The 288,358-nt window shown below is 39.6% G+C and overlaps 4 protein-coding genes, 1 long non-coding RNA gene and 1 pseudogene across 13 annotated transcripts; 3 read left to right on the top strand and 3 right to left on the bottom strand.

The window, feature by feature from the left end:
* The window catches only part of LOC117418003 (peroxiredoxin-like 2A), a 7,994-nt pseudogene extending 430 nt beyond the window's left edge, over window positions 1-7,564 (bottom strand).
* Window positions 7,565-9,336: 1,772 nt separating this feature from the next.
* Window positions 9,337-16,126, bottom strand: LOC117418022 (DPY30 domain-containing protein 1-like). 3 transcript variants are annotated; one of them, XM_034030533.3, is made up of 8 exons: window positions 16,009-16,126; window positions 15,056-15,212; window positions 14,654-14,814; window positions 13,503-13,631; window positions 13,206-13,319; window positions 12,192-12,314; window positions 11,362-11,469; window positions 9,337-9,402 (listed from the first exon to the last, which is right to left on the bottom strand). In XM_034030533.3, the coding sequence occupies exons 3-8, from the start codon at window positions 14,798-14,800 to the stop codon at window positions 9,355-9,357; spliced, it is 669 nt and encodes a 222-aa protein (XP_033886424.3). In that variant the 5' UTR covers window positions 14,801-14,814; window positions 15,056-15,212; window positions 16,009-16,126; the 3' UTR covers window positions 9,337-9,354. The 3 variants fall into 3 exon arrangements, with proteins under 3 accessions (XP_033886424.3, XP_058841381.1, XP_058841380.1); XM_058985398.1 differs by lacking the exon at window positions 13,206-13,319; XM_058985397.1 differs by lacking the exon at window positions 16,009-16,126 and having other exon boundaries at window positions 15,056-15,603.
* Window positions 16,127-21,766: 5,640 nt separating this feature from the next.
* Window positions 21,767-30,080, top strand: LOC117418252 (S-adenosylmethionine synthase). The gene is made up of 9 exons (XM_034031084.3): window positions 21,767-21,991; window positions 24,183-24,260; window positions 25,071-25,193; window positions 25,306-25,418; window positions 25,880-26,023; window positions 27,191-27,409; window positions 27,903-28,085; window positions 28,396-28,529; window positions 28,652-30,080. Exons 1-9 carry the CDS (start codon window positions 21,901-21,903, stop codon window positions 28,752-28,754), a joined length of 1,188 nt encoding a protein of 395 aa, XP_033886975.3. The 5' UTR covers window positions 21,767-21,900; the 3' UTR covers window positions 28,755-30,080.
* An 897-nt stretch (window positions 30,081-30,977) lies between these two features.
* LOC131696922 (uncharacterized) lies at window positions 30,978-42,160 on the top strand. Its single transcript, XR_009306805.1, has 3 exons — window positions 30,978-31,563; window positions 34,062-34,141; window positions 42,102-42,160. It is a non-coding gene; the product is annotated as an uncharacterized LOC131696922 (long non-coding RNA).
* Window positions 42,161-47,408: 5,248 nt separating this feature from the next.
* On the top strand, window positions 47,409-96,440 carry LOC117418251 (GDNF family receptor alpha-1-like). The gene is made up of 9 exons (XM_034031083.3): window positions 47,409-48,493; window positions 49,156-49,461; window positions 50,554-50,637; window positions 81,041-81,392; window positions 83,639-83,748; window positions 84,466-84,600; window positions 88,964-89,166; window positions 91,835-91,885; window positions 94,291-96,440. The coding sequence occupies exons 1-9, from the start codon at window positions 48,454-48,456 to the stop codon at window positions 94,444-94,446; spliced, it is 1,437 nt and encodes a 478-aa protein (XP_033886974.3). The 5' UTR covers window positions 47,409-48,453; the 3' UTR covers window positions 94,447-96,440.
* A 6,289-nt stretch (window positions 96,441-102,729) lies between these two features.
* LOC117418260 (attractin-like protein 1) lies at window positions 102,730-275,571 on the bottom strand. Of its 7 annotated transcripts, none has more exons than XM_058985392.1 (29): window positions 274,310-275,571; window positions 254,036-254,119; window positions 253,610-253,723; window positions 252,971-253,099; window positions 250,841-251,049; window positions 248,342-248,516; window positions 247,407-247,494; window positions 245,820-246,075; window positions 244,511-244,694; window positions 242,781-242,935; window positions 237,164-237,248; window positions 236,367-236,584; window positions 234,259-234,377; window positions 233,592-233,724; window positions 231,602-231,783; window positions 229,513-229,726; window positions 228,155-228,343; window positions 219,312-219,530; window positions 218,714-218,851; window positions 209,374-209,467; window positions 200,539-200,591; window positions 196,680-196,774; window positions 194,333-194,411; window positions 192,373-192,530; window positions 179,554-179,615; window positions 173,580-173,658; window positions 139,918-140,025; window positions 115,975-116,089; window positions 102,730-106,953 (listed from the first exon to the last, which is right to left on the bottom strand). In XM_058985392.1, the coding sequence occupies exons 1-29, from the start codon at window positions 274,558-274,560 to the stop codon at window positions 106,829-106,831; spliced, it is 4,110 nt and encodes a 1,369-aa protein (XP_058841375.1). In that variant the 5' UTR covers window positions 274,561-275,571; the 3' UTR covers window positions 102,730-106,828. The 7 variants fall into 7 exon arrangements, with proteins under 7 accessions (XP_058841375.1, XP_058841374.1, XP_058841373.1 ...); XM_058985391.1 differs by having other exon boundaries at window positions 139,918-140,028; window positions 229,513-229,723; XM_058985390.1 differs by having other exon boundaries at window positions 139,918-140,028; window positions 274,310-275,570.
* Window positions 275,572-288,358: the final 12,787 nt, after the last annotated feature.

The raw sequence follows: 288,358 nt of genomic DNA, 5'->3' as shown, positions 1-288,358 counted from the left end.
TCTTCTGAGCGATCTATGGGCTTGAAAATATGTATTTCTGTATCTTCATTATTTTTTTACTTATTTATCCATGTAACCAAGGGGAAGTGAAGTTTTGTACTATTTTAAACAAGTACTTCTAGGACGGTCACGGGTGAATCTCAAGCCAGCGTCTCTTGTATATTTAACACACAGCCTGGTACAGCAGGATACAGAATACATAACAGCTGCATGAGTGCCCTCTAGTGTTGTCCAAAATGAATTGCTAAAATCCTGATAAAATCACTGTTTGAAGTGGGAATCAGTGTAAATGCTGTTTCCACCAATTTGGAAAGTACAGCTCAGAAATAGTTGTAGTTAAATCTTTTATTCATCTTTCTGGACTTGAATCTTTCTGGCAGCTTCAATGACAGAAGTGATGTTAGCCTTATCCCCAAATTCCTTCTCCCGGTGTTCTAGAAGGATGCCCTGAAAACATATATATATATAAAACATGTGTCAGTATGTGAGCGCTATTGCAATGCTACCAGTGAACTGAAGCACGCTAATGGATCTTTCAGTCACTGATAAAGGCAATACTATTTTACACAAAGGCAATAAAAATATACAATTTCAATTCTCAAAGCATTATGCACATAAGCACAAAGAATGTACTGCACCTCTGGCAGAGTATCCTCTTCAAAATAAATACAAATCGATTTACAGGACTATACTTAAATGGCCACTGTGTGGCGCTGTTGTCTAAAAGTGACTAAATCAGTAATTCAATGTTCTCTGCCATGCAGAACTCAATCCAGATACAGTGCATGATTAGAGTGCTGTTTGCTGCAGCTCCACAATCCTTACCTGTTTATCTTTGCCAATGACAAAGACTCCCCCGAGGATAAACCCTTCCCCCTCCACATTGCCCTGGTACCCCTTCTTCCAGGCCCGGAAGAAGTTCTGCAACACTCCGAGGCGAAACAGCCCCCTTACACCCATCCTACGCTTGTGAGGGCCATAGAAACGTCTCTGCAGAATTACAAGAGAGGGAATTTTAAACAGGGCTGTAGAAGACTATAGCAAGCAGCGGTTTCCAACTAAAGACAGGATTTGTGACGGGTTTTCTTGTGCAAGTTCAAAAGGTGGCATTAATACAGTTCTCTAATTTGATTTGTTATCTGTGCAAAGGCTTTCTTTAACCCAGATAAGAGGGATTCAGTATCTCCCTCGGGCACTATCAGCACTTCTCAGTGTTGAAGCACATTTTGTATGCAGGCCACAAGGTCAGAGATTCAAGCCTTGCCTGACTATAATAACAACTCTGAACACCCCAGCGTGCAATCTTATTACTGTCGGTAATACTGCACCACAGAATGGAAAGGGATGCTAACCAACATTTAATAATCCATTTCAAAATCTTTCCCACCCCTTTCTTCTGCTGAAGATCTTTTGGTATGTTCTACTTCAATGTGGAATCTGCATGGATTCAGTACTGTATATGGACATGTGCCTCTGCTTCTTGGTCCCACGTCATGCTCTGTAGTTCAAACTCACTCACAATGATCAAGCTGCAGTCATGTGACTGCCAGCAAACCAGATAAGAACTGGCACTGAGGTGCGTAGGGTTAAAAGCAATATCCAAATCGAGCCAAGGAAACCCTGCAACTCGCTTAGAAAAAAAATACTTTACTGGTTAAAAACCCATGTGTTTCAGCTTAGCATTACCTTCATCAAAGCTGGCCGTAGCTACACAGCGCTGATCGGATTCTGTTTTTTTGGCACAGGTCACAGTTTGTATGGAACAGCCATCACTGAGAAGTACTCAGCATTTTCAGCTCTCACAATCTCCACTGCACTCTATCGCATGGATTTGTGTCTCCCATTGTGAAGACCTCACCTTTTCATCGAGAAAGACCTCTCCCTTGAAATGAGGCTTGAACTGGTTCACCTCCGTGCCCTTGTTTTCCTTCACCACAGCGTAGAGCGGAACCCCAAGACGCTCAAGCTCGGGCTTCAGAGAGGACAGCTCTGAGGCCTCCTGCACCACACAAACACAGTAGAGAGCTTTAGAGAGATCTTACACCAGCCTGACCACTTCATACATGCTCAATGCACAAACACAGCAGGAGAGCTTTAGAGAGATCTCACACCAGCCTGACCACTTCATACATGCTCTCAATGCACAAACACAGCAGGAGAGCTTTAGAGAGATCTTACACCAGCCTGACTGCTTCATACATGCTCTCAATGCACAAACACAGCAGGAGAGCTTTAGAGAGATCTCACACGAGCCTGACTGCTTCATACATGCTCTCAATGCACAAACACAGCAGGAGAGCTTTAGAGAGATCTCACACCAGCCTGACCTCTTCATACATGCTCAATGCAAAGAGGTTAGTAAACTCGATGCATGAACAATCAAAGCTTGGCCCCTTCTTTTGATAAGCAAAAAACAAATGTCTGACCTAGTGAGATAGGATCATTTATTGAAATCTTGTTAACATCTTTTTATTAGAGAACAGTAGCATGGAGTTCAATGTTTTGTGGATGTGACCGTAAATGTTTAAAATACAGGAAAGCAAGGCTCTATAACTTTGATATTTATATACTAAAGTAAAGTAATTCTGAACTGTAGGCAAATTTCTTGTGAACCCATTAACCCCACGCTCGAACAACAGTAGCAATTCTAATTGATTTAAACTTTCAAATTAAATGCTGTTGTATGGAGTATAGAGACATTTACATATTCTATCCCAGAAATATTCTCTTATGTTCATTTTCCCTTTGAGAGAAAACAACTGCTTTCCCATTATTATGATGCATTCCTGCTCAGTTCAGTCACACTACCAGTCACACAAATGCTTTTTGAAGGAGTCCTTCGCATGTGAGAAAGCGGTATTAACCTTGCAGTGAGAGGATTAATATAGGACCTTGCAAACAGCTTGAGTTTATTTCAGCAGAAACTAGAGCCGCCCCCAGATCATGAGCATCAGAGTCAGATGATAGCAAATCTCTGCCCTACATCTCGTAATCAAGATACTGCGGCTAACTTCAGCTACTTCACTGAGAAAATGTACTATGCCTGCCTTCATTCTGATAAGACAAGGGAGCAGAAGAACCGTCAAACCTCCCTTTACTACCGAGGTTAGAGTGTGGTTGAAACTCTCTTCACATCCTGCTACAAACAATGACACATGATCAGCAATTAAGCATTAAGAGAAGGAGACTCCAGACAGGAAACAAAATACCTCTCTGCACAGAAATCATCCAGGCCTCCTGACAGCCATGATCACCGCCCCATTCTTCTCCCAGAGTTCCCTGGCCTTAAAGGTCCTCTCGTCTAGAAGAGGATGAAGAAAGATATTCTTAAATAAACTCAAAGCTTTGTCAGTATAATAAACCCTACCCACCTTCATCCAGAGTCTGTAGGTCTGTCTCTTCGAGATATTCCAAGGATGCCTCAGCTGGCTTGGTCAGTATAATAAACCCTACCCACCTTCATCCAGAGTCTGTAGGTCTGTCTCTTCGAGATATTTCAAGGATGCCTCAGCTGGCTTTGTCAGTAGCAGGTTTGTGTTTGCCAGGAAGATCCCAGCAACCGCTGCTCCAATGGCCCCAAGACAAAGTGACCACAATCCCATGGTGAAGAACTCCCCCTCCAGCAGAAACAACATCTCTGCAAAACAAGCCATCAGGCACAGTGATGAGGACACAGGATACAGCAATGCATGCACAAAGGTAAACTCATATTGTACTTCTATTTAACCAGGAGGTCCCATTAAGACTGAAAGATCTGGTCAAGACAGAACAGGATCCTAATTATTACAAAGTCAATGCTGAGTAACCTGAGTTGGGTTGAAATCTCCAAGCACAATGATACAGAGCACCCAGTCTCCTCAAGGCTGTCACCACAGCCAGCCAGGTTGAAGTATTGTGTCAATAGTTTATATCAAAAGCAACAGATTGATGTTGCTATACCATGATTAGATCGAAAACCAGAATGCATTTCAAGTACATCTGCAAAACAGATATTAGATTTTCATGAATAAATGCAAATCCTAAATGCCATTCACAAACCTTGACAATTCAACTTTTTTTAGGAAAAAGTTATGCACAACACATACAGCAATTATAAGAAGATATGCACAACACATACAGCAATTATAAGAAGATATGCACAACACATACAGCAATTATAAGAAGATATGCACAACACATACAGCAATTATAAGAAGATATGCACAACACATACAGCAATTATAAGAAGATATGCACAACACATACAGCAATTATAAGAAGATATGCACAACACATACAGCAATTATAAGAAGTTATGCACAACACATACAGCAATTATAAGAAGATATGCACAACACATACAGCAATTATAAGAAGATATGCACAACACATACAGCAATTATAAGAAGTTATGCACAACACATACAGCAATTATAAGAAGATATGCACAACACATACAGCAATTATAAGAAGATATGCACAACACATACAGCAATTATAAGAAGATATGCACAACACATACAGCAATTATAAGAAGATATGCACAACACATACAGCAATTATAAGAAGATATGCACAACACATACAGCAATTATAAGAAGATATGCACAACACATACAGCAATTATAAGAAGATATGCACAACACATACAGCAATTATAAGAAGATATGCACAACACATACAGCAATTATAAGAAGATATGCACAACACATACAGCAATTATAAGAAGATATGCACAACACATACAGCAATTATAAGAAGATATGCACAACACATACAGCAATTATAAGAAGATATGCACAACACATACAGCAATTATAAGAAGATATGCACAACACATACAGCAATTATAAGAAGATATGCACAACACATACACCAGTTATAAAAAAGTTTATAAAAATGCATTTCATAGTGTACCTGTAAGTTAAAAAAAAGCTTTTCCTAAAATAGCCCTGAATTCATTCATGATACATTACAGCCAATTACATAATGTAACAGAAACATGAAGAGAATAAAACACATCTACAGAAGGCATGTTCTTGTTGCTAACAAAGCTGCCTGTTTCTGTTTCTGTCAAAAGGCCATAAATGATCAAAACACAAATAAACACAAATACATAAATAAACTAAACACAAATAAACACAACTACACACAAAAACTAAACATATAAAAACATACAAATAAACACAACTACACACAAAAACTAAACACAAATACAACTACATACACATAAACTAAACACAAATAAACTAAATACAAATACATACAAATAAACTAAACACAAATAAAGAAAGGTATACATACTGACTTCAAGTGGTGCAGTGCTCCTAAGAGTTTCAGAGAAAAGTGAGCAGGATTTCCTAATCTGTGAGCTTTGTATCTGCAGTGACAGACTTTCCTAGACTCTCCTGGGGACTGCAGTATGAACTTTGAGCCACAGTAGAACACAAATGCGCTCTGCATGTAAATACGGAGGCTTACATTTAGCCAATGACATCTCACCTGCTATTGTGTGATAAGCTGCAAAACAGTTTGGAACAAAAAAGCAATGCCTAGATAAGGGGGTTCAAACTGCAGTCCTCTGGCGCCTCAAGTAGCCCAGGTTTCTGTTAAAACCGCTTCCTTTTTTCATTCACTTTGTATTCTAGTGTAGGGCACACATAGCAACGACTGAGGTTTCACGCTATTTAAATGATCAGATTAGGCTGCCCGTGAGAGCAGTATTTTATTATGTGCACTGGAAAGCAATGCAAATGTAAAATAAATATTCTGTTTGTGGTTGAAACTAAAACCTGTACTTCACAGGATTCCTCTAGTCTGTGAGAGCGGTGCCTTTTTCACAACCTGTACCTTGAAAAATTTCCACTTGAATCAGGGGTAAAACGTACATGACATCAGCGAATGCTGTCCCCATTGCTTCAGCATCAGAACGGCTGTGATTACACTTTGTACGGATGTGGAGATTGTCATGACACTGAATATACTATATACACAACACACTTTCAATATCAGAATACACATTTTCTAACTGTATATATTTATTGACCAACAACAGTACGGTATAATGTCAGACATTTGCACGAACAAACACTCATTTGTCTTCTAACGTCCCATTTCAACAGCTTATTCATATCAACAGGTAAACGGAGCAAACTTCAGGTCAGTGTCATCATGATTTAGCAAGACTATTCCGAGCTCCACAGCGGCTCTCTGGTGTCACCGCATCTCTCTGTCGCACGCTCTGTCCGTCTAGGCTGCCTTTCATTGTTTCATGCATCGCTTACATTGCGATTAATTCATTTAAATACTCACAATGACACCTCCGCGATTCCATGCCAGGCTGACCTATTCTCGAGAACCAAACTGAGTTGTGACGTCATTTTACTCCACGTGCAATAATTCGTTTTATATTAAACACAGACAGCTAACGAACCTTAAAGTGTACTATAGAGCTCGGTACATTTTAAAATAAAAAAGCAAACGATACAAAGGCAACTACACGCTGACTGCACATGTTTTACATTGAAGTGCAGCGTTTTGTTTACACCACAAGAAGTAACCTGGGTTTCTTCCTTTTCTTCAAACAATTGGTTTATTTCCTATATAAGTCAATGAAAAAACAAGGTCTTCCATGTAAGTGAGATGGCACAGTAGGCTAATTCACCAGCCTGGTATGCTGTTCTCCTTGTTGGGATGGGTTTGAATCCAGAGGAGTGCCTTCCTTCATTTTCAAAGATGGTTAATTTACTTTATAATTCATTTACTTTATAGTAAATGAAAAAAACAGGCTTTTCCATGCAAATGGGCTAATTCACTAGCATGCTCTGCTGTTTTCAAATCCAGGTGATTCCTTTTTTATTGTAAAATAATTGGTTAATTTACCTTATAATGAGTGTGAAACAAAGCTTTCCTGTGGGAGCTAGTGGTTCATAAGAACATAAGAAAGTTTACAAACGAGAGGAGGCCCATCTTGCTCATTTGGTTGTTAGTAGCTTATTGATCCCAGAATCTCATCAAGTAGCTTCTTGAAGGATCCCAGGGTGTGAGCTTCAACAACATTACTGGGGAGTTTGTTCCAGACTCCCACAATTCTCTGTGTAAAAAAAGTGCCTCCTATTTTCTGTTCTGAATGTCCCTTTATCTAATCTCCATTTGTGACCCCTGGTCCTTGTTTCTTTTTTCAGGTCAAAAAAGTCCCCTGGGTCGACACTCTCAATACCTTTTAGAATTTAGAATAATAATCAGTGGGCTAATCCCATGGCCGTCTCTCCCTGAATACGGCAGTTTAAATCCAGTGCCGGAGGTGAGTTCCTGAAGTAATGATGTTAATTGTGTTTCCACAGATGGAGGAGAAGACCTGCCCTGTGCAAGGAGGAGGAATTAGACAAAGAGCTAGGCAAGGACAGAAAGGGGGGGTCAGGCCCCACCCCACCAGGCAGGAGAGTGGAAGGTGGGTGGGTGGCTGCGTGAAGAGAGAAAAGGCAAACTATACTTAATAGACAATATGTTTTTTATTCAATATGACAATCTTCAAAATAGAATTCAATCTTCATTCTATTATTGCACACAGTAAGAACCTTAAAAAGGGACTTGTGCATGCATGGAGCAAAAGTGCAGCATAATCTCTGAAACCAAATGAACACCTGTATATATATATATATATATATATATATATATATATATATATATATATATATATATATATATATATATATATATATTCTGTTTACAAAACTAGACCCAGACACATAAGAAGAATAATCTGAGGTCTCTTTTTGAACTCTAAAGTATGTGTTTCTTGTTTTGCAACAGATGCCAAATTATAGGAAGTAAACACTAAACCATAGGCCTGGGGTGGTGGGAAGGCTTTACAGATTCTGCATGTTTTTAGTTTGGTGAGAGCTACTGGACCAGTGGTTTATGGACATATTGGTCACAACAATATGGTCACAGTCGAATGTACTCCAGATACAATATATCCTTCATCATATGAATCAGTTATTGGGTGTCATTCACCAATCCCTATTTCTAAGTGGCATATGTCCTGCATACCTGTAATATTTATTTGCTTAAAGTTGACACCTAGCAATAGGTTTGATTTCTAAGTGCTAATATTCTCCCTGCTTTTTCATTTGGGATTTTGTTGACTTACAGATTCAGGCGTAGCTCTGTGATTCACATTGTGATTATGTGATTACTAATATATTTTCCCTGCTTTTTTATTTGGGATTTTGTTGACTTACAGATTCAGGCGTAGCTCTGTGATTCACATTGGGATTATGTGATTACTAATATATTCTCCCTGCTTTTTCATTTGGGATTTTGTTGACTTACAGATTCAGGCGTAGCTCTGTGATTCACATTGTGATTATGTGATTACTAATATATTTTCTTTTCAGGAGGATAAAGGAAGGCAGCAAACTTCCATTCATTTAATTATTATTTCTTGGTTCAGCCAGTGCTGAACACGCATTTATCTTTTTTATCCTTCACATGAATGAACACCTGTTACCAACAAGAAAAACAAGAACTTAAAAACCAGAAAGGAGTCCAACAAGAACCAGTGACGACTGGTTTTATAATAATACCAGTTTTTATCCTTTAGTTCCTATTATTCTAGAGTTTTTCATACACAGTTGTCAAAAGCTGATGCAGTGCTTCAAAAGGTCAGTCCCAATCCTTGAAAGAAAACATTTAGACCCACAAACAATACTCCAAGGTTCAGATGAGAATGTGAACTGATTAAACAAAGCAATTGAATACGATATCCCTTCTACTTGTTTCCACACATTTCTCTCTTATAGGTGCCATATGTGTCACGCCCCTTCTACAGAAATACAGACAATGCTGTTGTAACTGCTCTGTACACAGTTAGATTACTCACTGGTTTCAAGAGCTTTATCTGATGACCTGATCATTGCTCAATATGCTATACCTGCAGCTCATCATGCATAACAAACAACCAAATGATAATTCACCTGGCACACCTGGATCTCTTTACAGGCAGGCTTGTAGACTAAACTGCCTTCTCGCCCTGGCAGTGCCTCAAAGGGAGAGTGAAGCCACATTAGCAGGGCTGTAAGGACTGCACCCTCCAACTCCAACCAGTTACCGTCTTTAAAAGCATTACACTCACACCAATATGAAGGGAAGCTTCTTTTTATATTGCAATATGATTTAATAAATAAGAAGCTTCACATCAAAACATAGCACACACACACACACACACACACATATATATATATATATATATATATATATATATATATATATATATATATATGCACAGTACTATAGTTAATGAAAAAGTTAATGCAATGTAACAAATACACAAGGTAAAATATAACTCAGTCACTCTAAAGTATTGTAGTTTCTTTATTCATTCTCTTCTGCTATCTTCACAGTATTTTCATTCTCTTCCTCCTGAAACAGAAAAGATAGGCTGTTTCATTTCCCCATACCTTGGTACTGTAAACCAAAACTCACAGCAAGCAGAGCAGCCAAGCCTCATGAAACAAGGGAAGATAACATGCATAGGAACTAATAATATTAACCCTTTATGTAAATCAGTATTATTCCTAGAACCTGATACAGGTGCAGATAAATACGTATTTTGCATTGACCTTTGCATTAGGTAAATAAACTATGATTAAGCCCACTGACCTTTTTTTCTAGGCTGAAGGAGCGATCACAGACATTGAATAACTTGAACCTCAAAATATGTTTAAGCTGCTCCAGAAAGAAAGCACACATGCTCAGCTCGATGGAATGGTAAGGATTTTTGCCTTTATATTGCCCTGACTTTGTAGCTCTGTTTCTTGGCCCAAAATACACCCATGTAGGGAGTAACTGGTAAGTGTCACAGAATGCATAATAACACACTATTGGAACACGTTGGCTTTTTCTGATAACCACGCACCTTGTGTGGGGCAGGGTACACATTGTTCCAGTTAAATGGCACAAGCTCTTATTGTTTCATCAGCCTTTGTTCCTTTCCTTTATGCTTCCCATGTAAATGGTAAAGAAATCACTGAAACTGTCTGTAAACATTGTGCGATTTTCCTGTGTTTAATGTAAGCTCTGAATCAATGCAGAAATAGTGAACTGTTAAAATTAAGCTGTACATAGCTGGTTTGCAATCTCCAGCCTTGTTGTTTGACCTTGTGATGCGTGGGTATAGCGTTGTGCTGCCTGTGAGATTAAGCAAAACTCATATCATTGTTCTTAAATGTAAATTCTTGTTATCTGTGTTTCTGTTGACATTGGTAAAGTGAAGAAATGCAAATGTTACCTTTTAATGTGATGTGTCTCACACTCTGCATCATGCTAAGTAAATAAGACCAAATTTGGTCAAGGAAATTACGTAAGCTAGTTGTATATCTGTGCTGTACGAAGTAATTTCTTGGCTCGGCTCAGAAACTAACATCTACACTGATGGCGGCTCAGAAACTAACTCAGAAAAAGCCAACATCTCTGATGCCATAAATGCTCAGCTCAGTGCGAGATCACTGATGTGTGCAAGATCACTGATGTGTGCAAGATCACTGATGTGTGCAAGATCACTGATGTGAGCGAGATCACTGATGTGTGCGAGATCACTGATGTGTGCAAGATCACTGATGTGAGCGAGATCGCTGATGTGAGTGAGATCGCTGATGTGAGCGAGATCACTGATGTGAGCGAGATCGCTGATGTGTGAGAGATCGCTGATGTGTGCAAGATCACTGATGTGAGCGAGATCACTGATGTGAGCGAGATCACTGATGTGTGCAAGATCACTGATGTGTGTAAGATCACTGATGTGTGTAAGATCACTGATGTGAGCGAGATCACTGATGTGAGCGAGATCACTGATGTGAGCGAGATCACTGATGTGAGCGAGATCGCTGATGTGAGCGAGATCACTGATGTGAGCGAGATCGCTGATGTGTGCGAGATCACTGATGTGAGCGAGATCGCTGATGTGTGAGAGATCGCTGATGTGTGCGAGATCACTGATGTGTGGAAGGTCACTGTGAGCGAGATCACTGATGTGTGGAAGGTCACTGATGTGAGCGAGATCACTGATGTTTGTGAAATCACTGATGCATCGCCTTCGATCTGCTTTGTTCATGTTTGCATTTTGATTCCTGAATAAACTATTTTTATTGACTTTATCTGAAGAATATTGATTATTTTTTAGAAGAATTCGAACCTCTTACAGAATGGATTACAGTAAGCACGCTGTGCGGATTCCTGCGTTACTTCAGATCCTTTAGCAGGATGATGTATTTGTCAAGGGTTCTATCCTGGTTAAATAAATACATTTGAAAGGAAATCAATACATTTGAAAATGTTCTCTAAATCAGACGTAGATTCCTCTGACTTTGAAGTCTCACTCACTTGCACAGTGCCAGGTTCTTCTGCCGTCTGACTAGCTGGAGGGTGTTCAGAGTCAGCAGCATCCGCTATCTCTTCTGATGGTTTCTCAGTATCCCTCTCAGTGCCCTCCTAATGAATTGTAAATTTAAAGGAATAAACACAGAAACAAAGGGCTTTTCTTTTTGCAAGAATTTTCAGGCAATGCCTGTAGCTTAATCCCATCAGTAATTACAGCTAAGGCCAAAAGGCTTGCATTACCTAGAATTGTAGGATTGAGAGAATACAAAAAACAAACAAAAAACAAAAAACAAAAAAAAAAACTATATGACCATAATTTAACATCGTGTAATCAAAGAAACTACAAAATGATATTGCAACAGTCTACCGGAAGCCATAATAGTAGTACAGTATTTCAGGTTAGAGTTCAAAATGACACATTTTTCAATTGTCAATTTTTTGCTAAGTATGTGGAAAACTACAAAGTGGTATGCACCAGTAATTCAATATGTTAACGTGACATTATTCAGTAGGGTTCATTTGACTTTATGAAGCAAAATTTGTTAATTCTATAGGATGATGCAAAACTTTTGGCAATAGCTGTACATTTTAGGAAATGTATTTCTGTGGCCTTTTGCCTATTGCACATATTTTATTGGTACCATACTTTGAATGCCTATTGTCTGAGATGTCTGTCCAAGGTTACTGGAATTTACTTAGAAATGTATTTGATAAATAAGTTATAATTATGTGAAATCATACAGTGTCATAGCAATGTAACCACTCTGATTAATTTGTGAACCTCAAAAAGTGTTTCAGCAAATGGGATTGGATTATGAGCAGCACGCAGCAACCTTTTTGTCTTCCTCCGATTTCAAAGTCTCACTCTCCTTCCCCATTTCAGGGGGAAGGGTAGCTGGGTCGGCAGTTGCTGTAATCTCTTCTGAAGGTTTCTCTCGATCCCTCTGAGTGTCTTCCTTATAGAGTGATAAGGAAAGGAATTAAGGGTTTCTCAATATCTCTTGCAGACAACTGTCTACTGGAGCAGTATCCATATACAGTATCTGTGCTGAGCTCAAACCGCAAACTGACAAACCTGAATACAATACAGTGTCTGTACACATACAGACAGAAAGACACATGTTTTCTTCAAAGAGCTGTGTCCATAATATGCATTACTTTACTGACAATATATCAAATGTAACATTTTGTCTGTGCTCCCAACTGTGAAGCTGGTCCTTTTTTGACCACTCATTACAACTAGTTTCCTTAGAATTCACATATAGTACTTTTCAGCCAGTCAATGTGGCTGCATGTCCTTATGTCATACAAACATAGCGAATGTTACTAGAAGTAATACCTGTATGTACTGACTTATATAATAACGATAGCCTGCACCATTGCTACTGTGTGTGTGTGTGTGTGTGCGTGTATCTCTCCCCCTCTCTTTTTCTCTCTCTCTCTCTCTATATATAGTTTGTTTTACCAGTTTAAAAATATAATTGAAAATGCTTTAATCAACCCTTCAATCAGTATTGAGCTATTACATGCACTTTGCTGCTTACTTCCAAAAATGCAATGATTTAATTTTCAAGATAACAGCATGTTAGCTTCGACCACAAGCTTGTGCATTGTGATATCTCACAGTACATTTTTGTTATCTTATTGCCTTCAAGACAGATCGTTTTGTGCAGATAACAGCTGGAACAGTTACCAACATTCACAAATGCTCGCTTGTTTATTTAGCTGCCAGAATAAATGCATTGGGACCATAGAGTCTGGTGGAGTTGTCATACTGTATGTAAGTAAATAAGTATGTAAAAGGTAGGTGCTGGCAGTGGTACTACACAGCTCTGTTTAGTACATACCCCAGGACCAATGCTGTTCTCATCTCCTTCTTGCACCGAAGGAAGATTTGGAGCCCCAAATGTACCTGATAATTCTGCCAACGTCTTCTTTGACATTACCAGTGTGTCTGCAAGCTTAAAATAATGATACTAATAGTAATAATAATAATTTATGTATGTATGTATATATATATATATATATATATATATATATATATATATATATATATATATATTTCTGTGGCTTTGTGCAGTCTTATCTTTCTAGGTCATGATGAATACCTTGTTTGAATTCAGAGTACTTACTCCCCTGCTTACCTTCTGCTGCTGCTGCTTTTTGTACGCTATAGCGATCTGTTCCTCTTCCTCTTTCATTCGCTCCAACAGGGCAGCCTCAGCCTTGGCCTTCTCTAACTCGTGCTCCAGCTGAGCTTGATGTATTTCCCTCTAATGGAGATACATATCAACATCATAAGAGGCACATATATATGTGTGTGTGTATATATATTACTTGCACCAGTAAAAGAATAGTATACTGCATTGGTTGTGTGAAGTGTAACAAACTGTACATTGGAGAAACAAACAGCGTTCGTTTAGCTGATCGCTTTGTTGAACATCTACGAAGTAGAATAATTAACACCTCTACATCTACTGTTGCCAGTCATGTTAACACACATGACCACACTGCAGAATACATCACGGTGTGTGGGATAAATCACTGATATGGGACAAATGCAGCCAGAAGCAAAAAAACTATTAATTCATTTTCAAATTAGGCACTTTAGAACCTCTCGGAATGAACATTCTATTCTGAAGTCATCATGACATCATTATTATTATTATTATTATTATTATTATTATTATTATTATTATTATTTATTTCTTAGCAGACACCCTTATCCAGGGCGACTTACAATTGTAAGCAAATACATTTCAAGTATCACAGTACAAGTAATAATACAAGTGTGACAAAATATGATTCAATAATACAGCAGATAAGAGTGTCAGTGATAGTTACATCAGGATATGATTAAATACAAAATACTACAGAAAGAGAAGTAAACAAAAAATAGCAAGTTTACTGCCCTGTGTTTACTTTTCTTACACACACACACACACACACACACACACACACACACACACACACACACACACACATACACACATACATAGATACTACCATTTGGTATTACATTATCATTATTATCGTCTTAACTGAGAGTCATTGCGGCAATAGTATTTTAAGATATCAGACAATAAGGATACAAAAGAACAATTCAAGAAGAAGTGCAACAGTTACATGTTTTTAAAGAATAGCACACTTTCAGTACGTAACGCTGCACTGCGCCCTAGCGGAAAACGCGTTAATAGCATCGGGGCTCACATAAACTGGAGCTGAACATATTTCAATGCAATGTGTGTTATATGCAATATTGTGGTTCATTTTCCTAGAGCACAGCAGTTCATACCTTTTCCTCGTAGTCCAGGTTACTCTTGTATTTATAAATCCAGTGTGCAAGGTACTCAATAGGGTCCATTGGTCTCTGTTCTGCCACCTCGGCCAGTCCCTCCACTAAGCATTTTCCCATGCATTTCTTCAGATACTCTGAGTCCATATTACTTATGTCGGCTAAATATTGAGAACAAACAATACAATACATCAAAGGAAAGACACATGATAACAAATGATACAACGTTTTTCAAAACTCACTGTAGTAATATATGATATATACACACGTGTGTGTGTGTGTGTGTATATATACATATATATATATATATATATATATATATATATATATATATATATATATATATATATATATATATATATATATATGTTACAATAACATGAATATAAGTTGCTACGTTACCTCAGTCGTTTCCTCGAATTGCTGCCCTAAGCGTCCGGAAGCGTATGTTAGTATCCATAGAGACAGTACGGCGCTACAATCATCCCTCTCCTCCGGGTAAAGAATAGAAACACCAACGTGTTAGGTTCCGTTCTGTTTCATTGTAAATGTTCTCTGACTGGAAAAAAAAAAAGTGTTTCTCAAAAGAGGAAATCAGTCACGCGGTTAGACAGACGTAAACGCGTGGTATGTGTAGTAATGTATGCCCTGATTTACTTGATTATTAACATACAATTCCCCGAAGTAAGGTCCGGTTTAAAATGAAGCAATTTGTGTAAACATTCTGTAATTCTGCAGGCTATGCAAGCACAGAGAGTAGTGGTAATTAATTCACCCGTTCACGCTTTGATAAATGCCAATCCAATTAAAAAGTTCAGAACAGTATTTGTTATTGTTGAATAGTGGAGGTACTTTAGACTATATATGTTTTTAGACTATGTATGTATGTGGTTTTTTAAGGTTAAATTCAGTGTTTTTCTTAAATTATAATTTTTTTTTCGTGGGCACTGCAAACACTTTTTTTTTTTTTTTTTTTTTTTTTTTTTTTTTTAAATGCACGTATTCCTAAATGTAAGTAGTAAACAGTGATTCAGACAGCCTATATCAGGAAAGAGTGACGGTCATGTCCAAGTGAAAATGCCGTGACCAATGGGTATGGGTAGGTGAGCTGCTACTCCCCTCTGCACTCTGCTCTTTTGTAAATGTTTTCTTACACTCTGCAAACATGTTGTTAAACCTGGCATTAAAACAAATACTGCTGCTTTGCAGAGCTGTTTCAAAACTGTAATGAAACCAAACATACGCTTTTTAAATATACACCTGAAAAATGGTACAGTGCTGGCTTGCATGTGTGTATTGGTTCATTTTTTTTATATATATATCATTGGTATGTCAAAATATGAATATTTAAATACCGTGTTATCTGCCCTTGTCAGAGGGCCTTGATAGCACTGCAAAGGGTTCAGACTTCATATCCACCCAGTCCCTGGCTTTTCTGTTTTTATAGCATGGAGCGGCTGTTCACATTTCACTGACTTCTGATCACTACAGACCTTGACTTGATTGTAACCGCTGTGCCAGCGCTTCAGCAAAACCCAACACGAGCAGAACGTGCAACCTGCCGCTGTAGCCCTGACCCTGTTTAATGACCGAGAACATAACATGTTCTTGGCAGCGGAGTTGTCTTTCCTTTGCTGCAGCTTCCACTGCTGGCACTGCATTCACAGTGCAGTTCTTTTTCTCCATGCCTTGAGCCTGGTTCCAAAAAGATCTGTAAGAGTTGTTCTGAACCCTCTGCAGGTGCTCAGTACATCCAGGGAGCTGGCTGGAACACAGTCTGGTTTGGAATGGGTTAGAGCCACACATGTTCTTGCACTGTATACCCCCAGCGGTGGTGCTGGTAATTAGCAAAAAGCAAACGTTTATCCTTAAAACATGAATGCATTCATTAAACGTTCAAAGGGACACTGCACAAGGTAGAGGTGGATAGCATATGGTATTTAAAGATATTTTTGTTATTTTTGTCTGGTTTTCTAGCTGGCTTGCACTGGCTCTGTACCGCAACTCTTTGGAAAGTCGACAAACTACCCTGCAAATGTCAATCCCAATTTCCAATTCTACCACTGGAAGTGTCGTTTTATTTTAGATACATGATTGAAGACCCTGTTTAGCTCAAATCTGATGCCACATATAAATATACAAACAATCCAAAACAATCTCTGTCGATTCACGCCAACCAGCTGGGAATGGTCAAACAAACCTTATTTCCTTTTGGTTTAGGACTGTAGAGCCAAAACATGGTTGCACACTTTGTGATTATTCTTAATGATCCACACTACTCAGAAGTTCAATATTCATTTCATTTTTATTAAACAAACATTAAAAAAAAATATATAAAAACTGCTGCATCCACATCCACGACACGTTTCGACTACAAGAGTCTTCGTCTATTTTATATATATATATATATATATATATATATATATATACACACACATACATACATACAGGGCTGGAACCTCAAAGCTATACTCCAAGTGCTCATTTGCAGGATAGTGAAAACACACCTAATACAGTTACCAAGTTGTTTTTTTTTGTATTCATTTTGAAATTGTAATCAGAGCTGCCCACAGGGATGGTGGACCACCTTTTCTTTACAGCAGTGACTTAAAAACTGTGGTTTCTGTGACTGGCACTGATTGTAATTCATGTTTTTCCCTTTCAGACAAAAATTGTGCGAATGGAAGTACAATAACACTGATAATCTAGTCTGCAGTATTTCAAGAAACCAATCCAATAAATACACATTAACAGTGAACTAAACCATCAATGGCGTATTCTTCTGTTTATGTATTTGCATGAGTATCTGAAGGAAAAGGACACGTTTGTTTCCTTGCTGCCTAAGGATGGTTCAGTTCCTATTCCCCTGGTTATCTGTTAGGATCTGCTAGGTCACCACAGTCCTTGGAGATCTGATGTTTTCCTTTTAGGACGGGACAAGTTTTCATTAGCAGGTGAGTAACCGGAAACACTTCTTTCTATTTTATTTTAGACTCCTTCACATTTTATGCGAAAGACAATTAATAAACTTCAAATTCTTTGTTATAAATCCTTAAGAACTGGAATACCACAATAAACAAATTACAAAGGTACATACACTTTTATTCACTATGTATGATTTAAATAAAATAAAAACAAACGCATGTTATAGCAAACATGTATTTTCATTGCATTTGAAACCATCTGGTTCTAAACTAAGTTCAAGAAAGTTCTCTTTGCCTTGCCTTTAGGAAGTGTGCTCCCGCTTTCATTCCTCTGTGTCTTTGGGGTCAGGCATTAGGGGAAGCAGCTGGTTGCTGGTACTGACAGGAAAGAAGGTCTGCAGGGGTGGGGACAATTTCACTCCCCAGGTAAAATGACCAACGAAGTGCAAGACAATCTGAAAGCACGTCTTGCAAACACACATTTCTTTGACCTAATGTAAAAGAAAAGTGAAACATGTGAATGGATGTGCATGACGGAGAATAGAAATTGAATTGTTTTGTTAACTCCAGTCAGTGGAGAAAATAAATTAGTCTTTTAAAAAATGAGTATAGGGCCCACAGCTTAATGAAACCAAGCACCGACGATGACAAGTACTGTTCAAGGCACCATAACAACATCGACAAAGAGGCGTTTTTTAGGGATAGACCAAGTGGCACAAGACTTTAGGCTGAATACACCCACACACAAACAGCAATGCTGTCTGACGAATATGTAGCCAGTAGAAAAGTTCTGAGACCGTTGAGAAAAAGAACTTTAGAATGTAGTGTTTCAGTGCACATCAATCTAACACCCCCAATGATAACACACGCTTTCCCCACTGGTGAACACATTGTTCCCAGGATTCGAATGAACAGTTCGCTATTTGTGTTGACAGTGGATGCAGATCATGAATTCCTCCTGCGGCTCCAGTGTTGTTATAAATTCTGCATGAATTCTCGAGGTATGCATGCGAGAAAATGCCAGCCCATGAAACGAATCTGCAGTAACTTACCACAGTGAATACCGCGGTGAAGGGTTGGGAAGATGGTCGAACCAGCTGCTGATGAGGACGGCAGGGTCTGCTACTTTATTATTAGGATAGTGACTGTTCCAAGATTCATCAGTGGGAGATCGAAGGGTTTTGTGTAATTACATATACTGTACATGCTGTACACACGTATACTGCTGTCTGTGGGCTTGATCCTTTTCAACATTTATTTTCAGGGGCTCACAAAATTCCTCAATAAATCACCTTTTGAGAATAATGTATTTATTTCTGAGCAGACTCCTGTGCCCATCCCAGTCTCCAAAGGAGGAGGGCAGCGCAGTAAGAGCAGCAGTGTGTGAAGCACTATTCCATTGCTGCCTTCTCTATACAGATCAATGTGCCCCACTCTCTGGCAGCGTGTCTGCGCAGTACTGCTCATTAACTTGGCTCCTGGGGAAGGCAGTCTTACTTTTCAAACACACACTTTGGGACAGATTCCAAGTTGTGGATTTCACATGTTCAAGTCAGCAGTGACACGGGCAGGGGAGTGTCTGGGAAACTGGCCAATCAGCCTTTGGGATTTCCACCCCACCTACCTTGCTTTAAGAATGTACTGGCTTGCTGAACACACCCCTGAACATTATGAATTGTAGTGAAGCATGTTTAAAGCATGGTAAGAAAAACCTGCAAAAGGACAGTGCATAGTTACCATGTAACATTTTAAAAAGGGAATCCATAATAAACCATGCAACTGTAAGCACCTGAGTGATACCTGAAAAAAACGAGAATATGGCTTTTTTACATTGCTTTCACTCCTATATTTATCAGGTTATACCCTATATATATATATTTACATTGAAAGATATTTAGGATGTTTTTTTTTCTGCGTGTATAAAGTGCTTAATTTAGCTCTAGAACAATTCGCTCCAGTAAAAACGACCCTTGAACTGAGATTGCCAGTGCGAACAGCATTCAGTATATTGTGTTTACATGTTTTTTTTTTTATTACAGAATCATTGACCTCATTGTTTCATGGTTGAGGTGGGTTCAGAATTCTGCACTCTTCTGAAGCTACACTTAGACAACTCGTTAGCTAAATTGTATTTATATTTGACTTTACCTGACTTTTTAAATATAAAAATGTATACTGATATATGTAGATACACTGCCAGCATATACAGTGTACTTGTTTTGTCTTTTAACAATTCTACATTTTTCTGTGTGAATTACTGTAAATCCATAACTAAAGAGCCTAATTTATCCACATCTAAATGGCAAAATAAATTAAACAAACTAAACAAGCATGATGATTATTTCTAACTCCAGGAAAGTCTGTTAAAGGGGCTGTAGCCAGTGAAATAATCTCTTCGATTCACTATGACGATCTCAAATGAGCAGTTTTGAAAGAACCCCATTTGGGCCATACTAGGTCAATGAAAGCCCGGGAGAAGTCAGTAGAATGTCTGTATTCATACATTCTTAATGTTATCGACTTGAACAGGATGTTGTATCCTTCTTAAAAAGCGTTGTGATAGCTATGGAAGAAAAATCCCATTAGTGACACATGCAGACCCTGATAAAGACAGAATTGTCTTTGTGGTTCTACAACATTTCTCTTTGAGAGTCCACAGTTCTCAAATAACCTCCTTCAGTAAACAATGGCGCTTTCAAATTCCAGTTTACAGAGTGGCTATGTTTTAAAACGGATCGTTTTGGAACTTGTGCTGTATTTATGTGTTATTCTGACTCACACACACACACTCACAGTTAACTGCCTCAGATGACCTTGAATTATCTTGTCAGAAACAGGAATGAATTGGTTTGTTGTAGTTTCCCCGCTTTGTAACTTATTTACCACTTGTTGTTCGAAATCCCATCCCCAGACTTTCCAATACAGATATTTCATGCTAAGACGTGAAGATGCCAAACTAAACAAAGGCGTTCCTGTTTGGAAACAAACTTATTTGTCCAGAGCTGATTGGGTAATTCTGTGACATTGAAACAATTTCAAGCACAAACTTGACTCAAAGCGGTATGTTTTTTGAAAGAACAAGCAGTATTTATATTCCATATCCACATTCCATATGCAGTATCCCGTTATTACATTCCATATGCAGTATCCCATTATTCCCAGGTTTTTTCTTTATCCATGTCTTAAAACTCTTCTCAACATGCACACGTTCTTCATCACGACTCTTCTATGTTGGGGTCATTGGAAATGAGAGGGATATAGAGATAGAGAATACAATGGTTAAGGAGATAAGGAGAGGAGTGCTACTGCTTTAAAAGGACTTTGTTCTGATTGACAATGAAAATTACCAAGTAGAGGCAAATGCTGTGTAACAAGACTAATACCGGACTTTACTGAAGGAATGCCCACTGCTGCTCTGATGAATGGATGCTGTGCCACCCTGCCTGGAGCACTGTGTGTTTGTACGACAGACTCACAAGTCCTGAGCTGCCATGTGGATCTATTACAGGACTGGCAACAGCAGCTAAATATTAAGATTACTGTACAAGAAAAGTCAGTTTAGACCATGTGTGTGTAAAAAATAAATTAATAAATAAATGATCTTCAGTTTTATAATTCAAATTAGATTAATCTCCTAAAATGTGAATGTTTATTTCTAAAAGTCCCCACAAAGTTAAATGTGTGGCAGATAATAAATGTTCCAATGTTCATGCGCAACATGTTTGCAGATGTTCAAATTGACAAACACTGAAGTCAGCTCTATATGGCAAACCAGCTCCTACAGACACACATGCATTGATTGCATCATTTCACGGTACATTCCGTCCTAACATTTCACTAGAAAGCAGTCCCTGATCCCTCCTCCCTTACTATACAATCACAGAGCTTGGAAACAGGGAAAAGGGATCACAGCTGACGGGGGGGGGGGGGGGGGGGGGTGGAAGCTATCGCCTGTCCTTAAATACAGTAGGGATTTAATCAACTGGAAATAAAATCAACTGCTGAAACTCAATCATAGTATTAGTTAAATGAACTTAAAAACACTATAGCAATTCTGAACACCAAAGGGCAGGGGTGGGGGGTTGAGTTTCAAAAGTGTGAGCCCCACCCCTTTTCAGAAATGTGCTCTCCCACCAGCTCACATGATGGATGGGTATTTTCACTTGTCCATATATAGGAGCGACTTTGCAATGAGCCCTGAAGTTCTGTAAGAAGCAGCCAGGGTACACTCTGCAGCACAGCTAGCAGCCTAGACTTCTGTTTGCATTGCAGTAGACAGCCTTTTGTTATTACTCTTCATACAGAATAGATATTCCTTTCAAAATGAATGGTCCAGTGGATGGGTTATTTGACTCCCAGCATGACGATGGGGCATTCATGTTCACCTCAGAATCTGTTGGGGAGGGACATCCAGGTGAGTGAATAACTATTGGCTTCATTGTATTTGATGGGATTCTGTATCATGTATAACAGACATGCTCTCCAGTTCCATGCTGAAGCCTGGTGTTTGCATGGTCCACGGAACCACTGCAAGCTTTCACTCTTGTGTCATCTATATTGTGTTGTGTGTTTTGACTATAGAGTCATGAATACAGGACTACACTAATGTACGGGTTTATAATGTTATCTACAATGGTAACAATAGTGCTAACTAACACATGTAAAGAAAATTACATGAGAATTCCAGCACCTGTCCTCCAAATCTAAAGTGGATGTGGTCAGCATGGCCCATGCAGCCCTGAACTTGGCACACACTGTTCAGTCATTCCTAGCCAAAGCATCTCCCACTTGCACAGCAGGGTTTTTAATGGGTTAAGAGCACGTTTCAGTACTGCTGTGACTTTTGCAGTACATGCTGTCACACAGCAGTTGTTTATTTTGACATTGTGCATATCTACCTAAGGGTTTGATCTGTTCTGTACACATTGCAGAACAGTTGCTATCGGAGTCAGGATATTAAGTTAAAGTAAGGGTACCCGTCACTCACTGATTTCTGCAATGTGACACTGCTTGCACACAGCTGCCACAAAAAATGTCTGTCCTTCTGACACGTGCCTCGCTGCTGTTAAGCACTTGTCCCCCAAGAGCAGTATTCTATACATATCTGTGTTTTCCCAGAAGAGTCGAGGGGCAGAGATGGAAATAGTTGTTAGTGGAAGATTATTTTACTAATCTGTTCACCCCCCTGTTTGGCTTGGCTACAAGCATGGAAAGTTGATCAAATTGTAACTAGAAGTGTAGACCCTGATCCATTGCTAGTTTGACGATTAAATATTGTTTTCCTCCAGCAGTCCAGGCTGCACACACACACACACACACACACACACACACACACACACACACAGTGTTAACACAACTTCTCTGCCAATGCTCCTACTGTCTAACTTTCTTAAGTGATGTTTTTTTTTCATTAATATCAGTTGAGTTATAAAACCAATACAAAAACATGAATGCATGTTCAAATACATGTCATTAAAAGTGTGCAATATTAATTATAGAAGGCAATAAGATTTGTCTTTACTTTCATGGTTTGTCGTTTCTCTTCCGTTGTTTATTGACTGGGATTGGAGACACATTAATGCACCCACAGTGTAGAGGCGTGTCACTATAATAACACTTGGGAGTTTAAACACTAAATGATATGATGGGAACTGAACGCTAATCATTGAATGTGTTCTGATCATTTCTCAATAGAAAGAAAAGCTGTGCCGTTATTGAGACTTTTCATCATATAACCTATATAGTGTTTGCATTCTCTCATTATTGTGCAATCAGCGCTCGAGGCAGCGTTTCCACGCTGTATAAACAGGAGGAGAAGCTGCATACTTTCTGTGGGAACTGCACATACCACACTGCCACTATCTGAGGGAAAGAGACGGATTAATGCAGTGCTGAAGGCCAGGTCGAAGTGAAACTAATTTTAAACTGACATACCTTTTTTTTCCTTCTATAAAACAACTTGGATATAAATGTGGCCCAATGGGGAGATGACAAAAGAATATTCTTACTGTACCGATTGTAACAATTGAATGTATTAATTTAACAATTGAGTGGATCAGTGCATAACATCAATACTGTATTGCATGGCTGCCCGTATAGTAAGGTTATCGTATAGGATTTCTGCTTACATTTCCTGCACATCCCAGGTAAGAAGTCAGTCTGCAGTAGAGCCTACAGGTTGTCAGGGCTGTTTTATTTTCTGATGCAATTCTATTTGAAAGTTGCTCCACCTCGCAGTGCCCTGGTGATATGAATAGAGTCGATGACGGCCGGCAGACAGGGTGTGTTTACTGTACGGTACACGGTGTGTAATCAGCAGTTTCAGCTCAGCAGGTCACAGAAGGTCTGGGAGTGCTGCACTGTTGTTGTGCTCTGCTTTTATCTTTCAGCAGCGTTGAGACTCTCCATATTAAAAGAAGGTTGCATGGCCAAAAGCCACACTTATTTGTCTGAATGCTTTTTTAAACAGCGCTTGTGCTCCTGTGAAGCATATAGCTTCCAGGGCTCCCATGTACAGTAAGGAAGGAAGGACGTCTTTCTTACTGGTTTTGTTTCTCTGCCAGTACTGTCCCAGTACTGCTAATCAGACTCTCTTTTTTTCCTAGACAAGATATGTGACCAGATCAGTGATGCTGTGCTGGATGCTCACCTGAAGCAGGACCCAGATGCAAAGGTGGCTTGTGGTGGGTGTGAGATTGTACAGAGTCCAAGTTTGTTGTTTGTTGTTTAAATGAACTAATTATGATGACATTGCATAAAACCACCCAAACCACCAGTTATGCATCTCACAATGGTTGCTTATTTTGTAATGTGTTACTTATTAAAAGTTGTGGCATAATCAAAATGTAATCCTAAAGTAATCTGAGTTGCAACTGCCTGCTTTAAATACCTTCAGCAAAGAAAACCTGTAATTAGCCAAGGAAAGAAAACCTGTAATTAGCCAAGACCTCAAGCTAAGGGTTATTAAGCAAGTAGAATCTGTGGCAACCTTCAATGCTAATCAAGAGGTTGATATTTGAAATTCCTATATTAAAAAAACCCATACAGATAGGTAACTCTGCACAAAGAATCAGCAATACACGTCTAAAAGAAATAACTTCCATCAGATAAAATGATGCCATTCTTACGTTACGGACAGTAGAAAACGACAGGCTTGCATCCTCAATGCACTCCAATCCCAGTTAGTGCTGGAGAACTCATGGAGAAAACGGATGGCAGGTATGCATTGAAACATCACACATAATCAGAAACCTTCATAAACAATAAGATCCAGTTACTCTGAATCAGTTCTAATATATCTGCAGTGCATACCAGCTTCTGTGAAACAATTGAAAATATCCAACAATTTATTCTTAAAAAACAAAAGTTCATGCTGTAAGTTAATATATCATGTGTAGAATGTCTCTCATAGTATAAGAGATTTGATGCAGTTTGGATAAAACCCTGACCATAACCGTGCCTAACCCTAATGTCTTCTCACCTGTGCATGACAGAGACGGTGTGTAAGACAGGAATGGTCCTGCTCTGTGGAGAGATTACCTCTCGTGCTAATGTGGACTACCAGAAAGTGGTGAGAGACACCATCAAACACATTGGCTACGACGATTCAGGAAAAGGTGAGAACAGAGAGCCTCAGGCTGGGATTGCTTTTTCATATATGAATTGATCCTCGCCTATAGGTAGAACGCTTTCTTCTTTATTAAAATGTGTGTGTTGTGATCCCATCAGGCTTTGACTACAAGACCTGCAATGTGCTGGTGGCTCTGGAGCAGCAGTCCCCTGATATCGCACAGGGGGTCCACCTGGACAGACACGAGGAAGATATCGGAGCAGGAGATCAGGTAATGATGAGCCAGCTGCACCCAGAGCACAGCCGTCACCAGTCTGCTATGAGCTTCTTAGCCACTTCACACGGGCATGAGCACAAACACCAAGAACACTTCTCTAATGGGAGAGGATGGAACCATGCACACTACATATTGAGATGAATCCACTGTCCTGCACTCGTATTTTTTAAGCAATTCATTATTCTAAATGAAGTTTCAACACAAAGCCCTGGTAGAGCTCTTGTATCTTGACAGCAATCTGAAGAGTTTTCTTAGTTTCAGGAAAGCTTTGTTTTGCACGTTTCCCTTTTGCGTGTTCGTCAGGTGTTTGTAAACATTTTAATGTCCATAATTTTACACCTGTTTTATATTTACAAAACAATTAGTACAGTTAGTGCAAGGAGTTATTTATTCATTTTAAAAGTATGACATTGTAAATCTAAGTTCTATTATTTCCCCCCCCCCCCCCATGGCAGGGTTTAATGTTTGGCTACGCCACAGATGAGACAGAGGAATGCATGCCCCTGACAATCGTCCTGGCACACAAACTGAATTCTAAAATGTCAGAACTGAGACGCAATGGCACCCTTCCTTGGCTCCGCCCTGACTCCAAAACTCAGGTAACTCTCCCAGCTGACATCACAGTAAACCAGGAGCCACAGCAGAGAGGCCTCATGAACAAGGGGAGGCTGTTTGCACTCTGCAGAGTACAGCTTCACAATTAGAGTACCGGCACATATCTCTAATTAAGGTATTATACAGGGGTCTTCTTAAATATCAAATTCTACTGGTGCATAACAGCACTGTCCTGTTTCATTCAAGATGACTAATGTTGCTTTACTTGCTACATATTGGAGAAATCACATTTCAAATTTGGTTTGGAATTATGAAAGTATTACATTAAGCTGCCCCTTTCCGAACATTCAAGCAATTAAAACAACAATCTGAGCATGCAGTATTCATTAAGAAGTATAGCAGATGAAACGCGTGTGCTTTATTCTGCATATCTCTGGGACTCCCTACTGTTATTTTAGGGAAGGCAGTCCCAGACGGGGTCTGTGAAAGCAGCCAGCAGTGTGCAGTGAGTAAAAGAAAAACTGCTGGTCTGGGTACTGCTTGCAAAGTGATACTGGAGTGATACTTAAGAGTGAAGCGGAATTCACCCCTCCCCTCAGCAGGCAGCACCAGCTGTAAACTGACTCCCCCACCTGTTCATTTTCACTGGGAACAGAAACCTTCATAGCAGCTTGTTCCCAATGCTCTGCAAAACAGTACTGAGTTCTTCGAAATTCGCACCCTGGCCACTCACTCTTCCTCAGTGTCTCAAATTCCAGTTCAGTGAATTGTGAAAGCCATGATACTGTACAAAATAAAATTAAATAAAAAAAAAAAAAACTACAGTACTGAGGCAATAAGTATTTCAGATCTAAAATAGTAGGACTTATCTTTGTTTATTTCATTTTGCCTTATTTAAATACAGTAACTAGCTATAGGTGGAAACAATATATAGACAATTGTAAGTGAATGTGGAGCGATATTTGGATTTTAACAACAGCATTACAGAGCATAGTGTTTTGTACCAAACGTACTACTTAAGTCTTTTTTATCATTGCAGTTTATAGGTTATATAGCAATAGCCAGAACAAACAGACCTGGTGCAGTCCTAAGTGAAATCAGTATCTCTTCTGACCAGTGCTAGAGACCCTTAACATCCCTATGTAGCACTGCTCGAAATGCAGCATGTCTCTCGAATGCACCGGTGCTGATGTGTCCCTGCTGCTGTCCAGGTGACTGTGCAGTACAGACAGGAGAAGGGAGCGGTGATCCCCGAGCGAGTCCACACCGTGGTCGTCTCCGTGCAGCACGACGACTGCATCAATCTGGAGGACATGCAGAAGATCCTCAAGGAGAAAGTGATCAAGGCGGTCATCCCAGCAAAGTACCTGGATGAGGAGACCATCTACCACCTGCAGCCCAGTGGCCGCTTCGTCATCGGAGGACCCCAGGTGAGCTGCAGCCAGGAGATCTCCTGGAAGTCATTGAAATGCTGTCATGGGGCTATGGTGACTTGTGTCCTGACTGGTAGAACTCATTGTCAAGACTGGATTGTGGATAACTGTGACTGCAATACAGAGGTCATAGACTTCTTTAGACAACTTTTTCTGTTATAGAGAGAAGGATTTAATAAGCAAGAGCCGTATTTTCAAAGCGTTTCCTCCAGTCTTTAATGAACTCCTATTTTTTGAAAGAGGTAAAACACTCTGTTCATTTTACAAAACCAGAACAAAACAACTAAGATATATACAGTATATATATACTGTATATATATATATATCTCAAGTCCTCATTCTCAGTTAGCATTCTCAGTGTGTTTTGTTTTTCATTTTGTAACATTAACATGATTTATTTTTTCTGTTAAAAAACAGGAGTTCATTAAAGAATGGAGGGAACTCTCTGAATATATGTATTTAATAGCCTGTATTATTTGTGATTTGTCAGGGCGATGCTGGTGTTACCGGGAGGAAGATCATCGTGGACACGTATGGGGGTTGGGGTGCCCATGGCGGCGGTGCTTTCTCTGGTAAAGATTACACCAAGGTGGATCGCTCTGCCGCATACGCAGCCCGCTGGGTGGCCAAATCACTGGTTAAAGCCAAGCTGTGCAGGAGAGTCCTGGTTCAAGTAAGTCCTGACCTCCCTACATCACAACTACACCATCTCCTCACGCCACCCTGTAAATACAAATGTTGCGGTAGAAACACATCATTACCAAGCTGACATTTCAACATTCTTTTTCCTGCCATTTGTTTTTTAAGCTGTCTGCAATCGCTCTGAGCAAGCCTCGCGTGTCTTTTCTCAGATAATCAGTGGCATCAAAGTGTTAAACACAGTGCATTCAACACTGCTGGAGTCACTTCAGTAAAAGAACTGCTACAATCTCATCTGAAGCGACTCACAGTCACTGTTAATATTGGGTTTGTTTAACTTGCAGGTCTCCTATGCTATCGGTGTCGCCACCCCGCTGTCGATATCTCTCTTCACGTATGGATCCTCTGACAAGTCTGAAAAAGAGCTGCTGAAAATCCTACACAAGAACTTTGACCTCCGACCTGGTGTCATTGTCAGGTAAATCCAAAGATTTTAAAGACAAATTCAATAGATACTGTGTATACTCCAAATGGTGCCTCCACATCCAGGAGTCTCAGTACTGTATATATTATAATTGCATTTTACTTTTCAAATTGCAGGGACCTGGATCTGAAGAAACCAATCTATCAAAATACAGCATGCTATGGACACTTTGGAAGGAAGGAATTCCCATGGGAAGTCCCCAGGAAAATGAAGTTTTGATATGACTCATAGTTTTGGAAGACGTCACTGGGAGAAAATCAGCTGTCACTCAAAAGTGGTGAATGTAGGGCACCAGCACCATTCTTTAATTGTTCCAATGAGACTCACAGGGGGCGTGTTTCCAAACTATTACTACAGTCTTAAATGAGCTCCTGCTGTTACTTTTAAACACAGTACATGCAGGACGTCTAATTACAGCTCACAGTGATTGCCAGAGACATACATGCTTTTTATGTTGTACAAAACAACCAAACAAACACAAAAATGATTGTCTTCTTGCTTCTGTAGCAATAACCCTCGCCCCGTCCTTTCATGGGGCTGAAAAACACATTGGGGCCAATTTAGGGAACATGGTGCAGTTGGGTGTGAACAACAAATAAGTGCTACAAGAAGGAAGTCTGGTTTCAGGATTAGGCCACTGGCTTCAGGGCACAGAATGAATATACATGTTACAAACCATTGTATGTAAATTAGACTGGTTTTCATTTCAGGTTTTAATTGGTTGTTTTGTTTTTTTTGTGTGAAGCGCTTTGTGATCCTTTGGATGTATTGTATTGTATTGTATTGTATTGTATTGTATTGTATTGTAAATCATACATCAGCATTAGAGGCATAAGAATCAGATTCAAGAACTCTTAAGGAATGTATTTACAGCAGATCCAAAGAGCAAATATAAAAAAGACGTGGCTGCTACAAACCACTGCAAACCCAAAGAGTGTCTGCAGTCTGCAATGCACCCAGCAGGGCCCCGTGCTAATACATTCAACTGGGAATGTATTGTGTGAACACCTTTTCATGGTCAGTATGCATACAAAGTCAAACATTTGGACTGTTTCCTTTTCCCTGTTTAATTGAATAGGTAAGTGGTGCTGTCACAATACACATGCATTGCAACGTCACAACCTTCTCTAGTTCTTCTGAAAACACATGTTCTATTATCTAAATGTTTGTAAATAGACCTGTATCAGGGTTGCTGCTTAAGAATGACTTTTCAAAACAGCAGACCTGCAGATGTGACGATATTGAATATAGATGGTATCTGCTGTGTAAGCACATTTCTTTTATATTTCTCATCTTGGCTTCCTTATCTTTCCACTTTGATATTTTCAACAATACATTTATGTCAGTATGTGAAACACAGGCTGTATCACATGGGTCCCTTTTTCAGCTAGATTAGTTTACCTGCAAACTATAAAGTTTAAACTTTTAAGTCTTAAGTGCATTTTTATAATTGTTTTAAACTCACTTGCTGTACTGACTAGGCCCTTGATATGATGTAAATGTTCCAGTTCGCATGGAGTTTCTTTATTAAAGTAACTACAGATATGTTCTGCTGTGTTGCAATATATGATTGATGTCCAATCATTGAATTACTAAAACTTTGCTGCCAATGGCAGGAGAATTCTAATTTCACCGTGCACTGGAAATGCCACCACCCTGTCCAGCCCAAAGCTTGTTCGTACTAATGCGCTATTAAATACTGGGCTGTGCAGAGTAACCTTGGTGTGATCCAAAGGCATGTCAATGGCAGGTACAATCAGGTACAACATAAGCTCTTATCTTGATGTGCAATGAAAAAAACAATCTTCATCATGCAATGTGATTTTCTTTAAATGAGTAATAACTTATTTTGTTGCTTATCCATTACGTTCGGAGGTGCAAAAACAAATGTCTATGACTAAATAATGAGTTTCTTTGTAGCTTTAAGGTAAGCTTTCTGAACTGGCAATACCAAGATAAACATTTGTATAAATTGCAGTGAAAGTTCAATAGAACTGTGCATGTCTCTGGATGTATGTTTTACAATATTGCACGTGAAGTATTTGATTCCATGTTCCTTGTTTACAAAGGATCTAGGAAACACAAAGAGTTCCATGCTCTATATTTCAACGCTTGCAATGCGCAGTTAAGGGTGTTATCTGGGGTACAGAAACAGCTCATTTAAAATGCTGACTCGATGTGTAGATAGCGCTGCCTGGAATTCAGTCTTAAGTGGATGGTAATAGAGCCATTTCAATGCCAAATTCAAGGTAGCAGGTAAGCATCTGGTCTACAAATGATTATCTTTTAATGGAAACAAATGAAAAAGCTTTGCAGAAAATATTAAAATGTTAAAAGATTATATATATATATATATATATATATATATATATATATATATATATATATATATATATATATATATATACATACAGCTTTATTCAATTAGCGGATTTGCAGCTACGGTATTAATTAATGCTACATAAGCAATTCTCAAAACATTTTAAGGTAACACTTTACATCAATTGTCTCTAATTACTGTGTATTTACATAGTAGTTACTTAGTAAATACAGGTGCAGTTACACATAATGCATAGTTACATTGTAATTAATGTGCATGATATAACCTTCATCCTAACCCTTTTCTCACACAATCGTGTACTTACATATATTGTGCAAAAAGATGAACATGCTGTGCATTTGTTCTGTTAGTTTCAACTATCAGCACACATAGAGTACGATTGCAACATTATTTAAACAGAAATTTTACTGTGGGGGTTTGTGAAGAGGAAATTCCAGAATTAAAGCCTTCTTCTTTCCTGGCAGCACAGTGTGTAACCTGGCTGTTTTACTGGCAGTTAGTGAAAAACAACTCCAACTGATTAGAGAGTAAATAAAATAGACCTCCCCTTTCTGTTGTGCTAGCAGCTTGGTTCTTCCCATAAGGTTTGGACTGTGTTACAACTCAAAAGGCTAAAGATGGCAAGAAAGGTTATCAGTGGAGTTTTACTTTTTTGCTTATTGATTATTGACACTAACACACGGGCCGGTAAGTACATTGCATTTACTATAGTCACTGCTAAATAATCCAGTGCTGTAGATACCTGTAGTGCTCTATAGTATACAGCAAGAACATAAGAACATAAGAAAGTTTACAAACGAGAGGAGGCCATTTGGCCCATCTTGCTCGTTTGGTTGTTAGTAGCTTATTGAGCCCAGAATCTCATCAAGCAGCTTCTTGAAGGATCCCAGGGTGTCATTTTCAACAACATTATCGGGGAGTTGGTTCCAGACTCCCACAATTCTTTGTGTAAAAAAAGTGCCTCCTATTTTCTGTTATGAATGTCCTAATCTCCATTTGTGACCCCTGGTCCTTGTTTCTTTTTTCTGGTCGAAAAAGTCAGTTGGGTCGACATTGTCGATACCTTTTAGAATTTTGAAACCTTGAATCAGATCGCCACGTACTCTTCTTTATTCAAGACTGAACAGATTCAATTATTTTAGCCTGTCTGCATACGACATGCCTTTTAAACCCGGAATAATTCTGGTCGCTCTTCTTTGCACTCTTTCTAGAGCAGCAATATCCTTTTTGTAGCGAGGTGACCAGAACTGAACACAGTATTCTAGATGAGGTCTTACTAATGAATTGTAAAGTTTTAACATTATTTTCCTTGATTTAAATTCAACACTTCTCACAATATATCCGAGCATCTTGTTGGCCTTTTTTATAGCTTCCCCACACTGTCTAGGTGAAGACATTTCTGAGTCAACATAAACTCCTAGGTCTTTTTCATAGATTCCTTCTTCAATTTCAGTATCTCCCATATGGTATTTATAATGCACATTTTTATTGCCTGCGTGTAGTACCTTACACTTTTCTCTATTAAATGTAATTTGCCATGTGTCTGCCCAGTTCTGAATGGTGTCTAGATCATTTTGACCTTTGCTGCTGCAACAGTGTTTGCCACTCCTCCTATTTTTGTGTCATCTGCAAATTTAACAAGTTTGCTTAATATACCAGAATCTAAATCATTAATGTAGATTAGGAAGAGCAGAGGACCTAATACTGATCCCTGTGGTACTCCACTGGTTACCTCGCTCCATTTTTAGGTTTCTTCTCCAATCAGTACTTTCTGTTTTCTACATGTTAACCACTCCCTAATCCATGTGCATGCATTTTCTTGAATCCCTACTGCGTTCAGTTTGAGAATTAATTGTTTATGCGGGACTTTGTCAAAAGCTTTCTGGAAATCTAATGTCATATGATTTGCAATTATCCATTGTCGATGTTGCATCCTCAAAAGAATCAAGCAGGTTAGTTAGACACAATCCCAGGATACTGTTACCATATAGGTAACTTTCCATTTTGGATCTTATTATAGTTTCCATAAGTTTACATAGACTTATTGGTCTGTAGCTACCTGGTTTGGTTTTGTCTCTCTTTTTGTGGATCGGTATTACGTTTGCAATTCTCCAGTCTGTCGGTACAACGCCTGTCTCAAGAGACTGTTGCATGATCTTAGTTAGCAGTTTGTAAATAACTTCTTTCATTTCTTTTGAGTACTATTGGGAGGACCTCATCTGGCCCAGGGGATTTGTTTATTTTAAGAGCTCCTAGTCCCTTTATCATTTCTGTTATTTAAAACTGGATATGAACAGGTCGACATGTGAGGCATGTTGCCCGTATCCTCCTTTGTAAAAACTTGTGAAAAGTAATCATTTTATATATTTGCTATTTTTTCTCTTCATCTATGATTTTGCCATTTGTATCTCTGAGACATTTTACTTCCTCCTTGAATGTTCTTTTGCTGTTATTGGAAAAACGTTTTTGGAATTGGTTTTAGCTCCCTTGGCAGTGTTAATTTCTATCTCTCTCTTGGCCTTTCTAACTTCCTTTTTGACTTGCGTTTGCAGTTCCAGGTACTCTTTCTGTGTACTTTGTTCTTGGTCCCTTTTAAACGTTCTGAAAAGTGCCTTTTTTCTCTGGATATTGTTTTAATTGATCTATTAAACCATTTTGTTTTAGATTTTGATTTGTCTACTTTTGGGATGTAATTGTTTTGTGCCTCTAATACTACATTTTTTTTAAACAGCCATGTGTTTTCTGTGGATGTGTTCTCTATTTTGATCCAGTCTGCTTCTGTTATTAAGTCTTAGCTTCAAAAGTACTTCAAATGAGACCATGTTGAGGTATGGTTCTCTGACCTCTGTTTTAGTTATTCTGTCTTTGTTATTTGAAAAGACTAAATCAAGGCATGCCCCCTCTAGTCGGTTCATTGACAAATTGCATTAGGAAGCAGTCATTTATCATTTCTATCATTTCAGTTTTGGCTGTCGTGCTCCCCACTGTGTTTTTCCAATTTATACGGGGGAAGTTGAAATTCCCAGTAGTATGGCTTCTCCTTTGCTACACACATTTCTAATGTCATTGTATAACAGATTATTTTGCTGAATTTGGTGGTCTATAGCATGCCCCTATTATAATGCCCATTGAATTTTTGTCCATTATTTTGACCCATATTGATTCTGCATTGTTTTCTCTTCCAGATTTAACACCTGGGCTTCAAGACTATTTTTGATGTGTCACCAGAAACGACTTCCGGTACTGCAAACCCATGTGCAATCAGGTACGTGCATGAGAACACAGCAACATAGAAATCTCCTGTGTGTAACGGCAGGTGCAAGCCAAGCTGCAGCAGTAACTGCTTCAGGTAGTGAATTACAAATGAAGCCTTCAGTGCAAGTATATCATACCTTGAGTTATCTTGTCTGGCTGCACGTTTCATGTTTAAAGAGATTAAATCCCCACCACTCTCGTGTATGCACCTGGCCTTGGGGTGACAACAGCAGTGGGAAGGGTATTGTTGTGCATGCTACAGGGAATACATGTGTCTCATGGGTGCTGAAGGAGTTAAGCATGGGGGCTAGGTCAGGCTAGGTCTCCTGTGTGGATAATGACCACACCGTCAGTCCTGTCTCATTTAATCTGCTCTAAACTAACACATCTGACCCTGTATGCAGCCGCTGCCTCCTCAACACTTCAGCAGAGGAATTATTCAGTCTTCTTTCATTCCTTTCTATAAATGGTTGATGTTAATTGTGTGCATAATAACAACAAATACATTGCATTTTAAACCTAGTGATCTGTATTGTTGATAAATGATCATTATAAACTGGAAAAGATAAGTGTCAGAAGTCACTTGACCTTTAAAGTGTCTTTGTTTTTACTGTAGCTAAACACTCTGATTACACTGTCATTCTTTAAGAGTCAATACGCAGATATCATTTTACATATCAGATAGTTCTCCTTTTTTTGTAAAGCTATAAACGTAATTAAAATTAAACATATTGGTCCACCTTTGCAAGCACTTTCCCTCACACATGTGATTAATGCAAAAACACAAACCTGTCAATTGCAGCAGGGAATCTGTAATCTGAGGTCTGCCAATGAGTTACAATCTCGGGGAGTTTCATTACATCTCAGAGTCAAGGCACAGGTTTCTTTCCAGCCAGAAGTGTTTGGGCTTTATAAAGGACTTGTAAACACAAAACAAGGGCAATGTGTGCAGAGGACACACAGAAACACACAGGCACTGCAGTATATACTCCCTACATATTGTCATGAACCAGGGGTGCAATTTCACTGCAATGTTATTTGAGTGCAGCTGTGTTGCGCTAGACTCCAGAATGATTGACAATGCCCAATAGAGGAATATTTTCTTGCCACACCAAGGCATTGTATTATGTATATTGATATTACTATAAATAATACAATGGGAGAGCTGGTGAATGTCTTGCAAAAGTTAAATACTCTAACATCATTAGCAAGCCCAAACACTGTTACTGTATGCAAGGTGGGTGATAAATCATAAATAAAAGACCATCAAGATTCATACAGAGTTAAAGGAAAGTGGGTATTTAGATCCACTACTGACCAGATAATTGAAATAGGCTCCAGTGCACAGGACATCAATATTAATACACACCGTATTCAACTAGAACAAACATAAATGTGGCTGTGTAGCGTGCTTTCAACTCCACGTACCATGGCATCGGTCCAAAACAGCAAACACGGTCAATATTTGTCAAAAGCCAACAAAATCATTAAATCTAAACCCAGCAAGGTCTTTTTCAGTGATGCAGCTACTTAGGTGTTTTGCAGAACAATTTACCTTGGACACTGGACTCTTATGCAATCCACTAACAATATCACTATCCAGTCATAAGAGTGAGTTATACAGAATTTCAGAATCTACAGTTACATGGTTCATCTCCATTGGTCTCTAAATATATATGATGTCAGACTTTTATTTTACATAATATCTAGAGAATATAATACCTAGAGGTTATCCAATTGTTATGAAACTTGAGAAGGCATCTTTAGCACAAGATATTGAGAGTTTCAGAACATGGGTATGCATGGAGAGCTATGTATGCTTTTATTTTTAACTGCAATTCCAATAACTTCCTGGGAACAGAATCTAATTTGGAACGAGTTCTGGTCTATATTTGGTTGGTAATGTTTTCTGTAGGTTCATTCAGTTTAATCGCATCTATTCTTGTTTCAGATAGGAGTGATTTTAAATAAATAGATTGTTGAAACAAGGAACTCTGGGTCATGCAATTAAATAATAAGGACATTTAGCCAGCATTCCCAATACTTTAGTAGTGTAAAAACTGGAGACTTTGGCTCTCAAATAATAAAACAAGTTTTTCAAATGATCGTTTTCATTCTTGATTTTATAATTGAGTATTTATCTTCAAATAACCTTTTTTATACAATTCAAATGGATATTTGTGTTTCTTTGGGATTCTCCCATCTGCAGTCATCACCTCTGTATACAGTGTACGCTTTGGTCATCACCGCTGTATACAGTGTACGCTTTGGTCATCACCTCTGTATACAGTGTACGCTTTGGTCATCACCTCTGTATACAGTGTATGCTTTGGTCATCACCGCTGTATACAGTGTACGCTTTGGTCATCACCTCTGTATACAGTGTACGCTTTGGTCATCACCTCTGTATTCAGTGTACGCTTTGGTCATCACCTCTGTATACAGTGTACGCTTTGGTCATCACCTCTGTATACAGTGTACGCTTTGGTCATCACCTCTGTATACAGTGTACGCTTTGGTCATCACCTCTGTATACAGTGTACGCCTTGGTCATCACCTCTGTATTCAGTGTACGCTTTGGTCATCACCTCTGTATACAGTGTACGCTTTGGTCATCACCTCTGTATACAGTGTATGCTTTGGTCATCACCTCTGTATACAGTGTATGCTTTGGTCATCACCTCTGTATTCAGTGTACGCTTTGGTCATCACCTCTGTATTCAGTGTACGCTTTGGTCATCACCTCTGTATACAGTGTACGCTTTGGTCATCACCTCTGTATACAGTGTACGCTTTGGTCATCACCTCTGTATACAGTGTACGCTTTGGTCATCACCTCTGTATACAGTGTACGCTTTGGTCATCACCTCTGTATACAGTGTACGCTTTGGTCATCACCTCTGTATACAGTGTACGCTTTGGTCATCACCTCTGTATACAGTGTACGCTTTGGTCATCACCGCTGTATACAGTGTACGCTTTGGTCATCACCTCTGTATACAGTGTACGCTTTGGTCATCACCTCTGTATACAGTGTACGCTTTGGTCATCACCTCTGTATACAGTGTACGCTTTGGTCATCACCTCTGTATACAGTGTACGCTTTGGTCATCACCTCTGTATACAGTGTACGCTTTGGTCATCACCTCTGTATTCAGTGTACGCTTTGGTCATCACCTCTGTATACAGTGTACGCTTTGACTGGCACACAGTACAAGCTTCTTATTGCAGCTTTGAAGGTGCCAGCTATCACAATTCACTTTGTCTAGAGGGAAGGCGTAAGCAGTAATTAACATTTTTATTTAATCTTACCCTGCATAGAAACATTTGTGCTCCTATATGCATCTCTGCACTGTAGCATTTCTGTCTGAAATAGAATAAAGTAAATGAATATTAAAGCATGCCCTCAAGGCTGTAAAACCCATCAAAACAGGTTTTTTTTTTCATTGCTCCATTGACTGCAATGCTTGAATAATCTTTCTAATTGTCGAGGGGAGCAGATTTGTTCGGTAATTGTTATAATCCTTATATAAAAGGTTGGATTCATCCTGTTTCTGTGGTTACTGTACTCGGTGAATATGTAAATTGAAAATAGCATGCCGTTTTTACAACCACAGAACTGATAGCATTTTATAATAAATATTTTCTATGTCAGATATGCACAGTATTTTGGTAGTAAAATGTTTTTTCTTTTTTTGTTACTAGTTTATCAAATCAACAGTTTGCAAACTGTTAACATTACCTTTTAATAAGCTAGTGATTTCTCATGACATTTGTCCACCTGTTTACATGAAAGGAATCCCATCTTTATGCTTTATTGTTATGATTTACAACCATTGTTTATGGTTTAGTAATCTGTTCATTATGTAGCAAGAATTATTTTTACAAAAAAATATAATCATTATAATCATTATAATCATTATAATCATTATAATCATTGTAATCATTTTCTAGTTCCATATTTTAAGCTGTACCTTTTCATACAGTGTATAAACTGAGTTACATTAGTAAATGATCTCTCACCAAAGAAGACCTTGACACGTATGCTCTATTAAACATGAACACGGATGTATTATGTAATTCTCTGTGGGACTCACTCTCAATTAATTATTTGTTCTACAAGTGACTTTCCAACACCTTGGGACTAAAACACAGTCCAGCGCACTATCCAGATCAAAGCTCATATTTTAAAAGTGTAATATTAGTTGTTGTCATTGTTTTGCTTTTTGAAGAATAGCAACTGCAGGTGACAGTCCTTACCTCCCACTGCTGCTGTAGCAGGAATGAGATACCAGCAAAAAGGGGTTACGATGTCTGCCACCCTTTGGCTAAAACTATTTTTAAGGAATGTAAACCAAACTGAATTACAGATAATTATATTTTAGTTTCAGAATTAACATCTGCAGCTTTAGGAATGTCCATGTATTACAACGTGTAGGGTACACAGCATTCAATTATTGTATAAAGCTAGATATAATTGGATATCTCCCATGTACAGTATTGCATGTATCTATAGCTGCATCTAACTGCAATGACACACAGTGTCCACTAGATGACAATCTAACTTCAGGCAACCTAATTGAAATTTGCCCACATCTGTATTAATCATTTCACCAGTAACATCCCTATGAGAGGCATTTACATAAATTTTACCTTCCAAACAGGGCTGAACTGGTATAGTTTAAGAGATTTTTTACAGCATTTACATTTCTATACATTTAAAGAGTAGGAAGGTCACATGGTCACTTTGTCACATTGCACAATTACAAAGAAATGTATTGCAGCATCTCAACCCAGTGCCACTGGAAGCATTGCACAGATTATTTACAAAGAAATGTACTGCAGCATCTCAACCCAGTGCCACTGGAAGCATTGCACAGATTATTTACAAAGAAATATATTGCAGCATCCCAACCCAGTACCACTGGAAGCATTGCACAGATTATTTACAAAGAAATGTATTGCAGCATCTCAACCCAGTGCCACTGGAAGCATTGCACAGATTATTTACAAAGAAATGTACTGCAGCATCTCAACCCAGTGCCACTGGAAGCATTGCACAGATTATTTACAAAGAAATATATTGCAGCATCTCAACCCAGTGCCACTGGAAGCATTGCACAGATTATTTACAAAGAAATGTATTGCAGCATCTCAACCCAGTGCCACTGGAAGCATTGCACAGATTATTTACAAAGAAATATATTGCAGCATCTCAACCCAGTGCCACTGGAAGCATTGCACAGATTATTTACAAAGAAATGTATTGCAGCATCTCAACCCAGTGCCACTGGAAGCATTGCACAGATTATTTACAAAGAAATATATTGCAGCATCTCAACCCAGTGCCACTGGAACCATTGCAAAGATTATTTACAAAGAAATGTATTGCAGCATCTCAACCCAGTGCCACTGGAAGCATTGCACAGATTATTTACAAATAAATGAAAAGAAAGAAATACATGACAATGAAAATGGGTTTTGAAGTTACTGTGTCTAATAATATCCTACTGTATTATATGTGTTAATTATCTATTGTTGTTTCAGTTTAGATCTTACATTTATCAAGCTTACTAACTATTCCAGCAAAAATAAATAAATAAATAAAATTTAAAAAAATTACAACCAAGGAGCAGAAATTAAAAACGACAACAGTAAAATACTGCTAATTTCTAACCTTCATAAATTCAGCAGCATTGAGTCAGAGTTGAAGGTGCGTTTTGTAATTCACAGCATAAAAAACAAATGCAGTGAAAGACCTAGGGGATTCTTTTTAAAGAAGACTTGATTTTAAACTAATCATTTACACATTGTTCTGGATATGAAATGACAATTATAAACCGTACCATTTGCAGAAACTGGATTTCTGTGCGGAGAGCTTCACGGACACTTTCAAGTTCACCATCTTTGAATGCTTCCAACTCTTTTTTGAGCCTAAATATTTCAGAAAAAAACCGGTATGAATTACATTTAAATTACATTTGTCCCCAGAAACACTAACCATTGTAATCCTGAGAACCAAAATGGCAGCAATTAAGTTCAAACAGCCAATGAGAAGACGAAGCAAGACACACATCAACAAGACTGATCTTGCAATCAAAATCATTTCCAGTGTGCATGTTTACAAAACTGAATAAGGAAACAATTATATTTGCTTATTTTGTTTTTAAATTGCATGCAGAAATGATCTGCATTTCTTTTTCATGCTGATTTAGGTTCAAATAAAAAAAAAACAACTTAGTATATATTTAGAGTAATTTAAATGATCAGCATCACAGCAGAAGAGTATTCTATCCAGAATGCATTATACTGTACCTGTGATTAATTAGAACACTTAAGGAAAACATTTTAAATATCCATAAGATTAACTGCAAGTGTTTTACAATATCACTAACGTCAGCATCTTCAGGAAATTCTCTCCTGTGCAGAAGATGTGCCTAGCTGTTAAGAAAATACCTCTTCATATGACTTAAAAGCAAGAAAAGATTCAGTTACTTCCTGCTACAAATTCAGTATTGATTCCCCTTCCTTTTGGCTTTTAACATGCTTTATGGTGATTGTTCTTTTATCTAAAATGCAGGAAACATATCAAAGTCTTAATTAAATAGATGGGAAATACATGCTGTGTTTCATTTACACTTTCAGAGCTCTTAATTGTACTGTAGAGCTGACTGTTCAACAAAGCAATTTTCAGGAAGGGTTATTGAATTTGAAAAACATGACATACACAAGTTTAATGTAAATAATGGGCAATTATAGAAAGATCTACCCATGACAGAATAAATCACTTTAATTATGGTTAGGTTACTGGCTTTGGGGCATATCATAAAAACATGTTTAATTGTAATTTAATGTGAGAAACCAACTGTTACCCTAATCCAAGTATGAAACTGTTTGCCTTCAAAACTCCGAATCGGTCTGTGGCTTCTGGCCGGTTTCAATCTTTTCAGCTTGCAGGCATTCAGTGATAGCTACAGCCGTGTAAATATGATATGTTAGATTATACACAAGGAAGCCAAAGCTAAAAAAAACAAGGCAGTATGTTTATGGATTGTATTTAATGTTACCCAAATTGCTTACAGCAATGTTAGGAACCGATGAAATTATTATATATTGTTTATTTAAATACAAAAGTTTAGTTAACATGTTTTTTTTTTTTCTGAATAAGATACTATTAGAGCATTTTGAGTACCTGAGGTTCTAAATTTGCAAATACAGAATGGATATTTAAGGTTTCTGGTTTACTGTTTTCCTCACATCGCTGTGCATTCTGGTATGTTTTACCTGTCACAGCAGGACTACACTTACCAGAATGCATTGTGATGCAGTTTGAAAAGCCTGAACTGTCCTAGTGTACATGGAGTCATATGGTAACCCATTCTGTGCAGCTGTGGCTTCAAAAGTCACATGACCTCAATATGGCAGCCATAATAGGTCAGAGGTTGATGTCATGATCAACAACACTTCGCTTGGAATGTTCACATAACCTTACAAATATAACCCTGTCCTACTCAATGGTTTATTATGAGATATTAGCAGTAGTATTCCATTGAATCCATTTCTGAAAAAAATCCACTTGGTTTACATTACAGCATTTAAATAAGTACCAAAGTATTTTCTGTGCAAAGTTCTAATACTGTAGCAGAGGGGGTTTTAATGAATGGCCTTTTAATAGTATCCCATAAAATGGCAATGACACTTCCCACACCCTTAAACATGGTTTATTTTGTTTTGATGGTCCTCAATCGTGTAATAATCGTGTACACTGCCTGAAAGATTATCGTCAAACCCAGACCGAAACGTCTGTAGGAGGCCAGAGGTGCAGGATAAAAGTTCAGTGAAGATACAAGGTGCAACATCTAAGCAGTTAACATTATTGCAGTCCTGCTTGTTGAGATTCACTATATATATATATATTATTTTTTGTATTTCATTATTTTGCTTCCTTTTGACCTGGGCATCCTGAGCAGTCCAGTGGCATCGAGTCTGTGTCTGACCAGGTCTGGACTGATGGCAATGACTCTTAAGGCTGAACTTTAGGTAATTAGATAAGTATAAATAATTGTCATGCTGTACACACTCCATTTCAACTTACAGCTCTAAATACCTTGTTACAAAATGCAGAACCAACGCACATTCAAATACCTGATCAGATCATTGGATTTCATGACTTAATTAAAACTGTCTATATTTGTCCATTAATATTTTGCTTTCCCTTGAACTACCCCTGAGGTGATTTCTTACATCAAGTAGGATATTGGACATTTTAATTAAATAATTCAAATAAGCTGGTTTTACATTTTACATGTGTATCCAGGCATGCTAAAATTCAATATCTGATCATATTATGGAAATAACATTTCAGTATCAACCTTTAACAATTTACTTTTTTTACCCAATGAATCACACTACTGTAATCTTCCCCTAGCCCTGTAACTTACACCTTGCTAACCTCTGACACTGATACCCACCTCCCTGACTGGCATATCTTTTAAAATAATACATGTTACTTTATATGCTTAAAATAATCTGTGGGAAATGAATGCACTTCTTTAGTGTGCTTGTATTTGATGAGACCTTTAAACGTGACCTCTTTTAGAGCAGATTCTGTCAAAATCCACACATCGTCTATGGCTTCCTTAGGGGAACAGTATCACATGCTTTTGAATGGAAAAATGAACTTGCTTCTTTGAGCAAAGTCAAAAGCTAATGTTCAGGCTTAATATCATATGCAGTAATAACAATTGTACAGAGACATATTGTAATGGAAATGAAATAATGCTTTATGCAAGTTGAAACTTTAGTCATCCGTGTACTGCAGATTGCTGCATTTTCCACACCTCATCCTATTCCCCTAAATAATGAAGCATGAATGAAGACTTATATGTCTATTGCTTTAATACTATGTGTCAAAACTGTATACATTAGTGAGACAGTGCATGAAATAGGAAGACAACTAGCTTTGCAAATGTAAAACCTTCAAAGACATTTTGCTGTCAATACAGATTCCACTTACTTAACAAAATGTACATATATGTGGTTTATTACTCTCTTACGCTGGTTGTGCACCATAAATACCACGTATTATTATTATTATTATTATTATTTATTTCTTAGCAGACGCCCTTATCCAGGGCGACTTACAATCGTAAGCAAAAACATTTCAAGCGTTACAATACAAGTAATACAATAAGAGCAAGAAATACAATAACTTTTGTTCAAGTAAAGTACAAGTTTGACAAACCACAATTCAATAATACAGCAGGTAATAGTGATAGTTACATCAGGATATGATTAAATAGTGATAGTTACATCAGGATGTGATTAAATACAAGGTACTACAGGTTAAAAACTTGGCAGATTACAGTATTCTGAAGTACAGGATTAAATGCAGTAAAATAGGGGCAGATAAGAGCAAAATAAAGCACATTTACATGAAGGGTGATAGTGTCCCAGGATACAAACAGAGGAGTTCTACAGGTGCTCTTTGAAGAGGTGAGTCTTAAGGAGGCGCCGGAATGTGGTCAGGGACTGGGCAGTCCTGACATCTGTAGGAAGGTCATTCCACCACTGCGGAGCAAGGGTGGAGAAGGAGCGGGCTCTGGAGGCAGGGGAGCGTAGCGGTGGTAGAGCTAGTCTTCTAGATAGATAGATAGACAGATAGATAGGAAGGAGGAGAATATTAAACTAGAAATAGTAATTGAATGTTTAAGGAGTTATTTCAAAACAGAAAATATACTTAGAAAGTGTTTTTACAGCCATTTGCACAATACCTTAAATAATAATGCGTGGTTAGGTCTTTCAAATGTTAAAAACGCGAATTATTTAGGACGGGTGGTGTGCAGAGGGCATTATAGCGAACTCGCTCAAAGCGTTCCCAATTACAGTCAAAGCAGATTTTTAGAAACATAAGTAAATAATAAAAACACTACATGCAAGACAGCCTGTGTTTCCTGAATACTACAGCCGGGTGTCGCTGTGAAACAGTCGTTTGTTGAAACTAATCCAGATATATAATAACACAAATAATACAGATAGTAGCCGGTGGGTGTATGTGTGTGTGTGTGTGCAGTATGTAATGAAAATACAGCTATTTCACCAGCGTACACCCAGAGGACCGGTAAACGCTCTTATGCTAAATTAACAAACGGCATGATTTAAGGTCCCCACTGAGCAGTAAAATGCGCACCACATTTTAGTTATGCCCCAATTCATCACAGCTGCATTTAAGTTAGCGATTAGAGCTGCCAGGAAAAGTATTGCTTGACGTTTGTAAGCAGTCAGCAATCGATAGCTTTAATTATGTGCCATTTGCTCCTTTAAGATTTTTTCACATATTTTTATTTTTATTTCATTATATTCATTTGCCTTACTGCAAAGAAAAAAATGCTTTTGAACTAGTGCCATGAAGCACATTAAAGTGTGAACGAGAACTCGTTTATATAGACAGTGAGGACTATATAATTGTGACATTCATTTACAAAATTAATAGCGACTATTGATTGAAAGGTTTGCATGAAATCCAGATTTATACGGCACACCTTCATAGTGAGGTAGGCATAATTGTGTCCCGCTGCAAATAATCTGCAGACATCATCATCTTCAATAATATAAAAATAATGTAAATCATTTGAATAAAAAAAATTTAATGGCTACCTTGAGCCTGAAGGAAATGTATTTTCTACTTTTCATTAAAAAAGTGTAGTGAATGTGGATTTTTTTTTAGTAATGTAAATTCTGATGGTATTTAATTAATTCTGACAGCTGAGAAATACACTTCAAGTCTGTTAAATGTGTGTTTTGACACAAACCTCTGAGTCTTTGAGACGTGTTGGTGTTGATACAATGCCGACAATAGGCTTATTTTTTGCATTTTCCAGTCATACATGTACAATCACACACAATAAGACAGGAGTAATTATTTAATGTATGTTTTTTTATGAATACAATAGTTTGCTTTTCATGAAATTGTTCTAAACGTGTTAGTTTCTTTTTTTAAAAGCTCATGAATATCAAACGTTTACTCTCACCTGTCTGCAATTCCAGGTTTTTAGAAGGAGCTACAGACTAGTCGTGTGCGAATGTATCAGAACACCTCCAGATTGATTGATATCCTTATATACCTGCCTGCATGAGAATGTCAATGTTCGGTCAGTACTCAGTGATATAGAAACAACAGGCACCGATGTGTGAAAAGGTTAGACAACTTTGTGCTTTAATTAGGCATAAGTAACAAAATAACTATATACATATGCGTTTTGTAAAGGGTAAGAACAGTTTGTTTCAACAGTTCTACACAGAGGCACATCACAGCTTTCACACTTCCAAGGCGTTCTGATGTTCTTCGCTTCTGTTCTTCTGCAATAAGCACGGTTCTGTCTCCCTGGTTTTGTCTTGGATTATGAAGCAGTCTCACCTAACTCTGCAGCTGGCTCTGGCAAGTGACGCATATCATAGGCAGACACCCGTGATGCTGTCTGCATGGGATGCGGTTCACCTGCCGGTTCAAAAAACAAAGCTCTCCTGAACATCTTTTGGGTATCTGGCTGTTTCCCAAATTGCTCACATATCTCTGTGAGTAGAATGAAGCTATTTACAGCAGCAACACCAATACAATGAAACAATAATGTTTTGTAACATGTTTTTGTAACATTATATATTTTACATAAGCGTGCAACATACTATTTTATAATAATAATAATAATAATAATAATAATAATAATAATAATAATAATAATAATAATAATAATGAATGTTAAAAACGTGTGGTCAAACTGTAAAGCATGCCTTTATTAAACGGACAGCTAAACTGGCTTAAGAGAACTGACCTCCTGGGACATTGACATGGAACTCAGGAATCGACGTCTGTTTTTAGCAACCTGTGGTTTCTAGTTTCAGCTCGGTCTTCATATCGAATTCTCAAATGAATAGGGCTGGAGTCTGACATATGGCAACATGAAATCTCTCTCTCTCTCTCTCTCTCTCTCTCGCTCTCTCGCTCTGTCTCTTGGAGGGAGGAGGTTAGGGGATCTTTATGTTATGGTTATTTTATTTGTGAACTAGCACTATTTGAAGGGCAAGTTTTTGCTTGGAATACGTTTAAAGTACAGGTCTGTTAGTTTACAAGTTGCACTTGGTTAATATGCTTGCTTTATTTAAAGTATACTCTGAACATACAAACCATATGCGTCTAAACTATTCATTGGTTCCGAAATAATAATAATAATAATAATAATAATAATAATAATAATAATAATAATAATAATAATAATAATAATAATAATAAAGTTGTACAATCCTGCTTTGTTTTGTTGTCGGTAACGTAAAGTCACCTTCAATATTAAGGCCACCATCTGCAGTCTCAAACGTATTAAATTAACTCCTAAAAAACTGTGAATGTTACATTGCATTGTATAGAGTACATTGCATTCTATAGAGTACATTACATTTTATAGAGTACATTGCATTCTATAGAGTACATTACATTTTATAGAGTACATTGCATTTTTGTACCATCTGTTGCAACCTTTGTGACACATGCCACTTTTGATCTGATAACAGACAATAAAGCCCATATAGCCTGCAGACATTGTCCCAGTATAGTATTCGAGGTAGTCCTAACATAAGCACTAACTTCAAAATGAGCAACTACATAGCAACACCAGCCTGTTTCGTAAATGTACGCATTTGATATTAGCACTGTTAAGAATGGACTACCGCAGGAATGAGCAGGCTTACTAAGATACTCTCATTCGAGGGTGCACTGTTATACAGCTTACTGTGGTGGACCCATTAGCTTCTATTCTACCTTCTTTAAAAGTTCTGTCATGCACTGTTACCTAATACACAGCTCCAACTCTGCAAATGTATTGTCACAAATACCTTGTGTTAATCAATGCTGGTACGAGAATACCTTGTATTAATCAATGCTGGTACGAGAATACCTTGTATTAATCAATGCTGGTGCGATACCACGCTGCCATGTGGACTGCTATCAGTGTAGCACACAGTTTGCTTTCCCCTGGAATGTGTTTACAGCGCATATCTTTGCATTTACATATTGCACTTGGTTATTATGTAGTGATGTATTTAATCTGCGCTCTGAAAAATGGAAACCCATATTGCTCAGAGTGTATGAATCATTTCCGAGCATGACCGCATTGCTATAGTCTGCTGGTTATCCCATCCCCTTTATCTCGCCACTTGCTGGTGCGCCTTAGTAAAAGGTCGTTTTTTTATCCCTCAACACTAAAAGAATGACATCAGAACCTCTAGTGCAATGGATCTTATTTGATTGGTAAAACAGAAGGGGTCAGTCATTTTCTCCAAGTTGCAAAGTCTAATACCTCTTGCTTTCTTAAACTTTGGGAGATGACGAATACCCTGGCTTTGTTCTTTTAAAGTAATATAAAAAATATGCCATTAAAAACAAAACGAAAACACCTCAACTTTGTTTAAATATGAATTTAAACCTTGCTTGGAATAAAAACAAATAACAAACTCTCACTGTAAGGAAAAGGGTGTCGCATTGTACCCGTACGCAGTGATATATCACTGGGGAAACCTGCTTCAATAATTTCCTTAACTTTGAAATCCATTTATAGCACAACAGATATTCATCAAACGTTATCGCTCCATCCTCGTGGGAGACAGCAGCGCCGCAGCGGAGGTACTTTCAAGCGCGGAGCCGGTTCCGATTGCCCAGCAAATACAGCGGAAATTGGGGGAACAAGACAAAACAAAAGCTGTACACGATCACTGGTCCTATCATACACATCGCCCGTGTCGAGTGAGATAAACCGGAAAAATAAACGGGGAGCGAGACATTGAGCCTGCTGTATGAGCGGCTGATCAGCGCTCTTAAAAACCTGGAAAGGTTTTGAATTGGAAGCCTCTTCTGATTGGGGTTAGTGCAACTGCGTGGATGCATCATTGCGAGTTCAGACTGAAGCCAGCGCTGGTTGGCACGGCACTGCAGTTTGGAGATCGCCTGGATTGTATACCGTATATTTCTTGTTTACCTTGCAGTGTTACTTGGTAGAGTCACTGACGCGCTAGATCATTTAAGGACTGCTGCTGATTGTAATGTTTGTTTGTTGATCGCTCTCTTGTTTTGCGTTACATTGGAAGGTTTTGAATGGAAAACGCACTTGCCTGGTTATTTTTGGATAGTCAGTGGCTTCTTAAAACTCAATGGATCTGAATTTGGATTGTTTGGATGGTTCAGGATTGTCACACTTCTGATTCCCTCTGGGAGCTACACGACTTTAAATAAAGATACCTTTATTAAACACGACAAAACAACAAGGGAAACGCTACGCAATGATGCTTGCAAGTTTCTACTTCGTGTTGCCTCTGTTGGGTAAGTGCAGCTTTGTCAAAATAATGGAATTGAAATACAAATTAATTACGATCACACTATTAAACTGTGTTCCAATAGCATTACACACGATTGATAGTTCACATTCAATTAATAACGATGGCAGATGTTTATTGCATTTATTCATAACAGGAACCATCGCACAGAGAATACGATTTGAAAGACAATGCCAGTATTATAGAGATAGCCTTTTTATATGTTTCCGTACTTGGAAGAATTGGGAAGAATGTACTACTTTTAAATATATGGCACTGTATACTGAACTAGTATAACGCAATGCTACAATTTTTTTTTTTAATCTGTCGATTTGTTTTTAATAGAGGACTGTGGTATTTTGGTATCGGATTGCAATAGTTAGATTGTGTTTGATGCGCTTTATATGGGATTTAGAAAACGATGGTCATAAAGTTCAGTACCGATATATATATATATATATATATATATATATATATATATATATATATATATATATATATATATATATATAGTTTAATTTTAAACGGTTATGGATAACTGATAGTATATTAACATTTAAACTTGTTATTGTTCATTAAAATACAAAATGTGATGAGCAGTTAATTTAACGGTGTTAACGGCAAATGTAGGACCAGCAAAATGAATAAGGGTTATCGTTTCTGTTACAGATGTAGTTTTGTCGGCAGACGTGAATGTGGTGTCAGGTTCTAACCGACTGGACTGCGTTAAAGCGAGCGAGCAGTGCCTGAAGGAACACAGCTGCAGCACCAAGTACCGCACGCTGAGGCAGTGCGTGGCGGGCAAAGAGAGCAATTTCAGCATGGCGTATTCGGGACAGGAGGCGAAGGACGAGTGCAGGATTGCCATGGATGCCCTCAAGCAGAGCCCCTTGTTCAACTGCAGATGTAAAAGGGCTATGAAGAAAGAAAAGAACTGCCTGCGCATATACTGGAGCATTTACCAAAGTTTACAGGGTACGGTACTATAAACTCTCCAAAAAAGAATCCCACATTAACAGGAAAGAAGTGATTTTAACATCAGTGTTCTCTAAGTAATGCAGGTCGCTTGTAGTAATGCGCAAGGTGCAATGTGAAAACGAGTGCAAAGTTGCTGCATGGATATAAAGTCGATGCATGCATGTAAAGATCTGATAGCTTGCCTGTGATTAGGTCAGAATTCAGGGCTCAGTTGGAAATGTAAGGTCTATGCATTAAGCAGATTCCTTCAATTATGTGAAAACTACTTTGGTGACTTGACAGGTTTATTGAGCACCTCAGAGCTAGTTGGATGCTGGTGGTAATATAAACACTGTGAGCTAGCATACATCCATTCTAGCGTAGCCTGTCCAAAATGAGCAATCACCCATTGTGGGAAGAACAGCATTCAGGGACCTGCCCCCAGTTACTTAAACTTTCTCATTTCCTCACACATCCTGTCATATCTCCATTCTTTTAATTAGTTTTTTTTTTCAAACGTCAATAGTGAACTTTTGGGAAAGCGCGTTATCTTCTACAATTAAAGTTTAATACAATGAATGCTGGATTAACCGCAACAAAAAAGAAGGTATTTTCAGGTACAACATTAAATATTTATAATGTGATGTGGCTAGTTCGATGCAGTCTTTAAAACGCCCGTTTACTGATTTCCCATAACACAATCGGTTGCTGTTGAATATTTTCTTAGAGCCACACTTTAAGGTATTTGTCAGTTCACTTGAAGAAGTCGAGAATTGATCATGAATTGATGATTAATTCCTTGAAATCTACAGCTATTCGGTATTAAAATGTCAACCTGTTATTGTTATCAGATATCAAGTTTGTTTTAAACGATCACCTTGCATTTAAAGACATCACAATAGCTTTTCGTTTCTTATGTACTGTTCTATGACTCAGCTGAGACTGAAGTCTGATATAATGCATTATTGTGTGTTTCTTTTGATCTGGCCAGTAACTAAACGTTTTTAATGCGTTCTAACACAGCTGCTGTATTTGTATATTTCTCAATGAATGAGGACATCCCGTTATAAAACAGTTACTCACAAAACATGTCTAACTTTTCCATTTTAGGAAATGATTTGCTGGAGGAATCTCCGTATGAAGCAGTGAACAACAGACTTTCTGACATATTCCGACTTGCTCCCATCGTTTCAGGTAAATACTATATTTATATTGGGATGTTTTGGAGCGCTTGTTTAGTTTTGAGCGCTTGTTTCATATGGGAGAAAGATATAACAAGCAGAACTGTGAATTTACAGTAGAGCTGTGATGCTTGTTAAATTGTGCTCTGAAAAACCAGTACGCAGAGGCAACGTAAATCTACCTTCCATCCGGTTTTCTTTTGAAAATGCTAACAGTTGTGCTTTACATGAAAGGAGGTTGTTCACACATTTATCACCATTTTGAGCGGATCTGTGGACTTTTTTTAGTATGTTCACACAAGTATTCACTGTATGGCGCCACCACATCAAGAAGCACAATTTGACTTTTTAAAGACGGTTTGCTGCGGCCTCGCTGGTTCTGCTCGGTTCAGATGGTTTGCTGCGGCCTCGCTGGTTCTGCTCGGTTCAGATGGTTTGCTGCGGCCTCGCTGGTTCTGCTCGGTTCAGATGGTTTGCTGCGGCCTCGCTGGTTCTGCTGGGTTCAGATGGTTTGCTGCGGCCTCGCTGGTTCTGCTCGGTTCAGATGGTTTGCTGCGGCCTCGCTGGTTCTGCTCGGTTCAGATGGTTTGCTGCGGCCTCGCTGGTTCTGCTCGGTTCAGATGGTTTGCTGCGGCCTCGCTGGTTCTGCTCGGTTCAGATGGTTTGCTGCGGCCTCGCTGGTTCTGCTCGGTTCAGATGGTTTGCTGCGGCCTCGCTGGTTCTGCTCGGTTCAGATGGTTTGCTGCGGCCTCGCTGGTTCTGCTCGGTTCAGATGGTTTGCTGCTGCCTCGCTGGTTCTACTCGGCTCATCCTTACTTTATTGTTTTTAAAAAGTTACAATTCGTGCCTCTAGGTGGCAATCTAGTTCCCTGATTTGGAATCTTAAAATACTGAGTAGAGATTGCAATCTGATTGATGTAAATTACCTGCCAACTATATTAGGCACTGACTGGGTGTGGGGAGGCTGAGCAGACGAGTTGGGATGCTTTTACATATTTAGTTTATTGCCCCTTCAGAGTAAATGTATCCCTTTGTGGCCACTGTGTTTTACTGAAATGACCAGTGTAGTTTCAGCCAGTTTAAAAAAAAAAAAAAATGAGTAGCCTGGGTGTAGCAGATGTCAATATAATACAACAGAAACATGCCTTCAAGTGTCTTATACCTACTGTATGCACTTTTTAAAATATAATTTTAGCTTATAATGGGGACGGGACATATGCCCTATGCTTCACTGTATTTAATGTATTATGCATTGTTCCTTACTATCTTGTAAAGCACTTTGTGATGGTGGTCCACAATTAAAGGTGCTATATAAAATAAAGATTGATTGATATAGACATCCTAAATATTATCACCCTCATTCTTTTTTGCAGGGATTGCACAGAGATGAAACTGTATAAGATGCAATATAGTTCATGCCTTGGTTTGTCTTGCACTTCTGCAAAGGAAGGCCTTGAAATACAAATATAGTAGCTGTACTCCTAGTTGCTGAATGAGCATTTTGTTTTGTTTTTTTATGCATGCAGGATTTGCAGTTTCATTAAAGCTGGGATGAGGCATCGCATAGCTTTTTGTGTGCAGTGTGTTTAAAATCACACAATGTGCAGAAGTCAATTTACATTTTAAAATCTCGTTTCGTAGCAGTGCTGGCTGTATACATGGTTCCAATGAAAGGGGCTCAGTAAATCTGAAGCACAATTACTGAGTCTGTTCAACATCTCACACCATATTGAATAAAAACACAGAGGGCAAGTGCAAGAAGCACCGTGTAATTGTGCATTCTCCAGGGATGTGCTGTAGCTCCTCCGGTAATTGCATGCAGCCGTGTAATACTGGAGAAGGGACCCTGATCTAATTGTATGTAACCGGAAACATAGATGATATAAAAACCATATAAAAAAAAAATCAGTTTCTGAACTTGTGGTTTGGGCTCTATGGTCACATGATGATCATTCAAAAGGGAGCTTGAAAAATATCTGTTCCGTAGAATACTCTAAGTTATTAATGGATAAGAATCTCCTGATTGACAGTACGATTTATACAGTGTAGTTTGTACATTAGTCTTTTTGCCTTCTTAATGCACAGGCTCAGTAGTGTACTGTCACTTTCTATCCAGAGGGTAATTGCACAGTGATTTGATTTAGAATAATATCAATGACCGACACAGGAAAGTGACTTACAGAATAACCAAGCAGTATATTATGTGTTTAACCTTCAGCATATCTGTATAATTGTACCATCTTCCTAATGCTATGACATTCGCAATGCAAAGGGTTCTGGAAATTTATATATTAAATAACAAAGGGTCTGGTTGGAATTGAATGGAATGGAAGTGCCAAGGTTGCCTCCCCTGCATTTGATGGTGTTAACCTGCAGAGTTAAAACTCACTTGATTATTTCAGGTTAGGGTTAGGGTCAGGGTTAGGGTCAGGGTCAGGGTCAGGGTTATGGAATGGAATGGAAGTGCCAAGGTTGCCTCCCCTGCATTTGATGGTGTTAATCTGCAGAGTTAAAACTCACTTGATTATTTCAGGTTAGAGTTAGGGTTAGGGTTAGGGTTAGAGTTAGGGTTAGGGTCAGGGTTAGGGTCAGGGTTAGGGTCAGGGTCAGGGTTAGGGTCAGGGTTAGGGTTATGGAATGGATTGAAGTGGCTGATTGATTTGGATGGCTGAACCAGTGTTTGTGTGATGCAACATGTCTTTTAAGATTTAAGAAAGTTCCACTCTACCTCCAGTGACCTTTACCATTTAATAAATCGCTGATCCAAAAAAACAAAACATTTTGCTAGAACTCAGGCTATGTCTTCATTTTGTTCAAGTTGTAGTTAAAAAAATAAAATCAATCACAAGCTATAAAGTGGTGCAGAAACGTATGGTGTGCTTGTTATTATATACCTAAGAGAATCTGTATTCCAAGACTGAATGTAACCCAAACCAGAGTATTTATCTACACATTGAAACACTAGAAGCTTGAGACCTGCAGTGGGTTTCACAGCCAATGAGGTGAATTTTGACTGCTGGTTTGTACTGTAAGGAAAGCACAGTGCAATTATTCAGCGTGTTGATGAAACTCCTTTAATGTCAAGCCACTGTCATTTACTGTTCTCTGCTCAGACAAGAAACATGAAGCATGAGGAGAAATGTGGCACATAATGTAATAGCAGACTCTGGTAGAGATATTTCAGTCTCTCCTGAAATTGTACAAATGATAGGGTAGGAGTAAAAGAGCTGAGGACATCAAACAATTTAGAAGAGAAGCCATGAATAAAAATGAGTCTGAGCTCTGGTCTTTATATCATTTCATCATTGTCTGATGTCTTCAGAGCACACTTCTCAGTAAATTGTTTGTCATTCCAGCTACTGATGTGTTACAGCTCAGTGTGCAAAAAAAAATATGGGGACACATTCTGGAGTATATGAGTTTACAAACTAGCATTTTGTACAATGTAGTTCGGTTGCTTTGTATGTTATTTCAGCTCATATGGTATGTGGGAATGTGGGCAGCACTGTTTTAGACTTTTAAATTACTGAGAGGATAATAAGCTTTATTTTTGGTAAATGTATTTGCAAGAAGAGAAGTGAGTGGGCGAAATCTTTAAGCTGTGTGATGTTTCATGCCAAGATGTTAGCGCCATTACTATGTACGGGTTTGAGTTTCTTTCTTTATTTTATGGTGTTAGTGGCTCACATTTTTTTCTTTTTTAACTCATTCTTGAAAATGATGTCATTTTAAAGGATAGTGTCCTGGATTTGGTATGGTCTCTTAGGTGTACATCTGCATATAAGGCATCATCATTTTAAGGGGAGGGAGAGAGGGAGGGGTTACCTGAGTGCTAATCAACAGAGCCCATGCTCAACATAGTACAACAACACTATGGATTTAGTGCATTGCAATCCTTTCTTCTCAGCTCAACGCATTGAGCTCTTGATGATGGTCATCTCTGTCAGGTATATACTTGACGGGAAATCCAAAGAGAGGGGGTTTCAATGTTTTCAAATTGCTACAGATGCTTTCAAGCCTTTTAGTCCATCCGCTAAATAAGCTCTTTGAAATAAAAACTATTCTTTCATCACACTGACATTCTAGTTTAAAAGGGCGACTTCGGCCAAATTGATTTGTGAAGCAACAGCCAATGAAAAAAGAATTCCAGATCAACGAAGGAACTCTTCACAGATCTGTATGTAAAAGCGTCTTCCTTCGGATGGTTTAAGGTACAGAGAGGTGCTGTAGGTGTTGACATCCTCTAGGGATTTCTAGATTATTCCTCTTAGGAGCATGCAATACATGCTTTTTTCGTATTGGGATGGGTCCACAGCCCAGACTGTTTTGAACCCAGTCCAGCATTGCTGGAGTGAGTTAAAGAGGTTGGTGAAAAGTAGGCAGTCTTTAAGTATTAGGCTGCTGAATTAAGAATGTAATGAACTACTGTAGTAGCTGTACATTCAGACAGCTACATGATTATCAAAAGAAACACAGGGTTTTAGTTTGGTTCGATTGAAGAGCTTGTAAATGAAAACGGCGACTCCTGGCAAGCTCTGTCCTGAGCGTGCATGCACTCTGCCAGTCTCTCACGCTTTACTTTAATGTAATGTCAGATTCCAGCACCTGTTTCATGCTTTTGTTTGAGTAAATCTTCTGTTATGCCACCCTGCACCTGAAAAAAATAGGTTCAGTGGCCAATTGCCCCCAGGGTATAGAAGTGAAATTGGAAAAGAAGTGAAAGCACAGGACTTTGAGATGAATGTCTACCTTCAATGCAATTTCCTCATCTGAAGCAAAGGGCTGTGCTGCAGGATCGTGCTGGCAGCTGATAATGGTTCTTCAAAGCAGAATTTGTATGTTGAAAGAGAGCAAGGAGTCAGAGACCTTGTCAGAGGAACAGAGGGTTGATATTTTATACATTCTTAATTGCCTTCGTTGCAAACTTTTAACATTTTTCGGTATCTCTTTTTATTCACCTTGCACTTGAGAGAAGCTGCGCTACATCGAAATGTCGTCTTGCCACTGATATCCTTCCAGGACATCTCCGAGTTGAATCAATGATTCAAATCCCTTTGCAGTAAAGTTTAACTTACAGGATTAGGCTGTTGTGCAGGTCTGCATTCAATACTGTGTGCGTGACTGTAGAGTATCTTTTTACAGTTTCATCATCTGCTGTGTCTGCACCAATCAGGGAGGTGGGATAGCAAGGACACAGAGCTGACAGCCTTGGACACGGACACCTGCAGAATTGCCAGTTCCAAAGTAGTGCATTAAACCAGTTGCTTGAATGGCTTACTGGCTTGTCTAAACTGGCTATTTAAAGTTGAGTTACAGTGAAGATATGACACACAAGTCAGCAATAGCAGGGCACCTCGGATTGTATGGCATTTACTGCAAATAGACAATCACAAACCATTTTTGCAAAGCATCTGCAGTTTCTTTTTCTGTTTAGTGCAGTTTTGTATTTTTTAGTTACAGAAATGAAATTCACAGCTGCATCTAAATCCTCTGTGATGCTCGTGACGTCGGCAGGGATATTCAGTTGCTTTGTGTTGCAGTTTTAGCTTTTTATTGTGAAAAACACCAGAAGAGATTTTCTTCCTCTCGCTCAGTTTCACACATGGTTCTGAACTGTGGGAGTGATTTAATCCTGTCAATAACAGCGTTTGAGTTACCAGGAAGCAGGCAATACAAGGAAATGTACCTGCAGTTACTGCTTGCACTATGCCTTACAGTTTTTTTTTTACACATCAGTGTTTATTACTGTTGTGTATGACTGGTGTCAGGTGGTCGTTTGTTCAGACAGGTGCACCTCATGTATGAAGACTCAAGACTGCAGAGTTTTCAGTGTGCAAAGTTAAGAATAATGTACAGTCATTTCCAGAAATGCCCAGGTACGTGTATAGCAAGCATGGCTGGGAAGCCTTGGTTATACCCCCTGTATAATGTGCTCCAATTGTATACTCGCCAAGACAAAACTCCTATAGTAGACCCCTACGTTTTAGGCATTGTTTTTTGAAGGCTGTTTCTAAACATTCTCATAGCCTAAACATTGGCCTGTGTGTTACTCGGAACACACGCATGCACCGTTTACTCAAGCTGTGGGCTCAAACAGTCCTGCAGCAGCAGCCCAAAGCAATGCTTTTGAACCATCTCTAATGTGTTTTGTTGTACTTTTCAGTTAAATATTAACAGCCTTAATATGGTGTCATTATAATGATGTTGTAAAAGATAGCATAACACAGACACAAAAACCAGCATGCACATGAGCAATAAATGTGTGCTTTGAACATGCTGGCTGATGCAGCAAGCACAGCACAGTGGTGATTTGTATTGTGCAGTATTCTCCACGGGACACAAGTCAATACCAAGTGTAAGTGCACCAACAGTGTTGGATCAGGTTATGCCAGACTACATCAAGCCCTGTGGAGCTGCTGTTTTATCGACCAATCTATGCTGTTAACATGGTGATAAGCACAGTAAATGCAATGTAAATTAATGTGAGGTGTATCCTGCTTAGGTTTGTGGAGCCTGCTGAGAAGGTGTGTGTGTTGCTGCGGTGATCCTTGTTATCAATGCAACTTTGATAGTCACTAAAAAAGGCTAGTGGGTATAACCAGAACATACTAAAAAAAACAAAAAACGAAAACCTGGTACAGCATACAGTACAGTACAGTACAGTACAGTAGGATAAGTCTCCTGTACAGTACAGTACAGTAGGATAAGTCTCCTGTACAGTACAGTATAGTACAGTAGGATAAGTCTCCTGTACAGTACAGTACAGTACAGTAGGATAAGTCTCCTGTACAAGCATTTTATCTTTAACATGTTTAATGAATCCCTTTAAAATGAAACCCCACTATTATGGCACTCAGGACTCTGTGTAAATCACTACATAGCAGCGGCAGTATCAAGTAGACCAGTCTGGCTATCCTAAAGCTATATGAAACATAACATAACTGGAAGTGACTCCTGTTGTAATCTCCATTTCCAACAGGGATACAGTGTCCTTGACAATTCTTTTTAGGCCCCTGAGATGAAGCTTTCATGCCTGACTTACAGTGATTATCATTATTATTATTATTATTTATTTCTTAGCAGACACCCTTATCCAGGGCGACTTACAATTGTTACAAGTTATCACATAATTTTTTACATACAATTACATGATTTTTTACACAATATTACATACAATTACCCATTTATACAGTTGGGTTTTTACTGGAGCAATCTAGGTAAAGTACCTTGCTCAAGGGTACAGCAGCAGTGTCCCCCACCTGGGATTGAACCCACGACCCGCCGGTCAAGAGTCCAGAGCCCTAACCACTACTCAACACTGGGTGCGCTGAGGAAGGGAGCTGTTCTGAGCAGCTCAGTGAAAGAACCCTCTTAACAGCATGCTGAGTTCCATCCCCCTGAGCAGCTCAGTGAAAGGACCCTCTTAACAGCATGCTGAGTTCCACCCCCCTGAGCAGCTCAGAGCTGCAGAGCAGGTTTTATCTCGCTCTGAGCCGCTCATTTATTTAATGCAACCACTGTGTCCGTGCTGTTGCTATGGCACTCGCAACCCTTTCTTAAAAGCCAGTCAGTGCTGTTCATGACTTTTTAAATACCTCACTTCCTTCCTGTCACTTATTGGGATTCTAACACCAAGCCCTTTACCCCCTTGCGTTACCTGAGACTCAAGATCTACGGTTGTAGCTCACAGTTACATGTGCTGAGCAGCATTGCTCAAGTGTTCTGTCACTTACACAAGTTACTGTATGGCCTTGCTGCCTATAGAAGGCGCAATGCAGGGCCACTTTTAAAAATAGTTTTGAAACACATTGGAATACTAAAAAAAAAAAAGTAGTTCAGGTTTCTCGTGTGCAACATTTCAACAAAACCCAATTTTCAAATTCCACAATGTGCTTTATAAGGTGTATTATGAATGTGAAAAGCCGTTCCAGTGGACCTGTTTGGCATATTATCTATTGCCTCGTTTCCATGGACACACAACTTGAGTGCGCTCAAATTGGTCTTAATTCTCCCAGAACTCGAGTTGATGGACAACTGGAGTTGGTGAAAAAGGAGGCGTTTCCATGATTTTCTGAGTAACCCGAGTTATCTCGTGACTTGGACAGGAAATACTTGCGAGTTAAAGGTCAAGACGTGCATTCGCTGCAGACGGTATTACAGTGAAATTGTCAAATTGATTTAAAAGATAAATCCATCTAGATAGCTGGTATGCAGAACAGGGAAAGAAGCGCTAGACACGGGAAATAATGTGTCAGATGCCAAGACTGTAACAAAGTGGCTGATTGTTATTGTCGATACCAGACACCCATAAACAAAAACAAGTCCATAAACAAAACAAAACGTTAAAATAAATTTGTTCTGCACTGTATAAAACAAAGCTGATTTTACCAGTGCTCGCTAATCTAACTGATTAGAAGGCCTTTTTTGTTCTCCAAGTTGCTGCAGTGACATCGTAGATGCTAGTATAACAAGTTAGTGTAAATGAGATACTGTTTTAGCAGAACAATTTAATTAGTAAACATTTGTTTGAATCGTTTTGGAATTAAAAGCATAAATGCAAAACTTCGTACCATTCTTCTTTGTGACCGTGAAAAACAGCAATTAAAAAAACGTCAAAATCTCCCAAGTTAGCAAATCCGCCGAATTTAATACCAGCCAAAATGTCCCGTTTTGCGGTTCTTTCCCGACCCCTACAACATTTTTGATTGACATTTAGTGATCTAATTTCCTCCCAGCCCGAGCTCAGGCTGTATAATTCAGGCCAGCCCGAGGAGTGAAATCAGACCAGATCATTGGGGCTCCCGCCCGAATTGGGAGCCAACTCGAGTAATTTAAAAACATAGAAACGGAGATGTGGGGGGTGGGGGGTGGGCAACTCGAGCACCTGGTTATGTGGTTCATGGAAACGTGGTATATGTGTCTGTGCAGCTGGAGACACCTTCGGAGTCTACTTCTCAAGTACTTGAGAGTACAATGGAGAGCCATAATTGGTAGTAAAACGTTATACATTGATCAACTACAGCAGCTGAAACATTTTCAGGCTACCTGAAGTTTTGTTAAATTATATTCAGTAATAAAAGAAAAAGAGAAAGAAAAAGTACAGCCTACAGAATTGTGTTAATGCTGCTTGTAAAATCTGCTGATGCTGCACATGTTCATGTACAACTGTGCCTGTTGCCAGTGCAAGCTCACGTCTTCTTTCTATATAGCTGAACAATGCAGTGCACACCTCTGTGTGATTTAGCAGGACAGGCTGGCTAACATACCCTCCCAGTACGAGAAGTGGAACAGGAGCCGCTGATCGTATCAGTGCGTCTTAAAAACCTGTCGCAATGAAACTCCTCCCCATGTGCCTGACTGCACTATAGAAGAAGCCCAATCTGAGAACATTAATGGAAAATGAACTGCAGATAAGGAGGCCTGCATCATTATTCTCCTTGCTTAAAGCTCCCACATACTTCTCTTTCTGAATAATTCACAGCTAACAGCAGGCTAAGAAACACGTCCCATTAAGCCAGTGCTTGGAAGATGAACAGAATTGAAAAGGTGCTGAGATGCTTCATGTTATTTAAGTACTGCTGTCAATTAACATTTTTATCATGAACCTCAGAGGGACCTCCAAACCACTAAAGACACATTGTTCCAGTTCTCTAATATTATAGAAAGTTTTCCTTCAACTTGACCTGGTTGTTATTACAGTATGCTTCAGGACCTACTTGCTTTACACACCCATATTTAAAAGTAAACACAATTTAAGTTGACTGTTGTTAACATTCCACAAAACCACATTTTGAATCTGTTAATAATGTGCTATACCATGTACTTTGCTATCTGATGTGTACCACAGAAACTTGAGGCTGATCTCAGCTTTCTCTAAATTGTATTTTTTGTTTAGTGTATAAAGTGAGTTTCCAAAAGCTATCCTGATTATATGTTTGGTTGGTTCCAGTCCATTCATTTCTAGCATCAGTACAATGTGCTTCTTACTGTGGCTGTGATATTTTCCATTAAGTCACAATGTGAGAAGTTTGTGAAACCATTAGCGTTTTCCTAACAGTTTTCATTTCTTATCTGCCAAGCCTTTACTAAGTAATTACACAATCAAACAAGTCACAGCAGCTTGTAATTCACTGTTACATTTAACAAGACAGGGAATTGAAACAGCTTATAATATTTATTTACTGAAATACCAAGAGAAATGACACTAATTCAATAACACAATATTTCATGTTCTATAAGTCTGTTTAATACATGGTTATTAAAAGGATTCATGGTTTGGACATTCCTGTACTGATGCACTTTAATCAGATGTGTGTCTCAAAATTACATCAAGAAAATCAGAATCATATTTCAGTTTTTACTTGACACTGAGGCCTGTCACTGCTGTGAGGATGAGAACAAAGGGTAACCCTTTACACAAAGTGTCTGTAATTACTGTGCATTTACATGGCAGTTACATGGCAAATACGTGTGTACTTACTAGGGCTGCCAATTCATCACAGTTAACTTCTGCGATACTGCGTACATTTTTTGGGAGATTAATTTTTTTAACGCATGTTAATCGCACTCTTGTCTTTCCCCTCTTAGCATGCTGTAATTAATTTCCTGCTGCGCTGTTTGAGTGCATGCCAGGACTGAATGTGTGTAGTCATCGTTTGAATATAAAATTAGTCACAGAACCACATTATGTAGCAAAGCACTCACTGAAGGACTTGTGAATGGAACTTTATTTTTTAAAAACTTTGTGATGGTTCATTGGATAGAAAGAGGGTTGCTTGTATCTACTGTCAAAGTGAGTTCCAGTAACACAGAAGTGCATCTAGTCTGCTGTACCACCTGCGTGCTAAACATGCTTTCACTTCTCAATACACACTCTAGTAGTTTTTCTGCTGCAGACATCAACAATACAACAGCAAATGAAGCCCGTCGGTTTCGACAGAGTACTCTTAGAAATTCAGCAGCGCTGCAAACCCATGAATCAAGATTAGTACGATACTGTAAGCATAACCAGCCCTGTCAGATAGATAACGACTGCAGACCCGATAACACTGTAGCTTTGTTTTATTTCAATAACCACATTGATTTTTAAACAGTATTATTTACAATTATGGAGGATATAACCGTTACTCAGTGAATGTTTTGTTTTATTTAGGCAATTTCAAGTTATTAAAAGATAATTAATAATAATAATAATAATAATAATAATAATAATAATAATAATAATAATAATAATAATAATAATAATAATAATAAAACAAACTTAAGCGATGCAGTAATGTATCACTTAAATATGCGATTAAGACCAAGATTAACTGAGATTATTATTTTTTTAATCTCAGAATGAATCACTATTCATTTTTTAATCACTTGACAGCCCTAGTACTTCCACATAATTACAATGTTATTATGCATAGTTACAATTTATTTAATGTGTACATTGTTGTTGCATTAGTAGACAGTGATATATAATATTGAAAATATTATTTTAGAAAAAACAAAACAAAACAAAAAAAAATTCAGTTTTGATATACAGTACATTCTGGACTGTGGGTGTATTTCATTTGAAACAAAGAGCTGATTGAGACCATAGAACTGGCATCATTAATAGAAACAGTGGGAACTGGTGCAGTAGTGGTTGTAATTGCTAGCACAGGAATGGGTCAGCTGTGTCTTTGCACCCCTCCTAGGTGAGGGAGGTAGTTTAAACTCACAGTGGAAAGATGTGGAGTGTACTCTGTCCAGCCGTGTCTTTGCACCCCTCCTAGGTGAGGGAGGTAGTTTAAACTCACAGTGGAAAGATGTGGAGTGTACTCTGTCCAGCCATGTCTTTGCACCCCTCCTAGGTGAGGGAGGTAGTTTAAACTCACAGTGGAAAGATGTGGAGTGTACTCTGCCCAGCCATGTCTTTGCACCCCTCCTAGGTGAGGGAGGTAGTTTAAACTCACAGTGGAAAGATGTGGAGTGTACTCTGTCCAGCCGTGTCTTTGCACCCCTCCTAGGTGAGGGAGGTAGTTTAAACTCACAGTGGAAAGATGTGGAGTGTACTCTGCCCAGCCATGTCTTTGCACCCCTCCTAGGTGAGGGAGGTAGTTTAAACTCACAGTGGAAAGATGTGGAGTGTACTCTGTCCAGCCGTGTCTTTGCACCCCTCCTAGGTGAGGGAGGTAGTTTAAACTCACAGTGGAAAGATGTGGAGTGTACTCTGCCCAGCCGTGTCTTTGCACCCCTCCTAGGTGAGGGAGGTAGTTTAAACTCACAGTGGAAAGATGTGGAGTGTACTCTGTCCAGCCGTGTCTTTGCACCCCTCCTAGGTGAGGGAGGTAGTTTAAACTCACAGTGGAAAGATGTGGAGTGTACTCTGTCCAGCCGTGTCTTTGCACCCCTCCTAGGTGAGGGAGGTAGTTTAAACTCACAGTGGAAAGATGTGGAGTGTACTCTGCCCAGCCGTGTCTTTGCACCCCTCCTAGGTGAGGGAGGTAGTTTAAACTCACAGTGGAAAGATGTGGAGTGTACTCTGTCCAGCCGTTTCTCATGGGGTGGCCTGCAGCTCTTACAATTTAAATCATTTAGCACTGCACACTCAATAGAGTGCTAACTTACTCGTTTTGTGCCTTTTTGCTGACTAAATGACGGGCAAAGCAATTTTCAACAAATGGCTCCCAGTAGGGAGTGCTTGTAATATTGCCTTTTAACCATAGCATTGGCAGCAGCCCAGAAACTATTATATTGGTACTGGACATGCTTTGTGTTATGCACTTAGCTTTTGAACATCTGGAACAGGATATGCTATTGTACTTATCCTTTGGAAATGCACAGACTTAGAATGACATACTTTCTGTACTTTTGTAGCTTTACAGGAAACTGTGCACCAAGTAGAAAATAAATAATAATAATAATAATAATAATAATAATAATAATAATAATAATAATAATAATAATAATAATAATAACAGCCCCCTGTGGAGTGGATATCAGCTCGTATCGCACAGCCCCCTGTCTGGAGTGGATATCAGCTCGTATCGCACAATCCCCTGTCTGTGGAGTGGATAAGGAGGCTGTGTGGTCCAGTAAGGAGGCTGTGTGGTCCAGTGGTTAAAGGAAGGGGCTTGTAACCAGAAGGTCCCCGGTTCAAATCCCACCTCAGCCACTGACTCATTGTGTGACCCTGAGCAAATCACTTAACCTCCTTGTGCTCCGTCTTTCGGGTGAGACATAATTGTAAGTGACTCTGCAGCTGATGCATAGTTCACACACCCTAGTCTCTGTAAGTCGCCTTGGATAAAGACGTCTGCTAAATAAACAAATAATAATAATAATATCAGCTCGTATCGCACAGTCCCTGTGGAGTGGATATCAGCTCGTATCGCACAGTCCCTGTGGAGTCGATATCAGCTCGTATCGCACAGTCCCCTGTCTGTGGAGTGGATATCAGCTCTTATTGCACAGTCCCTGTGGAGTGGATATCAGCTTGCATCGCACAGTCCCAGTGGAGTGGATATCAGCTTGCATCGCACAGTCCCTGTGGAGTGGATATCAGCTTGCATCGCACAGTCCCAGTGGAGTGGATATCAGCTCGTATCACACAGTCCCTGTGGAGTGGATATCAGCTTGCATCGCACAGTCCCAGTGGAGTGGATATCAGCTCGTATCACACAGTCCCTGTGGAGTGGATATCAGCTTGCATCGCACAGTCCCAGTGGAGTGGATATCAGCTCGTATCACACAGTCCCTGTGGAGTGGATATCAGCTCGTATCACACAGTCCCTGTGGAGTGGATATCAGCTCGTATCACACAGTCCCTGTGGAGTGGATATCAGCTCGTATCGCACAGCCCCTGTGGAGTGGATATCAGCTCGTATCACACAGTCCCTGTGGAGTGGATATCAGCTTGCATCGCACAGTCCCAGTGGAGTGGATATCAGCTCGTATCACACAGTCCCTGTGGAGTGGATATCAGCTCGTATCACACAGTCCCTGTGGAGTGGATATCAGCTCGTATCACACAGTCCCAGTGGAGTGGATATCAGCTTGCATCGCACAGTCCCAGTGGAGTGGATATCAGCTCGTATCGCACAGCCCCTGTGGAGTGGATATCAGCTTGCATCGCACAGTCCCAGTGGAGTGGATATCAGCTCGTATCGCACAGCCCCTGTACAATATTGTATATGTAATATTTACTGAACGCACACATAGTTGTTGAGAATACACTCGCCTTCCATTTCATGGAATGTGTACGCATGGTTCAGCTAGTACTTCAAAGCCGATGTAAACCTGCAGTTTGTGTATTACAGATGAGAGATTGAGAAAAGCCTGGTTTATATTCATTTGTATGGGCTATTCAGAGCTATTTCAATTTGTAATGATATGCTCATTCTAAAGACCGTCTTGTGATGGTCAGATCTTGTCAGTTTGAATTTCTCTACTTCTGTTGCAATTCATACTAGCATCCAAGGGTCCTTTTGAGCAACTGCTCATTGTTGCTCAAGTGTTATTAGAGAGATTTCAGCTCATTTAACCCCTTAGCATTCCTGTGGGTTATTATCTATTTATTATTTAAACCATTTTGAAATGCCTGGGCCAATTAAATCAACTACTCTTTAGTGGCTTCCATTAAAACTGAACCCAGCAGCAATTGTGGTTGACTTTCATACTGAGGTAATTTAGGAACCATTTACAGTACTGTAGACAGGAGGCACTGCACATTGCTAAGCAGAGATGTTCAGGGATCCTTAGCTGGCAGTTTTGATCCCAGGAATGCGAATTCTTGCATGTGTTACTAACGCCATATTTCCATCTACACCATGAAACCAGTCTAAAAAACTCAATCTCGTCTCGTTCCAGGATTGAGCTGGTGCTGGATCAGTCTGCAGTCTATAACCTATAATCTGCAACCAGATGTTACATAGAGGTCAAAGATTATTTATAAATGAATTCACCTACCTCTAATATCTGCATGATATTATAATTAATTCAAAGCTCTCTGTGGTCCAACACAGTCCATGCATCCTTTTCAGTGCCATGTCCACCATGGAATATTTGTTTCATTGCATTGCTGGAGATGTTGCGTCTGCTTCTAGATGTGCTGCACTTTCTTCAGGTGGTACAGTGCACTGCTATAATAAAAGCATGATATTGTCAGGCACTGTGGGGTCTCCACCGGGATCATTGCTGTTTTGTTACTTCTAGCATCCAAACAGTTAATTAGCATGTATGTACGGTACTGTACTTGCAGCTTTGTAGCGTGCAGAAAAATAATCAAATATAACCTAGTGTGTTGTGTGATTTGTTAACACAGAGCTGCCAGCCAGCCAAAAAATATCTGCTGTGCATATATAGCTGGAAATTCTACTCTGCAATGAGTTTGCGCAAGGTAAGAACATTTATGACCAGGCCAGTCACAAAAAACTAAAGGAATAAACCTGTTTACTCTGATCTGTTGATTTGGAAATACTTCAGTAACCCAGTTGTGCTAAATGCTGTAATTAGCTGTTAAAAAGCAAAAGTTTATTGTAAGATATTCTGTAGTAACATGCATTCTAACATCTTGAGAATGGCAGTCTGGCAGGTCACAATGAATTACATCTGCATGCATTTTATCATCACAACCTTTGATACAACAATGATTCCACATGCTGAAAACATTTACTTAAAACTAAAGTAGTAACATATTTTTAGAAAGCCAAGTAAACAAAATAAATAAAAAAAGATTACTCCCTGGGGGTTACGTGTTCTGAGATGGATCAATCTTCATTGCACTTTGAAACATTATTATTTCCTCTACGTACCATGGCAAATAAATATCAGTGCAATAGTTGCACTGCAGAATGTTTACGAATGATGAGAAGACCTGCCAGTGGAATTGCTCTAATGGAGCACAAGGTCTTAATGCAGTAGAACGGGAGATTCTCCAGTGAACTCCTAATTGAAAGGGACACAAAGAGAGTCTTTCTGGTTATCTGTCCCGCAAGGATGAAGTCTATTGCATTAGCATTTCCTAATTTGGTGGGCAAGCTTTTATTTACTGAAAGATCCTGGACAACGTGTTAAAATGTCGGGTCATATTTTAATGAGCTTTTCATACGTTGTAATAACTACGTTTTATATACAGAGGGCACTAGCAGAAATGTTTGGCTACTTGACCTAGTTTTACCTTTACATACGTATTATATAAGTGTTTATTTAACTTACGGTTTAATATCTGTCTGTCTATTGAACCAAAATGGTACCCTTTAGCCAGTTAATTCAGTACAGTGTCTGTTCTGTTCTACTTTAATACCATTAAGCACATTTTCAATACTCATACACTTGAAATTGCTTCAGGCATAAGCTTTTACACTTTACAGTTGTTCCCACTGCTGTTTCATATAGACCTATTTAATATCAGTGCCTGTGTTCTTGCACAATCTCCCACAAGGCTGACTCCTTTATTTGTAACTAAGTAATTCGAATTTAAATAAAAACCCATATTATCACTTCATGTCATAAACAAAATACTAACTGGTCCAGACTGTCATATTTTGCCAGCCTTCGGCCATTTCTCTTTCCGAATGCTGCCACAACCCTAACAACACCTCAATCCAGAGCTAGGGCACATACGTATTTCAGGCACAGACACACACAAAGCCAGCCGCTGCATTGATTTTAGCAGCCATTTCACTTGTCAGGGGCACTGAGAAATGCTTCTGCCAGCTACAAGTTATGTACATTATTAAGAAAATGCTCTGGGAAAGGCAGCTGTAGGACCAGGGGAAGAATATCTTACCTTTCACAGTTAGGAAATGTGATGGATTTATTAGCCAGCATTTCGAGAATGGCCAACAAGAGTGAGTTTCTGAAAGATGTCATTTCATACAGCCCCTTTGCCCCTGTTCTGAGTCCCATGTGTCCTCGGCTGGCTGCAGGACCTGCATTGTGGCTGGAAAGCTCCCAGCTGAGCTTGCTGAATTGTTGTCAGCAGGCTGTGTTACAGGTTATGTCAGACAGAAATAGCATCCTTGATATGTGGCACTTTCTGTTTTATGAAGCATGTATGCGCAAGGATGTGTCTGCATTTAATGTAGCCCCTGTGGAACAAGTCAAAACATACTGGAATATTTACACCAGCATTCAAATATACCTCCAGGAGAGATGCAAGCTGGCCCTCCTCCTGTGTACTGTAGTCAGCTCCTGACGTGGTGGAACGGCTAATCATTTTTTACGAGTTATTAAACAAAGGATTTTCAGAAGATTAGGAGCCGTTGTAATCTTAATCACTTTTTATACTGCTTACAGTACATTTATTTCACATGAGACCTCTAACACTGTTAACAAATTCATAGGGAGTTGTGATTCATCCTCTTTTCTTGTGCACACAAAAACAACACACAGCTTCTGTGTGGTGGAGCAACGCTTCTAATTAACCAGTGTTATTACCAGCCACGGGAAGATAAGAATGCAAACAGGAAAAATATCCTTGGGCCAATTACATTGAACACATTTGCCTAAGAAAGGAGCTTAGGATTTGAAATTAAATTCAACGTCTTTGTGGACGACCCTTAGCTGTTTAAGCAGTTATACAGCCTATGAGGAGTTGACAGAGAAGCATTTTCCTTTTCTAATGTCATCATTAATACATCAGGAGGTTTGTGGGACAATCCACAGAGCAGGGAATGAAACACGAAATGGCAAGGCAATGATTCAAGCTGTAGCCCTTTGTTTTATTGAGTTAGGACACTAGACATGTAACATCTAATCTGAGTTAGTTCTCTACAGGTACCAAAGTGTTTACCATTGAGTTTTATCCATAGGCAATGATTTGAACGGTTTCTTGTACACATATCGGCAGTGCTAGTCAGTCAAATCCTTAAAAGCATCCTTTCAAATCTTCCTCCACCCCCTACACCGTACACCACTAAGAATTCCAGACATGTACCTGCTCAGGGACTGTGAGCAGCAGCAACACTGATAACATGACATGGATAAGAGGAGAGGCTGCTAAATAGCAGTCTGTGTAACATTGCAGATGATCAGAGTTGAGGCTTGAGAGTCAGGAGGTCCCAGCACAGCTGCGGAGTCAGTACTCACCCCAGGGCTGGTCCTGTGTGTCACGTCCTCATGCTTCAATCAGTGAAACTGTAAGACTGGAATCCCAACAGAACTGAGAGGCGGAGTTGGGCCATCTTGGTTTTATAAAATATTTACTGGGGATGAATAATTAAAAAGACACCTAAAATATAAGGAAGAAAATATGAGTTTGTAGTATTGTTAAAATGAGGCTAGGGTAGAATCACTCGTGTTGAAGGGCTATTCCTGTAAAGATTTGAAATGACCGCACACCTGTTAACTTTTACTTTGCAGTCAAGTAAAATAAACCACTTGTCCGCATACAAGATTTATAACAGAGGGTTTTTTTCTGCTTATACCTTTTCACAGGATCAGCTAAAACATGTAGAAACATATTTCAGCTGATCCTGTTAAAGTACCAACAAAAACGATTTAATCTTCAATGGTTAACCACAGCATTTAATTGAACTTAATTTAATTGAACTTTTTCTTTTATAGGAAATCTTTTTTTTTGTTTTTCTATTCGGCAGCAAACCAGGCAGTGTATGAGCTGACAACAGCACTAATAAACTGCAAGCCAGTGACCTGGTGAGCAATGGCCTATCACCACGGTGACACAGGGTGGAACATTACTTTGAGAATGGCCATGCACATTTACAGCACAATAACCCATTGGAACATCTGGGTCTTGGTGTTCTCCTGTAAAGTCTGTTTTATCTCTCCTTAGCTGGATGGGGGGTTGTGAGCTTATAAGAACACAGAGCGCCTGAAATACACATACTAAGCAGCAGGAGGTAGATTGGAGTGACGGACGACTGTTATTGCATTTACTAGGAGCTAAAGCTAGGCTGGTTTATGCTCAGGGGATACCAGGGAAATGGAGACGATGAAATATAAATCCTGCCTTAGAGATATGCGAAATACAGAAGCTAATAAACAGTGTTCGTAGATAGCAATAGGATCAGCTTTGGCCTTACAAAAAGCCTAAATAGTTATTTATAAATGCCTTTGACAAGAGCTTCAAAAAATAAAAATAAAAAACAAGGCCATGCTGTATTAGTTTACTGCTCTGCTGTTTTCATCTTCCCTGCACTGTTGAGTGGAGCTGTCTTTCCTATAAATACACACCAGTCTGAAGTGCTGAAAGAGTTCTGCTGCTGGACAGGGATATTTGTTGTCTGCTTGTTGCATTTGAATTGAAGAACGGAGTTGTGTAGGTAACATATTGTAGAAAGTGTAACCCACAGGAAATCTATTGTGTACATTGTAAATATGAAGTGCCTTGTTATTTAAACTAGCTTTCTTTCTTTCTTTCTTTCCTTCTTTCTTTGTTTCTTTCCTTCTTTCTTTCTTTCTTTCTTTCTTTCTTTCAACAGGCACATGTTTTCAGGAGATATGATTTATATGCTGCGTTTTTCCCACAGGCAATAATATAAGCATAATAAAACAATGCCCATATTTTCACTAAAGGCATATTTCTGTATAAACAACAGCTGTGAGTAGAATGTGCAATTAATTAAAAAAAGAAATTTAAAACATCCTGGGCTTGGTGTCTTGTCTGAAATATGTTTAATTCAAATCGGGTGCTTTATTCTATATGAATTTGTACGGTACAGCACAGACTTCGCAGTGCTGCAACAGTTTCAGAGAGGTACGCGCTAGTTGTCTTTAGCAAGAATCAAAGGACCTGGAGCAGCACTTAACTGTCACATGCATGCATTCAGACAAAAATGAAAGATACACTTAACAATGTTTTTTAAATTGCTGCTCAGCCATGACTGCAATTTTCTGAATTATTTCTCAGTGGACTGTCATAGTTAGAAATGTTTGAACATTTACCCTGTTTACATTGCCTTTGAGCAATTCTGATAAAATGTCAGGTCAAACATTTCAGTTCACTGTGCCACAGTATTGCCAAAGGCTTCTTGCAAATGCTTTGCAGTAATGAGGTCATGCCAGCCTTTTTGCCCCAGCATCTAACAACAATACAATTTAAATATTGGTTGATTTTCTGAAACTGGACTTATCAATACACATGTTTGTATGTGTGAGAAAGCCACTCTGTTTTCCCACCAGTCCCCAAAACCCTAACACACAGAACTAAATAAACTATTGCTGATACTGTATTTAAATAGCTTCAAATCGAAAAAAAGAAAACACACAGTTAAATAAATATACTTACCAGCGGGGAAGTTTGCCTGGGTCCATCTCGGGGGAGGGCAGGTACCTGGAATGAAATGAAATTCAATTCAATCAAATTCAATTACATGAAAGTTTAACTGTGTTTAAAATGAAGGCCATAGCTATTCTATCTGATAAAGGATTCATTCAAATATAATGCTGTGCCACTTCATTTAGTACCATTCAGAACATTCAGAAGTTAGGTGCAGGGACGGGACAAAAAAAAGAGAAATCTAACAATGCCCCCCTAATCTGGCATTTGCTCGGCTGAGAAATATACTGTACACTGTCCTTCTATTATTGATATAATATGCTAAAACTGGCATTGTGATTTGGATGGGCATGGTATGTGCTGTTTGCCTGCTGTGCCATTGACCAGTCCACACACGCTGCACAGCTTTCTAGTGTAGTCCTAAAAGGAATCTTATATACTGGTAAGTGGATCTGAAGAAAGAGACATTTTACGTGCCATTCAAAATCAAAAGGAGTCATAAAAAGGGTTGTGCTGCCGTAGTAAAAGTTATTGGTTCACAGCACTGCCCTGCATGTTACTAAAGCTATCAAAACCGTGTGCTGAATAAATAAATAAATTCATCCCACAATCATAAACTGTATTAGTGTACAAAATAAATCTCTCAGGAGTATCCCAAGACTACATCGGAGGGCTGCCTAGAACTGTGAACACAATTTGAAAGGGCTTTAATAAACACGCATGACATGCACACCACGGCAGAGCACTGGCAGAGCTCTTGCATTATATTGAACACGGGTAAATATCCATTTAATTACTTTAGATTGTTGTGCTCTCAAAGAGATTACATTATTTGTGTGCGTATTTGTATCCCTGTGATTTGAAGCTCTGCAGGCTAGGGAGATCTTACACTGTGAATCACAATGCATTAGTAGTGGTTTGTAGTTTGTTACAATGTTTTATTTACCAAGCACAGTCTGCTGTGTAGTACTTTTTTCCTCAATTAGACACTTATGTAAGCTGTACTGTGCGATGCCCCGTGGAAACAGCAGACACTGCATGGCCACGACAATGCAAGATTAGGCACACACTAATACAGACAATGGCATGTGTTAGTTCAGGTGGTCATGCAGTATCGATGAAGGATACCAATGGGCCATTAGCAGCCAAAGGTTGAGTATTGTGAAGTATCATTTTTCCTCAATATATATGATTGCTTTTCATAGCAGATTCGATTCTTTTAAAAAGCTAGTACTTATTGGGCTCTAATCAGTTGAACTAAAAATGCTGGTAAGTCTAAATACCACCATCCTTTAATCTAGCATTTTACATATTTTTACAGACAGAAATGCCCAAACGAGCCCCATTATTAGATGTTTGATTTTTGATGACCTACATCTTGATTGTGGTCTGGCGTGGTTTAGATCAATTGAATAGACCCTTTTTTGTTTGGCTGTATATACAGTACATGTTATAGGCTACAGAGCCTAGGCCTTGATGGTGCTCTATATTTGAATCCCATTCCGAGCTCTGGGGAGGTTCTGAAGTTACTATTCCAAGCCCTACATTCTCAGATAGCTGGTAAGGTGATTTCAGTAGTGCTGCTTTACATTCTGTTTGCATTGCCTGTCCCTGGCATGCTCAGAGAATTATACAGGCGTCTGCTAAATAAACAAATAGAATTCTATAGCTTGCTCATGGCAAATCTCTTTACCCCTATGAGAACTTGCGTTACCTTTTATTGAAGAGAATGAACTTAAAACAATTGAGAAGAGGCCGTCTGAAAATGGATTCAGAGTTTTCTTTTCTTTAAGGAGCCCCGGAGCCATTATAAGACATCACAATCTCTGGCGGAGGGCGTGAGCCATAACTGATGGCTGTCCAGTACAAGCAAAACCTTTAGATGAACATTCTTCACTGCTTTGGACATGTTAGCTAGAAGTGGAGGCAGCCAATTACAGCCTGGGGTTTTTTATGGCTACATTATTACCATCTTACTGTTAGATTCTCACCAATGGTGCAGTGTTTCATTGATTTTTCCTGGGACGTTGATGAATTGTTTTGTTCTTTTAGATGTCAGATATCTGGGGCATCCATACTTTATGTATTAACACTCACACTAATCTACTGAAGATACCTATTTTCTTTGCAATACTTTGCACAGGCAGCTTATCATGCCCCTAGAAATGATGTGCGTTTGCTTTAATAACATTATAAATGTCACACTCTGATCTAACTGGCACTTTTCAATGCAGAGAATAATCTTCAGTACCTGGAGCTGTTTGGAACTAAACAACACCCAAGTCCATAGCATTGCTTTCAAACTGGCCAGTTGCACAAACTTTACAAGGTGCCGCTTATTCAAACCAGGCGGGGTCACAGAACCAGCAGAAGAGCTGCACAGGAGAGCGAGAAGAAGAGAGAGTATTTCGGACCAGGCAGACGCTGTGTGAGGAGGTAGTAATTAGATACAGATTGAGCACAGATCATATTAGCCTTATATGTAGGTCCCCCGTAAAATTCACGATATCACGAATTTCACAGAAATCGTGTATTTGACTGCCTACCGTGAAAAATCTGCGTTATATTTTCCTCAAAGTATTTTACATCACTCTTCACCTCCCCTGTTCATTTCATCCTTTTATCAAGTAGAAGCCATGCATTTGTTTGCTATGGCAATGCGGTCAAACAAATACCGGCATTATTCCTGAATTCCTCATACTGTACAATGATTTAACATGCGAGTCAGAGGCGGGAAGTTTAAAATGGTTGTTTAGATTGTGTTGATTTATTAGCTTGCAGTGTATGATTAACATTGAAAATGCAGACAGCTGACAAATCAAAAAAAGCTCAATTCATTTCAACAGAAGATCGCGTTCAGAGCTACGAAAAGGGGGCGTCGCATGCAGATGGTGGGATTCTGTTTTGCTTAACTTGTAATGTGTCTTTGGATCATCTAAGAAAAACAAGCATCTTGACAGCGCAGTACACAAAAACAAGGAAATCAAACTGGAAGTTCAGGCTAAACAATTGCCGAACAAGCAGTAACAATCGCAGGATTGTTTAAAAAGAACACAGAAAGTGGAGAAACAGGCAATGTCAACATGTTTGAATTAGTGGAAGCCCAGCGACAGTGGAAGCCTTTGTGCAGCAAACATACAGATACAACGGCTGGTCAAATATTACAACTTTTTAAATGAAAAAAAATCCCAAATTGTGGAGCTGGTATCTTCCTAAAGTGTATGCAGCACACAAAGAACATTTAAATGGCAAAATGAACGATTCTGAGTCTGTTTGTTTTGTATGCGACGAGGACACTGATGATCAAGGCAGCTGTACTTTGTACATTATTTTCATCCCACAGAGCTTTACATTCAGCTAATTCAGAGGAACTTACTTAGTAGATACACTGCATCTTGACTCAAACCACACAACAGCAGTAGGTCAGAATATCATTAAGACCCGTGTGGAGAATGGCATTGATTTCAATTGTGTGGCTGCCTTTGTAATAATAGGCACTGTAACAGAGGGATGAGAATATGCTTTGTCCTAGACAATGTTGTTTTTTTTTTAAATTATTTTTAGGGTGATAGGCTCCAATGGGTTGAAATTCTAGAGCCCAGGAACCTATTAAGTTTAAATTTGGCCTTGAAACTGCTTAGTTTGTATTTCTATATTGCAATTTTAGATTGTTTTTAATCTTGTCAGTGTATCCTATTAAAAATAAATATACCACATTTTAGTCAAGGGATATGAATTTGCAAAAAGTACTGGAGGAGGGAAGTTTTGCAAACTGATTTTGCAGGATTTTGTGGAGTCATATTTCAACTCTGGACTGGAACAGAGCTACATTTATACTGAGGTTTGCAAAAACATGGTCCAGAAATCTTAACTGTTTATTTATTGTGTGCAAGCTTTGCTTTGAAACAAGAGCTTAGTAATAGATGGCTGTTGACTTTTTGTGTGTACACAGTGTGTGCGGTGGCTTCTTTAGGATTCTGGAGCCAATGGTATTCGCATTCACGATAACAAACATTTAGTGGCGAGATGCATTCATTAGGTCTGCATACTTGCTGGGATCAGCACTGGCCAATGGAGTGGCAGTCAGTGTCAAGGCTGAGGGAAGCTGCTCTCTTCATCAGAGAGGCGCCCCCTGGGTGTGCAGCATTCCACCACTGCTCTTTAGCATTCTGTTTATTGTGATTACATTGCAGACCTTGCTCCTTACAGACCCCTATTGCATACATTTCAGAAGGACACACAATGGTTCTGCTGTAAGTGGGTAACACACAAATACTCAATGAGTGAGAGAGGACAGTCGTTGGTAACTATTTACTTACAATGCCAGATTTAATGAAGTCATTTAGTTTTTTTTCACAGATTAAACATTGGCTGTTGCTCTGGGGAGCTCTGCTCTACGGTTTGAAATAGACATGTGTGCATGCAACTTTGTTTTTACTCATTTATGTGTCAGACAATGTTGTTACAGAGGGGGGTCTTTATGTTGCTTCCAAAGAACTTCCATAAAGTCTCAGGAGCATAACAAGTGCAATACTAATGTAATACGTTTGTGTCATAATTATTGTATTCCGATGGTACTGCACTCCCCACTCTGAATCATAGCAGTCCCTGGTGTGTTAACTGTAACTGACATTGTGATAATCTCATTAGTCTTCTTAATATTACTGCTCCTTGGTAAATTCTTCATTTCTTGTTTGAAGACAAAATGTTGTAGCTCAAGTGTTGTTGCTTGGTCTGATTTCTTCCTTATTATATTCAGTGTGTGTTGATGGGAGGATCACAAGCACTTTTCAATTCTGCTGAATTAATATTTGGGTAATTTGTAAAGTTGCCAAGAAAATTGCTATGGATGTTTTTGCTCTTATAAAATAATTGTTTTTTAAAAAATAAAAATAGTTTTTAGACTTTTTTGATTCAGTCAGTAGTCCTCTTGATGCATCCGGTCAGGATTTATATCTCATACTTGATGTAGCCAAACTGGCTACAAAGGAAGTGCCCGGAGGTGTGTGTAGAGAAGAAACCAGCAAATCGCTCCCATGCTGGCTGAATTCTTTCATATGGGGAAAGCATGCATTTGACATTTTATTTATTGCTTTTCTTCTAAGCTATATTGTATTCAGCGAAAGCAGAGAACTTTGTTAAATTGAACAATGTTCATCCTGCTTCGGCACACAAGACAAAAGTCTGAAGATTCTTGAGAAGCACAACGACAAAACGTGGCTGTTTGTTTGGCTGTGCTCTCCTTCTTAACCAGATTCCTTTTTATTTGTAATGAGCCTGTGATTAAATGTGTTTGTTACTGCTGGTTTGACGCACGGCAAGAATTTCTGAGATTGGCCAGGTTTGGAAAAAAGCTCCGGAACGCTTGTTTGATTTCGTGGGCAGCTGAAGCCTGTAGTGTCAGGCAGTGGAAATGAGACAGGAAATGTTTACGGGTTCTGTCCCTCCCACATGTATTATTTATCTAAACTAGAGCAACAGGCAGCCCTGATAGCAGGGTAGCTGGGAGTGCCTCAGAGTAACAGAGACTCATTAAATATAATGATGACTTTTGCTGAGTAGCATAATGGATGGATTTTTCTTGTGTGTCGTTCCCTCAGTGGTACCCAACCATGTCTGGTGTACAAAAAGCAAGCTGCTTTTCCACTCGTTATACTATATTCTTTCCTTCAAAGGAATAAATAAGTATGGGGTTTCATTGACACACAAGTCATTTACATCTTGAAAAAGAGCTGTTTCTATCTTAGCAGGAAGCTCTTTATTCGTCTGGATTATCAAAGGCTCACTCTCTCGCCGTTTCTCCCCATGGTCGCCCCAGAGGAGGCTCTATTTACAGCCGAGATCTGTAGTGGTTGATTGGTAATGAAAAAACAGACAGAAGAAATTCATCACAGCGTAATGTAATATCAACCTAATAGTGGATATCTTCAACAAAGTTCATTCCCCAGAGTCAACCTGCACATTTAAATGCAGTTTTTGCCATGTCGACTGAAGAGGGGTAGGAAAGCGCTCCGAGGATTAATTACTCGGGTCGCGACCTTGTTTTAAGTGATTTGCTGTTATGCCATGTGGTTTCATTGGATTGGGACATGCATTTGAGGAGTAGTAAGATTATTAAGCAGCGGTAACAGATCTAGAGGCTTCCTCCCAATATTCTCTTACACTTTGCTGCCTCTGTGCTTTTGGAGTCAGCCCATTAGGTGAACAAGCTCAGTAATTATATTTTACCATTATTAATTAACCGAATGAACAGAAAGGAAGTCGATTCAAGACCCCGATGGGCAGTCATAATAATAAACGCTCATAGCTCGGGTACCTTTTTTTAAATAAGGAGGCACTTTTTATGACGGTTTCGACTCTCCCTATGAATTTTTAAATGTAAAACACTAAGCGAGAGGCCGAGTGCTCTCCCAGCTTATGGACTGCGCTACTGAAATTCAAACAGGCTTCAGCAAAAGCTTGGCAAAGCAGAAAAATGATTTCAGTTATTAGAAGTGCCACACCATACATCTTAAAAATCTCCAATTAAAGTTTAAGTCTGGAAATTAAAACTGTGCCAATAAGAGAACACGTTCTCTATTGTGGTGCAGCCAATGGTGTGGAAAGCAAGCCCCCCCCCCCCTCCCTCAGAACAATGTGATTGGTTTAAGGTCGGCTATGCCTTGCTCTTGTTAAAGGCTGTCATTGAAAGGAAGCTGATGAGGACCGCAGTGAAGCCCAATGGACAGTGCAGCCCAGGGTAATTCCATACACAGAATACCCAATGGACAGTGCAGCCCAGGGTAATTCCACACACAGAATACCCAATGGACAGTGCAGCCCAGGGTAATTCCACACACAGAATACCCAATGGACAGTGCAGCCCAGGGTAATTCCACACACAGAATACCCAATGGACAGTGCAGCCCAGGGTAATTCCACACACAGAATACCCAATGGACAGTGCAGCCCAGGGTAATTCCACACACAGAATACCCAATGGACAGTGCAGCCCAGGGTAATTCCACACACAGAATACCCAATGGACAGTGCAGCCCAGGGTAATTTTACACAAAGCTTTAGATTCATATTAAAAGGCACAACAAAGTAAAACTCCAAAGAGGCAAAATTATCTGTATTTCTGAGCAATGAAAAAATAATAATAAATGGCTGTTCTAGAAAGAAACCCCCAAACATTAGGTCTACAGTGTATCAGTATTGCTCCTGATGGCTACTGTATAACTTATTTAAAAACAGACAAACTGTATTCATTTGTTAATTTTTGGTGCAAAAAAACACATTTGTCCAAACCATAAGCCATATTCTGGCAATATTTGTGTTCTGGCAGTAAAAATAAATGTAGAAATGTTGCTTGGTCTTGGCCATTCCCGAAATAGGAACGTGGCTCAATAAATGGCACCCAGATGGCTTGAGCTAATTTAAGGTTCTCTTGATAAGATGCCACGGTCACTGGCGTTCAAGATGGGAGGGGAGGAAGAGGGGGTCTGGAGAGGGGGCTGCCCCCCATGCATTTCTGAAGAGCGTACAGTTATATTTAATAAAAGCACATGTGCGCATCTGACAAAGCCTGCAGGCCTGCCGTCATGTGACTTCTGAATCCTGACCCTTCTGGTAGAACGTTGGGTTCTCCATGCGGATCTTGAACAGCTTTTTGTTCTGTGCTGCTGGGAAATGGGGGGGGCTTGGGGGGGGGCAGGCTTGTGGATTATGATGGATGCTTTTTTCATGTAAACCTTGGAGGAGCTTTCCAGGCAGTAGCCTGAGGTTTGAGTCCCATAAAAAGGCGTTATGAGTTATTAAGGTGTAGAGCAGGGTTTAAAGTGACTACTATACCACGGACACATACATTTTTAATGTGGTTCGGGGCACTAGATGCAGCCCTCTGTTACATTGAACTGCGCTGTGGTTATTTATTTTTCAAATACAGTACAGATCTAATACTTTAATATGTTTTCAAGGAGCAAATCGTTTTTCAGTGGCCATTCAGTCATAGAAATTGCTTTTAAGAAAGATAAAAAAAATAAGTCAGTTTGTGAATTAAATACAAGTCTGATTCAAGCCTACCGTATGCAGTTAACTACAGTACTTTCATCAGAAATAGGAACCATAAGTGCATAGTGCACTACTGCCAGTGCTTCACATGCACTGTAGATGTATTAAGCAGCTCAACAATGATCGCTACATGACTGTAACACCCACACATTATTGGACAATCCAAACTGGGGAGAAAATCAGGGGTAAAAAATGGGGACATATAAAATAAATGAATCAATAATGACTGATCGCACATGGCAAGATCAGGAAAAGTGTTGGTTACCTTTACAGTTATCTGACTTGTGCACTGGTTAAGATAGCTGAAAAACCCCTTTCAGTTTAATTTCAGATTCTTATCAATGAAATGAGTTTACTGTCCTGAATTCAGTGTGTATTGGATGCATACACAGGCACTGGGACTGCACTGGGAGAACCAGGAGGGTGATTTGCTTTCTGTAGCCAGTCTGAACAGTCAGAGGCTGTAGCATACAATACAGAAGCCCCTTGACTTTTCTTAAAGCTCAATATGAATTTAAAAAAAACGTTTTCAAGCACATGTACGCAATATGTATAGTATTAACAAATGTGATCCGAGCATTGATGGTCTCTCTCAATTAAGCCCTTAAGGTACACGAGGAATTGAAATACATTTGAGAGTGACTCAGGTGTCAGAGGAGGAAACTGATCATTTTACTCACCAGATCTAACCTGTCAGTACATTTTAAACGCAGTTTTGTGCACCTCATTGCAAAAAATAAGGACGTTAACATCATTGTAATTGTGGGACACTGTGACAGAGACAGAGTGATTCTTGGTGATAAATCTCCCTCCCGACCTGTGAGGGCGCTGTGTAAAGGGAACAGAGTACCCTGGACAGGATGGCCAGATGATTAATTCCCGGGGTTAGGCGGAAGTTGGCCATCTAGAAAGGAGACGGAGCTACTGTACACTAAATCATCGACCTGGAAGGGAAACGATGTGCAAATGTTAACCAAGGGGGCGTGATTGACGGTATATAAGGGGACGTAGCGAGGTGATCTGTTCCTTTGTTATGGTTAATGCTAAACCGGAAGGAGACCCGTATTGTTATCGCGAGTGTTTTGTTTGTTTTGTCGTGTCTATTAGACAGCTAAGACGAGCCGGAGCTGTCGCTAAAGGCCAGCACCAAACCCGGAGAACATTTCACTTGTGTCATGATTAACTGTATTTGCACCACAAGCACTATAGCACTCACTGTGGACTTGTGATCACGCTGCTATAAGGATTGGATAGAGCTTTAATGTATTCCCCAGATTTATAGTACACAAGGTTTTACCATTCAGTGAGTTGCCATGCCTGTTGGAAAATGAAGAATCAACACAGTATAAGATGCAAGCGCTTACATTTTTGTACACACTGTTGGTTTTGCAGACAAAGTGTCAGAGACGGTACAAGAAGCTGATAAGTACAAGATTGCATCAAGTAGTACTATTCAGCAGAGATGGGCCGAACCCACAGGTCTGTGCATCGAACAACAGCGGCAGGTAGCAGCTGAAGACACTACAATCACCCAGTGCTGGAGGGACCGATACACCCAGGATAGCATAGTTTACGTATAGAGTGAGAGCACAAAAGAACAAAAGAACAAGTACAAAACACAAACACAATCAAGCCAGAACCAGTTTACTGTCTGCAATAGCAGCCTTTAGATCACTTTAACCCACGACATGTCATTGTCTCTGCACATGTGACCCAGTCGGCAGGTGTAGCCCACAGGGGGTTGCCCTGTGGTGATTGGACCTACAAAAGGAACAGGGGAGGGCTAAAACCCCAGGTGCAAATGGGTATTAAAGAGCTTGTTGCTTATGCATCTTAGAATCTGCTTGCTCTGCAATGGGAAAACGATTCCCTGCATATATTGAATAAACCAAACTAATATCTGAAGATCTTTGATATAGATCACATCAAGAAACAACTAGTCACTACTACGAGATCATCTTCTTCAATGCCTGCTAGTATTTTACCTTGTATTTACTATGGCTCACCACAGTAAACATTTAGAAGGGGTGCAATGACACAACAGAATATTTTTTGTCCAAAAATGACTATTGTTAACACAACCTTTTCAACAACACAGATCAGCAGGCAGTAACACATGCTCATCCTTTTCCTTTCCCTTCATTCACAGGAGAGCCTGCAGTCACAAGAGAGAACAACTGCTTGAATGCCGCTAAAGCCTGCAACCTGAACGACACCTGCAAAAAATACAGATCGGCGTATATAAGCCCGTGCACCTCTCGCGTCTCCATTGCCGAAGTCTGCAACAAGCGCAAGTGCCACAAGGCCCTTCGGCAGTTTTTCGACAAAGTGCCTCCCAAACACAGCTATGGGATGCTCTTCTGCTCCTGCCCTCTGGTCGATCAATTAGCCTGCACAGAGAGACGGCGGCAGACCATTGTTCCGGTGTGTTCGTATGAGGACAAGGAAAAACCAAACTGCTTGTCTTTGCAAGTGTCGTGCAAGACGAATTACATCTGCAGGTAAGATAGCAGCTGGCAGCGACGTGATTAATGAGTGAGTGGAGAGACGCTTGGAACTGCTGCAAATTACCAGGATTTGGATGTAGAATTTCCACCAATGTATTGGGCAGGTGGGAAAAAAATAAAAACAAAACTAGACGGCTTGGCTGAGTAATAAAATCCTGAGTAGCAGCTGGTGAATTATCCCTGAATCTCTGGACTTTTAAGCATAGTGTACTTTTGTTTAAATAAATAACTATAACATGAAGACCAGTCAGCAAATATGTCAATTTTATTACTTAAAAACTATTTTATTTATTCCTACTATAATCAAATGTGGCTATACTGATGTCCTGTAAGCATGCTTTTGAAAAGAAAAATGCAACTGTTAAGCAATACTTCCCACTATCACTAACTTGAATCATGCAAGTCCTTCCATGAGATGTCCATATGTGGTTATGCAAGAAACATGCAATAAAAAGCATGATGACATGACAGATTCATTTGTACAGAAATCTATTAAATTAATAGGGCAGGTTTTTGCTCTGCAATGTGTAACTAGGTTACAGTAGTTAGGTGTTTTAAGCCATCATAAAACTACAGCAACATAAAAAAGAGCATGAAACGGCTCTACTGCAGTCTCATTGGTCACTGATGTGATTGTCTTGAGATCTCGATAGAGCTGTAAAATAAGTAATGATAACTCTAGCAGCTCCTGAGACTGTGTATACAAGGGGAGCCTGTCACCTGCAGTAATCTGAATGACGGGAGTCAGTGTGACTCAAACATTTGAACCCCATTAATACCAATGTCAGTAAGGTCATTTTCCCTCTCAGGTTTCTCCCTGAAGAATGGAACAGCATTACTCAAACAAATGTAATCACAAGCACTACAGAGCAGCCAGACTGCAGTGCTTCATGTCTTCTGAAATTGAGACAGACATCCTGTCTAATACATGACCTTAGGAAGAAAAGAACAAAACATTTAGAAGCTATTCTGAATTCAACTTAAAGAGCTCTTTAGGAAGGTTAGGAACAGCAACTGTCCATTCTGTAGACTTGAGTATTAATTGAAGGCTCCTTTCTGCCAAAAAGGGGTGACACCACGACTGCATTTATTATTGTTATTCATTATGCATTGTTACTTGCAATTCTTTCTGACGCTGATACATATCTTGAGCCGCTGAATACAGTTTCCCTATTTGTGATATACACAATAGACTCAATTTAAAGCATTTAAATGTAATAATAATAAAATAAAATAAATCTCCAGTGGAAAATTCCAAAATAAAACTATTCAAAGTGGAAAATGTCAGCTTTGTAAAGATGCCATCCATAGAAAGCTGTTGCAGGGTTTTCTAATATGGCTATGCCTAAAATGGGTTAATGGGTTGTTGTATATGTTAAATCAAAAAACGCTACCCCCCATCACTAAATCCTGTTGGTTAACCCATCTTAATCCGATTCTGCAGAACGTTATCGCATGGATATTTAAGAGGCCATAAACAGGACAATTACTCCAGTCAATCATTACTGCAATGTTCTTGGTTCTTGAAGATGAACACTTAATCTTCCCTTAATTGTGTCAATATTAGTGACATCCCTGTTTTTAAATTGCTAAATTATTCTAGTATTTAAATGCAATGAAGCCTAAATTTCCAACTTAATTGCTGTTTGTAAATGAAAGACCGGCAATAATTCTATTTAAAGTCCATATCTAAATATGCAAAAACAAGATGTTAATATTGGCTGAGAAAATGAAGTACACCAGTTTGTTTGTTTGTTTGTTTGTTATTTTTTTTTTATTAATTCAAAGCTTATTAAAATTTGATTGCAGAATTGTTGAAGGAAAAGTTGATAAAGCGGGCAAGTAATTGAAGTGGAAAGCATTTATTGTTTCTATTTGTGTTAAGTGACTGAAATGCTTGTAGCACCAATAAAAACAAGATTCGTTTACAAAAACAAGGACGGATCTGATTTCATTTTTTTTCGTTCATCTTAAATTACTGTTCACCTGCCGCTCAGATGTACACAGTGAAAGCGCACTCACTGTAGCCTTTCCCTGTGTTTAAATACACTGATGTACCAATAGCTCAAGCTGAGGTACGATCTGACAGCATGGTATCCTGGCCCTCAGTCCAGGCTACATTGTATCCAAGCAAAATTCTGCAACTGCTGAATGGGTTGACAAAAAGCCATTCATGCGCAGACACCAACATCTTTGCTGCAACTGGAAGAAAATGCTTTTTTTCCCCCCATCTGTTCCAGGTCTCGGCTTGCAGATTTCTTCTCAAGCTGTCAGCCTGAGCCTCGCTCCGTGAGTGGCTGCCTAAAGGAAAACTACGCAGACTGCCTGCTCGCCTACTCAGGGCTTATTGGTAAGATCCTATCAACGCTGTCTTAGCACTAGGGTGCCCTGCTTCACATCGTTGCGAGAGGTCTTGAAATGCTGATCATGATTCCTTTCACAAGTGGTTGTGATGAATCGGCACTCGGGGGTCGCTGCGAGGGGTCCTTGACGGTTGTCCGTCAGCGGGAGGTTTGACTGCAGGTTCGATGAGAGACCACAAACACAGAGACATACAGCGTTTTAGGGAATTCCACTGAAGGCACACTGTCCCTACACCGATAACATAATAAAGAGGTAGTGCAGGAACAAAACATACATCCTCCATTTACACCCAACTCTCTCTCTCTCTCTCTCTCTCTCTCTCTCTCTCTCTCTCATTAGAATGTTGCGTGACCTTTAAGCTGATGGACCACAAAGCCACTTTTTCAGGAACAGTGGCTTGAAACCTGGTTCCAGGAGACCGGGAGACCTAGTTTGAGGAAACTTTGCTGTATCAAACCCCATGTATCCCCTGGTGTGCCGTGCAGGAGCCTGAAACTCAGTTTCTTGAAACCAAGTTCCAAGACACAAAGTGGCTTTGTGTTCCCTCAGCTTTAGTCTCTCACACGAGACACTGTCACTTCTTAAAGCTACAGCACGCAAAACGACAATAACACATTTGTCACATGGTGTCGCAAGCAGGGTGGTTAATATGTAGTTAAGGAAGATGATGTTGTGCTGATCCTTTTTTCTGCTTTCTTCACAGGCACAGTCATGACTCCAAACTACCTGAAATCCAGCAGCATCAGCGTTTCCCCGTGGTGTGATTGCAGTGCCAGCGGGAACAACAAGGAAGAGTGTGACAAGTTTGTGAACTTCTTCAAGGATAACGCATGCCTTAGTAAGTGGGGAGGCTCACCGGAGCGTCTTTCAATGCACTCAACAGAATAGTCTATGTTTTTATTCTAGTTCATACAGTTTGAAACAGTTAACACAGGTAAAACCACACATAACAAATAGCCAAGCAGCATGCTTCATGCTCCTAAAACAGGATTTCAAACACATGCATTTCAGTGATGCAAGGTTGAATGGCTCATTTCGATTTGCAGGTTTGTATCTGCCTAGTCTTCCACTAGCTCGTTCCACTAGACCGTTTAACTGCTTTGGTTACTTGACGGCAATGAAACAGCAACTGCTTTGGTGACTTGACGGCAATGAAATCACCCAGAAATGATGGGATGTCACACTGACATCCCATGTGTTACAGTCTATCACTTTGTCTACAGCACTTTGTAATGCAGTACACCTAACCAGTGAAATATATGGGGCGGTACACTTAAATACATTGGCCTAATAAACAAGCTACACATTTTGCAGCCCCAGATATTTTGGTATAGAGAGCTATTGGTGCTAAACGTCTTTTTTTCTACTTCTTTACTTGAACAAAAAAGAGAATGAGGCAAAGCATCGAAATGCTTTTTATTCTAACAGTAATGCTGACTGAAGAAGCATAATCACTGCTCATTCGTTGATGTCTGCAGGCTAGATTGTGGATTTCACAAGCAATCAGGCAGAAATGAAGGAAACTCTAAACTCAAACTTAAAGTCCCTTCTCATCTGATTAAAATCCCTGTTTGCAAAATCATTGTTGTGTGTGTGCTTCCTCCTGACACGGCAGTCCTGCTGTCTTGGGTGAAAGGCATTCTGATTAATATCAGGCACATCGCAGGCTATGTTTACACCAGGAATACAGCAGCTGATTGGGCTGATTCAGCCCAAAGAGCCCAATTCATCTGAGCACTGGCCATTTTATTTAAACCAGTTAACACTGCTGTTAACAACTGCCCTCTCAATGTTCCATAAAAGTCACTATTTCATGAGCCCGGAGTTTCTTAACCCTCGCTGTGGATGGATATCCCTGGGAACAGGAAGTGTATGTAGTGAAGGAGCCTGTGATAAAACTTTGTTTTAGCACAAGTTACAGCAATTATTAGAGTCTGGGGCACTAATCCAAACTGGACTTGCATTTGCCTACAGCTTTATTTACCACAATGTGTTGCAAACTGGTATAATCTGGTGACATACATTGAGGAACGTGTGTGTTTGTCTGTATTGCCAAGCTTACAGTTTTGCATGGATATCTTCTCTGATTTTGCAGTAACAGCTGTAGCAGGGGAATATATTTTACTAATTGAACTTGTCATATTTGTTCTTTCCATTAAGGGTTTTATAACATGTAGTATAACACAGGTCTTGTTGGAGGAGAGTATTTTGCTGAAGTGTTTAGGGTTGCAGGGTAAGAAGACACTTTGGCTGGCTTATGCCTAATTGTCTTGGTGTCCCTGAACAAAGGTTGACGTTTAGTTTGATGATGAATTAAAGTTTTATCCTAACCTAAGTGGAATACGATCCACATCCTTCCTGGTAATAGGGAGACACTTTGGGGCTTGGCTGCTTACCCTGGTCATCTGCATGTGAAAGACTCTGCAAAGAAAGAAGGGAATTCGTTTAACTGTCCTGGAGGCACTGCAGTCAAGAATGCTGAACAAAATAGTCAACCGTTGGATAGCCTTTCTGGAATAAGGACCTTTGTATTTCATTTTTAAGAGATACAAATATATTTCATTATTAAGAGACAAAGAGCTGACTGTTACAGTCCTGCAGCTCTGCAGTACATCTCTCCATTCACAATGCATGAGGCAGTACATCTCTCCATTCACAATGCATGAGAGGCAGTACATGGCAGTGCTGAGTTCTCCATGCTGTTCATGTCAGTCAAGCTCAACTCTTGACCTGTATCTGGTCCATTTGCTTATATTATCTATGTCATTTTTTATTGCAAGTGTGTTAGTACAGTCATACAGCTATTGCCAATCAAGACTAAAGCTAAAACTCCAAATCTCACTTTGTACACTACATGTTTTGCATTTTTAAGCCGGGAGCTTGCTGTCCTGCCCTTGGATACCCTCGTAACTATTGTGTTTAATAGCTTTTGCAAGTTGGAATCATCACATACTTCACAGAGCCCTGTATGCCAAAGTAACCTGAGGCACTGAATCCAGAGATGCAAAGCATCAAGGAATCTGTACAATTGAATGCGGATTTCACTCAGCCTTGCTAAGTGAACCATTCACCAATGCCAGTACATATCCACATTGACTAAGGGTAAGCAGTGACACTACCTCAGTGTTTCTTCCACTTAGTCAGTATATTAGACATTTTGGCAGATCAACAGTATGTGAGTGTATATATCTATAAAGATATACTGTAGTAATTTGTTGTAAGATGCAGCGCAATGCTTCATGCACTCTGCGGTGATGGTATACACAACAGCATTTTCTATGGTTATAAAAAGCAATGATCTACTGAAAATACTACAAGTTACAGTAGTAATTGAAAGAGCCTTCTCCAGGTCTATGTGTTGAGTGTTTTGATTCCAGGTTATTGGAAAGTGTTCCTGTTAAAAAAAGATATACTGGCTGATATGATTATAGATGCATTTTAATTAAATACATATTGCAATTATAATTGTACTCAAAATAAAACAGTACATTAGTTTTAGCTTTACATTTAGTTTAATATTCTTTATCATTGTTATTGCTTATTGATAATGTTTTAAAGTTATTCGTAGAATAACAGACTTAAGGGACGAGTTGCTGCTTGCAATAGAAACATATGTAGCTTATTCAAAATAAAATGGTTTAACACTATTTCATGTACTGATGTGTTGCCTGGAATGGTTTTAGGTACAATCATGACATTCTGACTTCAAAAAATCAATACGGCTACCTTTACAAAACAGTACCAGGGTTAAGCTCTTTGGAAATGAAAGACGCACACCAATGCACCCTATCTGCTTTGTGGTACCGTAGGTACCATGTGAATCACCACAGTCCACTCTGAGGTGTAAGAAAGGCATGCCAAGCCTTCAGCTTGCTTCAGGAAAGCTGTCCTCTCCACACAGGGTCATTACTCTGTACATACAGTTTGGTTCAGGGCTAGAAGGTCATTTGACTGCAGAGAGCTTCTCAGAGGGGATCTTGACGTGATGTACTTCTACTCTCCGAGGACAGAGCAAGTTCAAGGGGTGCTGCTGTGGGCGGCTCACTGTCATTCTTCATTAGGAAAGCTGTTCACAGAGGAATAGAAGTCCTTTTAGATACCAAAAACCTTGACTCCCAGCATCCAAACATCAATCCAGCTTCCTACTGTGGAAGTAAGAACCTCATCATGATAGCAGTAACCCCAACCTGATTGTAATGGGTAGTTTGAACTGTTCTGGGTAACACTTTACATGCAGTGTCTCTAATTACTGTATTTACAGAGCACTTACTAAATACATACTTACACATAATTACAATGGTATTATGTATAGTTACAATGTACTTAGTGTACCTTTGTTTCATGATATAAACCTCATCCTAACCCTTTTCTGATTAAATTGTATACTTACAAATATCGTGCAAAAGGATTTACACGTTAAGTACATTGTAACTATGCATAGTAACACTATATTATGTTTAAGTGCACATGTATTTACTATGCAACTACTATGTAAATACACAGTAACTAGAGGCACAATGTAAAGTGTTTCCCTTTTCTGTTTGTGCCAGACTGGAGCTCTACAGACAACAGACTAAAAAGGCTTTGCCGAATATTCCCCCAGAGAAATGAACACAGAATAGAAAGCTATATGATAAGCAGCAATCTGCGGTACGTCATCTGCAGAAGTCAGTGAAGGGTGCCAGAACAAATGAATGAGGTCTGGAAAGATTGAACTTGCATACATTATTCTAAATACAAAGGAGTGCAGGCATGCTGAAGTGAAGTAATTACCTGTTAGGAGAGGGGAACTCATCATTTGGACATACATGTTGATCAGTGCAGCAGTAAGAGTGATTTATAACATTTGTTCTGTCGTTTAAGATGATTTAGCCATCAACGGTAAACAGCTTATTATTTAATGGTAGCCACTCAGGGCTTTAATCCGGAAGCAAGCAATTGGCATCGTCAGATCGACTTGTCTGATTAACTTAACAAGTATGTATTCTAATCCTTTTGTTTTATATGTGAAACAGTTAACACATGGATCACTGAACAGCACCAGTTACAGTACTTAACCAAAAAAGGGAATGGTAATGTTGAATAGAAGCAAAAGCGTTTCAGTTGAATTGCTGGTGTTTTTCCATAAAGCTAATTTTGTTCATGTCGGCGCTTTCAGCATCTCCTGGCATCTCTTTATGCATGTTCTGTCTTCCTTGCAGGGCATTCAATTCAGGCATTTGGGAACGGCACGGATGTGAATGTATGGCAGCCCAGGCCTCCGGTGCACTCCACAGCTTCCACAAGCACTCCGTCCCACAAGGCACGAGAGAGAGCTCAATCCCCTGTGGATGAGCAGACCCACATCAATGAGATCAGCACCGCTGAGGAAGCCAACCTCTATCCGATCTGTGCAAATTTACAGGTAAGGGATTACATCATTAACAGCAACACTGATGTATTTTGAAGACAAGCGCTTTTCATGTGTTTAGGAGACATGTGTGCTCCTCTTGCTTTGGGGAGTTGCTTTTGGGTCTGCACATGTTAGCAGTTGGCACATCCCCACAATTAGAGCTGAAACTCAAGCACACTAGCGATTCACCTGGTAAAGACACGACTGGGCGAGCCATGTAGTCAGGGGGGCACAGTTTTCCAACCACTGGAAAATCTTTAATCTGGGTTGAGAATTATTATTATTTTATTTTATTTGAGACCTTTAAGGTCCACCTATAATGCCTATTTCAAGATTGAGTTTCTATGAGTCTCCAAAGTAGCTGCAGTTGCACCTTGGCACCGGGGAATCTTGTGGCAGGCTGGCTGCCTGCTTGCACCCTTCCAGCTGGTTTGATAGGAAAACCCCAATCTCATAAAATCCAGTTATTAGCTCGTAACAAGCAGTCAGCTTCTTCAGTCTCCCATCTGTTTTAATGGAGAAAGGGAGTGAGTAAAAACATTGTAGATCGTACTGCCACCTTCACTTTTAAGAAGAAAAAGATAGATACTGAGGGGGAAGGTTGCAATAGAAAATGAGTCGTATGCATGCTTCCAACTGTTTTGCCCTCAACGCTCATTCCACCCACCCAGAAGCTGAAGCCCTGGAGCCCAGATTCTGTCAACATGCACAAGAGCAGCAGACAGTTGTTTAGCAAATATAAATGACTGCAGTGCTTTAGTTCAGGGTCTGTCTGTCTGTGTGATTGAAGCCTCAGCCAGGTAAAGTATTAATTAATAACCCATTCCAGACTTATTCAAAACAGACCCCAAACCTAACATGCAATCATTGTGAAAGGACTGTGTTATGAAGCCCCACAGGGTTGGTAGAAGTGAAGAAAGAAAAAGAAGTAGCTATGCATTCCTGTTGTGTTGAATTCATATCTTCTGTCCTCCACTCTGGGCTTGAATACAGTTACATTGGACACTTTGTAAGCTCACTGACTATTCAGGGCAGCAGTGTGGAGTGGTTAGGGCTCTGGACTCTTGACCGGAGGGTCATGGGTTCAATCCCAGGTGGGGACACTGCTGCTGTACCCTTGAGCGAGGTACTTTACCTAGATTGCTCCAGTAAAAACCCAACTGTATAAATGGGTAATTGTATGTAAAAAATAATGTAATTGTATGTAAAAATAATGTGATATCTTGTAACAGTTGTACGTTGCCCTGGATAAGGGTGTCTGCTAAGAAATTAATAATAATACTAATTCAGTAAAGTTTGGCTTTTTTTTTCAATCATCAATTCCACAGGAAAGGTGTAACAACAACTGTTAACAAATGCAGTGCATGTCTGCTTTAAGCAGAGTGGATCGTTCTAATTAAAGCCAAGCATGCAGCCCCTTTATACTGTACAGCCTGTTTCGTCGCTCGCTTGTTATTTTTACGAAGTGACCTGTATAGGCAAAAGAAGAACAAAGGGAAACGTGACTGATGGATAAAAAATGTCACAGTAATGACTAAGTCCTACTTCCCCTCCCCCCCCCTCCACTCCACTCCCCTCCCGAGGCCTGAACGGGGTATTCACTAAACTGCCAGGCTGCCATGTCAGAACTAATTGGCAGTCATGGCAACATGAAGATTGACACCTTATAGCAGACTGAAGCTGACACATTTCTATAACCCCCCTGAGCACCGAGATGAGAGCTGAACTGAAAACAGTTTGCTTAAGATCAAAGTGCTCTCACACAAGGCTGGCTCCCAGTGTAGGAGCATCTGGGGTATTTTAAACTTGGACCCAGTGGTTCCCTCTAAGCTAAGAGCAATTCACAGGGTCACTGAGACTGTCACTTGCTTTTCCCTGCATGTGGTGTGAGCACATAAATCTAGAGATGGATGCAAAGGATGCAAAAGTTGTTTTTATTTTTTTAACGCAAATCATTTGACTCTGCGCTTCTGGGTTCCACTGTGACATAGTAAGCAAGACAACAGTCCTTGTCCAAAACCCAAGACATTTCTGTAACATGTTGAGAGAAGGAGCGACTAAAAGCTGTGAGCCCCTTTATCCCAAAGTAAACGTCTTTGACCTCTGCTTGCCTTGCTTTGGTTGCTCCTCTCACAAAGCTGCCCTGTAGCAGCGGCTTCATGCATTCGATAACAGAGCACTCAGGAGAGCCAGGTACACTGCTCACCATGCACTCCCATATAGAAGAACTGATTGGATTGTAATGTGTACAGTATGTCCAGCTTCATATTACAAAAAAAGGCTTCAAGCCAAACAAATATAGGACACCTGCATTAGGAATTAAAATAAAGTTATTGTCTGGTTCTTATGTAAAAAAGAAAACTGAAAAGCACCAGTCATTCGTAGGCAAACACAAACCCTAGCTGATCTTTGTGTGTTCCTGAAGCCTTTTTTTCATTTGTGATCTAAAGAACCTTTCCCCATGCAATCTAATCATGCTGCAGAGGTGATTGGAGGCAGCAGTGCATCCAGATGTCTGCCTTCATTTAAAAAGGTGTGAAATTCACCAGCGGGACACTTTCATAACATACAGTAGCACCTGAACTGAAAGTTAGACGCAAGGGGACAAGGCATGCTTCGTCAAGGCATGCTTCATCACTCTTTAAGACTAATATCAACCACCCTTTTTGTTTTCCTGCAGGCTCAGAAAATGAAGTCCAATGTAACAGTGGAGGAGACAGCCCTGTGTGAGGTAAGCACCTGTACATTAATACAAACATGATGATATGGTGGAGTATATGGTGAAAACTGTACTGGACACACACATAACTTATAGTCCGCTGGGGCAAACAGACAAACACTGAGCCCTATGTTATTGCTGATATGTGCTGCTGTTTTAACCAGTGATGAACCAGGAGCTAACGACTGATACAATGCTGTACATTCTTGACTTTCCTTCTCATTCTGTGTTTAGCTATGCCACACTAGATCTGACTTTTGCTTTGAAATAAGGAGCATTCATTTGTTACAAATTTACTGGACCACTGTCTGTCTACTGATTTCCGGAGCACAAAACCAATACCATAAACTGAACTGTATTTTTGCATGGCCTATCATAGCAGACTAATGTATTAAAAGAGAAACATGCAACATGAACATTATAATTCCACTATATGTTTGCATTGACCAGAAATACAGACCGCTACACCAGTTTCAGAAGCAGCTCATTAAATGCATGGTGTTCTGGGAGCTATGCAGCTTGGGATTGCATTGTGTTCTGGGAGCAATGCAGCTTGGAGTTGCATGGTGTTCTGGGAGCAATGCAGCTTGGGATTGCATGGTGTTCTGGGAGCAATGCAGCTTGGGTTTGCATGGTGTTCTGGGAGAAATGCAGCTTGGGGTTGCATGGTGTTCTGGGAGCAATGCAGCTTGGGATTGCATGGTGTTCTGGGAGCAATGCAGCTTGGGGTTGCATGGTGTTCTGGGAGCAATGCAGCTTGGGATTGCATGGTGTTCTGGGAGCAATGCAGCTTGGGGTTGCATGGCGTTCTGGGAGCAATGCAGCTTGGGGTTGCATGGTGTTCTGGGAGCAATGCAGCTTGGGATTGCATGGTGTTCTGGGAGCAATGCAGCTTGGGGTTGCATGGTGTTCTGGGAGCAATGCAGCTTGGGTTTGCATGGTGTTCTAGGAGCAATGCAGCTTGGGATTGCATGGTGTTCTGGGAGCAATGCAGCTTGGGGTTGCATGGTGTTCTGGGAGCAATGCAGCTTGGGTTTGCATGGTGTTCTGGGAGCAATGCAGCTTGGGATTGCATGGGGTTCTGGGAGCAATGCAGCTTGGGATTGCATGGTGTTCTGGGAGCAATGCAGCTTGGGGTTGCATGGTGTTCTGGGAGCAATGCAGCTTGGGTTTGCATGGTGTTCTAGGAGCAATGCAGCTTGGGATTGCATGGTGTTCTGGGAGCAATGCAGCTTGGGGTTGCATGGTGTTCTGGGAGCAATGCAGCTTGGGTTTGCATGGTGTTCTGGGAGCAATGCAGCTTGGGATTGCATGGTGTTCTGGGAGCAATGCAGCTTGGGGTTGCACATTGTTTCCTGTTGTTTTTTTTAAATAAATTAGTTAGGAAGTTCAAGCCAGCCAGAAATCTATTATTTGTTGATTTCTCATGATGAAATCGTTTTTTTGTTGCGCTTCGGTATGTTTATGTACTGCTAAGCCATTTGAAGTTCATTAAATGTCATAGCATGCTATAAACGTGCATCATTGTATTGAATGACATTTAGTGATCTGGCCCGATGTTAAAAGTGCTATGAGTTAAGTGAACTCATACTGTTTACCCAAGCAATGGATTTTTTCAACCCACTTGAAACCCTTTTTATCCTTTTTTAAGTAAAGAGAGACAATCAAATAAAACAACAAAATAAAAACATAAAACAAAAAACTGTATATAAGACAATATATGCATGTTGTATACAACGCTTACAGTAGAATGCTGATTCAAAGTACTGGAATATACACACTTTAAAATGGAATTACTGATAGTATTTTATTTTCTGGTAGAAGGTGTTCCATACTTTTCATATGCACTGCAATGTCATTCCATAGGAAGAGAGAATTTATTGAGTACCAGAATAGAGAGTCTTTCTCAATGTCTTTATGGAACTGATCAACCCCAATATAGTGACACTTCAATGAAGTGAAACGGTGGTTCAGGCAGGAAACTCACTTTAACCTTAGATCATATCACCTAAACATCAAGTATATTTGTCTTTTGATACATAATCCGTCCAGTGATCGGCAAGGAAAAGAGTTATCTCTTACCTCCAGCTGCTTTTTGTCTTTGTCGAACGGGAGGGCAGCTATCCTGCCCCCTGCACATGGCTTCCCTACAGTCAGCCTCTCCACTTATCTGCGAGCTAGTTTATGGACAGGGGTAAATAAGAATGTAGTGTAAAATATGTATAATGTGTTGTAGTGTTGTCTAGTCTATGTTTTAACAAATAATCCAGCGCATGAGTTTCCTGACTGAACTGTAGCCTCATTATGTAACAGCTAACACAAACATTGTGTGTATTATCAGTAAGTCAGACCTTACAGACATATCTTGTAAGGAAAAGACCCGAATTAATTTTCAATCCCCTTTTTACCCTCTGCAGGTCGTCCGGAATGGTGAAGCCAGTTCCTCGGATCACGTCATGTCAAATAATTCTTCCAGGGCGTCCACACCGTTCCATTTGAGTTGCATTATGCTGATTCTCAGTGCCATGGTGCACTCAGCTGTCCTGGCTATCGACTCAGCAGAAACATTATAACCATACATACAAAAAAAAAGAAAACAAAAGGACCTGTAAAAAACAAACAAAAAAACAAAAAAACAAAAAAACAAAAAAAACATAAAAAAGCTAAGCGTAGTGTGTTCCCAGTCTCCTGTTGTATTGTTTCCCGGAATTCCGTTTCTAGAAGCTATGTCGAGGCACCCTGAAGTGGTTTCATTTTAACTGGTATTTAGGGTCTATGTGAACACTTGATACAGGGCTGCATTGCAAACCACAGTGTCTTGTGGGCATGTGGTCTATCAAAGGATATTGTTAGTGCTGTAACCGGGTTTAAAACTCAGAATGGGAAGGAGGCAGCACTTTGTATTGTTGAAATCCTTGTTTGTGTTGCCTGTGTGTGAAACGGTTTTGTTTTTCGAAACTGGGTCGAGGAGAGAGAGAGCACAGCAGGGTCCCGTGGAGGTGTCACGCCGTGAAATAACTCGACTGAAGAGGGGAGAGGATTTCACAAGGCTTTTTATTAAAGAAAAAAAAAAGAAAAGCGTTCTCCAACTAGTAATGTTTATGTAACGGGTCCTGCATTCATGCTGCTGACAAAAGGGTTTGTGTCTCACACCACTGTGATGTGTTTTCTCAGTTTTAATCCACACATCAAGAATTCAATGTATGCTGTGTTAAAAATACTGATTACAGTGCTTTATTTTCTGATTTACTTTCGATTGACAAAAAGTACTAACTAAACTAACTAAATGTGTGTACATTTTTAGCAGTATATATTTACTGTTATCCCAACTGAAGCACTAACCATTATATTGTAAAGTGACTGTAATAACTCTGTAGTCAATGTATCACAGTTTAGCTAAACTGTTATGAACAGTAACACATGCCCTGAAATTCTGTAATAACTGCAACAGACATTTTACATTTAATAAGGTTAAAACTGCCCTGAGGTGGGGGCAATTGAAGACTTGATATAGTTGCTGGTAATGTCTACATAAAGTAATATATATGTACTGTACAACAGCTGATTTCAAAGTAACTTCATTAAAGTATTTTTAATGCAATCAGTTATATAAACATGTATAATGGCTGCTTCAAATAAGCATTAGCCTAAATGAACATGACCACGGAGTGCAGTGAGCCTGCAATCTAACTGTTCTGTACAAATGAACATGACCACGGAGTGCAGTGAGCCTGCAATCTAACTGTTCTGTATAAATGAACATGACCACGGAGTGCAGTGAGACTGCAATCTAACTGTTCTGTATAAATGAACATGACCACAGAGTGCAGTGAGACTGCAATCTAACTGTTCTGTATAAATGAACATGACCACGGAGTGCAGTGAGACTGCAATCTAACTGTTCTGTACAAATGAACATGACCACGGAGTGCAGTGAGACTGCAATCTAACTGTTCTGTATAAATGAACATGACCACGGAGTGCAGTGAGCCTGCAATCTAACTGTTCTGTACAAATGAACATGACCACGGAGTGCAGTGAGCCTGCAATCTCACTGTTCTGTACAAATGAACATGACCACGGAGTGCAGTGAGACTGCAATCTAACTGTTCTGTACAAATGAACATGACCACGGAGTGCAGTGAGACTGCAATCTAACTGTTCTGTATAAATGAACATGACCACGGAGTGCAGTGAGCCTGCAATCTAACTGTTCTGTACAAATGAACATGACCACGGAGTGCAGTGAGCCTGCAATCTAACTGTTCTGTATAAATGAACATGACCACGGAGTGCAGTGAGACTGCAATCTAACTGTTCTGTATAAATGAACATGACCACGGAGTGCAGTGAGACTGCAATCTCACTGTTCTGTACAAATGAACATGACCACGGAGTGCAGTGAGCCTGCAATCTAACTGTTCTGTATAAATGCAGACTGGATCATTGGGAATTAAAATACAATTACAGCTTGTTGATTGGGTTTGGGCCTAAAAGGTCCATTTCAAACTTTTAAAATTGGGTATTTGAATCCCAGCTGAACATGGAATAAAATTCTTGTATTTTGTTTGGCGCATTCCATTGAATTGAATGGGAGGGAGGGTTCACACAGCATGATCACTGACATGCAGCACTATGACATCACTCCAGTACTGTATGTAACGGTTATGAATGATTTTTTATTATTATTATTTATTTTTTTTATAGTCCTATGGCTTTACGGTTCATAATTCTCTTCACAGTGGCAGAACCCCCTGCAGCGCTACCTGTTAATATGCTGTATAGTTTCTCTCATTGTCATTTACACGGTTAATCAAGGAGCTTTGTTATTTTTATAGATGTCATAGCTTATGCCGAATAAGTATTCTACAGTATTTGCATTTCTGCTGTTGCATAATTGTAATTACATATTTTGTGTTATGTAACTTTTTTGTATCTTTTTCTTAATTGCATTTAAAAAAAAAAATTACATTTAGTATAATTCTAATTACTTTTATTACACTCTCTCATGCAAACCACACCCGAAGCAGCACAACAATAATGAATAATACAATAAATCTTGCATGGCTGACAATGAACATGTAATGATCTCTGGTGTGTTCGGTTGGAATCCTCGATATTTGTTTGGCAATATATAACCTGCTCCTTAGAATGCAATTATGCAAATGATGCATACTGCAGTCTGTGATAGCAGTGGAGCCAGCAGCCTGTTAGCAGCTCATTATTGAGGTAGAGTTTCCCATTCCTTTGAAAGACATCTGAAACACACCTGCAAGTGCTGCAAGGGGTTTTTACAGTACCACCCACAAAAAAAACAAGAGGTTATTCATAATCATAAAACAATGACATATGTATTGAACAAATAATAATGCACATGTAATAAGGTCCCTCAGCTTTATATCACATTACTACTTAGCTTGTGAAAATGTATCATCAATTCTACAAAAAAACCCATTAAAATATGTTTATCCATCCAGTTACTATGTCTTACTTCCTAGAGAACGTTCATCCACCAATCTGGACACTCCGTTCCAGGGCACAAGGTAGATGCCCACGCAACACTCAGACTAGAGAACGATCATCCAGCAATCTGGACACTATGTCCCAGGGCACAAGATAGATGCCCACTCAACACTCAGATAGAATGTCTGGCATTATATTAATTAACCGTAAGGAAAGCAAAACATTCACAAAGTAGATAGATTTCCAATTTAAAGATGTAACATGTTTAAAATAACAGTAAAGGCACTTTACTGGTTTCTAATAGGTTTCTAATACTGCCAAACTGTAATGCCCTCTAAAGGTTCATGCTGCATGAAAGCACATAGAAAACACTGAAAGCTGTTTAAACAAGCTTTCGTCATAAAAGGGTAAATTTAGCAGCAAATTGCTGGAAGAATTGAGAAGGGGATTGTTTTAAAATTACTTCTTTAATAGTCCATTAAGGTTGATATTTTTTAATTGTTAAAAAAATATATTGAAAATGTTGCAATAATTCTTGTTAGTATCTCACAGCTTTGAGGAAGCAATCACAACGGATGCCGCATGTGTTAGAAAAGCCCAAACCCTGCTTTTTACCCCAAAGCAAGCATTTGACATTAGTTGCAACATTATGGGAGGGTTTCACTTCACCTACCACATTTATTGTAATGAACAAGGGACAGTGACATCACCATTTCTGTGTAGCACAGATATAAAAAGGAATACATTTGAATACCACACGCACGCTGGTACAATGTGTACTTGATCTGTATACTGTCATTGAATTAGAACGCTTAACAGGGAGTTAGCACGGTAGGGCTACAGTATGTCCACCCCATTGTATCTTATATATGCCCATAACATAAATGAGTAACCATTAGTTGGTCACTGTTTAAACATGGTAATCAATCCTCAACTGGTTAGAGTTCATTCCAAGGACAGAAATATGTACTACATGTGATTTTCCAAGGCTGGTTTAGCCCAGTAGTGACTATAAAGACTCTGCAGTAAACAAACATATAAACAACACATCTAATTAGGCACTGACGACTGGCAATGGTGTGATTCTGGTCTTGAGCAAAAGAGCCCTTGAGAATTCTACAAAGGGAAGAAGTCTGTTTTTTTAATGAATTTTAACAAGCTCAGTCCATCTCCTCTAGCTGAAGATCAGCAAGCACACACACGACTTCATCCTTTCTTATGTGGCAGAATGTGAAAAAGATGCAACAGCCCTAATTAAAAGCCTTAAACAAAAAGAAATCTGGGGCATCTCAGCATGTGCAGTATAGTCTTAACAAGGCCCTTGCAGACGCGCCATCATGTATATCACTTGGGTTGGGATAGCAGTTAAAAGCTGTGTGAATAACATCAGCTTGGAACGGAGAACTTGATAACAGAGTAATTATCTACCGTGCTAAAGTAAGCAAGCAGTTGTTTTATTTGCATGTAATTAACTTGATGAAGTTCAAGGCACTATAAATGGCCAAGGCCAGTTAGTGCTACACCATGGCTTACTACAATACTACAATATTACTGGAACACATCAGTACTATTCCAGCAAGGAGTTCATCTAATTTAGCCTGAAGATTCCAATCCGCTTCCATTTGTCATGTGTTAGATGTGGATAAATAGACTCATCTGAAACCGACCTGAATCACGTCAAAAAAAAAACTCTACCCTGTGGCCAAACAGAGACTCCGGTGTGCGATACTAAACTGTGTCATTTTATATGTATTTATTTATAGAAAGCATTGCCATTCTGCACAGCCTCTATCCAAACTGCATCACGAAACTAGGTGACGCTTTGTTCATAACTGACATACAAACATATCGAAGGGAAAAATCATATAGCCCAGTTTGAAGCCAGGTGTACTGGACGGTACAACTTGCATTGAACCACGTTTCACTCTGTCCCATTAGGAAATCCTAAAAGGCATGCCCCAAGGACATACATGTTTGACTTACAGAATGAGGTAGCAGCAAGCATATTCTGATTTGGATTGACTAGTGATGATGTAATGCAGTATGATGAGGTAATAACCTGGAACAAAGTGTGAGAGAGAGAGAGAGTCAATGACACAACTGTATGTGAATACTTTACTTTCCCTCCAGATCAGTTTCCTCCAGATCATTTTGCCTTATTTAATCATTCTAGTTACAATAATGCATTGTTTAACAAATGATCTACCCTGTCTCTGTTTACTTTGTTGACTTATTTTTTTTTTAGTAAAACTCAATCAATCTAGAAAATTTGTTTTAGCCCAGTTTCAGGTTTCAAGTGGGCTGCTTGGTTGACTAGTCAGTTTGTAAGTGTGTTTGTGTAGTAGCGTCTAAAACACTGCAGTATTCTATAGGTTTTCTACATACTTTCCTCTGGAACGCTATAGAAAACTTGTCTTATAATCCTAAAAGTGGATTCACTGCATAACAGATAGAAAGCCCATTAACTGACCTTTTCAATTCGTGACCTTCCCCGAGTATTCACACCAGATAGGCCAGAAGGATCCCTTGGTGAGTTTGACCTTTGAGATCCCTTAGATTACACGCTTTCAGTAATGTTGTATTTTTTTTTTTATCTTTTCGTGTCTGACATCAGACCTAAATGTCAAGGATACATATAGCCCTGCCAGCCCAAGCAATAGCTGGTAGTGATACAGTCCCCGCCACACAACCCCTCCAATCACTGCATATTTCCAAATAAAATGATAAATGGTGAAACATCAGGTTCTTTTGAAGTAGTGCAGTCAATTTAACATTTTAAATGTGAGGCTCTCAGAAGATTCAACTGTTTCTTAGAGACTTAATGTCAGACAAGATTAATGCTACAGTTGAAAATTGTAGCCCTCTGGCAAACTGAAAAAAACGTTGTACGTTAGTTTAGTGAAACATAGGGAAGGGCAGCTTGGGTAAAACATGTTAAAGAATCCTTTTGGAAATGTTCTCCATTGTTGACTGGATGTTTAATTCGAGGTGTTACCTCACACCTGAATCGTTTCTTGTTACACTTTAAGTGTGAATGATTAAGCTTCTCGGGAAATGCTACACACATTTTGTGATCAAACCTTTTTAAACTCGTGTTCCTGACTTGGTGTATCTGTCATGTGGATGATGAATGCAGCCCCTCCTCCCCTTGGATGCCTGAGGAAGAACTCAATGCCAAAACCAAAATCTGAATAAACAGGAGGCCTGGGGGGAACCTGCCGTTCTTTGTGGAAAGGCATAACATTCGTTAATTGCATCCAATGACAAGCCCATTGCTGCTGTGTCCTTATCCATCACACAGCTCTGATGGGAAGTTTTATACATGGCAGCATAACCGATGGGATATGACACTCCACCTGGAGTTGGACTTTAAATCAATAACTGACAGCCTTTGGAAAAAAAAGTGTCAAAATTGCATGAAGGTGATGCTCTCTCTATAGAACCTCTTTAAAATTGCTTCAGGTAAAAATTCAAATCTTTTTGAATACACACCACAGACCAACACTAACGAACCGATTGAGATTCTGTATAGCTGGTTGGTAATTACCTTCAAAAGGAAGGGGAATCCCATGCTTGTTAAATTGTAGCACCATGAACAGCAGAACCTCAGAGTTACAGACCCCATGGAAATGGAGGATGTTCGTAAGTCTGAAATGTTTGTAACTCCAAAAACAGAATTTTCAATGGTTTTGTTAAATGTGGACACCTGCTCTCTACACCCTCAATCAGGCGAATAATGCAAGGATACAGTACAGTAATACAATACTCATAGTTATGGTTCTAAAGTCTTTAAAACAGTACTATAAATAAATGGAAAAAGGCTACATTTAAGTTACCATTGAAATCGTAACTGTAGCAAAAACACAGATTAAAACATCCATGAAAACCTGAGTTAACGTTGTGCATGTTTTAAACAAAATGCATTCGTGCAGCTTGACTCCTTTGGCTTGAAAAAAACCTGTGCTTTGTTTAAAACTAAAATGTTCCAGTAAAATCGCCTGTACTTGCTTTGAAATCTGCTTAACCTTTCTGAATGCATTTGTTGGTAATTTTGCCTTCTCCGTTACTAGCATGTCACGTATAGGAGCGCCTATCTGGTTGCACTGCACTCATGGGTGAGTGATTGCGTACTTCAGGTTGAAAGTGGGGTGTTCGGTAGAGCGGTCAGTTCGTAACTTTGGTGTTCAGAACTCTGGGGATCTGCTGGATTTGTATCTGATTTAACTGGCGGGATTATTGTGGAATCGTACAGTATGCACTGTTAAAGACACATGACAGCTGACTTTTCCTGGCATCCTAAAGTCATTCTTAGCACTATCATTTATCATTTTGAGAATTTTGTAATTTATTTGGTAACAATGCAATAACCTTATTCTGTCTCCTCCTTTGGCGTTTAATCAGCTGCACTGTACTGGTTGCAATCCCAAAGGAGGCAGCATCTTTGAGATTGTGTAAAGCTCTGACATGTGCTGCCATAGTATTTAAAATAAACTGGTTTGCCGGTTCTAAGAGTTTCTTGCCTGTTAAAAGCACAGCCACATGGTGTGCAGGGTGAGTCATACAGTCCAGGGGAGCGCAGGTTCAGTCGTGGGATCGGAGGACACCCACTGAACCTTCAGTTCTCCTGAGCTGTGGGGAAATGCTGTGATGAGGGGACATAATTGGACATTCCATATTCGGCAGAAAATTAAATAAATGGACACATTTATATTTATATATTTCCATTTCTTGGTTGCATTAAAAAAAAAAAAAGCAAAGAACAGTATCGAACTCTCAGTAGTACTACTGTGCATTGGACTTATTGTAGGCCCAGCTAAAAGAAATGGAGAACTGAACTGAGTATGGATATTACAGGCATTACCTGTTCTTCTACACAGATAACATTGCTGGCTGAGCTGATATGGTAGCAGTTACATGTGCCATTCAGGGTTCATATTTTGCCACTTGCGATAATCCAGTGTTGCAAAGTCATCTAACAATTAGCTAGTCTTCTTTCATTTATTCTATGTACAAGCAATTACAAAACCCCACGGAAATAAGTCTATTGTCTGACTGGAGTAGTCCTTTTGGTTCCAATTTGGTCAGTCCTGCACTTGTACACACTCACTACTTCATAGTGTGCTTGTGTTTTGGGGTTGGGCTGCATTGAAAGGAACTTGGTGATTGCGTCACAATGCAAGAAACATCTCATCAGATTCCAGTGCGGTGGCCTATTGCCATTCCTAACCTGCAACAGCAGATTACTGAGGTTCTGGGTTAGGGCGCTCGGGCATTAGCGCATGTGATTACTAGACTAGTCTCTAGACTTTACACTTTATCTCTGAATCTACATTGCATATGTCTTTATGACATTTCATTGAGACAGTAGACAAGAAAAGCCTAGGACATGTATGCAGATTGCATTTTTTTATTTTTTATTGTGTGGCCCTATACAGTACATGACCAGTGGTAGAACCAGGCAGGGTAAAAACAAAACCAGCACAAAAAGTAAATAAGGAGAGGTTTCTCTTTATTATGTAGAAGGTTTTTTTTTTTTTTGCTTTACATATGCCCATAGGAACAAAGAAATAATGTGAGCTGCTCTTCGTTGATACAAATTTCAACATTTTTTGTGTAAAATACTGTGGAATTCACCTGACAAAATGTCAGATCTTATATATATATACACACACTCACACACATACATGTGGCAATTTTACAAGTTTAAGTATCAAGTTTAAGTATCAAGACACAAAACAAATTGACGAAACTTAACACAAAAACACAAAAATCGCAAAAGTAACTGTAAATACAAACATAACTGAGTCAGTCGTTCTTCCATATACAAGACTTCAAAGTGATACAATTTTTACACACTAAATATCTAAAAATCCACTGATCAGTGCAACTGGATGCTAATGTTACATTAAAAATAAAACAGCTTATTTATACACATGGGAAAGCTTAAGATGAGGAAAAGCTGTCTGTAGAGTTAGCATATTGACCCGATCCACAACCAACATGATCTGCTACTGCAGTTCAGCCTTACTGCAGTGTGTGTGTCAGGATTTCAAATGTTAGCCTGTAATGCAATTAGGTAGTGGGCAGTAGTCGCATGGCCCTCTCTACAATATTGCACTACATATAAACAAAACGCCTTTCTTTGAAATAATTTCATTCAGGAAAACATCTTAAAAGCAATACGACTACTATACACTGTGTGAAATGTCAGCCTACATTGTGAAATTGGTTTGAATTAGGCTTTGGTAATGGCTGTATTGAGCTTGGTGGTACTGGCAGCGTCCCCATTTGTCTCTTCCCCTTCCACATGTCGCTCTAAAAGAGCTCAGGTAAGGAATTCAAAAGCAATGTGCAGAAGGAAAACAGCTCAGCCATGCACAGTCTACCTAATCTGATCAATCTCCTCCTTTTTAACTTTAACCACTTGGATTCCAAGACAGACAACATTAGGGAAAAACAATATGAGAATCTAAATGTGAACTGTCCAAAAAACAAAACACAAAAGTGTTACATTTGAGGTGCAATAACAAACACATACAATACATAGAATTCAGCAAGAAGTGGAGTTCCATTGCCATTTCTGTAACACCAATGGGATGTCTAATGCACTTAGGACCTACTTGTTAATGGGCGGGTCGTGCACATTTTCTCTAACCTCTATTATTTGTATACAGAAGATACAGTCTGATCCTGTTCATTCTACCTGTGTAGCTTCATGCCTCTCAATAATTCAAGCAGCCACGAGTTGTAGCTGAAGTTAATAAAACTGATATTGAACAGTAGTGGAAATGTACACGCCTGTTAAATGAATATTGTTGGCGTATGTTCAATTTGGGTAAAAGAAATGGATCCTTAATGATGAGGGAATAGAAAGCAAAAACAACACAAACTCAACAGTAATGTAGAATAACGCATACGGCTGCCTTTCCTTGCACTTGGCTATGGTGTCAGTCAGTGAGTTAACAAGCGTATCTATAGGTAACGGATAAACTATCATCTGTTGTTCTTTGGAAGAAATTCAATTAGTGAACACAGACATTGAGCCCAGGGGAAAACTGGAATAACTGGCTGGACCACTCACCTATTTAATGAGCCCTGTAACTCCCACTGGTGTATATGAAGGCTGTGTGGTCCAGTGGTTAAAGAAAAGGGCTTGTAACCAGAAGGTCCCCGGTTCAAATCCCACCTCAGCCACTGACTCATTGTGTGACCCTGAGCAAGTCACTTAACCTCCTTGTGCTCCGTCTTTCGGGTGAGATGTAGTTGTAAGTGACTCTGCAGCTGATGCATAGTTCACACACCCTAGTCTCTGTAAGGTGTCTGCTAAATAAACAAATAATAATGAATATAGTAACGCCAGCCTGTGACATACCATCATTTATTTTATTCTAATGCGCACCCTGAGTGTACACTGTGAGCTTCCTTGGCTTACAACAATGCATACCTCTTGTATACAGCACTTCCCTATCAAAAACACTGCGGTATACTTGAATACATGCAGAAATTCTACAACACTTTGTAAAAGGGTTACACGCTATAGTCCAAGAAGGTCGGTACTGTGCCAGCATTTTCAAATGCAATACATTCCTGTATTACTGGTGCTTTTGATAACATTTGACAAGTTTAGAAACAGTTTAGGAAATGAGAGGGAACCATCCAGGTCCTTGACACTTATTCTCTGCTGCTCACATGGAATTTCACATAAAACAAGGAGTCATTTAAAATGATCTGTGCAACCTCTTTAACGTGCACATTCTCCACCAGCATTACAGCGTGACTGCAAAGGGAACCTGTTGCTCCATACATGCCCTCTTAACATTGCTTGTCAGTTTCTTAGTGAGACACCTTGGCTTTTGCAGTTGGCTTGTCTTCAGCAGATTACTCCCAAGAACATTCACGGAGAGCTGTGCTTATTTCAGTCATGAAGAATGCTGTGAATAACACTATGCTCATTTGTGGAATAACTACAGTTCTCTGTGAACATGCATGGAATCTCTTTCTCTTCAGTAATATACACACAAGCTACACATTGCTGAGATCGTTACAGTTTATACAAGAATGGGCCCATGAGATTTTATCTACTTTTGTATGTATAAAACTACTTGCATACATAGTATTAGGGTGGGAGTTTTGGTTCAATAAAGATTCTGTTTTGTAGTACAGTGTTTGCACTGAATACCTACTTAACAAGGCATTTTATACTTAATATGCATTAAACCAGTTGTTTATTCCTATTAGGTAAAAAACATAAATTACAAAGGCAACGTGTGTTAAAGAAAGCAGGATTTATTTTGGATTATGGATACCTTCCCTAAACATACATTAAGTACTTAATATATTATGATATGTACTTCAGATTCAGAATGGCCTTTTTTTTCATTCAATAAAAAATCATGGACACATAGTTTAATATCACAGATACAGTATGACACCACTATGGCATGCATGTAACTCCACTGTAGATAGGACAATTACCTTCCTTAAAAAAAAACAAAAAACAAAAAGCAACATAAATAATAAGTAGTAGACATCAGGTATTTCTTAAATATCCTTCATATTATACCCAAAACACCGTATTCTCATACTCAAGGCATACTGTGGCACGTACACAAGCAGCTGGTTGCTAGGACGCAGTACCCATTACTGTCTCATAGCAACTAAACCAGTGTCCCTGCCATAAGCATGATTGAGCCCATGACATCCAGTAGCTAGTTCTTGTTCTTTTTAAACAGTATTCTGTTGCCACATTTTGCAAATGCAGTTAATGGTGTGAAAACATAATGAATTAAACACATGGTACAAAACCAGAGAGGAGACTTTCGGCTCCTGAAGTGGCGTTTTTGCTTCTCTGTCACTGAGGGTAGAAACTCTTTGCAGTTCTGAACACTGTGGAAGGTGTAGGGACTGTGGTTGAGGTGGACTGAGCCAGTGCTAGGACTCACTGATGGGCGCTTCCCACGTGTACCATTCTGGAAGTTACATAATAATAATAATAATAATAATAATAATAATAATAATAAATTCTGTGTTAAAAGTGAGAGTGAACTGAACTGATTGAAATGGAAGGACACGGAAGTTTTGAATCACTGTTTCAGGGTTTAACTGACCATGAAGATCCCTATAAAAAAAAAAAAAAATAATAATAATAATAATAATAATAATAATAATAATAATAATAATAATAATAAAAATACTACTCTGACCTCTCTCGCAAATGTTGCCTTTCAGCAGAACAAGCGGAAGGTCTGGGATGATGTATCCTTGTTTCCTAACAGATAGTCTTCAAGCGAGCGTCTCCAAACCAGCGCTGTTCAGAAGTGGTCACTGTTTCATGAGCACTACTGACCGTATGCATGGAGATTAACAGGGTACATTACGTAATACAGTTTCGTTATTGACCTCTCTAAAACCAGAGGCTGCAGTACGACTGCTGTCCAAAGCCATGTAAAAAGAAAGCCAGCTCCAGAATGCACAGGTGCGCTTCCCTCGTGTTCAGACACAAGTCCCTTGATGTGTTGGAGGGGGCTGCTTTCGATTCCTTACTCCCGAGCTCTTCTCTTTGCAGTCCATGGGCTTCTGCTGTGAAATGTCAATGAGGGCGCTGGCAATAGCCAGACCTGCAGACAAAATGACAAGAACATACACAAGATGAAGCGTATCTACAACTTGAACAATTATATATAATGAAAGGTCCTGAACTGACAATTGTCATAATGTGTAATTGACAATGCAATCACCCTACCCACCCTATCCCTAAATCAAAAGCGGATGGGGTCAGATTTATATTGTCCACAATGAACTCCATGTTGGGTTAAAGGGTCATGTTTCTACTTGGGTTCCTAACTCCCCAAAGCCAGTGGGGCTATACTTCAGCTTGTGATCCTTAAATATACTTATAGCTCCCAAGAGCTGCCTGGGTTTCAACCGTGATCAGAAGGGGAGAGAGACTAACAGTACAAGCACCTCACAATGGTAAGCTACAGGACCATACCTGCACTACTCCCAATCAGAAACTACAAACTGTGAGCTGTTGTCCCCTAAAGATACCAAAGTCATTGTTTGAACGTCTTGTTTATTAACAGGAATTGCTGTGAGAAAGTAGAAAGATCTGTCAAACTAACATCACATTGCTAAATCTTGGGTGTTCCTGCTGTGTTAAATCGAGGCAGACTGAACCTCCTTTCCGATAGTTAGAACCTTTTAGCAGCAGTTACAATGCAAAACATCAGCGTGCAAGAAAACGTTTGAAACCTGCCTTTGCAGTACCGATTCTGGTGAAGCTGCTTTCATCAGCTTTAAAACATTCCCCTTTCCTGGACGATGCACCAGTCAGTGCAAACGTTTCTTTAATGTCAAGGTGAAAGCTCCTTTTAACCCTTTCCAGCTTAATCATCACTCGACACAGCAAGAAAACCCCCATCATTTAACCTATGATCCCACGTTAATGACTTCTGGTCACCTGCGAAAACAGAGAACTCTCTGCTTTCCTGAGGCTCCGTGATTCAAAAGGTGACCTTTTAAAAAAAAAAAAAAAAAGAAGCCATGTCTAAATGTAGGGAATAAATCCATTTGAACATATGAACATATGCATGCATGTTATTCTACCACAGTTGTATCTACCACAAAGGGAAATATTTGTCATTTAAAAGAATACTGGAGCTGAAACTCTGTACTAAATAAAAACGCCTACTGTACAAATCTACACTGAGTGGGAGGAAGGGGAGGGTTACCCTAATTCACTTTACAAAGACACTAGATTTTGATTTGCCTCTTTCATTCACAGAGCTTGGCTGGATGTGTATCATGCTGTCCACTACACTGCCACAGGACTGCAGCCACAGTTTCTCCCACATGCAGTGCACTGTACGGAGGCGTGCTGGCATGCTGCTTGACTTCTATTAAAACCGGGTCACCTCACAAGATCATTTTTCAAAGCGTCACACAAATCATCTCATGAAATCCACTTATTGTGTTCTCTGGGCCCAGTACAGTTCCTTGTTATCAAAGCAATACAATTAACTGGGGGAATGATTCATTAATTTCAGACTGTCGGTCTGAAGGAATTGCATTTACCACGTCAAGATGATGCACAGATGCTCCAGGCAAGCTGGATTTCCATCACAGAACAACTTGAGATTGAATAAAAGTGCTGCCCTTTAAATATTTCTAACAAGGTGTACCTCGGCTCAGGGTTGGGGATCTGCACGCCTTCACGATTCCATGCTATTTCATATTTTACCCCTGATACAAAAGCAATTCCACTTCTAATCTGAATAATAAAAGATCCGTTTGAACTACATAACATTTGGGTTCTGAAATGATCGTGTCACAGAAGCACTACTTGTATAACACGGAATCAGAATTGTTTTTAACATCAGCAAACGAGACAGCAGAAATTCTATTCTATAGTCAAGCTATTCTACTCAGTTCCTAATTCCAATTCCAATTCCTTCAAAGGAATTGGAATTGATATTTTAGAGACATAATAATAATTGTGATTGTTCAGCTGCTTTCATTTAAAGCCAATTTCACTGACTAACAGCGACTGGAATTGAATAACGTGTTGCCACTGTGAGAAGTTCATTTATACACAATTCTGCTAATTGCAATTTTGTGTTAGAATTGAATAAAAGGGAATGGGAATTGGAATTGATTTTAAAAAGGAATTCGAATTGATCTCAAACCTGCTCTGCAGAGTATAGAGCTGTGGTACCCCAGACCAGCCACTTACTCAGCATTATGAGAGAGGCGACAGAACTTGGCTGCAGTTCTAATGCCATCTCCCCATAATCCTGACATGAATGACCCCCCCACCCCATGTTACCATGTTTATTCCACCCATGCTGCTCTGATCAGCCCTACAGTGGGTAGAGACTGCAGAATCCCATGTTTATTCCTCACTGCTCTGATCAGCCCTACAGTGGGTAGAGTCTGCAGAATCCCACGTTTATTTTGTGATTTAGACTAATACAGCACCATCAAACTAAAGTCACTTATGACTTAAGCTGGATTTGAACCCATGCACTATATATTATCATACAGAAAGGGAGCCTGATAAGAATCCCTGCCAGGTTGTTCATCTTATATCCTGGAGCTTTACTTTATAAACACCCAGCTTTTCAAAGAGCTTTCTAAAGCTTCAGCTGCTTCATAACAATAATGTGCCACAATTGCATTGACCTCAAATTAATATACATCTGACAACATGTTAAACCATGGCTTTAAATGACTGGTCTGCCATCATTATGAAGCTTCCTGCAGCTTGACTGTATTCACTTGTATATGAAGCTCAAAAGAACAGGAGGCAGAGGATCTGAACTGCCACAGTTAGAAGCCTTACAATGATTCTCGTAAACTGGCAGCTCAGTTGAAATGCTTTCGTTCTTGTTCAGTGCTTTTATAACACAGCCTGCTCGTTCTTCTGAACCTGCTCCCTCCTGCATTGAACTTGAACTGGAATACTGTTAACCTGCCTAACACACTGAAATAATGCCTTGCAATGCCTGCCTTATTAAGCCAGCCTCAAAACAGAGAATATGAAAAAAGTGCTACAGTGGAATGCTTACTCCATGAGAAACTGAACGAGTAAATTACAACATAAAGGAAATGGATAAACTGTTCAATAAAGAGTACAGCAATTCAATGCATGGACTAAAGCAAGATCCTAAACAAACCCTACAACCCGTGGTATTCATTTGCTACAGCAGCTTCTATGTACCCTCAATAGCAAAGCCTCTCCCTGTTAAGGACATGTTTTGTCAGTCCCTTGACTAGCCCTGATAACAAGGTTTCACTGAACCGGAGACACACACACAAAACCAAACCACAAAGTTGCAGAAAAGTCCCTTTCAGGAGCTATTAAACATCACAACCCAAAGCTCAGGAGTTAAACAATAATAAAAGGATTGGAAATGATGTATTTTCACTCTCTCTCTGTCTTGTTTTTTAATCCTGTGTGCTAAATGATGGGCAATAACAGGTCATTTCCAATACAGGCACTAATTGAATTTACCTCTGATCTCCATGGTAACAAAGGGGTACAGTTTCATTGTGATGTCCTTTTGATTACCAATTATAACAGCTGGGGCATTCCACTGGGTTCAGTTTTCAGATTTTGCTGACCAGTAAAGATTTTTCCATTAGCCACTTCTGCTGTTTCTCCAAATTGCTTTTGTTTTTGTACCACTGTCTTCTGCTTTGGACATACTTTTTATATTCAGGAGGAGTACTGTGTGTGTCATTGCCTTACAGATTCATAAATAAAGACGCCTTAAAGTCTTTACAAAACTATAAGCTGCCACAATAATAACCATACCTTTACATCCGACTATAAATCAACTGAAATGTGTGATTAACATGAAATACATTTTCAAGGCCAATGCAATACAAGAGAACCTGACACTTTTCTTCCCAGTAGAAGAACCTTTCTATTCATTAAACAGTGAAAGAAGATAACTTCCACGGATAGCTAACATCTCCAGACCCCCATGCAACATATCATACTAAAAGCATTCAATACATGCCTGCGGTCTGCAGCGGATAAAGTAAGTCTCAAGCCATATGCAAGACTAAAGAATGTGTTTGTGGGATATATAACCAGCGACCCCTGTGGCTGATAGGGCGCCTGCGGGTCTGCAGTGGAGCCACTCAGATCTGTGTTGTCCTCCGGCACTATAGGTCTGGTGGCTTCACTGTGGATCTGCAGTGCGAAAAATGACAGCAGGAATACGGTTTTGGAGGACGCGTGTTTCAGCCTCCGTTTTCTGAGTTGGAGCGGTGAACCGGGATTAAAACAATAATTGGCCATTCCAAATTGGGAAGTAAAATCGAGGTAAAAACCATTGGCAACGATTAAATTAAATACTGTGTTCAACCCATCGAGGCAACAGCAGCTCCTGAACTATTCACTCCTAAAATTGAAGTTCTGCAGTAGTTTAATGCTGTGGTAACTGTCAGCTGTGTATCACCCTTTATCTTTAATACAAATCAGAATTATTTTGAGAATAAATTATATGAGAATAAATTCAAACATAACACTGACATTCACCATGACCATTGGTTTCATAGATTCTAACCAGTCAGTCACAGATAAAAAATTCTTCTTCTTGAAATGACTAATTCAAATCACTTTACTATTGTATTGTGACTCCCTCCTACTGCCTGTGTTTTATTTTTTTCATTGTACCAAGCAGTAAAAGTACTGGCAATGCATTTACCATTCATGGGCATGCTACACAGACTCCAGGTTCAGAACTCACAATCCTATGGCGAAAGTCAACAGCAAACAGAACACACAGTTTGCAGTGCAGGGTGCGCCCCTGATCAGAGACTCATAGTTATAGATGTACACAATTAGCAGGAGAGAATATACACTCATGGATTTTACTGCTGAGGAAATCTATCGAGTGGAAGGAGATTCGCAGTTGGGAGTAATGCGATTCTTGTGCTAGAATTAGCAGAAGCTACAGGATAAATGTCTTTAAAATCCTGATTGATAACATACTGCCGCCAAGCAGACTACAATGCAAGCTTCAGCCAGCCCAAGTGCTCAAGCTGAAGCATCCATTTTAATGAATCCTTTTAATTAATTTAAATAACGAATATGCTAAGCGTGCAGTATTATTGGTGATGGGAATTAAGGTTTTAAGACTGGACTCTGGGAAACACTTCCATAGAGCTTGAAGCTTCTGTGTTTAGAAATGGAAACACCTCATTTAGAAAGCTGTGGGTTGCGCAATTATCCACGTTTGTATTTGACGATGAGTTTGGAACATGCTGGCAGTGCATTGGGACAGGGGAATAATGGTGCAGTGTATGTATTGGACAAGCATTATCAGTACATACGGAATAGCCTAATAAATAAAAAACAACTATAATACAAAATATGCAGATAGCTGGGACAAAATGGCAAAGGGAAAATAGCTGGCCAGTAGATCTCTAGCAGTTGTATAATCCCACATGGTTCTGAAGCGTTGCTGCCACTTGGGATTGAGGCCAGTACAAAACTCAGAGGAATCACATACAACACTGATCAAAACATCAAATGATCAATGACAGAGCAAACCCTTGGAGGAAAACTACAGCAATTATGCTATTTTAAACTTCTGAATCAAAGGGTTGTATTTATTTAATTATTTCTCAAATGGCATTAAAAACCCAAAATACAGACATAGCGAAATCTATTTCCAGTCTATTCCATTAGGTGCTAAAGTGGTCCATAAGTACAGACAACCAGTCTGGAATCAAAAACAAATTAATGTAAAATTCTCCTTGAAGTAAGTACACCCACTTCATGCATGTTTTAGGTACTTCAAGCAACTTTATTTAAACAAAAGATCAAAGGGATCAATAATGACAGGATGCTGATCCACTCTGCCCTCATGAACCACAAAGCCTTTTACTCTGGGAATGCTTCAATTCTTCCACATCTTTGCTCAGATCCTTCACATGTTTTTTTTTTCTTCAGTATTTATTCTCAGGGTATAGGATCCGATCTGACGGCTGTATTTATTGAAATATACAATTCAAATAAAGCCTGGAAGTGAAGCATTGATTCTCATGATTTGCTCTGTTTGACCTAGATTTACCAGATCAAAACCCTACTGGCTATTCCATCTGAGATTGCTGCTCATAAAATTGGGGTGAGACTTGGTAAGGACATTTCTCTGCACAATTGCAGTTATCAAAATCAAGCCTAGGGCTGAATTTGATAGAGAAAGCAAAACTTAACAAAAAATCTGTAACATACATTAAAATAATGGGGACACAATACTCAATACAAAGTTCAACAGAAGTGTGTATTTCCCTAAGATCAGATACTGGAATCTGGAGACGATACAAAATTTAAAAGCTCCCTGTAAGAAACTCAGGAACAAATCCCTGAATCATGAATGCTCCGTGTTGTGCTTTCTCTGAGATCATGAGGATGCTAAGTATTTAGCACACCTGCTGCTCCAGAGTAAATGTGCACTGTCCTACAGCTTGCTGATTCAATATGCAATTACCTAGGTAAACACAGTGCGCACATACCATCTCCCATCATGCTCAACACAGAGAACAAGCAGCGCTTTGTAGAATTGGCCTTGATGCCTTTGTTTGGTTTTATAATGTCCCAGCTGGCTTCAATTGAATGCAGTGTATATCTCTATTCCCTCTAGTTATCGCAACAATTAAAATAAATAAATACAAAAGATGACATGCACCGAACGAAATACCAAACTATACTCTCCGTACATCTGTGTATGAAAAAAAATAAACTGTGCAACCAGGATATTGATATCGCATATTGATCTCATCTGTACACACTTTTTTTTTTTTTTTTTAAACTTAAAAGTAGGAATTAGTGGGGTTCCAAAAAATATAGCATTATACATCCCCACGTGTTGCTACAAATCTTTAAATAATGCACCTGCGAAGGTGCTCCGTGTGGAGTGCAGGATGTGCCCTATAGCCTGGAGGTCTCTGATTCGACTCCAGGCTATTCCACTGCCGACCGTGGACGGGAGCTCCCAGGGGGTGGCGCACAATTGGCCGAGCGTCGTCCGGGGGGAGGGCTTAGGTCGGCCAAAGTGTCCTCGCCTCACCGTGCACCAGCGACCCCTGTAGTCTGGCCGGGCGCCTGCGGGCTTGCCTGTAAGCTGCCCAGAGCTGCGTTGTCCTCCGACGCTGTAGCTCTGGGTTTGCTGCATGACGGGCCTACAGAGTGAAAAGATGCGGTCGGCTGACGGCACACGCTTCGGAGGACAGCGTGTTCATCTTCGCCGCTCCCGAGTCAGCGTGGGGGATGGTAGCGGTGGGGTTTCAGTTCTGTCCTCTGCAGGAAGCGATAAAACAAAACAAAACAAAACAAAACAATGTGGGCAATAATCCTTACACTAGCAGTGCACTAGAGCAGCCATTTTGAAAATAGCTTTGAAACAGACTTTAAAGTTATAAGTGTAAAACGTTGTCAGGATGTTAACAATAAAATGAAAAATTACAGGTACATTATTTAAACAGTAACCTCCCAGCTACAAATATTTGTAAAGTACCGTTTAATACGTACAATTTTCCTGTTCCACAGGTAGATATTTTGCGCAAATAAGGTACATCCGGGACAGTAAAGGTGGCATTTGTGAAGTCAGGCAGGAAAAGCATTGCTGTTTACTTCTATTCTTCTATGTTTCTGACATGTCTACAGAGAGTAAATATTTAAGGTACTTATGTTCACAGTTACATACAGCATTTCGAATTGTGTTTACAAAGTACTTCGTTTATAAAGTACTGATTTCCAATGTCTCTTGGAATCCGTTATAAGTGGAGTGCACCTGTACATATATTTGTGTTTTGTAACATGAATATACAGACTAGATAGATAGATAGATAGATAGGATAGATAGATAGATAGATAGATAGATAGATAGATAGATAGATAGATATGCTAAGTATGACTGTACAGTATGTGGTAGGCAGCTTAATCAAATACAGAGAATGTGGTGAATTGCTAGTAAAACAAGATCCTATGCTTGTAAAACCTGTAAATGTAAACTGACATGAAGGAACAACAGCTTGGGATCTATTTGGTGAGGACATGACCTCATTCAATTTGTGAAAGAGATTTATTTAAATAACCTAATTAGCAAATTACATATAATGCCAAAATAACAGGACATATACAGGTGCTGCTGTTTCTGTCTTGCAATGAAAAACAAATACCTGGTCTTTGTCAAGAGCAGGCACAGATGGCACGTCAGATTAAACTGCCAAAAGTAAAACAAAAGAAAAACCTAATTGTGCGTCAGACAGCAGACTGCTATTTATGCACAACGTAAAATAATTGATTCTAAAATCAGATAAAAATAATTAAACTACTGAACTAGAGATTGTGTTTTAATGTCAAGATGTCACACTTACAGTATATGATCTGGCATTTTGTGATTGGGAAACAAAGTATTTGCTCTTCATGTTCACACGGTAAGAACAGTTCTTATAATTAATTATCAGGAGGCTGTGTGGTCCAGTGGTTAAAGAAAAGGGTCCCCGGTTCAAATCCCATCTCAGCCACTGACTCACTGTGTGACCCTGAGCAAGTCACTTAACCTCCTTGTGCTCCGTGAGACGTAATTGTAAGTGACTCTGCAGCTGAATCACTGTTCACACACCCTAGTCTCTGTAAGTCGCCTTGGATAAAGGCGTCTGCTAAATAAACAAATAATAAAAATAATATCAGTATGTCCTTACACCTGTCAATGTGTCCTAAAAAGCACTTTTTTATTGAAACATCTCACAGTTTTAGTCTAGATGCATCTTCTAGTCCTAGCAATGGCAAGTGTCTGTTTCTGTTTTTCAATATAAAGTCAGTTGCCAATTTAGCTCTGAATCAGAATCATTGGCAGAATGTGCTGTGTTGTGACTGGACCCTTTGTGACGTTTGTTATCCCCACCTTGTCACAGGATTTGAAATCTCAACGAAAGTGAATGGTTTGCAATAGGAGAAAAATACTACCATGCACACCAAGATAAGGCAGTGATCCAATCTTGGTTTTGAAACCACTAAATCAAAGCAGTGTTTAGCAGTAGCTTTACAGCAGGAAGGTGAACATCTCTCCAAACATTCAATAGTTCTGTAGTGCTTGTAGTGGGAGAAGCGTAGCTCTTACCGGACTGGCCAGGAGGCGGGGCCTCCGACGAGCCTCTTGGGAGACACATGAACACAGTCAGCACTGCTGCCTTGTTTCCGGAGCAGGGCTCTACAGCAATCGGCTTCGGGGCTCCCTGCACAAACAGAAATATTAAAACAAGTTAAGCACGACTTTTCAGGAATTGCCTAGGTTTAAACCAAGCACTGATTGTGCAGCCCCCTCGGCCCTTATTAAAATCACAAGTCTGGTAGTGTCACGTGGGGAGGCAGGCACTGTAGCTGTGCTGTTTCATGCATTTCAGGGCTCTAACGTTTCAGATGGTCTTCCCTATTCCTCCGGGAACGCCTGAACCACTGGATTGCACACAGGACTGGCGTCAGGGGGGATTGCAGGGGATGCAAGGGAGGCAACTGCACCCAGGTCAGCCTTGGGAGGGCAGCCCTGCGTTTATTTGATTTCTGAGCCCACTTTAATGACTAGACGTAAAAAATATATAGGCACTGTCTAATCCACTGGGATTAGAAAAATAAACCGTAGCAAGGGAGTATTGGCAGGCTGTCAATCAAAACACAAATTCTCAATTCAGAATTAGCAGATTGCCCATCTGGACGCTGAGCGAGCGCTCTGGCAAGTTGTACTGAATTAATTTGTACTAGGGGCTACGTTTTGACATGCAGACATTTTATAGAAATGTTTTCATACTAACTTTTGTAATTGATAACACTAATTTAGAAATCCAATTTATGCCTATGATTAATACGTTTTTGTGACTAATTTGAAGCTATTAATATGTTTCAATTTTAACTAAATCCAGTTATTAATCAAATTGATTAACCTTGTTACACAATCGATTTATTAATATTTGGATATAAGTTTACTGTTACTTGATTTATTACGGTCTTGATCACGTCATCAAATAACATTAGACCAGGGTACTGCCCTGTGGTTCAGGATGCTGTTCCCCTGTATTCAGCCCTGGGCACTGCCCTGTGGTTCAGGATGCTGTTCCCCTGTATTCAGACTTGGGTACTGCCCTGTGGTTCAGGATGCTGTTCCCCTGTATTCAGACCTGGGCACTGCTCTGTGGTTCAGGCTGCTGTTCCCCTGTATTCAGACCTGGGCACTGCTCTGTGGTTCAGGATGCTGTTCCCCTGTATTCAGACCTGGGCACTGCTCTGTGGTTCAGGCTGCTGTTCCCCTGTATTCAGACCTGGGCACTGCTCTGTGGTTCAGGATGCTGTTCCCCTGTATTCAGACCTGGGCACTGCTCTGTGGTTCAGGCTGCTGTTCCCCTGTATTCAGACCTGGTCACTGCTCTGTGGTTAAGGATGCTGTTCCCCTGTATTCAGACCTGGGCACTGCACTGTGGTTCAGGATGCTGTTCTACTGTATTCAGACCTGGGCACTGCTCTGTGGTTCAGGATGCTGTTCCCCTGTATTCAGACCTGGGCACTGCCCTGTGGTTCAGGATGCTGTTCCCCTGTATTCAGACCTGGGCACTGCTCTGTGGTTCAGGATGCTGTTCCCCTGTATTCAGACCTGGTCACTGCTCTGTGGTTAAGGATGCTGTTCCCCTGTATTCAGACCTGGGCACTGCCCTGTGGTTCAGGATGCTGTTCCCCTGTATTCAGACCTGGGCACTGCTCTGTGGTTCAGGATGCTGTTCTACTGTATTCAGACCTGGGCACTGCTCTGTGGTTCAGGATGCTGTTCCCCTGTATTCAGACCTGGGCACTGCCCTGTGGTTCAGGATGCTGTTCTACTGTATTCAGACCTGGGCACTGCTCTGTGGTTCAGGATGCTGTTCCCCTGTATTCAGACCTGGGCACTGCCCTGTGGTTCAGGATGCTGTTCTACTGTATTCAGACCTGGGCACTGCTCTGTGGTTCAGGATGCTGTTCCCCTGTATTCAGACCTGGTCACTGCTCTGTGGTTCAGGCTGCTGTTCCCCTGTATTCAGACCTGGTCACTGCTCTGTGGTTAAAGATGCTGTTCCCCTGTATTCAGACCTGGGCACTGCCCTGTGGTTCAGGATGCTGTTCCCCTGTATTCAGACCTGGGCACTGCTCTGTGGTTAAGGATGCTGTTCCCCTGTATTCAGACCTGGGCACTGCCCTGTGGTTCAGGATGCTGTTCCCCTGTATTCAGACCTGGGCACTGCCCTGTGGTTCAGGATGCTGTTCTACTGTATTCAGACCTGGGCACTGCTCTGTGGTTCAGGATGCTGTTCCCCTGTATTCAGACCTGGGCACTGCTCTGTGGTTCAGGATGCTGTTCCCCTGTATTCAGACCTGGGCACTGCTCTGTGGTTCAGGATGCTGTTCCCCTGTATTCAGACCTGGGCACTGCCCTGTGGTTCAGGATGCTGTTCTACTGTATTCAGACCTGGGCACTGCTCTGTGGTTCAGGATGCTGTTCCCCTGTATTCAGACCTGGGCACTGCCCTGTGGTTCAGGATGCTGTTCTACTGTATTCAGACCTGGGCACTGCTCTGTGGTTCAGGATGCTGTTCCCCTGTATTCAGACCTGGTCACTGCTCTGTGGTTCAGGCTGCTGTTCCCCTGTATTCAGACCTGGTCACTGCTCTGTGGTTAAAGATGCTGTTCCCCTGTATTCAGACCTGGGCACTGCCCTGTGGTTCAGGATGCTGTTCCCCTGTATTCAGACCTGGGCACTGCTCTGTGGTTAAGGATGCTGTTCCCCTGTATTCAGACCTGGGCACTGCCCTGTGGTTCAGGATGCTGTTCCCCTGTATTCAGACCTGGGCACTGCCCTGTGGTTCAGGATGCTGTTCCCCTGTATTCAGACCTGGGCACTGCTCTGTGGTTCAGGATGCTGTTCCCCTGTATTCAGACCTGGGCACTGCCCTGTGGTTCAGGATGCTGTTCCCCTGTATTCAGACCTGGGCACTGCCCTGTGGTTCAGGGTGCTGTTCCCCTGTATTCAGCCCTGGGCACTGCCCTGTGGTTCAGGGTGCTGTTCCCCTGTATTCAGACCTGGGCACTGCTCTGTGGTTCAGGATGCTGTTCTACTGTATTCAGACCTGGGCACTGCCCTGTGGTTCAGGATGCTGTTCCCCTGTATTCAGACCTGGGCACTGCCCTCTGGTTCAGGATGTTATTCCTCTGTTTTGCAGCACTCATATATGGTCATCACCAAACACACCACTGCATTAGAGTCAAAAAATTGTGTTCAGATTCCTGTTTTTTTTTTTTTTATTATTTTAAGTTTTTTCTGTTTGAAGGCACGATCAAAGGCATCCTGAAAAAAATTACATTGCTGACATTTAAAAGGAAACGCTAGTGCCAAAGATGTAACGCTTCCCATCCGTCTCATGATTTAAGCATAAAAGCCCACAGACCTACAGGGATTTGCTGCCGATCGACACAGATTTCTGATGACAAGGTCATACAATTTTAAGCCTGAAAAAATAATTAGGTAGCTGTACATGTCATCTCTCTATCTTTGTGTGTGTGAGGGATATGCCACTGCCACTGCATAGTTAATGCAGCTGTATTAGAACTTACAGTTACAGATGCAATGTTATGTATTCACAAACATACAAAATATAGTGACAATTGTGGAGGTTTTGCCAGGGAAGAAATGAAGACATTTTCAAGACTGTAATCAGAAATGCCTTTTTAAGGTGCCTTTTCAATCACCTAATTATCTCTTACAACAACAAATTCAGCGTCACATTTAATGGCCACTACTCTGTGCCAAAAAGCACTCAGCAAATTGAACTGAAGAATTAAGGTGTAAAGTGGCACAATTACAGCTGCCTGCAAAAGTTGTGTTCTGACATTGCTGAAATAGCTCGACAGTATGAGCAAGCTCTCGCAGGCAACAATAAAATATGTTATTGTACATTCATTTTTCAAAACAAACTCTTAAAGTACTGCTCAAAAGCATGAAGAAGATTTATTTGAAAGGGTGTGCAGTACAGCAGAGTCACACTTTAATGAGGTTTCAAAATGAATGTAGTTTTTTTGTGGCTTCAGAAATTGATAGTGCAGCATGCAGCCTGCTTGAGTTATGCCAGTGGTTTGTGTGTGTGTGTTGCCTCACAATGAAACTGTCTTTGTATTATTGCGTGGATTCGGGATAACTGATGGCTTCTTTCACTGCAATACAGTAAGTGCAGGCATCTCGTCTTCACATAGCACAGTGTAGTCACTGCATGTTAGTAGACACAACTTCAGTGTGAATCTTGAGCCATGTGACAGTTCTAATGGTCTACGGTGTTGTTTGACAGAACCTAATCGTGCCATTGTTAGGAGGCATCTTTAACAAGATATTATCCCAGTAATAAGCTCCATGCATTCATCATTCAAGAGCCATTTAGCAAGCAGACAACTAGAGCAGCAACATGTCTTTGTGGGTTTATTGCTATAAACAATAGTCTGCAAAGTTTAATGAAGTTCCACGTAAATTATTTTCTCTTTACATTTCTATCAAGGGATGGAAATAATTTCTAGAAGAGAATTGCCAAAAAGCTAGTTTTGTTCAGGCGCACGACCCCCATGCTAACCAGTCAGAAGCCTCTGCCAGAGCCTGTACTCCTGGCCTCGTTAAGCTTTCATCCATCACTGGTTAGACAGTAAACAGCTAAATGATCACATGTCCTCCCAGTGACTCTCAGGGTTCCAGGGCTCTATGTTGTAAATGAATGGCGGATGCTGGTGGGGATGCTACCCTCAGCCCAGATGTAGTTCCATTCCCTTATTAACTCCCAGCTGGGGGCTGCTAATTTTCTAATTGATTAATCCTGTGTGGTGCCTTCTGTCCCTGGGAGGGGAGCTCTCGTATCAAGAGCTGCAGTCTGTGAGGTAGACAGTGCTTGAAATAACGCAGAGTGAATGCTTTCTCTGTCTAGACTAGGGCTGCTAAACATTTGCTAGGATGAGCTATTGAGAGCACATGGTACTTGTCTGGTTCACACTGTGATATTAACTGGTCGAGAAATCAGTATCAAACGAGACTCAAATATGAAGAATTGTACAGCTCTGGCCAAAAGCTTTGCATCACCTGGAATTTTAGGATTGAGACATAAAAAAAAAAATTAAAAAACTATGAACACAATTTAGATATTTTATTTAACATCATGTAATTAAATAAACTAGAAAATGATATCGCAAAAGTCTACCAGAATCCATAATAGTTGTACAGTGTTTCATGTTAGATTTTGAAATGTCCCATTTTAAGATTTTTGTTACGTATCTGGAAAACTAGAAAGCGGTATGTAATTCAATATGTTAACGTAACATTATTCAACAGGTTTCATTCGACTTTTATGAAGCAAAATTAGTTAATTTTATAGGGTGATGCAAGACCATAGCAACATGTGGTAACATGTACAGTATAGGATTTCAAATTATATTAATAATAATAATAATAATGCTGAAGGAGAATGTACATGCTACTGATACAAAGCCAATCTATTGTGCACACATGGATCTGCTCTGTGTTTTTGCAGAACGAAAGAGAAAGGGAGAGAAACCACATACTATACTAGGAATATACTAGGATTGGCTCCATACTTGTTAAGTATATCTAGTTCTTTCTTGTACAATTTGAGTCAACTTTAAAAGAATATATTGCACAGCATTGCTTTTTTTTGTGTTTTTTTTTTTTAAGGGCATAGCTCTTAAAATGTTTTAAAGCATTTAGAAATCAAGCAGCCGGCTGACAGGATAGCCCTCACAAATGGATCAGTAATAACTGCCTTCACTCCTATAAATCAGACAATATGAATCCCGAGGAAACACAATGAAGTGATTCAGCTGATTACAGACTGTTTTGCACATTGACAAACTGAATTGCATCACCTGCAACGTTTCCATTACCAAACTGCATTTACAAAGGTGACATTTGTGGAGATCTGTTGCGTGATTTACTTTTAAAAGTCTCATCAGGTTCCATTTTATAGCACCATTTTTTTTAACCACAGTATTGGTCTGGATGTGCAGATCAGTCTCGCCCCTGGATTCCTTCCGCACGTTAACCAATCACATACCTTCAAAGAGCTAATCTAACATTCACCCCTTCGGGCCTGTCTGATTTCTCACGCATTCTCAGATTCAGTAACACCAATGCAGACGACCCACAGTGTACAAGCAGGCAGAATAGCATTCAAAACCAGGGCTGCAAACAGGACTCACTGCATAGCGGTCTGATCCAAGAAGCTTGTTACCTGATCAAGCTCGTATTAAAACCTGGAATGGATTAAACTGCTGAGCAATAGGTCTTAATTCCACCCCTGCAAAAAGGTTAAACAATGAGAGAACTAAAACCTGTCCTACACTGGCACTGTGCTGAGATGCAAAGTTACAAGAACAAGGCTTTCAGGATTTTCTGGGGGAGGTAAGCAGCTCAAAATGTCAAGTGCTTATACCTGCACCTTAGAGCTTCAGAAATGTTACCCTGATGTGTCTGCCTATCACTTTGCATCTATCTGATTCCTCAGCTTTGTTCTGCTCCTTAAATATTTTGTTAAAGAAATGTTTGTGCAGAAGCACATACAAGCACGAGTACTATGACGAAGGAACTCTTTTTTCAAGCTGTTAAATCAGAGAGGAGTAACAGTTCAACAACTCCATTGACAGCTATGACAAATTACAAAAGAGGACTTGCAGTTGACTTGCCAATCCACAATTAAGAGAAGTGCAACGACATGGAGAACAAGAAATCGTTAATTAACTCCAGAAATTAAAAACTGAACTATTCTCAAGTAGCTATTAGAACAGGACACTGAGATGAACTCAATAGCTTTAGTTAATCGTGAGCATGAAGAGAACACTCAAATTACAATGAGGCAGTGCGTCTGCCTTCAAATTGCACGCTGCAAAAAACAAGCAATCATTTACTTTCAGAGTATTAAATATGACTTATCCACAGCAAATAGTCTGGACTAGCATTCCAGGTGATGAAACTTGGGAGCTATGATTTTAACGTTCATGTTGCTGACTGTGCATGTTGGTTTCTAGTTGGGATTCTAAAAGAGGGAGAGCTATTCAATACCATTAAACACAGACCCTGGGCATTCTGCTGAGATCCCCCCCCCCCCCCCCCCCCCCCCCCCCCCCCCCCCCCCCCCCCCCATAGTGATAACAGCTACAACAAACATAGTTACTGATAACATTTCCTGGAGGAAATGGCTGGTTAATGGACAGGCGATCTGGAGCGGATCCATTTCCTATTCGTATTCATTATTGAGAATAAAATGAGTCAGGGGTTCTGAAAGACACGTGATTAAACACAGTTCACAGTCCCTGATTTACTGTTGTGTATTTTAAACATGTCTTCATTTAGGTAATACAATTCCTGCTCCCCCCCCCAAGCATTTCAATCTGTAAACTTCAAAAGACTTCCACTGAAATAAAAAATAGGACTGATGACTTTCTCACCAAGTCACTCTTCTCTACTGTGTAAAACTCACAGCACAGCAAGTGTTTACCATCCACTATGGACCCAACACCACACTGCAGTTATTTGAGGTAAGCATGGTGTTAACACACTGTTGAATCGGAAGACATTATCTGATGGAGTCGGATTTGGCTCCAGTATTTCCTCCACTTTAATGTTGAACAGTACGTCTCCATGTCACATTATTGCAGTGATGCAACTGAACACAAGTGTGATTCTAAACATTGTTTGTTTGCAATCTTGCAATTCACTCTTGGCAACACAGATAGGTGCAATGAGCCCTCATGTCTCCGACTGGCCTATTCCTCAGCATCCAACGAAGACTTATTATTGTGGGATGTTCTTCACTAAGTTTAACAAATATTTACCAACGATCCTGATTAACAAAGATTTACTGGCCCTGGGAGAGTCGCTTTCAGAAATGTATTGAACTGCGGCTAACACGGCTCGCTTGTTTGCACATTTCCTTTTAATATTCATTAAGGGCTGCTTCTTCATCCATTCCTGAACTGAGATTATGGTAAAACCTTCCTCCTCACAGAAATGATAGAGTTCTCCCAAAGATTAATATCGACGGAAATTGGCGATACGAGCATTAAGACCAAAGCACTTTGTGTCCAAATTAATTAGTGTGAGTACACCGGATACATAAATCATCACCCTTCTGCAAAGCAACAGCACTCGGAGCGATTTGCAGTCATTAGAAATGCCGTTAGCTCAGACACTTTGTATCCTAGTGCATGCTTAATGATTATACTGTGGTATATTATACCATCAGCTCTATTACTTTTCATTCCTTCACTTCATTTATTTGATCATTATGGCCACACATTTCTCCTTTGCTGGATATTATGCCCATTAAAAGGCATACACCTGCAAGAGAGTTAGTTTGACTCGATTTAAAGGAAGCGTGGTGTTATTACAGATCCTTTATCATACAGTGCATCTTATGTTTCCAGTATAGGCAATATGTCAAAGGTATAGCGTCCTTCATAACAAAAGCTCTTCACATTAAAAGCACAGGTGGATGATCTCAAAGTGCGAGATATTTGACTGACGGTTTTTGCTCATGATGAGAGGACAAAACCAGAAGGAAATAGTTTGAAACTGTACCTACAGTACTCTGTCACACGATACTGACTTGCCATGCTCGCTCAATGTTCTGGAACTGTGAAACACTGTATTTGTCATTTCTAAAACTAAAATCGACACTTGAGTTTTTGTGTTTGATTTATTCATGTGCTTATTTGTTTTGCATGTGTGAAAGCAAGTCTGTGAGACAACCTGTAAATAAGTGTGTCTCACTCTGAATGCAGGAGCCTTGACGTTCCTGTTGAAGTGTAAAGCACATGGAGAAGTTTAAACGCAATAGAAATCCTTTGACTTTTATTCAACTCCTCAATATCTTTGTTTTTTCCCTCCCTGAGATGGAGGGTTTTCTGCAGCAGTATCCCTTGACAAGCCGTATTAAAAGCTGCATGAAACCGAAATCTACATTGTTTATTTGAAAAAGAGCAGATGTATTTCAAGCTTTGTTTTTATTGCTTGTGTGTGTTTCTACACACGCAGTAACGCCTGCATACTGATCTAATGTGTCCAAGCTGTGTTTATGTTTCCTGAGATGAAGCAGTGCCCGCCATTACCAGTGTTTATTCAATATTAGATTCAAGCTTCTGTTGTTTGAGCTCTGTACTTTTTTAAATTTAAAAAGCTACTGTACAAAATAATATTGGATTGTTGTCGCGTGGGCTGGTGTTTGCACAGGCAGCTGCACCAACCTGTTTACTGAAAGGGAAAGTTCAGTCTAGGCAACACAGCAATGATCACTGGAGTGTTCTACTGCATAGGGCTATTTTTGAGTGTAACATTTTTGAATTTTGGAACATTCCAGACACTGTAAGCTGTCCTGTATTCCAGTGATCAGTTCCCACATTCTGAAATTTTGCTAGAGGAACAAAGTGCCCCCCCATGGATCAGAGGAGCACATTAAACCACAGTATCACCAAGCACTCTATCATAGCAATAAAGACCGCTGCCCGGCTCTCTAACGAGAACATTGATCAGAGCTAATTGACCTACTGCAGCATAACAAAGAACTGAGCCATATCGAGGTTAATTATCTTGTATGCACTGTAACCATTTTTTTTAAAATTAATTAATGGTAATTAATGGTAATTGTAATTAATTAATGGTAATTAATTAATATTTGTAAATATCTTTATTTTATGGATATGAGATGTGCATGCCTTTGATGCATGTGATGCAAGGTTCACATACCGGTATTGTGAATAATGTCGAAAAAGTACAATGAAATGAATATTTCATTTTTTTAAATAATAAAAATAGGCTGATCCAACAGTCTTTCAGCATTAAGTAACTTTATAAAAAGAGTACCTTCGACTAATTAAACAGTTTCTATGATTGAAAAATAAATTAGTGGATTGGTTTCCTGGTTCTGTTTTGAGTGTATTGGATTGGTTTCCTGGTTCTGTTTTGAGTGTATTGGATTGGTTTCCTGGTTCTGTTTTGAGTGTATTGGATTGGTTTCCTGGTTCTGTTTTGAGTGTATTGGATTGGTTTCCTGGTTCTGTTTTGAGTGTATTGGACTGGTTTCCTGGTTCTGTTTTGAGTGTATTGGATTGGTTTCCTGGTTCTGTTTTGAGTGTATTGGACTGGTTTCCTGGTTCTGTTTTGAGTGTATTGGATTGGTTTCCTGGTTCTGTTTTGAGTGTATTGGATTGGTTTCCTGGTTCTGTTTTGAGTGTATTGGATTGGTTTCCTGGTGCTGTTTTGAGTGTATTGGATTGGTTTCCTGGTGCTGTTTTGAGTGTATTGGACTGGTTTCCTGGTGCTGTTTTGAGTGTATTGGACTGGTTTCCTGGTTCTGTTTTGAGTGTATTGGATTGGTTTCCTGGTTCTGTTTTGAGTGTATTGGATTGGTTTCCTGGTTCTGTTTTGAGTGTATTGGATTGGTTTCCTGGTGCTGTTTTGAGTGTATTGGACTGGTTTCCTGGTTCTGTTTTGAGTGTATTGGATTGGTTTCCTGGTTCTGTTTTGAGTGTATTGGACTGGTTTTCTGGTTCTGTTTTGAGTGTATTGGATTGGTTTCCTGGTTCTGTTTTGAGTGTATTGGATTGGTTTCCTGGTGCTGTTTTGAGTGTATTGGATTGGTTTCCTGGTTCTGTTTAGAGTGTAATGGATTGGTTTCCTGGTTCTGTTTTGAGTGTATTGGATTGGTTTCCTGGTTCTGTTTAGAGTGCATTGGATTGGTTTCCTGGTGCTGTTTTGAGTGTATTGGATTGGTTTCCTGGTGCTGTTTTGAGTGTATTGGATTGGTTTCCTGGTTCTGTTTTGAGTGCATTGGACTGGTTTCCTGGTTCTGTTTTGAGTGCATTGGATTGGTTTCCTGGTTCTGTTTAGAGTGCATTGGATTGGTTTCCTGGTTCTGTTTTGAGTGTATTGGATTGGTTTCCTGGTTCTGTTTTGAGTGTATTGGATTGGTTTCCTGGTTCTGTTTAGAGTGCATTGGATTGGTTTCCTGGTTCTGTTTTGAGTGCATTGGACTGGTTTCCTGGTTTTGTTTAGAGTGTATTGGATTGGTTTCCTGGTTCTGTTTTGAGTGTATTGGATTGGTTTCCTGGTTCTGTTTAGAGTGTATTGGATTGGTTTCCTGGTTCTGTTTAGAGTGCATTGGATTGGTTTCCTGGTTCTGTTTTGAGTGTATTGGATTGGTTTCCTGGTTCTGTTTAGAGTGCATTGGATTGGTTTCCTGGTTCTGTTTTGAGTGCATTGGATTGGTTTCCTGGTTCTGTTTTGAGTGTATTGGATTGGTTTCCTGGTTCTGTTTAGAGTGCATTGGATTGGTTTCCTGGTTCTGTTTTGAGTGCATTGGATTGGTTTCCTGGTTCTGTTTTGAGTGCATTGGATTGGTTTACTGGTGCTGTTTTGAGTGTATTGGATTGGTTTCCTGGTTCTGTTTTGAATATATTGGATTGGTTTACTGGTTCTGTCATGAGTGGCATTCTCTCCTATACCATTATTCTTCCCTCCTACACTACTGCTGTGGTCTGCAGGCTTGAGTGAAGTTTACTAACCTTGGGTAGTTTGTCTTTCAAACTTAGAGCCTTCCTTTCATTAAAGTCCAACATTTTAATACATACTACAATGTAACACACTCCAGTCACAAGAGAACTGACTGTAGAAGCGGTGGTAAGTGTTCTAATAACACACAGTGACTCCCCTGAAGTGTGTTCATATTAACACTGCTGGAGTGTGGAGGGGGCAGATATGTGCAAATGGTATTGTTTTTAATTTGCAGTTTTGTCAAAAAAACAAACAGCTGTTATGAAATGTACTTGTTTTTTCTCTCCTTGATGTGAAAACGTTAAGAATAATTTGTTCACAGCATGTAAGCAACTTGTTATACACAAGTGCTGCTCACTCTGTCTGCTTTGATAATGGCAGGTTTACCTGCGACTCAAAGTGCTTAGTGAAATGTACAGTGTTAAAAAGCAGCGGAATGCCTTTCAACGGAAGAAATGATACAAACATTTCAATTCAAAATCCACCAAAAAGCCAAAAGATAGATATTAAAAAACTGAGATCCAACAGAGATAACAACAGTAAAAAAAAAAAAAAAATCTTCTAGTGTTCTGTGAGAGAACGGCAGACAAGTGAGCTTGACACTTTCTACTTTTCAACACTGTCACAAAGCTAAGCTCTCTAAGCTTTACACACTGGATCTGGATACATGCACTCACTTAAATCAAGTCACAGCAAGCAGCTGCATCTCCATCCCAAACATAATTAGATGTAAATGTATTAAACTGAAGTACAAACAAAATTGTTTCTGGATCAGTAACATATTGAGCTTTACTAGTGTGCATCAGTGGATCGTTTCTATTTGCAACTTAGATCATATTTACAGACTGTACAGAGATTAAAACAAAATCTGAAAACATTGCAACTGAAACTTATCCGATTCATCTGTTTTGCCAAGGGATGATGTTATTTACATCGGACTAAACTACAACAGAGGCAGACTGAGAGAACATGCCCTTTGCCACTGTTCTTGTGACGTGCATACTGTAATTACACAATTCTGTCACATGCGTCCTGACCAAGGCTGGGTGACTCAATAGTCAGTAAATGGTGGAACTCATTACTCACAGAGGGGGGGCTCTTGTATCCAGAGAAGAACAAGAAGAGAAGACCGGGAGAAGTTTCATTAACACTCTTCACAGATCTGTCGGCATGATCTTGCATTGTAAAAAAATAAATGGATTGGGGTTCTCTGGAAAATGCACAGAATCGAAAGTATCGAGCTGCGAAGGGACGAAGGGGCCCTGTAGTGTGAAAAGGTGCATTGCTGTTTCAAATGTGTGGGATGGAAGGCTGCATAAATGGTCTTCTAGAAAGGATATAGAATAGAAAGGATATAGAATAGCAAATAAGACCTTTTCAAAAACATATTACAATATTCACTTTACAATAAAGTTAATGGCATGATAATGGGGGTCTGTGAAGTCTGAAGCAATTAAGACCCTTACAGAAGCATACTGCAGAACTGTTACATAAAACCTTTCTAAGAGGTTTGGAGATGTAGTCACATTCAGTGCCTGAAATGTATACATTACTAGTGAAGGATACCATTGCAGCCTCAGATCCCTGTCACAGGGTAACCCACAAAGGACAAATCCAGTTGGAATTTTGCAGAATACTGTATCTCACATTATACTGCATTTAAGAGTTCACATGAACCAGAAACTAAAGCATGCCATTGAAATCAGAGCTTAAATAAAACAGAATAATGCGGGACACCATTCCTTTAAAAAGACAAGAAGGTTAATGAAGCATTAACATTTATTAACAATTATTATACTCCTGTCATGTGTGGGGCCCTACAACAAATCATATTGCTGTGATTTATCAAAATAAAATACAATTAGATAAAAATAAGCCTAGCTCTGTGTCTTTAAGGAGGATCATAATCTATTGAGCGGGCTCCAGGAAATTGAAAAGCAAATGATGCTGTAAACCCCTGAACACAAACCATATTCATAATAAAGCATTGTCACATAAATCTTATAAACCCTGAGATTATATCCAGGCTTCTCATATCATGTTAGATATTATTACTTTTCCCAGCTCTTGTGAGACAGATGGAGGAGTCATGTTCCCAATAGAGATGTGTTGCATTATGGAGCTTTTCTTCTGGGTCGGTTTTCCCCTATGGAATATTACTTGAACTGGTCATGACTTGTGACCTTTCAGAAATGCGATCAGTATAAACAAGAACAATGCTACGTTTGTAATGTGACCTTTTTATCTGAAGCGCTGTAGATAAATTGCTATTTTGTCATTCCGAAATATATCGACCAACAGGTGTAACAGTACACTACAGAAACTACACCTGTTTTCATGCCTATAACACATTTTTATAACATCATTATTTACAATTAAGTGATTAAAAAGACTTTCTCTAATAATTCATCATCATCATGCCATATTTATAATGTAAAAAATGAACATACAGTATATGGTATCTGCATACTGCTGATAGGAAATAAGCACAGTAGCTCATTCACAAATAGATGTCCTGTACTTTATTCTCGAATCAAGTGATCCTGGGCTGAGTGCTTCTGCTCTCTGTATGCCTCAAGGTAAATCCCAATATGATTCGGTGATACCATAAGCCCTAAAAATGGGATGAGGGTTCGTGGCTGTAAAAGATTTATCCTTTAAATTGCTTTTTTATTCTAAGCAGTTTCACATACATTAATAAATCAAGCCATGGGTTAAATTAGGTTTCAAGTGGTGGATTTTTGTTTTTAATATGATGGTTATCTCTTTATTCATTCAAATAAGAATGCAGTTTCTTTTACACAATCGAATAAAACGTTGTGTAAAATCTCCATGTGTTTCTTCCTCCCCCCGATCCCTACCTCAAATCGGGATTTAATTAAACACAGGGAGCGACTTTCATTAAAAGAAGAAGTGGATTTTAATTAGTGCACACTTCTCTCACCGCATTGAAACATAAATAAATCCTAATTGAAAACGTTGCAATTCTCCTGCTGGTTTCTGAAAGTCTTGTTATATGGTGAGGAGTATTTTTATTCAGGTTTACATTTCTTTTTTAATATCGTAGTCTACCAACATATCTCATGGCCACCAAGATACCAAAAACTGGGCTGAACTCCTTTCACTTTTCACTTAGTTCAGTGCTCCTTTCACTTTTCACTTAGTTCAGTGCTCCTTTCACTTTTCACTTAGTTCAGTGCTCCTTTCACTTTTCACTTAGTTCAGTGCTCCTTTCACTTTTCACTTAGTTCAGTGCTCCTTTCACTTTTCACTTAGTTCAGTGCTCCTTTCACTTTTCACTTAGTTCAGTGCTCCTTTCACTTTTCACTTAGTTCAGTGCTCCTTTCACTTTTCACTTAGTTCAGTGCTCCTTTCACTTTTCACTTAGTTCAGTGCTCCTTTCACTTTTCACTTAGTTCAGTGCTCCTTTCACTTTTCACTTAGTTCAGTGCTCCTTTCACTTTTCACTTAGTTCAGTGCTCCTTTCACTTTTCACTTAGTTCAGTGCTCCTTTCACTTTTCACTTAGTTCAGTGCTCCTTTCACTTTTCACTTAGTTCAGTGCTCCTTTCACTTTTCACTTAGTTCAGTGCTCCTTTCACTTTTCACTTAGTTCAGTGCTCCTTTCACTTTTCACTTAGTTCAGTGCTTCAACTTTTCATTGCATGGGTTTTACAAATGCACACTTGTCAGAGCCCAACCCATGTTGGGGGGGGGGGGGCAGACTTAACAATGAACAGTGCAAATCTGCACACAATGCTGTAAGATGCCATTACCCGTATGGGCAAGAAACAACAGTCCAGTCTCCTCCTTCATAATGCTTCAATGTGGAAGTCATAATTAAATCATTCCTAGAGCATATATAAGGCTCCTCAACCTCAGCTCCAAGGTGAATGGGTTAACTCAGGTTTAGTAGAGTCCACTCATATACACAATAACAACAATAATAGTAATAATAGTAATAATAATAATTTTTTTCACTGGAAATTTGAATAGTCTGTTTGATTGCGATTACTGAGATTCTACTGCATGGGATCCATTCTCCAAACATATCCAACCATGCTGTCCAATCTGCCTATAGAATAAACTGAGTACATTAGATTACTGGTGTTTTGTCCTCGTAGAAACATGCTGCCCAATCTGCCTATAGAATATACTGAGTACATTCGATGTACTTTTAGAATTTGTGTATTAGTCATGTTACTGTATACCGACAAAGTGGCTCTGCTCCAGCCGGACCCTGAGTTGATGTGTGAATTTCCTTTTGAGATTCAATGAATATTTTCACTCTGACCAAAGACATGCACAGCAAGCCAAATGATAGAATATTTATGAAATAAACAACATTTTCTTTATTCATGTGCCAATGCAAATCTCAAATCTAATTCCCTAATTTACGCAACTGATTAGAACACAAGAACAATAGGGAAGGGTGGAGAAGGGCAGGGAGAGAAAGGATTGATTCCCCACCCCTTGGGGAAAGCTGTAAATAAGACAGGATAATACATTTCACAAGGCCTTGTTAACAGATTCATTTACAGGGTTTGAAGGGTAATCTTACAATACTTCTGAATGACTGTAAACAGCATTATACATCTGTAATGCAGATCATTTTACAATTAACCAATGATGTTGTCGTTTTCTTTTATTGATTCAAAATGTAATTAATAATTTAGGTCAGATTAATCATTGTCCACACTTCGAGGAAGGAGGACCCAAATAGTCTGGAGCAGCATTCCAGCTGATGCGATTGCTTAAATAAGTATCTCACTATTCTCACTGAATCCAAGTTGATTTTAAGGCGGCAGAAAACCCTTTGAATAGCTAGAAAAAAATACATTTCTGTTGCTTCAGTAATATTCACTTGAGTTTCCGTAATGATTGTTCTCTCTGAGAATGTATTGATTAAAAAGTCGAGATAAAAACTTAATAAAGTATAATATTTATAATAAAAAAGTATCATTTATAATAAAATAATATAAGGGAGAAAGTACGTTGAATTTCAAATATGTACCGCTCGTCAAAATAAAATATTTATAGCGACAATCTCAATGTATATGGTAATTACAATGTTCGTACAGGAATCGGAACAAAATCTGCTCTTTATAAAGTATACACACAGTAAGGAAGTGAATGTTCATTTAATTTAAACAATACACAGCTTAAAACGTGTGTGCTAAGTCACAGAAATGTGTATCCACTGCTTGTTTGGCATTTTGACCCAATACGCAGTTTAATGTGCATTTCATGAATAAAAATGCTGCAATCACAAGGCTTCCTTCCACCTTATTACAACAGTGACTCGCTTAAATCGTTCTTAATCAATCACCATAATCAATTGAAGAGGGACCCGAGGCAGATTTGAACCCATGGTTCCAGAAGTGAAGGGCATGTTAATTAACCTGCTGTGCCACCTAGCCTCCAAGTACCTATGCTATCTCTGCCTAGCTTTGTTTCAGTGCTACGATGGTCAGACTTACAATCCAGAATTGTTAAATTGTTTGAACCAACTGCTGAATCCCAATGGAGTCAGATTATTACTTATCTTACTGCATTTACAATGATCAGTTTCCTTTACAGTTTCCTTTACTCATAAACTGATGTTTTCATTGCCGTTTAAATAATAAATTAAATAAATGTGGTTATTGAAATAAAACAAAGCTACAGTGTTATCGGGTCTGCAGTCGGTATCTATCTGACAGGGCTGGTTATGCTTACAGTATCGTACTAATCTTGATTCATGGGTTTGCAGCGCTGCTGAATTTCTAAGAGTACTCTGTCGAAACCGACGAGCTTCATTTGCTGTTGTAATATTGATGTCTGCAGCAGAAACACTACTAGAGTGTGTATTGAGAAGTGAAAGCATGTTTAGCACGCAGGTGGTACAGCAGACTAGATGCACTTCTGTGATACTGGAACTCACTTTGACAGTAGATACAAGTAACTCTCTTTCTAACCAATGAACCATCACAAAGTTTTTAAAAATAAACGTCCCATTCACAATCCTTCAGTAGTGGTTTGCTACATAAATCGGTTCGTTGAATAATTTTATATTCAAACGATGACTACATGCAATAAATCCTGAAATATGTGCATGCAACGATTCAAGACAGAAAAGATTTAATAAAAATGACCACCAAAGAATTTATTTAAAGAGGCCCGTCCCCGCCTTTAAAAGGGATCCTTTGCAGGGTGCTGCATACACTATGCAGGAAATATTTTAACAAGGTAATGCACCCTGAAAGAAAGTTAAGCCAAAACTGTTATTTAGTAATGAATTCTACTGGAGCTTGCACGACCTGGAAGATGCTTCTTCGTGCAGTACATCTCTACATGGGATCTTTATAGATGCCCTCCAAAGAAGGGATTTCTATTCTTCCCATGGTTACCCAGGTGTTGCGTTCAAATAATGTATTTCCTATTAAAACAAAATAAATGAATAAATAATCAATTAAATACATAAATATGGAAGGTTGTAGTGACTTTCTGAAGGTCACAGTTGCCTCTAATTTAGAATTAGAAGATATACTCTTTGAATCAGACATGCTGATCACAGGGCTCTTATAAAATAGGTCACGTCCTGCATTAACTTTCCTCTGCTGTGCCACACACAATGTAGGCTGCCCTCATAGTGTGTCAGGAAACGGAGATAAGGTATCTACTAACCTCATTTCAAAACTCCGCTTCACTTTTTAAAATATTTCTTGTACTTGCTTGTGTCTTTATATTTAGTTATCGGATATGCTGCTTCCCTTTATGCACCCTTCTATTGGCTATCCATAACAAGTCATGAAGAGCAGAGGTGATATTGGGACCATAGTGTAGCAACGACTGCAGGGAAGAAGACTAACCCTGGACACAATAATCTGACTTCATTTCATTATCCTGCATACTTTATACCACTTTCTAGCCCCAAGTTGCCTTCATAAAACAAACCAAAAACAAAAGGCATACCAGCTTTTACACAACAACCCCTGCATCAAATGAAGGAAATGGTTACAAAATGAAAACACAGTAAGGCAAAGTTCTTAACACAACAGAACATACAGTAAGCAATACTCCTGATGCACAACTGTGCTGTGCAGGTGCAAAAACAAAGCCTTCGAAATGGCAGAACTGCACTAGTCGCATGACATAACATGACAAACTTTAAACAGAGCGGTATCTGTGCTATTCAAAAACACACTTCCAATACAAAGGTCAATTAACAGTGTCTGTGACAGTGCTACCCATCAAGTAATCATTGGGTGATCAGCTCCATATGCCGCTTATTCAGTCTTCGCAGCAAATTGCTTTTAAATGTATGTTTATGACCTGTTTATAATCCAATAACGTGACCTGAAAACTCTGTGGATGCCACATCATTCAGGTTTGGTTTGGTTTCTCATGATAAGTAACTGTTTCACTATAGGAGTTTAGGAAGGGTTTTAATTTATCAAGCAGCAAATGCATTTATAATGCATATGATTCTATTGTTTCATATACTTGTTGTGGAAAATATAATATCCTATACAATAATAAAGGTATATCGGGTATCCGCTGGCTTCCTCTTGCATTCGCAGTTGAGATCCTTATCATTCACAATCACATGCTTTTAACTCAATTTCAATCTTGTTTTTCTAAAAGGCAATCCAACATGATTGAATTACACAAATCTGTGTTTTAAAGCAGTATTTCCATGCTCTATGAAGAGTTAAAAAGAAACAAACGCTTGTATTCGGCACCTTCCTCAGTTTTAGTATAGAGAGAGCTTTTCTTTTTCAATCAATAATAAAAAAGATATTTTATTTGGTGGTGCTTTATTTAATTTCCCTGTGGTATAGTAAATACATTTTTGCTCCTACTGTAAGTCGACAATAAATTGAAATAACCAAAAAAATAAATAAAAAGATGTATTTTATAAAAGGTAAACAGATTCCAGAGGCTTTCCCTGCTATGGGCTTGTAGTTTACTTTGTACTGAAGCACACAGATCTTATAGTGAGCCTGTGTGCCATGCATGGACTACCCTCGGAATATGAATTACAGCTGCAGTAACAATGCTGGGGCTACTGTGCATATCATGGTATTTGCCCAGCTCGGTATAGTACCTTGGGAGAAGTACAGCTCTGATTGGACTATGACTGATCTAGCCAGTCAACCAACTCCCACATTTTTTATCCACAAAATCCAACAAGTAATAATGTTTCCATGTTTAGGATGCCACACTACCTAAACATTCTGGCCAGCCACGGATCAAGTGTGGCCTCAATTTGCATAAGCAGATTATCCAAGTTGCTTCTCAAATCCTTTTACGACTCTAATTTTCAGAATGAACCTAAGAGGTCAAGCTTATTTCATGACATCCCATTAATAATTGATTTATTCACTTTGTTCTTCGATTTTACTGAAATCCCTCAAGAAAGTGATATTACAGACCAATCCTGAAATAACAACCAATCTATCGCGGAGAGGCTCCATCTGTCTAGCAGGGTGTCTAAAATAAGTTAAAGCAACTGTCTGAGATTCAACACAATCTGCATATGTAATGCGTAGATGTGCAGGTATCTGTAATGTGTATAGATGTGCAGGTATCTGTAATGTGTATAGATGTGCAGGTATCTGTAATGTGTATAGATGTGCAGGTATCTGTAATGTGTATAGATGTGCAGGTATCTGTAATGTGTAGATGTGCAGGGATCTGTAATGTGTATAGATGTGCAGGTATTTGTAATGTGTATATGTGCAGGGATCTGTAATGTGTATAGATGTGCAGGTATCTGTAATGTGTATAGATGTGCAGGTCTCAACCACAGGGCAGCACTTAACCCTTTAATGTACCAACTACATCCCACACATTGGGCTATTTTCAGAATGCATTACGATGTTTAGACGTGTACTGCATACCGAAAAATGCTTTATAAATATGGGCCATTATCTCATCATTACTTGACAACTAACCCTGCCATACTTCCTCCTGTGAGCAAACATTCCCCTCTCAGCAGTCAATATCTTCTCTGACCTATTTGGCTGAAAGAGATGCAGTAAAATGAAAGTTGGTGACACTATCAATAGAATCAGTGTTAGATACTGGTATGTTTTAAATTAGGCTTTTATCAACCTGTGTAGAACAGATAGGTCTCCTGACCAGGGAAAGAATGTTTATGGTTAAAGAATACGGGACGCTGGGACATTCTAAAACTTTCAAGAACTGCCCCTCCAGACACTTGTGAGGAAACCAATGCCTTTAGTTCCAGCCCAGGTAAAGACATTCTCTGCCTTTCAGCAGGGATCCAGTGCAATACGGGCTTCCCCAGCACGCTTCCTGTGTGCACCACAGTCCAGTACATGTGGCACTAAATGTCCTCAAATCACTGGGATGCATTTCACACACACAAGATTATGAAACACCGTTCATGCCGGCACTTGAGTTAAAGAATTACTGTTAGTTTCGCGGCTGGTTGTTGAAATCCACACGCAATGCCTGTGAGGTGAAAGCTTTTCTACAGAGCACTGCAGCACTGACACAGCTGTTTCAGTTGTGTCCGGCCGAGACAAGTGTATACAGTATTATATTGAACCGTGTCTGCTTCCTGCGCTTTTACTTTGAAGCAACATTAACACAGCGTGTCGCCCTGCTAATCTCAGCCACGTTACTGTTCTGCGCCTTCTCTTGTTTGCACAGTAGTGATGGTTGCACTAGCGTAACGGCACAGCAAGGTCATTCTGGGGTATTTGAAATCATTTCACAATAATTGAGTGAGTGCCGCGTCTCTCTCAGAAACAATAGCTGCGGCTTTTTGCTCCAGCTGGGTTCAATATTCAAGCCAAATTATAGAGCTTTAGTGGCAGTCACCAGAGACCGGGGAGTGACAGTAAGCTGTTTGAGACCTCATCATTCTCTCCGTGACAGCTGGATGGTGCAAGGTCTTGTAAAAAAGGACTTAGAAACCGATCATGAACATGCAGCCAGACTTAATCAAATAACATACATGAATACATTCCCTCAGAAAGGCTTATTCTTACGGTATATTTCTATACTCAAGAACTTCTCAGACAAGGGAATGCAATTTATTATTAATTTTTTTGAGATACTGTTGCCGGGCAGAGGCTTGTTCCGGTTATGGGGGTGAAAAAAAAAAAGAAAAGAAAAAACACACTTCTAGAAGAAATGGTGACAGCACTGGGGTAAAAAGACATCTTCTCCTATGACAAGTGTCTTGGGACTCTATGTCAGAAAAGAAAAGCGGATCTGTGTATATGACAGATGACATCTCCTTCAGTACAAAGTAATGCATGTTTGGTGTGTTGATGTATTTCAAGGATATCCCTCTCTTTGTATCACTGGTGGACAGCTGGTTTCGTGCTCCTGGAATATTTAGCTGGTTAGCATGTATCTTAAATGGTATGACAGCACAATAAAATAGAGGCATTTTTATTTACATCCCCATTTACAGCAGGTTTTAGGTACATTTATAAGCAGTAAGCTAGTTTAGAACACATTGTGCCAAACGTTTTGAGAGACTGAATGTAAAACGGCAGCCAGCAGTATTGCTGTATATAAAACACAACAGCAATCGTGAAACCAAGGTACCCAGGTTTTCAGCAATCTCTGATGTCAATTCACCAACAACCACCATCTCATCCACAGCACTTTAGCAACACAGCCGCAGCACCCACATTAAACCACTCATGTAAAACTCTTGCTCACTGTCCAAATCATGCATGAAATTCTGTGAGGACTCCATTCACCCGACTTCATGAACTCCAGTATAATCCTGTATAATTTATAAACAATTATGTTCAATTGGCTTTGTAAAGCAACAGCAGATGTTGCTTAATTAACCTTTATGAAAAAAAAAAATGTTTTCACCTTATAATATTTCACCTTCAGCTGTTATGTTTCCACAACAGAAACCCATTAAGACAGAACTTGTTCCTTTCTAACTACTCAGTATTGGATAAGCCCATGAAGAAAGGCAGTGATGACACAACTAATGCAATTCAGAAAATCAGTAGCTGGATACAGTTTGAAACTCAATGGCATCTCTATGGGATTTCTCTGCTGTTTCGTATTTGGCAGATTTAGCACAAGATCCTTTGACGCAGTATAAAAGCAAAGACACATGTGCATATAGTAGAAATCAAATCAACTCGTATTTGTCATTCAAGACAACAGCAACACACAGCTTACATAAGTAGTAACACCTCTGTAGCTTCTGTTTTATGCAGAGTTTTCCTACAGTTACTGTGCTTCACTCTGCTCACCTGTTCTGCCACACTATCCTTTTAGTTTTGTGATCAAGTTGAAGACTGTTAACAGTGTCTAGTTACAGCTTCTTTCAATCAATGATGAAGAGCAGTGGAGCCCACTATTCTGAGGGGGGGTCTGCAATCTTTGCAGAATAAATGAGTGTTATTTATATAAACTTAATGCTATTATTTTATCACAAAATAGGGAAATATTACAAAAACAATGCATTTATGTATTTAGTATTCATAATTATTTATTCCCCAAGAAGGTTGCAATGAAAAGCTAAGCTTGTTTTATGCAATGGAATAATAATAATAATAATAATAATAATAATAATAATAATAATAATAAATCAACAATGCAAGTAGACAATTTAATCGATGCATCACGTACACAAAGGTTAAACACCTGAGGGCCTGTTATTCTGTCACACCTGCATTTACATGCCTGCTATTTCAAGGATTGATTTTAAAAGGCCTTGAGGCAAGCTGGATACTGCTCTGGTCTGGAGTCTGATGGATTCTCAAGTGATTCTCACAAGAGCACCTGCCTGCCATGCAAATAAACAGCACTGACTCACAAGAGCACCTGCCTGCCGTGCAAATAAACAGCACTGCCTCACAAGAGCACCTGCCTGCCATGCAAATAAACAGCACTGACTCACAAGAGCACCTGCCTGCCATGCAAATAAACAGCACTGACTCACAAGAGCACCTGCCTGCCATGCAAATAAACAGCACTGACTCACAAGAGCACCTGCCTGCCGTGCAAATAAACAGCACTGACTCACAAGAGCACCTGCCTGCCATGCAAATAAACAGCACTGACTCACAAGAGCACCTGCCTGCCATGCAAATAAACAGCACTGACTCACAAGAGCACCTGCCTGCCGTGCAAATAAACAGCACTGACTCACAAGAGCACCTGCCTGCCATGCAAATAAACAGCACTGACTCACAAGAGCACCTGCCTGCCGTGCAAATAAACAGCACTGACTCACAAGAGCACCTGCCTGCCATGCAAATAAACAGCACTGACTCACAAGAGCACCTGCCTGCTATGCAAATAAACAGCACTGACTCACAAGAGCACCTGCCATGCAAATAAACAGCACGGCTGCAGCCAGCACTGTTAATCGGGCATGCCCCCTCTTGCTTGGTTTCAGTAACAATGTAAATGGGGGCGCATGTATAAATCTGTATTTGGGTTCTTTAGTGCCTACCTCTAATGGCCCTCGTAGAGGATCAGTTTGCTCTCCTCCTGCTGCTTCCAGCGCCACGTCCACAGAAGCAAAGGGGCGGCTGGCCATCTGCTGCCTCTCCCTCATGAGCTGCTGTTGAGGAAAAAAACATAAAATAATTGCAAACTTAATTAACAGGGCAGTATCAATCCTGTACTGCGTGTTGCTGTCAAGCAGATCATTAGAGGACATAGGGCTCCGGGACTGAAATTCACACTTATTCACAGGACAGCCCAACTGAGATACAGCTTTTAGTTTTCTTGCGGTCATTTTATTTATATTTATTTATATATATATATATATATATATATATTTTTTTTTTTTTTTAACTCAGCACAGCTGAGAGGACCATACTGTAAATGGACAAATCCTACTTTAACTTGGGTCGGTCAGAATATCAAGCAGAACCGAGAACCGTAAAGTGTATTATTTTAGGTATAACACGTCTGAACAATACAAATGGAGTTCACAGTGTTGTTTAACTGATCAGTGATCTTTTGTACATGCTTTCAAATTACAGAACTTCTTTTCAATGTGTCTTTGGTAAACAAAAGCGTAACACACAATACAACTTGCTTTTCATCTGGTACTGCAGTATTGGACAGCACAGGAGCTTATTTTAATTCCCAATTGTTAGTGATGTATTTCCAAGGGAAGCAGCTGACTTTGAACTCGCAAAGAACAATCAAGACTGGATGCAACATCCTGGAGAACAAAAAAATAAGACAATCCAAGTTTAAGTTTCCATTTGGAAACCTTGGGAGCTCTAATCCTACCAAGCAGATAAAAAGCACTGAACATGACCATTTTACCCATTGAAAAGGTGCCCTTATTTAATGCTGCCACTCCACTTCCTCAGAAGTCCTGAAGGATCTCAGAAGCACAATGTGGTACAGTCCTGCCGACTACACGTAGATCATTACATGGGTCATTCATTTTGAAAGTGCTATAAACAACACCAGCATAGCCAGGCTATCACAGCTGTGCATTTTAAACAGTTTACCTGCTATCCAATTACCAATTTCTGCTTATTTAGAAGACTGATGGCAATTTTACATCACAGGTGAGTGAGCAACTCCATTTCAGGACAGGGAATTCATCTGGATTATTTCCATTATCTGGCACATTGTGTCATACCTCTGAAGCTTATCATTGCTCACCCTATGATCTTGGAAGATGGGGTGGGGGGTGGGATGGATCCAAGCTTATTTCACAGAAGTGACTCTATCTAAGCTCATGTCATTGTTTTAATGAAACAGTAGTGCACAGTAAGTAGTCCTGCTTGCAACAGGATGGTAATGTAGTTTTTACAGCATGAAGGGTATTTTAGTGCTCCTATTAGCTGTATCCAATATAGTTTTCCAGGCTCCAGTCCTAATAAAACCAAATTCAGTTGTAGCTGAAAACAGGGCTGATGGTTTCATACTGGGTAACCATGTCATGTGCAGTCGTAGGGTAAACCCCAATGAATGCCTTGCTATGCTGCTGCAGGACTGGGTTATGGGCTGTGCTTTAAGAACAGTCCAAATAAGCACACAGTACAGTATGGGCATCTTAAGGATGTAACACAAATAAAACAAGTAAGACCTGATTCAAGCAACAGTGCCAGTGATCTCTGCAGTAAAAAGAGTAAGGATAATCAAGAATGATTTACTGTTTAGGAAAAAGGAAATAAAGGCTAAGTGGGTGCTTGTGTTCCACTGTACTGGAACGCACCAGTGCAGTAATTATCACTGGCACCATTTATACAATACCCAATTGAGGGGCCCGCTTTAGTCCAATTATCTCAAATTTGTGACCATAAAGTATCACTCCAAGCAATGTTGTTTTGCTTAATTCTTTCACCAAGCAGCAGCAAGTAATTTCACTTTTAATAACGCTGTCACTTTGCACCATTTCCATTCTCCTGTAGTCTTACACGTCCATATTTGAAGGGCTTTGTTTGAATTGAAATATCTGTGAACTGAAGCAGATGGTGATCAGGGATACAATATTGATCCTTATGACTGTGAACTTGTTTTTACAGATATAGAAATGACACTGTGTGTGTGCTGCATAAGAAGGGAGGGTCTGTGGGAAAGCCTCGTCTGGTCCTAGGCAGAGCACATGAACACACACACACACACACAGTGTTAGAATGGGTTGTATTCACTGACTGACGTGCTTTCAGCAGGTTCTGTTTGCTAAAGATAAACAGAAATAAGGCACAGGGTTGTGTTTAGTTAATATGTTTGCATATGGATAATCCTTTGAGTACAATAAATACTATGGGCCCTATTTAGCAAATATGTGCGCAGCCGCTATCACTAGGTCAAATATGTGCGCAGCCGCTATCACTAGGGCAAAAATGTGAGCAGCCGCTATCGCTAGGGCAAAAATGACTGCGTTTGCGAAGCGCTGCGATAGGACAAGAAAACGTGATTTAGAAGTCAGGTCTCATGCGTGGGCTAACGCACATCAAATAGCGAATCATACGCCCAGCCAATCAAAGCATAGTGGGGGCAGTAAGGTTACAATCAATAAGGAGTCAACATTCTCTTTAAGAGGACCTGTGCGTCTGCGATAGTGAACGGATGGTATTTTGAAACCCCCCCAAAAAAGAAGGAAGAAGACACAAGCGCCTCAAGCAAGGCTACTTTTTTTTTTTTTAAACAGGGGGGACCGTGAATACTTACAAAATAAAGTAATCTATGAGCAAAATTAAGTTACATAAATATTTTTTTTCTGTTTCACTTGCTGAGCGAGGAAGCAAAAAATGTAGAATCAGGAGTTTTCCTTGTTAGGCATGTATAGCTCAGCTTTGAACCATGAGCACCATCACTGCCTTTATTATAATTGCTTTCCTGTTAAATATACTGATGGTACGCATTTGCATCTTACACAACAATAACAAAGTCTGCATACCTGTGAACCCCTGTCTAAAAGGCTTTGTCTGACCTGCCTGACACCATCTGCAACCTCCAACACTGGTGCTTCAAGTTCAGCATCTGCTTCCCTCAAACCCTGTAATCTTTCCTCTGTGACTTCAACATCCATTATGGAGAGCTATGTTGTGTAAAACAAACTAGCCAGGATGATATTGCTACCTTCTGAGGAGTGTACTGTAGTGTTCCCCCAGAGACATCCAAACATCGGAATCACATTTTGAGGATTCCAAATGTTCGCTCAATTACAGTACGAGCACATTTAAAAGGTATGATTATACCTTCGGCAGGGGTCGTGGTGTTGAGCAGCGCTCTCAGTAGCCACCGCTTCAGTGGATACCCGTTGTTTAATAGGGAGCGTGAATCCTGATCTTCGATGCTAGCAACACTTTGTGATGAGTGTGTGGTGACTATTATTGAAAAGAAGGATACACCGGCTCCCGTTGCTCTGTGAAGACTGTGATTATGCAGAGCTGCTTTTAAATGAGGACACACACACACACACACACACACACACACACACACACACACACAGACACACACACACACACACAGACACACTTCCTTGCAGTTATTTGATTAGACCACATTGACAACAGGAACCCACAGGAAAGGCCCAATACAATTCCACAGAGCAACACAAGGGCAGGTTAATCCCTGCCTCCTCACACGTGTTCAATACCAAAGTGACAGGGAATGTAAATCAAGGAGACGGTGACATTTCAAGCTCCAGTCAGTCTGCTATGAGAGGGAAAGTGGGACGATTTAGATTTCATCAATTATATCACATCAAACTCGGCCCCAATCATTGGCCGGCTGGACAGCTTTCATCCATCCTCATTTATTGAGGAAAGCACAGCCAAGCTGGTACGATGGCAAGCGCACAGCAGAAGAGAGGCTCCATGTGTTTATTTTAAAATAATAATAGGCTTTTTGCAGGCTGGCTATACTGATGTCCAAAACCACCACCTGCAACTATTTACCTGCATCGGCATTTTGTATTAATGCTAGTAAATGTTAAATTGCAATGCTGAGAACACATTACTCAGCTGTGCTCATGTGGTCCGAAGCTCATTTCACATTGATTAGAAAGGCATGAACAAAGTTATTGCTAAAGCTGCCCTCCAGATTGTAAAGCAAGCTGACAAATACAGATTGCAGCCATGGCTGACAACGATAAGACAATGCATAACTCCAGCCTGAGAGAGACAGTGCATGCCTTTTAAAAGGACCATGGTCTTACTCTCTGTGAATATGTTTTTGCGACAGAAAAAAGTTTTAAAAAGTATTATTTTAGAGCATTTACTTTGTGAGACAAGTGTAAGCGATGTTTAAAAGAAATGCTTAACCTCTTAACCCTCACCAGACCTTCATACAGAGGGTGCTTCCATTGCTTTGAGTTTAAAGGTAAAACCACACCAAGAAAGCAAATGTAAAGCTACACTGGGCATCTGCAGTTACAGCACATCTGCAGTCTTAAAAACTGGACTTCCTTAACATGAGATGCTTTGGGAACATCTGGAACACAATTGGAGTGTTTCACAGAGTATTTGAAGGTCTGGAAGGAATGCACAGTTTATATTAATGGAAAGATCAGTATCAAGAGAGGGAATAGACACAACTTCACAAACTTACTGCAACCCCCTTCCTACAGCAAGCTTCCCTCACTGTGCAAGTGCTGCTGCTTTCCTGCCGCCTAACTTCACCTAATAAATCTAAATGAATTGAAGAAAATAGTGCTGTATATATAAATCAAGACATGACAGCAAATAGCACCAGTTTGGGGAAGCTTTTGCACAGCAGAATAGATTAAATTAATAATAAAAAATAAAAATGGTAGCATAAATATTAGGCATTTTATAACCTTGGCAGTTTGATGCAATCTTTGAAGTATAACCAATTAATTCTCACACCAATACAGACATTCAGAGCCACTAAACTGTTAGTAAGAGTGAATGCTGCGTCAGTGTCACGTCAAGATCTGTGCAAATACGCTGTGGCAATGTGGACGTGAGGATCGTATTAGCGCAGACAGTGCCTGAAGAAGCTCAGTGTGGGTCAACACCATTCGGAAGAACAAGAAAACAAAGCAGCCAGATCTCCCAGATTGAGTGACAGTCAGCCAAACAAATGCCTATGGCTTTCCAAGGAAGTGACAGTGTGAACCGTCCTGCTTGCCAAGCATTAGCAGCTAACTGACACCTCCAAACCAGCACATGTGGAGGCTGACAGGATGCATTTAGTGCACATACATGGACTCTAACTTGTATTACAGAATTCAACTCTGTGTCCTTCCTCAAACAACAAGGAGACAGGTTTGTTACATGTGAAAGTTATTGATAATCAGACAAAAAGCAAGCCCAAGGTTTTCATACAGAAGTTTGATTCAAACAGCCTGGGGCTTGCCAGTAGTTTGATATTGATGACTTTTTCGTGGCACAGTGCTAATGAGTTTTACGGCTAAATAACACAGATTTAAAGTCTGCAAAGTTTACTGCACTGGGTACTGCTTACTTTTCTTTCTACACAGCTCATGTGGTGCCCTTTCTTATTCAGACCTCTGCAAAAACTTCATTCAGGGTTCATGACTCGCTGTGGCTACTCTGCTGGTGTAAAGGTACAGTTTATTCCCCTGGTCCCTGTTCTGCCTCACTCTTTCCTGATTAACCCCCCACCCACCCACCCACCCACCCCACTGACCCCACACACCCCACCCCACTGACCCCACCCCACCCACCTTCAACTCCTACACCCAGGCTGCCAGCACTCTTTGTATCAGAACCCTGAAGGGAATACTCCTGGTTCCCAGTGGGATTTCAGCCTATTTGCAGCAGCATCTGCTTCAGTGGCACATGAATAGGAGCTGTATGATATTATTGCACTGGGATTAAGTTATCTAAAAATTATTATTATTATTATTATTATTATTATTTATTTCTTTGCAGACGCCCTTATCCAGAGCGACTTACAATTGTTACAAGATATCACATTATTTTTACATACAATTACCCATTTATACAATTGGGTTTTTACTGGAGCAATCTAGGTAAAGTACCTTGCTCAAGGGTATAGCAGCAGTGTCCCCTACCTGGGATTGAACCCACGACCCTCTGGTCAAGAGTCCAGAGCCCTAACCACTACTCCACACTGCTGCCCTAAAATACCCACCCTCCAAATAAAGACTAGGGTTATTATTTTCTTTTCCCAATGCAATATTGCTGGATAACATTACTCTGCAGCATATACACAACAACACACACATATATATATATTTCATGAAGTGGTATGCCTCACTGTGACACAGTAGGTGACAGTTTGTATTACACTGTGTTGTAAATGACAACGCAGACCTTGGAGAAATACACAGTATTGCCTTGTGGGCTTTTGGTTCTGCTTTGACATTTCTGGTGGTGTTGTACTTGCATCACTCTCTCACTTGATCAAAAATAAATACATAAAACAATCCTGAATTTGTGTTGGATCATCTTTTTTAAATATAGTAATACTCTTTTTATTTAAAATGGAATGAAATGTATAATTAAACAGATCCATAGCTTGATATGATCCCAAACATTCGTATTACAGTAGCTGTGCCCGAGAACAGCTCCTACGTTACTCTACAGCATTGCTGCTTCTTCAAGAGTCGCTCTGACTTGTTCTTTATGAACGGCTACACTTTCAGCGCGCAACTTTGATCTGAAAAGAACCCAGAGGACTCATTGTGTCATGAATGGCTTAGTTCTTACAGCAGTGATGGACAGTGATTGTGTGGAATATTATACATATGAAATGCTCAGAGCCTTGGGGCAAGCCTTTAAAAGACCCAGCTATTGTTATTGCCTTGGTTTCCCACTTCAAGGTTACTACCAAGAGCTAAATGATGGACTGAGAAACAGCGCTCACTGTTTCATGCAGAATAATTAAAAGCACATTCAGAAGAAGCAGAAGGAGCAACAGGATGGAGATTCCTCAGGATTTCAACCCATTGTAGTGTGACAGCACCACACAGTTATACTGCTCATGTATACAAAGCTCTGTGAATCTGTATCAGAATCCTGCTTTAATCAAAGTGGAATGTGGGTTATGAATACCAGGCAAATGAAAAATCAAGGATTTTGGTAACCTACGCACAGGAGACTGATTGTCAAAAAGTCTTGGGCTTGCCAGTAGTGTGTTATTAAGATCTATCTGTTCAATTTGTATGGGCTGGCCTTATAGTAACTTATTTCAGCACAGGACTTGCAGAAACACACTTCTGAGGCTGCTTAGTAAGACCGTGTCCGTGTTCAAGTCCTGCTGGGGCTTCTGTCTACGAGTAAAAAAAACACACAAGTGTGTTTGAGATGAACAGCCAAATAATAGATTGATCTAGTGATCACGCACTTAAAACAATGCTGAGATGACTAAACTTTTATTTAGAAAGGACATATTAGGTAGCTGTTCAGTGCATTAGTCATTTAAATGAGCAAAACAAGTTTCCAGCAGTGAAGAACGATCTCAGCAGAACAAACATCCAATGGCTGATTTGCTGGATGGAAGTTGGTCTGAATAGGACCCCCAGAGCCCCACAATACTAACTAAACAAATACACACTGCTAAACAATACTGGTCGAGGATTATTTTCTTGCAACCCGGGCAACAAACTACAATCTATTTGACAAAATTAACCAAGCAAATCAGGAGCGAGCCTGTAAGGCTGATTTGTTGCTTGTAAGACAACTGAATAGTTGAAAAAGGCAATGTTATGGCATGGAAACAACACACTGCTCCTTTAAGGAACGTGTAGTATTGTGTGCATGTCTGTGCTACAAAAACGAAATAAAAAATAAAAATAAAAAAATCACAAAAATGGATACAGTACAAAATACAGTAGTCCCAGCAGATCAGGCTTGGGTAACACAAACACAAAACAACATCACTTTCTCGAAGCAAAAGCTTGGTTATTCCACTCCTGCACCCCAGCCTTGCTGTTAGGCTTGAACACACCATTACCTTGTTTTGCAGTTGCCAGCCAAAGCTGAAGCGCTGTAGAATAGAAAGATGCTATCATCTAGTGCTGCTCGGAGGTTAACCCCACTGTCTCAGTGAAGGCAATCTGCACAGCCACACAGCACATGCATCTTCTGACCATTTACTACCGAAACACTTGGAACTATCAAGAAGAATGCTTTAATTGATTCCATTTAATCCAAACAAATATTAACGAAGATTAAAGACTGAAAACGGTTGTGAAAGACTTTGGACCCTGTAATGCACGGTCTGAGAACAAAGGAAAGGAAAAAAAAAAAAAAACATCTGCAATATCATTTACCGCTATTAATAATCCTTTACCATCATCCTCATCATCATTACAGTATCTGCTGACTTGTGTATAATGAATTACACCATCACTTCTCCATGGCTACCCTTGAACACAGACACGCTATATTTACAGGATAAATGACTATTACATTAGATTGCCATATTTTTCTTAGGCTCTTTGAATTCAATTTATCATGAACGGATGTGTTTTTATCAGACTGGAGTTGGGGGAAGAATCATTCTGATTTCTATTCTTCAGCATTAGCAGCAGATTTAGCCTTAACCCGAGATGATGGGTTTTCAGGCAAGGATATTGACTTATTTTATGCAAAGTGTGATTATATATTAAAGAGTAACTGAATGCATCTTCCTTCAAGAACACTGGTTATTGAACCTGAAAAGCCGAAGTCAAACAAGGCCAGGAAAGCCTGAAAATCCTTAAGAGGCAAGTGAATCTTAAAAGTATTTTAAGATGCCTAATTAAAGCACAAAGTGGTCTAACATTTTCACACGGGTGCCTAATGTTTCTCTATCCCCGATTAGAAACTGAAATTCTCACCCCCAGAGGTTTCCATGCAGGCAGGTATATAAAGGATATCAATGACACATGCTGAGGTGTGTGTCGGTGCTAATGCCCAGGTGTCTATGTTTGCTGTGTGTGCTTCGGCTGTGTTGAAGCAGATTGCATTGTCTTTTGTGCCAGTGCGTAAACAATGCTGTGCCCTCCTGTCGAGAGGCTGCATTTCACACCCTGTAAAGAGAAAACAAACCTGGCAAAAGCATATTTAACATGTCCTAATGAGCAGTGTAAACAGTCTCCGTGTGTTCTGCTTTACACAACAACAGGTCTCATAACAATGCAAGTGATACAAGCTGTTTCTGAACCAAGCACAGCTACTGGGGGACAACCTTTCATGGGATTCCAGACGACATGGTTTTAGACAGCATAATGTGGCTGATTCATCGTTTGGGTAATAGGAACAGTGTCAGTTTGACGTGTCACACACACACACACACACACACACACACACACACACAATACTGTGTCCTATTACTTTGAAATGAATAAAAACACACACACACACACACACACAGAGACAGACACTACATCTAATTAAAAAGCAGCTTGTGGAGATTATGAAAATCTGTACATGGCCTTCACAGTGAAATGGACACCTTTTGTTTCCTTCTCAAAAGGAGCAGCCAATTTTCAAAGGGGCCTTTTTTTTATTTCCGTTGACTTGAGAGTGGAATTCGACGAGCCCTCTGCTCCTGTTCCCCTAGTAACCCTTTCTTCCACACTGCCCTCTGGCAGATGGCTCCTCAGTCTCATCAATGCACACAATCCTCTGTTGAGGTCACGCCTCGCAGGTTTTCCAACTGGCATTTAAATAATAAAACAAATAAAAAGGGATTTTTGTGAAAGAGAAGCTGTACCCCAACAGATGCCTCTAATTGCAGCCATGGAAATTGTGATGACACACGCCTCAGCTGAGCATCTTAAATACTGCACAAGCAGCTCCAGAACTTTTGAGATCACGCTTTTAATTGCTTTGTTTTTAGAAATCATGAAATTGTTCCCAATGGCACAGGAATCTGTTAATTCCGTGTTGTAACACACAGAGTGTAGTACTATAATTGGTCAGATGCTAGTCACAGAAGCAGGACGAGAGAAGTGTCATGTTGGCAAAAAAAGTGTCCGGAAATGAAATGTGTATAAAGAAGAAAAAACACTTGTTATTAAAACAACTACAACAACAAACAAAACAAACACATTGCATTGTGTTAAACATTAAACATTGGTGCACACTCAATTGTTCAGGACAAATGAGCGAATGTTTTGCGATATTTTATTGAAATCAGGTAATGTTAATCAATTTTTTTTTTTCAGTAAACCACCCAGTCACTAACTCAATACAGTTCATGCTAATACAATAACACCCCCCCAGTATACTCCTGTCGGGAAGGAGGAAAGCATTACACATGTCCGTCCGTCCGTCCCCCCCCACCCCCACCCCCACCCCCACCCCCAATTCAATGTGCTGCTCTTTCATGTTTTAATCCTCTAATACCACAAGAATCTAATGTATTGCAAACTTTTTATTTCATATCTCTTCTCGTACAGGTAACAGAATTTAAGCAACACAAAGGTCATTCTGGCTGTGTGTGCATTTCACTATTTCAAAGTTGGTTCTTGTGTCATTCTGAAGTCAGTTACTGATGATCAACACCTGGGGGGGGGGGGCTGGTAGAGGAAGCAACTGTTTTAAAAGGGAGCAAGAAGATACTGGAGCTACAGAATGGTAATGAAAAAGGATTGAAATAAAAAATAATTAACACCTAAGGGTGCTCACTCTAGAGTGCAGTGAGCACACACCTCGAATTCTGGATGGCCCATTCTATGAGGGCAGCAGTGTGGAGTAGTGGTTAGGGCTCTGGACTCTTGACCGGAGGGTTGTGGGTTCAATCCCCAGTGGAGGACACTGCTGTTGTACCCTTGAGCAAGGTACTTTACCTCGACTGCTCCAGTGAAAACCCAACTGTATAAATGGGTAATTGTATGTAAAAATGATGTGATATCTGTATAATGTATAATGTGATATCTTGTAACAATTGTAAGTCGCCCTGGATAAGGGCGTCTGCTAAGAAATAAATAATAATAATAATAATAATAATAATAATAATAATAATAATAATAATAATAATAATATGAGGAGATATCATGTAAAGCTGAAGGAGCATAGCTAGAGAATGAGCTGTAATGGAATCTGTTACGAGACCTGGCTAGGCTGCACACGCTGCTAAAAGCCTTTAGGGAACATTGCGGCTGTTAAACAGCCTTTCAGCTCCCTGTTAAACAAAAAAATCACCCCAATCCTACAATTAAAAATGGCTACAATCCCAAAAACAACATTTGAGGAGAAAAAAAAAAAAAAAAAAAAAGTATTTTGTGTCCAAAAACAACTACACTTCAAGGTGTTATTATTAACCTTTGCTTCATACTTTATTTGCTGCCACCTGGTGGTAAATAGTGGTAATGACAAAACAGCTGTGATTACGCACACCTAACAAATCCACTGTTTCATTTTTTTGCAACAAAGTTTTCTACAGGGAGACCAGATAAAATAACAGCATTGATTTTCTATGTCATCTGGCCATCACTGGGAACTTCATAACATTTACTGGTCATTAAAAAAAAGTCTGAATAAACATCTGCTAATTACATATTGATTTTTCTTATGCGCGTAACCTAGGCAATAATTCATAATCATAGCCATCTGTTTCATATTTCAAAACATTCCCAGGTATCCAGGCAAATGAAAAGTGATTCAAAATAAAAGAAAATATTACATATAAATATAGGTTGGGTAGGTTTTAAAATAATAATACAAGATTATTTCATAAATACAGTACACCTGCAATTTTAATATGTCCACCTACCCCCAGTCATTTCAGGCATGCTTTCGTATTATTGAAATCTTTAGTGTAGATTGCATTGTGTGCTCTTTGGATGATAACTGGGTTTAATAACTGAGGAATTGCTAAAAACATGTTATTCTGAAACAAATAAACAAATCTACAACACAAACTCCACACCTGAGTATCAGAGGACCAGACCTGAACAATGTAATGGGAGCCTTAAAGCAAGGGAGATCCACTGTGATTATTAACCTGAGGTTATTAATAACACTGCGGTTCCAGGTCTCCAGCAGGGGTAAGCATGGCTTTGGATCTACCTGCTCATCAGAAGAGCTCACTCAGTCCTGTCTGCGGTACGCTAACTGAAACAGTCAGTGAGAATATTCTGCAGTCACTCATGCAGAGAAGTCAACCCCAGGTTAGCCTTTATGTATGCCGTGTGGTAGTTATTTGTGTCTGTGCATACAAAAGTGAAAACATATAGCCTACTGATATTTAGGCAAAGTGCGCTGGAGCATGCATAGAACACTCAATACAATTATATATATATATATACATATATAAAACAGTACTGATCTCATTTCAATGATCGCACACTCGCAACTTGACTAAAGAATATCAACCTTCCTCGATGAATGCATGTTTCTTCATTATCTTGCTGTTCTTAATAGGATCACCACAGTTTAGGCAGTGTACAGAATGAAACCTACAAGTCCCCGGGTCTGCCTAACTTGCAGCCAAACTTTGCATCGTCCCTTTACATCGGACACACAGTTACAAATTAAACAGAAAACTATACGATGATGATGATCGATGCTCTACATGTTCACTGTTGACTTTTTAAACCTGGTCTCTTGAAAAGCTTTTCATTTTGAATGCAATGCTGATTAGACCAGATGTTGCCACTCTGTACTGCGCACTGAGCTAATTAAATACTTTCACCAGACTGCAGCTTCTACAGTTAAATCAATTCACAGCTGGAAGGAGGCGGAGCTTCCAATCGGCAGGGCTTGCAGAAACACAAGGCCGTCTGGAAATAATTGGCTTGTCCATCTGCGAATCAGGACTGGCAGACAGGACTTCCAGATCTGTTCCAATCCACCTCATCTGTATTCTGCACCATGTAATGCCCCTGGGTTAAAGGAAATGCACACTGATAACAATGGGCAACCCTGATGAAGGTGGCCACCTGTCCCACAGCAGATTCTGCAAAGAATGTTTAGAGCCGCTTCACTGCAGAATTCAGCTGCTAAATTCTGTATAACACTTGAGAAAAGTCTAATTATGCTGATGTGTGATTTTCACAAATAGCCACATGCAAAAAATTTAATATGTTGACATACAAAAATAAGTGTCAGTGAAGTGTCAGAGCTTCACCATTACGCCTCTAAGGCTCGATTGTTTTCAGTTTCATGAAGCCTTGATGTCTTGTCAAAGCATCAGATGAGCTTCTCCTGCTTCATTTGCCCAATTCTTTGCATTGAATATTGCGATTAACTAGAAGTGATTTCCACAGCCCTGTTTGAAGAGATGAATGATTTTCTTTATAACTACACCGACTTGGTGGAAAAGGAAAGTGTTATAGACATTTTCAATATGAATCTAAACTATTCAGCAACATGAAGCCAGAGCAGAAACTAACTTGCAGATGAGCCTGCCGAATTTCCTGCTGATCAAGAGGGCCATCCATTGCAGAGCAATATAGGAATGGTTCAAGTATAATCCCCACTGCTCATACACACATATTCCAAAGTAACAGCTCAAATTTGCAGTTTTTTTTTTTTACCTTTAATAATAGTCAGTTTCAACCAAAGGACTAGAGAGAAAATAAATGGAGTATGAGAATAACATGAGCCCCAAGTGCAATGTCTGACAGTAATGTGCAGGACAGTGGAACTGCCTGGCTGCTGTGTACAAAGATTGACTTCAGATTACGGGCTGGAGTGTGTGAATTGTCTGGTAATTATGTGGAGGTCTGTACATCAAGCTAAAGGCAGAGCGTGGACTGTGATAATAAATGCAGAGTGCTGCAAAGGTCACTCTGCAGGGAGCAGATTGAATACTATTTGCTGTACAGGGGAGCAGCAGTCCATCTCTCGTTTGTGCTTCTGCTACATTTCCCATGCTGGCATCAATGAGCTCCGCACAGAGCATGCTGTGCGAACCACACAGAGCACGCTGTGCGAACCACACAGAGCACGCTGTGCGAACCACACAGAGCACGCTGTGCGAACCACACAGAGCACACTGTGAGAACCACAAAGAGTTGCTTTTTTTTGTATTATTTAATATTTATTTTGTATTAGTTAATATTATTCGTTTATTTATTTATTTATTGGCTTAGTTGTTTTTCCTATTGATTTTCTGTGAATACCTGTTGCACCAGTGAGCTGCAATCAGTAACATTTAAAAGTTTAAAACCAGATCTTATGTACATATTTGTATTCTCCTTCTGAGGATAACACAGATAAAAAACACAACAAGGCTAGCAATTCAATGAAAGTTCTCACACTGCATCACATATTTTCCTTCGACAATCAAACAGCCTCGGCTGGAAACACGATGCAATGCCATAAATAAAGGACCATCTGGCAAGATTCATTAATTAGTGCAGTGTTTCAAACGACCTTCATAGGCTGTAGTATAAAGTGATCTGTGCAGAGTTTATCAGTCATTTTAAACTGCAGATAAACTAACATGAGCATGAATAAATACAAATAATAAATTACAAAAATAACCACTATTTGGTGCTGCTATGTTATTGACTGAGACTGACATCACCACAGTTTACAATGAGCATTTCTTAAAGACAAGTTAATTAAAACTCTACACAAATGAACTGGAATGGAATAGTTTGATTTTCGGTAGGTCATAATGGCCAGCAATCTAAAAACAAGTTCATTGGGAAATCTATAAGATTACAAAAAGATGGCCGCGCAGTCCTTAAAAGCACACACATCGTGCTGGTGGGCTTTCTGATTTCAGGCACGTTCTCCATGTTCTTATAAACTACAGCAGAAGCTGTGGTATAATTATATTAAAAACAAGGGTTTTTATTACATCATCGTTAGGATTTTCTATGAACAGGGGTGCATGGAATTTGCAGGTTTAATGTTCAGACAACGTGACACAGAAAAGGTATGGCATAGAGCAGCATGTAACCTTGGACCCCAACCGCTGCACACGTCTCCTGATTCAATTCCCTGAATTCCAATGCTCCCTCAGAATGCCTAGCAAGAAAAGCTTTTACACAATCCCATTATCTCTGAGCAAGTAAATACAGTTATCTGATTAAATTAGCCCAGGTACTGGAATGACCAAAGAGGAAAATCACCAGGGTTATAAATACCAGAAGAATTCTTTTTTTTCTATTGGTGTATTTTTTTTCCTGTTCAAAGCAACCACACGCACAGCCCATTAAATGTAGTATATATCTGTATATGTGCAAGTGTGTGTGTGTGCATGTACATGCATCCCCTTTAATAATATGGACTTAAGCCTGATAGACTCAGCCTGTTCATTACTGTTAACCCTTTACACCTTGTTTTGAAATAGTCAGCACATCAAAACCATTTTTTTACCAGCTCATCCACCTACACCATATAGATCAATAACACTTGCACAGTGATATCTCATGGAGCTGCACTCTGTCAATAGCAAGTACCTTCCCACTGCAAAAACTTTAATCTAATCTATATACAGGAGGGAGGCAGACACCTCTAAACCTAATATACTGACCTTCCAACCCTGTGTATACTCAACACACAGACACACCTACCATAGTTATGACCATGTGTGCTGGCTTTTTTAAAACAAATCTATTTAAAACAGTCCATGTTTGCTATACGTGTACTGTGCATATTACCGTACATCCAGTCTTTAATTAACTCCTTTTAGAAAGGGGAAAACAATGAAGTAAATGTTACAAAACGAGAAACAAACAGTGCTTAAAGATAACCTGAATTATATTACTTCATTTACATTACTTTACTTAATTTACATTACTTAGTTGTTGGGTTCTAGTTTTGTAAAATAAGACGTTACCTCTTTCAAAAAAACAGGAGTTAAATAAAGACTGGAGTAAATGCTTTTAAAATATGACTGATAGTGCCTAAAATGATTTTGTGTGTGTATCATTTTAAATGATTAAAATCAGGAAAATGCTGGTAATTTAATTAACAAGTTTGACTTCAATTCGAAGTTGGATAATTCACTGTTCTCATAGCCTTAGCTCTGACCTCCAATTATAACTGAAGGCTCGTTTGAGGAGAGAAGTCTGCTTGTTCCCTAAAGATATACAAACTGTGCCAAAGCTCTGTTGAAATTACCTGCTCGCTGGTCCAAAAATTAATTAAACATAGTCTTTCATGCATATATTATAGAGCTGTGCAAGCATTCAGATTCCAGCATGTGGCTGAGCCCAGAGAACAGTAAATGCACATCAAACCTCATGATCCATATTTTAAGTAGGTCAGTGGCCAATAGGTTTGATCAGATAAACTGCTGCCACTGGCATTGACTGATTACTTTGCATGCAGCATTAACAAAAAATAATAATACTAATAATAATTTTGCATGCCTTGGGGGTCTATTTTGGGAGAGATTACAATGACTGAAATTATCTTGAGGTAATAAACTCAGGATACTTACAAGAAAATGAACATCACAAAGAGGAGAAATGTACTGCAAGTGTTTGAACAGCTGGCTTATTTTATTAGAACAATCAGTGCAGGTTGTTTTGTTCATGTTGAGCCACACAGAATAGCAGATCACACCTCTGAGTGATTCTGCATTAGTGGGTTCATTGGGAGTTTGCAACGCCACGGGCGAGTACCGCTGATCAATAAATTAAAAAAAAAAAAAAGTAGTAAATGACCTGATAAGGTTGATGTATTTTGTTTGTGACTGCATTGCATGAATATAATGTACTGTATATGACAGTATGATATATGTGAATCTTTCCATGAGTGAACTTTCATGGATTCATTTCTCACTTGTCTGCTCAGAAACTGACCCTTACAATGCTTCGTGTAATTAATCAATAACCCAAATCAACTTCTATTGTACAGACAATCTATACTACGAGGTGATTGGAATGATTCCTCCAGAGTGTTAAGAACAGAAGCATCAAGTATGGCTGCAGAGTTAAGAGAAGGATCAAGCATGGCTCCAGAGTTAAGAGAAGGATCAAGCATGGCTCCAGAGTTAAGAGAAGGATCAAGCATGGCTGCAGAGTGTTAAGAACAGAAGGATCAAGCATGGCTCCAGAGTGTTAAGAACAGAAGCATCAAGCATGGCTGCAGAGTGTTAAGAACAGAAGGATCAAGCATGGCTGCAGAGTGTTAAGAACAGAAGGATCAAGCATGGCTCCAGAGTGTTAAGAACAGAAGCATCAAGCATGGCTGCAGAGTGTTAAGAACAGAAGGATCAAGCATGGCTCCAGAGTGTTAAGAACAGAAGGATCAAGCATGGCTCCAGAGTGTTAAGAACAGAAGGATCAAGCATGGCTCCAGAGTGTTAAGAACAGAAGGATCAAGCATGGCTGCAGAGTGTTAAGAACAGAAGCATCAAGCATGGCTGTAGAGTGTTAAGAACAGAAGGATCAAGCATGGCTGCAGAGTGTTAAGAACAGAAGGATCAAGCATGGCTGCAGAGTGTTAAGAACAGAAGGATCAAGCATGGCTCCAGAGTTAAGAGAAGGATCAAGCATGGCTCCAGAGTTAAGAGAAGGATCAAGCATGGCTGCAGAGTGTTAAGAACAGAAGGATCAAGCATGGCTGCAGAGTGTTAAGAACTCAAAGCAGGTGATGTTCCGTTAACAGAACGACCTGGTATTTAAAAAACAAACAAACAAAAAAAAAAATATTGATTGTGTGAAAACTCTTCAAAATATTGAAACCACTTATACTTCAAATTATCACAAATTTATTTTTAAACACTGTATCCATTAACACACAACTAACAATAATGTATGGAGGAGGATGCAAGTATTCACTGGGATAAGATACTAATACTTCACGTGTAGCTCTTTTAAACCAGTCAATTTGCTAAGTGGTTCATGCTTGTATGTTTCTTTTAAACAGTGTAATAACACGGGCAATTAAACATTAGCCATAGAGGTCTGCAAGCATTAACAGTGCAATCAGTTTCATTACATCTGTTTTTCCAGTGCCTTTTATGAGGGATTCCTAACTATTCTGCATGACACTTATTGACACAGTACTAGATCTGGCATTTTAAACATTTCCAGCGTTATCCGTTTCATATGACAGGAACTCCATCAAAACCTTCTGAATAAACAAATATTCTTTTATTGGTATGCCATATTTACAACAACATCCTGTTAAATAATGCACATTGTTTATTAAAAAACACACGCGACAACAATCCAAAAAAATAGGTATAGGAATGCCATTAAAATCCTTCTCCATCCTATTTTATTACATGCTGTTTCTGTAGATCAATGAGAAAACCTCCAAAAAACTATTAAGCAAAGACTTGACTCCACATGCTGAGATTCACGGTAATGTAAAGCACATATAGATAACTCCTTGTGTTCTCCATCCTGGCTGCCCTCCTGCTCTCTGTTCATTAACAGATCTCGCTTAGTCCACTCACGGTGGGAAGTCTTTGCACTACATATAATCAGCTTCAATCACCTGCAGTCATTCTAACTGCATGCATTGCCCAGAATGGTTTATTACTTCTGGTCATAGCAGAGTCAAATCGGTCCAGTCAATATGCCATGAGCCCCTGCCATCAGTCACTAAGCCCTGTGTTGAGCTCTCATTACCCCTCCCTTTAAAATATCCCCCCCCCCCCCCCCCAATCAGCTTCACAGGCACCAACTTTCCATTATGCTTCATCTTCTTATGTAGCCTAATCCCCCCCACCCCCACTGTGTTTCACTGCTGCCTGCCCCAATCCTGCTCAACACAGCCCTGGGAACTATGAAACTTTCTTCATCTTCTTCCGTAGCCTAATTCCACCCACCCCTTGCCCCCTGCCCCCTCATTGTATTCCACTGCTGCCTGCCCCAGTCCTGTGAAACTTTATTCATCTTCTTGTCTTTGTAGGCAAGTTGAACACTAAAGAACAGTAAATGTAGTTTCATATAGCAGACATGCGTCTATAGTGCTCACAGTTCCAAAATCACTGAAGATACTGTAATGCGGATTCATCCACACACCGTCCTCCGAGGCCACTGAACAACCCTGCACTCTGTAATTCTCTGTAATTGTAATTTACAAGGCCTTTGAAACGCACATATGCATGTTTCACACATTAAAAATATCAAAAAGACCACCAGGAACGATGGGAAGTGGAAATATTTCAACATAATAAAGCTTTCAGCTCTGCAGCACTCATTACTCTCCTCTTCTGACCTGGGGGTTTCTATTATCAGAAATGTGACACAGCAGTTCACAGTTCAGAGCTTCCCCTGAGAACCCGCACATCTCAAGGCTTGACAGCTGCACGAGCATGCCTGCTTCTGAATTCCACTTCTCTGCTCTTTCACATTGGGAAGGGCAGCTCTCAAGTTAATTGCCTCAATGGCAGAAGATCACATGACATCAAATGAATGCTCTGAAAGCCATGAAAGAAAAAAGAAAAGTTTGCCAACATAACCTTAGAAAGTTATTAAAAAGTGATACTTGTCATTTCCATTGCATTTGAAGGTCTGTAGTGATACAGCTATTATGCATTAAAAATGAATAGTACATTAGGCTTTAACATAATAAATTGAGATACTGGGAATTAGTAGCTTTAAGACTGATAGCTTTGTTAGCATAATCCCAATGAATCTCCTGGCACCCACAAACAGAATGTTCCAGGTTTTCTACTAAATAATGATCTGCAACCCCTGAGGATTTTTTAAAATGTATTTTTATTTTAAATGCATTAACATAAATTAACTGAGAAAACAGACCTTCTACATAGCAGCTGTAATAAACCGAGTATGCTGGTTTACTGCTGTTTATTGTGTTTTATAAAATGCCAGTGGTTCTCAGTGATCACATGCAGGACTGTTTGCACCACCGCACAGTTTGATCTGGTTTTGTAATCAGAGTGCACACTCAATGTTGTGTTTTTTTTTTTTAATTGCCCATTTTATAGACACCCTCGCCTCATGCCTCAAACTGCACCATGGCAGAGCAGTAATGCCAGGACTATTGCACACCCTGTCGTGTGTTACTGCTTACTGAACTGCTACATGTAGTGCTGGGCAGACTCGCACATAGATTAAATCAATCTGGTTCATTTATTTATTTATTTTTAAATACTAAAATGGTGACCTTAACAACCAGAAACAAACAAAAAAATGTTTATTGATTTGTCGTCTGAATGCATTCTGTCACTCCATTGCATCCCTTTGTCTTACTGCTTGCCAGAGCCTTTACCAAATTGCCAGTATCGACATTTTCACATCGCGGGGAAGAAGAGCACAAACATACTCACTAATGGAAATATTGAAGAAAAAACACATTCATTGTCTGGGATGAAAAGAAGACTCCCATTGCATAGCGCTTTGAGTCATTTCAGGTTACAGCACTTAGGCAAAAAACAATATTGTATTCCATTTCAGATGACCAAACGCCATACTATATATAAACATACTGTCAAAACACAACAAACCCAAGGCTGCTTCTTGCATTAGATTAGGGAAAATATTCTAGAGATAATTGCAAAGCACCAAAGAAACAGACAAGTTCTCATGCTACACACTTTGATCAATTTATAAACTGAGTGGTACTCAGATGAGCCTGAATCCCCTCAGATAACCCTCTGGGGGAAGAATGAGTGTGCTAACATTGTTTCTGGAAGAAGGAAAGACACAAACTTTGCCATGACACACATGTCCAAAACAAACCTGAGTGCACTGCCATCACTCACTTCAAACATTAATATTAGAGCATCCGGTAAAGGCGCAGAGTGTGGAGTGGAGGGTGCATCCTATAGCCTGGACGTCGCCGGTTCGAGTCCAGGCTATTCCACTGCCGACTGTGGACGGGAGCTCCCAGGAGGCGGCGCACAATTAGCCGAACGGGCTTGCCTGTAAGCTGCCCAGAGCTGCGTTGTCCTCCGACGCTGTAGCTCTGAGGTGGCTGCATGGTGAGTCTGCAGTGTGTAAAGAAGCGGTCGGCTGACAGCACACGTGTGTTTGTCTTTGCCCTCCCGAGTCAGCGCAGGGGTGGTAGCGGTGAGCTGAGCCTAAAAATAATTGGATATTCTAAATTGGGAGAAAATAATAAAAAAAAAATTAAAAAATTGGTGACTGCCAAATTTAAAAACAAAACAAAAAAAAATACATTAATATTAGAGTACTCACATCATGGACTTTAAGATATAATGAGAATACATCTTTAAATACACTCCATTCAGACACTTTGGGAGCTATTAAATAAATGTATTGTACAAGCAGGGCTGAGATCCATCACATTGTCTTTGAAAAGGTAAAGCCTGCGAGAGGCCACAGTGGAGAAATCACAGCCGCTTTCCACTCTGGGAATGAGGAGAGCTCTCACCCGCTCAACAGGACTCTGAATTGTAACACTCCAGGGCAGCCCCAAGTCACAGCTCTTAACATTTCCAAGACAGTGAGTCTAACTGTGAAAACACGAGACAGAACCACAACGTTCACATTCTTCAGCCAATACAGATTGTATTCTCAAAAACCCAACAGTGGAAGCAAGTGACCTACAGTATAAAGTCAACCCAAAGTCCTTATTTTTAAGAATACATCTACACCTATGACTTTGTAAATACTGAGAAAATTAGTTTAATATACTTTTTTTATTGATTTTCAGTTTTAATAAAATCTTCAGTTAGTGTGTAAATGTGATTATTATTATTGGTCAACATTATTAAAACAAAGAAGCGTCATTTTACAGAAATACGAAACCAGTGTGTGGTGCTCCCCGTCACTTTGACTAAAATTAAGGTGAAAAAGAGAGATGGACATACCATCAATTTCCAATTGTTCTGTTATTCCTTACCATATGGCATCTTTCTATTGAACATTATATTTTTCAACTTTAATAATTAAATTCTCATTGATGTCCATTTCTCTTATTTCTCACTATGTTCTGTCATTTTAGAATGACATCAGTGTTTGATGATAGTTGCACAGTTTAATTTAATTAAAGCCATAAACAAATCAGAAAGTTGTATATTTGACCACCAGTGACTGATTAAGAAAACGGTTCCCACAATTTAGACAAGCAGTAACTAGCATTTTAGATGTTTAATATTTTATGACAAAGTAGTCATCCCAAATAAACAAACATTACAGTTTGGTTTTTAATGCAATGTTGAGCTCACAACGCAGCTGCTTATTCAAATTAATAAGAAAGGTTCTATTTAAATTAGGCTTATGAAAGGAAAAATTTATTTATGCTAGGTACTAACAGGAACCTTTACTTTGGAGGACTGATAATCAGAACTATGCAATTAAGAGGGGGTATGTATCGGTGGTAATTATCTGGCTGCAGACTTGAAAAGAAATGGATTTGCAGTGATAACTCAAGTCTTTCCTTCCTCAAGATACTTACTTGCTGGAAATGTCAACACTTTCTGAATGAATGCTGTGCAGGGGTGTGCAGTGTGGGAAGCAAGGGGATGCTGTCAATCATGTCTTCAGCATTTACTGTACCCATTGGTATTTGATGATCAATGATGTTGTCAACTGGGAATCCATAATACAAGTTCTGAACTGTTTGGTTAGAAACCAATCCCTTCATCCAACTCAACTTACAATGCTGAAACAAAGCGATGATGGCAAAATCAAACATCTTCTGTTGGCACAATCTGATATTTATTTACAGTATATGTAATGTATCCAAAGTAAAGGCTGAATGCTTTGGTAGATTTAAGACGTTGTATATTTTGGATTATAGCTTGGGAAAAGAAGTCACAACCTCAAATATTTTCTGGAGATCCTAAGTCTTTGAGAACCAGCACCAAAAGGGTTTATTTTTCTTGCATGGTCTCCACGAGCAAACTTGACAAAGAGAATCACAGAATATCACTGTGTACCAAGTATGAAGCCAATGCCTCCAAGTGTTAGGAAACCAACAAGTCTCATGACCCCATCTTAGCAAATTCATACTAGCTTCTAGCACAGTGATACAATCTCTTTTTCTACCAGCAATTAGGAATTCTGAAAATGCTGCAATATACCTAAAGGCAAAAAAAAAAAAAGATTTAGTAGCCGTGCATATCCGTTGGAAAAATTGCTGTTCATTATTAATAGAGATGTTTTGTATTCAATCTAGTATAGACTTAACACTGCCCCATTGTACTGCATGAGTGTTACCATTTTGATGCTTCTGCTGACACAATTCCTGCACTAGCTGAGAATATTAAGCAGCCCCATCTTCTCTCATGCTCCTGTAGGCATTCCATTGGGGTAATGACCCTGCCAATGCGATACAGTCTGTCCTTGTTCACAGTCACCTCGGTCAAAGTGGCAATGCTGTCTCACTTACAGTTCATGCTGCTGTATCTGTCTGCTTGGGAAGTGAGTTTAGTAAAGGAATCAGTTTTCCACTGTTAAAGGCTTGGAATCATTCACATGTTGGGGAAGGGGGCCCAAGAGAACATCTTTTTGATTTTTTTTCTGGCATATGAAAAAATACGACTGTTTTGTGTAACTCGCAGCTCAAAAAGGAGTCTGGGCGGAGGGGGGGGGCATCATTATATCCATAAGCCTCCCACAACAGCACTTCAGAGCGCTCCAAAGACTTTAAAACTGGCAAGGCATTCTCTTTGCACAGCGGTAGTGAAATATTCAAAGGAGTTGCAATATTTACAAACTTCATTGCTCTCATTTTCAGTAAACTATGTACACACAAACCAACATGAATAAACAGGAAGAATAGAAAATAAAAACAACAAAAAAAACACATGGCCACATCTGTGTAGCCTCATCGTACCTTGACCAAACAACGAAAAGGCAAGCATAGGGTTAAAATGAATTATTCTCAAAAGAGCTGATGTAATAGCTGCTTCTCACCGTAGCACGTTTAGAATGTACTTATTCATCAGAAAGCGGGCCACAGCAATTAGTGGGGGAAACTATTGATCCAAGGACACAGAGCTCCGGTCTTTGACACACACAGTAATAAAGGGATATTCAAATTCCTTTGTGCACACACAAGCACAAGAGATTCATTTCAAATTAAAGCAATGAATTTTCAACCAAATGCAAGCTCTCAAAGAAAAGTCAACAGAAAGCACCCATGTGATCAGGTGGGTGCTTTCCATGAGGGATTCCCAGCGTTGAGTCCAGGAGGAGATGTTCTTCTCACAGCCACTGAAAGAATCATCTGTGGAACACACACACACACACACACACACACACACACCTCACAGGAGGTCATGCCTGATGGGATACAAGAGCTCAGATCGTTCAAAGAAAATCCTGAGCGCTTCACTTCATTGTCTGAAAGCCCTGCTTCTTAATAACAGTGGATAAAGCTTGAAATAACAATGCTATTGGGGAGTAGAAAAATAAAGAAAAAAAAGCTTCAGGGCGTAATGGAGGAATGGTTTGAGGACACTCCTAGCCAACATGAGGGGTCTAACCCTGCACCAGATATATCTGATAGGGGAAAGACATCTCACCAACATGAGGGGTCTAACCCTGCACCAGATATATGTGATAGGGGAAAGACATCTCGACAACATGAGGGGTCTAACCCTGCACCAGATATATCTGATAGGGGAAAGACAGCTCACCAACATGAGGGGTCTAACCCTACAACAGATATATCTGATAGGGGAAAGACATCTCACCAACATGAGGGGTCTAACCCTGCACCAGATATATCTGATAGGGGAGACATCTCACCAACATGAGGGGTCTAACCCTGCACCAGATATATCTGATAGGGGAAAGACATCTCACCAACATGAGGGGTCTAACCCTGCACCAGATATATCTGATAGGGGAAAGACAGCTCACCAACATGAGGGGTCTAACCCTGCAACAGATATATCTGATAGGGGAAAGACAGCTCACCAACATGAGGGGTCTAACCCTGCACCAGATATATCTGATAGGGGAGACATCTCACCAACATGAGGGGTCTAACCCTGCACCAGATATATCTGATAGGGGAAAGACATCTTGCCAACATGAGGGGTCTAACCCTGCACCAGATATATCTGATAGGGGAAAGACATCTCACCAACATGAGGGGTCTAACCCTGCACCAGATATATGTGATAGGGGAGACATCTCACCAACATGAGGGGTCTAACCCTGCACCAGATATATCTGATAGGGGAAAGACATCTTGCCAACATGAGGGGTCTAACCCTGCACCAGATATATCTGATAGGGGAAAGACATCTCACCAACATGAGGGGTCTAACCCTGCACCAGATATATGTGATAGGGGAAAGACATCTCGACAACATGAGGGGTCTAACCCTGCACCAGATATATCTGATGGGGGAAAGACATCTCGACAACATGAGGGGTCTAACCCTGCGCTGGATGAGCCTGCTTAGAAAGAATCTGATAGGGGAAAGTTATTTTTCTCTTCTTCAGATCAGTCTTCATGATCAAGAACACAAGCCCTTCAGTATGAGGCGACCTGCTTCCTACCCAGTATGATCCAGCTGGTATGACAATGTCTCAGGCGGTGTGACTGCATCAATGACTCACGCTGGACACAATGGCTTAAGAGAGTTGTGGGTGGAAACAAGACAAGGGAAGATGTGTGCGATACTGTTAATTGTCCTGGGATGAATTGGGACTTCATTTTGAGGCTTGATACATCAAACTATTATCTAAAAGAAAATATAATAATACATTCAGCAGTTTTATTTTTATTTTTGTGTGCTGCTTTATAACGTAATCTGACAGGGGGGAAATCTAATGTGTTAGATGTAATGGAGGGTGTACACAAACGGAAAGCAGCATATCTTAGCTGAGCCCTGCTTCCTCCACATTATTATGACACACACAAAATGGTAAAACCAATGAATGGATCCCACTAATAAATGATACACAACACACAGTCTTGCTTGATGTAATTCATCATTTAAAGAACGTGGTCCGTCGATTGATACTACATTGTGTATACAGATCCCATACTTTTAAAAGCTGCATCTTATGAATGCTATCAAGGCCTACGTGCGCTCTGAGAGCACAGGCCTTCTCATATTAGAAAAATATCAATTTCCTGACATTTTGAACTCTTAGACTTTTCTTCTTTTAAATTGGATTCGGATCCCACACTCTAGAGCTCAGTTTCATAGAATATTTTTTTACAAATGGTATTGTAAGAGAGTGGACTCGGTTAAGGGACGATAAGAGATAAACATAAATAACCTGGCAGAATTGTACTTGGAGGTCATCGAATGAGTGATCGCTCTTAAAGTTCAGCCTCCGTGGATGTTAAACTGTATTTATGGTTCACCTCTGAGTGATTGCACTGCTTTCAAGCGGCACATTAACCTGTTTAAGCAGGTGCAGAGCACTCTGGAGGCTATTTACTGTGTGTCTTTGTAATAATCATTTTTAATGAATGTGTGTAGATCATCATGACTGTCACAGAGCCAGACCTTATACAATGTATAGATCAGGATGGGAGTTACACACATTATGAATTCCATACTTAAACTATAAAAGAAAATGAAATAATAAAATTGTGTCTTCAAGCAATGCTGCTATTCATCACTGATAATGACCTAAAAAAAAACAACTCTCCACATTCTTGCTAGACAATGCTCTGTCACAATGCAATAATTAATAACAGCCCTGGGACAAATACAGTTGTATTTTATATTTTATTTGTAAACACCAACTATTTCAAATACTTGACATATTTAAATATATATGCTCGAATAAATCAATGTTGTTTTTAAATATTCAAATATTAAGTCAAATATTATTTGAAAATATTTAAATATTTTTGGAGAAAACAAACACTATTTGAAAATATTTAAATATATGCAAGTTATATATAACAACTATTCTCAAATAGTTAATGAATAATCAAAAACTAAAACCTAATTATTACCCTAAATGTATAATCATGTACCAAGTCTTGCAATTACCACGTGGTGGTTGAGGAGGATTTCTAACAAGGAAAATGCTAAAAATCTTCAATTCAATAACTTCAAAACAGGACATTAAATCAGAGGTTAAAGATATTTCATTATTTTCAAATATTTACCCACTGAAATAAAATATTCAAATGTTTAAATTAATTTATCAGATTAAATCTAACTGCAATAGAGCAGTTTACAAAAGATAAGTGGTTAACAAGGACAAGACTTAACCTGCTTAGAATGCAGGAGAATAATGAGGCTGCTGTATGTGACAGTTATATATTTATGAAGAGTTTAAAGTATTTCAATGTATTTTCAAATAATAATTGCTTTCCACAAACCATATTTAAATATTTTAAAATAGTTACTTTCTGCAATCTGTTTTTAATTATTTTAAATTATTTAACCACAGAGTGCACTGCTCAGTTGTAAACGCTTTTTAAAAAAGTCTTTTCAGAGGTGCTAATCATGAAACATATGTGCGGTATGACCTTTAAATCGCAGCACCAATCTTCTCATCATTAGCAGCGTAGCCTGCTTGGGCATGAAAGCTAAACTGTGCAGTGTGAAAGCAGGAGCAGAGGAGCCAGCATTGAGTTAAAGGAGTGATTGAGGTCTTGATAATCCCACAAAGGCTGCGATGTTACAACCATGTTAGACATGAAGGAACAAAAGTGCAATTCATCTGCCCAAATGAGCCATCCTAATCTGGTTAGACTCTGCATCGCTGTCTGAAAGGAGTATTAAGAGATTTGAATGTCTTTATTGCCTATGGCTGTAGAAGCTTGAAATCATTTGACAGAGCTTTAGTATGTTTTTTTTTTTTTTTGGTTCTGGCTGGTCAATTCTTGATTTGTATAATACTGGAATTTGTTGGGGGTGATAACCACACTGCAACTACACTAATCTGTATTCACTTATTTACATATACTGTGACAAACACCATGCTTATTAGGACTATTAGGCAATCTCAATACAAACTGCCTCGGCACACCACGGTTTTACCTCTGCTGTGAATATTTACATCTCATCTGCGGGGGCATTTGACAGCTAACATGTGCAGCTTCCAAAATCTCACTGTTGTTTCAGAACTGCAAATGGCAAATCTTTTAGTTTTTTGTTTAATCAGTCACTTTTTATTGATGTGATGTAATATCAGGATGTAATAAATGCTTGTTGATGAATACATGAGGAAATGCCCAAGGCTCTTGCTGTTATCAACCAGCAAGAAAACACAGCCTTTTGTACAGAAACTATAATTTATCTACAGTTATATGCTCAGGGTCGGATTAACCCATCATGGGGTCCTAGGCAAACATACACTTCTGGGCCCCCTTACGCTATTATACATAGTTTTGATCACAAATGGTCAATTATGGTTATTAATTATGATGAAAATTTCACTCACTAGTCTGAACTGAATGACTGACCGAATCTGCCAGAAACAGTTCAATTGAAGGCAGTGTGCTAAATACATTTTAAAATAAATTTGGAAAAACCTGCAGCCTACATCAAATCCCATAGCGGAGCTTGATAAAATCGCCTTTCATGATTTACTGAATAAAAATACAACAGTTCAAATATGGACAAGAGCACCATGTTGAGTGTTACCCAATTTTAAATAAATAAATACATAAATAAAAAACACACACCACACATGATACTTCTATAGAGGAGGGGGCTCATATTTTTGTCCACTAACTGTAGGTCCTCCATAGTCCACAAAAATATACATCAAAATAAACACACACACACCCCCCCGCACATTGTCATGTACTCGAATCAGGGTTGGCAACTCTGACATACTGGGGCCTTTTTTTTTTTACTGACATCATTTAAAAAACAAATAGAAACAATAAATAATAATACATTATAAAATAGTCTAGTTTTGTGTACTTGCATTTCTTTAGGTCTTATTTACTTTTTATGGACATACATGGACACATTTTCAGACTGGATCGTTGCTCTGAAGCTGGTGCTGTTTAGAGTTGATAGTCAGAATTCCATTCAGAATGCTTTACATTTGTAATCACCCCTTCAGTTTAATTTGGACGTGACCCAGTTTCAGGGCTATCCACACACCCCAAAAAAAAAAACAGAAATTTTTAAGTGTGGTGCAGAGTGCTTTATAATACCCCAGTCTCCTGAACAAATCATTTATCAACAACTCCAATCATGAAACCCATTCATATGCTTGGGATGTAAAACAGATCACTGTCAACCGTAACCCAGTACCATAGTGTCATTCTGACTGATAATGCTGTCAAGAAACTATCACTTTCATGCAGGCAGGAGAAACATCAAGGAGTGAGGTGCGTGATGCAGAGGCACTGAGATAGCAGCGGAAACAGGCGCTGTGAAATATCACATCTCTATCTGGAATGTGAACTAATAATATTAACCAATGTCAAGGGTTGATAGAAAGTTTGTTTTGATTTAAATACTTTGCACCTACATGAAAGTTCTGCCTTTTAGATACCAATTAATATCATAATGTGATCAGTGTCAAAATGCATCTATCTATCTATCTATCTATCATGGTATGATAAAAAAAGGTAGGATACCAAGTGACACCCATGTATTTCCATATTTCACTTTTTAAAAAGTGGAGCCCTAGGTGAAGAAACTCCAATTTACATGTATTAAATCACACCTGAATATCCAATTAGCATATACACAAGGAGAAATAAATAGAAATGGTAAGATACAGTACATGACGCTAACTCTTCTGTTCATTGCGGGTTTGAATTGGGCAGCTTATCATCACATGTACTGGTCTTCCTGGTATCTACTGTACGTATTTTCCCCCATAAAGTACGCAACAAATGGACTGACCTCCATGTAAATTATTGTATGAAATCCCGTAATACTGTTACAAAGAAGCAGCTTTGCCCTTAAAACCCCTTTATAAAATTGTACCTCCTCACACATCACTTTGTATATTAGCTTTATAGTTCATAATTATGTTCATCAATATATTGAGCTTATTCCAGCCCAACCAATCATAGCACAGAACAAAAGTAAGTACACTGCAATTGTCTAAACCACGAGTGCCAAGCAGGCATTGTTAGGACGGCAGTATAATCCAGATACGTATGTGCTGTAAGAGTGTCCCAGTTCATCACTGCTGGGGATTTCATATTAAAAAACCCAACAGAAATGGTCCTATAATGTTATAAACAGAGAGACCCCCCCTGAAATTAGATGCCAGTTAATTGAAATACTCTACTTTGAAAGTGTTTGAAGCACTTTGCATAACGAACATGCACAGAACACAGGTTACACATCTACAATGATCCAGTTTTCTGGCACCTCGGGACATTCTTACCAAAGACAAAGAGGAAGTGGAACATTTCACACAGCATTAAATGGGCATGAGCGTGTCAGAGTGCCATTGGAACGGTTATTAAGACCTGCAGAATTCTAGGAAAAGAAGTTTTAAGAGAAGTATTTGCATCAGTAGCAATTCCCTGTTACTTCCAAACGCCATTTATTACAGCGCTGTCGGGCTACATTACCATTTTCTTGGCATGATTTTAACAGCTACAACACACATTCATGAATGATAGCAAACTCTGAACCATGTTAGCATAATGAGAAGAGAATGAGATTGATCGAGTGATCTGAGGAGAGCAAGTGACTGAAGAATAACTGAATCACACCGGACATGAGGAGTAAACTGCAGACTACAAACACGCTGTGGTGCACTCCCACTACGTTCACAAAAGAAAAAGAAAAAACTAACATACAAGACGCTTAAAACGGTTCACAATAATCCCTTTCGATCTGCTGCATGTATCTATACAGAAACATTGCCCAATTTGGATTTTTGTTCAGGTCTGTCTCTTCTCCATGCTTATGTTTGCATATTTTCTATCTATTATGAAGTAATTCACAAATAAAAAAATACAATTCATGTTTGGCTATGTAACAGCAGCCTTGTACTAAAAGGCAATTTCTGGCAATTAATTTCATGCTTTTGTTGTAATCATGTGTTCTGTATATTAAACCTGTGATATTTCAAAGTCTGTTCCTCTTTGATGTTGACAGAGCCTTCATTAAAACCGAGTGGGGGTGATTTTAATGATTATCACCGCTAGATGCTCTTGAATAAGTTTGTCTCCCACGTTCTCATACATGCAACATGCCCCCAAGTATTATCTTGCCAGTGCATGATAAATGCACCCAAGACGCGATGAAAACCATTCTGATCATAGCAAATAAGCAGAATATGAGCTTAGAAGCTCCAATGTTTGTAATAATAAAGTTATTTTACTTTATTACTGCAGCTCATTTCAGAAAAAATCAATATATTTTCCTAATAAATATGTAGTCTACAGTAACAGCCAGAGCAAAACAGATTCTCGGTAAAATATCCCTTTTCAGATGCATCTCTGAAGATTGCTTTAACTCCCCTCTCCCAAATAGATGCAAGTAAAAGACCATGTTCACAGAACTCAGTGATGTGCAATGTGTTAGGACTCTGTCACCTGCTGATAGCAGTTATTTGAATCATGCACGCAAATTAAATGAATTCCATGTCTGAACACCGCTCTATAGATGCTCATCATATAAGCACTCGGTACCTTTCAAGTGTGCAATCCTATTTACATTTTCAAAGACATTCGTTTTTCTCTCTGACTTAGCATCTGTGCCAGTATTTCTAGTTGCCTTCTGTATTGAACCATGTCTGCATCTCTAATATCCTTTTACACACCGCTGGTTCATCATTGCTATTCTTGCATTCTTCTTCACTTCCATAGCCCTGGCTCCTATTTCAACCCCCCACCCCCCCAATACTGTATCAGCTTTTGCTTCAAAAACAATAAAATGGTAATGACCTCCTGACTGTGATTCATTTACTTTTATGGTCTGGTTCAGTTTGGATCAGAAGAAAGCTGTGCAAATCTTTATTCATCCATTAGGATCAGCAAACAGTTCCAAATGTACTCTGCACAGGATGGCTTTGCATGAGAAATCATCTTTCTTTTACTTATGTATTTATTTATTTAATAATCTTGTATTGTGAAGTTTTACTATAAAAAATAAAAGGTCAGGAGGAGAAAAAAATAACTGAAAAGCTTCTCAACGAGACAAATATTGTTCATGTTAAAAACAAGAGCAGCTACTCTACAGCCTCCCATAAGACCCATGGTACTCATCAGCTGGTCACTCCAGCTGTATTACTTTATGATGGGTGTTTTTCCACACCTGTATAAGTGAAGTGGCCCAGAGCCAACCCTGAATACCAATGGAGCATATCGGAATGCCCTAGTCAGAGAAGCAGAGGCGATCTCATCGAAGTATAATTCAACAGTACAGCAAGTATAATACAGAAGCAAGCGATCCTGGAAGAGACTGGGTTCCGCTGTCCAAAACCAAAATGCAAACCTCAGTTCTCAAATCGAATGGACAATTTTGGTTTCCATGAACAAACTGCCTTCATATCATTGTGATGGCCCACTAACATTCTCACTAACATCCCTCTCACCTGCAGCAGACAACTAAACACAGAAATAAACAGCAAGGTGTACAACACATCCGCTCACAGCAGGATCTACCTGTTCACGGCCAGGGAGGCAAAGAAAGGCTTTCAATGGCCTTTCATCACTTTGGCTATCAATGATTGCTGGGCCTTTTATTTGGATGAAACAACGTTTCAAGAAATATCTACCTGCATTTCAATGTATATAAAATCTAACTGTTGTGATCCCCAAGAGGCAGAACAGATTGAAATGCCACATACAATAATTAAAATCAGTGCTGAGCAGAACACCACAGAGTTCCAGGCCAAGGTTTTAACAAGAAACTTGATATATTTGTAACATGTACATGCACTACAGTAAAACTAAGTTTCAAGAGATTTTAGTAATTGAATACTGATTTGATGGGGAAAGTAATTACATACACAAAATAAATAGCAAAGTTAACTTATTAGTGACTCAAATATATAAAAAGAATAACAATAATAAAAATAAAAAGTATTGTTATTATTATTCAGTTTAGAATCCTGTTCTGTTGTTCATGTTTATTGGGTTCCTCAGAAACTTGCTCTATCGCGCTTCACTGTCTTGCGACCATGCGACAAATGTTGGATGTTTTCAACATCATCCGACCCGGTGCGTTTTGCGGTCGCAGACACACAAGAAAAGGCTGTACGACTTCTCAAAAGAGACTCCGCTCGAGGCAGTGCGGATGATGTCATTCCAACCACAGACTGAGACCAAAAATGGGGTCGCAGTCGGAAGTATAAACCAGCCGGTAGAAAGTGTCTGCAGCTGACGTATGGCTTTTGTCTGCAAGAGAACCTTTAATCCAGGACTTGAAAACTGAACAGAAACGTGGCTGTGGAGGCAAGCCCAGCTTGATACACAAGCTGCCTGTGATATGCACACACACACACACACACGCACACGCACACGCTATATTATGTATATGTTCATTTTTATCTGTCTCCTGGAACATATTAGTCAAATCAAAGCAAAACTCTGTAAAAGTGTTCTTAGGCAGGTTATTGAGAGTAGAAGACATCAAAGTGTTTTGAATGTTTGATCTCACCTCCAAAATTGATGTTAGCATGCATATTAACAGCCTAAGTTCTAAAAATAATTCTCAATTAAGATCCACAGCCATAATTAACACAGCTGTGAAATGGACAGCCACGTTCTACTTTTTTATTTATTATAGATGATCTGAAAATTACTATTCAGTCATTAGCTATTTCATTATTTGCTATATGATTAAGCTATTCAGATCAGTCACAATATCAGTTTTGCTTTTTTTTTTTTGGAATAGCCTCCATCTCATTGCATCGTATAGTTCATTTGGGTTCTTAAACCATAAGCTTTGAAACAGTTAGACTTCCCTCACTGTCAGGTACACATCCACATGGACACAAGCTCAAGGAAATGTTCCTGAAAGACTGAGCCCTACCTCTCTGCGTCTCGAGGCCCAGCAGGTCTGTTTTACCTTCCAAACCACAGCAGCGACCAGAAGCAGGGACAAGAAGCAGCTGAAACAGAGAGAGCAAGCAGTTAGAGATGCTGAACTGTAACCTGCTGTTGTGACACTGTAAAGAAAGAGGAGCACCTATATCTTCTGTCCTTTTATAGTGTAAAGCATTATACAGGAGGTGTATATAGAGGAGATCTATGGTGTTTGCATGTGTGAGCTGTAAGTCTGAAAGAGAATCCACCCAACCAGATTCACCCTGCTGTGCAACAGCAGCATGTGTGAGCTGTGAGACTGAAAGAGAATCCACCCAACCAGATTCACCCTGCTGTGCAACAGCAGCATGTGTGAGCTGTGAGACTGAAAGAGAATCCACCCAACCAGATTCACCCCGCTGTGCAACAGCAGCATGTGTGAGCTGTGAGACAAAGAGAATCCACCCAACCAGATTCACCCTGCTGTGCAACAGCAGCATGTGTGAGCTGTGAGACTGAAAGAGAATCCACCCAACCAGATTCACCCTGCTGTGCAACAGCAGCATGTGTGAGCTGTGAGACTGAAAGAGAATCCACCCAACCAGATTCACCCCGCTGTGCAACAGCAGCATGTGTGAGCTGTGAGACTCTGCCTCCAGGCATGCTTTGCTATTTGTCCTCGTCTCATCTCTCACAAATCTTATTTAAACTCGCACCAATTCAAGAGACAAACAAAACAAAGCCCCCGGCTGGAAACATCATCAGTGAGCAATAATTTATTAGGATTTTATACTGCAGTAAAACTACCCATTTTATGATTTAACAATCTAAAACTCCCAGGGCAGCATAACGGACTCGCTAATGCTTAGACACCATTGCAAATCAATACGTAGCTGAAATCTGCGTTATACTGCACAGCTTATGGGCCAGTCACAGTAACACGCTTTTTATTTATTTGTTACTGCTTGCTATTAATTATCTTTTTTCTTCATCACGGATGGCTGCATTAAATAACAGTTCAATGTGAAACAGATGCTGATTTTATTACAGAAAATATGTTGAGAATGTTCTTTATTCCTACAGCAAGCTGATCCTGGTCTATGAAATGACACAAATTAACCTTTACTTACATTTGTAATGTACAAATATATGCAACGACTACTGCTAATAATAATCCCATATCCATTATGGCCAACACAATTACTATTCAGGGTTGACCACCATATGGAAAAGACTTGCATTCTAAACGCTTGCTGCCTGCACAGGTCTCAGTAAAGCTCTCTGAAGTGTTTATGCAAACTATTTTCTCCAAACAGGAGGGCTATAGAATGCACTTCACTTTCAGTGGGTACGTGTTCCATCAAAACCCATTAGATAGTGATGAGCTTCTTTCACCTATGATGTCATTGAAACCTCTCTCAATCCAAGCTTAATTTATGGACCTATATTTAATGCTATATTATTTATAATACTATTATAAATAAATAAATAAAAAATAGAAATTGGGGAAAGAACACTTATTGGAGCCCTTTGGCAGTGACTGGCCTTCTCCTTATTCTAGAACAAAAAGCCCTTGTGGGAGTTTTTGACTTTTTTTAGTTTTATTTTCTCTTGGGTCACTGCAGGGTTATGCTCCTCAACACAAGTTAATTAAAATAATCCTGTTGAAAACTAAAAAGCATCACAGCAAACCTGACGCCAGTGCCCTCCTTATGCCAAAGTGATGCGATATTTATAGCTTTCACATTCACTTAGTGCACATCACAGGCGCTGAACTAAGAAGGTGGCCACTGGGGGGGGTGGGGGGGGGATATTAACACTATTAACAGAGCAACGTCACTTAAGGTTCAAACTCAGACGCTACTGCTAGTCTAGCAAGGCAAGGACACTTTTGTGTCACTTACCAGAACAAGGAACTACAAAATCAACTGGAACTTCTGGCAGATTCTGTAAGGAACTGGGCTTTTGAAAACAGTTAAAAAAAAAAAAAAAGACTCAATATTAAATAATCCACAACTATTTCAGCACATACTTCATCTCGGTACAAGTAAAACACACACATCCTTAAATAGCCTGCTATATGACACGCATAGAAAGCACACAAAATCTCATTATGACAAATGACAAAGTATGCTCCACTTTATATATATATATATATATATATATATATATATATTACACACACACACATTGCCTTGCATTCACCCCCCTTGGACTTTTCCACTTTTTGTAGTGTTACAACCTGGAATTAAAATGGATTTAAAATTAGGATTTTTTAGTAAGAGAAGCAACCAAGAGGCCAATGGTAACTCTGAAGGAGCTGGAGAAATCCACAGCTGAGATGGGAGAAACCGTCCATGGCACAACTATAACCCGGACGCTCCACAAAGCTGGGCTTTATGGAAGAGTGGCGAGAAGAAAGCCATTGCTGAAAAAAACCCATATCAAATCCTGTTTGGATTTTGCCAAAAGGCATGTGGGAGTCATCGGCAGGGACTGGGAAACTGGTCAGGATTGAGGGCAAGATGGATGGAGCCAAATACAGGGAAATTCTAGAGGGAAAACCTGTTTCAGTCTGCAAGAGACCTGGGACTGAGGCGGAGGTTCACCTTCCAGCAGGACAATGACCCTAAACACACAGCCAAAGCTACACTGGAGTGGTTTAAAAACAAGAACCTGAATGTCTTAGAATGGCCCAGTCAAAGCCCAAACCTCAATCCGATTGAGAATCTGTGGCAAGACTTGAAAATTGCTGTTCACCAACAGTCCCCATCCAACTTGACAAAGCTTGAGCAATTTTGCCAAGAAGAATGGGCAAAAATTGCAGGATCCAGATGTGCAAAGCTGGTAGAGACTTACCCAATAAGACTCACAGCTATAATTGCTGCCAAAGGTGCTTCTACCAAGTATTGACTCAGGGGGGTGAATACTTATGCAACCAACAAATGTCTTTTTTTTTTTTGTTTAATTAACTTTTGTGTCACAATAAAAAATATTTTGCACCTTCAAAGTGTTAAGTATGTTGCGTAAATCAAATGTTAAAAATCCCAATTAAATTTTAATTCAAGGTTGTAACACTACAAAATGAATGACATTTTTTATTAACATCTTGTTTAGAGCCACTTTAATTAAAATCCCCAAACAACACACAAGCTCTCTTCTGCAGGAATGGTAATTGGTTTTAATATTTTTAATAACTGTGATACATGCAGCACAAAATGCCTAACCTGCAAACGATTCTCCACAGACTGGAACAAAAAATGATTACAATTTAGAATGGGGGGGGTGTGTGTGGGGGGGGGGTCTGTTGTTTTTCACACTGTAAACAGGTTGCTCAATTCTTTGGTGTCACTCATTTAATGTGGAAAGGGGGGCCAGGAAAGAGGGAAAGAGACAAGAGAGACAGTCATCCACTTTAACTGAGAATGACATGATTGCCTCAAGCAAAGCCCTGCTCTTTCCTTCATCAGCGCACGCACTCACACTTCTGATTTAGGAGCCGCTGTAGAAAAGACCCCTGCAAACATTCATAAGCACATACAGGGTGAAGATGCCTGCATGCCGCAGCTAACTCTGCAGTAGCTGGTCTGCCTTGTCCCCACATTTAAAGTGGAAAAGTGAGGATAACTGTGAGCGGTCTGGTAGGCTCTGGGGAAATACCCCCATATGCTGTGCTATGGGATCAGTTCATTACTATCTGCTTTGCAGTGGGGACCATGGTTCAGCATCTCATCCAAGAGATGCATCTTCAGGATACAGTATCCCCTCACAGCACGCTGTGCAGCTAGATCAGTACCTGATCCATGAGATGGCATCTTCAGCCTTCAGCACACAGTATCCCCTCACAGCACGCTGTGCAGCTAGATCAGCACCTGATCCATGAGATGGCATCTTCAGCCTTCAGCACACAGAATCCCCTCACAGCACGCTGTGCAGCTAGATCAGCACCTGATCCATGAGATGTATCTTCAGCACACAGTATCCCCTCACAGCACGCTGTGCAGCTAGATCAGCACCTGATCCATGAGATGCATCTTCAGCACAACAGTATCCCCTCACAGCACGCTGTGCATGTAGATAATGCTTAGGCAGCAGCTTCTGTCATTGAAGCCCTTCGAAAACAACACTTATGTTCTCAAATGCTAAAGTTAGCCACGAAGGAACTGCCAGTGCCACTGGTTAGTTTATATTAATGTCATCTTGATAACGGTCTCCTGTACTGAACGGGTCTGCAAAGATTTACAGTTAATGTTAACACTGATCAGGTTAACAGCACTTTTTCTTGTTCGGTTTTCTTTTCTGTGTAATGTTGCCGTTACTGCTTGTAATTGAAAGGAGATGCTTCATCTCAAGTGGAATCACTTTTACTTTGAGAGTTCAACATTAAATAAAGAAATATGCATCCCACATACAAGCAGCGCTCTGGTTTCTCTCTGCCAGCTATCCTCCTCTGCTATATCATGTGGCTGCTTTTGTTTGTTCAAATTCAGAAGCTTTGTCTCATTGCAGTGCAGACTCGAAGCTGCTGTCACATCCAGCTCTTCCTGATGGATTACCACCTTTACAAACTTGCCTTGTCTCAGACAGGGGATCAGGAAGTGATAGGACAGCACGCAACTAAATAGGTTCTGCTGAGCTGCACACATTCTTTAGGTTTCCACAACTGCAGCTGCTAGCCTTTCCAGCAACATTTCCACTGAAGTATTCCAACAATACATTATCTTTTTACACACACACACACTGTATGTCGCTTCTGCAAGGAACAGTCTTGGTTCAGGATTATTTCAATCTGAAGAAACAACTTTCAGGTCTCATTTCCACCAGGACTTCATCAATGTTTATTACTACACACCCAAAAGACACACGCTTACGGCAAACACATTCCCAGAGGTTTCCTTTCATCCCTGACATGCTGAAAGTAGAAAAAATATCAAGCAACAAACAGGTACCCTGACGGCCTTTAAATGAAAAGGCGTCCCTTGGCCTAATCACATGTCCTCTGATGCCAGTGAAGATCAAGTCAACCCCTTCACCCTGCCTGGAGTGTGTTCATCATGCACTTAGCATGAAAACTATTCTGCTCAGATGCTTCATCTTTCATTCTTGTCAACTGGAGACCTTGTTTTCTAACCAAATATATAGAAAAAATATATAGATAAAGAAACAAAACACTACAACTGCATTTTAAATAAGAAAGTAAAGGCTTCTTGCCACTTCATTTGATATATATATGACTTAGAATATATATATATATATATTTTTTTTTATTAACAGGATTTAATTATTTAATAATCCTATTGTTTTTATAGGAAAATGAAATCAAAAGATTACAGCGTGTCATCTATTTACCAGACTGCCACTTATAGACATACATTGTATGTAGTACTACTCAAACCTTATACAACTGTATGACAAATGTTTAGACTTTCTCAATGCCTTTATATATGTCACTTAAGACATCAAGAAATTTTAGTATTACTTCATAAACCACCATTGAGTGTTTTAAAATTATTGAAAAGCTTCTGCTACTGAACTGCACAAAATACAATCTTGCACTTTTGTCATTTGCAGGTACCTCTTAGGAAAGTGACGCACGTTGCTTTGTCACTAGAGTCCAATTCTTAGAATGAATTGAGCACGAGTGTGCATTGTGATTGGCCGATGCTCCAAGCATGGTCAACAGTATATGGATTAACATGCTGTTGGGGTCACAACCCTGCAAAGCAAAGTGCATCGTTGGGAGAATTGCACTGCACAACATGATTGATGGGGGAAAAGATACTTAAAAGGTACTTCATTTCCCAAGATTGATATTAGGCAAATCTTATGACCATGTGTTAATAACATGCAAACACTCGCACACATTTTATTATCAAACATAATAATTAATAAAGAAACGCATGTAGTGGCCTTAAACAGATTTCTGTCACCTTGCTTGATATAAGGAACATGTTTTGTATTCAGTGAAGTTCCCTGCTTACCTAAAGAAAGTTACAAAGAACTGCACCAGGTCCATTATGCTGTTGTGCTGAGAGAACGCAATCTGAAAGACAAAAAAATACAAGTTTTGGTTGGCTGTTCAATTTAAAAAAGTTAACTTTCATTTTCTGTGGCACATGGCTAAATTAAGCATGTATTATGTGAAACCCCCTACTGTTTGAATAGCAACTGGAATACTGTATCGCCTTACAAAATGAATACAATGTATATATTTCTCATACAATCTTTCTAATTTACACCATAACGGTAAGTTCAATAAAATGCTAATGTTGCCTCACCGCTGCATCCCTCTTACTAATCAAGAACAGGAACCCTCCATTCCCACTACCAAGCCAAGCGCCAGGGGGTGCCAAGCCAAAACCAGTAACTCCACAAACCGAATTGAAACCACATGAGCCAGCCTGCACTGCCACACAGAAGCAGTGCTTCACGAGGGGAGCCACGGGGGACCTCATTTGACTGCATTATAAATGGAATGCAACCCATCAGTAAATCTGTGCACCTCACTCCAGGCTGGCTGAATTACTTTTCCAGATCATGTACAGGAATCTGCCTCTGTAACAGAGGAAAACATTTGAGCCAATGATCCCCCATCTGCCCAAAAAGCAACCAAGCATGAATTAATTTGCACGAAGACTACGGCTTGTCACAAACGTGAAGGGATTTAGTGAGCACAGAGATGTTGAAAGCTGCTGACATGTCTCCACAGACACTGACAAGCCAGCTTGCAGAGGAGCACATATCTGTAGCTGGCACACTTGTTATTTCTCAACCAGTGCATTGCAAAAAGTGAATATTTTTTTAATCAAAAAGAACCATTTATAAGGCTAGAATTCAAAAGAGACCAGCTTTAAAGTTGCCCCAATGTTGAACTTATTTTACTAAAAGAGGAATATTCAAATTCCTTGCTGCACCAATACTACACTGCTTTAATATCAAAGTCAAAATGTCCTTCTGAAGTCTTGAAAGAAATGGAACCATATCATTGCTTTCCTATCATTGTGATTTCAACAGCAGTACCCCATGTCTTTATTAAACAGAACAAGATTTACATCAAGGACTGTGATATTTGTCTTCAATTTCACTTAAACATGTAGCATGAAACGGTGACCACTCTTGTTTGCAGAAATGACATCAGGAAAGATTAGGTGCTCAGGCCTTAAAAGTGAAACACTAAAAAGAGTTGGGGGGGGCGGGGGAGAGCTTAACTTGTACAACCCACAAACATGAATTTATTCCTTGCAGCTAATGCTACAGTTACAGCGTTAAACATTCCCAACCCCTTTAAAAAATGCAGGTCTTTCAGTTGTTATATTTCAATTGCTTTTAAGAATGCAAACTAAGAACAAAACTGCATTTTGGTTCCTGATAATAGGCTCATTGTGAATGGTTTGACCAGTAGTTTGATTTCCCCCTCTAAAACCTTTTGTTTCTCAGTGAAGAGGGAATAAATTGGTTTTCAAGCACTGACAGCTTCCAAATGGCTCTGAAACCATATAAACCATTAATAGGCTGTCTGTCAAAGCTGCATGTATGCACTTACTTCCTATGCAGCAGCTGCAGTATCCTTCAATTTAAAGCAATTTCTATTATGAAAATAGAGACAAACCCATAACATTGGACCATCGAATTATAAATAACATTGCACGGCTGAGAGATCGTAAAAAGACACCAGGTTTAAAAAAAAACTGTTCAGTGTATCTGCACTCTTCATAAAGTGCTGCCATGAATCCTGTTCAAGTTATCAAAAGAAAAATAAGTGACAAAGAGCTGCCGCTGGGTCTCCTACCATTCTTCACACCAGAAGAGATTCATATCTAACTGTTTGTTCTTTTTTATTTGCTCCGTTGAGCATGAGGAACCAGTCAAACATTTCTTGTACTAAGGTTTGTTCTGTTGATCCAAACATTTGACAGCGCTTTTGATGCAACTTGAAAGCAACTTCAGTGGTCAGGAGAATGCCATCTACACAGCCTTGCATTTTCCACATATATTAGTTAAATAAATAAATGAGACAGCGATGCAGAGAGGCAAGAATCCATTCAATTATATAGGTAACAGAAACCAAGCAACATTAAAACATGTAGGCTACATCTGCGTACTGCCATCTACGTCTAAATGAAATCACAGAACCAACTGGGGAAGCTGGTCCAATAACTAGCTGAGTAATTACAACACTTCTCCGGCCCTGCAAAGAGGGGATGTCAGGGCTATTTTATTTTCATAGAAGGCTATACAGTATTGACCGGCTGTTTTTCACAAAGACACAACATGCGGATCACAGTGGAAAAACCCTAATGAGGACATCTAGTTTGTTTTCCTTCTTCAAACAAACAAACAAAGAAGCGCTTGGGAACCTTCAAACACTGGAAGCTGACACTGGATTGGTGAAGCTCTCCAGCAGCAGCATCAGGGCAACTGTAAACAGAGGGCTGATTAACTTTTATTCCATGTCCTTTTTGATAAGAGAACAGATGCACAGCAGCTGGGAGAAGGTTAATGACTGCCATCATCCTCATATTGTAACTGTCACAAGCTCAGGAACTATTTGTACTGTTTTGATAAGCACTCCAAGCATGCTGCTTCTTTTATAGGCTGGACTTGGCAAGAGACTAAAACAACAGAGAACAGGCTTCAAAATGGTAACGTAGGATCAGAAAAAAGAACCGACTCCATTCTGTCTTGTACTAATGGAAAACAACAAACCCATAGAATCGTTCTTTTCTTTCTGAACAATAATAACCCTTATTGTTAGTACAGTACATATTCTTAACGGAGAGTGTAAACAGTATCATCTGCAGCCTTTGCTTTGCTGAAACAATGCATTCGGACCCGAGTATTTATTTTCCTGTTTTCCTTCAGACTACCTGTCAATGCAGGGAATGAAATATCTCATCTTGACAAATGAGCCATTCTTCTTGAAGTACAGTATAAGGTGAGTCAGCTGCCCTTCCATTTCAGCTAATCTAGGAGACAGGCTGGCCTGCATTAGTGAAGACCAGGGAGACAGGGGTGAAAGGAAGGGATTTATTTCACCTGCAAAACAGCACCTGAAGCATACCCCCCTTCCTCGAGAAAATGTTGAGCATTGATTCATCTCAACTAAAATTATCGATTACATTTCGAATCAATAAAAGAAAAACATTGGTTAATTAAAAATGATATTATCTGCAACTTGAATTAAGAATCCATCAATGAATGGAGTCTACATACAATCACATGCTGATAATGACAAACTACAGTTTAATCCACTTTCTACATAAATATGCTTATTCATATGAAAGGCAGCAACACCGTTCATGAAAGTGACACTGAAGTCATGTGATAACATGGAGGACTCCAGTCTTGTGCTGCACACAGAGTCCGGGAACCAGCCAAGATTGACCTTAAATTGAATTGTACATGCAGATTGTATAATGACAGTCTGTGGGTTTTAATGTCAATTTGCGGGTCTCTTGTGTGGTCTGTTATCTGGACTCAGGTGGTAAAGCATGCGTTTAAACTTAACAAAAGGGTGTCTTCCACTAAAATGGAAATATGCATCTGAGGATCTGTGAATCCCAGCAGTGCCTTTGTTGCTGGTACTGTAAATATGTAGGCATACAGCAAATATCAACACAGTACCTCCCACTCGCAACAAGAGAAAGCTGGATTTGAAATATCTGCTACAACTGCGATTCACATCACTCACTTTAAAAAGAGGATCTATGTAGATTTATTCTATAAACACCCTCCTAAGTAATTGCCCTTGAATCTTCACTTTGTTCTTCTTTCCTGAACCTGTCACTAAAACTAGGGACTAATTGTTCTCAGCCTGATAAAGAGTGCTGTCTACTTATATTAATGCTGCTGCTTTATATGTAGAGCAGAGAGTGAGCGAGCGAGCCTGGCCGAACAGACTCCCCCATACAATGCCATCAATATGTGATGTGTAAACATTGACTGCTGAGATAAATTGGAGATTGTTTGCAATTCTGTAGGTGGGATTTTAACCCTCAGTGGGGCAATCTTGGCTTGGCTGGTAATGCATTACTTAAAAGGCTCTTGTCTGTAAAAGGTCGCAAGGTCCACAGCCTGCAAGATAGAAAGATAATTACTCATTCTAAGGTAAAGTGATCAAATGCTTTAAGAGGGCCCTATTTGGTATGAGAATAGTCAATAGCATAGTCATTTTGCAGCAATTACTTTAGCATGCTGTACAGCTCAACACAGCAAAGTAAATTTCCAGCCTCCACTAAAGCTTGCCGTATCATCAGGGTACTTTAACACACCGATCTGACCTAATATATTCTACAAATACTGGAAAGGATTACATCCCTGAGAGCTGCATGGGTTGGCATGGGTTGGCATGGGTTACTCACCCTGCTCATGGTACTGTGGCAGCCCCAAAACCAGCTATGCAAATGCAGAAATGTGGCACGATACCCTCTGCGATAACATTTTGGTCAATGCGATCTGCCCTGCATCTTCTGCATGCTAGACAGCGTTATCGGACTGGAAACATTTGTCAAAAAGAGTGTTTCACCAGCAGGTGTCACACGCCGAAGCTTACGAATACTGAAAGTTCAAAGCTTACATGGAGTTGAAGTCCTTTTCTACTGTACTGTATGATTGCAGTAACAGCTCAAATATGCCAAAGCCTACAGTATACCAAGAAATAAAGCAATGCTTTTTTGCTCTCTTGAACACAGCAATCATGATTATGCAAAAAGATTCAGCATTCAAGGCATTTGTTTTCCTTGCATTGCCTTATTATCAACCACTCTAATCCTCAGCCCGGTGCTAATCTAGAAATCACTAGATTAGCACCGGTTCAGGTCTTCTGACACTTGCTACTGCAGAGACAAAATGTATGTGCATTTGATTCAGTGTAAAGCTTTGAGAATGCATTACTAGGCAATACAGCAAGATTAACCCAGAGCCGATTGCAATTTTACAAGTTAATCTGGAGGGTAGAAAGCTGGTGGGGCGGCCTCTTCCATCTACCTGCAGGTCCAAGATGAGTTTATCAATATTCATTAATGGAAAGGCACTTATTCCCAGTACAGCTCCATGACAAGTAAAAGCAAATACTCCCACTTTAAATGGGCTATTAAAATCTACAGGAACATCACAGCAAAACACTTGTCCTTCAGACAGTTACTGGTATGTCAGCTTCATGACCAACAACACTCACAAAGCACAACAAAAGCACATACAGGCAGCTGAGCAGCTCTATCGCGATGCACTTGGTTAGTTGGCCTTATATTGTATTCAGTACAAAATCCACCCATTAAACTGGAGACTGTGTGTGTGTGTGGCTAGGGTAAAGGAAGGTCATATGTAAGTGAGGAAATACATGTTACTGCACCACTAGGCCTTCTTGGAAACTTTCATTTCTAATGTATTTCTGCTGTTCAGTTTTCACTGGGTTTAAAAGAAAGGGTAAAGAAAGGGAAATGGATTTCATTTTTACTCAGCATGGGGTGCTATCAAATTGTGTAAAAACTGAGACAAAGTCCTCCGAGTTCTTCCATATTGCATGAATATAGTCATGAGTCAGTGATATAAATCAGCTGTACAGTGTTCCGGTATAGCAGATTATGGTTGAAGTGAGTATTGGTAGATTAGGTTTTCAGTTGCTGATTCACTGGTCAGTCCATATTTACATTCAATCAGTCTAAATAAACCTGCAGTAAATAAAAAAAAAGTTATCTTCAGCAGTGACAACCTTCATGAAAAAAAAGCAAAACGAGCATTTTTAACAAGGATAAAACCAAGTTGTTTTTTTTTTTTTTTTAATACTGAAAACAAATCACAAAACTACAACGCATTAAAAAAAAAAAAAGGTTGCTTTTACATTGCAGTTGTGGTTTCAAATGTCTGTCACAGCTGCTGTTTTAATACATTGTAATGTGTCTGTGAGCTTCAGATAAAAAAAGCTATCTGTGACTGGGTTGTCACTTGATTACCATGGAGTAGCACATTCATGAGGAGTCCTGGCTACCAGTGAGTAGGATACTGACGTGGGCTCAGGGTTTCAATACACAACTCAATGTCTGTTATCAAAGTGTCTTTGAGAATTGTTTTGTGCAACATGCAATTCTATAGCATCCTGCTGCACCCCCCCTACCCCAGCCCCTACCCCGCCCGTTCTCCTTACCAAGCACTCCCCTGCAGGAACTGGAATTAAAAAGTACAGCAACACTTCCATTGCACAATAGTGTGGGCCATTCCAATTTTTTTTTTTTCCCCAATAAATGCCATAAATATCTTGGTTTCATAAAGTACATCTTAGCAATTGGATTTATAAAGGGTTTTTAATAGTCCATTCAGCCAATCTCATGTTCTGTCCCACATGGTACAATAGCAATCGATTCTAGGTGCATATTTTCGACAGCATACCCCCGTGTGCGCCCAACTACTGCCAATCATATTGGTGCGACTAGGGTATGTCGCTTATAAACTCAGGCAGAGAGAATGTAAAGATGGTGGCTGTCATGGAAATCTCTCTGTCTCTAAGTCTGAACAGTTTTTAATATCAGAACCTCAATCCACATCAACATGAAGGGATGGAAAGTTTTCATCAAGGGCTGCGAACGTACATTATTGCATCGCTGCCGAGAGGCTACAAACTACTCACTCAACTGATAGACCCATGAGCACTGTAGCTGTCACTCAGGACTTGGCCCCCACTGTAACTCGCTGCTCATGTCAGTAAAACACTATGCTGGCACGACCGTTCCCCTGCTGATGGAGGGTAAAAGCAATGAGAGGTGGAGCTGGGAACTCCATGGTTAAAATAATAAATGGACAAACTGCTCTTGGTCACCTCTCACGTTGACGTACAACCTTCTTGCCGCTGTTTCTATTTTAAAACACCCCTGCAGGCATTCACCCTCTAAAGGAATCTCTTATTAAAACAATGTACTGGCCACATTTAACACCGGAGAGATATATCCTTTATATTTAAGATCAAAATGCCCCCGAAAGGTGAAATGTCACATCACCTTTCATACCAATGGAAGGAGTCGGCTATATATACTATGCTCATCAGATACTTGTGCCCTAAACAGGCCAGGGGAGAAGTGCTTTTCATGACAGCGTTACTACAGACAAATACCTACATGACAATCCTCTCGATAGGAGACAAAGCTTTCAGGGATCAGGTATCAGAGCGCTGTCTGTCAACGACATTGTTTGTTGATATATGGGGAAAAATATATATATTACAGTTGTGACTGCTGATAACACACTTGATGGAACAACAGAGAATACTCATTGCTGTGTGCAATCTAGCTTTCCATTAGGGGAATACAGAAATCACTGGCCTGACATTCAGTAGAAATTTGAATGTAAAATAGCACATTTCCAGCAAACGGCAGCAGATCTGTGGCAAGTCAGTATTCATTAAGGGTGAAAAAATGTCTCATTCCCCTTTAAAACATTTGGAAGTAGTTGCACCGGGCACCACACAAGCCAGCAAGCGATCCATTTTAGAGCCCCTGTGGAAACAGTAGCTAGCCCTTGAAAGAAGGACATTTCCCATGCACTTCCCACAACATGAAACCTGCGTACAAGCATCTGCTGTGACCAGCTAAATGAGTTTTTTTGTGGCCAGTCTAGATCAAGTCATCTCAATGCTGATTCGTTCATCGAGGATCAAAATAATAATTAGCACAGCTAACCAATTTGTACTTATTTGAGGTCAAATGGTTCTCCAATAGAAAACTTCAGGACGTTGACTTCACCCGATCTGATGTCTTGCCAATTGTTACTTGCAACAGTATATTACAGAATATATATAGTCATGATACTTTCCACATCTCACCCGAAGAGACATTTGTGGTCATGCTGTCTCGTGTTTTACATATTCAGCGGATTGCACATGGACTCGAATCTGGACTGGTATCAGTTAAAAGTGTGTGCCACAAATAGGAGGAACTGCAGCTTGACACTGCTGTGAATTTTTCAAATTCAATTAAACACGAAAACTTTAGATTCAGATCGAGGTGGTATCTATGTTTAATGAACATAAAAGGGTGCCAGCTTTGCAGCCAAAAACGTAATTGATTTATAAGAAAAAAAAGCTCCTTACTGCTTAATCTCTGTTAAAAAAAATAAATAAATACAATAAATAGTATATTATTTGTATTGTGTGAGAAACATTATGATTTTAGCGTGCATGCATTTGAAGACCAACTACAGTGTTTAAACATTAACAGATGGTGTGTATGTATATGCTTATCAAATGCAATAAAAGTGCTGGACAGACAACTGGAGTTGTATCTGCGGGCACACGTGTCTGTAAATAGCGCAATGGAAACTAAGTACATTGATTGATCCAGTCAGAAGATTGATAAACCCTGCATGTTAAAACCACAGAGTGTGGCCGCAATGTGCAGAATGCCATCGGAACCCATGGGTATTGACATCCTGTGGTTTATGACACTCAACGAATCACCAAGCTGCCCACATTTAATGTCAAAAGATAATTAAATAATACATGGCAATATTTTTATTTTATCTTTTTACTAATAAAAAAGGAACCAATACATTTAGTAAAGAAGAAAGTATTGATCCAAAATGCATTTATTAAAATGTGGTTGAAGTAAAGGAGATTCTCAATCTGTAACCCTACAGGAGGATAGGATTACACTGCCCTCTGCAACACTGGCAGGTGTTTAAAAGACCAGTAACACACAACAAACAACATACTACTAATGTAATACTGTAGGAGCTTGTGTTTCCTGCATCTTTTATAAATAGCACTGTGTTGGCTTTCTCTTATTACAGCAAACACGCATTTGCTGATAGCTCAGTCATTATATGTAAATGCAAACCCTAATATTTGTAAAAACTCCAATTGACCTTTATTAAATAAGAACACTATTGTCATTGAGTCCATAAATCCGAGTGCATGCTAAGTTATGACACACAGAGCTTGCAGTCTATTAAATTACAAAAGGCATTCGATTTAATGATGTCCGCTCACAGAGCAAATAAGTGACTTTGCATTTGGAAATCTAATAAAACGCTGTTACAGGACCAGCCGAGCTAGAAAAGCTGCATATTGGTTCCATAGAAATGCATTTTATCAGCATGATTAATCCAGGATGAGAAAGTGAGAATAAAAATCAATGAATGTGGGCAGGGATTGCAGGAAATAATATATCACTCTGCCTGAAATGCAGCACTGCCACTAATGCTGTTTTCACAGTATTACATACACACACACACACACACACACACACATATATATAACCCTTCTTTTGCCTCATGTCCAGCAGACACACGTAGACATGACAATGAACAATTATTTGCTGCCGTGCAATCCAGAAGGCTATTCAAAGAGAAAAAAGTCAACTGTTTTCCTTTTGGATATAGGCCACCATGTGTGGCCACCATGTAAAAGCCATTTCACCCACACATGTATATTCACTCACATATTCCAAAAGCAAAATAAATCTACTGTGTACAGTATCCATGCATAAACGGTCTCACTTATTGACCTAAGATAATGTATCTAATGTTCTGATGCCGGAAAGCATACCTATCACTCTACATCCACAATGTTTCAAGCTCCGAACTGCCAATTAACACATCGAACTTGTGTCCCCATATCAATGAATGTCATGAAAGTAAATGTTTTACTTCTGTCGAACAAAATGACCTGTTGTACAACGAAATGTTCTCCTTTTTCTAGGAAGGCAGTACAACTGGGGGTGGGGAGTTTGTTGCCGGACAACTTCAGACTACCCGTTCACTAAATAGCTGGGTAGCTCCGAATAGAAAATGGTCTCCTCTTTAAAAATAAGCACGAGACTTTAATAAACAGCCTCTTCCACAAGTGCTGTGTTGCTAGTAGGTGGACAGTCTGCAGCACTGGTTAAAGTAACAAATTTACAAAACCCAATGCAACTCTGGCTGGGTCTCGGCACAAACTGTACATATTTTATCTGATGGTTTGTCATGGTATTGCATTTTCAATTCCAGTGAGATCACCAGATGTTCATTAAGACACACTGTTGGCTGACAAATAGGAATTTGCATTCTTGTAGGAAAGTATTCAGACGTGCAGGCTTACTTTGGTCCCTGGGTCATCCTCAGGCAAAAGCAAACACAAGATACCTGCATTCATCTTTCAAAAGCACTAATACAGTTTTCTTGATGGTGTAGACATCCGCTTGTGCTATGATACAGTAGCTGATCAACCTCATACACTAATCGACATAATAAAACCGAAAATCTGAATACATTGTGTTATTCCACACACTTCATCTGAATACATTGTGTTATTCCACACACTTCATCTGAATACATTGTGTTATTCCACACACTTCATCTGAATACATTGTGTTATTCCACACACTTCATCGGAATACATTGTGTTATTCCACACACTTCATCGGAATACATTGTGTTATTCCACACACTTCATCGGAATACATTGTGTTATTCCACACACTTCATCGGAATACATTGTGTTATTCCACACACTTCATCGGAATACATTGTGTTATTCCACACACTTCATCGGAATACATTGTGTTATTCCACACACTTCATCGGAATACATTGTGTTATTCCACACACTTCATCGGAATACATTGTGTTATTCCACACACTTCATCGGAATACATTGTGTTATTCCACACACTTCATCGGAATACATTGTGTTATTCCATCATTTCAAAGTCAAATCTAAAATAAGCCTCCTTCACGTGTTGTCCAATCTCACAGAAATGATTAGGACTGCTAAAAGGTGCGAGGTCACAGTGGTGACAGAATGTATCTAAATCTGTTCCACTCGGACAGGCAATCACTACCTTCCTGTTTTCCCTACAGCCTGCCTCATATTTGCAAATGATGTCATGATGCTGAAGGCATGCCCGTCGTTTCCAAAATGAAAACGGTGCTGCACTGTTGTTATTTGCCGTATCCTGGATTCAAGTACAGCTCGAAGCAATCGCATCAATGAAGATGCACTTTACAGTAACAGCCAACAAAAAGTTTAAGAACCTTCCTTCTAGCTTGGAAACTCCTGCAACATCAGGAAATCAACAGAGCTGGTAATGCATGAAGTGTCATAAGCAACATATGCTTCTGCCTTCATGTACAATTTGTATGATTGATTGGGATTGGCGTTACCGTATGAATGAAGACACTGAAGGAGATGTCTAGTCTGAACATTTATCATTGAATTTATTACGTTTCTGTTAGTGTTTCTAAAATGTAGCGCTACTCGTGTTTAACAGATATGGATACATTCATTATATATCAGTCTTATTTTATTGTAAATATTTTATATTAATTCTAATGGAACTCAAAACAAAAGCAGAAAGGGGAAGTCATTGAAGTGAACGGCTAGTTTATATCATTATTCTAGGGTAGAGTTCATATAGTGATGAAATGGACACAAGGTATAGAAGACCACTCATGAACTTCAGATAGTTTTGGTTTCCAGAGATTAGGCGATTTCCTTTTTTCATGCTACCATCAAGCTGCTTTCATGCCTTAAAGCTGCAGCTTACTTGCCATTGAGTGGGATACAATGGGGTTACAGTAAACCTGAATGTAGTGTGTCAGACACACTACACTGCTTAAGGTGAAGCGACGCTAACAAGCCCAGAGTCACCATGCACAGTTAGAAGTCCTGTCTTGTGCAATTTTAATTTTTTTTTGTTTTTCTGTTTTAAGAAAATCCACATGGGAAGAAAACCTCCCGCAGCAGATATATCAACTTCAGATCCTTATATCTGATATTGTCAAGCACTGACTGAGAACTGCAAATCGGTCTTGTGAACAGTTGATCTCTGCTGTAGATTTAGCGATTGAAACACTGGGTGTATCGCTCATGAAACCGTCATATGCTTTTTAGAAATATCTGTGTAAATGATTCTCATCATTCCTGAATATTTTTTTTTTTCTTTAACGTGATTGAATTGTTTTTTCCCAGAGAGGGATTATGTAAAACATTGAGTGATCTCACTCTGCAAGGACGACTGTGTAACTATGTCAAAAAAACATTTAAAAAAGGTCATCAGCAATCTTATTTGTATTCTCAAAATCTTCTTTATATTCTCAAATTCAGAAATGTGGTGAATCGGTGAAGTAAATCGAACCAGGGCAAAACAGTAACAGCCCTAAAATGAACTCTGACTATTGCACAAACAAACAGAGACCCAAGTGGTCTGAATACTTGTCCAATTCTTATAGCAGTATTGATTACAGACTTTATTTTAAAGCAACTGAATATCAAGTTGTACTTAAGGAGCTGCAATCAATCAATTATTGAAAACCTATTGGGTCTGACAACACTGAGCCTTATCTTTTACAACTGGCAGCTATCCTAATGTGCTATCCTTTAACTGATTCATTTAATTTATCATTTAGCGCAAGGTGTGTTCCAGCTGCTTTGAAATTGGCAAAGGCTACTCCTATATTAAAAAATGGTGACAAACTGTTAACTGCAAATTAACGTCCAGTATCATTACCTTGTGCGTTCACTGTTGATCGCATATAGGGAAAACAAAGCACTGAGCTTCCTTGAAGGAGTTGCCCCGTGACAACTGGCAGCACACTCATCCTTCAGTCACCTGACCTCAATTTGGCAGCCATATTAGGTCACAGGTCAAGGTGACAGTTACATGGTGAGCAGCTTACAGTGTTTTATATAACTGTGCAGACAGGAGGCCAGTACCTCAAACGGACTCAAATAACCTAATGTCATCTTACATGGATGCTTAGTTGCTTTGGACAAAATACTGTATAGATAAAATGGGCCAGAATTCAAGAGGTAACCATATAGAAACACTTACCTGTATTTTTATTGGCCATGAGAAATTGCTGACGTACACGTAGAAGGTGATGTTGAGGTTGTTTCGGAAGCTGAATTTCTCACAGGAGAAACTGTCTCTGTAGTCCTTTATGTTAGACCTGGAGACAATTGGGATTTCCTCTCCTGAGATGGTCCCAGCTACAAAAAGTGCAACAGTAGAATTCATTGCTGATAAGTTAGTGAAACAGAACGAAGGATACATGCAAACACTCAAATTCATGGATTATATTTGTAAGGTAATATTGTCTGACACAGTGTTGTATATATATATATATATATATATATATATATATATATATATATATATATATATATGATTCGAAAGCTGATCCACATATGTGTGTGTGTGTGTGTGGAGATCAGCTTTCCCTTCTCTGCTGAGCAGCGATTCTGTCAGCAGTTTCAGTATCAGGCACGGGAAACCAAAATCTCATTGGTCACTGCAACAGCAGCAGCCAATATAAATTCATAACAGATGCAATGTGTAGGGATAATTTTGTGATAACAAAACCGTAAGTGTGGGTGGCTTAAATATAAAATTATATATCAAAATTATATAGAACCAAATGAAGTCAGACTGCTTTCTTCTTTAATTACCGCATAAATCTGTGAATTTCAATAGTAGAATTAAAATGTTATTCATGAAGCCTAATTAAAGCACAAAGTGGTCTAACATTATGTTCTATATCCCCGATTACTGACCTTCTCACCCCCGCTGGTTTCATGCAGGTAGGCATGAGGTGTTCTAATAAAACTGCACACTACTGTATATAACTAGCAAGCGTTAACATTGTTTTTCAACCTATACATTAAAAACATTTAGCATAGGTTGAAAAACACTCGCTACTTAAAAGGGTCACCATGAACTACATTCACAGTATGTGGAATCATTTCTCATAAAAAAAATCTTCCCTGCAAAGTTTAATCAAATTTGGGCACATGGTCCCACAGATGTAGCCAGCCGCTTATTGTTTTGAAGGTCAATTTTATAGTTATCTTTAAAAACGTTCTCTTAAAAAAACCTCTCAACTGTAAAGACTTGAGGATGCTGTAATGAACAAGATTAGCTCATCCCATTGATGAGCAAGAGATGAAACGCATTCATTGTTCCCAGCAGTCAAGCCCATAAGAAAACCTGAATTTTGAGCCCCTGAAACAAAGACTTTGAAATCTCAGCCTCTACAGCTGGCGCCTATAAAAAATATATCTTAATTGAAATCAAAGCATTTCAGAATGACTTGCTATGAAATTTTAAATTGCAGCACAACTTTTGTTATGAGTGATACCAAAAATGACAGAACATTTAAAGAGGCAGGCACAATTTGAAATATCGGGAACACATTGCAAAATGATAAGTTTAGTGCCACTCATGTACGTTCTCATGTGGATGTGACTTTTGATAAACTGTAGTTGTGCATTGACCGGCATTCTAGCAGTCCAGACGCTCCAGTTGTGTTCGAGGTTACTCAATGTGTAGGAATAGATGCTTGGTACTCTGGAATACACAGTCATGGCAATTGGCAGTGGTCAGGGACACAGCTGGGACTCTCTCACAGTGGAGTTGGACTGGTTTGTTGAAATGGATGTATTATACAGACACTGGCATGTTTGGTTCTACAACACACAACGCAGTCGTACAGGAAGCTCCCGGAGATGACAAGGAGGAAGTGCACTAAAAAACAAATGGCTCCTCTTCTAGGATAAAACCTGCTTTCTACAGCAGATCGAAAATACATATTATTATTATTATAATATATTTTTAAACACAGTCTTCCATCATCTTTTTAAAGTACGGTTAACTTCCCTTTGACTTTGCTGATGCATAATAACCGCTGGCACAGTAAAATACTGTTTTGTAATAAAATAAAATTGTAATAAAATTAATAATGGCTATTTACAAGGATGAAAAAAATAAAATAAAAAAAATAAAAACATCTCACCTGTTGAACCAACTGACCACGTAATATTCAGATTGAAATTGTTTGATGCATTAATAGACATGTCAAGATTCTTGTTGGGCTAAAAAAACAAACAAACAGACAAAAAACCAATAACAAACATTGATATTCACGTGACTACAACAATTTCACTTCTTGCTCATCTGGATTTTAGAAATACGATAACTTCTGTATCACATTTATTTGTGTTTCCACCCCGATGTTTCTGAACTTTTTTCTCTTTAATGAAGGAATACACCAGGCTTCATGAACACGTATGGGGTCTGTGTCTGGGCATCTCTTTATTTTCTAATATAAGGCTTGTATTAAAAGTTGAAGTAATATATTCAAGCTTAATGCCAAGACTACTGCATCCCAGTCTAAGCAGCCATTAGAGACTACTACGGTTCAGCAGCATCTGTTCAGGAAAAATTAAACTCCAACTTCTAGGAATCTCTGGAGTTCATACTGCACTATGTTATAGTAATGTGTTTTATGTGGAAGAATCCCGGGAGTTCATACTGCACTGTGTTATAGTAATGTGTTTTATCTGGAAGAATCCCTGGAGTTCATACTGCACTGTGTTATAGTAATGTGTTTTATCTGGAGGAATCCCTGGAGTTCATACTGCACTATGTTATAGTAATGTGTTTTATCTGGAAGAATCCCTGGAGTTCACACTGCACTATGTTATAGTAATGTGTTTTATCTGGAGGAATCCCTGGAGTTCATACTGCACTGTGTTATAGTATTGTGTTTTATCTGGAGGAATCCCTGGAGTTCACACTGCACTGTGTTATAGTAATGTGTTTTATCTGGAGGAATCCCTGGAGTTCACACTGCACTGTGTTATAGTAATGTGTTTTATCTGTAGGAATCCCTGGAGTTCACACTGCACTGTGTTATAGTAATGTGTTTTATCTGGAGGAATCTCTGGAGTTCATACTGCACTGTGTTATAGTAATGTGTTTTATCTGGAGGAATCCCTGGAGTTCACACTGCACTGTGTTATAGTAATGTGTTTTATCTGGAGGAATCCCTGGAGTTCACACTGCACTGTGTTATAGTATTGTGTTTTATCTGGAGGAATCCCTGGAGTTCATACTGCACTGTGTTATAGTAATGTGTTTTATCTGGAGGAATCCCTGGAGTTCACACTGCACTGTGTTATAGTAATGTGTTTTATCTGGAGGAATCCCTGGAGTTCATACTGCACTATGTTATAGTATTGTGTTTTATCTGGAGGAATCCCTGGAGTTCATACTGCACTGTGTTATAGTAATGTGTTTTATCTGGAGGAATCCCTGGAGTTCACACTGCACTGTGTTATAGTAATGTGTTTTATCTGGAGGAATCCCTGGAGTTCATACTGCACTGTGTTATAGTATTGTGTTTTATCTGTAGGAATCCCTGGAGTTCACACTGCACTGTGTTATAGTAATGTGTTTTATCTGGAGGAATCCCTGGAGTTCATACTGCACTATGTTATAGTATTGTGTTTTATCTGGAGGAATCCCTGGAGTTCATACTGCACTGTGTTATAGTAATGTGTTTTATCTGGAGGAATCCCTGGAGTTCATACTGCACTATGTTATAGTATTGTGTTTTATCTGGAGGAATCCCTGGAGTTCATACTGCACTGTGTTATAGTAATGTGTTTTATCTGGAGGAATCCCTGGAGTTCACACTGCACTGTGTTATAGTAATGTGTTTTATCTGGAGGAATCCCTGGAGTTCATACTGCACTGTGTTATAGTATTGTGTTTTATCTGTAGGAATCCCTGGAGTTCACACTGCACTGTGTTATAGTAATGTGTTTTATCTGGAGGAATCCCTGGAGTTCATACTGCACTGTGTTATAGTAATGTGTTTTATCTGGAGGAATCCCTGGAGTTCATACTGCACTATGTTATAGTAATGTGTTTTATCTGTAGGAATCCCTGGAGTTCATACTGCACTGTGTTATAGTAATGTGTTTTATCTGGAGGAATCTCTGGAGTTCACACTGCACTGTGTTATAGTAATGTGTTTTATCTGTAGGAATCCCTGGAGTTCACACTGCACTGTGTTATAGTAATGTGTTTTATCTGGAGGAATCCCTGGAGTTCACACTGCACTGTGTTATAGTAATGTGTTTTATCTGGAGGAATCCCTGGAGTTCACACTGCACTGTGTTATAGTAATGTGTTTTATCTGGAGGAATCCCTGGAGTTCACACTGCACTGTGTTATAGTAATGTGTTTTATCTGGAGGAATCCCTGGAGTTCATACTGCACTATGTTATAGTAATGTATTTTAACTTGAGTGTGTCAAATGGCTCATGTAACAATACAACAGACTGCAGTCCCACCTGCTCTGGATTAGCCATGAAGTTGATAGCAGTGTAGTGTTTGTCATCGTCTTGGAGGAGGCTGAAGGTGAACTGATAGTCAATCAGAAGGCTATCTGTGGACAGGATGCACACAATCACATCAGAGAGAGGACCAAAGAGGCAGGGCATGATAATGCTTCACAAAGTGGTTATTATTATTATTATCATCATTATTATTATTATTAAACTGGTCAATTGCTGCATTACGGGTTGGGGTCAATTCCAATTCCTTTTTAAAATCAATTCCAATTCCCATTCCCTTTTAATCAATTCTAACACATCATTGATCAGAATTGCAATAAGCAGATTGGCACAGTGGCAACAAATGACTTAAATTGAAGTCATGGTTAGTCAATTAAATTGGTTTCAAATGAAAGCAGTTGAACAAATCGCAACAATTATTATAGCTCTTAAATATGAATTCCAATGCGAATTCCTTTGAAGAAATTGGAATTGAGAATTGATTTTGGAAATGGAATTGGAATTGAAAACCAGGAATAGAAACATATTCATATTATTAACATAAAAGGTGGCAACCAACATGTGCATCACTCATCGTTAATTCCTCTGCGTCGAATGCTTGTGTATCTGCGTGGTTTAGAATGATATGTTATTTCCTCTCAATGATTGCATAACAAACAAAAACGATAAACTATTCTACATAAAACAGGGTCAGGACCAGCTCTGAAGAAATACAATCAGAAATCCTGCTCTCTCTTCACTTCACTGAATTACATGGCAGTGGCTGCCTGTATAACCCAGCTGCTGATTCCCTGAAAGCTCCCATCACCGTCTACCTGAGTGCAAAGACAGCTACAACAGGAACGCACCAGCTCCATTTACTCACATTCACGGCAGCTTTGTTTCTGTTTGTTATATTATACAAAATGTTCTTATTCATTCATTTATTATTTACTTTATATAGTAAAAGAAAATATTAGTGTTATATATTCACAAGACAGCACCTGCTTATCAATTAGGTCACATTTCCAATATCTTAGCCTTGTTTGAAACAGGCTTGTTAAATCTGTGTCTCATTGGAACAATCCAGCCCCCTGGAATGCACCATCAAATCTGAACTGGACCCCTTTGGTCATGGAAGATATACCATGCTTACACAAATGTCAGAGCTTACAAATGATGCCTCTGTTCAAATTCCTGTATATAACTATCCCTGTATAACAGCGCTTAATAGCTACCAACCAAACATAACAAGATGAAGGGAGAAAATACTCAAACTGTACTTCTAAACTGACTTGCCATGATGTTGCAAACATCAGTTTCCTGCTTTGAGTTTTTTAGTCTCTCACGCAACTTTTAAATTACCGGTACTATTCTCACACATTGAATGGTTCAAATACATGTAGCCTACAGTAATGGAAATAATTATGCTTGCTCAAAGACAAGTTTAGGATAAATTAAAAGTGAAACATTAAACTTAGAAATGAGCGAAATAACAAAACAGCAAGCCTCAAAAAGGTTCAATGGGTTTTGACAAAAATTGCTGCAAGTAAATTAAAGTTGACAATATATTCCTGTGAGATCTGCAACTCAAACAAATTGGCACAAATGTGTTCAAAGCTTGGTTCTTTGGCTTAAGGCACAGATGTGATATCGCAGCAGGAGAACTCCAGGTGTAATCCATCTCAAAAAGACACAACAAAAGAACCAATGCACAAAACTGAGAAACAACTTTAAAACAGACAGCTGGAAATGGAATGGGTTTTCAAATCATGAACTTTATTGAAGCAATTCCATATTTCTGTGGATTCCATGAGATGCAGCTTAATCCTTTCCTCTGTCATTATCCATAACTACATTATATTGAATTGATACCTCTATGCCTATAAACTTCAACAGAAAAGAAAAGGCACAAGCTGTACAGTAAATCAGAAATGTGGATTGGCAAATGTGTCTTAATGTGTGGCTGCTTTGTGATATTTCTGCATGTGGCGTAGGAAGCAAAGGTATGAATAGAACTCTTGTTCAATGTATAAAACCAGTGGATTATGTTTCCTGAAGGAAAACAGAATTAAACATGATTCTTTAGTTTTGCACTACAGTATGTGCACATTTTACAGCTAAGTAATATACACATACTGATATTTGCAGACAACAATTTAATTTAAAAAAATATATATATAATATATATACATATCAAGTACAAATAACTTTGAAATAGTTCATGAGTTTTTTTTTTTTTTTTTTACCTTTCTACTGACTGACTCTCACAGGCCTGTCTTGGTGATGAAAACCGTCTTACATTATTACCTTATTATCACAGTAAAACTCTGCATAATGGAGATAACACTGAATTTATTCCAGGGCTCCCTTATTAACACTTAACCTTACCAAACAGAAAAGTAAATGAAGTATTACATTAATTGGGAATGTGGCAAGCAGGCCCTGCAGGGAACCTGATAAAACCGAGGAGCTATACAATTGATGCTGTTAACACAGCTTGATGAACCTGCCTTACGTTTTTATTTCCTTTGTATATGGGAAGACATTGCTCCATAGTCACAGAGCATGTTGATTATTCCAGAGCCATGTAGGGTTTTAAATCTCTGGCTGTAAAGTAGTTTCCATTCTCAGCATTGATGAATTACATGCAATTCTTGTTTATTTATTTATTTTCTTCTGTAACCCCCTTCCCAGGCAGCCTCTGTTCCCACTGTCTAGTCAGTCCAGCTTTTGAAACCTAAGCAGCTGATGTTGCCAAGCTATTGAACTGAATTCAGTCTCACTGGTCTCTGCCAGGCATAATCTGCCTCCTGACCAGTAGGGGCCGCTGTGGCACAGCAAGATAAACCAACCCCATCCAATTTCCCGCTCTTGCTTGAAGGGGCGCAAATTTCCAATTGGTCCTCGGCCTCAGCAAGATTCCGACCACAACTCCCCTGCACTGACACTCAGTGGCCACAGCACTATTTTTAACATGGATTTTGCATCTCACTCTCTATCAACCACATATACATAATGTGGGTTATGTACCGTATAAATATAACATACAGATACTGCATGTTGTTCTTGTTGTATTGATTTTCATAATCTGACACTTCACAAGGCTGCCATCTAGTGCTTTCCAATGTTGTGATGCTGTACAGTAACAGAGCTATTCATTCCACTGCTGAATGCCTTCCAAGTGAACTGGCAGACTGAGGCAATGTTGTGATCAAGGTCAGGACGTTCTCTTCTTCACTCCTGCTAATGGGCCTCAACTCCAACTTCCTGAAAAGGCCTTCTATTGCATTATTTTTTTAGGGTTCTCGTTTGGGATTAATTGATGGGAAAGAATGTGGGCTGTGTGTTGAACTGAACAGATTACCCAATTCTGGAAGAGTCCTTCCCTTCTAGAACTGAACTGCTGTATCACTGCTCTACAGCATTTCCAACACTGGACCTCAACTAAAGAAACTGAACAGCATGTGGCAACACCTCACGAGGCTATATTAAACTACTGTATGGTTCAGCTCCCCAACACCACTTATTGAAGGGACTCCACAGTAGAAATGGGCATGGAGAGAGTTTTTTTTTCTTTTTACCTATAAACTGCTTATCTGCTACATATGCTTACTAGTTGGTGGATATTATGAGCTCCAATTTTAAGAACAAAAAGCAGTTTATAGACACATCAATGGTTCCAAGTTTTCTTTAAATAACGGGGTTTTCTAAAATAATGACCCCGTGCCACATGGTTGTTGTCTGAATAAATTTCACAACCAGCGGAGTAAAGCAATACAATGGCATTACCTGGAGCATGTTCTAGCACCTTTTAAAGGAGACTATTTTCTTGATTTTACGCTCTTGAAAATAAACACATTAGAGGAATACTCACAGTAGCATGTTCCCCTCAGTGGATTGCCCAGATACCTGTTTTCTGAGTCACACCTGCAATGAAAGAAGCGTTTCAGTAAAAAGAGGTGATCAGATCAAGATTTGAACCTGAATCGCTCTTTCTGTACTTGGCCAACTGGCTTTTTTTTTTTTTTTTTTTTAAATTTAGTAGTATTTTCTCCCCAATTTAGTAGTGTCCAATTATTTTTAGGCTCAACTCACCACTACCACCCCTGCGTTGACTCAGGAGGGGCGAAGACAAACACGCTGTCCTCCAAAGCATGTGCCGTTAGCCACCTGCTTTTTTACATACTGCAGACTCACCATGCAGCCACCCAGAGCTACAGTGTCGGAGGACAACGCAGCCCTGGGTAGCTTACAGGCCAGACCAAAGGCACCGGGCCAGACCACAGTGGTCACTGGTGCGCTGTGAGCCGAGGACACCCTGACCGACCTAACACTCCCTCTCCCCCTGGGCGGCGCTCGTCCAATTGTGCAGCGCCCCCTGGGCCACTGGCTTGTTTTAATCTTAAATTTATCCCACTAAAAACGTCAAACGATATGTTTAATACATACCAATACAGTAAATACATTGCTGGTCTCCACTTTCCAAGACCTACTGAAAACAATGGTAAACATCTGCATCAAGATATACGACTGCAAGGTTTAAACTCAGCTAACACTGTGGCATAGGAACCCTTTGTGGGGTGTTTATGCTGGACCTACTTAATCCAGCGGGTTGTTTTGATGCTTCCAGTAATTTCTACAATACCAAAACAAATGGCTTTTCTCACAGCACAGGCGCCATTATAAAAGCACAGTCCTAAAGTGATTCTTTTGTGTTTAATTATTGCTCAGTCTGTCGACTGGCATGGTGTACACAGAGGGGCTGTACAGTTCTCCCTAATGGAATTTCCCAACGCACCAAACACTTATGCACAAATGGCAGCAATTTTTTACAATTTACGCTGATTAGATGATTTATTTATATTGTAATGGAAAAAAAGCCTGTTTCTAAGCTGCAATCAGCACTGTGACCATAAACACGCAGCAGCAGCCCCAGAGACACGCTAAGCTCTGCTTATTCACTTCTACCATCTTCGAAACATCTCCAAAGTCCGTCCCTACCTTTCCCTCCTGGATGCAGAGATGTCATGCATTTGTCTCCCCTCTACTCACACACCCTCTCCCGGCACACACCACAAACCGACTGCAGCTAGTTCAGAATGTCGCTGCCAGGATCCTTACCAGGTATAAAAAACGTGATCACATCAGCCCCCGTCTTGCCCAGCTGCACTGGCTACCTGTAAAGTTCAGGATTATTTAAAAAAAAAACTCTCCTGTTCACCTACAATGCCCTTCATCACACAGGTCCCGAGTACCTCCTCAACCTGCTGACCCGCTATATCCCTGCCTGCAAGCTGAGGTCCTCCGACTCTCTCCCAGTTTTGGTGCGTGATGCTCCCACCGTCGCTTGCTTTAAATCAACTCTCAAGACCCACCTGTTCTCTCTTGCTTTCCATGCTCTTTAAGTCTGATATCTGCTATATGCTGCTGTGTTGCTGCTACTATTTCATGTATTATGCTACTATCATGTATTATGCACTTTCCACTGTATTTAATGTATTATGCATTGTTTTTTACTGTATATCATGTATTATGCATTTCTCTGTGTTTAAAGTATTATGGATTTTCTTCTTGTTACTGCATCTTGTAAAGCGCTTTGTGATGGTGGTCCACTGTGAAAGGCGCTATATAAAATAAAGATTGATTGATTAGCTGAAAACTGGAAAAGGGGTTAATTCGTCAGTAGAACGGAGACTACAATCTCCTGGTTCTAATGAATAAACACTGCATCCACGTCTGTAATCTTTCCAAGATTGAGATCATGCATGCATACACTTTCTTATAAAAATGACTGATTTGAGGTATGAAAACTATTAGGATGATGCTCCCAATCCGGGGTTTGGACTATGAAGCGGGTCCTTCATGGGTTAAGCACACACTGACATGAATTCAAATCCCAGAGCTGGAATCTTTGTTTCTCTATGTGCCCATTTGACTCACTTAAAGGCAATCAGAAGACTTTGGCAGCCTCCAGTGTCAGCAAAAAACAGCATATGGAGCCCCCTACAGTAATCCACTGGTGTGTGTGACGACTGTGCATGAACAGCATGGGTTTAGGAAGAGTCCGTTTAATTAGAGCAAGGTAATCAAAGAACACAGGTGCATGTAATAATAATAATAATAATTACAAAACAACTTTTAAAACTGACAGGAAAAAGTGAAATGCCATATATAATGCACTGGTATGTGTCACAGATAAGTGCAGTACAATGCCACAATCTGTTAAATATATAATTCTGTATAAATGTGTTCAATGTGATTCATAGTCCAGATGGACTGATCACATGAACGATTATGAATGTGTGTTTCATAGTAGCTGCTTGGGGACCTCTTGCTAATAATACTTGAAGGATGTGCGTCAGTGGCTCACTTTTAAAAAGGTCCACAGGTGTGTGCTTGAGATTATACAGTACATTAGTATTTATGGTAAGGACATTTAAAATGCATACTTCTTTATAAAATAAATTATTTTGTTGGCCCTGTGTCAACTTATTATACAGATGTCTTTCCGCTCACATACGTGTTAAAAAAAAATATTTGAAAAAGGGTTTAGGTCTCCAATCAACCTGCAGCGAGATAAATATTTGTTTTGCTTTGTTCTGTCAGAGCCCTGTTCTGTATGTATCCTAACTCACCATGCCTCAAATGTTGTTGACCCTCCCAAGCAACCTGCCTCTATCTGCCAATCCATTCGTAACCCACGTCTTTCAGCAGTGTGCTTTGAATTCATTAAAACAAGCAGAGGCCAGGAGAGAAAGAAACCTTCAAACTGCAAGTTGATGGCTATGCCTGCATTTCTAGACAGACCAATGGGTTTTTACTATAGTTATGATCAATCCAAAACCAAAGCTACTGTCACACACCAAGTTTTTCAGACTGTACTGGCTATCTGACAGGGCAGTGAACCGGAACAACATTTATTTTTTCCCTATTCCCCTTTTTTTGGAATAACTAAGCATCAAACAAATCCTTCATGATAAATCTAGCATCCCACAAACAGGAGTGTTTGATAAGAAATGTGAGCTTGTATTTGCTCTGTCATGCTGAATGAGTGAGTACAGCATCCTCCGCTCAGCCAGGGAGTCGTATTGTAAAGGCAGAATGCCTTTAGACTTTAAAAGAAGTATGAATTCCAATCCCTCCGAAAACTATGAGCATTATTATTTTATTTATTTACATTTATATAGTGCCTTTCATCACAAGGACCTCAAGGCGCTTTACAACATTTTACAATATTACACAAAATTTAAAAGGCAAAGATAATTCTAATAAAACAGTTCAAAAGACAGTCTAAAATGATACACTCAGTGTTAAAATTATGGTAAAAAAAAAAAGCCATTTTTATAAAAATGGGGTTTCAATGCTGTTTTAAAAGTAGATCCTGCGATCTTAGAGTATGACCTGGATTGTAAGGGGTCAACAATTCCTGTAAATAACTTGGTGCTAATCTATTTATAAGTTTAAAGCAAAATCTTACAATCAATTCTAAACTGCACAGGGAGCCAGTGCAAAGAAGCGAAGACAGGGGTAATATGCTCTTTGGTTTTAGCAGTGTTTTGAACTAGCTGCAAACAAGACACCACACATTTAGGAATAAAAGTAAACAGAGCATTACAATAATCTATTCTGTATGAAACAAGGGCATGCATTAGCTTTTCAGAGTCCGGTACAGAGAGAATGACTCTAAACTCGGCTATATTCCTCAAATGATAAAAAGAAACTTTAGTATTTTAATTTTTTTTTTTAATACGAGACTCGAATGATAAATCTGGATCAAAAGTGACCCCAAATTCCTCATTTCCAGTTTTAGATTTGATGAAAAGCTGCTGAACCTTAACTTCTGAAAGTCAATGCTTTTTATTTGGTTCTGACTGTCCAAAAACATAACCTCTGTTTTGTCTGAATTCAACATTAAAACATTCCGAGATGTCCAGCACTTTATATCAGCAAGATCTGTAAATACTAGCGCCCAGTCGAGGGGCTGCCTGGATTTATTACAGTTGTGTGTCGTCGGTGTAACAATGGAAGCTAACTCTATATCTGCCAAGAAAGTCGCCTAATGGGAACATATATAAAGAAAATAACAAAGGGCCTAAAATAGAATCCTGAGGAACACTGCAGATAACCTCCGATAATACCGATGTACTCCGCCCAATGGAGACATGCTGGAATCTGTTGGAAAGGTATGAGCTAAACCATGATAGGACACCACCTGAGAGACCTACCAAGCTTCCAAGACGATTCAATAAAATTAAGTGGTCAACAGTATCAAATGCAGCACTTGGATCAAGGAGAATTACAATGGAGGGAAAGCCAGACACATCTTAAACTGTGCAAAACACAATATACTAACAATAGAGATGAATTTTCGTAAACAAGGTTCATTATATATTAGTTTACGAGTTGTTAACATTTATACAAAAGAAAAGAAGAAAAAAACTAAAATTAGCCAAAACTACCTGCACACTTTACTAAGGGTCCAATCCTCCTGTAACCAGATTAGCCGCAGTCCCTGTAGGATAATGTGCAAGTGATTGCACTCCGAACATCAGTGCAGGAGAAAATTCATGCTTTTAAAATCAAAGCTGGAATTATAACTAAGAACCTAGTTTGGGATTTTTATTACAGCCTGACAGTATAACAAACAACTTACTGCAAACTGATCTATAGTACTTGCTGGATGTAATTACCAAGTCTTTGCAGTCAAGACCAAAACAATTTAACAATGTTTATAATATATTCCATCAAGTTTCTTGGGTGGAACTTGACACCTAGTTGCAGTGCTGATCAGGTAATGGGCGGCACTCTGGAGGGCTCTGGACTCTTGACCGGAGGGTCATGGGTTCAATCCCAGGTGGGGGACATTGCTGCTGTACCCTTGAGCAAGGTACTTTACCTAGATTGCTCCAGTAAAAACCCAACTGTATGAATGGGTAATTGTATGTAAAAATAATGTGATATCTTGTAACAATTGTAAGTTGCCCTGGATAAGGGCGTCTGCTAAGAAATAAACAACGACGACGAGCAAGGAAAGACTTGCTTGGGTTCCACACAAGAACATTACCATAGGAGGCAATTTCAACAGCCATGTGGGGTAAGAAGCATAGTAAGCTGGCCACACAGTATTCCAACCCCACCCTGAAAACCTCTACTTGTGAATAGATCAGAAGAATAGGAACAGGAAGACAAGGGAATCTAACTGTTGGCCACCTAAATCCAGGCATGCATCCTAATTGAATCCTGTCGAGTTCATCAAGAATTGCTGCTATTAAAAGAAATCCACAGCAGTCTGTCCAATAAAGTGATTGCACCGCCCAGGAGAAGATGACTTCACTGCCAACCCAGAGTAGAAGGGCATGTTGTGCTTCCCTTGCACTGCCTGTTCCCTTTAGAAAGCCAAACTGTTCTCGGCTCCTTTCCTGCAAATGGAGTAACAAATAATTGCAAACAAAGCAGTAACAACCAACAACCTCCAGGGACTTCCAGCCTGTCTGCTCAGTTCAAAGAGACGATCATTCTTTACTCTCCTCACAGGGGAAACCCGAGTATGAGATGCAAGCAGAAGAAGAAAAAAAACAATGTGGAGATGTGAGCCACGATATTAGCCTTCCATATTTCATATAACATTCAATTAGAGGAATGCTACATCAAGCCACTGCGTGCACAGCAGCTGCCGAGGCTAACCTCAAAACCTGTTTTCATTTGCTTTCGGCCCAATGTACTTCAACATCAGTAATAAAATAAGTCAACAGCTGTTCTGATTCTGTATGTCTTTGGCTGCACTGAATATTCGTGTTGTTCTTGTATTTATACAGGAGGAGGCATTGCAGAAAAACAATCAAGGTGGGTCCATTGACTTGCAGTATGTATTTCAAGAGCAGGACATGTAAACATGACTTGATTTATCATGGTTTACTTAATTACCTTAAATTTCCTAAAATAAAATGGTTTACAAAGAGATCGATACATCTTAAGCAACGAGACTAGTCAGGTTTATACAAATACCTGAAGTTTATATTGGCATCAGACTGTATCCGGATATTTTTCCACAGAAACTCACTTTTACAAATATTATTGTAATTAAATCTCAATGATTTCCTAAGCCAACTCTCCCCTGGGCTCTGTGTTCTGTGCACAGTTTCAACATCGCACAGCAAGAGCTTAATATACTAAGAATGTCTCCAGCCCACCACACCGTGTATTGAAGCTTTAGTGTAGGCTGTGTCCACCTCCAGGAGATCCAGTTTACCTTCCTCCTGATGAGCTCAAATTAAACCTTATTAGCCACTGTTGAAAACAGCAGTTCAGCAGGTGTTTTTTTTTTTTTTTTTTTTTTTGGAAAAGGTTTTCTTTTTTAATATGTATAGTAAATATATGTCATTTAAAATATCCTACTACTGCTAATAGATGCAAGCGTTTCCACTAATTCAGTGTCATAATGCACAGATCACAGTCTCTTAACGGGGCTCTCTGGTGATCTCCTATCTCATTAGCATTTATGAATCTTGACAAAGAAATCCCCACAGCATCTGTTGCAGGATCATAAAAGTCTTTAGCACCACAGACCAGTGTCATTTAATTAAAACCTTCATCAAAACAAGATGCAAAGTGCAATGGGGACCAGAGACATTACAAATGTAACATAGGCAGTCGTTTTGACACAGATGCTAGATGACAAACAGTAACCTTTATCAAGAACTAAACTTTACATTCCTTTTTACTGTGAGACACATCAAGTAGATAGTTTTTTTTTTTGTTTTTTGTTGACGTTTGTTCCAATATTATGTAATATTTATGTTCATGTTGTTTTGCCTTCAAGGCTGAACCAATATTTGCTTACAAATACCATGAATTAGTTTTAAAATCGGGCTGGCCTTGCACATTTCATGATGTTCTAAGAAACACTTCATGCCTTTTGACCTCTTATATAATAAATGATTAAGTGGACGAAAGACAAAGTTAATTTCTGAACCCATCCCTGAATTGAAAACGATTGGTAAGAAGATTAATTAGTATTATATTAGATCTCTTCTTTGACAGTGTTGAGCCAGACTCTGTGCTGGGAAACTTGGCTGCCAGGCCATGCTTCCGCTGTCCTTGGGAACCAGCTTCTTAGCTGCACTTACTCTCACTTGCAGGGGGATCTGAACTTCAAAAACAAAAAAGACCACACAACTGTAACCAATCCCCCAAAGTGCCCCATGTCTACATCATGATGCATTGGAGTAGCGGTTTTGCACCATTCTGTATGTCAGAAACACTTCAATATATGCTATTCCAGTTCCAGCTATCAATTAGGTGAAGGGTGCTTGTGCCTGGATTTCAGTGGCACACCACAAAGTTTCCAAAATGAAAGGCTAGCACCATTAGTTATTAAACATTGTTTGGTATTAATTCAAGAGCAAGTGTGTTGGGGATTATGCCTGCTATGCAAGTTTCAAAATAATATGGCTTGTGTCTCAGAAGTTGTTTAACTCTGTTCTGTGTGATGGCTTCCCAATAAGCAAGACTATTCTGGAGTGTTGGATCTGGCTGAACCTGTGTGCTCTGTTTCCCACATACCAAACAAACACTGCAGCAGCAAAAGGTAGAACCTGCATGAAACAGCCAGATGAAGCAGTAGTGGAGTAGTGGTTAGGGCTCTGGACTCTTGACCGGAGGGTCGTGGGTTCAATCCCAGGTGGGGGACACTGCTGCTGTACCCTTGAGCAAGGTACTTTACCTAGATTGCTCCAGTAAAAACCCAACTGTATAAATGGGTAATTGTATGTAAAAATAATGTGGTATCTTGTAACAATTGTAAGTCGCTCTGATAAGGGTGTCTGCTAAGAAATTAATAATAATAATTAATAACAATGAAGAACCTGCAATTAACACTGTAATAAGAAACCCCTGCAGTTCAGATAGAAACTTGGCATGAAAAAGGTTATTTATCCGTTCGACAGGAGGTTGTGAAATATATGTGTTGCTTCATCAAGATTTCTCATAGTCTGCTAGTAAAAAGCATTTCTCACACCAACATCTGAATTCTTATAGATCCTTCATTGTCCCAGCCAGAGCTGACATGCTCAAGAACTGATACTATGGGATGTTTATACAAGTTTCATCACAAACAGATCAGCGGCTTTCAAACTACAGTGCAGTAGAAACTCTGAGTAAAGCCGAGGGAACACAAAGCCATATTTTCAGGAACAGTGGCTTGAAATCTGGTTCCAGGAGACTTAGTCTGAGGCAACCTTGCTGTATCAAACCCCAAGTCTCCCCTGGTGTGCCGTGCAGTGGCCTGAAACCTCGTCTCCTGAAACCACGTTCCATGCCACAAAGTGGCTTTGTGTTCCCTCAGGCTTACGAACACCAAACTTACGAACTGACCGGTCAACCAAAGCACCCATTTTGTTTTAGCTGGAAGTACGAAATCATTCAAGCATGCCTACAATGCAACCAGAATCCAGTTTAAAAAAAGAAGAGCAACATTAACCAAACTAAAATGGCAAGAACTGGGAATCACAAACGTGTTACACTTTCAATTGAAACAAAACATTTAAAATATTTAACATCTTGACAGTGGCATCATCCTCAGCAGTAGGAGGACGGTATCAGGAAACTGTCAGCGATATTAAAAAAAAAAAATAGGCAGAGATTTGCCAAGGAGACGAAAGACAGCAGAGCAATGAAACAGAGGTATCGTACACATTGTTTCAATACTTACAGTTGACATTGGTCTCCTTTGATTCCTTTGGTAGTGCAGAAGCATTTTCCTGACTGCGAATGACAACTATTTGCATGTCCATTGCATTTACAACCTGCGGGAGAAAGAAGAAGATGGTCAGTCAATATAAATCACAATGATCCACAAACTGACAGGTAAAAGGATTTTCACAGAGAGCTACAATGCAGAATTACACCTGCAACTCACAGGAACACACACTGTAATGAACTGCATTTTCACCTATTTACATTTAAGCAAAATCTCTAAAATATGAAACATGGCCATAAGCAAATTCATCAGCCTTCAGTAATGATATTTTTCAGTTTATTTCAATTCATCAAGAAAGGAATTTCAGCTGCATTTCTTTAAAGGAATGTGAAATAAAAATTTCAAAGACGAGGAGCATCATTCAAACAAATATGCCACAAATTTGAAGAATGTAATAGTTATTCAGAATAGTACGATTGAATATATTTATTTACGTAAAATAAACTGAATATATAGTCACATTCAGGAACGTTTAGAGGAGGTTAGACATTGGAATATTAAGAATGTAAGGCATTCTACTGACGTTACCTATACTAAAAGGCTACCCCAGGATAACTAACTTCAACAGATACATTTCTATTGAAATATAAATTTAAAAGGGCATTGATAGACACACTAGTATACTGTAGTTGTTCAATGGTCTTCTGCTTTGAGTCAGTATCTTTCCTAGACTAGTAAACCTGCGCTGAAAGAGTTAACACCCACACAGGTTATTCAGTCTTGGGCATCTCTCAAGCACAGATGAATTGTGTGGTGGTTTTGTGATGCGTACTTACAAGACCACCAAATTGCTTTCACTTGTGGCCTGTGCCATCTCTGAACCATATCATCCAGAGGCCTGGAAGGCTAGTGAATTAACCTGCCCCCCCCCCCCCCAGACAAGTACATTTCCTTTCCCGCAATGATGGATCAGTTGAGCTACCGAGCTTGACCTAAATACAAACAAACTCACACTACTGTTTTTAAACCTCTGGAGATTCCAGAACAGTGCTCAAGCAAGCCAGCAATGCTGTTATTAAAAGGATGAAGTTCTGTCACAAGATGGGCAAACACTCCAAAACTGGACAGATGAAAAACAGGCACACTACTGTATTATTATTATTATTATTATTATTATTATTATTATTATTATTATTATTATTATTATTATTATTATTATTATTATTATTATTATTATCATCATCATTAGGTTAGAGCAAATATAAGGTAGTTTTTTAAACTACAAAAACTACACATTAAAAAAATACAGCTAGACAGGAATGCAGTATTCAGCTTTTCAAAATTGATCAGTGTTTAATTTATTTAGTATATGAATGTAATAGCTGTATTTAGATATAGTTGACACTACTATACGCTTCAGATTCTTGTGAGATTTTATTGAAGAGCATGGAGTTTGTTTTGAAAATGCATATGTTTTTGACGGGTTATATCAAAACAAAGCACGGTCACGTTCACCCTACTCAGAGCAGAGTGGATTTCACACTATCAAGCTGTGAGGATCTGGTGCCAGAGCAGCACAGCCGTTACTGTACCGGCCCAATCACTACAGTTGGAGGGTATGCACAGGGGAACTTTACTTGCATTTGTTTTGCAATGCTAGTTTTGAGACCTTCGATAAACAATGAATGTTGTATTCGGAGACACCAAAGACACCCCCACCCCCGGAGGAAACCAATCTTTCACTTTCAGGGGTTTATTTGTCATATATGTGCCTCAGTAATAACATCATTTTTAATAAAGAAAACAGCACATTGATAAATAAATCAAATGCACCCCCCCCACCCCCATGTGATATAAACAATGCTATGTAAAGGGTAATGCACACATTTCATAGCCCAGTAGTGTGGAACCTGCACTGAAAAACCTCAAAGAAACAAAGAGGGCAACTAGATACTACGCTATCATGACATAAGTCTTAAAGAAATTTGATGCTTAACTGCGTTTTGCCAATACAGGCTAGAAGCATCACAAAATCTATGCACAGCTTTCCCAGCATGCCAAGGCTGCCAGATGATTTATAGCTAAATTAAGATCCTTAAAATGTACTTTCATAATATAAATGGGGCATCTTGCTCGTTCAGCATTTAAAAAGGCAACCATATACAACAATGACATTCTTTGAATTACACAAACTGTTGTAACTTGTGCATGAAACCCAACTTTACATTTATTATTTAGGCTAACACTCCTCTCAAAAGACATTGCCTTTTTATGTTCTAAGCAGCAACTGCTCCTAATAACTTTTCAGAATTAGCTATACTGCAGGGTTTTTTATTTGTTTTTTTTTGTTTTTAAAGGGGAGCATTTCTAATTTTGAATAAAAGCAAGTAATCTATTTAATTATTTATTTGACAATGCTGTCTAACTGAAGACAGTTTCAGATATCAAACTTAGAACCTGTCACAATCAATGGTTTAGTCTGACAGATCTGCTTGCCAACTGATGCTAAAATTCAGTCTTTATAGTTACACATCAAATAACCTGCTATCTGAGGGGTTCAGAAATAGTCACACCGCTCTGAAAAGCAACCACTTTAACGCGTTCAGAATCAGCAGTTTAAGATGTTAGTCTTGCTAGGTCAGCCACTAGAACACAAAAAGAAGACGACTTATATAAGCTTACAAGCCACCGTAACTGTTCCAGCACTCACCTTGTAGAACAATCCCCAAACATAACTAATTCAATAGTTTCAGAGTATTACGCGGGTAAATAAGAAGAGGTCTATGTAGAACACAAAGAAATAACTGAGAATACAATTTGTTTTTGTCAAAAACAGTTTTATTCTGCCGCACTGGACGTGCAGAAAGGCTCAGAAGTGAAGTGATTAAATGCATTCCTCTTTTGGAGGTTATATTCTTCAACTATATTATGTATCCAATATACAGTAATTTAGAAAATAATGCTTTTACAAAAAAATCGAGTGTGTTGTATAATTAGTCTCATTTATCTTCCTCATATTAATATTCACATCACTAATGGATGTGCATTGCATTCAGCATATCATTGGAAAGTATACTGCATGTAATAGATGTAAAATGTACAGTCTAATAGTTTACATTATGTTGACCTGTGTTACTAATTTAGCTACGATTCACTCCTCAAGCTTCACAGCACATCTCATTTAGGAAACTGTACTGCGACACACATAACAAGGTGCAATATTCTCCCCACTGTCGCTGCCTCACTTCCCATTGCTCCAGTCACAGGAGAAATAACATATCTGCTGTGCCCCACTGATCTCTGTCCTGTGAACACTCCTGCAGAACGTGGAGGTGAATGTTATCACCGGCACCAATGAAAAGCACTGCGAGATCAGCATGAATCCTTTGGAAGAGTGTGAAGGTGATAAAGGGATTTGATATAAATCAAGCTGCCAGATTTCCTCTTTTCCACCATGCCTTTCCATGGAGCTGCACACCTTCTCATCAATTCAGTGGCCCTGCTTTTATACACTGCTGAATGAGCACCCAGTGCAAGCTGCCTAAGCAGTAACTGACTGGATTTGATGACAGGACAGTACAAGGGTTATCACAGATTGGTTTCTATTACTGGAATCTATTGTTTGCCAAGAGGGGGCATTTATCCAAACTTTTTTTTGTTTTTGAAACATTGTAGAAAATAAATAAATAATTGAATAAGAATCCCTACCAGCAATAACATGTATTCTCCATTTAAAAAAAAACAAAAAAAACAATGCATATTTATCTACAAGTATAATACTCCACTTTACAAGTCAGGGCGTATTCCATTTCGATGTGTTTCTCATCAGCCTCCCAGAGTTCTGGAAACATGATCCTCAGACACTATCCTCTTTTTTGAAAATCTTTACACTGTAATTGATGTGGAGCGAGCACGCATTTAAAAAAACAAAAAAAAACACAGTTCTGCTTCATTTACTGCTGGCCATGCAACCTCAATATTATATATATATATATATATATATATATATATATATATATAAAATGTAGCCAATAGGAGGTTATTAACATCAAATAAATCAATAATGATTGCAGTATTAATCTATCCATGCCTACACAGGCATGACCCTGTCAACAATCGTGGAGAGACTTCATTCCCACATAGGCGGGGGGTGTTTTCCATCACCTGTCAGGAAGTGTTACTTCAAACAGAAGGAGAAACGGAGGCCAGCTTGGTTTCGTGTAAACATTCGACTGTGATTCTCTACCGAGTCTGCTACACCTATGAGACCCTCCAGGCTTCATCTGAAGAAGTCCTCTGTCTCATTATAACACCCTGTGGTAGATACTGCACGAGTCCTGCATCATGCCTCTCCATCAGCTTGTGCAGCCCAGGAAGACTTCAATAACCGGTGATCCAGTGATAGACTGCACGCTCAAGAGGAACAGATGCTTTTCAGCATCCTGCGTCTCCTTGCATTTGTCGAAACGCAGCAGAGTTGACACCTTGCCCTATAGTAATTAAGCATTATTGAAACGTGTTAAAAGCTACAAGTGATTCATCTGTTAATGAGTTTTCTTTCAAAACAAATACAGCGGTTTAATGTAACTCAGAATAAATCATTTTCTTCACAGGAAACAGGTTGTCGCTGATTGGAATGGACTTGGCACCCCCCTTCTCCACACACGCCCCGCTGTTGGCATAAATATTCTTCAAGTCCCTGCCAATGGGGGATGTTGCCCATCCCTCAAGATGTCATTTTAAAAAAATGGCTTTTTAAAAACATTTTAATGAAATTTCCCCAGGAAAATCAATGCATGGTCATACTCTTGAATTAGAAATGCAGGTTTTCTGTTTTCTGAGCACATTATCTTGAGTGGCAATCACAACTCATCTTCTCAAGCTTCAAAAAAACCCCAGCTGAAGCACTTCATAAATTAAATCAATTAACAGTGTATTGATCCTGCTTTCACCATCTTTTGATTACATCTGACTGATACGTATTATCCACAGACATCCTGGGACTGAGCACATAGACAAATGCACACATTTTTACAAGCAACAATTAAACATGGTGGGATCTCCCAAGATCTGCTCTTTATAAAAACTGCAGAGTACAATTACAAAACATTCAATAAATATGCATGAGAAAAGCTTACAGATACTAGAACAGTCCATACATATTACAAGCCTACGTTTTACTTTGTAAATTTCAGTAGAATCCCCAAGCTTCTTTGAACATCATTTTTGAGAGACTCCCAGATAACCGCAGTTGACAATGTGTTTGTCTTGATAGCAAGTTCAGGGTGTCCAGGCAGTATAGACCTACAGGGATTCAATGAATGCATTGCCCTGGCCAATCAAAAACAGCAAAAAGAATCCTCCCATCAACAGCCACAGGGTATTAAAGAATTACCCAAGAACCCTCAATCTAATTACGTCATAATCAAACTGGAAGAACTGCCATTAGAATACTTGCACTTATTAAGTTCAAACTACAATGATCATTTTTTGACATGCATATTATTGCATTTTTTTTTTTTTTTTTAAATATTATTTCTTTAAAATCATTATCTGTGAGTACCAATTTTTAGGGGGAGAAAATCCCTGAAAGGCAGCCATAATTGTGAAAAATGTGATTAAATTGTACAGTAGCTGCAGGTCTACCATTCCAGCATGCAGTATTTGAGAAATAAAAGAAGTAACATACTGTAAGAGACTCTGAGATCTGAGCAATGATTGTGCTATAAAGTATCCTTTAAAATCCATGAAGATAACTTGGGAGTCTCTATTTTTAATCGCCTGCCTTGTATAAACCTCAGTACTGGTTTGCTCTCATTAAGCTGGTAAACTTCATTTCTAATACAATTTCTAACACAACTGCACATATTGAGCCTTTTGACAGAGACCCTCTTTCCAGTTAGAACTCTACCTGCCATATACTGTCCTACACTAATCTACACTACACACTGTAAACCATACCACACACTGTAATCTACATTACACACTAATCTACAATACACACTATAATCTACACTACACACTATAATCTAGTACTGAACACTTATCTGCAAACAAGCTCCTCCTCCAATGAATGCTTTTCTTATTTATTTTAATGCATTTGTCTCCTTTCCTACATTTGGGTATCATCTAACGGTGTGTCTAGACGTGATGCTTGGCAGCTGTGAATCTGTTCCCTTTCGGAATGTAAATGCATAGAAATGAAAAGTCAAATCAATCACACAGCTATGAATCAGGTTTAATAATGTATCAACGTTCTGGGAAAGTGGGAAGTGGAGAATCATTTCAGCAGCATTCAAACCCCACGATGCCAGCTTCAAACCGTGCTGCTGAACTACTCATATTGTGTTCTTTATTTAGTCAGGCTACTTGACTTTTTTTCTATTCTTTACACCTACTGGTCATCTTGGTTCTGTCCCCTATAGGGACTGTGAGTGCAGTGGTACGAGCACGTCTTGTTTATTTAATGGGGCTCGCTGCGAGGTCTTAGACACAGAATTGTGAATGTGCACAGATTTAATTAGATATATATATATATATATATATATATATATATATATATATATATATATATATTCATTTTTTTACTATGGGATTCGTAGAGACTGAAGTTAGCGATGCATGGTATGACAGCTCAATTCTAATTCTCTAGGTTCACACTGCACATGGTTAGCGTTGGTGCCATTCTCACTGCTCCTCTGATATTACCGTGTAGTTGACTGTTTTAGACATATTACAGCACACAATTGTTAGGATATGAAATTACTTCTGCAAACCTGTAAGGCAATACCTAATCAATTCATCTCCACAATAATAAGCTATTGATTAGAATTGGAAAATCAATGCCAGCTTTTGAAATGACAACAATTGTATACTTCATGTAGCCAGTGCAGCAAACTCTCTCCCATCAGCAACGGCTTTGTCCAGTCTGTCAAACAATGTGCTTTTTTAATTTATTTTTTTAATCTGAGTCAGAATATGTAAGAAATGATTTAGCATTAGTGATCTTAGCATTAGTTTGGGTTAGGCACCCTGTGTGGTACCTCAGTCCTTTTCTCTCTCAAGTTCCATTGCAAGACAGAGATTAGCACTCTGTATTCCTACAGCAAGGCGGTATATGAATCTTCAGCTGCTTATTAACACTACGACAGAGCCTGTGCTAATTGTCTTGGGCATGGTTTAGTTATGTTATAAATTATTCTGTCTAGCTTGGAGCAATAACACAGCTTTTCCTTTTTTTTTTTTTTTTTGCTTATGCAAATGTTTACGAAGCTCTTCTATTAGGTCTCTCTGGTAATTAAATAACTCCATGTTTAGGTTTTAGACACAATTCCCTGGGCATCAAACATCAAAAGGAATGTGCTGACAATACAGACAATAGCTGGTGATGAACTGTTAATCTCGCCTCCACTGAAACAATGCCTTGTAAAACACACAGAGGGCTGATCATTATATAAATTAAAGAAACACAACACAGTTATTTAGCACGCAGAGAGAGCACACACACAGATTTTACACATACATATACACTGCTGTGCAAAAGTCTTAGGCATGTTGCATTTTTCTACTCTGATGCATTATAAGCATCAACAATTTACTCAAAGCCTCCACTAGTGTTTTCTACTATTATAACAACCTTGACTTCCATAAAGAAAGAAACACATTGAGTGAAATAGCTCACATCACTCGATTTTCAAGGTGTGGTATCCGAAGCATAATCAACAAGTACAGAGAAACATCATCTGTAATTGACAAACCCAGTACTAGAAGACCCAAAAAGCTGTCTAACAAGAATGAGCAATACTTGAAGATAATATCCTTAAGGAATAGAAAGAAGACAAGCGTTGAATTGACAACAGAACTGGCAGAAGGCACAGGTGTCATTGTCCATCCATCAACAGTCCAAAGCACCTTTGACCATTGTTCCATAGTCCAATTTCTGTGTTCTTGTGCATATTTTACCCTTTTAGTCTTGTTCCCCTTTCTTGACAGAGGTATTCTTACTGCAACACATCCTTCAAGTCCTGATTTCATGGAAGGAATGCCACAATTGTATTAGATGTATGCAGTATTACAGCTCAAAGAACACTCCTGAAATCAGTTGATATGCTCTTTGTGGTTAAATATTTTAAACAAAATAATAACTATTTAAAAAAAAACAACAACTACAAAACAGCAGCAATTAACTCTCCACAAGGCAATTTTCAGCAGGGATGTTCACACAGGTGCTGAGGTTTCTCTGTAAGTGTGTGGAGATAAGCATTAAACTTGTACAAAGCTCAAAAAAGTAAAGCATATTAAAAGGTTATATATATATATATATATATATATATATATATATATATATATATATATATATATATATATATATATACACACACACACACACACACACACACACACACCTGCAATATATTATTATTATTTGTTTATTTAGCAGACTCCTTTATCCAAGGTGACTTACAGAGACTAGGGTGTGTGAACTATGCATCAACTGCAGAGTCACTTACAACTACGTCTCACCCGAAAGACGGAGCACAAGGAGGTTAAGTGACTTGCTCAGGGTCACACAGTGAGTCAGTAATTGAGCCAGGATTTGAACCGGGGACCTCCTCCTGGTTACAAGCCCTTTTCTTTAACCACTGGACCATTTGTGGGTGAAATATTAGTGCAGCTCAGGAATAACAATCGTGCAGAACTAATAAATTACTTAGAACCATTATGTAATTTAACATATTTCACAGAGGGTGGCACAGTGCTTATTGGTTAGAAAAGATAATACACTCCTGAAGACCTAGAAAGCTACCATCAATCAAATTCCCACGATGGTGCTATTGACAGCAATGGGGAGCTCGGTCAACTTCAGGACATGAGAGAATGAATAATTACTGGATGGCATATAAAACACAGGATAATGTGCCTCTGTCAACCAGGCAAGGTATTATTCTTACATACCGTACAGTTACATGCGCCACTCCATTTATCTCTTATATGGAAACCTTCCTAATATTAGAAGTGCAAATCTTTTAAGAACAAAGATAAAATGCAATGTATGCAAAGATGCCATCAAGTGAATTAAAAAGCAAGGAAAGTGAACACCAAAGCATTACAACAGCATAGGGCTTTGGACCTGGATTTAGAGGACTAAGGGAATGGAATTTAAAAAGGTCCTGTACATAAACGTTAAACCAAGCTATACACCTGAACACAAATCAAGCGACTAAATGAACTGCTTAACCCTTCCAATGTGTCCCACAGAGTGGTCTGCGAGTTCTGTCGAATACAAAGCATTTGAAGACATTAGAAACAGGCTGATAAAAGCCTACAGAGATACTGAAAGTGTCAAACTCACCCTGGCATTTCCCTCCGTTCGTAGGGTCCCCATAGTATCCAGCCATGCAGGCCTCGCACTGCTTTCCTGTGGTCAGGTTTTTGCACTGTTCACAAACGCTGCTGTTCACACACGTGCTGTGTCCGTTGCACTGGCACGCTGGGAAAGACGACAACATTGGTATAATTAACGGCATTGCATCTTCAATCAATAATTCACCCGTTTCCCAAATTTGTAACCAAGAAACACCACAGAAGTATAGAAACCCGATATCCAAGAACCGCACAGCAGAGAAGGTCTTTGGGTCAGAATTCAGGTGCGCTGGTCAAACCTTTTTTATAAAGCTCACACAGTGCGTCTCCGGCTGTAGACTACCGACAGATATTATTATTTTAATTAACAACTTAACCCTAAGGCTCACAACTGCACTGCAATACTGTCCATTAAAAAAAATGAAATGCTTCAGCATTACACTGCATTACATAATACTTGAACATGTTTTTAAGACAGACCACTGATTCAATAACCTTTATGTTAGACAACCAGGCCTGACACACCCTCTGTTTAAAAAAACAGATAAAACAAATTTTCACATTATTTACCAGGAATCCGCTCTCACCTGGACAGTGAATAAAAGCCCATTCAAAGCTTTTGTCCTTGGGGCACAGGCCCTGATCAAGCACCAGGTCTTGGCTCTGCTTCCCAATCCCCTTCATTGGTCCCCTTGACGAGCCCTCAATGCACTGTCCTTTGCCAGTGTTGCTGGGGTCGCTGCACCATCCGCAGCCTGGAAGCTCCAGACACTGGCTGCAGGTACGGAGTCCTGAGCAGTTTTGAGCTTCAGAAAATAAGAAGGCAGAGTATATTTCAATATAAAGCTGTCCAAAGATATTTAAATCTGTGCTGTTCACTAAAAGAGAACAACTTTCTCAGCTGTTTACACCCCTACAGAACTTTTTGCTTATCCACTTTTCTGAATAGCCTGTCGTATGTCTAGGATATTCCCTAGTGATAAGGGTCACTGCACTGCACTGTACAAGCATAGACTAGGGTATGCCAGCACTTAATAATACTGAATATAGCCCCTTTGCTGATCACCATGTACACTACGCACGCCAGCATTTACTACATTCGATTCCAGCTTTGTTATTGCTGAGGAAGGAAATAAAATACTCCTTTCCAAGGCCAGGCAATTGGAAATATAATGATACACCTCTGTGTCTCATTTTTAATGATTCGGTGTAACCACTTGCATGGCAGAATTTTTCAATTCATCTCATGTACATCCATCCACACTGAAAAGCAGACCCCTGCTTAATCAATACAGCAGAGATCCAGGGGCTGGAAGAACCTGGAAGCCACAAAATCGGATACAATCTGGGGCTTACCCTGACACAAGAAACATGTTACTCCACTTAGAGCTCACAAAGGCCTTCCACAGCCTCCTCTGCAATCTAACTGGAAGGCATCAGGAGGCTTGTATATGGACTCAGAAGTGTAATATACACAGAAATGGCACCAGTGGTTGTCATTAAAAAAATGAATTCTCCTTGTTGGTTGCAGCTGCCTGTGTCTTCGGTCTTTCTTCAAACAGACTTGTATTTCTTTCTTGCAATGCTTGAAGGCTTTTATCAATTCATTTTAAATCAATATATAACAGCTGTTTACTAGAAGGGTAAAACAATGATATATATACACACACACGCACACACACACACACACACACACACACACACACACACACACACACACACACCGAGTATAGAGTGTAATTATAGGAAGATGTGATTTTGTATCAGGCTGGAACCAATTCCTCTAGGTATTGATTACAGTGGGGACTAGGAGAGCTCTCAGCATGTTCACATTGTAAGCAACTTGTTCTTTATCTGCCCGGCCTCATCTCCTCCAGACATGTGTGACAGATATCAACGTGATATTTTCATTGTTCCTTGTAAAGATCAATACAGCCACGATGAAAACAAATGTAAATCCAGAATAAGAACAGAGAAGTGTCTGAAGCTCTCCTCGAAATGTAAGCGGTGTAGCTCACAGCACTTCCACAGAGCCTGCAGAACAGGGTCTCCAATCAAGCCCTAATCCCAGGTAGCAGTTTAGTTTCGTACTGCAAGCTGCACTGAGCCGATACTAAGGAAAAGCATCCTTTCAAAAGGGTTGCACTCGTTTCTTTGAAAGTTCGACAGGAACAGGCAGCATTTCAAAAACAAGTTAAAGTGATTGTGTACAGGTGTGACAGTTTAACAGAGCACAGCGCACCTTCGTTTTGTTTAATATTCCCATTACTTTGAATCATTTCTCTTTAGGCTCGAACATACAATTTTAACATGAAAATTGTCATACTGTATTTAAAATAGGTTACATCAGAGTAAGAAACATTGCACAGCCAAGCTTGATGAGGATAATTTGTTTACAATTTCTGAGAAAAGATGATAACTACTTTCATGCTATAATTGCATATACAAGCCTAAAGAAATGAATCACAGTAATAGGAATATTAACACAAAACCAGAAGTCTGCAACAGTTTAAAAAAATATGTTTGTACTATAGACCATGCTTGGCAGTATCAATACTTCAATATAGTATGATGTCACGGTATACTGCTCTTATTCTATACAGTATGATGTCATGGTATACTGATCTTAATCTACACAGTATGATGTCACGGTATACTGATCTTATTCTATATAGTATGATGTCACGGTATACTGATCTTATTCCATTCAGTAGATGTGGTATTTCACGTGATGTAACCCATGGCTATTCTGTTATCAACATTATTCAGCATTCTGCAAGTGCCTTATATACAGTGTGCATGTTATTTTCTGAAGATTAAGGTAGTCAAACTAATTTTGTAAACCTATTCATTTAAAGTGTGTACTATTATGAATTAGCTAAATTACTTAATATATCACATACAAAATGTCATTATTTGCAACGTTTTTTCATAGCTGGCATGGCACTCAAACTGTCAACAGTCTGAATGTAATATACTAGTAGCACAAAGTGCTAGCGTTCCCTGCTTCTGGGTCTGTCTAGCTGACCACTTTTCATTTAAGGATTGATCAACAAAATACTTACAGCCAAAGTCACAGTATAATACCTCACTTAAAGCTACAGACACTGAATAAGGGGTAGAGTGACGGAAGCTTTCAAGGCCATCAGTGTGCAATGACAAGAAAGGACAATAACAGGGTTTCCTACAGAGCGGCAGCTGAGCTTCTCCACTATTTTAAACAGCAAAGTGGACTTTTGGAAAAGTACATGTTATAAATGGAGATATTCAACCACCTAAATGGCCAGGAGTAAATGGATTTATGTACAGTGCCTTGCGAAAGTATTCGGCCCCCTTGAATAATAAAATAATAAATAATAATTTATTTCTTAGCAGACGCCCTTATCCAGGGCGACTTACAAGATATCACATTATTTTTACATACAATTACCCATTTATACAGTTGGGTTTTTACTGGAGCAATCTAGGTAAAGTACCTTGCTCAAGGGTACAGCAGCAGTGTCCCCACCGGGGATTGAACCCATGACCCTCCGGTCAAGAGTCCAGAGCCCTAACCACTACTCCACACTGCTGCCTTGAACTTTGCGACCTTTTGCCACATTTCAGGCTTCAAACATAAAGATATGAAACTGTAATTTTTTGTGAAGAATCAACAACAAGTGGGACACAATCATGAAGTGGAACGAAATTTATTGGATATTTCAAACTTTTTTAACAAATAAAAAACTGAAAAATTGGGCGTGCAAAATTATTCAGCCCCTTTACTTTCAGTGCAGCAAACTCTCTCCAGAAGTTCAGTGAGGATCTCTGAATGATCCAATGTTGACCTAAATGACTAATGATGATAAATAGAATCCACCTGTGTGTAATCAAGTCTCCGTATAAATGCACCTGCACTGTGATAGTCTCAGAGGTCCGTTTAAAGCGCAGAGAGCATCATGAAGAACAAGGAACACACCAGGCAGGTCCGAGATACTGTTGTGGAGAAGTTTAAAGCCGGATTTGGATACAAAAAGATTTCCCAAGCTTTAAACATCCCAAGGAGCACTGTGCAAGCGATAATATTGAAATGGAAGGAGTATCAGACCACTGCAAATCTACCAAGACCTGGCCGTCCCTCTAAACTTTCAGCTCATACAAGGAGAAGACTGATCAGAGATGCAGCCAAGAGGCCCATGATCACTCTGGGTGAACTGCAGAGATCTACAGCTGAGGTGGGAGACTCTGTCCATAGGACAACAATCAGTCGTATACTGCACAAATCTGGCCTTTATGGAAGAGTGGCAAGAAGAAAGCCATTTCTTAAAGATATCCATAAAAAGTGTCGTTTACAGTTTGCCACAAGCCACCTGGGAGACACACCAAACATGTGGAAGAAGGTGCTCTGGTCAGATGAAACCAAAATCGAACTTTTTGGCAACAATGCAAAACGTTATGTTTGGCGTAAAAGCAACACAGCTCATCACCCTGAACACACCATCCCCACTGTCAAACATGGTGGTGGCAGCATCATGGTTTGGGCCTGCTTTTCTTCAGCAGGGACAGGGAAGATGGTTAAAATTGATGGGAAGATGGATGGAGCCAAATACAGGACCATTCTGGAAGAAAACCTGATGGAGTCTGCAAAAGACCTGAGACTGGGACGGAGATTTGTCTTCCAACAAGACAATGATCCAAAACATAAAGCAAAATCTACAATGGAATGGTTCACAAATAAACATATCCAGGTGTTAGAATGGCCAAGTCAAAGTCCAGACCTGAATCCAATCGAGAATCTGTGGAAAGAACTGAAAACTGCTGTTCACAAATGCTCTCCATCCAACCTCACTGAGCTCGAGCTGTTTTGCAAGGAGGAATGGGCAAAAATTTCAGTCTCTCGATGTGCAAAACTGATAGAGACATACCCCAAGCGACTTACAGCTGTAATCGCAGCAAAAGGTGGCGCTACAAAGTATTAACTTAAGGGGGCTGAATAATTTTGCACGCCCAATTTTTCAGTTTTTTATTTGTTAAAAAAGTTTGAAATATCCAATAAATTTCGTTCCACTTCATGATTGTGTCCCACTTGTTGTTGATTCTTCACAAAAAATTACAGTTTCATATCTTTATGTTTGAAGCCTGAAATGTGGCAAAAAGTCGCAAAGTTCAAGGGGGCCGAATACTTTCGCAAGGCACTGTATTTATTACGATGTAGGTAATTCTCTTTGCAGAGCAATTTTAAATTTGACACAAAAGGACAACAAAAGGTTTCTTTACAAGACATGATTAAGCCACAATGACAAGAAATGAGTCCATTAAAAACGTATAGATTTCTTTGCAGACCCTTACATAGGCTCTTCAAGGCCAACACTATTTGACTCTTTGTCAGATAAGTCTAAAGTTAGCACCTCTAAATGTGGTCTTCATGGGTTTTAGTAGAGGAGTGTCCAGATTCTACCAAAGAGCAATTTAAAACTGATTCCTTGGGACCTGTCTTGTTATGAGCCAACATTCTTTAATTTGTGGTTTCCATGGCAACTAAATGGAAATCAATCTTCTCTGGAAATGTTGTACTCTTGTTTGTTCCGGTTTTGCCTATTTTAATAAAAGTTTTTACATGGCTGGTAATTTCACCATCCTGACAAATGTATTGAAACGTGCTCCCTGGCTCCCATCAGGAAAGCTCTCAGTGGCCATGGAAACCATTATACAACAGCTCAGAGCGATCAAGCCATCCCAAAGCAGAAGTAGCCTATGAACGAAGAACAAAGAGCAAGGTAACGGGGTGGGGGGGATGAACTGCAACCACCATTTTAGAAAAAAAAAAAAGACACATTACAATGTGTTTTTTTTTTATCAGCAGGTATAAACTGAGGCTCTTGCGAGGACTTACAGAATTGAAGCAGACACAAAACAAAACAAACAGACTTCCTTCACCTCCATGTTCACCACAACACTGATATTCATATATAACAAAACATATGAGAGGGATTCTGTTCCACTAGAGCACCACCCACTGAACTGAAGGCAGCCTGACACTTATTTTGAATAGATAGAATATTTACACTGCATTATTAAAGCACTCTGGCCAGGAACTTACAAAAAAAAAAAAAGAGAAACTTGAAAATGAGAAAATATATCCCCAACACATATGTTTTGAATGAAGTCACAATGTCAGATAACCCTATATCTTCATTATATCCACAGAACTGTGTATGCAGTGAGTCACACTTTCTCTATTAAAAAAATAACCTTTTCGTAGACCTGTCTTGAATGACAGCTGAATTAAACACCAATTCTTTTGTTGCTCGTTCTAGCACATAAAAGATGACTGACGTTGAAATACTCCACCACGCTGTTCCGTTATCATCTCAGTTGATAAACCTACTCATCAGTTTTCAATTGAAATTCTCATGATTTGGTTTGAAGAAAATAATTAAAAAAAGAAAAAAAAGAAAGAAAATGACAGTGCCAGATGTCACAAATAAAAAAGGCTGTAATAGCAAACCCAAACTCAAAAATGTCTTACTTTAGGTACATGCAGCAATACATAGAAAATGTAAAATATGTGGAGAAATGATATGGACTAGTTTAAATTATATAGGTCGGGTATACACAGTGTATTTTTACTTTGGCCAACTCCCCAATGACACAGATTCATTCTCATTGCTTACAATATATCGTATTTACTCGAAGTTGCACTTTTGTGGCCAAAATAAAAGTTCAAATTTGGGGGGAGCGACTTGGATTCGAGGTTTTTAGTTTGAATAGAATGTCAATTATTCTGGTGTGCTTGAACAAGACCAACTGTACACAGTACTGCCCACCACAGATATTACTCTCTGTACAGTACCGGTATATTAAAATGGCTGCACAGTGAACTTCATGAACATTTTTTAATTCAGCTTTTAAAAGAAAAAGTAATTTTGTTTGCTGAAGAAACAAGAAACTGCGGAATCTGAGATGTGTCAGAAGATGGAGACGCAATCGAAAGGCTATGTAATACTATAATATTACCAGCATAGTACTTGTTGAAATTATCAACGCGGGTCCAGCTTCAAAATGAAATACAAATGAATTAAAACTAGAAATGAAAACAGCAGCCTGCCAGGATATTCTAAAGGCTTCAGTGAGTCACTTTTCTATTTGGATATAAAAAGCACTCACAAGTACAAAGCATCACACCAAAAGAGACAAGGTCGGCTGTAAACATAAACTCACTTAAGGAGGATTGAGTTCAAGAGGAGAGCAAGGAGCCTTTGTTTGAAGAGACTATTGTCTCCCTCTAAGACTGCAGGGTTCTCTGAATATGTCAGCCCACTGTTGGAACCTATACAATTATTGATCTGTTTGTACCATTATTTAGAAACTTGACTTCCTGGGAACAAGATTGAGAGCTTTTACCCTTGGGCTTCTAACCTGGAGACTGGAAAAGAAAACCTAGACTAGTGTAAACTAGTGTTTTCAGCCACTGTCATGTTGTACAATATCCTGTGCAGTGCTTTTAAAGAACACCACAAGACAACAAGGACAGTCTGTACTAGCGGGGAGCATTCCCAGTCTCTATCCAAGACACATTTAAAACTAGGACAGTCTGTATTAGCGGGGAGCATTCCCAGTCTCTATCCAAGACACATTTAAAACTAGGACAGTCTGTATTAGCGGGGAGCATTTCCAGTCTCTATCCAAGACACATGTGAAACTAGGACAGTCTGTATTAGCGGGGAGCATTCCCAGTCTCTACCTGAGACACATGTGAAACTAGGACAGTCTGTATTAGCAGGGAGCATTCCCAGTCTCTACCTGAGACACATTTAAAACTAGGACAGTCTGTACTAGCGGGGAGCATTCCCAGTCTCTACCAGAGACACATGTGAAACTAGGACAGTCTGTACTAGCGGGGAGCATTCCCAGTCTCTACCTGAGACACATGTGAAACAAGGACAGTCTGTACTAGCGGGGAGCATTCCCAGTCTCTACCTGAACACATGTGAAACTAGGACAGTCTGTATTAGCGGGAAGCATTCCCAGTCTCTACCTGAGACACATTTAAAACTAGGACAGTCTGTATTAGCAGGGAGCATTCCCAGTCTCTACCAGAGACACATGTGAAACTAGGACAGTCTGTACTAGCGGGGAGCATTCCCAGTCTCTACCAGAGACACATGTGAAACTAGGACAGTCTGTACTAGCGGGGAGCATTCCCAGTCTCTACCTGAGACACATGTGAAACAAGGACAGTCTGTACTAGCGGGGAGCATTCCCAGTCTCTATCCAAGACACATGTGAAACAAGGACAGTCTGTACTAGCGGGGAGCATTCCCAGTCACAGTTTCACACTCTGTTTTTACAGCTTCAGCATTTTGTACAATCACCCTTTAGAGATCAATGTCAAGTTTCCTTCCATTGCAAACAGCCTTTCCAAGAGAGACCCAGCAGTTAAACTTTTACAGCAGTGCTCCAGTACAAGGTAGGTGCTCAACTCTTTGCTAATGGAAAATGTGTAGGTACATCATTCAAATCCCTAGCTTATCGGGATTTGAAAATTAAATGGGTAGAGGACACAGAAAGTAATAAAATAGGTAACTCTTTGTAGCATGGAATAAAGAAAACAAAACAAAAAAAAGCTGCCCCGTCACCTTGAAATATATGTCAAGGTCACAGAGTCATGTGGGAACTGCTCGAAGTCTTGCTCAGATACGTTCCTGGTACAATCTGGGGGACTGTTCCAAGAAAGCCTGATGAAAAAGATTTCTGAACTGACATAGCATCCCTTCTATTGGGTGGAGGGGGTAAAAGAGGAAAGAAGGGAAAATAGTAATAAGAAGATTCCAACGACTGGTTTCACAGACGCAGATTAGTGCGGATCCTGTACTAGCTTATCTAAGGTAACATTAGGTGGTCCAAGATAAAGAGCTAAATACAGTAGGACCTATGAAACCAGCATTTCGAGATTAAGACAGTTTAAATAATGGAATGAATGAGAGTAAATGTATGCACTGAACTAATAATACGTGCGTCACAGACCGTGGTTCTTATGTTTCTGTGGATATTAAAAGCAGATTTTTAGAGAAAGAGAGAGAGAAATCAAGGAAATGTCCCAAGACTCAGGCAGAATGCCAGGACTATTGAATTCTATGGGAAGGGCTGGTTGAATGTTTGGATTGTTAAAGGCATAGAGGGGCTGGCTTTTAACAGAGGTTCACCAATTCAATTCCAGCCCAGGCCTCTGTGCTGAAAGCAGGCAGGCCCTTGAGGCCAGGGCTCTGTGAGAGAAAGTGTACTGTGGTTAACTCTCTCTGTGCTGAAACAGGGTGGAGGAGCAGAAGAAGAAGAAGGAGAAGGAGAAGGAGAAGGGGAAGGAGAAGGAGAAGGACCTGCTGCATATGGGAAAGAAAGCCCTAGAACAAAGAAGAAATCCACAATACACATCACTGCTGACTGTACTCACGCAGGCAGTTCCCAGTCTGCCACTCCAGGCACTGTCCATATGGGAAGGAGATGACATAGGCGTTGGAGTCCACACACCGCTTGGCGCTGCTGCACCACATGCACTCCATGCCCTGGCTGGTGCAGTTGGAGCAGGCTGTTCTCAGGGAGCATGGCGTCTTGCAGGGCCTGGCATTCTGGTTTGGACTTACTGTGAAAACACAGACCAAGCAGGTAACACACCGACTCCCATGCCAAGCATTCAAGACAAGTTTACTATTGAAATATTCAATTACAAACACCCACAAATCATCAACTCCATGGTGCAAGGGACACATTAATCAATCTAACAAAACGCTCGGGTCTACAAGAGTCTGTTTGGAGAGCCACACTGTAGGAATTGCTGAAGAAAACATACTTGGTAAAGAGTTTTTTTTTTATAGTCCTGGAAAATGCCACACCTAAATTCCAATAGAAATCAGCACAAAATGTCATAAACACTGTTTCATAAGATTGGAGAACAAACAGGTTTTTGAGTTCAGTGCAGAACAGTTGTTTCTTCAGTGCATGCCTGCCCCCTAGAGTACACTAGTCTTCAAAACCAGTTGGATCAGAGGATGCTGCAGTATTCTGAACACAGGCTATGTAAAACTAAATGAAGTAAAACTGGCTTTCATCAGTGCAAGAATCTTGTACTCGGAACACAAACGTATTGCCTCAGTCTACAGCTTCACCCTAACATACAGCAAGAGTTATTATACAGAAAGATAAACAAACACATTCACAAACATACAAAAACTCAAATGAACTGGCTGCATGCACAGTATATTTGCTTGCAAAAAAACTGTCCAAGTCCAATAGGAAGAGTGAAATATGCATACAAACAGTAGAAATGTTGGACTGTGTGCTTAACTTTAAGGCATTATTCTGCTCATACAGTACATCACCAGCCAAAATGCTGAATTTCATGCTTTGTTTCCTTTTCACTGTGTAGAACATCATTTTGCTGTTAGATACTGTCGGCAAGACAGAGAGACAAGCACACATCCTGGATTCATTGAACTGGGGTTAAATCAGACCACAAGCCAATGTATTTAAATAACTTGGTTGAATTCTTTAGTTAAAGCTCCGCCTCCAAATCTAACCCCAAGTGTTTTCAAAATCAAACATTTTATAGCCCTTCTCGATGTCAAACAAAAAGCAATCAACTTTAGCTGTCATGGTATTTTCATTTCAGGGTTTAGGGTTTTTTAAATGAGTGTTGAAATGTCAGGTACTGGAAACAAGGACCATTAATTACAGTTTATGTTCTAGAAAATAAATAATTGCACTGATTTAGCCCCCGTCCGCATTGTAAAGCAGTGTACTTATGATACATACCGACAGGCTTCTCACAGATTAAGCCATCTGCCATAGCAGTGCAGGGATTGGCTTTCAGACCTGCCACCTCTGCCTTCTCCAGATAAGCACAGAACCCGGAGTCATTGGGTTCTCCAGGCTGCCACTGCATGGTTGTGTTGGTGAACGGGGACATGTCCTCCCAGCCCCAGTAAGAGATGTTGATCTTGCGCAGCCCAACCCAAGGAGAGATCTTCTGTAAAGAAAAGAACGCTGTGAAAACAGGTCTATGGTTTTAAGCAATATGACCAATAATTTCTTATTCTGTTTACCATCAGCTAAACTAAGCAATTATTTATTTATTTATTTACTTGTATGTTAGAATTTGTCCAACAAATTGAAGAGGCCCAAGTGAACTGGTAGAACTGAAGATGAACAGCTCACATAGAATAAAAACAGAAAAGAGGCAAGACGACAAAGTACATTTATATCTAGAAACAGAACTCACATTTTATTATTATTATTACTATTTATTTCTTAGCAGACGCCCTTATCCAGGGCGACTTACAATTGTTACAAGATATCACATTATACATTATATCACATTATACAGATATCACATTATTTTACATACAATTACCCATTTATATAGTTGGGTTTTTACTGGAGCAATCTAGGTAAAGTACCTTGCTCAAGGGTACAACAGCAGTGTCCCCCACTGGGGATTGAACCCACAACCCTCCGGTCAAGAGTCCAGAGCCCTAACCACTACTCCACACTGCTGCCCTGGCTTACACTGTGTACCCACTGTGTAGCCAGACTGTTACTGAAAATTAGGCAGCAGATCAAACTTCCACAGATGTTTTTTCCTGTCTTCCCCTGAAACGATTTGCCAGTCAAGCGAGGAAGGAACATCTTGGATCACAATGTGCTGCTGCAGTGTCCATGTTTCTGAACTCCACAGCCCTCGCTGCTGCACTGATGGCTCATTTAATAGGTAATCACACCCCTGAAGCTCTCATGATTAGAATTTCACTTGCAAAGACAGGCAATGGGGGGGATCAGGCATAATTTCCTTAAGATCGTGTGGCAGAAGATGATAGCGCGCATTCAGAGTGACTTATAAAGAGACGATAGAAGCAGACATACAGATGGGAGCAGAAGAGAATCTCTTTGCAACTAAACAAATGAGCAGGCCAAGGTACATTCTCTAAAAACTAGGAATTGTACTTCAATTCCAACATATTTATCATTAAACCCAACTCAAAACAACATTGTTCAGAATCTGTTGAGACATTTAACCCTTTAAAAGGTACACAGGGCTAAATATCATCCAAAATAACCAATACTATGATGCTGAAAAAAAAAAAAAACTAATGAATGACAGCAGTCTTTCCCAAAACTCAATGTAGGTAAGCACTGTTGGTAGTGATGTAGTGAGGTCTTTGTACTCTGCGAGATTTAAACGGGACTACAGCGAACAATACTGCGATTAGGGAACTATAAAGAAGATGTAAACAGAGAAAGAGTAAACTCGGGTCTTAAGATTATTACTGCCCTCAGGCGAGCCATCTGAAACGCCTTTTCGTTTATTCTGCAGTAAATCGAATTAGAATATATCCGTGTGTAATTAAATGTGGTTTAGAAAAGTATTAGGTTAAAAAAGAGCAGGGCATCAAGCCTTCAAGCAACACTATTAGCACACTGCGATAACCTCACCTAAGCAGCCTTTCTGGGCTAATTAAAAAATAATCCCATGAAAAAGCTTAAAAGCACCAGGGCAGTTTATTTGTTTGCTGGTAGACTTCACTATGTGGTCAGCAGACTTGCCATGGGGTGGTTCTCATGTGTGCAAGCTCTACGGTGTACCACTTTAAAACAATTCAAGTTCAAACACAAGCAGGAGAATAAAGCCAGTAGAGACACATAGACTGTGGCAACATTACTGATCAGAATCATTACAAAGTTCAGGGGCCAGCCTACAGCAAGCAAAACTGGAACTAGAAAAAAAAGTCTACCGAGTATTCTTGTGACCTGGGGGCAGCTCTGTTAGTTCCACTAGTTTGGCATGACTCATGAGAGGTAAAAGAGGGCATTTAAAAAAAAAAAAAAAAAAAAAAAAAAAAATTACCTGTACAGTGTACTTGTGCAGTTCATCAAGGACAAAGTCCACCTCTTTGGAAGTGGTTAGAGAGGCGAGGTTGCCGCTGAGATTATAGCAGTACAGTTTGGCGTTGTCATAGCTGTCCCGGCTGGCATTGATTCGCAGGCAAGCATCCCCAACATGGCTCCAACCCTCTCCACAGAGATGAGCTGCAACAGGATACAAAGCAATACTGTAGCGACAAAGGTTTCCAGCTCATGACATTCAAGGGCAACCCGACACTGAATATCTGAATACTGTGCCAGCCTTGGCAGTCAGCACTCTGGAAAATCCTTTTTTGTGGGTACAATAGAGAACACATGCTCCACCCAGTCATTCAGCATCGGTAGTACATTGATCCTGTTTGGGGAACCACTGCACTAGTGTGAGACAGCTTGTGCTTTAAAATATTTTGTATGGAGCAGACAATCTATCCATCTAAATTAAAATCAGCCAGATTTAAACTGCTCTAGCATGGCAAAATGATATAATTTAAGCAAAACAGAGTGCATAGCCCACCTCAGGCCCAAGGCCAGACTGCCACTATGTTCATTATGAATGCACCAGTCTGCCTCTGGGGTGCAGTTTAAAAAAAAAAAAAAAGAATTAGCCAGTAGCAGAGAGACTTTGATTTTAGTTGTTGAATTGTTAAAAAGCATGAACCACTCACACCTGCTTGCCTTCCTTCTTATAACATAATACTCAAAAATTCACAAGTCAGTTAAACTGTAAATACAGCAGAACTGACCTGCACTGGCTTTTGCACACAGGTGGGTTGGGGATTGTTCATCTCATCAAGCTTCATGGTGTGAATTACAATGTTGTTCCAGACACAGAAAATACCTCTCTTCTACACAAGGTCAAAAGTACCCCACTTCATCAACTCCTTTTTCCTCTGTGTGCTGAGATGGTTGAGTTGGAACACATCCTCCCCCCCACTGCATACCTTACAGCTGTGCTTCAGCCACAGTGTTCTCTAGTGTGCTCACAATGTTTGTTTAACCTTCCTTGACCCCTACAAACCCATACTGGTCAGGCACCGGGTCATCTCCATTACTGAATAAATAGAATAAAACGGAATAAATCATCTGCCTCATTCTGAAGGCAGGGTCGAGTAAAGTGACAGGACTCACATTATCCAAGTCGCCTACAATCATGACCTATTGTGCATTAGGAGGTGTGCCATTGTACAGTAGGAACATATGGCTGTGTTCCGACAGTAACAGTAACTGTTTTTAATTACTAACTGAGGAGCAACATTCATAAATTTTACGGGAATTATAACTGACCTAATTCAGTTCATTTTCTGAATACACAGTTTTTGTATAAAGCTTATCATTCTTGGCACTTCAAAAGATCACACTTCTCAGCGTCAGTGTTTATTTTTTTTTTACATAAAAAAACAACAATACCCATAGGCAATTTTATATGGACATAAAATAATGTTTTCTTGTAGTGTGAGACCAACTGAAAATACTAGCACCTCAGAGAAATGAATACCTAGTTATTTAGTTATTTAGCAGAATATCACAGCATTATTTTTGTGTTAAAAATAGATGCATATGAACTGGCATGTTCTTCTGGTCTAGCCTGGGCTCCTTGATTACTCTGGAAGGCTAGATGAATGCCACACTGGTACCCTGCTGGCAATGATAATGCACCCATCCACTGTGCCAGTATTGTGGGCAAATGATAATGCACCCATCCACTGTGCCATTATGTGAGCAAACGCCAGTGCACCCATCCACAGAGCCAGCATTGTGAGCAAATGGTTTGAGGATCACAAGGAGATACTTTTTCCATTGTTCATGGCCACCACATCCCCTGATCTCAATCCAACTGAGCACGTTTGAAATGAACTTGAGCAACGCGTTCGTCATCAAGATCCCCTGCCTGCCACTCTGCACCCACTGCAAGACCCCTTCCAGCATCATGTGGAGTCTTGTGAAATCGAACATGCAAATAAAGAGACTCCTACCAGGCAGAGCATGGCACTCCTGCTGCCGCTGATCCCACTGACAGTTCAGGTTTAAAGAACAACTCTTGCAGCTGGTCAGCTTAATGCAGATCTGTTCATTTCTCACATGGCACTTTGTGTAATTCTTCACAGACTGGAGGAAACAAAACGGCAGGTTCAATCAGGAATACACCAATCCCCCCTCGTCAAACGTATTCTAATAAAAGATGCTCCCTGCTGAATAGCACTCTGTCATCAATGCCAGGAGGTTCGTTTTCTTAATGTCAAGGGCAGTATTGTAGGAAAAAAAGGCAAAATATTAAGGCATCTTGAGCAGCGAGCAATTCAAATCTTAAAACGTATTGCTCCAATTAGGTGTACCAGTGAACAGAATGAATTTCAATGGGATTAATTAAAATGCAAAGAGCTGATGCTGAGCAAACCTCATCCATGGAATTGACTGTAGTGACAATTCAAAATGAAATATCCTCATGATCATGCTTGGATCACTTAGCCTAAAATTGTACTGTCCTCACATGCCATGGTCGTGACACTGCACATTGTAAACAGAAGATAGGGTGGTAATTGACGACAGCAAAGGACAGATCAGATAGTGTCCAAGTGCTGGTAGCAGATGAATCATGCATCTGTATGCTGTCAGCGCACCCAGAGCTCTCCATATACTCACCACAGTGCAGTTGCTGGATGCTGAAATGCACTTTTTGTCCTCGCACCACTGGCAGCCGTTGGTGTTTGCAGTACAGCTGGCACAGTCAGTGTATCTGTAGCATCTGTCATCCGCGGAAGCTAAAACAAACATAGAAAGAAATCAAATAATTATTTTTATAGATAAACGTAACCAAATGAACAGACTGTGTTCACTATGAGACATAATGCTCCTCAAGAACATAGCATATGGCATGTTATCGATTTATATTTCACATAAAACAACCCCCACCTTCCGCTCAATCTTGATGCCAAAATGCTTGTTTTTACTTTCCGAAAGTGGGGATACCAAAGGGTATTCATACATGCATACATACTGTACTATAGGGCATCATTAAAACTGAAACTGTAAATATCAATACAGGGAAAAAAAACACTTTTTTAGCTGTTAGGATATCGGGGTAACACTTTACATGCAGTGTCTCCAAGTATTGTGTATTTACACAGTAGTTACTTGGGAAATGCATGTGTACTTACACATAATTACAATGTTATTCTGCATAGTTACAATGTACCTTAACTCCAACCCTAACCCTTTTCTGATACAACTGTGCAATAACTTAATCCTGTTTCTTTTAAAATCAATCCCTATTTCAGGGTTCTCCCCAGGAATTCCGTACAGCCGGGCGGCAGAACATTATAGCGGACTTTGAACAGAAAAATAAACTTGCCTTACCTTAAATATATAATACGACAAAGAATTTAAATAATGTGTTGTCTCGCGTTGACTATATCTGGTTGCGCTTTTTTTATGTTCTACATTTTCTTTAATTCCTGTTTTTTATTATGGTAAATTATCATGCTTATTTAGGCACGTTTATTGCTTAAGTTAAATTGTTTTCTTTATGTTAAGTTTTCAGGGCAATTTGTTAATGCATTTTTGTCTATTTTTGTTTTTTGCTGTTCTGCATTTTTTGAATGCAGCTGTTCATTTTAACAATTTTCTTTAACACAACAGTACTCACACAGATTTGGTCACCATCATAACTGTTGCATGAAACCGCAGTGTAATAATCAGGGTTGCCAGGTTCCTACAGTGTTTATAGCCCAAAGTAACTTAAAAACTAGCCCAAAAATAACCCTTTTTTTACTGAAACCAAGTTTATTATTAACACATAGACCTATGCATCAAAAACAATCAAAAGCTTTAGTGAGAAATGATACCTAGTATAGATTTGATAAAAATGACAAGCCCCACCCCAGCACAGCTCATCCACACATAATTATTTAAAAAAAAAAAAAATAAATTGTACGGAAACCACAGAGCTGCAGCGAATGGCAAACACACTTGGATGTACACAATTTTAGGATTCACCTCGCAAAACTTTGTTCATACCAATCCTTATTGTTAGAGGCACAGTACCATAGGCTGAAAAAAGGCCTGGGGAGAACCCTGCATTTTCTACATCTCAAGCAAACAGGATCTTCATTTTAAAGCTGTTTTTCCTTTTAAATACACAAAAGGTTTATAAAATATTCAGTGGTTTAAATACATTTCTTCCCTATCTCCTTCTAATGAACAAACATCAAAGTCAAGCATTACATACAGTTAAAGGCACTCCATGTTCCCCTGCAGATTTTCTTATACTTAATAATTAACTAACTCCTCTAAACTCAGATTCATGGTGCAAACCACTTCCTGCCACAATCGCTGGCAGGCAGGCCTGCGCTTCTCTTTAGAAACCAATGTTTACACAACCATCTCTTTTGTTTGTATGCAAGCCTGCAGTTTTTGACAGTAGCTATGAAATCTCACAGCAAGCAGTTTTGTATCCTGCAGGGAGGTGGCCGCCCCAGAGGTTTTGAAGAAAAAAGAAATTGATTGAAATTTCAACTGGGACACATTAGCTCCTAAAGGCAGAGAGAATATATAAATAAAGGCTTATGCAAATTGAATTATTTATTTATTTTTTGGACCACCGTTCAGGGACATGTGGGGTGAGCATGGACATCTTTACCGACAAAGATCCATCTTGCAACACTACAATAAGTTGAATCACTTGTAAAAGCTGCTGATTGCACTGATTATGGTGTACGCGATTGTTAACACGTTGCTGGTTTAAAACATACCGGTACCTTTCTTTTGCGGGCACCGAACGCTTGGGAACGTGCCGTTGGTGTGACGGGGATCCCAGGACAGGCAGCGGTCTTCATCCCAAAGACAGCGGATTCCTGGGCCCGCATCGAGGCACGGCTCTTCTGCTCTGAAAGCCTCACAGTTGGGCAGTTTGTAAACCAGGATGTCGTTCAAAAGCACACTGGAGAAACCGCCAAACACGTACATGGATCTGCAGCAGACAGGAGGGTCATTAGCATCAGAGCGCCATGAAACTGGAGAGCAGAACATTGAAAACAAAAACAATACAAGCCCTGCCATTCAAAAGACATGTTCATGTCTTTAATTGTACACAGTCAACATTTCCCACTCCACTAATGCTTTACAGATGATTTGGACACTCCTTTTGAAATACACAAACTAAGGAATTCAATATGTTTCATTCAGTTCTGACGTGTCTATGGTGCCACATGGAAAGTGGTTTGGCTAAGAAAAAAAGGTCAACCGGGAAATCAAAAAATAACGTTCAGACAGAGTGATTTTCTTTTGATATGGAGCAGCTGAAGTGTGATACTCTAATAGAGAATCGCAGAAGACATTGCTAATTAGTCAATACAGAAATTCAAGGGACAAATTTGAAAATACCAAAAACCACGAGCAATCGAGCAGCTGTTTATTTTGCTGTAATGTATATGGATAGCGGTGTAAAGTAAAATGTAAACATACTGGCCCTAGAGCCTTTACAGTGGTGCACCTCAAATCTAAATCACGATGCCAGTCAGCAGAAGAGAAACAGAAATCCCAGACTTACCCATTACTGATGACCGCAGAATGCCCAAACCGGTTGACGTCTCTGTGCAAACTGGGTTTTGGCAACATTTTCCATTCATCACAGGCTGTGAGGGAAAAATAAAGCATTACAACTTTTGCATGACAACCGCAAATGCTCTAAAAAATGTATTTAGTGTTCTTTTTTTTTGCAGTGCTTTGTGAGGCAACTGTCATGCTTGCAGAAGAAATTTGGGGAAAGAAGTCATGTACAGAGCCATGGTCACCTTTTACATGGGTTACCATTCTAAATATCCATCTTCTGTACTTTGTCTTCCTTGTAATGTGACATCTTCCACGGAGACATCTGATTTTTTTTATATTCTTCTAGCTTTCTGTTCTTCCTTTATCTAAAGCACATTTCTTTTCTGTTCCACTCCAATTAAGTACTGTACCCGTGGCAGGGTGTGCAGAACACAGTAAATACTGACCTCCGTTTTAATATTCTGTACAAGGCCGGTGTAGTCAGTGAAAGAAACAAATGCACTGGCTGCACTGAAAGCCTTCAATTGAAGACTGACCAGGGCAGCCGCCACATGCAAATGCAACCGGGCTATCAAGTTAGTTAGCTGGTAATGATTATTTCTTACTATCGGCTAGGCAGCTATAAAAGGGTGGCAGGTCTTCCCAGCCCTGACACAAAGCTGAAAAAGGGAAGCTGGTAAAAGACAGCAGGGATATAGCCAGGACTCTCCCCATTTACATTTATTGTAATGTGAACAACTTCACAGTTCTATACCAGCTTTCTTTGTCTAAACCACTGGTTTGGTAATTAAGATATTATATAGAAGTGGATCTATTCAGGTGCTTGTGCAACTGTCTTTTACAAAGCTACAGAACCCACCTCTATCATTTTTATTTAAAGGTGGGTTCTGACTAAAAACAGGTATAGCAAAACTCCCAGGAACCATACTTTGTTAAAATGCTTTAATGCACTACTTTGATGTACTATATAAATGTACACTCCATTAGTAGTGTACACACAACAAAACCAAAATAGTTAATAGATTATTTGATTCCGAAGCTGAATTTTTAATTTTTTTTATTACAACCACTACCCTTTTAAACCATACATAAAGATACATCATCAGAATGAAATAATTTATTCATCTTCATACGATGTAAAACAGATTTCATTTTCCATTTTCTATAAAGGGGATTGGCTATTAAACAAAGCTGATGATAGCTGCTCCTGAGATAAGAACCACACAATCCTGGCAAGCTGCAGGGTGAGCGAGGCCTGCTTTGCTAATGTTGTTTGTCAAACTGGCATGTCCTTTCAGCACTGCACACAAATTCAAGTTACCAATTCCCTTACCTTTTCACGCCTTCTCAATAATGTTTCAAAATGGCACATGGTTCAACTGCTGCAGATAAATCAGCAGAACTCAACCGTTCCCCCAACCCTTTATACCTGGCACTGGCACAGCTCATCACAGTCTGCTCATTTATCCAGTGTGGTGCATACATCTTGACATAATACAGTTTACTTTGATTTTATTAATAATTTATTTGATATGGATAGATATTGGTATGAACCAGCTCCCTAAGCTGCATAAATGAAGAATTGGTTTAAATGTAAATGGCAATTCTGTATGCATGTTTGGGGGGTGAAGGCAAACGCTGTAAATCAGGGCTGCACAGTTTATGGTTCTTGAGCAACATATGGCTCATTGATTTCCACAACATGGGTCTATTGCAGAATTCCATTGAAGTTTTTATTTATTTATTTATTTATTTATTTCAAAAGACTGCAGAGGCAATCTGTAGTCTTAGGTAGACATACAGTTAAAATGAATTGAAGTGATTTGTGTCTCCAAGAGTAGCTGCTACTATTAAATCAGCTTTTCGGTAAACTCAACTGTATTGTTTTTTGTATGGACTACAGCTTCCTTTTTGTGGCTTGTGGCTGTATTACCATATCAGCACACCAAGTGAAATGACTGCAGACAACCCCCTTCCTGTATCTGTGAATGCTGGGCTCTCGAGAAAGGCAGCCCTTATTATCAGGAGTCCCTTCAGGACAGCTTCATTACACTTACAAAAAGTACCGAAAAGACATGAAGGCTTCACAGGCCAACATGTCCCTGTAAAACAGCTAACGATAAAACCCTTATCAGGAATAAAGAGGGCATAAAACAAAAACAAACAGAGAAAGTGTTGTGCCAGGCTATCAATATCAATGCTTCGTGTACCAATATTAACCGCAAACAATGCACTGCACGCTGGGATAATTAGTGTGCATGATGTTTACAGAATAGACCGCAATGGGTTCCACTATAGCTGTGATGGAGTAATACACAACTAATTGCTGCCTTGGACGCTAGAGAAACACATTTACAACTTAAGTGCTTTAACTATCATAAAATGCGAATCCACTGCAGCTGTAAAAATGCACTGCTGGAGATCACCTCCATAATGTGCTTGTAATCACAGAAGTTGAGGCACTACTCAGCATGCTGCGTATGCACAAAACACAACCTGGGCTTTTATATAGACAAATGCCAACTCTCAAAGCAATTTGCTTCAGTACCGTTTGTAAAGCGAAAGGTAGCGGGTTTAAAGTCTTCATGGTCTTAAAAGGATACAGACAAGCTGAAAAGTGAAAAATCCTATTCCGTGTCACAACAGGAAACGTAAAAGTGCATTGAACCAATGGCATGTTTATCATGAAAGACTTCAACCATCCAAGCTGTCACCTGGGTACATGTAAAATGATCTAAAATGACAGTCCAGTTGTCTGGACTACTAATTCACCTAATATGCCAAACCTCGAAAACTCATTCCAGTTGTAGTTGTGTGTCACTTCTTCAAACAAAGTGTGCTTGGGAATAAAATATCCAACCATTTTTTTATGTAATGGCTCCTAAACCGTGGGTTTAAAATTGAGAGTTAGAAACTTAGATAATTTGAACCGAAAACGGCCAATGTTTCCGCAGCAATAAAGTCGAATGCCATAAAAAGCCACAGTGTAGAGAACAACAAAAGAATGGTCAGCTGGCGTGACAACACACTGCTCACAAACGCAGCAGCTGCCAGCAGGTAACAGAATGCTACATTATCCAGGATCCCTCTTGGCTAAAGGGGAAGACTTGGTTTTCATCTTCACCTCCCGCAGGGGTGCAAATTTGACTATGGCGCTAGAATCTATTGCCAGGGTACCTCATGTAGCGCCAGCAACACTAAATTCTGGTGCCAATAGATAGTTTCTCATTGGGTCTGGACTTGTCACATGACCCACCCATACTCATCCACAGACACAGGAGAGAAGGTTTGTGTCACGTGGGAAGTGAGGGGGGGGCTTGATTAGGGTGGGGTTTGATCATTTAGCACCAGGAGGCTTCTCTGGTGCTTAACTTTCAAAACAGTTTAGCACCAACTTTGTAAACCCCCTGCACCCCTGTCCCAGGGTCTCTATGGCACCAGTTCCTAAGAAGTCATGTAATCTGGCAGGGAAGCCAGGCCTTGGCACATCAAAAAGCAGGCTTGCTTCAAAGCAGCTCATTAACTGGGCTTCTTCTGATACAGGTGTGTGCGTGGGTGTGGGTGTGGATGTGTTAGTCTGGACATGGATGAGACAGCTCAAAGGAACACCAGTTGTTGTAGACAGCTCCTTATGGATAGACAAATGCTTCTGCACAGCATAATGGAGGCAGTGTTCTTTAAAAACAAGACATCAGTCCAAGGCCTGGTCTACTTTCTGGACATTAAAAGATGCCAAGGCACTATTTCTATTTGATTTTGTCCTGTCTAAATGGCAACACTGGTCCTGGCCCTGGCTAATGTAATACAATTGAACTGTCCAATCCCTAAATGATAAATAAATAGTCACAGAACTTTCCTAGATTGAGATGTAGCCTCCCAGTGGGGTTATGCAAACAAAACATACAGCATAGAACAAACTCTGCACTGGGAAAGCTCTATGTTGCTAGACCGCAATATTCTACTTGCTACAGCCCAAGACCATACAAGTGGGTTTAAAAACAGGAGAAATAATCCACGGGGGTCTGCGTAGTTGCTCTACACAATTAATGATGTGTGTCAATCTCTTCAAAACAGGGTCATTTTAAAATCAATAAAATGTTGGCGGTGCTTAAACCTGCCGCTGTTTAGGTGAATCCTACAGCCCCCATATTCTGTTACTTCGTTATTTCCTTCCTAGCTTATTTATCTCTGCAATTCCAGAATAAGTAAGAGATCTGTGTTGAATTTGTTTTGTATTTTGGCGATGCGAGCTTATAACAGTAACAAATCATTTCCTAGTTATAATGAGGACACCTCTATCAAATAAGCAACCTTTCTGTGCAGAAGCACATGCATTCCGTACAGAGCCACTTACACCCTCCCTGTACATTTTTAATAACAAACAGGACAGCGACCACTGGGCAGGAACTGTTTTTTTAAAAGCTAAAATCACAGCTAAGCCCATGTTTAATTTCCTCTCAGGATATTAGAATCAGTCGTAATATGAGAATGTGCTGTATTAAAAAAAAAAAAAAAAAAAAAAAACTAACGATCCCTTAGATGAAAAGTTACACATTTTATTACATTTATTTAACATTTGTATTTTAATCTTTGTTTATGGAAAGCAGAGACTCTAGATGCCTCTTGTATTTCTCCACCAAAAAAATACATTATCAGACTGAGTTACCAGCACGGGTTAGATTACTCCCCTGGGGTCATTTGTAGAGGTCAAATTCCTGCTTATTTGGGTTTTGCATGAAATATCATCTCCATGGCAAAAAAAAAAAAAAAGATAAATAATGCTGCAGCTACAATCTAGCACGGACCTTTACTGCAGTAATTGAGATAAAACCCCAGAAGCATTTATGTATACCTACTGCACAGTCTGAGTGTATGTACAATTGAGGCTGGATTAAGGTTCTGGTTTGTACTGTACTTATTTTTTATATATAGTACACAGTACTGCTCAGTTATAACACTGTGGTTAGTAGCCATAAATGTAGAGACGGTGCTAAGTGTTCAGCTTCATAATGAGAATGCATGTGCATGGCATTGTGGGGGAATTAGCACCTATAGCTATAATGAATTTTAACCATCTCTGCACTAAAAGAGCTTTATAAAGATGATAGACATGTGTAACGTTTCTGAAGACGAGTAAATACATTTTTAAAAAGTTCCTTTATCTAATCTGTTTTTAGTTTTACATGTAGTCTACTGTACATAATACACAGAAGGGCATCTAGGTGGATGACATGAACTATGAGGACAGGTTCAAATAATTAAATCTTCAGCCTAGAAAAAAGAAGGGACTTGAAGTCTTTAAAATCATAAACGGTATAGATAAAGTTAACCAAAGACACTACTTCAAATCTAGCACAGGAACAAAGCTACCAGATATTGTAATTGCAATTAGAGAAGATGAAAAGATGAAAAGAACATATATTTTAAAATGTACATTTACAGTGTACAGTACAAGAACCTACCCAAGTTTATTTTACTCTCTCTTTCAAATACTGTTCATTTATATGCCTGTATTTTGGAATTAAAAAGGACGGATTGTATTTTATTAAAGACACAGCAGTCACTGTAGCACTTGTGTGTAGTTTTGTAGAAGAACAATATTTGGAAATACATACCAATGTCGTACGCTATGAAATCAGATGAAAAGCACTTGGCCCCATTGCTCAGAGCTGTATCATTATGTGTGTTTCCTCCAAAAACCAGCACAACACCACTGAGGATGACAGCTGAATGGAGGTACCGCGCAAGCCCACTTTCCTTCAAGATTGTCCTGCAAGAAAAAGGAGACTTTTGTGAAGTAAAAGCCTTCATGACGTTCCTTTTCAACAGTTCAAACCTTTTCTTTTTTTTTTTTATAGGGGAAGGGGGTGGTGATGAGGCTTTCATATTTTTTGTCTGAGAGCACTCACTAGCACCTATTGGGAATATTTCTCAAAGCGTTTATTTTTGCCTTTGAAAATGCAAACATATCTGCAGAAAAATAAATGTCAGTCGTTTTCTTCTATCATTTCATTTTCAAACAAAACTTTCAAAATCCCTGGGAAACTTCCATTGTGCATTGCTGCACTCTTTACTGAAGCTTTACATTCTCTGAAGAGTTTCGCTCAAGCATGCCTGACTCCTGCCTCTATAGCAACATTTTACACTCACTTCAGAAATAAAAACTCAAGAACAAATTGGAAGTTTTTACATATGGATTACAAATTTTTATTTTTTAATTTTTTTTTTTGTACCCAAATTCCAATTATTTCTCCTTAAGATTTTATTAAGACAATTATTCATATGGCATTTACTTGCTTTTTATATTTCATGCAAACACAATGTAACATTTCCTATACTGTATGTGCATTTGAAATCCTGAACATATTTGAAAGCAGTGTATTATCTAATACAGGGGTCTCCAACCTTGGTCCTGGAGAGCCCCTATCCTGCAGGTTTTATAGGTGTCTTTACATCTTCAGTTGCTGAAGATCTAGAACACATGTTAATCTCGACTAATTAAACCAATAATAGATTCAACTGAGTAACTGAAAGCTCAGTTGAAACGAAAATCGGGAGACCCTGTAGCCCTCCAGGACAGGGGCTGGAGACCCATGATATAGTATAATAAATAAACAAACACATACATACATACATACATACATACATACATACATAAATAGACATTAACCAAACTCTAAAAGCAAAGGTCAGATCACAAACACAAGTGGACATTTTTATTTAAATCTCAAAAATCAACAGCAAATCTGTAAACCATTTGCAAAACAATTTACTGAATATGTAGCAAATAAAATAAATTACTTTAAGATATTTGGCTTGAGTCCCACTGCTCAGCTGCTGCTGCTCTGCCGCTGACAGGACAGCGTACACATAAGAACATAAGAAAGTTTACAAACGAGAGGAGGCCATTGGCCCATCTTGCTCGTTTGGTTGTTAGCAGCATATTGATCCCAGAATCTCATCAAGCAGCTTCCTGAAGGAACCCAGAGTGTCAGGTTCAACAACATTACTGGGGAGTTGGTTCCAGATTCCCATGATTCTGTGTAAAAAACTGCCTCCCATTTTCTGTTCTGAATGCCCCTTTATCTAATCTCCACTTGTGACCCCTGGTCCTTGTTTCTTTTTCAGGTCGAAAAAGTCCCTTGGGTTGACATTGTCAATACCTTTTAGAATTTTGAATGCTTGAATCAGGAGACCTAGTTTGAGGCAACTTTGCTGTATGCATCATGCAGTGGCCTGAAACCTTGTCTCCTGAAACCGAGTTCCAAGCCACAAAGTGGCTTCGTGTTCCCTCAGCTCAAGATTTTCCTTCTAGTTACAATCGCATCATTGCGCAGTGACTTACCATGTCCGGGTTCGAACTTCGTATCTATAGAGATCGTCCACCAAGCCGTACTTATTTGCTGGGAGAGCTTTGTATCCTCCGTGCACGTAAACGCATTTTGTCATTCCATCATAAACACTGCTGTGGCCGTAACCGCCTTGGACAATGGCTCCTTTAGTCTCTGGCACTAACCATGTGTTAGTCCCTATGAAAAAAATTAACAACATGAAGCAAGAGAGAAAGAAGAGACAGCCTAGTCGCACAAACAGACAGTTCCTACATTGGCATTGATGTTACTGAATCTGCTTCATGTTTAAGCAAACAAATCAGAAGGCATTTAGTGAAACTTTATCAGTATAACAAAAACACCACGCAGAAAGAAGCCCATCTTCACTTCCAAACCCTTTGTCTTGTATATACTGAGGCGCTGAAATGTAGCTGTGACTTTCCAGCCTGGCTGTATAATTCAGTACATGATTAATGGCAAAGGGGCACTGAAGCACTCAACCGGTTTCAAAGCCAATGCTGTCTGGCCGTCCTGGATTGCATTGCACTCAGCCACAGCCATTCACAGTAATACCTTTAATAAATGAACCACAAAACAGGCTTGTGTGGCCGGCTTAGCAAAGTGTCTACTACACAGGCGCTCCTAGCAAAGTTACCCACAGCCTACAACTAGGAAGAAAGTCAAATAATCTTCATGTAGCTGACAATCAGCTACGGTGTGCAACCTCCCTCCACCACCACCAACCCCTACCCCCATCTAGTGGAGATTTTAGAAATTACACAAACTGGTTTAATATATTGCACTCCATTATCTACACTGCAATTGACGTCGTTAATTTGTAAACTCAAAACCAATTGTCTATTAGGAACAAGCTATTAGGAAATGCTACTCTTCCTTAAATCAGATCAGTTGTGCAGCGCTAAGCCGGACTGAAGCAGTAGTTTTACAAGATCATGTTTCTTCCTGACTTTGTTAACTGTGTGTTAAATAAATACAACAATCAATATTATCTAAACATTAAATAAAAGCAGGTGGTCAGAAACGTTACATGCAATACAGCAACATTAAATATAGGTGACCACAAGGGTCATGCTCAAAATTAAAAAGACCTACTAATTGTATTACCTACAAATGACAAAGGTGTTAGATCAGTGGTGCACAAGTCGGTCCTGGAGGGTCACTGCCCCTCCGGGTTTTCACGCCAACTGTACCCTAAAGTACTTTACTGGACCTTACTAGAAGCTTAATTGTTAGAACAAAAACCAGGAGGGACACCGGCCCTCCATGACCTGAGTTGTGCACCACTGTATTAGATCCACTTACTTAAATTGTATTCCTGCACATTGCTGATGTATCCATATACAGCTGAATATCCAAAAATGAGGATCATTATAACATCTCCACTGTCCAGCTCAACGATATGTGCAGAGTGCCCCTCCACACCGTATTGCTGGTCATGCACCAGCACCGTGGGAGACTTTGCAGACCAGGTCTGGCTCGGGATGTTGAATACCCATAATTCATCCGTGACATTCCCATTACTGGTTTCCATTTTACCTCCATACATGTAGACGTCACTCTGCAAGAAAATAAAGCCGATACTGGAACGTTAGGTACAGAAAAGAGAAAAAAAGTATGAAAACATCTTGGTCTGGGCTGATCCAACAGGTACACCACGTTACAGGTCTCAAGTGAACACACCTGATCCAACAGGTACACCACGTTACAGGTCTCAAGTGAACACACCTGATCCAACAGGTACACCACGTTACAGGTCTCAAGTGAACACACCTGATCCAACAGGTAAACCATGTGACAGGTCTCCAGTGAACACACCTGATCCAACAGGTACACCACGTTACAGGTCTCCAGTGAACACACCTGATCCAACTGCAATTATTTGAAATCATTCTCATCCATTTAACAATACTTACTACCTGTTCTTTCTGGACTTTACTCATACAAGCAAATAGTTACTATAAAGTTTAACTGCTCTTAGTCGAACTCGCTTTTATAATTTACTGTGTGCTTTATTTTATTTATACTTGAATTGATTTTATTGTACTTTCATAACTGCTCATCTGTATTTTGACATTCTGTAATGTGATATTTTATAATGTGATAACCTGTTATTTAATATTTCATTATGCGATACTTTGATAACTTGCAACAAGTGGAAGTCACCCTGGATAAGTCTGCTAAGAAATAAATAAATAAAATAATTTAGTTGATAAATGATACTGTTAAATCTAAGCTCAACAGTGCCATCGTGTGGCTTAAAAAAATGCACCATGAAGTAAGCATTGGAATGTTTCTCCTGCGTGCTGGCTTGGGTTACAGCGAGCCTCCTCCAATCACACTGCCGAGCCTGCCCGATGAGCGAGCCTCCTCCAATCACACTGCCGAGCCTGCCCGATGAGCGAGCCTCCTCCAATCACACTGCCAGCCTGCCCGATGAGCGAGCCTCCTCCAATCACACTGCCGAGCCTGCCCGATGAGCGAGCCTCCTCCAATCACACTGCCAGCCTGCCCGATGAGCGAGCCTCCTCCAATCACACTGCCGAGCCTGCCCGATGAGCGAGCCTCCTCCAATCACACTGCCGAGCCTGCCCGATGAGCGAGCCTCCTCCAATCACACTGCCGAGCCTGCCCGATGAGCGAGCCTCCTCCAATCACACTGCCGAGCCTGCCCGATGAGCGAGCCTCCTCCAATCACACTGCCGAGCCTGCCCGATGAGCGAGCCTCCTCCAATCACACTGCCGAGCCTGCCCGATGAGCGAGCCTCCTCCACACTGCCGAGCCTGCCCGATGAGCGAGCCTCCTCCATCGGGAGAACTACATGCATGAAAACTCCCCCTTTTTGCTGTCTCTCACTATGTTGGTATAACAGGTAAATGCTAGCCTCTTACCTGATACAAAGCGAGAGAGTGTCCATACCTCTGGAGAGGACCACTGTTAATTGGTACAACATTCCATATACTGCTCTCAATATTGTAACTGCAATAGAAACAGAATATTAGTGAAGGCTATACCTACAATTCATCCTAAGATTATATCATTTGGAAAAAGTCAATGCATTAAAAATGACAATTTTTGACATCAAGCATATTGCTGAATTTAAATCACTCGTTGAAACGAAACCTGATGAGCGCTGATCCCAGTCTACCTACTGTGGCATCATTAACGGCAAAGCATGAGAAAGTTAAGATAGATGCCCAGCTTTGGAAACAGACCAGACCCGCTCCTTCAGACCAGACTGAGTCAAATCAAATTGCTTTCTTTTCTTTTAAAATGCAAGAAGACACCTGCTCCAGCAAGGATCTCTTGGGAATGCTGCAGTGGTCTGACATGAGAAGCACAAGGATCTCTTGGGAATGCTCAGTGGTGTGACATGAGAAGCACAAGGATCTCTTGGGAATGCTGCAGTGGTGTGACATGAGAAGCACAAGGATCTCTTGGGAATGCTGCAGTGGTCTGACATGAGAAGCACAAGGATCTCTTGGGAATGCTGCAGTGGTGTGACATGAGAAGCACAAGGATCTCTTGGGAATGCTCAGTGGTGTGACATGAGAAGCACAAGGATCTCTTGGGAATGCTCAGTGGTCTGACATGAGAAGCACAAGGATCTCTTGGGAATGCTGCAGTGGTGTGACATGAGAAGCACAAGGATCTCTTGGCAATGCTGCAGCGGTCTGACATGAGAAAGCACAAGGATCTCTTGGGAATGCTGCAGTGGTGTGACATGAGAAGCACAAGGATCTCTTGGGAATGCTCAGTGGTCTGACATGAGAAGCACAAGGATCTCTTGGGAATGCTCAGTGGTGTGACATGAGAAAGCACTTACTTTAAAACCATTTGGAAGGAGCTGTAGTTGAACGTGTAGCCTCCGATCACCCACATGAACTTCCCGTGCATAACAGTCTTATGGGAAGTACGGCTGACAGACGGGCTGAATGGTTTCACATTTGGCAGCACCCAGTAGGATTCTGTAGAAGGAACTGATAGGGAGCAATCTGGACCTGAGTTTTAAAAGAAGCAAAGTTAAACAAAATTACCATTCATGTTATTTATTTATTTATACTAGGTTTTGGAAAGCAATGTGTCACTTATTGTACAGCTGAACATAATATATTCCCTGCACTTTTAAAAGCCTTGTGTTAAAACAACACACACATACAGCTGGTTTCACTGATCTCAATTAGCGCAACGGTTAGACTACCTTACCTTTAAGAGGTATCACTAGGAGGTCCCAGATTAGTGTCTGTGAAACCGGCACTTAAACAAATAAAGGATATTCCTAGCATGTTATTAAATGAAATAATTGAGACTAAGTTGTTAATACTTTTCCATTAAGTGCATTGCACAGTACAATGATCATTGGTTCTTTGTGCAGGTAAGTAATTCTCACTGAAAAGAACAACTCATTGGGTCACGCAGGCCATGGAATTGGAATTTGGAATTTTAGTGGAATTTTATGAATTGGTTCTCTTTGAATAAACTTCAAATCAAGTAGTGTTGGAATTACTGGCTACTTTAGTAATACTGTTGATGAACACAATCTCGAAATGGTCAGGCAGGTAAGTGACTTGCAATGTCCTTTGTGCTGTGGATACGAGCATTGCCTGGGTGAGTCGGTACAAAAACAATCCATTGATTGTTCTTCAGATTCTGAACGCACGGATATCACTGTAACCACTCTAATGACCATTTGTGGATTTCAGTCTTGTCATTGATTATACTTGCTGTAACCTTTTGTTACATTAAGAATAAAAGCAGCTCTAAAATTAAATTATTGTATATCAATATAAACACACAGGGGTTGAAAAAACAAAACAAACAAAAAAAAACACATTTCCATTTTCCAGAGAATTTCATTAATATTAATCTATGCATCGTATCATTCCAGTTGAACGTATTTCACATGCATATAATGCATGCATATCATGCACTATTCACACGTCCTAATTAATGCACAGCCACCTGAAAACTGACAGGGAATGAAGAAAATGGAAACCATCTGGTTACTTGCAGCTGGTCAGAGATGGGCAACTCCATGATCCAACAATGTTAATTGCTTAATTGCACCAATTAACCCTCCTTCGAGGTCCTAAAGCTGTTCACTTCTTCATTACACCTGTCAAACCTGGTGTAGAATGGCCCTCGGAGAAGAGTTGCCCATGTATAACTAAGGCAGTGTATAAATGTCTTCTAATGGCATGCCATATTTCAAGACGACCACTAGAGGTCTCTAGTCACCTAAAGTAAAGAGTGCTTTCAGATCTGATTTATTATAAACAATACAGATCGTTCATTATTTTAACATGCAGAAAGTAATGAACGATTTGTATTGTTTATAATAAATTCTGCAGGTCCCAATGGCAATGTATATACAAATAACAGTGTTGGGTACTGTGATAATGAAACTTTTATTCTCAACTGCTACAGCATAATAACCCAGGCAGGCTCCCACATTACAATCCTCAGTTGGTCTACATTGCAGATAATACTCCTTGCTTTCCATAGTAAAATGAGTATCCTGTGTTATTTTTCTGAAGAAGCATGCATGTCACTATGCCTGTAATAACAGTGGCTTGAAATCTGGTTCCAGGAGATCGGGAGACCTAGTTTGAGGCAACTTTTTCTGTATCAAACCCGAAGTCTCCCCTGGTGTGCCATGCAGTGGCCTGAAACCTAGTCTGCTGAACAAGTTCCAAGCCATGAAGTGGCTTCGTGTTCCCTCAGCTTTCGATTCTACACTTGTCCCTGGCACAGAATATTTCCGGTCCTCCTCTTCTGATCCCACACTGTGCAGGATATCCTATACCACCAGCTGCCCTGATCTCAATCTGCTAAGTAAACTAATACTTGCAATCCTATCCCTGAACTTTCACTTTCCTGCTCATTGGTGCAAAATGTTTACCTAGGTTCACAGATATCTGGCATTAAGGTTTATTCATCTATGCATTTAAAAAATCACACTGGTTACATGCTTTCATTACAGCAACATGTTTGTTCTTTAATTTGTTAATAAAAACCCTCTAAAACGGAACGAAAACATTTTATATAAAAGCTAGTATGTAGGATGCATGGTGTCTCTTATTGCAAAAGAGGTGTCCAGCTTATAGGACTGCAAAGCATAGCTGAGCAGCGCAAACCGTTAAAATAAAAGACCCTACACACGACATATTAACATGAAAATCACACTCGGGAACTACTTACGAACACAAAAGACTAATCCATCTTAAAAGAGAGTTACGTCTTTAGCTATATGAAGGGTTACAAAAAAAAAAAAAAGTTGAAATGTTTTCATTACTTTTGCCACATGCTTTGAATAGGAACCTACCTTGCCAGCTGTCATTGCAAACACACAGCTTCTCCCCTGTCAGGTCACAATAGCCGTGGTCCGGGCTGCCACAGTTGTTTTTACAATAGGGAATGTCACATGCCTCCCCTTTCCAGTATTTGTCACATTCACAGTACACCCTGCTGGCAATCGAGTTACCAGTCGTACACTTCCCATGGCCTGAGCAATTGTTGGGGCAGGAATTCATTCTGCAAATCAAAGACAATTTCAAATGAAATAAGAGCCTCTGTTGCTGGTCTCACTTGTAATCACAAGGACTGGATGAATAAAATGAGTTGGAAAACAAAACGCTGTCCACGACACTGGAACAGTGAGAATGGTCATTTCAGGTGGTTTTCAATGCAGGCAAAGCACCACACAGCCAAACATCAACTTGACAACAACAAGAAAGTGTGTAGTGTGTTCGGATAAAGCATGCTTTTAATTATTCACCACATACCGCATATCCACGTCTGAGAACGTGTCTAATAAGGGAGCTGGCAGGAAGATGGGATTCTTCTTGCATATAAGGAAGTCACATGGAAATAATGAATCTAAAAAACCCATCCAGTACAAAGAGCAGCTCAACCTCTTAGCGGCTGGTACTGGACACACATTGTGCTACTGCTTGTGAAGCAAATTCACATTTGCAGAATCGGTATTTAAGTTTGGAGTGAACATATCCACTGTGGTATCTTAGGCACGCTTAGTTCTTCAGGTGCATTGAAAAAAGATTAAAAAGTTTTCTTGATTTTTGAATTTTATTTAGGCTGCTTATAACCCAAAGTGAATACAAAGAAGGATACCAAGTGTTCTGTAATGTGAAAACACACCAATATACACACACACACACACACACACACACAGTAGACTCCCGTTAATCCATTATCAAAATGGATTAGAGCAGATATCAGCATATCTGTGCAGAAGCGGACAGCCATCATTTAATTTAATTAAACTGAGTACAGTATAGTGCAAGGCAATGGACAGTACTGTTTTGTAGTTGCTGAAACCAGTGACAAGCGAGCAGAAATCAGACTTAAGACTCTTAGCCTGGCATAATATGAAGAGCAGTTATGACAATTAAAGACTCAGAGCAAGATTGACTTTTTTAAAGCAGCTCTCTGCCTCTGAACAACTGGATTTTCACAATAAATCATGGCTTTTATATTCATCCAAGCAGGCTAGGAATCTGCTAGTGTGAATGTATGTATGTATGTGTGTGTGTGTGTGTATATTCTGAAAACATACTGTATACTTACCAGCAAATATAACCACCCAGTTAATTCTATCACGTCTAACAAAATATCAAATACTGGGAAAGCAATGTATACAACTATCAAGATATTTTTTCAATGTCCTAATTTTAAAATAAAGACTTGAAGGAACAGTTGTTTGATCTACACCAAGTCATGCATGACCAACTGAGGAATTCCAAGATATAAAACATATACCAAAGCAACATGACCAAGTGGACTTTTGCATGTCATCAGGTCATTATATTCATCCCCCACAATGCTACACATTTATCAGCATTAAAAGAGCTTTTTTAAGTTGTTATATTACAGTTATTTGGTTGTTTTAAAACAGTCTGACCCGTACACACACGATATTGACCAGCGTCACGGTGATACCAGTTCCTGTCAGTAACACGCACACGCACACACGCACGCACGCACGCACGCACGCACGCACGCACACAGACACACAGGTGTGTTGAAGTACAAACCCATGCTCAGGAAAGGGAATGAGTTGGTGATAACAAGTGATTGGATGTTCTGCCCTTCACTCTGAACATTGTGTGCTGGTTCAGACACCATTACGAATTCTTTACAAAGCAACCATTCTCCCACAACCTGAATGAACTCACTTATTAATGGAGTCTCTGGAATGGTTACTAGGGCAGGTAGTGAGCAGTGGAAATGTAATGCATGTATATCAGGAAATAACGCACTTACCCAACTTTATTATGGAGCGAGTCAGTGACATAAAGCACGTGATACAGTGCCCAGGTAAGCTGCTGGAACACATGACTACACAGAGCTTCTAGCAATATCACCAGAAAACTACTTCCTGTCATTTCTAAACAGGAGCATGCCAAATGAAAACAAGCTGACGACAAATACTTACGAGTAAAAAATGTGGAATCCAGTTAAATTGTAAGCAGCGTCACTAAAAAAGTGCAGCAATGCATAGCCAGAAGTGGTTACTACCTCCGGTACAGTTTCATTCCCTCGTACCTCTGGGACTATAAGACCACTGTGGGGAGAAACACACGTTTAATAAACAGCACGGTGTTGTTACTGACTTACACTGGTTCTAAACAGTCCCCTACAGCACCACGATCCACACATGGCTCTGAATGCATCACACCCCCATGTAAAACTCACTACGGGTATGAAGGCCACTTCAGAAGAGCTGGTGTACGTTAGCCATACATTGACAAGGTGCCCCTGCTCCTTTGGGATTGTGCAGTAGCTCATCACTGAAAGGTCTGCTAGATGTTCCATGTATTTCTATAGACCTGCACACTGTGCCTAGGTTGGGTAGCACAAAGTTATGAAGCTTGGTGTATCTATAGCACCATATAGGTCGGTATTGTTAAGCACAGCTACCATCTGCAGCTTGGGACATACACTGATTATATGCTGCAGTTTGCATTCATGACTAGTGCAGCAGCTCCTTCAAAGTGACACAATGAGGACACATTATGAAAATATAACAAGAACAGACACAATTAGTCAAGATGCATATTCAAATGATACTCACCTAAACACTGCTATTAGAGGTGCATATATAGAATCTCCATCGTATACATACATATGGTCCCAGCTACATTCGGTAGCAAAGTGGTTAAATCGTAACCGTAATACTGCATTAGGACTGTAGAAATAAAATAGTAATTTCAACAACAACACCACAAATTAAATAAGTTTGAAAAGTAAAATATGTATATTTACACTATTCTTTCAGAAATTGGTATTTTCACAGGGAACTACATATTACATGGCAATGGGTAAACCCATGTAAAAATGACAGCCTTACTTATAATTGCTTTATAATTGATTCAGGATGTTAGTAACTCAGCTGCTATCTACTGAAGCTTTGGAGGATACTTTCTGTTTCAATAACAACAAGCAAATCATATTCTTATTTTAAAATAATGAAGAAGAAAACAAACTCTAAAGTACTTACTATCCCTCGATTAACCAGGTGCACTTTGTTTTATATTTATAATGTATCGGTCCATCTGTTAAATATCCAGAAGGTTCAGTTAATCTGAAAAATTCAAAAAGAAAGAACAGAGAGTCCATGGTTATTATTCGTGACAGTCACTTGCACATCGTTTGCAGTCGCCCCTTTAATGAGCATCTTCATTACTTTGGGATTTTACACATACCTTGGTGTTCAAGTAAGAGTGCATGAGTAAATATAGTGCCATGACACACAGATTTAAAAAACACTGTTAGGAAGCAAATCACTCAAGGACAGCAAGTGACAACAGGTTCCCTGACCCCCTGATTAAATAAATAAATAAATAAATAAATAAATAAATAAATAAACAAACAAACAAACAAACAGAAAGAAAGCCAGTTCAAATACAATACATTCCTCAGCACTGGCTCTTTCAACAACAATGTAGCAGCAATCAATACAATCAATCCAGTACAGGAGGTCAGCAGGTTTGTTTTATTTTAAATATCTTATCAAAGGCATTGCCAGGGACTGTAAGGAACCACACTGAACAGTCAGTTCTCTTCTCTATAGGACTGCTGACACAACTCTCAGGGACAGGACTGCCCCGGCAGCTTTGCCTGCAAAACAGCAATGTTGCCTGCAATACAGGTGAAGGCCACCTTTGTGCCTTGGGAGCTCAAACAGACTACACACAGAATTATAATAGTAATCTCTATCCTCAAATGGCAGAGCTATAGCGACCAGGTACCCAGTCCAATCATGTACATAGCAATCCGGTCTGATAATGTCACCCAGTTTGGAACCAGAGACAGGGTGAAAGGTCACTGTGCAAATAGAAAGGAGTGTTATTGTATTCTCCAGGGTGGTACAGTAATTCACTCTGCCGTCGCCAGTCCTTGACGTGTCTCAGTGGCAGGGCGTCTGCCTCTCTCAGCAGGAGTCGCAAGACAGACTATTAACTGAAGAGTATGAAGGTATCTGCAAGGCATATTGGGGTTGTCTGCAAGATTTTAGGATTCCCACTTGGATTTAATGACTCTATTTTTCAATTCTCAAGTCCACTGATAACAATGAGAAAGACAGCATCTCTTTCTACTGTACTGTATGCAAGCGCAAGCGTTCAGAACATTTTGCCAATGTTTATCTGCTGCAGACCTTCATCATCGGTCTTAGTTTATTTAAGAGAACATGTTTGGCTTCCTGTAGTGGCCTGCTCACTGTAACTCCAGGGTCAGTGCCTTCCATTCCTCCCCCCAGCCTGCAATCATGCCAAGTCTGTTTGCAAATTCAAGCCTCAGTTTGTGACGCGGACACCCCCTGTTTCAACTTCTGACCATACAGACAATGGCTGTTCATTTGAAATCTCTGGATTAACCAGCAAACATTTCCTTTTGTTTATCAACATAACAGGATTTTAAGAGAAGGTATATTATTTGTTTAACAGGGACTTAAAAGCATTCCGGTACATAATATTATTATTATTATTATTATTATTATTATTATTATTATTATTATTATTATTATTATTATTATTATTAATTTCTTAGCAGACGCCCTTATAATAATGCACAATGCAGATTTCTGTCTAGAAGCACGGCTACAACCATTGACCAAGTGTCAACGCTGTATTCTCCTTATTCTATATCAGGGTTGATAGACTATACTGTTTGTTTGTTTTTGCCATCTGAATGACTTGATTCTTTGAAGTAGTTTCCTGTATACCTTGCTTCCTTCATGTCACACTGTACGGAATGAATGCATGCAGAGATGATGGGCAGGCTGACAAAATGCATTGGAGACCCATAACCATGTCGAATGCTGCTGACATGCCACTACGGGACCATGACTGCCCAGGCAGCTTTACTGTACAGGATGCCGAATGGCCCCTTCCACCCTTTTTTTAAATTATATAGCCAACAGATTCCTAAAGGAACATTTTCTTGATTCATTTTTAAAAACTCAGAAGGGGGTCGTTTCCAGAGTCCTTAATGTTGCTGTAACACACGGAACGTGCAATGGGACAAATGCTGAAGATGAACTCCCGAAATGATGCCCAAGGGAATGCTTAAAAACAAGTACAGCATACTAATTATTATAGCAAAATGAAAATGTACACTATTATTTCATTCATGGATGTTAACAGTTTTAAATTAAGGTGTAAACATTGTTCAAGTATTTTTCCTAAATGTTCAAAGAGTTAAGTGCTGTAGCTTCAAATTGCATTCTCTTTAGGGTTGTTGTTTGTTTTTTTTTTGGAGGGGGTTGTTGGTTGTTTACTCCTTATATTTGTATGATGCTTGCTACCATTCTGTGTGGTTCTCATTGGAGTCACTAAGATATTATTGTATTAACACAATGTGTTTAGTTGATTTGACGAGGAGTTCAGGAGCTGCTCTTCAGTTCCAGTTGATTTGACGAGGAGTTCAGGAGCTGCTCTTCAGTTCCAGTTGATTTGTCTAGTTCAGGAGCTGCTCTTCAGTTCCAGTTGATTTGACGAGGAGTTCAGGAGCTGCTCTTCAGTTCCAGTTGATTTGTCGAGGAGTTCAGGAGCTGCTCTTCAGTTCCAGTTGATTTGACGAGGAGTTCAGGAGCTGCTCTTCAGTTCCAGTTGATTTGACGAGGAGTTCAGGAGCTGCTCTTAAGTTCCAGTTGATTTGACGAGGAGTTCAGGAGCTGCTCTTCAGTTCCAGTTGATTTGTCGAGGAGTTCAGGAGCTGCTCTTCAGTTCCAGTTGATTTGTCTAGTTCAGGAGCTGCTCTTCAGTTCCAGTTGATTTGACGAGGAGTTCAGGAGCTGCTCATCAGTTCCAGTTGATTTGACGAGGAGTTCAGGAGCTGCTCTTCAGTTCCAGTTGATTTGCCGAGGAGTTCAGGAGCTGCTCTTCAGTTCCAGTTGATTTGCCTAGTTCAGGAGCTGCTCTTCAGTTCCAGTTGATTTGTCTAGTTCAGGAGCTGCTCTTCAGTTCCAGTTGATTTGACTAGTTCAGGAGCTGCTCTTCAGTTCCAGTTGATTTGACGAGGAGTTCAGGAGCTGCTCTTCAGTTCCAGTTGATTTGACGAGGAGTTCAGGAGCTGCTCTTCAGTTCCAGTTGATTTGTCTAGTTCAGGAGCTGCTCTTCAGTTCAAGTTGATTTGACGAGGAGTTCAGGAGCTGCTCTTCAGTTCCAGTTGATTTGTCTAGTTCAGGAGCTGCTCTTCAGTTCCAGTTGATTTGACGAGGAGTTCAGGAGCTGCTCTTCAGTTCCAGTTGATTTGTCTAGTTCAGGAGCTGCTCTTCAGTTCCAGTTGATTTGTCTAGTTCAGGAGCACCTCTTCAGTTCCAGTTGATTTGACGAGGAGTTCAGGAGCTGCTCTTCAGTTCCAGTTGATTTGACTAGTTCAGGAGCTGCTCTTCAGTTCCAGTTGATTTGTCTAGTTCAGGAGCTGCTCTTCAGTTCCAGTTGATTTGACGAGGAGTTCAGGAGCTGCTCTTCAGTTCCAGTTGATTTGTCTAGTTCAGGAGCTGCTCTTCAGTTCCAGTTGATTTGACGAGGAGTTCAGGAGCTGCTCTTCAGTTCCAGTTGATTTGACGAGGAGTTCAGTAGCTGCTCTTCAGTTCCAGTTGATTTGTCTAGTTCAGGAGCTGCTCTTCAGTTCCAGTTGATTTGACGAGGAGTTCAGGAGCTGCTCTTCAGTTCCAGTTGATTTGACGAGGAGTTCAGGAGCTGCTCTTCAGTTCCAGTTGATCTGACGAAGAGTTCAGGAGCTGCTCTTCAGTTCCAGTTGATTTGACGAGGAGTTCAGGAGCTGCTCTTCAGTTCCAGTTGATTTGACGAGGAGTTCAGGAGCTGCTCTTCAGTTCCAGTTGATTTGACGAAGAGTTCAGGAGCTGCTCTTCAGTTCCAGTTGATTTGACGAGGAGTTCAGGAGCTGCTCTTCAGTTCCAGTTGATTTGACGAGGAGTTCAGTAGCTGCTCTTCAGTTCCAGTTGATTTGTCTAGTTCAGGAGCTGCTCTTCAGTTCCAGTTGCCTGCCATAGATATATGTACAATGCAGACTACAGTAGGTCACCCATAGTGCACTGCAGTGTAATTCCACTGACAGTGGCAGATTATTAGATGGTGCTGGCTCATTGTTTTACACTTCGGCTAGCCTGTACTACTTGCCCTAGCCTACATATCTATGGCATACAAGAGTAGTACTGCTACAACATTACTACAGGTTGCCACCTACATTACAGCATGCTGGTGAAGACTGAATGATGCTATTAGAAACAGAACCAATGGACTGAAAATATACAGTCGAAAATAAAATGAATAGCCCTCAGATAACCTTGAACTGTCACCGACTAAACATCATTTATTAAAAAGAAAGAAAGAAGAAAAATATCCATTAAATAAAATGATGGGGATAGGGACACTTCAGATTGATGTTTCTAGGCCACGAAATACCCGTCATGGATTGTCCCAGGCCTTCATTTATCCATAACCCCCGGGGAAGCTTAAAACAGATTCCACCTTCCTGAATCGATTTGGTACGAGGATTGACAATAAATACCTTTCCCTGAAGAGCACTGAACACTGACATCAGCACAGAGGAAACTGCAATTCCAACCCCCCATCACCAATTATCACCATCAAGATCCAAGACTGACCGACGATCACATTGTTTGTGAAGTCAAGCCCCCCAGATCATGTATTGTAATACTTGACTAAATAATTCTTCATTGTTTAATTTTCTTTTGCAACTTGATATTAGTAAGTACGTGGATTGCTTGTAATTTTGTAGGGAGGACTACAGAACAGTGCATTGCCACATGAGCACAGTGGTTTTGCATCGTCTGGTTACATGATTGGTGGCTTGGTTGTGGCGAGGTGCAGAGCCAGCACATTTGTTCTGGTTCAGTTTTAAGAAAATATGTTGTCATTAATAGTGTCGAGTTAAAGAATACTGAGGCCCCAAGCAGTCTGAGATCTGAAGTGCAGTCAGATGGACAGGAATGCAATGTCACTGCAGAAGAGGTTTGCACAGTTTATTGGATAGAATTCAGAAGTTTCCTTTTCTAAGCGATTAGTCTGAAGGGCCTATGATACTGTATGTCTCACAGTTACCATCAACAGATGTCTGTATGGTTACACCCAGTAAATGTCAAACTTCTGGATTTCAAAACTTTCTATCACATGGTCGTCATATATCATGTGGTAATAATGTTCCATTGACTATCCCTAGAAATAGAAAATTATGGAAAACATGTGTGGGGGGAGGGGAATCTCTATCACTTTAAATGGAGCACACATACAGTACAGTACAGCTTTATGCAATCCATAAACAACTTCTCTTAAAAGCAGCTTGGTAAGGGTTGAAATCTCACAGTTCACATGTATTCTTATGTTTAACTCTTGTTTTCCTCGTCTACTGGTTTAGATTCACCTGGTATCACTCTCTGTTGTAGTCTTTACATTCTACTGATTTCTTAAAAATCAGAAGTGTCCCAGGGAATTCAATAGAGATCTCTGAATCACCACTCAACTCGACCGTTTTGTGAACAAAAACAAAGCATTCCCGGGAGCATAATCTAAGTCCAGAGTGACCAAAGTTGGCTTCCAGTCCTGGTCTTTGTTCCAACCCTGTTCTAAATGGTTTACTAGAACCATTTAAACCATCCACCCAGACCCTGAGGTAGTTAACTATATATTTTCACCTGTTAAATCAGGTCCCTGATTTCACACCCCCTGATCGAAGTGAAAATCAATGTGGAACAGATAATGTTCAGTGGACACCACCTGGAATGGAAATGTGTTGAGAGAATCATAAAATACAGCTGTGTACCAGCTAGAACAGCCCTATGTCGAGCCATGTGCTGTACTGTATCTGATGTGGCCAGAGTCTAAAGCAAAGCAGCAGTTTTTACTGGACACTTTGGACAGCACCAGCATTTTTATTGGGCTGGTAATGGAACTTAAGTTAGCAAAGCCAATCAAAATCAAATACAGCTGTGTAACAAACATTACGACAACAACTCAAAGTGTACTGTCTCTATGCAGCCGTGACTTCAAAAAAGGTACCAGGACCGCAATACGGCAGCCATTAGATCACAGGTCAATGTCAGCAACACATTTAGCATGAAGGGTTTACTGTATACAACCCTGCAAATCTGAAGATATACCCAACATGGTTTCTGAGAGGCTTTCACACTGTGGCATTAGCAACTTTGCAAACGCCACAGCTTGAGTGTTCATTTATCTTACACGCCACCGACAATCAAACGTGACCTAGAGAATCACAGAACCTGTGTACAGAGTATGAGGGCAAAATCTCGGAGCGCAAAGTAACCGAAAACTCGCACGATCCCAATATACGCAGGCGACAGGTCGAAGTGAAGGGTGCTGTAGATTGTGTCAGCAGAGGTTCCACAGCACTGCAAATATGAAGTTGCCAGCATGTATGGGTTATGGGTTAGCAGCAGAACAGTAAGCAAGGGTGCAGGGGACTGACAAACTCATACAAGCTCCCCTTAGAGGATTCTCAATTACATCAGGAACACCCGAGTGCAACACTCTGCCTCTAGTGGGTGTATGAAGTACTACATGTGCTCTACTTTTACCAGATTCTTAACTCAATACAATTGAACCACTAAATACTGTTTATGACATTTCAGACAAATAACTCTGCATTGTGGGATTGTGCATGGGAAATATAACATTCAACTTGAAAACATATGACTTTGTTTAGAGAATTAGTAATCTCCTCGTCTCCGAGGAATTATGAAAGACGTCTTTAGATCTTTACACATTTTCTGTGGTTTGTGGCAAAACACACTGCCAAAAAAAATTTAAAAATACAGCAAAACATACCTTCAAAAGATCACATACTGTATGACAATGTTGTTCGTTTTTAGTTTTAAAACATGCTTGGTAACAGAAGGCTCTTGGCTGGAAAAAAATACAGTACATCCTGCGCGCACACACACACACACACACACACACACACACTGTTTAACTATAGAACAATGACCAGAACCTCCTCTAAAGAACCAGAACGGAGACAGGATCTGCCCAATAAAGGCTCATCATATTCAAGCTACTGGACCTAAGGGAAGAGGAAGATACTGCACTTGCTCCAGTTAAACAAGGCCCTGATTCAGCCTGTAATTACTTTTAAACAAAATTACAAAATCCCATCATAAAGGCATATGGGAGGCGTACCTTAATGCCACATGGGAGGAGAGAGATTGGAATAGTACATGGTGACCTGTGCACACAGCTGCAAAGAGATCAGAGCCAGGCTGCCACAGTGCGGTGCTCTAAACAGAAAACATTACGCACCATACAAGCTGTCCTGGACAGGGATTATAGACTGCAGACATTGTGATCTCACACCAGGGAGCGCCCCGTTGTTTGTTGACAAAACAAAAGAATAAAGTTTGATGTTACAAAAACAAAGAATGGTTATTAAGCTTACGGTGGGGTCATCAAATCAAACTCCTTGTGTTTTTTATTATTATTATTATTATTATTATTATTATTATTATTATTATTATTATTATTAAGGACACATTTTGGCACTGGTGCTGCTCCAGCAATACGGTTCTGTTTACTGAGGTCACACAGTCAAGTCCTTCCAGCAGACTTGCACACGTTGTCCAGTTAAACTTGGAAGGGTTAAAACTGGGAGTTGACCGATTTGTGGTCAACTAATCACTGGGTTTACAACACATCTATATTTACAACCCTACCACATGCAACTGACTTCATGCTGTTTGCTGTAGGATGGGGTCGGGGGGAAGCAGAATGAACCCTATATTTAAAACACTATTTCATATTTTGGAGGAACCTGCTTCAGTAACGATTCAGACTTGTTGACAAGGGAATACTGTCTCTGTAGTGAGACTGGCACCACGCAACTCACTAATCCAGACAGTTGCGGTCACACAGCCAGCTAACTATGCATTCTATAACAAAGTGTATGCAGAAGACCTGTCAAACACAACAGGGGGTTAGCCGTTGATCTTTATGTTCTGTCCATGAGCTTAAAGATCACATGCCACATTTTAGACAGCAAATAAATATTCATTAATAAATACTGTACATAAATAAACACACACACACCACACACCAAGCTGTACTGCCAGGCAAGTATAAAATGGATAGAAATCTCACCAAGACATGGATAATGCAGAGAGACAAACTCTAAAACAGTTACTGGTGTATGCCAATCAAAAGCACTTACTTTTTCACCCGTCACAGAAGCATCATGGGACTTTAAAACCTCACACAGGACAGGTCATACAAAACAATGGCTCAATCCTGATGGCATTTTGTTGGTGAAAGCAGCTTCAAGTTGTGGTGTGATGACCATACATTTAGACACTTCCGCTGCACATCTTAGATACAGTACACAGTTACCTTGTGTGGTACTGCCAGTGTCAATGCAAATAGCTTAAATACATTGTAACTATGTGTACGTACACATGTGTTTGCTGTGCAACTGCCATGTAAATACACAGTCATTCAAGACTCGCAATGTAAAGTGTGACCGCTTATTCCGACATGTCATTTAAAAGCTTGTGATCGGATGCCACAGAGATACTGTAATAGGTTATCACCTACCTATAGTAGAAAAGGAAGCAATGAATGTTCTTTTATGTATCGATTAGTGTCCTGTACTGTACACTGCAGTTGACTTTAACTTCTCAAAGGGGAGCAGACACACCCACTCTCAATTAGTAAGGCCAAACTATTAGTGTAAAAAGGTCAGTTTTGTATCCAACATAAATCAAAACTCTGTTACTGTACTGGTAAGCCATTTCCTTCCACTTTGTCATTCTGAAACACAATCACTTATTCTCCTAAAAACTCATAAATATTTAAAGGTAAATGCAGTAGCTCTTTATACCCCTCTCTCTTTCAAACTGCTGGAAACAGATCACTGCAGAGGCTAATACCTGCTGCTGTGTGAAACGCAGCAAGGAAACGTCATGAAGAGGCTACATTCCAGGAGATGGGTATCCCATGCAACCATCAGGAAACGTCATGCAGAGGCTACATTCCAGGATATCAGTATCCCACGCAACCATTCCAAATAGGACCGGTACTGGAATATCCATGCATGCACACAGTAAAACATATCCACCTATGGGAATACACCTTCTGGGGGGGCTGAGAATTGTTAAATTCTTTATTTGCTTGAAATTCTTTGCTGTTGTGAGGAAACAATGTTGACTTCCAACTTGCTATTTTTCACAGTGGGGCAGACATTTGCATTTGAATAGAAAGAAGATGGCAGTAAATACTCCAGATGTGGGGGAATAAATCAGCAGAGGTACAACTATTCTTTTATTTGTTTTTATTATTTCACCAACAGACAGGAGGACGAAGAGGCTAAAACAAAACTTGGCCAGCCCACCTGGACAGAATGTTCACAAGGTCAATCTGCCAGATACAAGTAACACAGGGGAGAACAAACTGTTCTCATGTCCAAATAACAAAACACAAATACAAACACAGTCCAAATTGCTATCCTTCCTATAATAACAACAGAAGGCTAGCAAGTGTGTTATTCATTGTGGGATCTCTGGGTTGAATTGACAAAATGACTTGAAATTGAGGTGTGGCAGTAATCAATACCAGAACTACCCTAAAATGTGCCATACAGATTTGCAGATAGCTTGGACACTACCACTGGTGAGGCGCTCCTCCTGGGGTACATTCAGTCATGTTTATTTTGATCTTCAGGCAGTCATGATTGTTCGTGTGGCAACAGGGCTTCACAGGTCACGTGATTCCTCTCTAGCAGGGATGGAAATAAGACCTGCGCTGGATTGGGAGCTTGATCAGTTCCAGGTTTTTTTTTTGTTGTTTGTTTTTTTAGTGAGATTTTTTTTGTTTTTAAGAAAATCACTTGTCCCCTTTTTATTCTGTTGCAGATGCTGTAATTCTCCATTGATCAAGGTGTATTTATAAAGTCATTTAACTGGCAAACACCTGAATGTTCATTTGCGTGTGTAGAACATTTATATAGCGTACGAGTTATGTACAGACTTGAACAATTAGCCATTGCATCCCTTTAGTTTCACAGGGGATATTAAGACCTGCTTGTTTTTTGCAGTTTACAGTATCTAGAGATTTCACCACTTTCTCCAAACCCTAAACCGACACAGTCTCCTGCTTCACAGATGCTAAAGGGTAACTCTAAAGCAGTAACCCAGTCAAAACAACAATATTTTTGCGGTGTGATAAAAAGCAGACTCAGGAGGAAAGCATTTCCATGTGAATGTCACCAGCATGCCACCCACGTCAGCAGGACACAATGAAAGAACCTTCTGTTTTATGAATATATTCATGTGTCCTCAAGCTAGCCATGTCCTTTCAGCTCAACAAGAAATCATATGCACACAATTATACGTTTACAACTTGAGTTTTCAATTGCCTCTGGAAGCGATTTTCCCTAAATTCAGACACATGACTGGCTTCGTTGTGCGGGCAACAGTAGAAGTCAATTTCATTTTTGATGTGCGCAACATTGCACAGTTAAGTGTTTTTGATTAGGGCTGCATTTTTTTCACGGCCTAAAAATAAGTATTGAAAGATATTTCACGATTAAACAAAAACATTTTACATCAAATGTTCCTATATATTTAAATGCTTACCTGAAAAACAGTAAAGTTGTACAGTATTTTGTTTTTGTCCACAGTTTAAATACATTCTATTTTCAGTAATCGGTGAATTATCAAAACACAATAAAAACATAAGTAAATGTAAAAAACAACAAGACACATGAAATGCCCCCTTCTTGTACATTTTTAATACATCGTGCAGCTCTATTCAGGGAGTTCAATCATTTATCGATTCTGGGGATATACGGCACAGTGGTGCCTCTCTGTTCATACATCCCGCATGTCATACTAAACCCTTTTGCCTACCGCATCCTTCCTCTTACTCTTCTGCTATCTTGCAATGCACAGTATACACACACACTAGAGTCCCGCTCTCTGCAATGCACAGTATACATACACATTAGAATCCTGCTCTCTGCCCACTACACTGCAATGCACAGTATACACACACATTAGAATCCTGCTCTCTGCCCACTACATTGCAATGCACAGTACACACACACACACATTAGAGTCCCGCTCTCTGCCCACTACACTGCAATGCACAGTATACATACACATTAGAATCCTGCTCTCTGCCCACTACACTGCAATGCACAGTATACACACACATTAGAGTCCCGCTCTCTGCCCACTACATTGCAATGCACAGTACACACACACACACATTAGAGTCACGCTCTCTGCCCACTACACTGCTTTTGGAAAGAAATATTCAAAACAGCACACCTTGAATTTGACAGTTGGGTCTTTTGTCAATCCCGACCGTCGATCAGTTTTCTGATCCCAAAACAAAATAACTATTGGAGTTGTCATGTTGCAAACCGTGGTTTGAGACAATTGAGTGGATAAATACTGAATGTCACGAGCAGAACGCTGAGATGTAAATATTTAAAACAAGGCCACACATAGCGTAGTATACAGGAACTTGCCAAAATGTAATTCAGAACAGGAAAGATTTGAGTGCACAGCCATAACACACACACACACACACACACACACACACACACACACACACACACACACACACACTGTGGATTACTATTCAGAAACCTGACTATTAGATTTAATCTGGGGAAAGATCTGGAAATATATCAAACACATGAAAATATGAAAAGTAATCCTTAATCTTCTCAGGTAGTATTCATTTGTCAGCCAGACCACAGCAGAAACTAAAAACGAATCTTGGGTGTTTATTTTGATTAATGGACCAGACCTCACTGGGCTCAATTTCATGCTGCACCGTGTGCCATCACCAAGCAGGATTTACTGTAAAGCACATGTCATGAAAATATCTCATCCAACAGGAAAATATCCATCATATCCACAGAATATTATAGATTATTTATTTGCATTTAATCCGCTTCATATTATAACAAAGATAATAATCATCCTCATGGCGATCTACGGCTTTCTGTGCAGAACACAAAACCATTCTAGTGGGATTGTTTTTCCCACCATGCGGTATCTTTCAAACGCAAACTATAAAACACACAGTTTGTAAGCAAAGTTATTACTGTAAGTGTTTTGAAATAGATCACATATGATATCAGTCAGGGTTTGCCGATTCCCAGTCACTACCAGTACGGCACAGTTTAATAAGCCACTTTTTTTTCTTGTTTGTTTAAATTGAAACCCATTAATATATTATAGTAACAATAACTTGCTCACCAGCAACAGCCTTTGAATACACAGCTTGCATTCCCAAGCACATTGAGAGATGGACACACGCTTTCACATGAAAAAGCAGAATCCTAGTTCAGTAGATCAAGGCACAGCACAACCTGCAGTACAGTACAGAGGACTGGAAATAACCTGTTCATTTAGGAACACATTTCCAAAGCCTTTGTCATATGAAAGCACAGTGGAGTGAGCTGCAGACCTACCATCTTCTGCAACACTACATACTGTATCTAGATATCTTTTCTGTATCTCTTTGCTGCAAAAAGACAGCTGCAGAAAAATCAGACATATCATTCTATAATATCTTTCCTGAGGATCAACCCAGAGCGTTGTACAAACAAAACAAGACCGCTCATATGCACATTGCAGCTACAACCAATTACATAAAAGCACATTAAAAAAAATGGTTTTCAATTTAGACTTAAAATAATCCAATGTTTCGACCTGCCTAATGTCAACTGGAATAGAATTCCACAAATGAGGAGCACAACAGCAAATCGCTCTGGTTCCAGTTGATTTAAGATCAGTTGTTCCAAAAAAATTAAGAGTTCTGCATTTTCAGATCTCAAAAGAACGAAGAGGAATATACGGAGTTAGTGCTTGAGCAAGGTACTTTACCTAGATTGCTCCAGTAAAAACCCAACTGTATAAATGGGTAATTGCATGTAAAAATAATGTGATATCTTGTAACAACTGTAAGTTGCCCTGGATAAGGGCGTCTGCTAAGAAATAAATAATGGAATGGAAGAGACAGCCTTTGAAAACATTATGAACCGTTTTCAATTAACTCACTTGAACCGCCTCCGATATCAGCTTACAGTTTATGAATGAGGGATGTTATGCCCTCAGGCCAGGAAAAGGGATCTGCCACATGTGTGGAGTGGTGGAACCCAAGAAGAGGAGACACGCCCACTCTGCTGTTCAGTCACACACGCAGGTCAAAAATAGTAACACACTGTATCATTTTCATGGTGCTACTGCATGGTAGTTTGATCCATTCCAGCTTTTATTTAAGCTTATTCTCCCATATTGTGTCTATATAAAAGCACCAGGTGTGCCCATTTGAAGTGGAATGTTTTAAAATGCTAAATTTGAATCCAGGAACAGAGTTTGCGACCTGTCTAACTGCCAGTGCAATTCATTACAAAGTGTTACTGTGCATGGGACTGGTTTTGTCAGAAGCTATTGCAGATTTGAAGCTTCATGTCTTGTCAGGGTTAAGCAGCACTTCTGTGTCCAGTTACAATGTAATTTCTTACGGGTGGTATGGGAAAGAGGAGCAGTGAATGTCCTGAGCTACTGCAAGAGACACAAAAAACAGCTTCTAGAAATCACACGACCCGGTTTGTGTCCAAAGCACTCATATTAGCACTAAACAAACTTCAGCCTGATACGATATAGTTTATCCAAATATAAAAAATAAGTTAAACTAAAAAAGATCACTAAAGCATAATGCTCAGCGATGTGCAAGAGGAATTATAGTATAGCTACATTATGGTATGTATTCTTGATACTATGGAAACCCAACAAAGGGCCCGTTTTGAGGTATTTCCAATGTTAGAATAAAGCATTTTTCACATTTCAAAACTACTCCTCCTCTACTACATACGCTGCAGAACTGTCCCCTGGGACACTGCACTGTTTCCTCAGTGCATACTGCTATGGCATTCTAGTTTAGGATTAGCTGAATTATTGATCGTGTAATAACCCTCTTAACATTGTGGAAAGCAGGAAAAAATAAATGCCCGTACTTCAGCGTTTCACCACTTCACCGTGGGATACTTCCTGTTACACTATGATCCAATTCCCTTGAAAGGCTCACATTTTCAAACCCAACAAGCTCCAGCGGGAAAGTATTTTAAATTGACATTTTAACACAATACTGAGACGGCTGGCTTCACCCTACACAAACACCAACCAGTACAGTACATGCATGCATGCATAACCCTGCAATATTGGACAGTAGCTGAATGGTGTCAGCATGCACCACAGAATTCATTTCACATCAGCATGGATCACCCCAGGCTAGCATGCACCACGGAATTCATTTCACATCAGCATGGATCACCCCAGGCTAGCATGCACCACGGAATTCATTTCACATCAGCATGGATCACCCCAGGCTAGCATGCACCATGGAATTCATTTCACATCAGCGTGGATCACCCCAGGCTAGCATGCACCACGGAATTCATTTCACATCAGCGTGGATCACCCCAGGCTAGCATGCACCATGGAATTCATTTCACATCAGCGTGGATCACCCCAGGCTAGCATGCACCACGGAATTCATTTCACATCAGTGTGGATCACACACCCCCTACTTGAAGTTCAGTGCATGCCTAAAATGTATTTTTAAAATATATTTTAAAAAAATGTTTTGAAGTGTCTCAACTATCTGCCTCCCAAGTCCTTTAAAGAGGTCATGTGTTGCCATTTCCAGAGAACACTAAAACCCATTCTTCTGGAGCACGCGCACTGAAAAGAGAGAGGCATTAGATGAGATCAATAACTACTCTGGAGAAAGTGAGACTTACAGTTGTGTGTATTACAGAAGAGAAGTACCAACACTGACAGTGGAAATTCAATGCAGTTATTGTCAGTGTAATACATGGCAGACAGACACACATAGGTGATCAGTAAATATGGGTCCACAGATTAGTAGAGGTTTACTTTCTATGGATCCATTCAACAACTAACATCTTTTCCTCTCTCAGCCAATTTTGAGATCTGTGGTCAATAATGAGTATTGACAAACAGACATATTGCTTTTGAAGATCCAGAGAGGACACAGATATACTCCCTGGAAGAAGATACATCAGAAAGATACAGCTGCTTTGATATAAGAGAGGGAGAACGGGGTACAAACCTCTGCCAACATGGCAATACTGTACCATATTCAGTCAATGCCTGTCAATTAATGATTTCTCTGAACATTTACAGAGAACTCACAGTGATTACTGTAGCAAATCATCCATTAAAAAAAGACAATGGTGGTATACGCTGAGATAAATGTTTGCCATTGAGTTTTGAAGTTTATCTTAGTCACAATTACTGGGGCATAAAAGAACAACAAAACAGATGATCAGGTCAGACAATATTGAGCTTATTTCCTCCTTTGAAAGCAGTTTTCTTTTAACAAAAAAAAAGTTGTGACATGGTCTTTCCTCTGTGGGCATTTCTTCTTCTGATATGCATGTGCTGTACTGCTGTGTACTGCAGTATTGTGTAACACACAGCTAGCTTGGGCTTTGATCAGGACCCTATCAGCCATTGAATCGGACATGCCTGTGTACATAGCAGCAAGACTGACTCACATTTAAAGAGACAGCCTTTACTCTTCTTTCATTTCATTTATATGGCTTACTGATTTGTGTAATCGTAATACTTGGGCCGACACATTCATGAGTTCATACTGCAGCCAGTAACAGTGAACTAGGGAAGGGTTCCTACACAGCACACTGAAGCCCTGCTGTATAGAATATTAGATGGCAGATTGTGTGCTAGAATGCTGTAAACATTCCATCTGGGGGTATATGGAGGGGGGTCACAAAGATGCAATTACTGTTTTAAAGCCTAGTGTAGATTAAGCATGTTGTATATAGAATCCTCTCTGCAAATAACAAATTTCAGATATTGTGTATTGCCACAGGCATAGCAGTTTCACCCATTCCAGCTTTTATGATGAGCCTAATTAGCCACAATGTGTCTACAGGTAACAAGTTCAGGTGTGTCTTATTATTAAAAACTCACAGTAAAACCAGGAATGGATCAAACTGCTATGCAATGGGAGTCTTATTGCCATCCCTGTTACCATCACCTGACACCAGTCTTGAAAAGAAATGTCTTTAGAAGGAGTTAGGATTTACAATATACACATCTCAGAATATAATTGTGTACATGTTTTTAAAGGAACAGAAGTCAGTCCCAAATACAGAAACAAAGCAGCGCAGTCTATACTCTACGTATGATCACATGGCTTACTGTCAAGCTTTGTATGCACGACACATCAGGCAGACTGAAAACAGCAAAGCAAATACAGACCAGCAATTGAGTCCCAACAATAAACACTTCCTAGAAACATCTCTGCAGCAAAGACCCTCTGGATTGTACAGAGGTTCATTTTAATCAAAGTTCTGCATGTCAAGCTGGGATCCAGGCACAATGGAATTATTCTAAGATGCATATGTATATATCATGCCATATCTATTCCTATCATGCCTGTAGTATTGTATTTCTGTTTTTGCAAGGTATCTGCAAAACCCCTGTAAGTAGCACTACGCTGAGGGATACAGACAGAGCATATTCAGGAGGTGTGCCCTATGAAATTGTTATGTTACAGCTTTTATTTTTTTTGTTCCTTAGCTGATAAAACACAGGATTGGATATGAATTAATATTGGCTTAACATTTCCTAAATGATTTTGCTCCACACCACTGTAACCAAGCTCCTCTTTAAGCAATTCTGTAGTCTATTTTATACCCTATTAATTAAAGTGACAAAAACATCTGCCTGAGAACACCACCTGCCACTGGAGACTGTTTTCCTGTCTACAAATCACTGTATTTGCTGGAACCACTTTTAGCACAACATACTAAGCTGTATTATTAAAAATGTGTCATCAATATGTACATTGCAACACCCCCTCCTCCCTCCCCCTCCATCTAGTAAGAAATATATGATTCAGAATGAACTGTCCAGGTATCAACTGTTTCAAACCATTCTTTTTACAATGTGTGCAATTTCTAACAAGTGAAAGGGATTGAAAGGAACAATCTGAATTCGCTGATATATTAGAATGCCTATTGGAGTAAGATAAGATCTGCATTGGTCAGCCAGATGAATTCCAGTTGGCTTGTGGTGTAATGGAACACGACAGGCATTGTCACAGCACTGCACAGCATCTCGTTAGTAAAAACATTCAATGTTTTAGCCACAATCTTTCCCAGATTGTTTGTATTAAATTGGATATGTTACCAAATGAAGGACATGTTGTTTACTATAGAAATTATTCATCATGAACAGCAGTATGCAGTAATGAAGCGTTTCTTCAAGTCAATCTTTCTGCTTAGCTTGATGTCTTTGAATTTCTTTTTTATTGATCGTCCCTCTGCTTCCAGCTCATTACTAAAGCAAAAGCTCACCCAAAAAACAAAGAAATCTCTCTCCCAACTAAAAGAGTCCTAAAAAAGGCTGAAGGTGTGTACCTTTACAAGAGTGCAGATTCTTTAGCACAATAGTGAAGGCATGACCCAGCTGGACCCACAGTTAGAATAGTGTAGCGATGCAATGGTAGCTCAGTAGTGCTGTAATTCTACACACAGTGAAGGGTGCTGTGTTTAATATCATTCTCACCTCCATAGCAGCTTGGTACCAATATATTATTTTGTCATCATTATTTTTTTTATTACTTTTCACAAGGGTGTAACAAAATCATAACATTTTTGTGTCACTCTCAGTAGATTATGTTTTGTACAGTCTTCTAGTCCTTACTGCAACAATAAAACTGGGATTGTTCAAGAAAACGATGCCTAGTAAATGAATATTGCAGCCTTTATAACTTGCCTCGCACATTTAATGGTTTGTATCTGTTTTCTTTGCTTATTTGGTGACCATGTGTTTCATGCTGCTTATTGGTGTGCTGTGTTCTTCAGTTGTTTTATTTATGTATTTTGTTAATGTATTGTTATTTTGTAATTGTTAATTCTTGATACAGCAGTCTTGTTTTAACAGGCATGCAAAGTGCTTTGAGATACTGTGTTATGAAAGGAGCTGCATAAATCAAATAAATCACATTGAAATTAAACTGGTAGCAAACAATTCAGCAGGACTTAAAAGTGTACCTAACTTTTATAACCAATGGTATCAGTTAATACTGCAACTAAAATTAAAACTTAACACTGGAAAAGTAGTATGCACACTGTACAGGTCTAGTGGTACTGTATAGGATTTAGAGACTTTCATTAACGTATGTTAAATATGAATTGAACTGCTAGATCCACCACAGTATTTCCTCCCAGCATTGTCCTTTTACAGCAGATATTCCAATCACCACTTTCAGCACCGACACTGAAGCAGATGACTTCCTCAATACACAAAAACAACCTCTTAAAACACGTCACACATTTCCACGGAGATTACAGATCACGTGACATGCGGCTCATTGAGGCCGGTTAGCCTACAGTATACAAATCAATAACCCCGATACAAAATGCGTGTATTTCTTACTTCAACAACAAAACAACGACACCCGTCTTATCAATGCGACCAGAATTCTTTATGTTCATCATGTTGACCTTTATTCCAGATGTTTTAATGCTCTCTGTTGAACCGATATGATTTGTAATGCTAAATGTTCACTTGCGGAATGGCATGCTAGTGCTACTAAGAAAGCATGAGATGCTGTCGCTTCATGCAGAAAGGTAGACACTGTGCTGTGCATTCTGTGTAGCACACATCAAATATGAGACAAGGTTTGAGCGCAGGCCACGTATCTTAATATATAAAGAAGAAAGTGCGTCTGTCTTCCTTTATGCATACGGACCCCGAAGAAGCCAGTGCAACCAAACTTTGCACGGCCTCCTCTTTCACCCAGGGGAAGGTCGAGGGCTATGACCCGCGGGGTACTTTATTTAGTAACCCCATTGCTGGATAATTACAGTAGCCGTGTATCTCAAGTTAAAGAAACCCACAACACCAAAATAATAATAATAATAATAATAATAATAATAATAATAATAATAAAATACCGTAAAAAAAAAAAAAAAAAAAAAAAGGTAAAGGGGTCCGAGCGCATTGTGCGACACCCAAGACAGGTAACCGATAGGAAACCATAAGGCTACCGTTCACCCAATTTGTCATGCATGAAATACTGAAATATTGAATTTCACCGGGCAACGCCGGGTACTAGTACGTTATATTTGGTTGCTCCACACAAAATGAATACCAATTTATGTTGTCCCATTGCACTAGACTCTAAGGAAACATGACCTGCATAACAATAACACGACGGCCTTTGATTTAAAAACGCTTACTTTTATGTCTACTAGAGCTAGCTGCCACGGGTATATAAGAAACATGCATGGAAAGAAATGTTACAACAATATGCCGTTTTTAAGGGGGTATGTACATTGTAGCTACACTGTACAGCATAGCTTGCTACAATACAATAATGTTTACTGCGAGGGATACGTGCTTTTGATCTTCCCCAGTCTAAACTTGTGGACCACCACATCCCGGAGAGGTACATTACTCATCGCTGAGCATTAATCAGGACTCAAGATGACAACAAAATACACAGTAGCCACTTGTTCATTTCAGACACATAATGAACACCTTCACGCCCTTTTAATACGGAATTTACATTATAGTCTACCAATACCACAACACAATCTAAACACACACACAAACGCGCTCCTTTGGGAACTTGTAGCATTTGTCGGTATGACTAAATTGTCTCATTAAATTATTTTTTTATGAGAATTGGGGCATAATTTAAAGATGGTGTGTGTTCGTTTCTACACAAAAGGGTTCTCTGTTTTGCAAAGGCTATTTTGCCTAATTCCACGGTGGTCCGCGGAACAAAACAATTAGAAACCCGTCCATAACACAGCTGCAGAAACTGGGAATTCTGCTTAACAATATATTTAGCTTGTGATGATTTCAATTGAATGAGATCTTCAGAATACTGTACCCTTATCGGATCCACAATGACCCCCCGCATCTGAATGGGATCTTCAGAATACTGTACCCTTATCGGATCCACAATGACCCCCCGCATCTGAATGGGATCTTCAGAATACTGTACCCTTATCGGATCCACAATGACCCCCCGCATCTGAATGGGATCTACAGAATACTGTACCCTTATCGGATCCACAATGAACCCCCGCATCTGAATGGGATCTTCAGAATACTGTACCCTTATCGGATCCACAATGACCCCCTTCCCACTTGAACGTTCAGCTATAAAGAAACACTTTCAGATGTACTTACTTAAACCTGCCCTGGCAATGATGGCACTGCTCTCCAACCCATCCCTGGTCACAGATGCACGTCCCGTTGAAACATCTTCCCGAATGGCAACTCTTATCGCAGGACCTTGCGAGGGATGCTTCGGCATGAAGCACCAGATGAAACAAAACACAAAGCAATAAATATCTGTTGACATCGACCCATCCAGAATGTGGGTATGCGTGCCTTTTGAAAAGCAGTAGTCCCCTTCGGAGCATATTCCCAGCATCCATGCTTTATATATTTATATATTTATTTTTTTGTTAAAATACAGCACTGTCGACTTTCTTTTTTCAAGATTCCAGAATTTCCTTAAAAAACAACAAGTTCGACTTTTTTTCTGGCATGAAAAACTACTTGTCTACAAGTCCCTAATGCTATTTTGCAAATCGTACTTGATGAGGTCATTCCAAGTCTTCATTTCCAAGCAATACAAATACGATTTGAGTTTCATAAAGTAGGAGGCCTGGTTTTTTAAAAAAAAGACACCGCTAGACAAGGGTGAAAGCCTTTTGACGGCTTTTATTTTATTCCTGGGATCAGAGAAAACGAATTAGAAACGAAAAGCTATTTTATACTTCACTAATTCTCCCACGATTAGTCTGATGTTTCTGTTTATGAAAACACATAGTTCTACAGTAAACAAGCAAGCGCTAGTCAGTAAGTAAGGCAAGAAATTCAACGTCTAACCTTTGCAACGCTTTATCATTCAGGGTGAAAAGAAAAAAATAAAGTATTGGATTTTAACGTAATTTATCTAACAACTCTCTTTAAACTCTGTCCAGCAGCCATTTTTAAAGCGCAAATTATATTAAATCAATTATTTAACAATAAATCGTGTATATATGAGTCTCTTTTCTAACCCTGTCCATTGTAGATCACAGCCCCTCGCCTTACCAAAATATAAACAAACAAAAGGTTAGATTTTCCCCAAATTCAGCTCGAAATCCCATGAAGGCTGCGGCAGTCAATAACAAGGATTCTTCGTAAGGATGTAGCGACCTACACGCAGGAATCACTGCTCGGTTTGCTGGTATCTCGCTACACATCTGTAATGAAGCTCAGTCTATTTATTTTTTATTTATCTTAGCGGACATTACAGTATTTGTATTTTATTCTGGAATTTTGGTTTAATCCATGCTGAAAAGTGCAATAATTCCATGATCCTTATCCCCTGCTCCCCCACGCTCCAGCAGTATCCTGCTGCTTTTGGATTAGGAACCGCACAAAGAGCCGAGCATGCGCAGAACAAAACAGTCTTAAAGAGACAGTGACGTTCTACGGCCTCCCTGCAGACTTGCATTCCTTTTTGTGATCGTAACAGTTTTTTCGATTTAGAAATTCGTTGTTCGTTTTTATTATTATTATTATTATTATTATTATTATTATTATTATTATTATTATTACAGTTCTGTATTTTCTGTTGCTCCTGGTGTCCACTTGCGAACATTTGCTGTTGGGGGGGGGGGGGGGGGGGGGGTATGTAAATTAAGGTCTTGGCTCATTTTACACCTTTCCTTATTATCTTTTTGTTAACAGTGGTATCACCTATAATCCCCAAAGCTATGTTAAACACAGAACATAATACAATTTAACCCAGAACGTTACACTAATTTAGACAGCTCCGAATAAAGCAACACATTTCAAGTGTTACTTGTATTGTAACACTTGAAATGTATTTGCTTACGATTGTAAGTCGCCCTGGTTAAGGGCGTCTGCTAAGAAATAAATAATAATAATAATAATAATAATAATAATAATAATAAAAGACGTGGATTGACACTGTAGAAATATCAAGAACATCTGAACTGATGAGAAAAACGTTTAAACTTGGAGACAGTGTAAAGACAAGTGGCTGGTTCCACAGACCCCAATCAGCACGAATCTTGGTAAAGTGCTCCAGTGTAATGCTAATCAGGGTCTGTGAAACCAGATGATAGCTAACATGCTGTGACGAATACGTAATACCCCAGAGACTACACTGAAAAAAGATTGACACACGTTTACAGAGCATGGCTGGGTTTGCTGCTAATGACTGTAGCGGCAATTCTCTGCTGTCCTTTCCCAGGAAAGATGATCAGAAGAGCTATACAAACAGCATCTTGGAGGTGGCTGTGGAGACCACAGTGAAAGCAGACATACAAAATAAAATACACAGACCGAGTTTTTCACATTGTTCCGCACTTTCAAGCAGCTCAAAGCTGGTTGAATGCCAGTGTAACCCGTGGCTTGCCAGTGTGACTCCATAAATACAAGCAGATATTGTCACAGCAGTTCATTTGACTCAAACGAACCCTTTCTAATGTGCTGCATTATATAACTCTAGATTCCTGCACTGATTAAAACGCTACTGTATAGAGATGCAATGCTCATGGTCAGCAGTGCAGCGCTGATCAAGAGAATGATTTCTATTTTTCAGATGACTCACTTCTAAAAAAATTAAAGCGAATGTGATTTCAACAAGTGAGCTTCAAAGCACCACATTCACTAGTGATGAGTTTAACAGATCGGCATTAGATCTGGGTCTGTCACAATTATTTGTACTGTTTATTTCAAATTACTGGATTACTGTATGCTTGCATAGATGTTACCAATAGTAATATTTAACATTTGCTTCACATTGTCATGTTGGCTTTTAAGCAATCAATCTATTAATTAATTACTTTTCCTGCTCCGTTTACGCGGTTGCCCCACCCATGATGCAACACGCACAGCATTGCATTTGGACCCAAATTAAACCTATTAAAACACCAAATAATACACACCACCCCGTCGTCTTTGTGAGATATGAATTTATCTAATGTTCCAAGGTCTGACCTTTGCAAGCTCCAGCTATGATGACAGGCAGACTGTAAATAAGACCGTCTGCACTTTTGATGCCGAGATCCAATGAGCTGAAATACTAAGCTGGATGCTGAAGGTATAATAGTACCAAATTAAAATGCATTAATACAGCATTCAAACAAGGTCAGACCAGGGAATCAAACAATTACAACGGACATGACAGCATATCACATTTTCTTTGCAAATGATATATACTCAGAATAGACGAATCTCCAAATGCACGGATAGTAGTTTAATGATATACTGAGCATCAAAAGAAACGTATCACTTATATCTGAGCATCAAAAGAAACGTATCACTTATACTTGGATAAAATTCACTAGATGTGATCAAAAAACGACAAACTCTGTTTTAGAGCAGGTGCAGTGACTTTTTATTGTGCTGATTAACAATTGACATCACGAAGATGCTACAAAATGATCTGTCGATCTTGGGCAGGTGTTGTGACTCTTGGTCTCCCAGTTCGTGGCCTGTCATTGACAGAGTGTGTCTGGTTATACTGTCTCACCAGGTTTGAAATGGCTGGCTGTGAGCACCCAAGACGGCGAGCCACAGTACGCTGCCCTCGTCCAGCCTCCAACATGCCGATTGCACGAAGGCGCTGCTCTCTTGACAGACGTGGCATATTTTATTATTATTATTATTATTATTATTATTATTATTATTATATTGTTTTTTTTTTCTGTGATTTTCTTTATTGCTTTTATTCAAGCTTGCAAGTCAACAGCTGAAATCACTCCATATCCAGAGCCCAATCAACTGTCTCACTAATTAGGTGATTAAGTGCTTCAGTCATAGTAACTCAAGCATGTCATGGTCAAGGATGAATGATCAAGTGATTAAAAAGAAACCAAAAACATTTCGTCAATGTCCATCATTTATATACCTTATTCTTTTCAAAAATAAATGTGTTATAATAGTGATAAGTTTCTTTTGATGCTCGCTATAGAATATGAACATAAGTTCATTCATGGAAAGATTGACAGTGGGTTTGGGGCACATCTTCAGCAGAGATGTCATGTTCTGAAGGTCTAAAGTCTTCACTGTGTGTGCAGCTGTCCTGTGAATTTGTTATTTATTGATCATATAGTTTATTAAGGATTTGACTGTCTAAAGTCTTCACTGTAAGTGTGCAGCTGTCCTGTGAATTTGCTCTATTTGAATACAGGGAGGGGCTCTTGTTATTCTCACCAATTACAGATTCCTGCCCGAATAACCTGAGAAGCCGCTAAAAACCTAAATTGTTTAACCATATTATTCGTATTCAGAATACAAATAATTTTTCACTTAAAACAGGAAACACTACAAGTGTACAGCCCACTTTCCCAGTTCTGCCCGGATAGATCATACAAGAGAGCAAGTCCCAGGTACCTCAAATTACGTTCATATTCTATTCCGAGCATCAAAAGAAACTTATCACTAAAGTCAAGTAGTGACTTCTCATTCTGTGGGGGGAAGGCTTCGTTTGCAGCACCGCACGGCCGGTGATGTTGAACAGGATGAGGCCTCTTTTGGCATACTATAGCATACTACACAACGGCAGAGTAGCATTCCTCTGAAGAGCAGCTTCAGTGGTTTCCAGGACTTGCTCTGAAGATACTCTGCAGTTCATTGCAAGTTATCTTCCTGCAGAATGTCATACCAGGACCACACTCAGATCGCTGTGGTCCTTCATTTCAATGGAGAACGACTGCTTACAATCTCCCTTGCCATGTACACATTGCAACACAGGTGCCATTGTTACAAAGTCTACTGACCCAATAGGGGCTAATTTGAAACCACACCATTAAAGAGCTCCTCTGGATCACCATTGAGAATGCCTTAGGGAGCACCAAAAAGCAAGTCTATTCCTGGAGCAGGGAGCTGCACTTTTTATACTAGCAATTGTAATGGTATCTTATTTCTACAATTAATTATATTATAACGTGCCTAACTGGCTACATGCTTTTGTTTGTTTAATTTATTTTGTTTGTTTATATATATTGTGAAGTAGCGGGTTATGAGAAACAGCAGGGAGGGGGTTAAAACCTCCCTGCGAGAGAAACATTGGCGTATGCACATTTTGTTTAATTGTTTTATTATTTTGTTTAATTGTTTATTGTTTAATTATCACCCGCAACTGAAATGTATTGTAAATTAATGTCAGGTGCAGGGTATATAAGACGTGCAGCTTGGCTGTACGTGGCTGCTGAGTAGAAGGAGGCAGATGAGGTGCTCTGCTTCCGAGCAGTCAAAGTGTAAGTGCTGTGAAACCTGTGTGTTTAGGTTTTGGTTTTTATGACAGGTAAACGGCTTAGCCGTCCTGCGAGCTAGTCAGGGACCTGCATGAAACGTTTAGTTAGTGCTCAAAACGGAGCTAGGTGTTTTGTTTCGTTTTGTTTAATTTTTGTGTGTTTATTAAAAATTAGCGCGACAGCGCTGAAAAACTCCATTTCTTGTGTCCTGGGTCGTGATTTTAAAGGGGCAACGAACCCGAGTGAGTGCCGGGCCGTTACAATATATATATATATATATATATATATATATATATATATATATATACACTGCTGTGCAAAAGTCTTAGACACATTCAGGAGTTACAATATATATCGATGTTACAATTTACTCAAAGCCTCCACTAGTGTTTTCCACTATTATAACAACTTTGACTGTTATTAATACAGCTTGGGTGAGAAGTTTGGGTGAGAAGAAACCAAGCTCGTCATTTAGCAATGTTTAATTCACATGGATCAGAATCTTCAAAAACTTGTGATCACAACAACTCAAATTAAACTATAGATGAGCAGCTAATATGAAGTGTTGTAGTAGCTAATCCATCACATTTACCCAGTGGATCTCAACGGGGGGGGGGGGGGGGGGGCTGGACGTGAGAAACGTCCAAAAAAACCCGAAAAAAAACAATCCAATCCAAAATCAAACAAGCACATAAAAAACAAAACAACAAAAAACCTTTTTTTATTTAAAATGTATACGTGGCATGACGTTCTGTAGATGGTGGGGGTTGATTCTATGGTAGTATTAAAGCAGGTTGATTCTATGGTAGTATTAAAGCAGGTTGATTCTATGGTAGTATTAAAGCAGGTTGATTCTATGGTAGTATTAAAGCAGGTTGATTCTATGGTAGTATTAATGCAGGTTGATTCTATGGTAGTATTAAAGCAGGTTGATTCTATGGTAGTATTAAAGCAGGTTGATTCTATTTTAGTATAACCCCCACCCCCCCAACCCATATGTTTTTAGAGTTGCTTTCCCATATCATCAGTAGACATGTATTGGTCCTATTCCCATGTATGACAACCTTTCCCCCAGAGGAAAGAACTGCACTACATCATCTTCAGCAGAGGCTGGTGTTATCATAGATCCAGCAGACAAGACAGGCTGCAGTCAATGCTTCACAGACAAAGGACAGTGTTGCTCAGGAAGCCAGCCAGTTTTAATGACCCTAATTTGCATAGACATGCTGAGAAGGGTGCGACAGCAGAGCTTACACAATTTGTATTAGCAGGAAAGAATGGTATGTGGGAGGAAGCTTTCCAGAAGACCAGCATTTCATTATTAAGCTCACCAATGTGAAAGCAGAGAATTCAAAACAATGTGTTTCAACACTCAAAGCTGCTTAAAGGTACATACTGCGTAAAACAAACTTGATAACTCTGACATTTATGAATCATTCCTATGTATTAGCTAATACAATCAGCAGCTATCCCAGGTCCCACAACCCTCAACTCTCTGAAATAACCACTTTGTGTATTGATCCAATGTGTAATAAACTCCTTTTGTACAAGAAACACACAAATGATTTTCTATACATTTTAATGATTACACTCTCATTTAGGCATTTAATTTCCCATCTCCTTTAATGCAAACATTCCTCATGGAATGGACTACAAATAAAGAGCAACATGAAATTCCCAGAAAAGAAAACAAGGTTTTGAGATACTGATGTAGACTAGATTTCAGAGCCCCTAAAGGGACCATGCTCCTGTCTGCATTGCTAGATTTCAGAGCCCCTAAATGAACCATGCTCCTGTCTGCGTTGCTAGATTTCAGAGCCCCTAAATGGACCATGCTCCTGTCTGCATTGCTAGATTTCAGAGCCCCTAAATGAACCATGCTCCTGTCTGCGTTGCTAGATTTCAGAGCCCCTAAATGGACCATGCTCCTGTCTGCGTTGCTAGATTTCAGAGCCCCTAAATGGACCATGCTCCTGTCTGCGTTGCTAGATTTCAGAGCCCCTAAATGAACCATGCTCCTGTCTGCGTTGCTAGATTTCAGAGCCCCTAAATGGACCATGCTCCTGTCTGCGTTGCTAGATTTCAGAGCCCCTAAATGGACCATGCTCCTGTCTGTGTTGCTTGATTTCAGAGCCCCTAAATGGACCATGCTCCTGTCTGTGTTGCTTGATTTCAGAGCCCCTAAATGGACCATGCTTCTGTCTGTGTTGGGTCAGAGGTGAATTTGAGCACAGCCACACCAGGGTTTTTTTTGTTGGCTTTATGATCTGAGCAAAACTGACTTTTATTCCCAAAGGCTGTGCATCACAATTATGATTAATCACAAAAAAGCAAATAAGAATATGTTTAGATTATGCTTAAATATATTTAAACGTTCTGTCCATGAGACCGTCAAATCTCCACTTTTATTGATATACTAGAAAAATACATGACTGCTGGTTGAATTCTCTCATACCTTGCAATGGATTTACCACAGTAAAGTATAAGGTTTGGCTAATATAATACATCTTTCGTTCCTACTAAAATGAATGGTGCAATGCTTTTTCTTTCTTATGTTTTGTATTGCAGAGTTAACTGAGACATCGTCCTGAAATATCAGCACAAGCCTCTGCTCCACATTCTGTATGTCAAATCTTATTAGAAAAGCTGAGCTTTTCTCATTTCTCCAACTCCTTGTGTCTGCACTTGGGACTTAAACACAACCACTAAAGAGATATCCCCCCTCTACAGGCATCAGGCAAAAGCACGACGTTTCGAAACAAGATTCCTCCCTGATTTTCCCTTTGACTTCAGACCCTGTTAGCACATCTATAATAAAAAGGCTTGGGCTCCGTGAAACCCTGTCCCCTCAGGAAGACAGACTGTTTCTCATGTTTTGCCATGAACCCAATGAATAAGTCATGACGATCTTTCCTGAGATATGGAAACAAGCAAATGCTTACGGCTATGAGATACATTTCTGATTTCCTGCAAGAACCACCAACTGGGGACATGTTTATTACAACTTGCATGGAAAATAACATGCCGGTTTTGAGAAAGACTTCATTTGCCATGTGTTCAAATTGCTTCTGTTTCCTCATAGCTGCCTTTAGCCACTTTGATTAACTCCCTCACAGACCCTGACAATACTGTAATTAGGTACTGTTCAAGGCACCTACAGACTCTGGTAAAGGGTTATAGTATGCAGAAGGATTAGTGTAAAATTACAACTTTGGAAACACAGTTATACGTTGCAAATATTAGCAGACCACTTTAAACTATACAATACAATAATAACAATAGCTTGTGTTTTTAACCCCAAACAATCCATTTCTTTTAAAATCATAATACAACAGGGGTGTCAAACTCAGTTCCTGGAGGGCCGCAGTGTCTTCTGGCTTTCGTTCCACCCAAGCTCTCAATTACTTAATTGGTCTAATTATTTGATTAACTGGACACATTTAAAACTTCTCTTCAGGCCTCAAAATGTTTCATAAGTAGTGTACCTTGAATCAAGTGCATTTTTGAAACCATCAACTGTAAAAGACCTTGAAAAATATTAAATACGTCAAATTTAACAAATAATTAGATCAATTATGTTAATTGAGAGCTTAAGTTGGAATGAAAACCAGAAGACCCTGCGGCCTTCGAGGACTGGAGTTTGACACCCCTGCAATACAACAAAACCATTCCCTTTTTAAATAAACCCACAATAATACATTTATCAACAGGGCTCTTCTGCCCTGCCACACTTGTACAGAGATAGGTATGGGCATGCAACAGTAATCAGAGGGCACCTCTTGACTTTTATATTATTCAATCTATTAATATAACACAATGAAAAAGATAAATGCCTGTTTCAAGACAACTTAGTCAGTGGCACTCCAGACTGTAACATAGCTGCTTGTTTTTTTGTTTTTTTTCTTGCTGATTGCTAATTGTTTAGTCTTAAACTCATTACCCAAGATGAACAAATACATAGACGGCAAACGTGCTCATTTTCAGTGGGGTAATGTGATTAATTAATCGATGCAGATTGCTATTAGCTTAGCTGATTACAGCATTTAATTAAATTATAAGGTCCCACAGCAATCAACCGATTATTTCCACATGATAATTCGTCCATCATTTAAAAAAACCAAAAAAACACCAAATAATAAATTATGAGCTAAAGGTTAAAAAAACAACACATGAAGCAGACAGACGTTCCGGTCAGTGCATTGTCCACATGGCAGTCCATTGCATATTCAATTTAGCGCCATAACAGGTTCTTAGTCAGTCTCGCTCGCAGCCTGATTAAAACACACACTTGAGAGTCTTATAAATACCAGCAAGGAATTAGAAACAGGCTGAAACAGTCTAATAGGAACCTAACTGAATAATGACTGTGAAAGGTGTTTTGGGAATGCATTACAGCCCGCTGCAGAGCCAGTAAGTGACCGAGTGTGTGTGTGCGTGTGTCCTTTTTAACATAGGTTCCTAGCCCAGTATAGCAGAGGCTGCCAGCTTGTTTTAAAGGATAACACTTAACTAAAGCATGATTCAAGCGTAGTTAATGGTTCAGTTGTCCCATCGCCGTCTTATTTTCCTGTCCCCCCTGTCATCTCAGTGCAACTTGTCCAGTGCTGGACGCTCTCGTACTCTCAGACTTCTGCAGGCAATTCCAAAATGGCGGATCAACTTGCACCTTCCCTTAACGGTTTCCATAGGGTGTAATCTAGAGGGTTTTTTTCAATGTCTTGTGTTATTTTTAGACAGAATTGAACAACAAACTAAATCTGAGTACAGAGCTGAGCTTAAACCTTAAAGATAAAAACAACAAACACATCTAGTTATGAGCAATTGGTTTTTCAGTTGGAACTTAAGCATGATGGTCTCATGGTCAGAATGTTTAAATCCTATATTTAAGCATAATCTAAACATATTCTTATTGGGTTATTGTGATTATTATTATTATTATTATTATTATTTATTTCTTAGCAGACGCCCTTATCCAGGGCGACTTACAATCGTAAGCAAATACATTTCAAGTGTTACAATACAAGTAATACAATAAGAGCAAGAAATACAATAACTTTTGTTCAAGCAAAGTACAAGTGTGACAAACCACAATTCAATAATACAGCAGATAATAGTGATAGTTACATCAGGATATGATTAAATAGTGATAGTTACATCAGGATGTGATTAAATACAAAGTACTACAGGTTAAACACTTGGCAGATTACAGTATTCTGAAGTACAGGATTAAATGCAGTAAAATAGGGGGCAGATAAGAGCAAAATAAAGCACATTTACATGAAGGGTGATAGTGTCCCAGGATACAAACAGAGGAGTTCTACAGGTGCTCTTTGAAGAGGTGAGTCTTGAGGAGGCGCCGGAATGTGGTCAGGGACTGGGCAGTCCTGACATCTGAAGGAAGGTCATTCCACCACTGCGGAGCAAGGGTGGAGAAGGAGCGGGCTCTACAATCATGATTAATCATGATTGTAGTTTTTTTTCAAGACAATGACTGTTTGTTTTATTCATTACACACGTGTTCATGTGCCAGTTTGAAATGCTCCCGGAGCACCCACACATTGAATAGGACCCGTTTCATAGAGAATATTATTTCAATCATCCCACTGGGGGGCTTAATAGCAATTTTGCACTCTGATAGTGTCCTTGAGCCTAGGATTAAGTTAATATAACCACATTCAATATAATATAGTTAAGCATCTGCTAACATTGATGGGATGTAGCAGGTTAGAAAATTACCTGAACTCCCTCATCGCCTTTTCAAATGAAGACAATGCACAGCTTGACCTGGAGAGGCCCGCCGTATTTATATAGCATCATATCCAAGAAAATCCATCTTAATCCAGCCTTGATACTGTACCTTTATCTGACCTGTGCCCTCGGCTTATCTCTGCCCTTTCACCAGGGCAGCCGACATTTATATCAATAGCGAGCCCTGTCGTGGGCTCCTTGCTTGGGCGGATTCCACTTACCACACTTGAGTGCACTTAAATAACATTAGAGGACAATTTATACAATTCAATGGGAGTGACTTGGCTGGGATTGCTGTCTTTTGTTGTAATGCTGTACTACCAGGGCCTTTAATGCAGTAATATGTACAGAGATAACATTACGTGGTGTATTTAGTACTAAAGCATTTCCATTGGATTGGATGAGTGCACAATTGTGAGTAAAGTTTATATGCCTAAAGCTTAGACCGTTAGGAATGCAAATTCGAGGCATTATAGATTTAGAAAAATCGTTTTTTAAAGTCGAGCAAGTTAAATGACCTTGTTAAAAAGACCAAGAGAAGCTGAGAGCTTTATTACAAAGATGCTCAGCATGAAAGGCACAGCCCCAGAAAACACCAGCCTCAGAAAGCTGGTTTCAGAGCTCAGAACCAGACACTTATTAGACAGGGGACAGACCCACACAGTACTATACAGTAAACCTTGAACAACTGTATAGAACAATAAAAATGATATAAAGCTAATACAGAGCCCGCCGCGCATACATTCAGAACTACTTCACTTCTCGCTTCATTTGTAGACTTTCTCTTCATTTCCCCAGCTTCAATCAATAGCACACGGAATAATTATTCGATTTCCTGCTGCTTCCTTCTTAAGGGGGGTCAGCCATATTGCTTTTATCAGAGGTGAAGTGCACTTGTAAAATTATTCATTTCTTGCAACTTGGTTTATGTCCCTGCGGAAGCCAATCTACAGTATATGAAAAAAAAGTCTACCACCTTGTCATCTGTTTGAGAGTTATTTCATCCTATCTGCCCCAGCTATCTGATATTAAACCTGTAAACTTGTAAAGTAATAGTAATAGATAGATAGAAAGCACAAGTAGAACTGTGACTGAAGGAGGTAGATCACACCCCTCTAACATGTTATGTGACGTTAGTGGATACAAAAAAAAACAACTAGTGGTTTCTCAATGATTCAGTAGTACAGTGTTCAAACAGAACCAGGGACCCCTCAGAGTAGAGCAATTCAAACACAACCAGGGACCCCTCAGAGTAGAGCAATTCAAACACAACCAGGGACCCCTCAGAGTAGAGCAATTCAAACACAACCAGGGACCCCTCAGAATAGAGCAATTCAAACACAACCAGGGACCCCTCAGAGTAGAGCAATTCAAACACAACCAGGGACCCCTCAGAGTAGAGCAATTCAAACACAACCAGGGACCCCTCAGAGTAGAGCAATTCAAACACAACCAGGGACCCCTCAGAATAGAGCAATTCAAACACAACCAGGGACCCCTCAGAGTAGAGCAATTCAAACACAACCAGGGACCCCTCAGAGTAGAGCAATTCAAACACAACCAGGGACCCCTCAGAATAGAGCAATTCAAACACAACCAGGGACCCCTCAGAGTAGAGCAATTCAAACACAACCAGGGACCCCTCAGAGTAGAGCAATTCAAACACAACCAGGGACCCCTCAGAGTAGAGCAATTCAAACACAACCAGGGACCCCTCAGAGTAGAGCAATTCAAACACAACCAGGGACCCCTCAGAGTAGAGCATTTCAAACACAACCAGGGACCCCTCAGAATAGAGCAATTCAAACACAACCAGGGACCCCTCAGAATAGAGCAATTCAAACACAACCAGGGACCCCTCAGAGTAGAGCAATTCACACACAACCAGGGACCCCTCAGAATAGAGCAATTCAAACACAACCAGGGACCCCTCAGAATAGAGCAATTCAAACACAACCATTTGAAGCAACTCATTCTTTAACCTTGATACTTATCTGTGATCCCATGCTTTCTTGTGCTTTATAATGATTTAACTGTTCATTTTCAGTGCTTTACTACAATGCATTATGCTTTTGCCATGGCATATCACAGTAAAGCTAAGTGAATTTGGCCCTGTGTCACATGCTTTTAGTTTTCATTTTCCACTTACGCTTTGTGCTTGTTTGCGTTATTTCTGAGTACTAAAAAAACTCAAGCCTTTTTGAATACTTACAAACCATAACAAAGCTCTTTAAAAAAAAATGTCATTTGGCATTACATTATCTTTTAAAATATTGTAGCGATCTTGGTTCCCGCAGGCAGGCGCATCGCACAGGGCGAAGCAATCCACACACAGGCGGAGGGCGGGCGCTAACCCGGGAGCTCTCGCACTAAAGCATAGCGCCGGTACCGCTGTACAAAAGAGCCGGCTCCCCCAGAAGCTTATATCGGGCTCATGTCTTTGTGTGTGATTCCGTCACCACTACTGCCTTCCCCCGTGCACGCTACAATATATTCCCACTAAAATGTGCATGTGATACACAGAGCTCGTTTAGGGCAGTATCGCATCATGTTCACATCATTTTAAGAAACCAGTTCGAGACACTATTTATTCCTCCAGGCTTTACTTCTTGTAATGGGTTTACAGTAGGGCTGCATGAGAAAAATACAAGCCAATAAGATAACACTTTCTATACCATGTGCATTACGATATGCCTCAGATAATGGAACAGCAAGACAGCAGTTAGATCAACTGACTGGACCAGTGTGCAATGTCACTAAGGCCATTTCCTCTAGGGAGCAATTTACTTTACATTATTATTATTATTATTATTATTATTATTATTATTATTATTATTATTATTATTATTAAAACCAGCAAAAAAACACTTTGGGTCAATAGCAGCGTACCAAATGTAGTCCACTTGCTGCTCCCAACAGGCAATGAACTACCAAAGATTAATTATCTTATTGGGATCATCAGTTAAACTAGATCAAGTTTAGTACTGATTGCAGAGTGCAAAACCAGACACCTGTGCTCACAAAACACTAGATTAAGTTAGTCCTGGGAAGTCAGAAAGAGCTAATCTGCTTGCTCTGCTTATTTTACTGTCCCTTATTTCTAAATATTTGCTTGCCAATCTGTTTAATATGAGTTACACAGGAAAACTTTAATGCATCTTATATGAACCCCCAATCTCTGAAATAAAAAGAATTGGACAACTAC

This window comes from Acipenser ruthenus, chromosome 13 (genome assembly GCF_902713425.1).
Source record: "Acipenser ruthenus chromosome 13, fAciRut3.2 maternal haplotype, whole genome shotgun sequence".
NCBI lineage: Eukaryota > Metazoa > Chordata > Actinopteri > Acipenseriformes > Acipenseridae > Acipenser > Acipenser ruthenus.
The sequence above is the reverse complement of the archived record's forward strand: the minus strand, read 5'-3'. Positions and strand labels throughout refer to the sequence as shown.

Excerpts from the sequence above, each read along its gene's own strand:
- LOC117418260 (XM_058985390.1), bottom strand. The coding sequence starts at position 274,560 with ATGGATGCTGGGAATATGCTCCGAAGGGGACTACTGCTTTTCAAAAGG. Across the intron at positions 251,050-252,970 it reads GGATTCCACATTTTTTACTC|AATGAATTCCTGCCCCAACA; the intron begins GTAAGTATTTGT and ends TTTGATTTGCAG. Across the intron at positions 140,029-173,579 it reads GGGCCTCGAGACGCAGAGAG|CAGCTCATGAGGGAGAGGCA; the intron begins GTAGGGCTCAGT and ends TTTCCTCAACAG.
- LOC117418251 (XM_034031083.3), top strand. The coding sequence starts at position 48,454 with ATGATGCTTGCAAGTTTCTACTTCGTGTTGCCTCTGTTGG. Across the intron at positions 81,393-83,638 it reads AAGACGAATTACATCTGCAG|GTCTCGGCTTGCAGATTTCT; the intron begins GTAAGATAGCAG and ends CATCTGTTCCAG. Across the intron at positions 89,167-91,834 it reads CGATCTGTGCAAATTTACAG|GCTCAGAAAATGAAGTCCAA; the intron begins GTAAGGGATTAC and ends GTTTTCCTGCAG.
- LOC117418252 (XM_034031084.3), top strand. The coding sequence starts at position 21,901 with ATGAATGGTCCAGTGGATGGGTTATTTGACTCCCAGCATGACGATGGG. Across the intron at positions 28,086-28,395 it reads GCAGGAGAGTCCTGGTTCAA|GTCTCCTATGCTATCGGTGT; the intron begins GTAAGTCCTGAC and ends TTTAACTTGCAG. Across the intron at positions 28,530-28,651 it reads CGACCTGGTGTCATTGTCAG|GGACCTGGATCTGAAGAAAC; the intron begins GTAAATCCAAAG and ends TTCAAATTGCAG.
- LOC117418022 (XM_034030533.3), bottom strand. The coding sequence starts at position 14,800 with ATGGACTCAGAGTATCTGAAGAAATGCATGGGAAAATGCTTAGTGGAG. Across the intron at positions 12,315-13,205 it reads AGAACAGCATTGGTCCTGGG|GAAGACACTCAGAGGGATCG; the intron begins GTATGTACTAAA and ends TCACTCTATAAG. Across the intron at positions 11,470-12,191 it reads AATCGGAGGAAGACAAAAAG|GAGGGCACTGAGAGGGATAC; the intron begins GTTGCTGCGTGC and ends ACAATTCATTAG.